At 40.7% G+C, this 217,004-nt stretch overlaps 4 protein-coding genes across 15 annotated transcripts; 3 read left to right on the plus strand and 1 right to left on the minus strand.

The window, feature by feature from the left end:
- Nucleotides 1-7,013: 7,013 nt before the first annotated feature.
- On the plus strand, nucleotides 7,014-82,640 carry ptprz1b (protein tyrosine phosphatase receptor type Z1b). Of its 5 annotated transcripts, none has more exons than XM_065951030.1 (32): nucleotides 7,014-7,338; nucleotides 38,216-38,311; nucleotides 55,386-55,565; nucleotides 57,745-57,896; nucleotides 57,988-58,083; nucleotides 58,219-58,285; nucleotides 58,995-59,152; nucleotides 61,067-61,217; nucleotides 62,820-63,004; nucleotides 63,973-64,099; nucleotides 64,188-64,243; nucleotides 65,155-65,631; nucleotides 65,733-65,889; nucleotides 67,113-67,322; nucleotides 70,076-70,223; nucleotides 70,323-70,414; nucleotides 70,516-70,601; nucleotides 72,269-72,289; nucleotides 73,403-73,499; nucleotides 73,589-73,671; nucleotides 73,795-73,929; nucleotides 75,101-75,232; nucleotides 75,364-75,521; nucleotides 75,637-75,772; nucleotides 75,859-76,005; nucleotides 76,682-76,775; nucleotides 77,290-77,363; nucleotides 77,940-78,068; nucleotides 78,156-78,308; nucleotides 78,412-78,554; nucleotides 78,647-78,782; nucleotides 79,411-82,640. In XM_065951030.1, the coding sequence occupies exons 1-32, from the start codon at nucleotides 7,275-7,277 to the stop codon at nucleotides 79,552-79,554; spliced, it is 4,284 nt and encodes a 1,427-aa protein (XP_065807102.1). In that variant the 5' UTR covers nucleotides 7,014-7,274; the 3' UTR covers nucleotides 79,555-82,640. The 5 variants fall into 5 exon arrangements, with proteins under 5 accessions (XP_065807102.1, XP_065807103.1, XP_020508157.2 ...); XM_065951031.1 differs by having other exon boundaries at nucleotides 70,079-70,223; XM_020652501.3 differs by having other exon boundaries at nucleotides 38,216-38,284.
- Nucleotides 82,482-92,295, minus strand: LOC109997869 (HMG box-containing protein 1). Of its 4 annotated transcripts, none has more exons than XM_020652507.3 (13): nucleotides 92,166-92,295; nucleotides 91,173-91,259; nucleotides 89,141-89,248; nucleotides 88,862-89,057; nucleotides 87,833-87,953; nucleotides 87,481-87,592; nucleotides 87,215-87,327; nucleotides 86,760-86,916; nucleotides 86,532-86,676; nucleotides 86,311-86,429; nucleotides 85,481-85,658; nucleotides 85,258-85,399; nucleotides 82,482-85,124 (listed from the first exon to the last, which is right to left on the minus strand). In XM_020652507.3, exons 2-13 carry the CDS (start codon nucleotides 91,243-91,245, stop codon nucleotides 85,107-85,109), a joined length of 1,482 nt encoding a protein of 493 aa, XP_020508163.1. In that variant the 5' UTR covers nucleotides 91,246-91,259; nucleotides 92,166-92,295; the 3' UTR covers nucleotides 82,482-85,106. The 4 variants fall into 4 exon arrangements, with proteins under 4 accessions (XP_020508163.1, XP_029136733.1, XP_020508164.1 ...); XM_029280900.2 differs by lacking the exon at nucleotides 92,166-92,295 and adding an exon at nucleotides 91,729-92,138; XM_020652508.3 differs by lacking the exon at nucleotides 91,173-91,259 and having other exon boundaries at nucleotides 92,166-92,210.
- A 1,487-nt stretch (nucleotides 92,296-93,782) lies between these two features.
- On the plus strand, nucleotides 93,783-108,904 carry pik3cg (phosphatidylinositol-4,5-bisphosphate 3-kinase, catalytic subunit gamma). 2 transcript variants are annotated; one of them, XM_020652510.3, is made up of 24 exons: nucleotides 93,783-93,942; nucleotides 95,329-95,548; nucleotides 95,645-95,816; nucleotides 95,905-96,167; nucleotides 97,732-97,818; nucleotides 97,963-98,063; nucleotides 98,182-98,351; nucleotides 98,441-98,628; nucleotides 98,807-98,914; nucleotides 98,994-99,081; nucleotides 99,517-99,940; nucleotides 100,032-100,130; nucleotides 100,222-100,357; nucleotides 101,426-101,491; nucleotides 101,966-102,109; nucleotides 102,340-102,421; nucleotides 102,767-102,870; nucleotides 103,033-103,179; nucleotides 103,267-103,357; nucleotides 103,430-103,560; nucleotides 105,341-105,452; nucleotides 105,627-105,784; nucleotides 106,101-106,182; nucleotides 106,350-108,904. In XM_020652510.3, the coding sequence occupies exons 2-24, from the start codon at nucleotides 95,336-95,338 to the stop codon at nucleotides 106,547-106,549; spliced, it is 3,366 nt and encodes a 1,121-aa protein (XP_020508166.2). In that variant the 5' UTR covers nucleotides 93,783-93,942; nucleotides 95,329-95,335; the 3' UTR covers nucleotides 106,550-108,904. The 2 variants fall into 2 exon arrangements, with proteins under 2 accessions (XP_020508166.2, XP_065807473.1); XM_065951401.1 differs by having other exon boundaries at nucleotides 93,786-93,942; nucleotides 95,333-95,548.
- Nucleotides 108,905-119,375: 10,471 nt separating this feature from the next.
- On the plus strand, nucleotides 119,376-209,807 carry ano2b (anoctamin 2b). Of its 4 annotated transcripts, XM_065951423.1 has the most exons (28): nucleotides 119,376-119,551; nucleotides 126,270-126,466; nucleotides 127,870-127,911; nucleotides 131,101-131,487; nucleotides 149,212-149,310; nucleotides 149,443-149,594; nucleotides 150,952-151,006; nucleotides 151,096-151,147; nucleotides 154,353-154,408; nucleotides 155,431-155,478; nucleotides 156,299-156,363; nucleotides 157,088-157,222; nucleotides 158,704-158,864; nucleotides 159,176-159,258; nucleotides 159,942-160,031; nucleotides 160,120-160,152; nucleotides 162,562-162,645; nucleotides 173,993-174,067; nucleotides 174,300-174,501; nucleotides 176,545-176,656; nucleotides 177,400-177,457; nucleotides 177,544-177,644; nucleotides 182,330-182,472; nucleotides 189,220-189,372; nucleotides 190,473-190,525; nucleotides 193,122-193,300; nucleotides 206,642-206,747; nucleotides 208,414-209,807. In XM_065951423.1, exons 1-28 carry the CDS (start codon nucleotides 119,515-119,517, stop codon nucleotides 208,792-208,794), a joined length of 3,339 nt encoding a protein of 1,112 aa, XP_065807495.1. In that variant the 5' UTR covers nucleotides 119,376-119,514; the 3' UTR covers nucleotides 208,795-209,807. The 4 variants fall into 4 exon arrangements, with proteins under 4 accessions (XP_065807495.1, XP_065807496.1, XP_065807497.1 ...); XM_065951424.1 differs by lacking the exon at nucleotides 160,120-160,152; XM_065951425.1 differs by lacking the exon at nucleotides 162,562-162,645 and having other exon boundaries at nucleotides 119,377-119,551.
- Nucleotides 209,808-217,004: the final 7,197 nt, after the last annotated feature.

Genomic DNA, 217,004 nt, shown 5'->3' on the forward strand with positions numbered 1-217,004 from the left:
TGGAGTTTGTCCCTCTTCAGAGACAGAACTTCATTCACTATTCATATCACACACCATACTGACCTCACTTCAACTTTGTTTCTCCCACTGACAATGAATGTTTCCATTACAGTTTGCTTCAGTTTAGAGATAGAAAACTTAAGCTCCTGTAAGAGGGAAAAATTGTCCCTCTTGTTTGCCTCAAAAGCCCCCCTGAAATCATATTTTCTGTTACTGATGTTGAGAGTGGATCAAAGGCCAGATGAAAAAGTTTTCCAAAAAGTTTAATCATTTTTCAAGTGGCACATTTCTCTGTAGCACAAGTGGCTGCATTTCACCTTTTCGATGAGAAGGAAAATTCTTTATTTAGGAACACCGTCTGCCTCGCTGTGTTGTGCTCTTATGTACCAGGATTCACTTTATTCCATTGTTGGAAAATAATGTATTTGTTTCAGAAACTAGAAGCACATACCTTATGCACTACACTACAGACTTGATACAATAGAAGAGTTGCATGAAAGAAGGAGGTGTTGGTAACAGCCACTATAGCTGCTACACGAAGAACAATCCAACCAATATGTTTTTGAGAGTGATGCAGAGGAAGATGTCAGATAGATAAGATTTAATGTATTGTTTTCCCTCCGAGTTGAGTGTCAGGCCACCAAACATTTGCTGGATGTGATGCACAAATTTGGATAGTCCTTAGTTTATTGTGTGACCTGCAAATTTCTGTATTTCATTAAGAGACAATCCAAGGGGAAATTTCGAACAACTTGCACTTTCTGTGCACAGCGACCTTAGACTCTTTTAATGGCGTTAATGAGAGCAGGTAACTTCAGCTGCAGAGGTTTATTTCTCTCCTAACTATGACTTTCAGAGGTATTAGTGCCGTAGGATTAGCATATATTCAGAATAACTTAGGGTGAGTGTATAAGATGATGAAAGGGAAATGTATGGCTTGGAAAAAAAAACTAAAGTAGTGTACGTAGTGAAGATGTGTTAATCTTCAGTCCTTTTAAGGGCCTCAAATCTGCCTGACAGTACAGTCATTATTATATAAGAATATATGTAATCAACGTAGGTGACATCAGTGCGATTTAAAGCTTAATTCTGGCAGTTTTTGTAGCTCAGCATGATGATGGGTACTGTATATCATCTCTCCCTACCATGTAGCTCTTACATGTGCTGGTTTTAGATACAGGTTGAGAGAGGTTTCATATAATTGATATACTGATATACTAGTTTTTTATTTAAAGCTAAACTATTGACGTAGCTGATGCCATTTTGAGGAAATTAACAGCACCTTGTTCTTTACTTCTCTAAGTGGAAACATTCTTAACACATGTATTTCAAAAGACAGGTGTGCAGGTGAGGATTGAGTCCATCAAAACATGCGAGAAACTCTCTCTTCAAACTGTTTAACTTGCAGACTTGTATGATGTCTATCCTTTAACAGTCGTCATTGCAAATGTAACTCATGGAAGAAAGTTCTATTAGTAACAAATCTCTATATTGACTCAGAATGAGGAGCTGTCCCATTATGAAGTAGGAGCTCAAATGCTTAACTGCGTCTTCCAAAGTAATGAAAACAACAAAAGGATCAGTTGACCTCTTCGAAGGGTGGATTCTGTATCTCACACAGCACAAAAGCAACCTGAAAACCTGCTGTATGTCAAAAGCGGAGCAGCGGTGGTCAATACTCTTCTGTCACCTGTCAGTCAGTGTCAGCTCAGCCAGGTGTCAAAAGAAACATGACAGTACCTGAAACATGCAGTTAGGTATTCTGTAAAGCTGGGTATACAGTCATAAGGTGTCTAAAAAAAGACTCTTCAAATGCACACAGGACGTCTAGACGTCCAAACTACTTAGTTAAGTCACCCAGTCAGTCAAGCTTAAGAGTTTTTTATATATATACAGCCTACAGTTCTCTGCTTTATTCACCTCACTTTTATTGTTCCTATTGGTAACTGCAGACTTTGGTGTCCGGTTGGTGAAGCTGCTTTGTGACCAGCAAACATCTCTCCACTGGTAAGAAAAGTGAATTCCCAAAACAAACAAAAGCACACTTAAGTCCATAATCATATGTGAAGCAGAATTTTAGTTTAAGAGTTTCAACAACCATGTGACACCATGACAGGTGAGTGTGTGAGTGCAAGATAATGCGATGACTTAGTAAACATACTCTGGCCCTCTTTCAGTTTCAGAAACAGACACACAAAGAGGCAGGCAGGTAACTCTTTCTGTTAACTGTAATAAAGGACAATAGTAACATTTCTCTCTTGATTACCTCTTTCTTTCCTTTAAAGGTCCCATATTATGCTTTTTCTGGTTTTATATGCTCTTTATTGTGTTTTCCAAATGTCCTGTGCATGCTTAGGCACATCAAAATTCAAAGTCCACGGAAACGCGGCTTCTCCTACGTCCTCCTGTTAGCTGTAGCATTAGCTGCATGTAACACTCGGTTCTAGCCCCCCCTCGATAAAAATGTGTCAGTGTGACGTCATTGTCAGTGTGAGATCACTGATCTAAGCCCATTGGCTCGTTGGCATGAGCCTTGCAGCTCATGTTGCACGCCCGTTAACTTCTGTAGCACGCCCACAATATGCCGTAGCCTCCGGTAGCACAGTAGTGCTAAGGTGCTAATGTTTTTGCTCCCCGGCCCTCGGAGCCAGAGTGGCTGCATTCCCAATATGGTAAAAGGGGCGGGACATTTCCGAGAACCGTGCTGAGCAACTGACCAATTACGGCAGAGCCAACAGGCCGACCAATCAGCTCAGACTTGGTACACGTGGGGACTCTGAACATGGGCACTTCAGAGCCTTAGAGAGAGAGTCAGAAGTGAGCCGGTGCATGGAGCGGCAGTGTCATGAAAACAGACACTTTTTTCAAACTTTAGCTATTGTAAACATACTTTAGTAGGTACATAGATTAAATATATGAACCCCAAAAAGGACATAATATGGGCTCTTTAAGAGAGATGATCTTCTAATTATAATAGACCTAAAGGAAAGAGTTCATTGATACTTAAAAGGAGCAGATTCTATTTGAATGACCATTTTCTTTCAAATCTGTCTCATAGCTCTACATGCATGTTGATTAAATCAACCGAAATGTCTTCCCTTAGTGCTCTTTATTCTATTTAAATGTACGGTAAATCATATTATAGAGATTACCATCTTGAGGCCGTACACTGTATTGACTTCAAAAGTAGTTTGCAAACAGCAGTATTCTCAGCACTTCAACATTAGCAACAAACACGTGCAGAACCATCTGTACGAATACAAAGCTATGTTTCTCCATTTCAGTTATCGACCAGCAATGGCATCTCTTTCTCTCTGTCATTTACACACACACACACACACACACACACACACACACACACACACACACACACACACACACACACATCGACCTGTGTTTGTCATCCCAGTGGTGTCCTGGAGACTGACCTCTAGATGCCACCACTGCAAGTCAATATCACTGTCAACTGGGAAACAGCATCCACTGTCATGGCAACAGGGGTTCAGGCACAGGCACCACGCATGAACAAACAAGAGGTGACTAATTCAACATTTTTGTATTTTTCTTTAGTCTATTGATGACTTTTCCCTTTTATTATGTTAATAATAATAATAATAATAATTTCTTAAAACAAGAAGGAGCCGTCTTTCTAATAAGCCACCAGACAACTTTGCCAAACAAATTTGCTTCATCTTGCAGACATGGAGGTTGTTGGTCTTCCGCAGGGGTCGGCCACCTTTTCCAACCAAAAAGCCATTCCCCTGCAGCCCCCCCCCAAAAAAATCTGTCTGGAGCCGCAAAAACATCTTTTCGCCTTTGATAGAAGTTTATGGACCCTCGCTGAGCCCATTCACATTACTAATAGATCTAAATGAGTATTCCTTAATATCTTTGTCCACATTACATGCAACAACTCCTCAACGGGTGATTTTTCTCCATCACATGCTGCTGCCTGTATAACACAGGTTTACATTGGGATCAGATGCTTACTAATTAACCAGAACTAATGTGTCAATGAAGAGTAATATGGTCTCCATCATTAAAACAACTTTTAATGTGAAGTCACTACGGAGGCTTACGTATGACTCTCTTTTATCGATAGTTAGAGTTCCGCTCTGTCTCACCTGCTGTTATCAGGGCCAGGCGCAGCAGAGTGAGAGAGAGTGGTCGAGCATGTGAGAGTGAGGGAGCGTTGAATTGGAGCGTAGCAGAGCAGGGATGTTGACAATCTGACAGTTTGCTTATGTTTAACATCATATACTGTAAGGGGCTAAATTCAAAACATTTGGGGTGCAAGGCATTCCCCTCCAGATCTGTGTGTCCGAAGACTACGTCTTATCACCATTGTTCTCCTTTCACAAAATGCAATGTGCTTGTTCCAAAAAAGTCTCGAAACATTTTTCTTAATTTTATTTTTAATTTCCAATAACAGATTGTCTATCTGTGACACTGAAAAGAAGCCGTTGTGATCTGTTCCACTGAGGCAGGATATGGCGCAAATTTATATTGAAAAAATATTTAAAAAAATAGATGCCTAATAATTGAATGAAGGGCTGCACATTTTGTACAGTTCGAGATTGTAAAACAATCAAAAGTTGAATAAAATATTCTCTTTTTTTTTTTAGCAAAGCCACAGGAAGCTACTGGAGAGAGGCGAAAGAGCTGCATGAGACTCCAGAGTCGCCTGTTGCAGACCCCCGGTCTACTGATACCATGAGTTTGTTTGTATGGTTGCATGTCTTAGGTGTTTTTAAGTATTAGATTGGACACAACTAAACAGCAACTCTTTTTTAATAATAGAAAACATGATGTCTTTTGTCAATGGAATCTGGCTGGCTTCTATGAGCGAGATGTTGACAGCTGTTTCTGGTGGGAAAAAAAAAGATCTTACCTGAAAGGAGTCTGTCTCTTTAGCAAACCTTTCTGAATGTGACAGTAATAACAAGCAGAATGTTCAGTGGTAAAAACGAGCATTGAGTGGACTTACTTTAATAGGGTTCATTTTAACTGCAAAGATTATTTTACAGCTATTACAGCACATCGCGTGACTGCCGGATAAAGGAATCCCTAGAAAATCTAAACTATCATGTATCTAAAAATGTTCTCCTGAAAATATATACATGTGTCCAGTTTATCAATATTTTTGTGCATTTTTGTGCATCCTTTTTTTTGGACTTAAAAATGATGACCAAAATGAACCCTCTTCGAGCTGTTGACCCTCCTCCACTCACAGTCCTGATGCACAGTCAGAGAGAGAGAAAAGATAGAGCCAACACGTAATCCATAATCCATAGCAGCCTGTGTGCCGTTAAAACTGAACCAGCTTTCCCACAGCCGCTGGATCTGAGAGAGCTCAAGATATTTTGCAGCAGGCGACAGCGCGCTGTGATCGCTCAACACACAGCTCGTGTCTGTACACCTGTCAGAGCAGGCAGTTACTCCCTGTGTGTGAACTTTCATGCTTTGTTGAGATGATGTTGTGTTAGTTCTTCTCTTTTTAAACTCACATTGTATCCCTCGGCTTTAGCTACAAAAAGCAGGGTGAGTGTGTGTGTGTGTGTGTTATGTAAGACTTAATAAGAGGACATTTTTGCTCTTTTCTCTCTATTTTTGTCAGTAATCATACAGACGGATGCTACAAACATGGAAGCTCCTTTCTCCCACAAACACACACACACACACACACACACACACACACACACACACACACACACACAACCACAAGGACAGGCTTATGCACCGGAAGCTCAGGGGCAGAGAGGATATTGTAACAACCATCCGAAAAAATGTTGGTCCAACAAGTGAGACAGCCTCCCGCCTGAATTAAAGAGGATTATCTCTCTTAATTTATGCTAATTAATGCACACAGCGTAATGAGAGCAGCATGTTATTGTGCCTGTTTCACACACATGCACGCGCACACACAAACTTACACACACTCTTACTTTCAGATATGCCCAGGCTCCCACAACTGTGTGTGTGTTTTTGCGCCATTCAGTCCTGTTGCTTTCGGAGCTACACTTTTCCACAAGACACACACACTCACACACTCAGGCCTCTGCCATTGTGTACTTCATGGGAATCTTGTTGTCCAGCCACTTCCAAATCTCACCACCCTTGAAAATCCGCACACACACAAGCACACACTCTGATGCCGTTGCGGGACAGTTTCAGCTCAGTTGGGTTTGATGCACATTCTTGTTTTGTTTAGTGGTGATGCAACAGATTCTTTATCCAACAGCTTGAAAACTTGTCAGGTTTCTTCCTTAAGCTTTGCATAAACCTTATACGTTGAAGTCACTATGATATTACAAGAAAAACTTGGGTCCAAACAAGATATGACATTTGAAGTGACCTGAATTTCCTTATGTGTATTTTCCTACTCAGTGTTATTGTCATCCTTTTTTTCTAGTCATGCACTTATTTTGTTAGAATAATTAGAATCATCCTAACTAGCCCATTCTTCACTCAGCTGCATGATCATAAATTAGGTCAGTTTAACTCACTGTGGAGCACATAGTGCTGTGATTTGTAAAAAAAAGAAAAGAAAAAAAAACAGGCCATTCTACTAAAGCTGTAATACTACTTTATGGTACAAATCAAGCCTAAAAAAAGAGTAAAGATAGTCTTGTATTATTGTCACATCTGGTCCATCAAATGTCAGATTTTTATAGAGAAAGAAGATCGCTGGCCTCCTTGTCTTACATCTTACAAACACAACCATTCTGGCAATACCAATTTGTGAAAGTGTCTGTTTCTAATTATTGGCCCATTATCGTTACAATGAAACAATAGGAGATAATTAGGTCACTCGCGACACCCTGAATACTCTCTAAGTTGACTATGAAGTCCTTGTTACCACATGCTGTGGATACTGTACATATTATAGGAACCCCATACTGCTGCCGAGGAGATAAAAGCCCTTAAATCGCAGCTGCGTGCTGGAGACACACACACCACGTCCCAGTGGTCATATCATCAGAATATTACAGGAGTGATACACACGTTTCCATTAAGGGCAGTGGGCGGCGCGCGCGCTCAGCCAGTGCGCGTCGGTTTATCAACCGTCCAACCAGCCAGCGTGCCAAATCCAGCCGAATCACGCCGAGCCGAGCCAAACCCGATCCGAGCATTTAGCGCTGCTGCCGCACACAGAGGCAGTGGAGGAGCAACGATGAGCTGGTAGCGCATCTTTTACGCACCCGACCCGCCGTTCGTTCCTACAAATCCACATAGCCCACTGCCGCTTTGCTTTTAATTCTCACGCCGACACCATGGAGACGGCGGTTCCCAGGACCGACGTTTTCATCTCTCAGCTGCTCCTGTTCAGTCAAATAGGTAAGAAACTGAGAAGATGACATGCACCGATTTGATATACTGCGGTGGCTGACATATGATGCTGTGTGTGGATGATGTTAAAAATTGAGCGCAGCGTGTGTTTATACCCTCGGGATTTAAAAATCCTGCACACTTCAGTCTGCGTCTGAAATCTGCAAACGGCGGCAAAGAAAGATGAATGTTGCATGTTGATGGCATTTTTTTTTTTAGGGGGGTGCATACATCTTCGAAGTGGAAATGTGGTTCCTCAATAGTCTGCCGCTAAAATGTCCAGTCCAGTTTCAAGTCTGCAGCTCATTGAGGGATTTCATGTCATGCTTTGAACATGTTGATCCGATTTTTCAAACACATGTTGAAGTATGAATGAGATTGTGTTGCGTGACGACGCTTTGTGTTTTCTGTGGGATTTGGCTGAGAGGACTCCAAACTGCTCCTGTGGGGTCTCGTCAACTTATTGGATAGGAGCGTTCAGTCCACATGATGTCCCTTTTTTAGTGTCAGGTTTCGTTCAGTTGAGATTTGTATGACCTTCATTTTGCCTTATATCTATTCTAAATATCCAGTTTCAGATTAAGTGTTGTTTTTCCACATTGTTAGCATGGAGTATCCATCTTCAAATAATCAAAGCTCTCCTTGTGGAGCCTGAGGGAGGTCCACTTTTGCATCAATACCCCAATGTCTCAAAACTGTTAAAGCACCACTCCTCTGTTACAGATCTCAAAGTAAGACATTGATCAGTTACAGGTGCTGAATTAAGATGCACCATTGTCTGTGTACTAATTTCAAAGAGTAAAAAAAAGGAAACACAGTGAGAAGATGAAATATAAGTTTTATCAAAGCTTGAATCATGAAGTCAAGTTAATTATCAACCCCTCATTACAATAATGAATGTAATGTTTCAACACAACACTGAGTTGGTCAGAGTTCAAGTTGTTCATCAAAAGGTTGAGATAAAATGTTGACCTTTTTAATTTTAATATTCTTGGTGTTTCTGTTGATCAGATTTTGTATTAATTAAATAGCATTAGAAATCTTCTTCCAAAATCACCACTCATCAAAGTCCTCTATGGGCAATATAAGCAGGGTAGAGCTAAATAAGTATAGTGACTGTCTTTATGAGCCAATATTACCATATTGCACGTATGTTTGTGTAAATGTCAGCATTTGAGTTACAAGAAAATGGACCCCAAATATATGCCTGAGGTACTTTTTAAATAGTCACCTATTACACATTTTATCCACAAGAGGGCACTGAAAAGTAGATTCTTCAGCTGTTAAATGTAAATCGTCAGTCAAATTGTTTTATGAACACATTTAGTGAATTTTTAAACATGTATTTATGTTGTGAATATCAGGCAACTAAATGTGATCATTTTTGTAAATGACTCCACTAAAGCCATTAGTTGTGGTTAAACAATTTAAAAGAAGTAGTTTGACAACAAACTACCTCCATCAATCTATGATGTATTTTTTATCCAGACGGAGACGATGGAGCTGTAACTTAAAATGATAAACTTCAAGATTTGCTGTAAAACCCCACCAACCACTCTGAAGAGCCTCCTGTAGTCCACATTCACCCATACCTGCAAGAGTGTAGATGTTAACATGCAAGAGTGTATTCAATATTCTCATTCCCCATTTTTTTTTTTTTTTTGGAAACATGACATTGCACTTTTATAGGAAAAAGTGCAATGTCATGACATTTTATTCTTGAGGGTAGATCATAGGTCTGTGAATGTTTCTAATGCTAAAAACAAAAACCTGTTTAGTTGATATTTGATTTTGTGTGATCAGATTACTGATGATTTTTTTTGAGAATTGCGTCTTGAAATGGGGAAAAGGCCTGGAATCTCTGTGTCTTGTGGAGCTGGTTTCTGTAAATCTTTTTAAAAGTAGATTGAAGGTGTTGGAGGAAAATGCTTCAGGTTGTAGATGCTTTGACTAATAACGTTCTGCTCTGTGACTCAGGAAATGTTGATCTGTGTTTGTAATTACTGTGTTTTATGTCTGTAACCTGTTTGTTGGGCTGCAGCCCCACTTGGCCAGGACACTCCTGTAAATGAGATTCTTAATCTCAATGAGGTTCCCCTGGTTAAATACATTTAAAAATTGACTATTGGATCATCCTTGAATCACCCCACCATTTGATTGGCTGTTTGCCACAACACCATTATTATGGCTTCTCCTCTTGTTCAATCAAATTAAGATCACATTACACATGAGCGCCTTTTAGATTATGTCCTTGAGCTGCTGTCACCAGAGGAGAAATTGTTAAATGTTAAATGTTTGGGGATTCTTCAAACCCTGTGATCTTTGGAGTTTAAATACAATGTTCAGGGACAGTTTCTTGTAGATTTGACACTTTTTTTTTGGCTATTCTCTAAAGTTGCAGCGGTTGAGTCTGATTTAGCAGATGTTGATGAATGGAAGCTTTGCTGTGGTTGCAAAAGTTTAAATGTTCGGTCTGCAACCATCTGACAAAGCTGGATCATTTCCTTTAAAATGTTTGTGTTAAATATGCTGTTTAGACACATAGAAATAATGTATCCTTAAGGGAAATAGAGCATCCTCCAGCCATCTGTTCCACAATATGCCTGGACACCACTCGAAATCACGCACAAACACATTTCCTTGTTCAGCCTCTCGCTCACTCTCTTCCACACAAACGCACACACACACATACAAGTGGCTGTGATATCGCTGGTGTGCTCATTTTGGCCTTGTTTGTCCAAACAGATATGCCAGTAAACACAACCTTCTAGCTTCCATCCTTCGGTGCCAAATGCTTTTCAACATGGTTGCATCTATACATCTGACCTCTCAGTGGTGATTACACCTCCAGCCTGTGGCTCCATATGTGCAGCTAAGCAGGAAAAGGGATGCATCCAATGTTTTTCTACATTTTCACACATGTAGAGATACAAATGTTACAAACACCCAATACTTTGAGTTTTGCCATCCTGTGATCCTGCTGGTTAGAGATTTCAAACTGACATGACTCAGTTCAGCATGGTGGTTGTATCTGTGCTCTCCCCTCCTTCTCTCATCACTTTTTGTTTCCCAAGAATGAATAGATATATCTGACTCCCTCTCTGCAGAATCGCCTGCATTTCTTAGTTTGTGTCCTGTAATCAATAGAGATGGTGAATTACAAATGTCCAGACTTAACTAATCTTGCAGAGTTGCTGAATTAAATGTTTCTGGATAGGGAGTGCTTGATCAATCTGAGGGATATGACAACGGACATTTCGACGGGTCCAAAAGGGGCCTAAAGGGTACTTTTGGCAGACTTTTAGGGGGTCGGCTTGGCATGCAGACTTCACTGGACATTCAGATTTTATGTTATTATTTGTTTGTATCATATACTTTATCAATCACAAGGGAAATTTAACTTTTTACTCTTTTTTTGAGACACACTTCTCACACATAGGATTGAAAGCCCAAACAGGAACTATAGTATTCTATTTATTGGGAGATGTCAGAGTGAGGGGGCTGCACAGTGAGGGACTGTCACTCTGAACAGTTGGGGGTTCAGCGCTTGGTCTGCACTGGGACTTAAACTGGAAACCTACTGTTACCAACACAAGCCCCTGCAGATTGAGGGATTGTCGGTGCCAATTACCCTTAATTTTTGGACAAATTAGGAGTAGTGTTGTACAATTTCTAAATGCTGACCTATCATGAATGTGTGAAAATGTATTTATGAACACCAAGCAGTGTTGAAAAATGAAGCAAGTTCAGAAGTACCAAATACTGCAGTTCATTTAATGAAGTCAACTACACACCACACAAGAAAAGCCAATTTTTACAGCAGATGTAAAAATGTTTAATTAGATGAGTCATTCTTACTTTCTTTTTGGAAGAATAAATGCAGTACTACCATTGCTCACAAAGGCTCCTATAGCATAAAACGACAAGTCAGATTGTCTCTTGTTGGAGTTATGGATTGGTGGTGCATGGTGATGTGCTGTAATAACACAACAGCAGCCTGCATCCCATTGATCAGTAAACAGATCAATGGGATCCTTATTGAGTTATTGACGAGCCCGAGTGTTGTGATTTGGCATATTCATTGAGTGTTCACTTGAAGGCGGCTGTGGCTCAGTTGGTAGAGTCGTCATCTCTGAACAGGGAGGTCGAGGGTTCGATTCCCAGCTCCTGTAGCAACAGGTCCGATGTGTCCTTGGGCAAGACACTTAACCCCTCCTGCTGCTTTGTTGGCGGTGTATGAATGCGAATGAACAGGATTAGTTTCTTCTGATGGTCTCTCTACATAGCAGCCTCTACCATCAGTGTGTGAATGTGTAAAAGCGCTTTGAGTAGTCAGAAGACTAGAAAAGCGCTATATAAGCTCAAGTGAGTGGGAGAGACGGAGAGGAATGTATCAACCTATATGACTATATACATACATGTTCAATCAAACCAAGTTATTTCAGTAACCATACATTTGATGCTGTGGCTATTTGATCATGAGGTAGACATCTATACCAAAACCCTGAAATCATAAAAAGCTCCAGTGATGAAACAAGCCCCAACAGTAAAAAGACACTGTGAAATAACACTGGCCCCTATATATTGCCTCTAAGGAATTCTCCAACCATGCCACCATATACTGTGTCATAGATAATGTGTTTTGGTTGATATGAGTCCAGTGATCATATGTTCTCCATGTGAGCTACCATCTGGCCACCGAGCGCACTGAGAGCATTTGAACCAGAGGGGATCCATCCGGCAGCACAATGTGAAGTCTGATGGTGTAATAGCCTACTAAATACTGGCACACATTCTGACACACATACTCTGTGTGTAAATACATTCATAATACATAGAGAGCAGTGATGGCAGAGAGTTAGATAGTATAAGTCAACATCAATCCTAATTCTTAGACTTAGCGTATTTGTAAGGACGAGTCAAAAAGTTCAGACAATAAACATTTTCAAATTACACTGTAAAAGGCTTATTGTTTTTTGATTTGCATCTGAATGTTGGGTCCAGAAGATGTTAATTGCAGTCATGTAAACTTTCATTTGACTTAAGAAAACACAATATTTATCATCTGGATGGCATGCTGATCAGAGTACTCATGACTGGATGTTCATTCTAAAATGACAGAAGAAACTGTATTTGAACATCCTTTACAAAATAACAACATTCAGTCCTTTTATGAGCTGTTCCCTGTTTTGTTTGTATCATGCTGGACATGAAGGATGGAAATGCATGCTAACACAGATGAGCCAATGATGCTAAATGTCACTCTATTCTATTGATCTACAGGAAGCAGTTAATGACCAAGGATAGGGGTAAAAGACTGCAAGCTCGCAAACATAATGTAGACGACAACAGGGTTTAAAGGTCAACAGAATAGTTTGATTGTAAAGGACATTCACTAACTACCTTTGTTAGAATCCGAGGATGCAAAGTATAATTTGGTTAAGAACACCAAATGTAATCAATACCCCAAATTAAAATGTTATTGTTTCAGTTTCAACATGTTTGTGTTTCACAGTCCTCTAAATGTCATACAGATGCACAAAGTATCCTTAAGCACCAGCCTGTTTTAATAAACTTCAGTGTAAATCCAACTATGATACAAGGTGATTAACAGCCTGTCCTAACAGCATGCGACGCGAGCGTCGTCGACAAAATCAGCTTGAATTTATTCATATTATATTTTCTATGGAACAAGAAAGTATGGGGCTCTACAAAGCACTAGCACTTGCTTTCTTTTAATCAACAGAGCTCTTTAGCTTGTTTTACAAAGTGGAGATAGTGGTGCATTAATAATATCCACATCCGTGATTGAAATGTTGTGCTTTGACTTGTGTCAACACTGGAGATAAACTTTGTTCGGCTCAGCTCGGCTTAGCTCGTCAATACAGAAGCACCACATGTCACACTGTTGGCAAGGGGAAACTGAAATGAACTGAGCAAAGGAATTCATATTTATTCTAATATTTATTTAGTTTATTTGCTTTAATCTTACAACACAGACTATGTTACCCTAACCAAACAAATGCTCAACGAGTGTCTGTGTGAGAAGCCATGACATCGTTTAGGTTACAACTTAAAGAGATCTTTGCTCAATCAGGTTTTTGCTGATTATTATTTGAAGCACTAAAAACAACTTTTTTGCAGAATTGACAAATTCCGAACCTTTAACATCACTATACCTGCTGTTTAGATGCTTTGAATTTGAGACTGGTCTCTTATCTTAAATTGGGAAACCGACATTGTCACAAATCACATGCACAAACATCAAATGAACCACTGCATATTGTTTAGTTTTCCATATTATCAGCTCACTTTTGTTCGTGACTGAGGATGGTACGTAACCTTTTTTTTGCGTCCCTCTCTCTCTCGCTTTAGCTCCATGGTTAAGATGAGATTATATGTGCACAAACTTAAAAACGTACACACACACACACACACACACACACACACACACACACACACACACACACACACACACACACACACACACACACACACATAAACATATCCGGATGGAGTCGAGCTCTGTAAACCAGCCAAATAAAAATCTTCACCAAATGAAATAAATCTTGTTAAAGAGATTTTCCAAAGCCTGCTTAACTGTCTGGATTTAGCAAAAAAAAAAGAAGAAAGAAAATTGTTTCATGATTTTGTAGATTTGAATTCTTTGTCCTTTTTTGAGAACTATCACGGATCTCATTTGGTTGAGAAGTGGGTTGTGCTGTTACAGTCACCACAGTCTTGGCATTGCTAAAAACCACAGATGTTACATTGAATTATTGATTGCCTGCCCTCCTCAGTGATAATTTGTCTTCCTTCCCTCTGTTTTCGGCCCCTCTCCCTACTGGTTTTTTTTCGTCTGGCCGCCCAATCTAAAGCATTTTATTCATAAGTACTCTTATTCTTTAATCCACTTAGCTGCAGTCTGTTCTCACTGTGGCAGCGCGCGGTCGCGGTTATTTTAAAGCTGGTCTGTGCCATGAGGACTGCTGCACATCTTTGATGCTGAGCAGCCTGGACAGGAGACTCGGCTCAGTGAAACACTTGCGTCACTCAAAAGTTTTTTCAATTGTTACCGAGGTTGCTCTTGTCGGCCCTGATTTGTAGAAGTACAAAGTCTCAGCGGTGAAAGTGGAATCCTGTAGTGGCTTGCTGTCTTGTAATATACAAGAAAAACCCAACGGTGCAGACCCAAATGTTCACCGAGTTCTTGTAAAATATTCAAGTATAGAGTGGTGGTGGGAGATATGGAAAAAAAATATTTTTTTATGCCATCATACAATTATTTTCCAAACTGATTTATATGTTACTGACCAGTTCAACCATAATTATTTTCTTGTATAATGTTGTTAAATGAACAAAAAGTGTCTTGATATGTTAAGTCTATTTGAAAATGGTCTTTGTCTTCAGCAGCAGCCTCTCTGTCAATATAAGGACTAGTTAAAGACAATAGTTGGGAGGAGGAGGGGGGGTCTGGAGGTCTCCCCCAGAACATTTTTAGCACCAAACATTTCTTTCCCTGGATTCTGATTAATTTCTGTACACAATTTGAGAATTCTGGTATTGTTGCAACTCTATCACAGTTGATCTTGAAGTCCACATGTTTCAAATAAATGCATCAATTCTACAATTCACTTAGCTGACGCTTTTATCCAAAGCGACGTACATCAGAGAGTAAGTACAACACAAGCAAGGATCTAGAAAAAAGGGAACAATGTCAGTAAGCGCAAACGATCAGCTTCGAGTCCGATTGGACACACAGGTGCTGACAGACATTGCACAGAGGCAAAGCACAACATTGATGGCAGTTCTTGAGAACTCTAATCAGTATAGAAACCATCTTTATAAGTCATCGTTATCAAACAAAAACAATCGTCACAACCATCATCATCATCAGTGATATGGAGACCATCATCATTAAGTTAGTAGGTATTCATGAAAGAGCTGGGTCTTTAGCTTTTTCTTAAAGGTGCAGAGGGACTCTGCAGATCGAATGGAGTTTGGAAGTTCATCACTGTGTATACCTTGCTGTTGCTGCTGTTTTCGACAAAGCATTGAAAAACATGTAAAACCACTTCTCAAGGCTACACAGAAACCAAATACTTCATGCACAAATGATTTTTTTTCTCTTTATCTTTTCTAAACACTGCAGTTAAAGGCTGAGGTCGTACTGAAGAAAATTTTTACAGAAAAGAAGTCACACTGGTTGACTTTTCCCTCATCCAAATACAGTGTTGAAGCCTGTGAGAGTCTTATCCTATTATAAGACTTCAAGAAAAAGTTAAGGGGGGGTATACTCGTAGGAAATAGTTCATCAGAATTTTACTCCTAACCCAGAGGAAGTTTTTACAGTTGTTCTGGATGGTTAAGGGAAAGGTCCAAGTGAACAACAAAGAAAAGGGTAAAGGTTTCAAGATTTGGTGACAGAAGTTGTTGTGTAAAAGACGAGAATTCAAATCTGCCTCAGGCTGGCTACACACGCTAGACGATCTTAGGCCTGGTTTTGGGTCCGAGACTGATACTAGTGATAACCGTAACACGTTCCACCTCTAGTCAGACATTATGGAAAGCAGCAACTCGTTTCTTTCAGGGCATTTTGTAGAAGACCTTTCAAGGTATTTAAAGGAAAGAGTGCTTTTGAGGTAATGGTACCTTGCAGCTCATTTTATGCCAATCAAAGCCCAGGGTGCATGAGAGGAGTAAGCATTTTCTGAAGCTGCAGAGTGCACCTAGGACATTTTAAGAAAACTCCATTTGTACATCTACTTCTATTCTTGCTAGAATGATGGAGTAAAGCAAGTCAAAAAATAATGTTTTTGTAATAATTAGATGTATTTCTCTTTTCTGTTTTTGTCAATCTTGTTACTGATTGTCTCATTTTCTTTTGTCTCATTTTCTTTTGTACATCACAAAGAAGAATTACACATTAAGCTTCAAGTCTGTTTCTGAATCAGGGCCTTTACCTGTTGTGTATGAACCATTTTTGGTTTCTGGACTCTTGACCAGTGCCCCTATAGACGCTGCTTTAGAATTCAAAGTTTTTTACCTGAACTGAGCAGACAACCAAAAACCTCACAACTGATGCTGCGTATCAAATAATAAAAACTTAACCGTTAAACTATAAAAACTCTGGTTGTTGTGTTTCACATCGTAGTCAATAGAACCAATTTAGGATGTTGAAACTGCTGAACTTCCTGACAGAACATGTGATAACTTGTAGATTTTTCTCCCTGAGATGTTAGATCAAAAATGGAAACTCTGGATGAAGCTTCAGGATTGAATCAGTGAGTGAACAGACATGTAACATGTAAAAACTGGAGCTCAGACCTATCTGAAATATATCTACATTTTAAGATCAGGCGACTCTGGCTCAGTGCTAGAATGTCTGATCTCTCAATCGAAAAGCTTGATCCCAGCACATACAGTCCTGGGCAAAATCCTCCTGAACCCCAAATTGCTCCCAGTGGTGTAGGAATGGGATAAGTTAATACTGATGGTTACTCAGATAGCAACCTCTGCCTTCAGTGTGTGAATGCTTTTGTGAAGTAGTGAATGTGAAATGTAGTGTTAGTTTTACAGCTTCTACAAATGTTAAGTAAACGAAATGTTTTGGCATTGAAATAAATACAGTAAATAAAACGTTTACATGGTTAGGGCTGCTGTGTTTGCTGGAATCCACATATTGTTTTTCTCTTGTTCTGTTGCAGACATTTTAATAGTTGAAGTCAACAAAGTAATGAAAGGATGGTTGAATTAGTGAACCTTTAAAGGGCCTTGTTATTAGTTGAACTTTCTTTGTTAAAAACTGTAATGCATTTGGAAATTGGAACACTTTGTTTTGAAAACTCTTAACTATAACCCAACGATGTGGGTTGATTTCAGTTTTTGCTTTCTCAGCTGATTTAACAAAAAGTGCAACATTAATTCAAGGTTTAATTATTATACACGGATGAAGTTCTCTTTTTCCTTCCTTTAACATATACTCAACAAACACAACATATTGTCCTGCATGATAAAAAAACTCACTTTCAAAAACAGTTTGAGGAATAAGAAATCCAGCTTTACGGAAAATTATTCATATTTGCAAAGTTGTTTAGTTCAACCCAAAATGTATTTATTTTCATTTGAATGTATTCAGTACAATATTTTTTTGTATTATGAAGGCTTGTTGGATGTGGAGAGGGCTGGTCACTCCATCTTCTGCCCCTGCTGGCGATGTTTGTATTTGCGGCGTCGGTCGGGAGTCATCCATTTCTTAAACCTTCTCCATTTAGAGATATTCTCCTGCTCAGGGTTTGTTTGGGTCTCTGGGACCTCCTCGGATGTTTCTGGAATCATCACTGAATCCTCGACTGACTCCATTTTTTCAAGGGCCAGAGTGTCGGCCTCGTCTCTTCCTTCATTGATGCTCTCTTCTGGGGAGGAGGGCTCTGCAATAGGCTTAAGTGAACAGAGCTGTATTTGCTCTCCTAGATCCTCAACCTGATATGCCTCCTCATGAACAGTCAGATTGAACGCTACCTCGTCCTCGGCAGTCACCTTTTCATTGTTCTGGCCCTCTTTCTGGACCGTCACTTCCTGTTCAGCCTCCTTTTTGTCGACAGCAACTCTCTTCTCCGGCTTCAGGTCTCTGCTGGTTATGTCATGGAGCTGTTCCTGGACTAGCTGCAGTTCTTTATTCAGAGCTATATCCTCTAGCTTATTAGACTTCAGATCGATATATTGAGCTTCAACACGTGTTTGGAGCTCTTTGATGCTGATGTCTATCTTTGGCTCACACTGATGGAGCTGTATTTGTTCCTGGAGCTCATCAAGCTTCTTCTGCAGCTCCTCATAAGCCTCCTTCTGAAGGCCCAGTTCAGCGGCCATCTTGAGACTGTAGCTTGTCTTTTCCTTCAACTTTGTCTTTAAAGTCTCAAGCTGCTCCATGGTCACCACATATTTGATTTGAGCCTCTTCCTCTTGTACATTCATTTGCCGCTTAAGGGCCTCTTTTTCAGTATTCAGTGTCTGAATCATTAGATCCTTGGAGGTGTCCAAGCCTTGATATTTGACTCTCCAATTCTTTCTGGAGCACGCCCGCAGTAAACTTTTCAGGCCGGAGCTGGCTTTTATGAGCTGCAATTACGGCTAGAAGTTCCTTTTTGAACTTATTCTTAAAACTTGATAAGTCTTGCGGAGTACTGTTATAAGAACTCAGATTCTTGACCTCCTCTTTTAGCTTCTGGTTCTCTTTTTCAGCCTGGAGTCTCTTGCTCTGCTCCTCTTGAAGTCTTTCCTCAGCCTTCTCGAGTTTGCTCCTGTCAATATTACTTTTGTGCTCAGCATACCATTTACACTCCCGCTCCTGCTGCAACTGTAATTTCAGATTTTTTTATCTGACCATTGAGATGTTGCTCCACAAACCATCTTGGTGGGTGGTTTGGCCCTGACCAGTGGAGGTTTGCCCCTGTTGACTTTGGGCCTCCCTCCATTGACTGGGGGCCAGGTATGGGAGCTCCAAGGGCAGCTCAGCCTCGGCCCAGCTCTGGGTCTCTGGTTCCGTGTTGTTCCTCATTGCTTGTGCCTGCCCTCGTCTATTTGGGCGCTGCCTTGGGCAATTTGAAGGCCGGTAGGGGAGCTCCAAGGAGGATGTCTCCACTTGCAGGTCTGATGCAGTATTATTTTCCATTGCTGTTGTGAACTGGATAAGGTTGTAGACTGCAAATTCTGCAAAGTAATTGTCTAAGTGTCTCCTAAAATGTTGAACAGTACTCTCTCTCAGGTAGACTCTGTGAACTGATGATGGGTTTGCTTTGTGACTCACTCTGAATCTACATTCTAAATGAAAAAAAAGCCTTCAGCCTCTCACACTCTTGTAACTTGTATCAGATTAGCCCTTCCCACTAAATGATGATCCAAACATGCACACCAACTGTTTGTTCCATCCGTCTAGGGATGTCGGACTCAGAGGACAGACACAATGACTGCCTATCAATAAACAACCCAAAAGAAAATGTAAAAGTGGCCACTGTTGTGTTCTGCACAGTCATTGTGATGTTTACCACTAAGATTAAATACAAAGTTATACAGTTGGATCTGCTGCCTAAAGGCCTTAAAAAAACTCAAAGGTCATACATCTGGGCTTAGATTTAGATTCAACATGGGGAACTTGATGAAGTAGTCAGAATGAACCGGCAGGAGGTATCAACAGGAGCTAGAAAAGGAGGACGGCAGAATCCCACGGGACAAAAGGTGAAAAGGAGAGGAAGAATGAAACCAAGTCACTGAAACCACAAAATGCCAATGCTCTCTCTGCAGTCTCTCCAGTTGAGGAGGTCTGTCTGAAGTTACATCAGCTGACAATGGCCGTCTGTCTCTGTCTATGCCCACATACAAAAGCTTCTGTTGTTTTTTTTTTGTAGAAGGCTGGCACCAAGGACTGAGGCTACCGGAGAGGGAAACAACCTGGCTACCACTTGGATGGCTTGCTGACGGGCATATGAGACTTAATGAAATGTGAAATCATATACGAACACTGACATACTTAAGCCTAAAGAAGTCGTCACTACAAATCTGAGTTAAGAGAGGAAACAGCTAAACAAAAATCTGACTTTTGACCTTAACCTTTATAAGAATTGTAGAATGAGATTACATGGGATTATCTCATTTAGTTAATTTAATTATGATAAGAAAGCAGTCCACCAATACCCATAAGTCATCCTGATGTTGATATTTGGGGCAATGAATGGGTCAAAAACAACAACAACAACAACAAAAACTTGTTTCAGCTAAAAATAACTACTAAAACTGTAACCACTGCTCTTTAGTCCGTACTATAGAGCAGTACTTTTTAATATGTCATTTAAAATATATAGCAACATTTGGTTCAACTTTTTTCAAGGCATATTCTTTTGACTCATATTTTTATTATAATTTCATGATTTTGCAAGATGGATCTTGACATTTGAGATGAAATAGTGACAAAATATTGAGTGATCACAACATTTACGATAGCTTTAGTTTAACTGACAACCAATTAAAAGTTACCATGACTAATTGTTTTTACAGTGTAGGCTTCAAAGGGTTAAACGAAAGAAGAAATGCAGAAGAAGAAAGTTAAAGATTGTTGTTTGCTAATTTTACTCAACCTTTTCACTTGCTATCTGGTTATAGATGGTTTTAGTTCATGTTTCTGTTTCCTTGCTATGAAGCTAAGCTTGAATCAGGAGAGAAAATGTCCTGCAGCTGTAGGAGTTCTCCATTGAAACACTCTCTGTGGGATGGTGCAACTGTGTTTTACCAGTGTGACTTTTCTCTTGCAAACAAAGTCCTTTGTGTAACGGCTATATATCTGATATATAGGATGAGAGCAGAACTGAGGCGCACCTATATAGACACTGCTCTTTTGCAATAAATCCAGGCTTTTGCAGAATAGTGCTGATAGGTGTAAACCTGGGGTCTCATTAATAAAACAGTGCATATAATCCATACTACAAGTGTTTGTGTGCCTGAACACCCAGATTGGCCTGCACCCAAAATAGTTCATATTTATACAGAAAAACAGTCACACGGACACCTGCATGCAATGTTCCCTTAATAAATCACAACCCACCTGGAAGTGTCCCACATTCAACCATCATCAGTCAATGTAATCACCTCATGAATGAGCCGGCAGATCAAAAGCTTCCAGATCTGAATCATGGCGACCACCGGATGTAAGACAAGAACAAAACTTTTTGACCAAGAAATGGAGGTGCTTGTGAATGAAGTGAAGAGCACCTATCATTTGTTTGCTATCGCAGGAGGGTCACAAACCAAAGGAAAATCAGTGAAAGACATCGCACTGCTGTGCCAAAACATCCATTTATCATTATCATGAATGTATCGGCATCTATATTTACAGGACCCACACTGATTTCTTCATATTATGTCTGCGAGCACTTCCCCTTACTCTAGTTTTGTAGTCTTAGTCTGTGTTGCCAAATCTCCCTGCGTCCAAAAAGTATGTATGCCTGGGTCAGAGTTTGCTTACTGGTGCACATATTTTGCCATCAGGTTGTTTTTTTTTTTATAACAAACTTTGCGGGGAGTTTGGTGTGTGCCAGTTTCAGGCCCCTTCTTTTGTGTATGCAGCGTTTATAAATGAGACCCCTGGTTATTTTAAGTAGAGTATGGTAGATGCAGATTATGGAGAAAGCTGAGTCGACTTTACAACATTGACTTAAGTGCCCTAAACAACTGGAATACATCCAGGCAAATAAAACCTTTAGACTCTTTAAGACACCTCACATTTTAGTAACGCAAGATGCCAGGCAATGCTACCAAAGATGTGTTCAAGTTGTAAAGAATTTTACACCAAATTCCCCTGAAATGTGACCTGAGACGTCTAACGGATTTAAGTGGATGTCGATTTATGATTCATTGAGAGGATATCACATTCAAACAAAATAATGCTGACAAAAAGGGCATATTCTTAAATTGTAGAGTGGCATGCTCCGTTGCCTTTTCTATTTGTGATTTAATAAGATTAAACAAGGTTACACTAGACTATGGGGGAAAAACGGTAAACAGGAGAATCTGCAGTTTATAGAGCTTCTGGGATTAAAGAGACGTCTTTTCCTTCATCCTTTGTTGTTTGTGAGAAAAGACGGTATGAATGAAGGTTAGCGGGAGACGCAAAGTCAGAACCAGAAGATGCTGTTTTTAAAGTGCTGACAGATTTCCCTTTTATCATTCAGAGAGTCACTGAGTTCAAAGTGACTAACAAAGACACAAACCACATCTCCGATCATTCTTTTTTCACAGGCCTGTTATCTGATGAGCTCTGAGATACGTTTGTTATTTTAGGCTGCGATGAAGTTAAGTCTGGAACCAAAACCAATTGGTCTGATGAAAGTTAATGGGGGGGCTTGTCTATTGATTTGTCAAGCTTGGATATAAAAGGGAGCTGAGAGAAAAGTGAACTGGATCTGTTCTGGACTCTCTTTTTTCCCCCCCAGTGAGAAAGTTCATCAGGGGGCCGCTGCTGTGACCAGTTGTTGAAAGTTGATTAACCCTCCCATCCCCCACCCAGCTGACCACCCTTTTAGTCACACACCCACATTTCTATAGAAATCTTTGGGTGGGCGCTGAGAGTAGTCTCACCCCCGGATGCAGACAAACATACATCCATGAGTCAGTTTATAAATATACATGCAGGCTTTTATTTGCAGGGTTTATGTTTGCAAGCGTATGTCTGTACATATTTGTCAATGTTTCTTTATCCTTGTGAGTTTTCTGTGCGTGTGTGTGCGACGTCTGCCAGACAAGTGAGGAACTGGGGGCGTGACCCCGCGCTGAAAGATAGAGAGGAGAGGGGATGGTTTCATATCCATGGCAATAGAGAGAGTCGGAGCAGGAAGCCGACAGGAAGTCAGGGTGTTCCACACGCCATCGGGGGCTCTTCCGTTGTCATGACGCTGTGAACCGTTGTCATGGAAACTCTGCTGATTCAGGCTGAATGCTGATGGAAAACATGTTGACTAGATTATTAATGAATGCACATCATCCACCGCTTCAACACCTGTTGATAGGCATGAAGTTTGAAGTTATACATAAAAAATGTCAGCAGATGAATCACACTGAATAATCTGCAATAAATAAACAGCATTTCCTTCTTTTAGGTCTAGACTCTAAATATGAAGCAAAGCTAGGACAGAAAACCCTAAAGCGTTTCCTGAAGCCCTTTAGGAAACCTCTTGTCTTTATGTTTTGCTGTCTTCTTTGTGTCCTTTTTTTCCCTCTTCTTCTGCTGATTAAAACGGCAGTGGACTTTAGCCTCTGCCCTCCTCGTTAGAGAGCGATCAATGATTTAGATACCAGGAAATCTTTTCCCATCAGAAGCTGACGTATTAGTTTGAAGCTCTGCTCCACTGAAATGCTCCAGGATTACTAATCACACACACACACACACACACACACACTGACACACACTTATACACAGTATTTTCTCTGCTGAGCAGATGGAAATAGTGCTTCTCAGTCAGTGCTCTAACTAGGCAGGCAGATTAGTGCACACACACACACACACACACACACACACACACATACACACACACACACACACATACACACACTTCTCTCACAGCTGAGGTGGACGCGTGCAAACATACATGCTCATCGGATAAACTCTGCCTGCATGCACACTTGGGAGAGTGAGCATTTGGGTTGCAATGTTAAACACACACACATAGAGACACACAGGCATCCTCCAGTTGGCTGGCTTCCTTCAGTCCCCTGTGCTTTCTTCCTCTTTTTATTTGTGTGTCCTAAATGTCATCTCACGGCACACTCTCCTTACTGTTAACATAAATTATTTAATTTATCTACTTTGATTTTTGTGTTTTCACCATATTTGTCAGATATGTGGATCTGTGCAGGTCACAGCCTAACCCTGTGTGTGTGTGTGTGTGTGTGTGTGTGTGTGTGTGTGTGTGTGTGTGTGTGTGTGTGTGTGTGTGTGTGTGTGTGTGTGTGTGTGTGTGTGTGTGTGTGTGTGTGTGTGTGTGTGTGTGTGTGTGTGTGTGTTTCTCTGTGTGAGCCTGTCATGTGTAAATGCAGGTCATTTATTCATGGTTATCTGATAGCATGTGTCCAAAAGCCGGAGGCAAAGATTTCAGGTCAGTCCCCTGCAGGGGTCTCTGTGACTCACAGCTCATCTAAAATATCTCAGCTCAGGGTAACATGTGCAGCAAACACTTCTTCATCCCTTTAACACCTGGCTTTAACCCAAACCTGGTTGGATCAGTTATAAATCAGACAGCTGGAATAAGAAGCAGGTGTAACAGCAAAGAACCTCGTTGAGGAAGGAAGCACTGGATTACTGGCTTAATAACAGGCTGAAGAAAGAGAGATGTATCCCTACCTATTAAACAAATACTGTTTGCAAAAGGATGGGTATCACTATGATCCAAACAGGCTGTGGTTATGTAATGTCAAGTTCTAATCTGCTCTGCTGCCAATTCTTGTCACATTTCATTACAGAAAATCAACAGGCTGCATGATTGAACTTTCTCTGGCTGTGTGGACATCTTGTGTTTAAGCCATTCAGTTGTGGGCTGCTGGTTCAGCTTTATGGTTGAAGTGCAGTCCCTTTATACACAGACAAAGTCCTCACCGCAATCGTCCAGGTTAGACTTCAACCCTCGGCAATTTGCTGCATGTTATCCCAACGTTCTTTCCTCCTTTTTTCGTCACTTTTCACTGTCCTATCTGATAAAAGATAAAGGCCCAAAAGCAATCACAGTTGTGCATCTGATGGGTAATGAATGGGACTCAAGTAGGCTAACTAGTTTTTGGAGTGTATTGTGGTGGTGATGAACAGTAAGAAAATGCTCAGCTGAGAAAGTTGTTTCCAGAGCCTCTGAAGTCACGCTACATTTCTCTAGATGTAATCGTTGTTGTTGGCTCCTTCTCCACAAACTAGCTTTTATATGGCATTTAGCTGAATTTTCATAAAAAGGGGCTATACAGGGCTTTACACAGACATATGGAGTAGTCAGTCAGTGGGAAAATTGTAGCCAGCCAGGGTCTGGGGGCATCCCTCCCAGAGAAAAGCCTAACATTGGGGCTCACTTACACTGATATTTATAAAGTTTTTTATTTTTTGTGAGTTTGCTTACATAATTCTCAACAGTTAGGAAATCATTGCAAAGGAGAATTAGCCTTCTTTGTCAAATAAGGGTTGGCTGTAAACATTTTCAGGTGGGCAGGTGGCTGTAGGTAGCAACTGAGAGAGACAGTGAATGTCTCACTTTTCACATCAGATTACAGACCTTTTATATATGGACAAAAAAAACCTGTTTAACACATGTGGTACGTTACATATAGTCTCTTCAAAATAAAGTGAATTTGCAGTCTTAGGTGATTCACCCTGTAATCCCTCAAGCTCAGAAAGTTAACTCTCCTTCACACAACTTCAAACTGCTAAGTCAGCAGCATTGTCATCAGACTGTTAGGAACTCTCCAGCTAAGTTTGAGTATAATAAAGTAAGAGGTCTGTCCTGGAGCTTATCAATATTTAAGCACTGAACAGTTATAGGAACTGCTGTCTAATACCAGTCCTTCTTTCCCAACCCAAGTGTGAACCTTCTAAAGGGTTAGCATGTGTGCTACTCTCCTGATCCTTTGTCCACACCACGCCACAGTCCGATGGTGGTGGCTGGGCGTCAGGGATCAGGAATCGATCAACCAGAGGCTTTTTGCATTTATAGTAAGTAAGGTTGCGTATTTTATTGAAGTATATTATTCAAATCCCAGTATTTCCAATTGCAATAACCTTATCTAGAGAGCTACAGTTTTCATACAGTAAGTACTTTTTCTCCATATCATGCAGGCCTGTTTTATACTGATAAGGTTGTGCCCATGTTTCAAATATTGGCACAATGTTTATCACAAGTTGACAAAAATAATACAGAATTGGCAACCATGTCACAACTTACCAAGCAGAACTGCCAAAACATTCCCATGTTCCTGTGTCTCAAAAGTGAGTACCTCCTGCCTTCTTCCTGTTATATCTTGTTGTAAAGTTCTGTCTCATACAGCTTTACATCTCAGACAAATTCTAGGCTTGTTCTTTACGTCTGTGATTCTAAGTGTCCTACAGTACTGTACCACCTCATGGTATATGTGGATGTCCACTTCTTTAAATGCTAAACTGCTTCACCAATTAAAAATCTGCTTAAAGATTATAGGCTAACCAGCGCAGAGACTCTATGAATCAGCCTGTAAAACATGTTAACACGCCTCTGACCCTGACCACGCCCTGAACACAGAGTATGAACTGTTACCATCAAACTGGAGATACAGGGTCCCACGTTTTAATAAGGTCAGACTGAAACACTCTTGTGTTCACCAGTCAATTCTAAAATTGAATGTGGAGCTGAATCCCAGATCAAAGCAAGTTTAAGGCCTCTGAATGTTAGTTTGGAGTTTGAATATTGTATTAAATGTTTGTATCTGTGTATCTTGTCTTAATTTTTATTTTGCAAATCGAGCCGCTGTGATGCAAGACAAATTTCAAACCGTGTCTGACAATAAAGTTCTACTAATCAATCAATATAGCCAGCCAGCCACAATTCACAAAGCCCACTAAAGACATATAATAGACAAAATTGTAGCATCATTGACATTTAGAAATGAGACAGCTGAATAGATCAGAATGAAGAAAATACTGAACACATAATGAAACTTCTTCATGATATTCGTTGCACCTGTTTTGTATTTTTTGTATCCATAGGAGCTGAGTAACATGTAAGAGTTTGGACAGGATCTGCTCAGTGTCCGTCTTGCAATGGAAAAGATAATGTTGTTCATAGATTGCACTTAAGGGGTGCTACTCCTGCAGACTGAAGCAAGAAGACATGTTTTTAACCCAAAGCAGCTGTGCTTGTATCTCTCTCTGACTCATACTGTCAGTGAGGGTATAACTCGTCTACACAGCTGGCTGTTATTAATTCTTTTGACTGCAGCTCTCTATGAATTAGGAGCACGGGGGCTGTGTTTTTTTTTTTTTCCCTCTGCTGGAGTACAAGAGTGTAATTGGTTACAATAAGGATAAGGGAAGAGTCCAGCTTTATAAATGTCATACACCATCCAGTCGAGTAATTTCTGCATCTGTGGCTGCTGCCCCCGGCTCTGCCTCTGAAAACGTTGAAGAAACCTAACTTCAGTCTTTTACAGAGTTGTGTAGTACATTTTTGTCTTGTAAGACCGCGTCGAATCTGACCAGCTATCAGTTGCTAGTCTTCAGCGGTGTGTGTTTTTGGTTGAAGCACACAAAAGTTTTGAATAACAGGGCCGTCTGGTTTTATTGGACTTTTGTGGAGCCAAAGGGCTGCAAAAGGAATTTGTGATACCCCCATCTGGCTGGGCAAAACGGGGAGACACCTGACACTGTATGTGTGGTACATGTGTGTTTGTGTGTGCATGTGTGTTTTTTTAAACCCCCCCCAGCTGTTCATCTGTATTACCACCTCCAACTCAGGGCCCCAGATTCTCACGGTCGCCTCTTACCATGCGCGCACTGTGACTCACAAAACAGACCCCCTTGTACCCACTAGAACAACTGGAGTTCAAGACGTGACACACACACACACACACACACACAAACACACACAGACAGATCCCTTGATTGGCTTGTCTGATAAGGTTTTATATTGCAGCTTTAATGCTGTTGTATCCCTGTGGAACAATGCACGCTTTGTGTAGTGCTCAGTAACAATAACCTCCATTTAATATGGAGCCTAAGCTCATTAACTCATAACCTGTGCTGCTGGAGTTCACTGAGAGGGAGAGAAGAGATAGTGGGCTAAGTCATACTTCAGCATGAATGGCAGGGCAAAAATAGAGGAACAACAAGAAGCTCAACATGCAGGAGACCAAATTGTGACTTTACATTAGAGAGAGGCATATCTCTATATACCCTCCGACATGTTACTTATTGGATAAATGAGGAGAGAGCTTGCTGTTTCTTTTCTTTTTTTTTCCCAGACTGTTTTTTTTTATCTTCTAGAGGCAATTAATAGTTGGAAATAAAGTCAATGGTTTGTTAAATGGCTGATATTGACCCTGCCATTAAACGAATAATAATCAAATCAGTTAATCGAGGTGCATTGCTTTTAGAAACGTCAGGTAAAGGAAGCGCTCTCCAGACAAGAACAGATCATCTCTTTACTTTTCGCTGTCTCTGTTTAGTCCTCTTGTTAATGGTCCCTTGCATTCTTTCTAATGGAACACGCAGCACATCAGAGAGGCTGACACAGTGCGATAAGGCGGCAGAAACAGTGCAACAGTGAACCAGAGGAGAAGCCGAGCGCACTAATTTAACCAGCTGACACTCAACACAGCTGAATTCTATATAAGTTATCGTCTGGCCCCAGGAGGTATGTGCCCAGATGGATGTGTGCAGTTTGAGTGTGCGTGTGTTTTGTGTGTGACACTGAGGTCAACAGGTGACCCGTTTTATGTGAAGCGGATGTCACATGGTCATCAGACAGCATTTATGGCAGTTGTTCTCTTGGAGTGCTTTCACTAAGAAAGACATTCAGCAGTACTGACTTTTATTGTCGCTCACTCTCGGAATGTAAACTATAATTTGTTGCTGCGGTCGTCACTGATATAATGTGTAGTGAGAGCTGGACTGTTACTGTACAGTGAGGTCACCTGTAAGGTCCATTCATTTATGTATCTATTTATTCGTTACCTTCCTGTCGTTGTATTAGGAAATTCTAGATCGATAGCGCTGGCTTCTCATTTGACGACCTGTTTGTCTGTTGAATTGTTATTACTGACATGTGAATGTAAATGTCTGAATGCTGCTGTGACTGTGTTTGTTTCCTTTATATTGTCTTTGCTTCCTTCAATGGCTCGAAACTGAAACTGAAACTAAATTGCCCTTAATAAAGTTGTCTTAGTCTGAATCTGAGCTTCTGTATAGAAGACAGAGGATGTTGTTATATAAGAGACAATTTAAAATTTGAATGATTAATTTAAAACATTTAGACATACTTCCTGGGCCTGATATTACAACTGGCCCGCTGGCCAAGACGCATGATAGTAAGAATCTGGGCCAGCTGAAAGCAGGGGAACATGCTGTCCAGTTGAAATACTACCTTAACATGGAAAACAGAAACACATAAATCATGTCCACATCTTTATGTGGTAATACTCGTCTTTTGTCAGTTATTCTCGTGAGATCATCTTTTTAATTACTCCTGAAGCGTCAGTGTTCAATAAGTGCATTTGTGTGTTTCAAAGTTGAAAGGTGGACGCTGCAGCCAGCTTCACTGCTGACAACTCACTGCAAGCGTTCACTGATCGATATACTTGGATTGTACACTCGGACACGGCTGGTAGCACAGGCTTTTCTCTCATACACTAGTATGGAAAAAAATACCAGAGCCGAGCCAGAGGCCAGGCAATGGTCCACAGTTTCATGAAAAGAAAACTGCCGCAAGAATCGAGGGAGAATGACAGAGTATGAACAGGGAGATCTGATATGCCGTAAAATAATTTGATACATCCTTTGCTTTTGAATGTTTTTAGGGTTATTCATTATTTTAGATATATTATAAAATGTGACTTGATTGAAATGTGTAATACCAATTGGGCAGTAATGATAGTCGTATTGTCAGGTTTGATTGAATATAGATGTTTTGGTTAGGTTTATGATCACTTTGTCAGTAAGCCTGTTGGTCAATCCAGATTCAAATATCAGCTATTGGATGGATTGCCAATTAATTTTGTACAGATGCTCATGTTCCCTCGAAGATGAATCTTAATGATATTGCTGAAACCCTGAGAGTCCCTGTACTGCTGTCAATCCACCAGGACATGTTTTTAATGTAATGTCTAAACATCCATTTCAATGGCGTGACGTGAAATGGATGCTGGGTTCAGATATGATGATCATCAGAGCTAAAACCCTAATACAGTACAATATCTCACAATCTACAAAAAAAATGTTGCCTCAAATTTCAAAGATGCTTTCATCCAAGACAATTAGTTTTAAATACTTTGGTTATCCTCTCACTTTGTTGTATCCATTGTCACCACAAAGTTTACATTCTAACTAAGCATCACCGCCTGTTATTTGGTTTTTCTACTCGTATATGTTCCTAGTGCTTCTTGCACTCATTTATCCATTTGAATTCTGTATAGCTGTTTTGCTGACAAAGGCTGATGAAAGCTGATGGGGGGACAAATCTAAAAATGAATTCATACTCTTGGATTCCAACTGAAGCCTTCGTAGTTGAATTCACACACTTTCACTCTTGTGGTTGAACACACAGGCTTTCTCCCCCTGGAGAAACACACTGGTTCATTTAATGAGACAAAAGTAATCACATCTACTGTTAAAAATGGGTTTGTGATGGTCTGAATGCAGGCGGAGAATGATTCCCTCATAGCAGAGATTCAGGCTAAATCAGCCCCAGGAGTCCTGTAATCCAACACGGTGCTATTCATTAGTGTACAGCTGGGAGCGCCGCACTTATCTCAACACTCACACAAAGCCTCAGTGAAACCCAGTGCACTGTCTACATCCCAAAAGAAAACGTCCATGTAAGGCTGCTGCTGCGTTTTAAAGATTTTTTTTAAACTTGTCAATATTAGACTTGAATTCAATGCAGCTACAAACATTTAAAACAATGATAAAGAAATACACTTTAAACTTCATGAACTGCAGAGAACCAGCTAGCTACATTTCTTTATCCATGCATCTTATTTTGATTGAAAGCAACAAGTCCGTGCCTTGTTTTTAGGGTCATAAAAAGGTCTATAGGAGGAAATATTAGAAACCTGTAACTGAAGAAGTGCTAAGGTCAAGGCCAAGTGGATACCTAAACAATAAACTTATCTACTTCATCCCCAAATCCCTCCTGGAATGAGTGGAACGTGATGGATTGATGTAAGAGGATATGAGTGGACACACTAGCCTGTCCTGAGGGTGAGAGTAGTATGCCGCAAGTTCATGACCCCTGACTTTGTGATCTGTGTTCCCTTTTTTATGTGACTGCCTGACTTAAAATGTAATACCGTAGTTGCCTTTCCAGTAGAAGCTACTTTGTCAGATTTAAATTACAACAACAAATGAATTATCTGTGCTGTAGCTTTTGCTTTCTTTCTGTTAAACATGTCATTTTAAATCCATGGGCAATACAGCTTGAAGAGATCATGGTAAAAAATGCGTTTTTGATAGTTTCAATCAAATATGCTAATTATTCCTTTTTCAAAGCCAATGTGTGTTTCACCATTTCTATATTTAACTATATATAAACTATTAACATCAGGAAATGGCGGGTTTGCATTGTAACAGATGCATTCTTTGTACAGTGTAAGGAGAATCAACCGTGATGCTGAAGTCACGCAGAAAACACATAAATATAAGTATGCATTTTTTATTCATTTAATCCAAGAATTGATTGACACTTAAAATCTAGAGCATAAATGGCAGACTCCAACACCAAGAGGATAACGATATGGAGCTATTTAGATTAAATATCAGAGTGTAAATAACTAACATTTTACCAAAATACAGTGTTTTTGTCTTTAAACTAGAATGGATTAAAACATAGACCTGGTTTCAGTGATGTCACCCTTTGGTTTCTGAAGAAGATATAAAGCCCAACAAGGATGGTTTCCATATTGGAAATGCGATCTCCACCTAACCGCCAATCAATCTAGGTTAAGAGGAAGAGCTGGGGCAGGCCTCGGATACAATGCCACCACCTGCCAGTCAACTCAGCCAGGCCTCCACCTCTTAGACTTAACAATATCAAAACACAATATTACAATCCCCCCTATACAACATGTACCAATAAAGAAAAGAGCTGAAAATACAAAATTATCTTTTTGAACCAGCCTGTAAACATGTTTTCTTCTGCTGTAAAAATACTAATTTTAATATGGGACTTAATTGGGTTTCCTTGGCCTTTGGAGCCAGCCTCAAGTGGACATTGAGGGAACTGCAGCTACCACTTGGCTTAAACAAACAAATTAAAATCTTAGGGATTAGAAATTTAAACCCAAAAACTAGCAAGACAGCGGTTTTCCCGATTGTTTAATAAATGATTGAACATGTAAAAAAAAAAGATTTCATCTTTCATAATCAATTCTGCCATCTCTGTCATCTGTGTTTACAATATGTTCCCCATTAACTTTACAAAACACATTTTAGTGAACATGCTTATAAAATCAGCTTAAAGGTCCTTGCAGTGATATGGATTGTATCATCCCCCTGATTGACAAGTGGCAGCTAGTGGGCCTCCCTTTTGCATTGCATCAACATGTTTTGGCTGTATTATGTTTTTATGAGTGGTGCTCATGTCGTAAATTACTCTCAGTGACACTCTGGTATGAGAGAGGCAGCAGTCAGAGTATCAGGTGTCAGGCTGACACATCCTCATCTGGCTTCATTATTCCATCTCACACAGACAGCCAACGTGAAGTCCTACTCACTCATGCCAACACACAGGTCATTGGTCAAATTGGACTGAATAGCTTTGATATACATTTAAAGCAGACATTAAAGATGAGGTGTATGAATGCATGATGAAGCAGATCACTACTGGAAAAACTGCATGTCAGCTGACCTTTCCTGTATGAATAAAATACCATCCGTAGAAATGTCATGTTGCCAGGCCTCATGGGAAATCTGATAAAGCAGATAAAGTGCAGATGGGTGGAATAATACAGTGATTCAGCTGTGAGCTTCATGCATGGGCAGCCTGCAGCATTGAAGTCACATCACTATCTGCTGTGCTCTTAAAGCTGAGCCCCCCTGTGTCTCTCCGCTGCTGGCTCTTACCTGCACCGTCTCTTATGCTACCTCAACATGATTGACAGCTCCTGCAGTAGTCTGTAGCTCAGCAGCGCTCAAGAGATGTGAAACATGTCTGTATAGACCAAAATGTCCATCAAAATATCTGGTGACTGCCAGTTATTCTCACAGAGAACCTGCGAGGGTGGTATCTTATCTGGGAAAAAAACATGTTCAGAACTAAAGTAATGGTTCATAAAGTGAAGTTTCAGTTATTTAAAAAGTGTCCCGCCGCTGTTTAATTAAGACACAATATTCTATCCACCTGAAATAATGCATGCTGACGAAAGACAAATAGACATATCTATTGAGATGTTGGTAAAACTCTCTAGACTAATGATTCAGTGCACAGGAATATACATTTAAAAGATGAGTTAGTGTTTGTTCTGTGGTTAATGCAGACATATGCTAAAAAAAAAAGATTGAGATGCATTAAAAGCGTTCCGACTGCCATCATTCCCATTGCATTGACTTGTCAGTATCCAAACCACAGGCTAAGTTTGTTAACTTTAATGTAGGGGGTTTCACAAAACATGTAGAGGAAAAGCTTTTCAGAGAAATATCCTTCTCATTAAAAATGAGCAACAACAAAAATATGAGAAAACTGCCATTTTGCCATTTGTGATTTCACTTCTGTGACGTGATTTAAACCTACCTTAAGGGAATGTGTGACTATTTAGTTGGTACTCATAATCTCCATGGTGATACTTGTTTTATTTTAGTAATGCATTAATAAAAACCTGATGAAAACATGTCATCCAACCTTAGTCAAAGGGTGGTCTAGGCACCTATATAATAATGTCACTGGAAAATAAAATGTTAAATTCTACATGGACAATGTCTGGCCTTGTAGACCTTCAATTGCCAAGCTGTCATAAAGTTGAAATCAAAGCTTTAAATGCATTTAGTTTGCTCAGGTCGGAGCACCATCTTAATGTTCAAAACATAAATGAAAGATTTACAGTTGCCGACTATTCATACGTGAACAGCAAAAAAAGGGCTCACTCGACAATGAATAAGTTCCAGGTGCACGAACGCAACAAGACTTGAAAAGAGCCAAAAAAGTCAGCACACTAAATGTCCTTCAAGTTTCCTTTTTTTGGCCAAGAGCAGCGTCTAAAACAACAATGGATGCATTTCAGCACTAGACCTTCATCAGCCACTTATCGTACATTTTCTTACATTCCTCCTCTAATGCATTTGAGTCATCACATAGAAACAACCCAATCAGACACAATGGTTGAATGAGAGTAATACATTTATTTTACTTCACATCTATATCCACTTGATTAAGCTGATAACTGAACACAGGAGAGTTGATGTCAAACAGACCCATTCGGTGTTGTGGTTTCACTTTAGTAGATTTTGGACCCAGCCCACATGCAGAAGACAAGTCATGTGAACGTTAGGGGAGAGAGCGAATAGGAAAATCAGTCATCGTATTGTGAAGCTGCGGTTTTAGAGGTTGATTCTAACCACACTGACCATGAATACTTCTGACGTACATTCATAATGGATTTTGAAACTGTGTTATATATTTGAGGATAGTTCTAATACATTTCCGCTGTTTGAATTGGCAGTTCTGATGTCTGAAGGTAATAGATCGAATCCCTTTTAGTCACATACTGTTCTTTTTAAAGGCTGAGTGCTTCAACTTCAAGTGCACAGCGTTTTCAGATGGAATTTTTGTTTCTAATAAGCGCCCAACATTTCACTGAAGCTACAGGTGATGCTCCATGTTTGTTTGTGTGTGTGTGTGTGTGTGTGTGTGTGTGTTTGTGTGTTGCTGTGCCACAGCAGATTAGATTAATATCCCTCACAGTGTGATGTTAATGATGCCATTATTGACGCTACAATCCTGTTATTGACTCCATTCTGCCCTGTCTTCGTCTGTGGGAATATGAATGTGATGAACAAGTTCTCTGAATGTAACACAGAAGGCTTTTCATCCCTCCTTTCTCGCCTTTATGAAGTCATTTTCTCGAATCTTCACTCCTCTCTTATCACCATCTACTTATATCACACCGACAAAGGAGGATAGCTTCATAAATGTGGTCAGGTCAAAATGGTCTTGACTTCATATTATATTGCTCTCTCTGTTGTCATTACTGTCAGTGGAGTGTAGCACAATAGGACTCTGGCTCTTAGACCTTGAAATCTTTCTCTCCTCATTGAAATTACCTTCCACTTCATTTCATACAGCCTTTTAATGTTCAAGATTTTCTTTAGAGGATGAACTTTTACTTATTTCCAAGGTCAAGAATGGACTTTCATACAATAAAACACCATGAAGAAAGCTGAGACTCAAGAGGAAAAACAGGTTTAAACTGTCTTCTTTATATGTAGATTTCCATTGCGTTCAACACAGTCTGTGCAGCTGTGTAGCTCTCTATACTCTAGTATCTTTCTGTTTACACCATGCAGAGTTTGAAATCATGCTAGCTAACAGTACAGAAGTTTGCAGGGTAATTTCCTCCAGATACACTTTTTAAGATTTTGGTTGAAATTGTCTTTAGACGTAGCACTGAGGGAATGCTATTTTCAAAATCATGCTAGTTTTTTTTTAAATTACCAACCCTGCCTTTAATTTATTAAACAGTTTACCTCTGTTTTCTTTAAAGGCATGATCAAGACTTAATGAGGTAGAGAAGTGTGAAAAAAAAAAAAAAGTGGTGACACCAGCCCTGATCTCTTACCTTCATCCATCTATCCCTCCACCCGTGACCTCATCCCATCATCCCGGAACCTTTCCCATCATCCCTTCATCCCTGGACTTCTACCCTCATCTGTTCATCCCTCGACCCATAATCCCTTCATCCCTCGACCCTAACCCCCCCTCCCTTCATCCCTCTATGCTCTAAATGATGCACACGTTTGCCATAACGTTAAAATTGCGTTGTCATGCACATAAGCAACTTCCTCCACACATGCCTCACTCCCAACTCATGCATGTTTTTCACTCTTAAAACTCGTAATTCTTTGCCGCAACGTTTGCTTTAAGACTGTAACGACAGATGCCACGAGCTGTGGAAGCCTTCTCCCTCCACTGACTTAACAGGAGAAAATCTCCAGTCAACATTTTAATGATGAGCTAGTTAATCTTCTTTTCCCCAGTGGCATCACGAGTGCTCTCGCTGACAGTTGCGAGCAGCAGAAGTGATGAGAGATGGCCTGTCATCTTGCTGTTTTCCACTTTAAAACATTCATGTAACTATTTGTTTTATTAGGACTTGCATGTTAAATCTCACAGCTTGCACTGATTTCTTTTAAGTTAGCAAAAGACATGGACACATTTATCTCATTATTCCGCATGTCACAACAGATCAAGTGTCTGATTGAGAACATGGCTGCTGCTTACATTGATCTGTGTAGATAATCATTGACAGAAGCTACATCACTGTTTCCCAACCACACTTGCAATCCTTTAATGTAAAGCAGGTTGAATTTACCATCAAGTGTAGGAGATTACGCCATACGTTGAAGTTGAACAAGAACCAAACCCTTAATCCATAGGTAGATGTTTTCCAGCTCTTCATCCTGATAATCAGCAGCGAGCTTTCTGTAACCCCAAACAGCAGCAAAGACAACTCTTTTGGGGGGGAAAAAAAAAAGAAGGAAGTGAGTTAAACAAGTGTGAAGTAAAACATTAAACCCCCTGTGGCGGCTTCTGAATATTCATTGAAGCAGAAGATTTTACAGATGATACAGAGAGGTTTTGTTTTTCAGAGTTGATGCACCGCATTGCACTTCTTCAAAAGGTCAACAACACATAGTTCCATAAAGCTGAACGAGTGAATATTGTCACGCACATGCAGTAATTTAGCCGTGTTATATCGGCCGCAATCTATAGTAAACAATAGGATTATACAGTGTTCATCTGTGCCACATGTACAGACTTAACATGGTGGATATGGTGATGGGTGACCTAAATCTGACTCTACATGCCTTTCATCTTTTGGTTTGGTGCTTCTGTGTGCCGAGCAGAGCAGGATGTTTTATTTTATCCTCTGTATTTTGTATTTATTCATGTTGTTTGTGCAGTCCCTTGAAGAGAAGTTTTGATATTGTAATCTGTGTTAAGTGACCCCTGCTTCTCCCCCCCCCCCCCCCCCCCCCTCTGTATAGAAAACGGCTCAGCAACAGGCTTTGTCGGATTGTGTTTGTTGTGCCTGTGTGATCATATTAAGTGTGTATTCTGGCTGTATTTGATTTGAAGTTCTATACAGTGGCACTGCCAATACCTGAGCATAGGCTACATGCATGGCTGAAAGCTTTAAAACAGTGAAACATTGGGGTTGCTCAGTGTTCGACTAGCTAGCAGTTTAATTATTATCCGGTTATTGGGCCTGCTCTCCTTGCTCTACAACCTGGATGTAAACAAGAACAGTGAATCAGAATCAGCTCTATTGGCCAGGTAAGGAATTTGACTTCAGCCAGCTGTTCTCTCTATGATATTAAATATTAACAATAAACACAAAATAAGCAAAGACTAATATAATAAGACTACACAATCGTGCAGTGGTAAGAAGTGCAAAAATGCTGCAATAATATTTGATGATGGGTGGGTGGGTTAATTTACATGAGAATAGAGAGCTTTTACATTATTTACATAAATCAGTGTGATTGTTTTCAGTATTTACATGATTAACAGACAGCATCTCAACATCTTGCAGCAGCAGAATGATTTGGAACTATTTGGATCCATAAAGTGGAGACACAGTTGTAGAAAAATAAAACCTTAAAAGCATGTTTTCATGTTTCATGTAACAGTGGCAGAATCCATGGCTGGCAGAGAATCAATTTAGCAATTGGCTCGCAAATTCACACGGAATCAGGAACACAGCGTTTCCTTTGACTTAATACATCATTGTATGTATGCTGCTGTCCCCAAGTGAAATTTACTATCATGTAACAGAAGTGTGTGAGAGAGTGTGTACTGAGAAAAAAATGATGTCCGTTATACAGATACCTCCTGCACCCTTTATAGTGGTCTGCTGTCTGCTGTAAGCTGGTAACCTGTGATATCTGTCCTGTGTGTGTGTGTGTGTGTGTGTGTGTGTGTGTGTGTGTGTGTGTGTGTGTGTGTGATAGTGAAACCAGTCATTGGTCTTCTCCTGTGACTGAGAACCTGTGTGTGCTTTTTCTAAAACAATTTTCTCCCAATGGAAGATAAAGCTTACGTGCTCTGTAACTGCAGAGGGAATCAGGTCATATTATGTGCAGCAGCAGCAGCAGAATTGAAACCAATGACTCAGTATAAGATGCCATTAAAAAAAAAAAAATATATATATATATATATATATAAGACAGAAGGGGACATCACATGTGACAGAGTATGGTTTGAATGAACTCTCAGCCTATTTCCCGGCAGGCTGGGTAGTTGTGAAACGTATCCCCTGAATGACAGACGGAAAAAGCCTGTCAGTCATCGTTTGGCAAAGTCATGCAGCAGCTGGTAGTGGTTTCACCTATCAGCTTGAGCGTTTGTGTTTGTGTGTTTGAAAATGATAAATGACACTAATTAGCTCTCTCATCTCTCCTGTGTAGTGGTGGCAGCGGAGCCGCTGGTGCGAGGTCTGCGGAAGCTCCCCGAAGATATTGACTGGTCGTACTCAGGTCGGTATGAGCACTTTGCTTTTAAAGGTTAGAGATTTCACTTTTGTAATGTGAGTGGATGAGGTGTTGATTTTTTGACAGGAGGTTGATATTTTGCAGGTGTATGAGCGTAGATTTTGTGTTATATATTCATGGATCTACTATTGAGTTAACAGCTTGTAGCTGTAAGTAAAAGGTTTTAATAACGAAAGCAACCTAACCGGAAAGTTGGGGGTTCGATCCCCAGCTCCTGCAGCCATATGTTCAATGTGTCCTTGGGCAAGACACTTCACAACAATTTGCTCCCGCTGATTTGTCGGCGGTGTATAATGGGAAGTTACTTCTGATGGTCACTTTACATAGAAACCTCTGCCATCAGTGTGTGAATCTGTGTGAATGGGTAGATGTGACCTGCGGTTCTATATCGTATCGCAATATAGAGTCAGAGAATCAGAATCAGAATCGGGGTTTATTGCCAAGTACATTTACACATAGAAGGAATTTGACTTGGTTTATTTGTGCTAAACAATTAACAGGGAAATAAGGGAATTAAAGCAGAACTTTAGACTTTAGGTCTAAAGTACTCCAACAAATCACATTTAAGAAGCAAGTTAAGCTTATTTTCCTAAAAGTACTCATCACTTATAAGATTAGAGTGACAATTAAACAGACACTAACTGCAATAGAAGCAAAACTGTACTTTTAATTAAACACGTCTATAAAAAAACAGAATGAGGTGCATATAGTTTTGTGGCACCTATGAGAGCTTTTGCCCACTTAGGATCTTTGTCACACTGGAAGTTTCTATTTTTCATACAAACCAATTTAATTCAGTGCTCAGTATCCTAACCACAAAAACACCCACGGCGTGTCACAATGAATGCTTTTCCTTGCACGGTTTATCTAATACAACCTGACTTGTTTTCTTGTGCAGAAAAAGTTTCAGACTTTCAGATATTCACCAACAAGCGAAGTGAAAGCACCAGAAGACAACTTGCAAAACATAACAACAATAAGAGGCTCTAAAACTGAGGTTGTGGAAAATGCTGTTAGTTGTGCAAAAATGCTGTTAGTGGACACAGGCCCTTATGCCCCAAAACAAAAGTATGGCAATAAAGTTTCTCTTAAGTTCTCATGATTGGAATTTATTGATGCAACTTTTCATCAGTGACAGAGAGTTTCAATTGAAAGCCTCGAAAACAGACAACAAGGAACAACTCCATCAGACAGGCTGAAAATCACATGAATTAAGGGAATTATCCATTAACAGCTCCCTTGAGAGGGCCTCAATCAGCCTCACACCATATGTTAGATGACCTCAGCTAACTCAGCACGAAGCCCCCGCCGGGCTAAGCTGTGGTCCAACAGAAACAAAGCGTGGACGCAGACAGACAGCACTGGGCCCACTGGGAGAGATTAGCTTCTTAGTGGTCGGGGGCAATCAGGAGGAATGATCTGGCTCAACAGGTCATCAGGGGACTGAATACTGAGCTATTACACTTATTAATCTGGAACCCAAATGGATTGATGCTGTTAGCTGAGATGTCATTAAAAGCACTTTTACACTGTACGATCCAGGCAAATGACCTGACTTGTAGCATTCATAAGATTTCTATCAAAAGCTGTCTTATCCAAAGAGATCTCCCCCTCTTGAATGTTAACAATCCCTGTCATTAGAACTGGCAAAGACACTGGTTTCTGCTCTGATTGTTGTAGAAATGTGTTTCTGGATTGGTCTTTGGTGGCCAGACCTTCATGAAGTGGCTTCCAGGAGACCTGCCAGTAATGATGTTATAGCTTTGGATTAATTCAGTTTTTTAGCACTTTAAAGGTGTTGACAAGGAGCCAAATTATCCAAAGAGAACGCTCCTTTCCAAAACACACAGAACAGGTTATTAAAACGTGTACGATCCTGAACAAAGCAGTTTCAATGTAGACTCTTGTAAATGTTTTTTGGGCTTGCATTTGGGGGTTCATGACTGCTAGCATGTGTTCGGCTGCGCTAGTTAAATGACATCTGGTTAAATTACAAAGAAACCAAGCACCTAGCGTAGATCAGAAAAGTGAGGATGATACTTCTTCCACATTGAGAGAGAGAAGCCTGGCTGCACACCGGCTAAACACTGCAGATTAACTATTGTTGGGTTTATTTCTGCTGAGTCGTAGGCTGTTAGATCTTTACATAAGGAGTTTAATTCATCCAAAATATCACTGCAATAGACTTTAGTCATAATCCTTTATGGAGACTGATCATTGTCAAGCTTTTCCTCCTTTGTAAGCCTTTCTTTATTCTTGTTTCCTTTTGCATCTTGAAGAAAAAGCTGAAGACCAAGCTCTGAACACCTACACAGTTAACGGTATTGAAGATGATGGTTTCATTTAATAATGACGATATTTAGGGTGGTTTGGATGCTGACTAGAAGAACAGCCGTCAATGTTGTGCTTTGTCTCTGTGCACCACCCGTCAGCACCTGTGTGTCCGATCGGACTTTAACTTGTTAATTTGCACTTCCTGACGTTGTTTCCTCCTCTCTAGATCCTTGCTTCTGTTGTTCTTACTCTCTGATGAACGTCGCTTTGGTTAAAAGTTGTCGAAATTGTCGATTCTTTCAGGCAAGTGATGAACAGCAAGCTTGAACTCTCCAGCAAGACTGCACTCGACCAGCCATTAATTAGCCTAACACTGAGCATTTTTACAACAACTTTACCTTGATAATGTTGAATAAACTAAAATGGATAAGAACTTGTAAACAGATTTCAGGTGGTCCAGAGTTGCTGCTGTGGCTCAGTGAGTAGAGAAGGTTCCCCTCGTACACACAAGTTCAGCTCGACTTGTGACCATTTGGTGCTCGTTCCCCACTTTTCCCGACTCTCTTCAGCTGTCCTAGCATTAAAAAAATGCAAAAAAAAAAGTGGTCCAAATGATTGATCTAACTAATTATAAATGCCTTAAAATCAGCAGCTTAAAAGGGAATCTTACCTTTGCAAAAAAACACGGTTAACATCACTCAAAATCTGTGTTCAAGAGCCGCAATGAAGAAAGGGAAATTCATTTATGAGCTACATTAACTCACTAATTGCTTCTCATGGGCCTGAACCTTCCGTCAAATCCACTTTGCACACAGCAGTGAATATGAAAGCTGGTGACGAGCCGTGTTGTAATGGACTTGTTATATGGCAAATACACACTCTCTCAAAACACAGTGCAGCCTTGAGATTGGGTTTATTCCACTCGTTTCTCCTCATATTTGTCAAAGCAGCATGAATATGAATAGTCTCGCGTGTGTTTTCATCTGCGAATTGTTTTCTTTCCTTTTTCTTTTCAAATTTTCCCAATCAATTCTGCGCCACATGCAGACGCTTTGACAAAGTGTTATTCTGTTTTTATTTTAGGAAACTCTGGAATGATCATGAATGATGAAAAGAATGTCTTTGTTATGAATGAAGAGGAGAAGCCCTTCTGCTCCTTCTTTCTTTCTTTACCCTATAAACCTTCTTTTCCTCTCTGTTTGGTTTTGAGGTTCATCGTTACATCTGAAGGAGATTCATTGTAACTGTAGCCGGCCCTGTCGTGTGTGTGTGTGTGTGCGTATACGTGTGTGCGTGTACACAATCTTGTTTTTCAGAGCAGCTCTGTTTCTCGCCTTGTGCTGTGCGCTGAGCCGTGAGTAAAAGCATTAACATGTAAAAGAAACGCTCTTCATTGTGAGGCACCGTGCACGGCTTTCTTAGTTGGGTCAGAAGTACAGAGGGGACAAAGGGAAATAAAAGAAAGAGGGGGGCGTGAGAGGGAGAAATTGAGTGAAAGACAAAAAGCGAGTTGAGGAAAAAGAAGAACTCGGCTGAATGGAGGAGAGGCAGAGAGGGAAAGTTAAATTAGTCAAGTAAAACTGGTCTGAATCCAAATCTCGCTGAATGAGGGCTTAAACATTCTGCTCCACAAAGAGGCAGTACGATCTGTGTGTTATGTAATCCGTGCTGGACAAATAATAGTTTTACCAAGTTAGAGACAAACAGAGATGAGGCAAAAAAAAAACTAGCCAGCGAGTACATTTAGCTGTGACTGTCTTTTCAACAAGCTTCTTAGCTCCTAGCTTAGCTTCAGCAGCTAAACTTACTATGAACACTTATGACTTGCATCATTTCAACTGTAAGTTTTCACAAATGCAAAGTTGAAAATATTTAAACCATGGTCTTAACTTTTCAGTTTAAACTTTAGCGTTTTGTTGCTTTTGTCTGCCTGGCCGTCGTTCAGATTTCAAAGAGCTGCATCGAGATTTTGCATTTAAATGAAGTAAATTGATTGATGGCATCAGAGGGCTTTAACCTGCTGATATTGTTTCTGGTTGATGCAGAGATAAGACTCTGTTGCTCTCATTTAGTTTCAGTTCTTTATCAGGTACATCTGTGCCAGCTTGAGTTCTTTAATTTGGTCTTAACTCATTCCAAATTAAATCTCCGTATCTTAAAAAAGGTATTCAAAAGTATTAACATCAAACCTGCTGGTACAACTGTGTGTGTTTGTGCAGGAGAGAGTCCCTGCTGCTCCTCATCCGTGTGTCCCTCTCTTCTGTCTCTACGGGGTCCCGGGATCCTTCTGCCTGGAAGACACCCCCCAGGGCCCCATCTGTTTTGAGCGTGTATATATGTGTGTGCATGTAATAGTGTACTGTTGTAGCCGGGGGTTTTCTCTGGCAGGGAAGCGCAACGGGGCGCATTACATTTTTCAAATACTCCTTTTCAAACATCACAACAAAACTGCTACGGTTTAGTTTATTTTTGTAACAACATCAAAATCATTTTTGCATTGTTGCAGCTACAGGAGCCGTTTCAACATGCAGAACAACATCCGTATAAATCAACAGTACAGCTGGAACAACAAGACACATTCTGCTTAAAGTTAAGTTTAAAATAGATGAGAATTATTGGAGCAGAAACATTACGAGGAATCAGAAGTTAGACAAAGACAAATGGAATCTGAGTGTTGAATTCATTGCTGATTATGCTGACGATATTTTGTCAGTTTCTTTTTTCCTCCACCTCTGTAGCCGTCTCTGCCTCTCTCTCTCTCTCTATCTCGACTCTGTCTGTCTCCATGTCTCTTCTCTCTGCTTGATCCAAGTCTTACCCGGGGGCGATGCAGGCTGCAATACTCCCCAGTGCTTTGTCTGGGGAATAGACACACACACACACACACACACACACACACACACACACACACACACACACACACACACACACACACACACACACACACACAGCCTCAATAACACATACACACATGCAGATTTTAAACAGAAATACCTCTGCCTGACTATATAATTCCATAAGATTCCTCCCCTAACCCATGTCTTCATTTCTAAATGATCTTATTGGGAATAGGGTTGCAAAGGGGTGGAACATTTCGGGTAAATTTCCAGAAACTTTCATGGGAAGTTAAGCTGGGGAATTTTGAAAATATTCCAAATCGTATTAATACCATACATCACATTTTTAAAATATATTACCCCATAATATCATGAAAACTTACTTCACTTTATGTAGCCCACGGGCTAAAATGTGTGGCTCAATGTGGTCCAGGGTTCTAGAAATCGTCTATGCATGTGATGGAGGAAAGCACCGTGCATGTAGGGGGCGTGGCCACAATAGCCCTGCAGTAAGCAGTGTGCATGTGTTTGAGGAATAGCATACATATTCAAATGTACTTGCATGAAATCTGGTTGTTTTAGTCAAGATTATGCTAAAATATATTGTCCCCAACTATGTTTAAGTTCCCTGTTAAGTACCAACCTTCAATTTAGTAAATTCCCAGTTTTTTCCGAGTTTATTCCCGTTAATTCCCATGAACAGTTTCCAACAAAACTCAGAATTTTACAACCCTAATTGGGAATGGAAGTGGACTGGTGCAGACATGAAATGATTCATATTTTCACATTAAGAATCAGTTCACACTCTTCAACAGTTTCCAAGAAAACCTCCTCATCTCACAGTCATTAGTGCAGCTGATTCATTAGGATTAGACTCATACAGACAACACGAGAGGCTCTTTGAAGGCTCCGTCACACAGAAACCCCAGAAGATTTCAGAATGTAATATGTTCACTCATCATGGACTTGCTAATTTGGGATTTGTGAGCAGGTGTGAACAGTTTATATCCATTATCTTATGTAAAGGCTTTACATATATATGTCTGTATGATAACATTAAAGGAAGACATTTTGATACAAACAAACTGCTGTTTAGCAGACACCTCCACCATACTGAAGCCTCCACTCTCCTCACTGGAGGAGAGCAGAGCCAAGGACAATTTTGTCACTTAACTCTCATGGAGGAGTTAAGTGATGGACAAAATTGTACTTGGCTCAAGCTGCAGTTGCCTGTGGTCTGCAGTGTTGTGTTAGACATTTACACAGGATAGACTTGATTCCAGCTGTATTTATGTTTCAAATATAGCCCCTCTTCTTTTGGTGTAACTCTCATTGAGTTTAAAAACATAAGGGGAAGATAAAATAAACAACCTATTGCAAATGTAATTTTTTACAAGTTGCATACTAAAGGTCAAATAAGTAGAGCAGAAAACCCACCATTTTTAATTCAGTGAAACCACAGTGTTGATACTCTGAGTGTCAGTATTTGAAGTGACAAGCTCCCACCACTAATAATTCTTTAATGCGATGCTTTTTTTGGCCAAAAAGCTCCACTTCACCTAAGATAATAGCAATTACATCCAGTGGTTCACATTAGACTTTCTCATCCTCTAACATTTTGATGGTCAAAATTGTACAATTGTGTCTATAACTTTCTACAATTTTTAAGTTACAGGATCGACTCCTGGTCTGCACCTTGGTTCATATCTACCAAACTCTCTCTCCCCATATTTCCTGTCTCTCTAATGCTGTCTATGAAGGCACAAACCCCACCCAATACATTTTTTTAAACAAGACATAACCTTTTTTTTTAGTGTTTAAGCTTGAAAAGCAATGGATAAAAATGAAATAGATTTGGCATTTTAAAGAGACAATATGTCCACAGAAACGGGCTGTTTAGTCGACTTATATATAGCACTGCACAAAATGATTTGAACACACTGGTTGACTACTCTTGAAGCTTAAATGAGGCATCAAAGCACCCACACACATATCAGCCACTCACGTCATCTTTTCTACAAATATGACACGCATTACGTCTTCTGCTAGTCATGCTTTCTTTTTGTCGCCATGAGCAAGAGCTCTTAACAGAGACTTACGGAGGGAGTGAGTTCCCTGAGAACTACACTCCATCGGATCTTTTTCTGTCTTCACTCACACCACCATGGTACCTACTCTGAAGCAGGAGCTAAAAAGGTTCCTCTAAATGGGGGTCTAGGAACCAAGATAGTTCATAGTTCCTGCTTTGCGTAATCAATAAAAAGAGGGGAGGTATCCAACAGTTCCTAGAACCATTAAAAAGATCCTGCGGTCTGAAAAAACGCCTTTAGTAAGAATAGTATAGATCACTCCTTTGACGTTACTGTAGATGTTTTATTGCCTGTAACACATCTCTTCTGGTTCATAATCACAGCTCATATCCACTTTGGTTCCACAGCAGATAAATATTTGTGGCTAAAAGGCTCTGATTAAGCTTCTGTACACTGTCACTATGCACATTAATAATGTATAAATAAACGTATCCCATGTAAACCCACAACATCAGTGATGTCGTTCATAAGACGGTCTTCATCCTTCAGTGTGTATGGTTCAGTTTCATTACATATTTATTGTGATATTAATGACTGGTAATCTCTTTGAAACTCTTAATCTGAGTTTATTTCAATCCGTGTAAGTGTGTATTAGCATGTCTTTGTAGTTTTAATTATCATTATTGTAATAAGAGTGCTTTAGACCCATGAGGATCTAAAAGCTGTTGTCGAGGCTTTCCCTGCTACGACAAAAGGAGAACACTGAAGCTTTGATCCCAGGTTTCAGAGTATTTCTCCACCAGCGAGCTGTTCGCCTCTGTTGTCCCCTTCTCTCATCTCTCATGTGTCTGTTATCTCTTTTTTTTTTTTTTTTTTTAAATCTGTGTAAATGCATGTATTCACCACCCACCATGTCCTCCACCGCTCTCTTAGTCACCAAATACTTTAGGCTGGCTTCTCTTCTGCTCCAGTTGTTGCTCAGGCTGTGTGGCTGTTCCTGGAGCCCTGTGGGAGACGTGAGGTAATCATGCAGAGGTGTGTATCTGTGTTCCTCTGCACAGTAACACACACGCCGCTCTCTGTCCCCGCGTTTCTGCCCTTCTTTCATTCTTGCACCATTATACGGCTGGGTTAATTAGGCCGTCATTTCTGCAGTTTGGCCTCCATGAGTAACATCGGTTTGAACAGAAGGGAATGATTGAATCTAAAATTATAGTAAATTTGACACAGCACCACCCTGCATATAAAGACATGATGACAATATCGGTATCTTTTGTTTGTATGTCATATACATTTTTTTTTAGATTTCTCCTTTTTTTTGGAAAATGTGAATCAAGAGGAATTCACTCACTTTGCAATGCAAATGGCTGCTCTGCTCCTCTTCCTAACTCTTATTCCCTATGTTAGATACTTGACGTTAATTAAGCCTTCCTTGAAATGAATTTCATAATCTAATCTCTCCTCCATGACAGTCAGCATTTACTCATCGGCAGGAGGAACTCATTTGTTAAGCTAAACCTCAAAAGGTGGAGTCAAAGGAGCAGAGGCTTTTTGTTTGACTTCCTTTTTTAATTTTTATTTGCCGTTCACTTTGCATGTTCAGAATAACCGTCAGTTTGTTGAAAAAGAAAGTGTGCCACCTTTAATATTTAACTAAATAACTTCACGCACTGAGTCTGGTCCCAGTCGTCTCCCGCTCCAGAGACCTTTTTTCATATTCACACGTCTAGACGGGGCTGCCACAGATCACATGAAGAGCACACAGGGCCTCTGATTCATACCCTCAGGTTTTTTTTTTCTCTATTTTTGAATAATCTGACGGGTCTTAATGATCGTCAGATACGATGGCGGCTGATGTGCGCGCTGTGTGTGTGTGTGTGTGTGTGTGTGTGTGTGTGCGTGTGCGCAGTTCTTTCTCTGCCACTCATAATAGATTAATTTACTTGCTAAGATCTTGTCAGCCGCATACTCGCTCCTTTATGTCACTCAGTGTAAGTGTGTGTATGTGCATCCCTGCGTGTGTGTGTGTGTGTGTGTGTGTGCATCCATGAATGCAGTCACAGACATTGACTCTTAAGAATAGAAATCTCTCCCCTCACACAAAGGAGCCGTTCTTATTTTCCTGCTCAGGCTTCTGCTGTGTCGTAATCAAAGACTTTTACTGCAAACTGAGAAACTGATTGAAACATACGACACCAGCTAAGACAAAACAATGGCTCTCTCAGTAACGTAAATCTACCGTTAAATATTGCGGTTTCAGGGTAAGTAAAAGACACCTCTCACAGCATTAATAACGTCGGTGCGGTGTCATTTTTTTAAATCAGTTTTCTTGCCTCCTATTATTCTCTCTTTTTCATTGAATGGGTTCTTCTTCTCATTCATCTTCTTTTCTTATAATTGTAATTTCCACATAGTTCCTGTTTCTTAAAGCAACCTGCAGATATATGTCCAAATTTGACTGAGACCCTGTGACTCGCACCAAGCGGGAAGCTGAGCTAACACAACATCTATTAAGTTTACTACTACCAATTAATTGCAGCTGTTGGTTATAAGTGCTGTATAACCACAATGTTATTATTTTTTATTATAAGTGTAAAACAACAGAAGGAATCAACCACAGTGAGATATATATCACAGTAAAATTAAGTCAAGCTTGCAGTGCATTGTTAAAAGAACTCTTGCTCTGCAAATAAGCATGCATGCACCAAGTGGGAAGCCAAGTTTATACTAATCGCCGTTTTCGGTATAGATTTCCTCAGACAAATTTTACCCACAGCAGAGATAACTACCCCTGAAAAAAGTCTGATTATTTCCAAATCACAGTGATAACTTAATCTAAATTTGAATGACGATTAATTGAATACAACATGCAGCAGGTTGTTTAAAAAGCCTATTCCCATTTCCCTTTCCTTGCTTGTTGAATTGTTCATATTTCTAATTAGTATTATTTCTGCTTTATCACTGCATTAGTTTATTGCAGCACAAGCAGACATCGCAGCTCTATAGGACACAGAGTTGTTTCATTGGGCTGTTTCTGTTTCATGTGTTCTTGCCAAAGGTTGAACCCAGCGGATCACAAAAGACCTTTTCACAGCGAGGAGTTGGACTTTTCAGGCTGGAAATCTCTGGTGTTACTGAGCAGACATACCACTGAGCCAGCAGGCACAATACCCTGAGACGGGGATAAGGAAATGAGTCACAGCATTTATTAAGATAATTAATTACACCTGTGCTATTCCTGCTGTCAGGCCCCATTATGCATGCTGTGAATAAGGTGTTAGAAAGGCTGCTTGGTTGAATAGATAAGTGACTTAATGGCATGGGAATGTTTTGGTTATTGATTTTTAAAGCTCCTGTTGGGAGTTTTTTTTTAAGTTGGTTATGAAAAAGACAAGTAGATAGTGATGTCGGAGTAGGTGTCAGAAGAGATGATTCCCAGCATGCTGCAAAAACAGCTTCTTCTTTTTTTTTTTTTTTACGTTTTCTTTAGCAAAGATTCTCAGTAGGTGACATGTTTAACTATAAAAAGAAAGCAGGATCAGGATTTCTTTCTTTATATCAGTAATCATTACTTCATCTTTAGTTACTCAACAGGGCAAAATCAGCAAAAACATTACACATTACGCAACTTTGCACACATGAGGTGCCAAAATGATGACATATCTAACTGAACATGACATGGCTTTGACCTTCATATTCGGGTTTTCTGTCAGTGTTTAAACTAAATGAGTTCATCACTTGGTTGAAACATGCGGTCCACAAGGCGGTGGACAGGCGCCTTTCCCCGTGAAGTTTGCATGTTCTTCCTGTGTATGTGTGTGTTACCTCTGGCTGCCTCTCACACTGTAGAGATGAAGCCTGAGGGACGTCACTGATCTGCACCTGCAGGGGGGCTTTAGAGTCCAATCCATGGCGGTCGCCATGCTGGAAATCATGTCTCACCCTGACTTTCAGTCAACATCACGACAGTCGAAGGAGCTGGAGCTGAAGCTGCTTTTAAGCCTCCTGACTAACCGTTACACCTCTCTGAATTGCCTTTAGGTGTGGGTGCAAGCGTGACTGGTTGTTTGTCTCTGTCAGACCTGGCGACCTTTTGAGGGTGTACCCTGCCTCTCACCCAATGACAGCTGGGATTGGCTCCGGATCCCTGTGACGCCTAATGGAATAGATGAAAGATCGGATAGTTAAAACATAATCAACGTATGAATGGATGATGCCAACAACAGTCCGTTATTCTTAAATAGGGTGTCATCAGGGTGTTAAACTAGGCAGCAAGATAACTGGGGAGCAAATGTGCAGCACTTCTTACCTGACAGACCAGTACACCCTGAATTTAGCCATCAAGATTACAGCTGACCCTCTGCACCCCCTTTGGTCGGAGTATGAACTCTTGACTTCAGGGTGCAGGTTCAGAATGACGAGGATGAAGACTGAAAGAGGCATTACATCCTTTGCACCACGCAGTATTCAGCTGCTTAGTAAGCTCTGATTATACAGGATGAACGTGGCACTTGCACTTCATTTAACTTGCTACTGAAATCCCTAATTTAATCATGCTTTCCTGTGTGCTGTCCTGTATTTGTTTGGATTGTGTTTTTATGCTCTCTGTGCAAGGCCCATTCCCCTCAGAGCATTAAAGCTTTCATTCATTCGTTCATGTATAAATCTAGTAAGGACACTGAGGGGTCCTGGAGGTTAAACTAATCAGTTACTGGCATTCTTCCCTGCCAGACACACAATTATGCCGCTTCCAAAGCACCACTGGGGCTTAAACTAAACCAGCAGTCGTTTTTTTGCTTTTAATATTTGATACATATTCAGCTATTTCTGCCAGCAGTGAGAGGCAAACGCAACAGACAGCCCCCAAAAAGAGTCAAGCCCTACATTATTCAATTTAATAATCCTGCATGTTTTCTGCACAGCAGCGCAGTACCTTTCTCACAGAGGGTGAAATAAGCTCTCTCTGTGTGTGTGTGTGTGTGTGTGTGTGTGTGTGTGTGTGTGTGTGTGTGTGTGTGTGTGTGTGTGTGTGTGTGTGTGTGTGTGTGTGTGTGTGTGTGTGTGTGTGTGTGTGTGTGTGTGCCGTCCGTGGGAGCTTAACTGGTGTGAGCGTGGGCAGAAAGAAAGAGACAGACAGCACGTGTGTGTCTGTGCAAACTTCTTAGACTATCAGCATGAAAATCATCTGTACAGTGTTGCAGAGTGTGTGCGCTGTGTCGACCCCCTCCTTTTCGTCTCCTCTCTGTTTTCCTCTCTCCTCCCACGCTCCTCGACACCTATTATGTTTTTTGTCTCATCTCTCTCTTTCTTCACCTTAGTCGTGTTTCTTTTATTCCACCTTTTCTTCATCGTCTCCTCTTTGCAGCGTATCTTTGTGCTCCCTGCTGCTACTTCTCCTCCCTCTTCTTTGTCCCCCCGTGCTCTCTTCTCCTCCTTCGTCTCACCTCTCCACCCACACACAGAGGTGTGCTGAAACGATCGGGCTGTTCAGGTAAAAAAAAAAAAAAAAAAAAAAGAGCAGCAGCAGGTGTAAATGGTTTCTGCCTTGACCACTTTAACGGCTGACTGATCTCTGAGCTTCGTCAGGAGCCCCAAGTTTCTTTACAAAGTTTCCAGACATCTTTACTTTTTTCTATTGCTGTCTTTTGTGTTGATATTAGTAAACTAAAATGAATGAGTAGCTATTATCTAGAACTGACAGTTTTCTGTCGATCTCCCATTCAAAGGTTTTTGCACAATACTTGTGTTTGCAACCTGAATAAAAAATAAATGATAAAAAAGTTTTGTTTTTTTCAACATGAAATTGCCACAAATTAATCTGAGGGTGGCTGATAGCTAACTGTATCCTCATTGGTGTGAAAGCATGGCCATTAAACCTCCATATAAAGACTTAAAGTGTACTCATGCTGAGTGACAGAGCATTGATAGTTTACATCAAATAGTTGTTTCTCATGGAGATAAATTCAGACCTTTGCTGTTTGTTTATTGCAAATAAATGCTGAATCCATAATATTGCAATTTAATATTCAGTCCTAATTTTAAACAAATTAAACTTCTACATTTAAAAGATTATTACATCAAATATGATTGTTTTAACAAGTTAGACTTAGTAACATCCCAGATAGTTCAACTTGAAATGGCATATACATTACGTTCCTATTTTCCTGTTTGTCTTGTATTCTTTTTCTGATGTTATCCGTCCTGTTCGTTTAAGAGTGAATCAACATTCAGATGCAGAGCTGAGGAAGAAAGATGTAAGAAAAGTATAATGAAAGATCTCCCCGGATTTGACATCATCTGATACACTGTCAGCCTCAGCAGACTTTACACAGTTAAAACGCAAGTGAAAGTCGGAGAGATATGAAATGTAATTTCCATATTTAATCATCCTACTTTTATTCCCTGACTGAGTGAGTGAATGTGTTAGTGTGTGTGTGTGTGTGTGTGTGTGTGTGTGTGTGTGTGTGTGTGTGTGTGTGTGTGTGTGTGTGTGTGTGTGTGTGTTTTTATGGATTAAATTGCAGACAGAAATGTCTAGCTTCAGGCAATTTAATTTTTTTTTTTACATTTTATTTCTACAACCTGTCAGCTACTTGTTGCCATGGTAGCGTTATGTCAGAGGATTTACTCTGTGTTTGCATTTGCGTCTGTGTGTGTGTGTGTCTCATGACGCTGACGGATGCAGCGGGGCCTCATGTGGTCATCGACACACTGACAACCCTCCCGTCATTTCCCCCGGCAAACATACACACATGTACAGTACTCACACTTTTATACAGAATATAGGTCATGGTGGAAATGTGCTAGCTCTTTCCCCCCCAAGCCCGCTTCCAGACGATTGAATATATGCCCACATCTGTAACTCACAGGCAGCACGAGAGAGAGGAACCTCTGGGCAAGATGCACCTCAGCATATTTTTCAAAGCCGAAACTTTTGCTTGAAACTAGACTCTCTCATCTTGCTCTCCAAACAACACAAATTAATGATAGGTATATACAACTTCAAATGTGTGCAACGTTCAGTGATGCAATCTATGATGGACAGCTGACAGGTTTGATCTCTTTGGTTGATTTTAGTACACTGTGAGGCTGCAGTGTACACAGCAATATCACTGTGTAGTGTTCTCTCTCTTTTGGTCTGATGCTTGTGTTGAGACTGATACAAGTTCTGATGTCATTTTAGACGAGGTGTGGTGTCATGTTATGGTTGCTATAGAACCTGTCTGTCTGTTGACTGGATTTCTGGGAGAGAAATATTGTCAACAATTGCTAGAGTATTATATATGTGCAGGGCAAGCTGTGATTGTTTGGTTGCTGTTTTTTTGTGTAAGTACCATCTCATGTTTGACTTTGAGGGTCGGAAACAGCAGACCGAAGATTTAATTTTTGTCTAGAATCCGCAGCATCTCAAGAGGAAAGTAAACGACTTTATAGAAAGCGACTGGAAGTTGCAGAAACAGTGCGCTGACCAGTTTCACCTCAATGTTCAGTCTATTCCCATTTCTTTGACAGCGGTTACCACAGCAGGCAGCAATATACCACAGATGAAATCGATTGAGTTTAACTTGGTTGAAACAAGGTCTCTCTCTCTCTCTCTCTCTCTCTCTCTCTCACACACACACACACAACCCCACAAGCATGACACACACACAAGAGGAATGTAACGGCAATACCTGTTAAGTCATGTGTGACCAGTTACAGTTAAACCATCTGCTCTGACCTCGTTAGACCCATTGTCTTTACTGTATACTAACACACACACACACACACACACACACACACACACACACACAGACAACTGGATAAGAAGCACAACAATGATGTATTTCCCTTGTTCAGTAACTCTTTGCTCAGTGCAGACGAAGTAGATCAGAAGGATTTATTTACATCTGTACAGAGTGTGACATCGAGTCAGATGGATTGATGCCTAGTATAACAAAAAAACTCACCTGTATGATTTTCAGCTTCTTTGTGACAAAAGCGTTTTGATAACCAATGAGCAGCTTAGCTTCTGTTTTAAAGTTCTTAAGAATCAAGCCAGATACTTCCTGTTAGTACTGACTGTAATATTGCACATAGTTTGTGTGCTACAGTAGCAACAATCTTTAAGCTGAAATGTATGTCTGTCTTTCTTTATATTTAATATTTTAAATGTGTACATTTTTTTTAATCATGCAACTCTGTTACTCACTTTATCTTTTATTCTTTCATTAATTAGACGTTACATAATGTTCATGTTAATGCCTTCTTTGGGTGACTTTGTGAAGAGTGCTGTTTAAATTCATACTTTGTACGTGTTTACTTACTTTATTCTACGTGACACGATGGTTATAGCTCGTAAATATTACTCAGCATGATGAATGCTGTCAAGACTTCCTCTTTAAGTATTCGCTGAGGATGACTGGAGGAAAGGACTAAGTTAAGGATGGATGTTCAGTAAATGAACACATTCACTCAGGCAAACAATGTTCATGCTTGCACACATATTTTTATACAGCAGGTCTGTTTGTCTGTGTGTGTGTGTACAGGTGACTTCATCCTGTGAATGAATATTTTACACAAGTACAAACTCTGCATGTTGACTTATATGACGGTGCTGTGAGTATACAGTAAGAAAAAAAGAAAATGAATAAATAAAAGCATACAAACATTTGAGCAGACGATAGTGTGACATGCAGTCATGAATATTTTCACACACGTACAAACGCACGAGTCACTGCATTCACTTAAATTTAATTTGAAATTCCGACATGAGCTCATAAATAATAAATCTACTGGAATATTAAGGAAGAACTTGTGATATTAGGAGGACATGTTGGCTCAGTGAGAGTTTAATTAGCACAGAAATAAATGAACGTCACCTTTATTGTCCCTCTATGCTGTTGCTGTTGATATTTTTCTTTATTCAGGATGTTTTAAGGAGGTAGCAGCATGTTTGACTACAAATCTTCGAGTCATGATGCTCTACATTTTCTTTTAAATTATTCATGTGAAAAGCACAGTCTTCTTAAAACACACAAACGCACACCCACTCACACCACCGACACACCAACACCCACAGCACATCAAAAGATGGAATTCATGCTGTGTCCTCCCCCCTAAAAAAAAAACCCAATTTACAGGATACATGTGCCCTGAATAAAAGAGATGCACTCAGGCACTAACTATCCACACTCACACACTCACACAGATCGTCGAGATGAATCTGAGGCTAAACAATGAATTGTACCTCCAGTTTGACCATCAACCATCTGCACTCGTGTGTTCTCATTCAACAGTTCCCCTTTTGAATGTACAGTTAACACCAGTACACATGTGTTAATCTATTGTATTTGTGTATTAAAATTCAAATATGAAGCATTTTGGCATACATGAATCCTTAATGCATCATTTTCAATTGACAAACTTCATTTGTTTGATTATTAACCCTCACATTTAACATTCACTGTGTTCACATAACGGCCGGGTCGTGTTCCTTTGAATCATTTTACTTCCAGGCACATTTACTACAATAGAGTATGAGGGCCACGTTAAAGAAAAAAAACCCTGAAACTTCAGATTCAGAGTCGTAGTATTTCAAGAATAAAGTTACTATATGATGAACGAAACTGATTTCAGATTATGGTTAACATCTCTGTTATTCTGAAGGTGAATATAAGCATGTGAATTTTTGTGTGGATCTCTAAATTTACATGACAAACTGGAACACAGCAGAACAACTTAATAACAGCATTTGAGTTCCCACACTGGGAAAATGAGGGAGGAAAATGTGCTCAATACCAATATGGAAATAAGGAGATTATATATTTGATAACTTGTGGACAAAAACATGAAGGGGGACCCATACTTTCTTTTAGGAGCATGGGCAATAAGTGTTACCAAAAGCTTTTACATTTTTGGACAAGTCGTCAACTTTGTCATCGTCTCTCTCTCTTGTATACGCAGGTGCACTAAACCAGCGCAACTGGGGGAAGAAGTACCCGTCCTGCAACAGCGGCAGACAGTCTCCCGTGGACATCGACGAGACGTTCACCCAAGTCAGGCTGCAGTACCAGAATCTACAGCTGGAAGGCTGGGACAAACTGACGGCAGAGTCCAGCACTATTCACAACGACGGGAAGACCGGTATGCAGATGTGTTTTCACTCCCTTTATGTATGCACGTAACAATGCATGGGAATTCCAAGCATTATTTGACTATGATGATGATATATGATATGATGTGATGGTCACAAATTCCCAGGCTGAAATTTTCCTACTTGCTCACATCAATCTTGGGAAGCCATTTCTACAATAACATCCTCCAAGCTATCTAATCACATTCTACTCATGTTCAACGAAAAGTGACATACAGGGTTTTTCTTTTGAATCCCAGACAAAGGAGCAACCAGAGGAGGGAGATGAAATATCAAGTAGATTCAATCCAAGGAAAGGATTTTTCTTAAATTGAAGTAAGCTGTAAAAAAAAAAAAAAATGTAGAGATTTGAAATTGAGAGAAAGAGTCAGACAATGAAAATGAAGGAAGAAGATTTTGAGAGGGAGAGATGCAGCCATAGGGACGGAAGTACTCAGACATCATGTGGAGGAAGAGAGAAGATGGATGTGAAGAGGCAGAGATGAAACTGAGCGACAGAAAAGACAGCATGAGGAAACAATGTATATAAAGAGAGAGAGAAGTGAGGAGGATGAGAGGAGACAGTGAGAGGAAAGCAGCGGGGCCGAGTGATGTCTGGCCTGATAAACAAATGAAAGCTGTCTGAACTATCATCACCATCTCTCCGATATAGCTCGGGCTGTGTGTGAGTGTGTGTCTCCCTCTCTGTGTCTGCTCCCTCTATATGTTAATGGTCCACAGATTAATCCTCTTTTTTTTTTTCGCCTCTGTGAAGTCAGAGAGGAAATTGCGTCTTCAACACAAATTGCATAGCTGTCATGATATGAAAGAAATATATGGCAGGCACAGTTTCACTAAACTGAATTAAGTACGATGCTGTGAGGTTCTCATTGAGTAAGGGTTGAGAAACACGTGTGAGATTCAAAATATGAAACGGTAAAAGGGGACAGATAGTTTTCATTAGCCAAATTCAGACTGCCATTTCAAGCAACAATATTTAACTCCCCTGGGATGTTTCACCATCAATGGGAAGTGTTCCCCCTCTGGACCGTCTTCTGAGGCGTTACAGAGGTGAGACAGTTTCAGCGGCGCCAGCGGGGGAGCGCAGCGTCATATGACAGACAGTTTACATTAACCCCAATCAGGGGTTCTGTGGCCCCCTATTTTAGAGTTTAATTTCCCACTTTTATATGTTTTTGTTTAAATACAGAGTCTTCACTTTTCCTTTCTAGAAGCTCCAAAGAAACACTTTATGCACCTTGCACACCACTTTTTTTTATTTTCATTTCACCTTCATTTAACCAGGAATACTTTGTTGAGATTAAAATGATCTTCGTGTCCTTACCAGCAGACAGGCGGTGTTAGCCACTGGATAATAGAGTCAAGCTAAAGAGCCACTTTTTTCATCAGCTGTTGGTTGTAGAGACCAAAACAGAGCTAAAATGTAATAATTGAGGTAACGCCCCACAACAGTCAACATGACTCTAAAGGAAGACTGAATTTATTCAATACAATTATTCACCAATATTCACCTTTTGTAAAGCCAATCCTGCTCAATGCTCAACTCTCTGATCATGTGGTACAGGGCAGTAAAAGATCCCTGCAAATCCCAGCCTTTCTTAACCTGAGTAATCCTTTCAAAGGATGTTTTTAACTCATATGAGAAATCCCATCTGCCATTATTGTGGATAACCTTGAATTTTTACCCTCCACAGTCAACATGTTCTGTATTTGGCCTGTGGCTGGTGCAGCTGTAATTACCTGATTGTTTATGTCAATTATCACTGAAATGTTCACAGACCAGAATATCCCATTTTAATGCATGAAAACATTTACAAAGCAGAGCTGTGGCAGCCAGAAGCTTCTGTGTACTTGCCACAGTAGGAAATTTAGGATTTTTTTATCCGTGACATTTTGTGGCTAAAAGTACGAGATAAGGGCCAGAAGATCCAGATTTGGTCCCAAGTATTGGGGCACCAGATAGCCTAGTGGTTATGAGGTGCACCCCATGTACAGAGGCTATAGTCCTCGTTGGAGCTGCTATGAGTTTGGATCTAAAGTAGGCCCATTGTCTTCCCAGCATTTTAAAAAAAAGCTTGTACATAACTTTCATCAATCTGTTGGGTCCCTTAACCTCAAAGAAAAACTGTTCCATGTAGACAGGATGTTAAATCTGAGTTTGTGCTTCAGTGGCCATCAATGTTGAAGGGGAGTTCTTCGTGAGCGGAGGAGGACTGAGCTCCAGGTTCCGCGTCAGTAGAATCACCTTCCACTGGGGGCGCTGCAATGCAACCTCAGAGGGGTCTGAACACAGCCTGAATGGGATGAAATATCCTCTAGAGGTACAGATACACAGTACATGTTTGTCTATCCTTCAAATCAATGATTCACCACCTAATCAAGCTAACCTACCTGTCACCTTTTCTTGTTCAGATGCAGATCTACTCTTATGATCCAGATGACTTCCAGAGCCTGGATGATGCTATCAGGGAAGGAGGGAGGGTCGCTGCCCTGGCTGTGCTCTTTGAGGTGGGTCAACCTGTGGCTGTGTGCCTAAAGACAGGAAAAGGTCAAACAAAAGTGATTGAATTAGTGTGGATGGATCGTGGATTAGTGTGTAGTTGCTTGTTGATTAAATAAACAGAAGAGGTTTTTTTTCTACAGGTCAGCCTGGATGACAACGAGAACATCACTCCTGTTGTAGAAGCCCTCAACACTGTCAGCAGGTTTGGTAGGTCACTTCTAAATTTGACCTGTTGGTTATCATCCCACAATAAATATGAAAATCGAAATGTCCTTTCGAGAATAGATAAAGGTTTGAATTGAACATGGGCCCTTTATAAAGAAAAAGTGTGTGATTTAGGAAACAAAATATCAACAAATAAAGTAAGTTTTTGACTTGCCAACGGGAAACCAACAGGTGTTGCAGTGATGAAAGCGGGCAAGAGAACTAGTTCAGATAGAAGTGATTGTACCCGACCTAAAAAGCCTCTGCATGTTTCTAATAAGCTCCACGAGCAGAAGACGTGGTAAAAGTAGGATAAATATTGGCTCGACTCTAGAGAGAAGGGGGGAAGACAGCTCTCTACAATGATTTAAATTCGAAACTGCAGTACCCTTTTTTAACGCTAGGTGTCAGAGTTACATATTGCTTTTTTTAATCTCCATTTGATGAAAATTAAAAAGTTGTCAACAGATCGAGTAGCTGACTTGAAGCTAGGTGAAGCTTGATAACATTTTAACAGATACGTGCAGGCTGAAGTCGATCATTCAAAAATACTACAAACAAAAATGCCCTAAGTTTAGCTTTTTTTTTTTCTCCAATATGATTAAATGTGAAAGGGTCAATAAATGGGTTCAAATAATTATGAATGTATACCACACTCTAAACATGTGTATTGTGACATTAGGTTTGCTGATTCGATTTTTTTTCTTACCAGGTAAAAGCGGGTCGATGGAAGGTTTCGCCCTGAGGTCCTTGCTGCCTAATAACACCGATAAATATTACATCTACAACGGCTCCCTTACTGCACCTCCCTGCTCGGAAATAGTGGAGTGGGTCGTCTTTAAAAACACTGTGGCCATCTCTGAAACACAGGTCAGTGGGGTTTATCGCACACACACACACACACACACACACACACACACACACACACACACACACACACACACACACACACACACACACACACACACACACACACTCATGGTAAATGGACTGCAGCTTGTATACCTCTTTTCTAGTCTTCTACTCAAAGCACTTTCACACACTGATGGTAGAGGCTGCTAGGTAACGTGTTCATCATTATTAACTCATCCCATTCATACACATGCACACGCGGCTGACAAAACAGGGAGCAACTTGGGGTTAAGTGTCTCGCTCAGGGAAACATCGGACTTGTAGGTTCAGGAGCTTCCGGTTGAGAGATGACCTACGACTGAGCCACAGTCGCACTCATTTATGCTTCCTTTTCAGTTACTAATGCTCATTTCTGTCTGAATACATAGACTTAATAACATTAAGTCTTTAAATAGAGAAATAAACCTGTGTAATGTAACTTGCACAAACTCTTGCACATCATGTCATTGAGATAGTAGGCTCTTTTGAAATATAAACCAGAAAGTCTTTACTTCTGAACTGATTTATGTCGCAGCATTAAAGAGGACATATTAGACCCAGATTCTACCTTTTCAAACAGTCCCCTGTGGTCTAAATGAAACATCTGTGCTGTGCTTTGGTCAAAATATAACATGAATCAAGCACCAGAGGAGGTTTGTGACCCTGTATAAACCAGCTCTCTCAGAACGCTCCGTTTTGGTGTGTGTGTCTCTTTAAATGCAATGAGCCCCCCCCCCCCCCCCCCCCCTGAGTTTTCCTGGTAGACATCACTCCTCTGTAGGGAGAATAAAAATGGCAGACCTGCGTAAAAGTTTTGTTCTAGACTGGGGGCTGAGTCCATGGGTGGAGATATCAGGGGACTGGAGGAGATTGTTGTACCAGAATCCCACTGTGACATCACAAGGAGAGCACATTTGAAACGGAGCATTTTTCTCTGTGTTGTAAGACTCCTGCAGACCACAAACAAAGGACTGGATGGGTTTATTTCACATTTTGTGGGTCAGTAGACACTCAGGTTACCCAATAGATGTTCAAAAACACTGTAAAAGGGGATTTTTCAGAATATGTGCCCTTTAAAACCTATGCAATGTTTGAAATTCTTAGTCAACGACGCACACAGAAAAATGTGTGGTGTGCTTTGAATGAATGAAAATGAATGTTTTATTTGGTTATGTAAAGTCTGTGTTTGTCCTGAAAAACATCAATCTCAGTTTTCTCTCTGTTCAAAAAGATGACATTTTAAAAACAGTCAAACATCTTCAGTGAATTTAACAACAATTTTGCATGTGTGGTTGTTGCATTGTTTAAGGTCAGTTGTCTTTGACATCTGTGCACTACATTAAAAGAAAATGTCACATCAGAGTGATACAATGTGACAGCGTCAGCCCAAATGGGAACTTGCAGAATATGGGTTTTGTAGAGACATGAGTTTGGCCTGTAGTGCAGCACGCCACAAACTCACACTGTAACGTTACTGCAGCATAACTCCAGGCTGAAGACGTAGAAAGACCTCTGAGGAAAAACGCCAGCCCATGAAATCATGTGTGTGTAATAATCATCAATTATATAGCCGAATAATGGAGAGAGAATGAGGTCATGAGAGTGAATGTGTGTAGATCCCATGTGCATATTTGTGTGTGTTTGTGTGTCTGCGTTTGTCTGTGTTGCATGATTGAAACGGGGGTGGCAAGGCATGACATGGACACATTGTAGAGGACCAAAAATAGAGCAGCGTCATCTCCCTGCCCTCGCCTCGGCACAAACAGGAATCAGCACTGGGTTTTATTTTTTTTGCAAATGTAGAGAAACGGAGAACTCCTTTTTTTTTTTTGTTTCAGCTGCTCCTCACCTGCCCTCTCTCTCTTCTCTGTTTCTGTCCGTCTCTCTGCACAGCTCGAGGTGTTTTGTGAGGTGATGACGATGGAGCAGGCTGGATATGTGATGCTGACAGACTATCTGCAGAACAACTTCAGGGAGCAGCAGCAGCAGTTTATGGGTCAGGTGTTCGCCTCATACACCGGCGTGGAGGAAGTGCAAACACCCAGTACGTCATCCGTCACCCTAAAACAAACTTTGCTGCTCGCTTGCTTTGTTTGATTATTCCACTTGCATATCAAAATGTCTTAACCACAGTATTCCTCTAGTTTAACAGAACACAGTAAACCTAACGTTTTTGAGTTATTTCTGAGACCAGCCTGGAAAAATGTGATTTGAGTTTCACCATTTAAAACAAAGCTTCCTCCCTTCCACTCTAACTGCACGAGGCTTTTAGCACTGGTGTATGAGAATTAGACAATTTATGCAGTGACGCAGATTTGCATAGAGTCGTGCAAATTTTTATACAAACGACGGCACAAATATACACAAACAGCTGCAGCGCATTTACTGATGCATTTAACCCTTTGTGTGTGTTTTGTGAATCAGACATTTTGACCCGTTTGCACAGGTTTAGCAGGCTAAAAAGCTGCACAATTATTTTGCTCTAAGAGCTGAAAATACGCACAAAGCCTCAATTCAACTAAGGAGGGACGCTGTATTAGCTGTCTGTTTATAGGTGACTTTTGCAACACTTCTGCTGGCAAGAGCCACACATGTGTAACGTGATCCACATAGGTCTATGGGGTAGGGTTAATTTGCCCTGAGCTCAGGCTCACAGGTCTACCGTTCCTTACTGTCGGCCCTAACTCTGGTAACTTTTTGTCTTGAATTGTAGACTCAATTTAATCAAACCCCAAAAGGTGTATTTATGTTCTAGTATATCGCCTATTTTAATCTGTGATTATGACCTAATGATGGAGAAACGATTGATTGAAGTGATGCCGCTAGCCTCTTCGCTCGTCACAGTGAGTTACACTGGTATTGATCCACGGTGCTGTTTCCTCTCAGCAACAGATTCTCATTCGACTTTAAAGACTTGGACCTAAAATCTACACTCCATCATAACTAAATATTTTCACTTATCTAATTTCATTAATTTTTTGTGGGAGACTGGTGGAGAAAATTGAATTCCCTTCACAGGGATCAATATAAATACTGCATAATTTATCTTATTTTCATCCTTGATGAAAAATCTTTTCCATCCTCTGCTTCCTCTGTAGCTGAAATTCTGTCCTCTTAGGTCAGCCCAGCCACGATCATCAAAAGATATAATCCGCAACGCTCTTTCCATCTTCATAAAGTCGACCCTCAAGTCTTTGGGGTTGCTAGGGAGCTCGACTTTGTACTTCAGCGCCCCTGCTCCTCTCTGCGCAGGCAATTTATTTTGCAGCTCTTTTTGAAATTGAAATAAAGTATTCAGAAATTCACAAAAGAGTCCTTTTGCCTGTAAGAAATTCATGCAGCCGTACACACTCATGCATACACCTCCTACTCATTGCCACTCTCACCTGCTTATCTACGATTTTAAAATGTATTCCTGTTCTCTTCCATTTTCAATTCAGTCGATTAACATCAGGTTGCCTTCAGCACACAAAACTCAATGAGTGATGATGTACTTTTCCTGTGTTGTTGGTGCATAGACGTTTAGTTATGAATGCTGCTGCTATCATGTTTTTTTTTTTTAATCTTCTTCTTCCAGGCTTTTTAGAAAATCTCTTAAACACAATATTTTCTTTTAACTATCTGTCCCTCTTATTTTCATCTCCAGCCTGCAGCTCAGAACCAGAGAATGTCCAGGCCGATGCCCAGAATGACACCACCATTGTGGTTACGTGGGAGCGCCCTCGCTTTGTTTACGACACGACCATCGACTGGTACACTGTCACCTACCAGAGGCTGCAGGGCAGAGAGCAGAACAGGCAGGAGTACAGGACAGACGGGGATCAGGACGTGGTATGAAAACATGTCTGAACACAAACACAGAGAATTATCACTTACAGTATGTGCTCTCACCTTTGACTGCATGTCATTTCCACTCTTTGTTTTGCAACATAATCTACAGTCCATGCAGGTACACTTGACTTAAAAATAGATAATAGCTAGAAATCACCTCATAAGTGGTTCCCCGTTTCTCCTGCAGCAAATATTAGAGCATTGTTTGTTAGAATGTTATCAACCACCCGAGCTCTCTTTTTCTCTCTGTGTTCTATCACTGTCACTTTGCCACCGTTGTTGGGATACAGATTGATCAAAGTGATTGATTCATTGGTTGTTAAGATCAATCTTGGCCTCTTAACGGGCCATTGAGCATCCCTTAATGTGACCCACAATAACGAAGGTTACGTATGTAACTCCGGTTCTATGAATCCTGGATGACACCGCCTCTGGCGAGCAGGAAGGAGGAAATAGAGCTGTGTGTGTCTTCATGTGGTCTGTTGATCTGTGTTAGTCTTTAGCTGTTTTCACATATGCACTCCTGAATATATCTAGATCATTTCAAGAGGACTGCTCCTGAAACGATCCTGAGCTGGGTGTTTACTTATGGACCTCACAGCAGGAGACCATCCCTGTCAGACAGGAGGAGTGGTGGGGGGGGGGGGGGGGGGAGTCACCTAAAGCAAGACTTGATGTAAAAAGAACAACATAGAGATGGTAGATGAAGCAACAGAGTCGGATATATGGCTATATTTCCGTCCGTAATAATTCTGCAGCAGGGCGTGGATACCTGTTACTGACTTTATTATCCTCTTGTCATTATATGGTCACTTTTACTTAAAATAAAGCAAGATAGCACAAGCCTTCAAAACAGTAGTCTGAAAAGCCTTCCATGTAGGTGACATCAAGGTGGTTAAATCCTATTCTAACCTTCAGTCTTTGATTCAAAACGACTGATATAAACTCTCCTCTGTGACTCCCTTCAGGGTGCCATCATCCCCAGCCTGCTGGCCAACAGCAGCTATGTGGTTCAGGTCGTTGCTATTTGCACCAATGGACTCAAAGGGCGATGGAGCGACCAGATCATAGTGGACATGCCGTTAGAAGACCCTGGTACCAACACATGAACACACAAAAAGTGAAAAAGCATGTATTCAAAGTGCTAAATTTTTAATAAGGAGCTTTTCTTGTCTTACTGTAGAAAGTGAGTCCGATCCCGACGCTGTCACAAAAGACTTTGGAGGCAACAACAAGGAGGTAGGAGAGTCTCTGCTGTTTCACCTGACTCCCCTCACCACTCTTCATTATTTCACTGAGCTTATTCAGCATGTATTCAGTCATATCAGTGAGCATAATTAGTATGCAAATGATCTGTAATTATATCAGTAAAGGCTTGTCCTAATGTGTTTTGAGAGCAGAACACAAGGTTAGAAGGGAGCTTCCAGCATGTTTAGAAGAGATTAAAGAAGATTGTAATGCTGGCATGTTTCCCTCCTTGAGAGAACAAGTACAGCCTGTGCTCTTTCCACACTGCATTAATGGAGGTTGCTCAATGTTTTATTATCACTTAATTTGAATATTTTAGAGCTAAACAAGATGCAGCACCACTGTGTCTTTGGTTGCGCTGCAAGAAGTGAAACCTTAAATCAAGAATTTACATGCATTTCTTTTACTAAATATATCATCTGTCCAGACAACTCTTTAGTTACAGAGTGTCTCTTGTTTCAAGCTTTTTCATCCTTTACTATTTTAAAGAGGTGCTAGAACTGAGATATATTACTGGTTCTAAGTGAACTGGTTCATTGTTTCATGTAAGTCCATCACCACAGGTCATGAAAGTAAACAAGATGTGCACACCAAAAATGCTCCCGTTTGAAGGATTTATTGATCACTGACGTTTCAAGCCGACGTGTTCGTCCTCAGACTTGAAAAGAGAGTAATTTTTTTCATATTGTAAATCTTTTTTCTTGTTTTTTTTAGAGCTGACTTTTTTCCAGTGAGGATGTGTATTGCATATTTATCATCAAAGGAATTTGTGGCAATAACATAACAATCCTTGCATTTTTTTGTTAATTCTTTAAAGCCTGTCTCCTTCTAATCTTAAACAGTGTATAAGCAAACACATTATGACAAACCTCCACACAGTAAAGCTTCATCCTTTGTGCTAGGTCTCGTCTAAAGGCAAATGGGAGAAGCCTGACAGCCAGAACCGCTTAAATTTATCTCCAGACGACAACAGCCCCGTGGAGGAAATCCCCCTTGAGCAGACCAAAGTTTACCAGAACCAGCCCGGTGACAAAACCCAGGCGAACCTCCCGGTCCCCGTTGGCTCTCGTACGACCCCAAAGTTCCCGTCTGAGTCCGCCGTCCTGCAGAAAACTCGACCGAAACAGAATGTGAAAAAGAAAACGGGCCAAAAGAAGACCAAACCTGAGGATGTGGATCAGAACTGGATCGATGAGGACCAAATGATGACGACACAGCGGCCGTTCACTAACTCAGGTTTTGATGGTAACGGTGCAATATGGGTAACTGAGGTCACTGAGCAGCCGGGCTTCCTGTTTCCAGTGGCACAGTCCATCACACCGCCGACAATCCGCCGACAAATGACAGAAGAGGCCTCGCTGTCAGAGCCGCAGAATCAGGTAGTTCACTCAGCTCATTCTCCATTTCTTAATGCATATATTTCCTCCTCCTTAAACCCAATTTAACCAACATAACACAACGTCTACCTCTTCACTTGTAGCCAACAGATCAGGATCCACCAGAACAAGGCGGTGAGAGCGGCCTCCCTTCTCCCCAGTCGGACCTCTCCACCAATCCTGTTGAGGACATCGAGGTCACAGACGTCTTCTATGAAGACGCAGACATCAACGCTCCTCCAGAAACCGCAACCTCTCCAGGTCAGACATGATTGGAAGAGAGCTCTCTCTTTTTTTTTCTTTGCACTCTTGTTTATCAGAAAACACCTCGGGTTGCGGACTGCCACTGCAGCTCTTCATGCAGTGCCAGGGAGGAATTTAAGCTCATAAATGTTTAAAATAGGAGCAGCAGAAGACACTGCTACAGCTGCCTACTGTGACTCCTCACAAATGGATCTTAAATGCTTGTTCACTTTGGATGTTTGCTAATTGTAACTGTATTTCATCTGATTTATTTGATTCATGTTAACTCAGTAATTTAAGACATTTTTATTAATACATCCAAATCTTAAAAATACAAAAAATTATATATTTTCTTTTCTTTTTTCATTAAATAATAAAAACACTTTTTTAGTTTCATTTGAAAGTGAGGTGTTCTGGATCTGCCATTTGTGAGTCTGTTGGTGTGTTTGTATGCATCACACGATGACAAAAAATACATTCATTCATTCATTTAAACTGAGATGTGTCTCGATATGAGGGCCGACCGATGTGGGATTTTTGGTGCCGATAACGATATTAGACGATGATAAATCTGATACCAAGAAGTCGGCCGATATCTTTCTTAGATCCATGCTCTAACTTTGGAGATAGAAACATTTAGATATACATATTTATCAAACACTTGTGGAAAAGATATACAGTATAACGAAGACAAGATGTTCACTCAACTGGAAAGTAACTGCGCATCTACGTCCATCAGAGCTTGACACTCTGGAGAGAGAAGACGCTTGGTGTAATCCATATAACGCCCTCTGCTGGTGAAAGAGAACTGTTAGTTTAATACAATGAAAATCAAATTAAATGCTATTTGACTGTTGAATAAATCGATTAATATCGGCGCAAATCTGCGATAAGATGAGCCGATACCGATAGTCACTGGATATGCTAATATCGGCCGATGTTATGCTTATAAAAGCAATGATAAAAAAGTGTTATTATAGTATATGAAAAAGTAACAGAGAAGTAATCATAATGCTCATAATTAAGAGTACAGGTGAATTACTTCTCATGACATCCTCTCTCATGTTACATCATGGCGTGTTGGATCATCAGTCATTTTATTCACTTTATATCTCCTCAAGTCTTCATGAGAAATGATCACGTCATGGTATGTCAGGACATGTTGCATCATGTAGAGTTAGGCAGCGTCATGTTGTGGCTCAACAGGTGCCGTGTCGAATCATTACTTTCCTGTCCCACAGGTAATGATATGGATAGAGTCTCCTCCGAAGACAGCACTGAGCCTGTGAACAAGCCTCCACCGGAAACCATCACTTCCTCTTCTTCTTCCATCTGGATCACAGTGAGGACGGCCACCGCCAGCAACACGCTCGCAGAGTCGGTCTACAAAACGTTCACCACCTCGTCTCTGCTCAAAGTGCTGATGCACACGACGCAGCCCATGTTTAACAGTAAGATGAGACACCCATATTAAGAAAAACATGCTAAAAAACTGCTTTTATTAATACATTGGCTTCAATTTTGAAGGTTAGACTTTTCCTTTGTTTGGCTCATCATTTCTGTGCTCCATGATTTCTGTAGCATGTCGCGTAGTGGCACGATGTAGGCAACGCTGATGGTGGTGGTGACGATGGTTGGAAAGAAAAAGCTGCTGGCTTTGATTGTATTTAGAGTGAAACTCAGTGGCTGCATTTCTCTCTGAACAGGCTGAGAAATTAAATATGCTACAGAAATCTTGCAGCATATTTGGACTCCACATGAGGTCATACTGTAGTTGCTCTTCAATATCAACTTGAATCCACTCAGTCTGTGTGCTTCTCATCCACTTATGAGACTCCTCAAATGGGGCAGCTTTTCTTCTGTGGCTCAACGCTGCCCTCTGGTGGTTGTTTTCTCCATGGCTTCTTACAGAATGCAGTTTTCATTTTAATCATGAGGGTGCCTCACCTGTTTGATTTGCCCAAGTTGATTCATCTGGAACTCGCACAATAACTCTCTCCTTTTGCATTCTTTGTTATAATGACAGCTGAAAGCTCTTCCTCTGCTGAATCAGAGACTTTGCTATGCGCAACTTTCTGGGAAGATTCATTACTACCTTTTCTTCCATCTTCCTTGAAATAAGAAACGTTTCCTTTGAGACTTTTACTTTGTGACTCTTCTTGCAGCAAACACTCCCACTCCCAAGGTTGAAGACTCGCGCATCAATCTGTCCCCTGGCTTAACAAACTCTGCTGGTGGAGTGATCGCCCACCCTGCCAAACCTGCAGTCTCTATCCCAGAGGGAGGACCCACTGCTAATGGAGATTTATTCAGTGTCACTCCTCAACCAATCCACCCTTTTAATGAATACACCGTTAGTTTCCATCCTTCTGCTGCCCTGGCTGAAGATGCAACAAGCAGTGTTTTCTTTCATTCTAATCACAAACCCTCTGCAGAGCAAGCTATTGTCAGTCTGAAGATGGATTCAAAACACCCTCAGACCTCTAGAGCTTTGGATTCTCAGGATCATTTAATCACTTCACATCCCCTTTCTCTGCTGCCTGATTATGACTCAAGCACCATCAACTCAGCCAAAGCAAACAGAGCTGAAGAGAATAACCCGAGCACTTATCACAGTCTTTATAATCGGATACAAGATGATGTCAGCATCTTGCAAAGTCCTGAAACTAAAAAGGAATCCAAGATGGACAGACACAGCGTCTTATCTTTCTTTGATTCTAAAAGTCTGACTTTGTCTGTTCCGTCTAATGCAGAAGCATCCAACACTGACATGTCAGCAGATGGGAGTGGATCAGGCTCTGGCTTTTGTAGCAACAAGCTCAGTGAGGATTTCGATGCAATCACTGCAGCCAAGTCTGACCCTCCTACTATAGCAAACTCAGCTGTCAGCTTCACAGGGGATCAAACAGGGACAAAGGGCGAATCAAAAGTCAGGACTGATAGTGAAAACGATTATGGCACACAAAGATCAGGACACAAAATACAGAGCAGTCAAACAACTGTGTTGGAAGAAGAAACTGAGGGGGATGAAAGCGAGCTAAATGGCAAGGTGGAAGAAGAAGAGAAAAAAGAAGTATTCGACATGCGTAGTCAAAGAGTGAGCAAAGTTGACGGTGAAAAAGATGAGAGAGTCAGACAGTTCAGTGGCACAGCAGGCTGGGGCATGCTGGGAGAGAAAGAGAGAGAAACTGAAGTTGAGATTGTTGCAGAAAATACGTTGTATACTGAGACGAGCAGTGTGAATGAAACAGAGTTAAATTCAAGGTTTTTTCTCTGGCCAGAGGAGGCAAGAGGTCCTCCTAGAGAGGGTGGTGGAGATGGAGCAGAAGATGGAAAAGACCATGAGGTCAGGGAAGATGATATAAGTCAGAAGTCTGTAGGTAAAAATGAACGTTGTGTCACTGGTCATGGAGTGAAGGATAGTAACAAAACAGCTGTATCTGAAGAAAGGGATGGACTCCAGTTTCCTGACAATCAAGATAAACTTACACAGGTTTACCAGGATAGAGATAGAGATGGGGATGGTGACGGACCTGGAGGTGTTAGGAGTGAAACATTTATTGAAGGGGATGGTAGGGAGGGTATTAAAAGAGCTTTGATTGAAGAGGGTTTGCAGCAGGTCTTAATCGGGGACGGGTTTTTGTTTGATGGTGCAAGAAGTCCCACGGAGGAGCAAACATCAGGTAAATGTTACTCAGTGCTCTGCCTCTGTGTGGCAGAATGTGTTCAGCCATAACAAGTTTTCCATGCATACACTTTCCTATTTATAAACATTGCACAAAAAGTAAGGAAATATGTGTTTGGTAGATTATTTCTTTGTTGCAACAATGCTTTTCAGCAATAAATCTTATACCGTTGGAAAGCCTCTTTATTTCACTTTTAAATGGTGCCACATTTGTAAGGAACATGCGTTTGTGGGATGAGCAGCAGAGCTGAGTATGTGGGTTGAGCCCATGAAAAACTTGCCAAATCTTCTCTGCCAAGTTCTCTGTAGTAGTTTTGAGAATCAGTTCGATACGGACTTATCAACCGCTGTTTTAAAAATGTAGATTAAGCTGAATTCAAAACAAGTCAGGAGTTCTATACAATACTATTTAGTTAAAAGAAAAGTGTTTATTCTAATTGAATTATCTAAATGAATCACAGGTTGTACTTATAAGTAATACAAATACATAATAATAAAGTTGTTGCCTCTCCTTTCTAGCAGGGAGCAGCAACAGCAGCCACGAGTCTCGGGTCGGACTGGTGGGAGGTGTGGAGAGAGAGAAGAGGACGGTCGTTCCTCTGGCTGTCGTCTCCACTCTCACCATCCTCTGTCTGCTGGTACTGGTGGGCATACTCATCTACTGGAGGTACACACACACACACAGACATATATACACACACACGGTAAAAACCTGCCAGGATCAGTATTACTTGTGTACTTAGAGATTGGTCTGTTTGTGTTGCAGAAACTGTTTCCAGGCAGCCAATTTCTACCCTGACGACACCGCATCACCTAAAGTCATATCTGTTCCGTCTACACCCCTGCTGCTGGCCACAGGTAACACACACACATACACACTGGACTTTTTAACAGTTGTGATACATAAAAAACGACTGAATTGTAATGCAAAAATGTAAATGTTTGCTCTTTGGTTGCAGACGGTCACGAGCCGCTGACAGTGAAACAGTTTGTGAAACATGTCATGGAGCTGCACTCCACCAACACGTTCTCCAAGGAGTTTGAGGTGGGTGAAGTGGATCATGATGTAGATTTAAAAAGAAAAAGAAAAAAAAAAAGGTCTGCAAAGTATAGAAGACATAAAATAAATCCTGCATAAAAGCAGACAGTACCTCATTCGCTCCTAATGCTCTTCCATATCTTTATTAACATCATGCTCGTTAGGAAGACGTTTCTCACAAGTAACAGCAGACTCCAACACTCAAACAGAAGACAGGACTTCAAATTTAATACGATATAACAATTTCACTTAGTGTAAAATCTTCATCTTTGTGTTAAACATGTTTCATCTGGGGATGGACGTACTGTATGTATGAGAGTGAAATGTAAACACACATTCTGGAGTTCTGTTTTCTAGATTTTAATCGTGTTCTCCTGTGTGTTTGACTTTGATAAATCAGGCTTATTTTGTGTGTTAGTAGTCGTCATTTTCATTTCGACTGCAAGAGTGCACTACTCACCACTGCACTATAATCTTATTTAGCCTTGTATATATTAGTCTTTTTTCTTACAATATGTTTATATTTGATGTTGAGAGCACAGTGACTGAAGAAAAATTCCTTGTGTGTGTGTGTGTGTGAGCATACATGGTCAATCAAGCTGATGCTGAAGAGGTTGAAGTGATTAACTGTGTAAGGTTTTCTTCCAGGTGAGAATATTTATATTTCTCTGTACAGTCCACACAAACAGTCATGTCTTTCCTTTGGCTGAACATTTATTTTTTAATGAGAACTACCAAAAATAGAACGCGTAAGCAAAACAAAACGTCCTCTTCTAAATACCACATTTTTCTAAACCTTTGTTGTTTTTTTTTTTGTTTGTTTTTTTACAAAAGAAGGAACTTAACATCTTTGCATTTTCCAATTTTAACCAATAAAATAAATAGTCCAAGAATCTTTGAATTTCCACCAGAAAAAACCTTCTGTTTCACATATAAGACACAAAAAATGAATCAAACAACTTAAAAAAAAAAACAAGCTTGAAAAAAACGTTTCTTTCACTTGTCTTAAGTCATAAACACCGGAGAGAAAACTTTATAGATCAGACCTAGTGAATGAATCCCAAGATTTTCTTTTTCCTCTCAGGAGTTCTGAACATGTCTGAATGTCGTTGTGTACTTGAAAACAGCTTGTGCATTAGTCTCAACAACTACATACATTTGCATGACATTAGTCACCCGTGTTTCCGAGCATGAACCCTCTGAGTAAGACACACAGACAGGATTAACAGACGGATACTTCTCCCATCGAGGTGAAAGCCTATTTTGTCACAGTTTTTAAAGCCACAGCGCAAATTTAACATCCATGTAAAAAGCTAAGCTGAGGGAGTAAACAGTGTTTGCACAATCAAAAAGATGCTTTGATATGTCACAGTGTTCAGTATTAGGTTTGGCAGACATGGCTCAAAGGGAACATCTTTGTATTTCCCAGTTAGCATTGCCTCTCTGTGTGTATCTGAACCCCATGTTCCTGTACCTGCACTGACTCCCTGTCTGTCTGTCTGTCTGTCTGTCTGTCTGTCTGTCTGTCTGTCTGTCTGTCTGTCTGTGTCTGTGTGTCTGTGTGTGTGTCTGTCTGTGTCTCTGTGTCTGTCATCTTGCCCCCCCTCCGACTCTCCTTTTACCACCTCCACCACCATCGTCGTGCTTTCTGCATCCTCACCACCCTCCATTAGATTGTCAAAGAATCCTACGAGGTAAGACACCTACGTTATCACCTCTCTTCTGCAGTTTCCGAGGTGGCTCCTTTATCCTTCTCCACAAATCAAAACAACATTTATTTTCTTCCCCGTTGTCTGTTTTTAGACGACATCACCAGTATTTTAGAGTGATATAACGTGATTCACCAAGTTTCATTTTCCTTTTGTTATCACAAAGAGGCTTTTGGTTATATGATTAGGAATTGTCGTTGTCAGACCTGAGACACATTTTCAAAATGAATTGGAGCAAAGAACCCTTTCAGTTCCACCACAGCAAGAGCCTTTTTAATATTTCACTTATTCTGTACGACAGTTTTCTAACATTGACACCGCTCACTTACAGAAGTATCACTTGCCTGCAGAGTTCATTGATCAAATATATTATTTATGACTATGTTATTTGTGAAGCTGCCTGGGAACATGTGTGTTTTTGAGTTAACAGATCAGTAGTGTTGTAGTCAAGACCAAGACATACCCGAGACCAGACTGAGACATTTAGGGATCTACTGCAGACTGAGTCAAGACCAAGACCATTAATGTCACTGAAAAATCATCATCTTGTGTGCAGGTGGCGTGTCATTCACTTAAACCGTAACACTGGGAAGGTTGGGGCTGTAACTGGGGGAAAAATGACTTATAAATGAATTGAAGTCATTTGTTCTTTTAGAAAGAGGCGTTTTCCTTCACGGTAATGACTTGAAAAATAGCCTCTCAGTGTTGGTCTTGATTTATAATCCAGAGTCCGCCCAGTCTGAGACCGAAACAAGACCGAGTAAAAATGCTTTTGATTGCGAGACAAGACCTTCAAAAAGTGGTCTTGAGACCCAGACCGATTTAGAGAACTACAACACTACAGATCAGGAATGAATATAATGCATGTTGGGCTTCTTCTTGTGTTTCTCTCATTGATTTTCTCCTCAATACACAAACCTTCTTTACCTCTTCACTGTAAGAGTTAGTGTTTTATTTAAGTCAGTTGTCATAATAAATAAATAAATAGCTACTTGTCTAAAAGAAAAACCACATTGTACCACATTTAGTATCTTCAGCTTCCTCTCACAACTAACCTCCGTCCTGTTTGTGTGTGTGTTTTTTTTTGTCATTTCTCAGGAGGTGCAGGCGTGCACGGTGGACATGGGCATCACTACCGACAGCTCCAATCACCCTGACAATAAAAGCAAGAACAGATACATCAACATACTGGCCTGTACGTCACTGTTCAGCCTCATTGAACTTTTGTTTTTTAAAATGTCATCGTCAGCAGTGATGAAACTGATCGTCCTTTATTACTTTCAGATGACCACAGTCGAGTCAAACTCTGCAACAGTTTGGACAGAGACGGGAAATCTGGAGATTACATCAACGCCAACTTTGTGGATGTAAGTGTGGTCTCATGCATGCTAGAAGGAAGGCTGACACAGCATCCTGAAATATCACAACGTTGTCTACTTGACTTTGCATTCAGCACTTTCTAGTTAATTCATGTTTTTCCTTCTCTACAGGGTTATGAGCGAACAAGGGCGTACATCGCAGCTCAGGGGCCTCTCCGAGCGGGCAGGGAAGACTTCTGGAGGATGATCTGGCAGCAGAATGTCGGAGTCATCGTCATGATCACAAACCTCAAAGAGAAGGGACGGGTAAGAGGACCCTCTACTTCTAACACAAACACACGTTCTGTCACAGAGATGAGTGACCTTTCATCTGACCTCACACTTTCACATCTTATCGTGTGTGTGTGTGTGTGTGTGTACATCGTTATCTTTCAGTGTCGCATTGAAAGAGCAAAGCCTGAGACGTCTAATCCTGAGACGCCTGAGGAACTTGTAAATGTTTTGTATAAATCAAAATTTTGTATTTCATGACATCTACCTTGCTAGCCTTGATTTACTCCTAAATAAGATGCTGAAATGTAACTTAAAGTGAATGTTATCTTCCAAAAAAGTAAAAGCTGCAAATGGAGGGGCAGCTTTAGAAAATAAAGTACGGTAATGTTTGAATAAAAAAGCAAATTTAAACTCCTAGATTGTAGATTTTTGAATACTTTTTCTGACAAGCGTTGAAAAACAATTGAAGCTGATTATATAATGTTTGACAAAATGTGTTGATTTTACTGCTCTGTAGTTTTTAAAGCAACATTAGCTGTGAACAAAATCTTAAAGTGGTGAAGAGGCGTCGCAAACAGCAGCATTCAATGTGTGCTGTGTTTCTCGCAGCCTGACCAATGTAAGCTTTATATACATTTACTCCTGAGGGAAATGTCGGACTTTCAGTCACTCACTGCTCCTGTATGTTCACAAGCTTGTCACTGTGTCAGTCTGCCGTTGGTTGCTGGGCAAGGCAAAGTACGATGGGTTTATCAGAGCTTTTCAGCTGTGCACGACTGATTAGGGCTGTGAGACGCGATGACATCACAAGTACATGTGAAGGAAAAGCCCATTTACACTTAGGGCCCCAAAAGTCCTGGAATATCTGCCCGAGAAAACCAGGACAGCTGACCAAGACAAACGATTATGACTTTGCCGCCTCACAGTTTATTCATTGCTTTTAATTGACTTTAATTTGTTATAAGAATGTTTTTTGACTATTTTGCCTAAACTGAAACTGAATATTTACCTCCTTTAAAGCACTATAACTATGATTCTTGTTTTTTAATTTATTTAAATATGATCCTCTCATAAACCAGAAGGATAGGCTATGACTTTTTCAGGACACCAGAGGTTTAGATGTTTGCCATCCTCTGGTTTGGATCGATCGCTTCTGTTGCAGTACTCCATTCCATCAAGTTGTACATTGTTCGTCTTTCTGCAGACGAAATGTGATCAGTACTGGCCCGATGAGAACCAAGAGGAATACGGTCAATACCAGGTGACCCTGAAAAGCAGCAAGACCCTGGCTTACTACACGATGCGGACGTTCACTGTCCGAGATACCTCAAACAAGGTTCTTAACACACAAACCCTTAACGCTCTCTCTCAAACACACATACATCAACAAACTGTGCTGACAATGCTGTTTTAATGAAAGTCAAAAATAAAAGGGCTCACTGTTTTATACCTGTTTTGTTCCTCCAGGCGTCTCAGAGGAGAGTTGAACACACGGTCCTCCATTACCACTACACCCAGTGGCCAGACATGGGCGTCCCAGAATACACTCTGCCTGTCCTGTCCTTCATCAGAGCATCCTCCCAGGCGAGGACACAGGAGGTCGGGCCTGTTCTGGTACACTGCAGGTAAACTGTGTGTGCGTATGTCAGATTCCACTTTAATCTTGGGAGACAAAAAGAGAGCTACCATGTCAAATACGCCCTAAACTGAATAAACGTTTTTTGACTTGTGATGCCACAGTGCCGGAGTAGGAAGAACAGGCACCTACATCGTGATAGACAGCATGCTGCAGCAGATCCAGGATCAGGGTACTGTGAATGTTCTTGGTTTTCTTAAACATGTGAGAACACAGAGGAACTTCCTGGTTCAAACAGAGGTAAGCGACCTGACACAAACACACACTTACAACATGTAAGAATAGGTGCATCCTCAGGATCACTCAGCCCTGTCCCTCTCCTGCAGGAGCAGTACGTGTTCATCCATGATGCTCTGGTGGAGGCCGTCTTGAGCCGGGACACCTCTGTGACGTCTGACCTCCTCCACACTTATGTGTCAGACCTCCTGACCCCCGGGCCGTCAGGCAGGACACGTATGGACAGACAGTTTAAGGTACAGCGTGTTCCCTTTTTCCCCCCCATGTCGATCAAATAATGCCGATCCCAAAGTAACGCCTAAGGGGATGTATCTGCAGGGTTTGACATATTAGCGCCTGTGTCAGTAAGACGACCATATAGATTCATTATTTATCCAGCTGTCTTAGCTGTGAAGCTCCTGTTTTTTACTTCTACTTTCAACTCCCTGTCACTTTTACTTATCGCCCCGGCTGCACAGAGAAAACAGTTGGACACTGTTTTTTATTGAAGAAAATACGGGGAAACATGAGGAACAGGAGAGACTCTGTAAATGTTTATAAAGAATGAAATAATGATGAAAACCAACGTTGTCTCTCCGTCACTCCAGTGATAGATTTGATTTTGGGCCTTTATTGTAGAGATAGGACAGTGGATAGAATCAGAAATCAGGGAGAGAAACGATATTGGGAAAGGAGCCACATGTTGAATCCAAACTCGAGCGGCCCACTTTATAACCTCCGTACATGTGGTGCTCGCACTAACCACTACGCTACACTCGCCCCCTCCAGTCAAATGTTTAGTGTAGAAAGTTTGACGGTATGCATTGGCTCTACATTTCCAGGAATTTGCCAAACTCCTTTTTATCATTTGGATCACATCCATCCCACATGTTCATGCTTTGAATGTAACTGACTGTTTTGTTTGTATTTTAGTTGATCAGTCAGCGGCAGGCGAAGCACGCAGACTACAGCACGGCTCTGAGAGACGGCAACGCGGAGAGGAACAGAGCCAGAGCGCTGATGCCCGGTGAGCAGGGCTGCTTTCATATCTGAGCTGAAAGGAAACGGCTGCAGGGCGCCAGATCGCCAATAGTCTTAAGTTTCATATTTCTAAAATGGACATCAGTCTGTCTCTATTTCTCTTTAAATATTTTTCCATTTATTTTGTATGTTTATTGTATTATATTATTTAATATCTTATTTTATGCCATTATTTTTTTACATTTATTTTCCCCTTTGCTTTTACAATTCCTTGAAGGGTTAAGCTGTCAGCCAGTTTGAATTTAGTGGTTTACAGGAAGTCGAAGAATGTGTTTAAATAAGTAAAAATACACAGAAATAACTGCAAAAAAATACAAAGCTAAAAGAAAAACTTAAAATCACGTTCAGTCATATTTGATTAGTCTGTGTCTCTTATCTTTTAAAGAGTCTATTAATATTAGGTTTACATTTTACATGACAGGAAGCTCATAGATCATGTTGTTAGGTCTCTGTTTGCCAGTTATTTGTTCCTAGCTCGTTTCTTTGTGTCTTTTTTTTAGTGGAGAGATCCAGAGTGTGTCTGACTGCTTCAGAATCAAACGCCACGGGGTTCATCAACGCCTCCTACGTCATGGTAAGACAAATGGACAACTCGTGGTTGTTACTGTTGTATTAGAAACTGGTCTTTAGTTAAAGAGGACATTTTATGAAGAATCCACTTTCACAGTGTTTTTGAACATATATTTAGGTAACCTGAGTTTCTACTGACCCACAAAATGTGAAATAAACCCATCCAGTCCTTTGTTTGTGGTCTGCATAAGTCTTACAACACAGAGAAAATTCTCCGTTTCAAATTTGCTCTCCTTGTGATGTCACTCCCCTGGTATCTCCAGCCATGGACTCCACCCCCAGTCTAGAACAACTTTTTCGTAGGTCCGCCATTTTTATTCTCACTACAGAGGAGTGATGTCTACCAGGAAAACTCAGGGGGGGGGCTCATTACATTTAAAGAGACACACACACCAAAACGGAGCATTCTGAGAGAGCTGGTTTATACAGGCTCACAAACCTCCTCTGGTGCTTGATTCATGTTATATTTTGAACAAAGCACAGCTCAGATGTTTCATTTAGACCACAGGGGACTGTTTGAAAAGGTGGAAAAGGGGTTTTAATATGTCATCTTGAAACAACCAACTTGGTGTCGTCTCAGGGTCATCATCACAGTAAGGAGTTCATCGTGAGCCAGACTCCCCTGAGCAGCACGGTGGCGGATTTCTGGAGGATGATCTGGGAGCACAACACACACACTGTCGTCCGCCTGCCAGACGCACACTGCCAGGTATGACACAGACTCTTCATCTCTCTAATCCTTGTTGAAGAACTCCTCATGTACTCACACTCTGACGTGTTTTCCTGTTTATTTCAGAATGCGGAGGCGGACGCTTGTGTTTACTGGCCCAGAAAAGACCAGCCAATGAGCTTTGAGGGTTTCATTGTGTCACACAGGGGGGAGGAGCTTGTGAGCCTGTCCAATGACGAAAGACTTATGGTGCAGGACTTTAGAGTGGAGTCTACTCAGGTAAAACACACGAGATATGCAGTTTTACATTTATCTATTCAAACAGATAAAGACACTTGTGTCATCTTGCTCCTTCTTTCTGTTTTTCTCTTCCTGTATCTAGAGCGAGTATGTGTTGGAGGTGCGACAATACAGCGCCCCCTGCTGGCCGAACCCAGACAGTCCAATCAGGAACAGTTTTGATCTGGTCAACACCGTCAAAGAGCACAGCAGACATTCAGACAGACCCTCAGTCGTTCATGATCCGTGAGTCCAAGAACAGACAGGACCACTCGTTGTGTTGACTTAGTTTTTTCTTCTTTGTGAGGCTCAATTTGTGTGTGTGGTTGTGTTCGTAGCTTGGGAGGTGCTATATCAGGGCTGTTCTGTGCCCTCACCACCCTGTCCAGTCAGCTTGAGGAGGACGGAGCTGTGGATGTCTACCAGGTGGCGCGGATGACCAACCTGATGAGGCCCGGGGTTTTTAACGATGTCGTAAGTACTGAAACACAGTGAAACCTTGTGAAGCTCCCATTTCTCTGCCAGCTCTTTAAGATCTATGAAACGACACAAAGAAGAAAATCGACAGCTTATTCATAAAACACGGTTATGGCTCTGCGTCCACCTAGCGTTTTTTTCTCAGCGCCAGCGTCTTTTTTTTAGTTGTCAAGCGGGCGCCTGGATGAAAAGCAGGTTTTTTACAAGCAATCTGCGGCTTTTGTGTGGCTGCCACGAGCGCTGAAGTTGAAAAACGTTCAACTTTTCAGAAAGGCGCTGTTGACGTCACGGGCGCTCTTTTCAAAATGTTTGATATTCCCTGTATTTAAGTCTCCTGCGGATCGTATCTTATACTCCCTTCCTCTTTGCTCGGTGTCTACTGGGGTAAGAAACCATCTCAAATAAAAAAGCATGCTGTAAAAACTAATGGAGCATTGTTGGCCATTGTTGTCCGTTGTCAACAAACTGTTGTCATAGAAACAGGATGGACATGCAGCGCTTCTCTTCTCAGCGCTCAAACGCTTCATGCAAACACTCCTGAGCGCACAGCCAGCGCTTTTCTGCCCGGAAAATACTCTAGGTGGACACGGGTCTAAGTCTTGAGGTTTTGTTTTTGTCCCTACAGGAGCAGTACCAGTACCTGTACCGAGCCGTGCTGAGTCTGGTGAGCAGCCAGGAGGACCAGCGAGCCCTGCAGAATCCAGAGACCAACGGATCCGTTCCTCTGGGACAGACAAACATCGCTGAGAGCCTGGAGTCCCTCATGTAGACACACAAACATGTTCCAGCTGGTTTCTTACCAGCACACACACACAAACGCACACACACACACACACACACACACACACACACAAACGCACACACACACACACACACACACACACACACAGACACACAAACGCACACACACACACAGACACACAAACGCACACACACAAACGCACACGCACACACACATAAACAAACACGCACACACCGATGCACGCACACACACACACACACACACACACACACACACACACACACACACACCAGTGATGGCTTGCTTCTGAGATGACAGGTGATATGTCGCCATGTTGTGTGAGCTCTCTTTGACTCATTAGTTAGTCATTTTTGGAAAAGGGCTGCAGACGATAAGGACCAAAATCCATTTAAAGAGCCTCATTTTCAAAACATTTTAATGAATGCTTATTTCAGTAAATTTAATAAATACACGGTTCTACTAGACTCTGTCCACTTTGATGGCAGGAGAAACAACTTCATGATAAGAAAGAGGTACCAAAACAGCTTCACTGCCTTTCCAATAACAGCCAACACACTTTCAAGCTGCGTGTGTGTGTGTGTGTGTGTGTGTGTGTGTGTGTGTGTGTGTGTGTGTGTGTGTGTGTGTGTGTGTGTGTGTGTGTGTGTGTGTGTGTGTGTGTGTGTGTGTGTGTGTGTGTGTGTGTGTGTGTGTGTGTGTGTGTGTGTGTGTGTGTGTGTGGTGAGCATCGAGCCTAAAGCAGCAGAGCATGAACTGGGAAACAACAGAAAAAAAAAAGCGGGCTTTAATTGAAATATAAAGAAAATGACACAAAATAAAATCATCTGTATACTTTGTAGAAATTCTGATGTAATCTGAGAACATTGTTTTTTATAAAAGTTTTTTTCTTAATAATGGAAGCAGTCAGCTGTTGCTGTGATTTCTATGGAAGTCCTACGAGGACATGCATACTTACATTTTGTTTCACTCCGTTCTCCTGTGATATCAACACATTTCGGTTGTTTTCTTCGAGATTCTCGACTTCTTTATCTTATCTCAGGATTACAACGCTGTTTTTTTCCTGTAAAGAAAAGTTCATATCAGTCGTTCTTTCAGTAGATCTTGAGAAATCAAGTCGCCATCCTGGAAAAGTCAGCATTGATATCCCAAGATTACGACCTGAATATGTCGAACAGAAATGACTCAGATGAAAACAGTCTCATTAAAAGTATGGATCGTTTTCTGCTCATGGCGTCCAGAAAGTGCAATCAAAAACCTATTTTTGGGGCATTTTAGACTTTATTTTATCCAGTAGGACATGTAAAGAGAGAGACAGGAAATGTTGTGAGGAGAGAGCAGGGGGTGGCATGCAGCAAAGGGCCGAGGTCGGATTTGAACCCACAGCCGCTGCGACGAGGACTACAGTCTCTGTACATGGGACACATGACAAAACCACTTGGCCAGCAGGCGCCCCATATTTCCAGACTTTTTTTAGATTTATTAAAACAAAAAGATGCATTTGGCGACAGTAAAACATTAAAGTAAATAAAATTAAAGATCAGATTAGAAGTCAAACAAAAGAAATGAAGGAAATGACTTTCTCCTAAACTCATGTTTTTTCATAAAGACAGAATTATAGACTCAAACCCACATTCCCTTATATACAGTTTTGCATATATATATATAATATGTATATTATAAATCTGTTGATGCCTCACATGCTTTTGAATTTCTCTCTTCATGTGTCTGCTGCAGGCTCAGTGCTCTCTGGTTACCCCGTGCCTTCTGTAGTTCATGTTCTAGTACTGACAACGTGTTTTGATACTACTGTACGACTGTGTCGAACTAATATGCCAAAACAATGATCTGTGACTGTTTTCTATTTTCTTAACATCTCGTCGCGCTCGTTACCTTCAAATATAAATGTCAAAGAGGGGGAAATTCAGTCTGACTCCAATGATTTGTAAAAAAAGAAAAAAAAAGAAGCAATTTGAGTTAAAGTGATATTACACAAAAACAAACAATATTTTTAGAGTATTAAACATCAGAGTCACTTACAGCCTTACACGTGACTGGAAAAAGGGGCACAATCATTTTTGTCGTTGAACAAGAAAATGATATTCATTGACAGCAGTTTTTCACAACGTGCAGATGTACACGTACAGTGTGATGTCACAATGTTGCAAATTTAAAGATAAAGAATCAAATCAGTGGAAAGAGAAACATCTGAACTTTTTTTTATTTGTGGGATTTTTTTTCCTCTGAAGCCGTGAGCCGTGTGTTTTGGATCCCCACACGTCCTCTGCTCTGGTGTCACTTTTGCTTTGACTGTTTGAATACTTTCTTTGCGTCACACACGATCAAAACAAACCTCTGAATCCCTTTCCAAAAACAACCTCGCCCGCTTCTGTCTGTGCCGCTTTGCCTCCACTCTGTAGCATTTTTGCATCCGTTGCTCTTCTGGGGATGCAAAACGACACAAATCAAAGAGGCTGCTGCGACTTGACCGGACTGTGATGGATCCAGATCTAACTGTAACATGTATCAACTCCTTCTTTTCTTTTGTGTGTAAATAGCCCTGAATACATGAAAAGGCCAAATTACTGTATGTTTATACTGTACTTCTATATATTTTCTATTTTACTATAAAAAGTGATTTTCTAGTCATTGACACATATATAACTGTGCGGATTCTATTTGATAATTTTAGCCTGGATATATTGATCATGTTTATAGTTATAATCTCTTTTTATCTTCATGACAGTAGCAGCTAAATGTCTCTACCTTTTATCTCCAGCCGTGTATATAGCGACAGGTCAAACAAACTGTGTATATGATTAAAAACACGTTCTTTTTCTGAGAGGAGAAAACAATTAAAAAGTACTTGTTATGACCTAAACCTACCTCTAACGTGTCTTTCTTCATGTCTTAAACATACACAGACTCTGTGTGGACAGATTTTGTATCATGCTTTTATTGAAAGTGTAACACATGATATTGCATTGTCTCCCATGATGCACCTGTACATGACATTATAGCAAAGACAAACAGAAGTTAACAATCAATGCACGACCACAACAGGTTAACAAAGCTGAAGTCAAACCCCCCCCCCCCCCCCCAAAAAAAAATCTATTTCTATATAACTACTTTAATTATTGCCATTTCACCATACTGCAGCAGTCGCACAAGATAAAGTGTATATAGTGCATTTATAATAAACCTCGTTATGCAGTGACAATAGGAGTGCCCACCCTGGATGGATGTCCGTTTCATTTCACTTCATCTCACAATTAATTTCACTGAATGGAGCTACTTTATCTAAGGCACTTAAACCCTGACGCAGATCAACATCCAGCCTTCACAAACAGTGAGGCTTTTACTTTATCATCTGGGATCCACATCCCTGTCACATCAATTCAATGTATTACCAGGCACTCAGCACTTAACATAAAACCAGATTACAGGCAGAGACATGGGTACAAGTCTTTTATAATAACATGACTGTTGACTTTTTTTGAACTGTCTATATTGTTTAAACTAATTGTTGATGGCTGAATAAGAAATACATCCTCACATTATTAATATGAATGAATTAGCAGCTCTTAGCCGGTAGATATTTTGCCTAAAGGTCACACACTATCCTCCTTTTCAAGCAGTTTAAATAAGTCTCAGAGCTCCCCAAAAACAGACTTTCTTTGTTGACATTGAGTAAATCTGAATGAAAAAACGAGCCCTCTTAAAGCCTGCTACACAAATATTCTTTACTTAGATAAAACACAACCTAACAACTAATATGGCACACTGACAAAAAAAAGAAACAAATAATATCAATGTATATATATATATATATATATATACATATATATATATAAATAATAAAGAGTACGGTGTGGACCTGCTCTGTTTGTCTTGTCTATACGAATAAAGATTGATTGAATTCTTGTTTTTAGAGTAAATTATTTTCTGCTGACATGTCATTCTGCTCTGTGTGATATAACGGCATTTTCATTAAAATACTGTATCATGTGACTTTATATAACTTGTGACATTAAATATGAATTACCATAACGTCTGATACAAAGGCTGTGAAATCAGTAAAGGTCACGAGGGACAATACTCTTACTTGAATCTGCATTTTAATTACTGTCATGAAAGAGTTAACTCAACCAGTGTGTTTTTGTTTTTTGAGCAACTAAAGGGACTCTTTACGATTTTTTTCAAAATAAAAACTTTCTAAAGAAGGAGTAATGGGGTTTTGTCCGCTGATCTGCTGGACATTTGTTTGAGGCTTACTATGCGACTTTCAGAGCAGATTTGCAAAATAAAACTAATGCTCTGTTTCATGAGTAAGTGTCTGTGAGACGGAGAGATCAACATCTAGGGGGAAAAAAAATCAATGCGATCAATTTCAAGTTTCTTCTGTTGTTGGATTTTCTAGACCAGTGGTTCCCAAAGTGAGGGTTGGGACCCCCTGAGGGATCGCAAGACACTGTTAATGCGGTCGCTAGATTTCTTCTGAAAACATGTAAAAATGGAAAATGGTTTAAAATTGCATATTATTGTGAAAAAAAAAAGAAGTAGTTTCTTATAATGAATTAAAAAAATAGTATGAGGGTGTTTGGGCTATTGTGTGGTGTTCTAATGTCAGTGTTTGGATAGTGTTTTAGCCTAATCACTTGCGTGGCAGTGTGCAACGTTAAATGTTTTAACCACCTCCAGGGACGATGGGTGTCACAGCGCCCCCCAGTGGGCCGTCTCTCTTCCACCATCTGGTGGCAGAACTAACGGTTGGGGAGGGAGAGGTTAACGTGAAAAAAACCATGAAACTTGTTTGAGCCTCTGAGCCTCTTAACAAGCTGAAAGAAGCTCCGCCCCTTCATTGTGAACACAGAGCTCAGAACAACAAACCCAGAAGGAGTTAAACTTCACACTTTTTAGAAAGCCGTTACTCCACAATATTTTTACTTATCGTGTATACTATACTTTTACATTTTCATGTTCAGAAAGTCGTGTACTGAGCCTTTAAGTTATTAAAGTCACATTTTTATAAGAAGTAAATAAAACATTTGTTTAAAATCAAAACATTACATGAAAGCAAAGTTAAATATTCTAGTTTTGTGCAATACACTGTGCAAATGCAAGCCAAATACCGGCAAAACTATGTTGTAAATATATCTTTATATAATATATAATTTGGAGAAAATAGCTACATTATCTACTTTGAACTAAAATGCTGCAGCACCACAACTTCCACCGGTTTCAAGCATATGGTGAGAAACTGAAAACTATCAGAATCTCTTCTTTTTTTTTTTTTTAAATGTCACATATTGTAAAATCACTCGAGGAGATCAATCCCGTCATGGATGAAATGCAATTTGTTTGGTTCAAAATGTCTGTTCCTGGAAGGAGACACGAGTGTACACTGTGGCCTTAATGTCCTGCTAAAGAAGAAGTTAGGAGATCAAGGCACGTCTGATGTTTACATAATGAGAAGACTGACGCATAGATTTAGGTTACAGGATGCTCCTTTGTGTGTTTGTCTATGTGCACTCCTACAGGCCCTCTTCTTCTCTGCTGCCTTAGTTTCCCTGACAACCCTGTAGGACACGGATTAGGAATTAGACAGCAGCAAAAAACACTTAAGTAAAGTGTGTGTGTGTGTGTGTGTGTGTGTGTGTGTGTGTGTGTGTGTGTGTGTGTGTGTGTGTGTGTGTGTGTGTGTGTGCTCACAGAGGTGGTACGTTTGCGTTTCCAGCAGTCTGGGTTGAGTCTCTTCTGTTCGTCTGCGAGGGCTTTGGCCTGCACGGTGAACACACGGCGCTCCTCACTTCGCATCTTCTTCCACTGCTCCCCGAGCAGCACACTGATCGCTCTGAAACACAAACGCCCTCGTCCTTTAACATCACTGTTAACACAGAAACACACACACACACAACATGTAGACAACACCCACCTGTTGTCTTTCCCGGGGTACATCTGTGTGTACTCCACCCTGAACTTCTTGGCAAACAGCATGAAGGCGTTCATTGGCCGCTTGCACTTAGCGGGCGTGGCACTTCCTGCTTTGTTGTCTTGCTGGCTTTTGGTTGGCTTTTGACGAGGAGAGTGGGAGGGACTGGGACTGTGTGCGTCTGTTTAAAAAGATCCAAAATTCAAAGGGTTACTTTAAAGTGATGCATCTACAACCCTGCTTGTGTATGATGTGTTTATGAATACTAACACCTGTTCTTAATGCTTCTGTCATAAACTGAATATAAAAGGAAGCTGTAGCCACTACAACATCATCTAGTGCTTTGTGGACCTACAGTTTGAATTTCCTGCTCCAGCTATACTTTTATTTCAACTTTTTTCAGAACTTTTCAATCACATGCACATACTGCAAAGTTTATCAAACTTAACAACCATTTAACCCTTAATCTGTCCATCATTTAAACATTTAGATTTTGCTGTCATCATGAATCCAGACCATTATTTCATCAAGGAAATGTTCACTGAGTCATTTTCACCTAAGACTCCAACACAGTCACACATCTTTGTGCAACCAGTGGAGTCGCCCCCTGCTGGCCGTCAGAAAAATAATGCTGGTTAAAGGAACTTTTTGCTTTTTGCGCAATACTCTCGAATCTGCCTACTGTACTAGAAGTACGTAATGATGACCAAAATGCAATATGCAGTATGTAGTACTGATCTCACATTTGTTCACATACTGCATTTTGGCCAAATCAGTACGTACTGAAAAGTCAGCTGTTTATCTGAACTTGTAGGAGACTTGAAGTGCAGCACCTTGTGATGTGTCTCTCTCTGGAGAAACGGCTCCCCCGCTGGACTGGGAGGTACGCCGCCTTCTGGCCATACTGCTCAACACATAAACCGCCGAGGAGTCCAGAGGAGTGAAATCATAACTGAAGAAAACACAAAATAAAGAAAGGTACTGTTTTATACCAATTTCATACATTTTTATCAAATAATTGTACTTCTTCTGGAGCAGCATGTTTCTATTTTACCTCTTAAATGTGTCAAAGACCAGCGAGTTGTCGATTTGTTTGGCATCTCTGTGTCCTGGAGGAAGGCACACGCCTCCTATTTCCATTTCATAGCACGGTATCCCATGACGCACCACGGTCAAGCTTGGGTAAAATGACGACCACCCTGATAGAAAGTAACCTGAGCGTTAAAAAAAAAGCTGATAAAAAAAAAAACTGTTTTGTTGTTTTTCTCATCATCACTCATACCTTTGTTTTTGACGTAGAACGGGTGGTCGAGCTGGCAGCGGGTGGTCACAGGGGCCTGTCCGAATGCACCGGGGTCAAAGGTCAGCTGCAGGACGGCCTGACCTGACACCACCATCTCTGAGTTCTCCACCAGCTGGAGACCTTCAGAACCATAACTCTGCAAAGAAACAAACAGGTTTTAGTTGATTTGTATATTTTTCATTTTGTATTTAAAATGTTCTGTTCACTTCTGATTAAAACCTTTCGGCCTACTTTCAAAGTTTTTCCTCAACATAAATTATACAGATTTTAAAAAAAAACTTAAAAAAAAACTAAACTAAACTTAACTGACAAAGTGTCCGGACTCAGTGCACTAAAAACCACAATGCGCTCCAGATGGAGACCAAACATAAGTACACGGTGAACTCAGGAGTCTGACAGTCTAAGTGCCGCCTTAAGCTTCTTGCATAATGCACCTTCAGAGATCTGGACTGCTCCTCATCACCAGAGTCCTCTACCTCGGCAGAGTCCATGTCCTCGACGTCCTGCCACTCCACATTAGAGCCGCTGTGGAAACGCAGCTGAGTGCCTGAAGAAAGAGAATAGCTGCTGTGTGATCAAAAATTATATAAAACTTCACTTTTTACTCTTATTCCTTGTAGATAAAAAAAAAAAAAAAAGTGGTGACCCAGTTTGAGGTGGCAGGAAACAGAAAGCGATGACATCATCTCTCTGCACCTACCTTTGAGGAAGCAGTGCCAGGCTGTGGGGGGCCAGGAGAAGCTCCAGCCCATGTCTTCTTCGTCTGACAGGGAGGATTTGGTTGACACTGCAGAACCACATTCACTGCTCTTCTGTTAAAAAATGAAGTGGCAGCTGTGTCAGGTACATGTGGGATTAACAGGAAACAAACAGCTGCTGCAGAGTCGACTGTAAGCGCCAAACAAACAAGCGCAGCACAGCTCAGTGTTGACCTGCAGAGACAGCTATACGAAACAGAGCTGGAGTCATTTCAGAAAGGAGATTTACATAAAAGACTCAGAGCTTTGCATGTACATAATGATAACGCAGAGTTTGGAAAACTTGAGCTGTACCCTTCTGCGTCGACGCTCCCTGCCGTCACCTCTGGGGGGCGGCGATGTGCTGCTGGGAGGAGAGGGGGGAGGTCGGGCGTAGGAATGTAGATTAGTGCTGGAGAGGTAGACCGACGAGGATCTGAAAGAGACACAGGCTCATGAGAGGCAACACAAGACTTTAAAGGAGCAATATGTAAGTATGACACCCAGTGTTTAAAATGGGTACTGCAGTCCAGATTTAAAACATTGGAGAGAGTTTAGAGGAGTTTAGCCAGCTCTGCATCGGTCGGTAAACCTTTCTGTGTTCTAACCTCTCTCCATTTTTCAAAAGCATCTCCAATATTGATCCTAGTTTGAGCACAATTCTATTAGAAAAGTGTGAAGTCTGTTAAGGTCAGGAGGAATCTGTTTTAGAGGAGAGAGGCAAAAGGTCCGTGTAGGGTGCCTTAAAAACGCCTCAAGATGAAAATAAAGAAAAACATTTTTTTTTTAAAAAGGGACCAGGACAGCGCTTTTGGAAAAAATTTGAATGCCTGACACTATGAAAAAAAGGACCAATGGGCGTGTTTTTCTTTTTTCAAAATGTCTGATTGTCTGGTTTGCTTTTGAAGGTGACATAAAGACATATTTTACTTCAGTCTGTTTCATAACCAGCTGGAAACTTCTGACAGGAGATTTAAAGGTTTGTGTTGTTGCTTTGTCATTTTGAAGTTCCGAATTTGAATGTTATTTGATTGATGAGTTATTTTGTATTCAATCAGTTTTGTGACATGGTAGGGCGCCGGTGGCCTAGTGGCTAGCTCCGTGTACACAGAGGTTGACATTCCCCTTTCTCTCTCTCTCTCTCTCTCTCTAGCCTCATTTTCCGACTCTATCCACTGTCCTTCTGTCCAATAAGATCCAATAAAATACATCTTAAAAAAACAGGGTTTCTGAGACACATTTGAACAGTATTTATACTACGCTACATTGGTTTGTTCAGATTCTTTTTCATTCATAATATCTGTTTCAGTGCATGATGTCGGGAGGAATGTAAAGCCTACCAACCTGCTGTGAAGAGACGTCTGTAGCAGCGGGCTCTGGGGTCCAGTGGCGATGTGAGCCAGCTGTGTCAGCCAGTGAGTGTCCGGCAGCTGGCCGTGTGCACTTTGATCCAGGTGAGACACGCCCACGACCACCTGGTAGACAGGTGGGGCTGTTTGCTCCGCCTCCTCCTGCACCTCCCGCAGGTCAGGGAGGTCGTCTAGGAGGAGAAAACAGAAACATGTAGTGTTGACGTTATCGTCTGCTGTGTTTAAATCTGAAGCATGCTGGTGTCTCATGTACCGTATTCCATGTAGCTGTCGCTGGTGGGGAATCGTGGCGAGGAGGAGAGGCTCTCCTCGCAGCAGAGCAGTTCATGTGATTGGTCTCCGTCTGCATCCATCATCACCTCTGGAGGTAAGAGCAGACAAACAGGCGGTATTAAGCATTCAGACATACACAAATCCTTTGTAGTGTGGTTACCATGGTGACTAAGGTTAGATCCTGATTAAGAAAAAAGCCTTTACGGATTAACAGCTCCAAAGTTGATGTCATTATCCGAAATTAGGATTACTGAAGTGAATTACAAGCAACTTCTCAAATTCTTACACGCAATCTTCTGACTTCAGAACAGCTGCAAAGCTTTCACCATCAACCAGGAAGTCTGAAAAACCTGTCTGATCTTTATGCTAGCTGTAGTGTTGCTTTTTTCTCCAATCATCAACAGAGAGCATGCTCAAAACTCAGAGCAACTCCGGATCAACACCCCGATCTCATCACTCTGGAAGTGAAATGCCTGTTACAGAATTCCCTCTTTTTTCTGGTAGTATTTAGTAGATTTCTAAGAGGAAAAACTACAGTTACAACATTTTTGTTTAGCAAAGCATGAAGCATTGTGGGTTAAGTATTTAGTATCGTCTGACCTTGGATGCGATAGAAGGAAGTGAAATAAGAATAACTTTCCTCTGGTTGGCATGACGGGGAAAAACACGTCTTACATTGTTGTGGAGTGAACCTTAAAGCTTAAGACGGGAAGTTTCTTTAATTTGGTGCCTGACTCAAGTGTGTGCAGCATTTTTCAGTTCATTCATGGAGTAACAAAGTATTGAGCAGATACCAGATGTTTGACAGGTTTTAACAGATGTTTGACTGACAGATGTTTGACTGACAGATGTTTGACTGACAGATGTTTGACAGGTTGCAACCAAGCAGCAACCTCCAGTCTTTAAAAATGAAGCCAACGCGGAAGTGCCAAATCCTGCAGTTCGTCGAGTGTCCACTAGAGGCTGGCTCCAGGAACACCTGAAGTCACATACACATTACCGGCAAAAAAAAAGCTGTTTTTACAGCATTTTTTAAAGCAGGAGACCCCTCAAATTGTTTTAAAATCTGACAGGTTTTTTCTCATAACATAAAAATAACGCTGATTTTTATATATAGGCTAATATTTCATCATTTTAAATAATATTCCAAGTATGGACGAGATGGAACAACATCGAATCAATCCGTCTTTGCTTGTTTGACTTGTTTCCAGTTATTAAAATCTAATCAACAAGAGTTTGACCATTCCTTTGCTTTATGCTTTTCATTGTTTGTTAATAGTACTTTTCTTTCTGACTGTCAAATAATTTCTATGATCACTTCTCTTTATTAAAGTATAACGAACATTTCAGCAACAAGGCGATTCAAAGTGCTCCACGCGCGACATCTAAAGCATCACGACAAAGGGAAGGAGAACACAGGAGAAGAGGACGTTTCAAAATCATTCAAACAAAACGAAGAGTTGTAAAAAAAAATGTGAGAAACATGTAGCTACAGTGCAGAGTTAGCATATCGATAAAGAAAAGTATTCAAATAAATAGTTTAATGAAAGGCTGTACACAGGTGAGTCTTCAAGCTCGATCTAAAAGTACTAAAACTTCCAGCGCTACATGTTGTGAATAAAAAAAATTAAATCAATTTAAAAAAAAAACATTTTTACAAATATGAAAAAAGAAAAAACTGAGATAAACTCGATCAAATTTAAGGAGTGTATTTTCTATCAGTGGAATGTTTTTCTAATTTGTTTTTACGAATTGACTTTATGAATGGGAGCTGTGACTAAGGCCAAGCAAGGACCTTTTGTATCATCTTTTCAAAGCCTTTGTGTCGGTCTGACAGAACTGCCTTGACAAGACGTCTCTATCACACCTTAATTATCAACGTTTTCAACTTCAGCCATCGGAATTCTCCAGAATCTTTCATGTGTGAAGTGAAGTTCTTACACATCTCCTCAACGACGAATCAGTGCATTGTCAGTCATTTCACAGGTCATACTGTATGCAGGTCATATTACCTGTGTGTTCACCCTGAGGCTCTGAGTCCACCTCCACACTCGGATGTTTGGGGGTCACCACCTCCCAGACCATCACGTCCACAGTCACTGAAACATGAGAGTACTCACTTTTTCACCATGAGTCCAGCAAGTCATTTTAAACTAAGCATCTGGAACTATTCACAGAAAGGTAATCCTTCACTGAGCTGTAATGTAAAGGCTATAAATGGATGTAGGGGGACATACTGTAAGGAGACACAGGGTGATACAGGGTTAACACTGCTGTGACAGGACGTACTAGTTTATATTAAAGTCTTTTAATGGAGCTGTGTGGATATAATTGCATACATAAAGTTGAATTATTCGTGTAAACATGATAAGAACATGTTCAGTCTTATCTATTTCACAATACTTGCGTCATGTGACTCCCTCTTGTTTATAAACTTTGGCATCGTGCACGCATGCGCAGAAAAAAGCCCATTCATTCAATGCTGAGAAGAGCAGCGATAATACATATTAAACAAAACACTTCAGAATCAGTAACCACACAGAAAGTTGCCGTACAGCATCGACTCACTATGGTGTCGTTATTCAAAGATGTCGATGACAACTACGTTGAGCTTCAGAAAACTTCAAACGAGGAAGCGTTTACTTTGCTCAGATAGTGGAGTTACTTCGACGGAAACGAAACAGACTTATCCTCTGTGTTTTCACAAACAAACACACAGACGACAACAATGAGATTCGGGGTGTAAAAGTGGGACTAAATGTGATTTAAAAAATGGACGAGGCAATATGTTGCGCAAAGACTGAAACAAACAACGAGCGACAACAATGAAGCCGTCCGCGGAGAGCACAGAAACTGTCTCTACAACAAAGAAATACACGATGTCAGCTCCACTTTTTACACCGAGTGACAAGTCCAGGCGGAAATCATTCAAATAGTCCAATCAGTTCTTAAATCCGACGATTTTAAAGCCTCGAATGATTTCAATGAACTTTCATTTAACTCACCAAAACAGTTGCCTTGTACGGGAATGAGGGGGCTGGTATAAACACTTCCTGTCGAGCGATCCTATTGGCCGGACCCGATGTCCATCAAGAGCTCCTGTCCTTCTCATTGGTCAGCTCAGTGCAGACGGGTTCTCTTCGGTTTCTTTACCACAACAATAAACATTGGGTGGGTTAGTTACAGCATTTAGAAAACAGATGACGGGGGAGGAAGTATGAAAAGGTATGTTGATAATATAAGCAGCCGACCAATAGCCGTCAGCATTATTGTCATACATCCAGGGAAACTAGTACAACATGTAGTTTCAGGTGAAAACTGTGAATCTAAAACTTTAAAGAAAACATTTCCATCTCCTGCTTTCCAGACACTTTAATACCACAAGTATAAAACCATTAATATCCCTGAAAACCCCCTTTTGACATACTGTAAAGCTAGATGCTCCAGGCTGAAGACTGATAGAAACATCCTCTCATTAAACCAGATGTTGAGCTGCATCTTCACACAAGTTAATAAAGCATACTGTGTGTATAACCCCACTGTTACAGGAAGTCAGAAAACAAGTCAGATATGAATGAGCAGTGTGAATATTATGTCTAAAAGGGGATGAAAAGGTGCCAACAATTGACAACGTGTTTTTATACTTGAAGCAATCGTAGCAGCAACAATTCCTTACAACAGAATATTTAAATGTGTAAAATCAATTAAGTTTTAAATTAATTGTTAGAAACAATAAAATGCTCCGGTCAAACCTTAATATTTAGTCTGTGGCTCAAACATAGATTTTTCAAGAAGTAATTATTCTTGATTATTGGTGTTCACTGCCCTCTAGCGGCCACATTGAAAGTTGCATCACAATTTGAACATGTCAAGTTTAACAAGATAGCAACGTCATATCCGGTACATGTCTGTGAAATGAAGCAATCACATTTTATTTATAAAACAAATTTCAGGAAACATTCAGGTATAGTTCATAGTAATTAAAAATCGAGTTCTGGAAAGAAGTATAATCTTATATAATCTGCCTTCTCTTTCATATGACATGAACTAACTAAGCACATCATTTAAATTGAACAATAGAGAAGATGATAAAAAAAAACAAGAAATAAGAAGCAAAGCAGTAACATTTTAAATTTAGACACTAAGTATTATAATCTAAGAGTAAAACATTAAAATGTTGCTTTAATGAATAACAATAATGTCAAAACGATTAACAAAAAAAAAACGACTTAAATGATAAATTGCACAAAAAAATGAAGTTAAAAAATATATTAATAAATGTAGATGCTCCAACCACTAAGGATAGAATGATGAGAGCTGTTTATCAGATGCCAGAAGCTTTTTTGTTGTTGTGTGTGTTTGAGTGTGTGGGAGTGGCCAATTTTAACGAGAATATTTATCGATAATGGTCTTATATTTGTAGTATAGACCCTCGTCACTCTGCCTTTTGCTCTTTAAGTCTTTAAGTTAACTTTTAAATTTCTTTATATCGACACTCAGAATATTATATCACCATGAACTGAACGTGGTAAACACACTACAGAACAGATTTACATGCTTTATTTTGAAGAGAAAAACCGGAAGTACAGTTCTTATCGTGGCTAGTTAAAGTTAACCGGCTAGCTTGACATCCTTCCTGAGTAGCGCCGCAGCGTTTCCTTAATTCAGACAGACTTCAAACTTCCAACAACTTTTCTGCTCTGCTTTTTGGTCCCTCCTTGTAGCATAAATGCCGAAACTTTCGCCTAAGAGCCCGGGTATCGTTGCCGTCCGCGTTCATTGGTGAGTCATACAAACATGAATTGTCTTGTTTTATGAAATTGAAACGCCTCCTCATGTAAATATTACGGCCGCTGTACCGTTATGTTTCCCGCGGACTAACCCAGTTTCTCTCCGGCTGCTCTTAAAAAAGTGTATTTCTCTCCTCTCAGGCTCGTCACAGCCCGGTGTTATTTCTGAGGTAATAGTGTAGTTGACAGAGTTGAAAATAGCAGACTGTCGCTGTGTGCGCTTTTAGCTCCATCCATGCTGAGTCGAGTTTTGCTTCCTGCTTTGTAAACTTCCTCTGCTGATGTGCAAGAAGCAGAAGGGAAACTCCATTAAATCCTCTGACTTCAGATATTCATGTAGTCAGTTTGTTTTGAACACTGCTCTCTGGAGATTCCTTAATTTAATTTGATTTTATTTACAAGGCAGGAGTCCCAACAGGCTTTAAAGACACAAAAAGAGATTTAAAGTTCAATCAAAATAATTAAAATGATCAAAGAAAGGCATCAGGAATCATTCAAATGACATAGAGAGATATAACTCACAAACATGTAGTTGCAGTGCAGTAATGAGTTGTATGTAATGAGTTTTAAATGTCTTTTTTTTATCCTAATATTTGTTATTTGTGTTATATTTTTAAATCTTTTTTTATACTAAGCTTGCACCAGAGAGAAACGTTTTTTTTTTTTTTTTTTTCGATTTTTCTGTATGTCCAGCACATGTTTGAGAAATGGACAATAAAGATGACTTTGACTTTGATGTAAGACAAAGGGAATAAAAAGTGCAGCAGAAACAAACAAAAAAAACCAATAAATCAATGAAGACAGCAGGATGTACCAAAGTAGCTGAGAGTCGTAAATCACATTACCCATACCTTCATCTGTAATGATATAAAGTTAACATTTCTTACAGTAGAAATTTTAAATTTCCTGAGAATACTAAAAACTGTGATAAGATTTTGAAGGTCCTCACTGTTAACTTTCAATGAGAATCAGATTTATAGTCCAGGTTGATGTGAACGTACAAGGACTCTGACTCTGGTTGACTGTGTTGTCTTTGTGCAACAGTAAACACATTAACATTACATTTTAAATCTCAATCCAATGTGTACCGGCCTCAGACAACAGTGAAGTGGTGAGTGGTTGTTGGCCTGTAGTAGCCGACTCATTCCTGCTAATAGTCAGTTATAAAATTCACCACCGAACAAACAAACTGTTACAGCATCATTGTGGATTTCTGTGTCACAGTAAAACTCTTTGAAACCTGATTAAGTCAATTCATTACTTTGATTCATTTCAGGCAAAAATGTCAATAATTCTCTGCTTTAATTGATTTAGAATCACTGTGGAGTTCATTCAGATATTTGCCGCCTTGATTTGTCACTTGTTGCCACCCTTCAAGCTAGGCGATGGACGGGGACCAGATCCAGGTGAGCGACGAAGAGCCCAAAGTCGTGCGTGAAGAGACCCGGAGGAGGAGGAGAAAGAAGGCCATCAGCTCGTCGTCCTGCTGCTCCATGGATCAGATCTCTGTGGAGTTTGTCCTGCCGAGCGTGGTGCGCGGCGGCAGCAGCCATGACACTCTGCTGCTGGAGGTGGCCGGAAACTGGACGGTGGAACAGGTGTGCTGAAGTGACTCGGACTGATTTTGTTTGTGGGTCAGATAAAATGCTGTTCCGTGTGATTAGCTGAACGTGTCGTTTGTTTTTTTTTCCCAGGTGAAAGCTCAGGTGTGGATGAAGGCGGTGACTTTAAACCTCTGTCCCGACTTCTACCAGCGCCTTTCCCCCGACCACTGCATCCTGCTCTACCAGAAGAAAGGCAACCTGTGTGAGATCTACGACAAACACCAGGTGTTCCAGACGCTGGACTGCATCCGCTACTGGAGAGGTGCCAACCAGTGACCAAACGTGGATTCAGAAAACTGCTTTTGAATCATTCTCTTGTACATACTAAACATCCTTATTCTATTTAAAAGCGCTGAAGAAAGACGTGGGCCGGATTCAGCTGGTCCCCCGCCCGCAGCCCTCGGATGAGTCGCTGCAGTACCAGCGTTACCTGAACAACCTGATCGGCTACGACGTGACCGACGTCAGCAACGTGCACGACGACGAGCTGGAGTTCACCCGCAGGAAGCTGCTGACGCCCCGACGCATCGAGCTGTCTGATCGAGACCCCAAACTCTACTCCATGGACCCCTGGGTGACCCTCAAGCCGCTGCCTGAACACCTGCTCAGCAAGGTGAGTTTGTCTGCGCATGACTTACCTCTGATATGAAAAACATTTAGTTGTTGCTTTTGGATTTGTGTGTAATACGATTTTCCCAGATAGAAACTCAACCTATTTTTTTTTTTGTCTTTGCAAGAATTGTACCTGTTGCTGAATCTTTCAAATTGTTGAAAACAAGGCGCAGGGAAATCTCACACATACTCTCTTCCTGCCTCCCTTCATGTAACGCCTCAGTTTGTTCTGTAGGAAAGCTGTGAAGGATGCTTGTCTGTTGATGTACGGCTTCCACTGAACCTGTGCAAAAATGAATCTTGCAGAGATTGTCTTATTAACAAAACACACCCAAAGGGTTAAATGCACCGCTAATTGTGCTGCAGAGCAAACTGCAGAGCTGCAGATCAAACAGAGTTTCGCACAGAGCAAACTCTGTGCGCCTGAGCTGGTTTTGTGTATTCACATGAGCAGTCGTTTAGGGAAAAACTGTCCCCTTTCTATTCAAACAATCATCATTATTTTAAAAAGAGTCAAATTCACAAACAACGGTGCTAACAGCCACGCCCAGTTAGAGGGGAGCAAAACAAATTCTGTTGAGAGTTGGTGGTAACTGCGCCGCAGTATTTATATGAGATGTCACATGCAAACTTTCCAGTGATCAGGACAATAATTCTGCCTCTATAAAATAGGATTCAATGATCTGTTTATAAAGTCTGTATGACTTTGACTTTCCTGTTATTAATGTCACCAGGGGTTAGACCACACTTCACCCACATGTTGTTGTTTCAGGTTTATCCTTCTCTTTTTTGTCTTTTTTGAGTTGCCCTAGATTGCTCCCTTCAGAGAGGAAGTCTTGTTTTGAAAAGTGAAACTCATTTTACATTCTTCAAGTCTTGCATAAAAAAAACAAAAACAACCTAAAACGTTTCCTCTTCAGCTCGTCGTCTTTAAAACCGCCCAGTCAGTATTAAAGCTCTGTGCAGGGTTAAGGTGCAGACGGCTTTTCTCCACATTCAGACTCAAAACAACAGCAGACAGCACGGAGCAGGACGATCTCTTGTTTGAGTCTGAATAACTCAAGTGAATCAAGCCCAAAGCTTGTGAATCTGATCGGAATCTGTTCTTCTTTGAAGGAGATTTAAAATATCAACCTGCAGTTTAAATCCTCAGTATCACCCTCACATGACAGAAAATAAAGACTTCCACAGGTTTTGCTTACATTTTTAAGCATTCTGGTTTTGATTCCAGATTCACAAGTCTCAGACTCATTCAGTCATCCCTTCCAGGAAATAATATTTGAATGAAATACATAGTTGTCAGTGTAATGATTCCAATACAGGGCTGATTTATTTCCTCCATATCCTAACTGTTTCTTATTAACGTCTTTGTTAACGTCTTAGAACAGTCGATTGATCAACACAAGAGTAAAACTAAGAGAAACTTCTGTCTGCAAATTCCCTGTTGAACCATGAAAGATGTGACTTATTACTCATACATGTACTCACGTGTCTCTGATTTGTTCTGTTGTTTACCTGCTGGGATGTTTCCTCATTGACCTCGTTTTAATTGTTTCCCTGTTCAGATCAGTAACAGCCACATCCTGGTGGTGATCCACATCAGCACGGTCAGCCAGACCATCAAGGTCTCCATCGACGACACTCCTGAACAGGTAGAGCGATGACCTTTGACTGTTGGGGGGGGGTTGTCCTCCAAGCGGGCCGCCCAGGTTCAAGTCTGAGCGGTGGCTCCTTTCCTGCATGTCATGCTATCTTCTCAGTTGGTTTGAACTTCTGACAGTTTTCTACCTTTCCAGGTTTTGACCAGCTTTTTCACCAAGATAGCAAACAAGAGAGTTCTGCTGGGTATCCCTGACAACACGTGTGAGTCCGACTTTGTGCTGCGTGTGTGTGGAAGGTACAGTATGCAGGACGATAGAGCGCTGTGTAAACACACTAAAGATACTTCAGTTCAGTTTGTATTGAAAGAAAGAGAGTTGATTTAAAAGTAACCTCTTCAGTGTGTGTTCACACAGGGAGGAGTATCTGTACGGGGATAAACCGCTGCTCAACTTCAACTGGATCCGTCAGTGTCTGAAGAGCGGAGAGGAGATCCACCTGGTTCTGGAGAAGCCCCCTGATCCAGACCTGGATCTGGTCCAGAAGGACGACTGGGCTCAGGTGGATGACTGCACCGGAGTGGCAGGTAAATGAAGAGAAGTATCTTCTTGCATGTTTGACTGAAGTGGTTCATGCTAACACAATCACACTTCTTCTCCTCCTGACTCTCTTCAGGGACCCACGAGCAGCTGACGATCGATGAGAAGGACCACGAGCGAGTGTTCACCATCTCTATGTGGGACTGCAACAGGAAGTTCAGAGTGAAGGTGCTGGGAATCGACATCCCATCTCTGCCCAAGATCCCAGATTTCATCGTCTTTATCGAGGCCAGCATCTTCCACGGTCAGCAGCTTCTAGCTCAGGTAATAAAATGACTCGACGAGGAGACTAGTTTGGTGACGTCCGCCATTGTACTAATGCCATGTAAACAAAAGGGACAGCGTCGCACAATGACGTCAAAGAGAGGACAAACCAGTCTACACATAAACATCTTAAACTGACTTTCTGAACATCTTCACCCGACACATCTTACTCTCACAGGAGAGGACGTCCTCTAAAACCTTCAATGAAGAGGTGCTGTGGAACTGCTGGCTGGAGTTTAACATTAAAATCAGGGACCTGCCTAAAGGAGCACGCCTCAACCTCCAGGTGAACATTTAACAACGATGAGGTATAACTTCTTCCACTTATCGAAGAGAATGATCTCATTTGTTTTTTGGGCTCTCAGGTGGTCTGTGGGAAGCAGCCTCAGACGCCAAACTCCAAGGCAGGCTCAGGCTACCAGGATAACACCTCAGGAACAGGCAGCCACGAGGGTAAGGTCGACGGTTTAGATGCAACACAATGAGGCGTTTCAAATATAGAAAGTGAACGTCGCCCCTTTGGTTTGTTAAATACAATTTTGAGCCTCAAGATCTGCGTATTTACCAATTACAATTGTTTGTTTGTGTGGAATAAATTTTGACCGTATGAGGATGACATTGATGTGTCTCGATCCTGGATGACAAGTTACCATGACGATAAGATGTCAAATCGTATCCATGCCCTAAAATATACTCTTTTTTTATGGTCAATTTTAATCTAAATGGGTCTTTAATTCATAAAATGAACACCATGCTAGACCATAAACTACTACCTAATAACATGGACGGAGCAACAAATGCCTGGGGGGGGATTCCTCCTCTATTCAGATAATCCGAATAGAGGAGGAAAGAGAAAACGTCATGAAAAGTAACATCCCTCTGTCTCAGGTAAGACAAAGACTCGTCTCCTCTACTACGTCAACCTCCTCCTCATCGACCACCGCTCGCTCCTCCGCCAGGGCGAGTTCATCCTCCACATGTGGAGGATGCCCGAGAAGAGCGAGGAGAGCAGCAGCAGCATCAACGCAGACAAGCTCACCTCGGCCACCAACCCGGACAAGGCCTCCAGCATGGCCATCGCCATCTTACTGGACAAGTACTGCTACCCCGTGGTGCTGCCCAAGAGCCGGGACACGAGCCGGGATGCCGGGGGCGAGGAAACGGAGGGAGGGGAGCGGGGTCAGAGGGAGATGCCGAACCACCTGAAGAAACAGTTTGGGGCCATCGTGGCTACCGACCCCCTGCACCCGCTCAGCCCTGAGGACAAAGAGCTGCTGTGGCACTTCAGACACGAGTGTATGCGCGACCCCAGGTGCTTCATTTGTGTTTTCATCTGGAAAATTAACCAGTAAGATTTTATTGCTGGGTATTTAATTTCCTTTTTTTTTTTTAAATGTCTTCAGAGCCTACCCAAAACTCCTGGGATCTGTCAGGTGGGGGAAACAGGAGGACGTCTTGGCAACGCATCGCCTGCTGGAGCGCAGCAGTGCGTGGGACAGCAGGTAAAAAAATGTTTTCAAACTGAAACCTTTCATAGTTTCAGTGCCCCCCCCCCCCCCCCCCCTCACCTGTCTTCACATCTCTCCTGTTCAGTGGTCTGGATGTGGGTCTGGCCATGCAGCTGCTGGACTGTCACTACTCAGACGCTCAGGTTCGCTCCATGGCCGTCAGGAAGCTGGAGACTCTGGAAGATGATGACGTGCTCAGATACCTTCTGCAGCTTGTACAGGTGAGTCTTCTTCACATTCGCTCTCTTTTTTTTTAGTTAAATAGAACATAGCTAAGTCAAACACCACTTCAGTTAAATTTCCAGTCCTCTTTATTTACATCTCTAGTTCCTATTATATCACACCTTGGTGATTCAGAGTTTCGGGCACATTTGTCTCACAGAACAAAAAGTCAGAGCTGGACTCCCTTCCAGTAACTCTCCCGTCCCGGTTGATTCACAGTTACACTATTTCACAGCATCCTGGAGAGGAGCAGCTCAGTGGACACACAGTACTGCATGTTTGCCTGAAGTGTTTCCACAGTCGACTCTGTGGTGAGCTTTGCATGAACATGATGAGATATCAGCTGGGGCCAACAAAAGGTTCTTTGGTCTGATAGGGAAATGATTCACACCCGTACAGCACACTGGTGTCTCTGTCCTATAAACGTGATATCTGGAAGTTTACTTCCAAAAGTGTAATTCAAGATACGTGTAGTTTGATATATGTTGTGTAGAAAGAGTGTTTTATATGATGAATTACATTCTCTCCTTAAGTACCAGTGAACTCCTTTTCTGCCCGGAAAGTGTTTGTAAATGTAAATATTGATGTGTTAGTTTAGGAGAGTGATTTGATGTTTTCACAGCACTGCGTTTAGCCTCAGACTGTGACCTCTGAACTCCAGCTCTGTTAAAGGAACCCTATGAAGTTATGTTTCCTAATGTTGTGTGTCCCTGTGGCCTGCACACACATTTCATGCACGTGGCTGTAGTTATTAAATATTCACTATGCCTGGTTATGTTGTCTCTAAATGGAATATGTCCATGCTCACATCAATTTGATGTGTACACGCGCTGCTTTACAACAACTGTACTTAAACACAAAACAAGGCATCATATCAAGCAGAATGAAAAAGAACTAGAATCTTTAAAGTACCACATTTTAACCATATTTTTAAAGCAGTCAGGTCGATGTCAGAATGCACAGTCGTATATGCATTTAAGAGGGGTTCACATGAATCTGAATGTGTGCTTGGGTTTGTATGAGTTTCTTTGATCACATTGTCTGGTCTCTGTTGTTTTGTCCTGCAGGCGGTCAAGTTTGAGCCTTACCATGACAGCGCCCTGGTCAGGTTCCTGCTGAAGAGGGCTCTGAGGGTGAGCAGAAACGACACTCCAGAACTGTTTCCTGTTCTGTCATACAATGTTTGCATTAGTGCTGTAGTCGAGTCATCAAATCTCGATGTCCAAGTCAAGTCCGAGTCACCAAAGAAAAATTATAGAATGATTCAAGTCCTTGAGGTTGAGAATGAGTTCAAAGATGAGCTTCAGTTCTCCGCTGCAGCACATCCATTGTGTTTATTTGATGACGTTCAATGTTTCTAGGCTGAGATTTGACGCTCTGTTATCTGTGAGTCTTCATGTTTATACTGTCCCTCAGTCTGACAGGGGGAAAGCCAAACTTATTAAAAACATAAACTCAGTCTTTATCAGTAAATAAAGTCTAGTGCAGTCAGTGCTTGAGTGTGAGTTCAAGTCTGAGTCATCAGGTCTCTCAGATTTTCACGTTCATTAAAGTCAGTCTTTCTTTCTTTTTTTCGTTGGCTCAGTCTTTTGTTTTTCTCTCCACAGAGTAAGCGCATCGGCCATTTTCTCTTTTGGTTCCTGCGCAGTGAGATCGCTCAGTCCATGCATTACCAGCAGAGGTATGCTGTCCTGCTGGAGGCCTACCTCAGAGGCTGCGGTGAAGACATGCTGCAGGACTTCAGGAAACAGGTCTGCATGAAGGATTCAGCTCTGTTCAGTTCCTTAAATAAAACTGTGTGTGTGCATGGAAGGAATAGTAGAGTAAAATACCAAAGTAATGGCTTTGATTGGCCTTGACTGTAATCATTGTCACATCAAATATTTGAATTTCCACTATTGGAAGAGATTTAAGGGCAGAAGATCAGACTTCTGCAGTCGGTGCTCCTCCACTTCTCAGTGACTCAAAGTGATGTTTGCAGGTGGAGATGACTGAAGCTCTGCAGAAAGTCACCAGAGAGATGAAGGCAACATCTGCTGACAAGTATGACATTACTGCACAAGGTGAGAAAGACAAAGAAAACATTCAGGCCTTCGTGCAGAATTTCAAGTGGATGCCATATTGACATATTTATACCTCTTGATTGGTGTTTAGTTGTGTTGATTTGTTTTATGCACAATCAGTTAATTTGCAAATTTCTAATGAAAAATAGTCACCTAGGGGCTTATTTTAACTCCTGCTGCTGACAGACAATACAGTCTTTGTATGTCACCTTTGACCTTTTTAAAAACAAATGCTATCTGGTGGAGTCAGCACTGTGTGAAATGTTTTCATCTCTCATGGTTGAAACATTGTTCAAATAGAAATCAGACAAGTCATGAGCGTAAAGCTGTGCTCCTCTTTGTCAGTGGTGTTTCAGCTGCGTCAGAAACTGGAGACTCTGCAGCTGTCGGGTCTACCGGAGAGTTTCAGGGTCCCCTATGATCCTGGACTCCGAGCTGGAGTCCTGCTGGTGAGTGACAATCCATACACATCTGTACCTGTGTGTCTGCAGGTAGAAAAAACAACAACAAACATCAAACAAGGGTTTTCTTTTTCAGAGTGAGATGGATATAAAAGAAAACTCGATGTGTAAATACTTTTTTCTTTTGTTCTGTTGTTTTTTCTGTTTCAGATCGAGCAATGTAAAGTGATGGCGTCTAAGAAGAAGCCCCTGTGGCTGCAGTTTAAAAGGGCCGACCCCACCACTCTGTCCAAAGACCCCATAGGCATCATCTTCAAAGACGGAGATGACCTCAGACAGGACATGCTCATCCTGCAGGTGAGTACCCAGACCCTCTGACAGACAGAGTTACATCATGTTTGGAGAGGGATCCTTTGCACAGAGTCTCCTCCCATGTCCCTTCAGATTCTGCTGATCATGGAGTCGATCTGGGAGACTGAATCTCTGGATCTCTGTCTGCTGCCGTACGGCTGCATCTCCACTGGAAACAGGATAGGTAAACTGTTCACAGATTAGTTGGCTATACAAGTCGGCCTGTGATGTTGATCTCTGTTGCTGTTCACCACAGGTATGATTGAGATCGTGAAGGATGCCACCACCATCGCTAACATCCAGCAGAGTGTTGTGGGAAGCACCGGAGCTTTTAAAGATGAGATCCTCAATCAGTGGCTGAGGGATAAGTGTGTCGGCGAGGACAAGGTACACACACATCACTGATTCAAATGAGTTCATACATACAGGATAACATGCCAATACGTATGATACAGAGACACCAGAAACAAAAACACATCCATCCATCTTTTCCAGAACTTATTTGAACTTCGAACCATGAGCTTTCTTAAGTTGTTATGTTAATGATTTAAAAAACCTTTGTCCTTAGTCTTTAAATGAGACATTTGATGTTGATCTATACATTTAGTTTATAGAGTTTCTCCCACTGCCATTCAGTCTATCAAGACATTAGAGGAAGAAGCAATTTAAAGGACAGGAAGGAAGTGACACTTAGGGGTTTTCCTGTTCTCACAACACACACACACACACACACACACACACACACACACACACACACACACACACACACACACACACACACACACACACACACACACACACAAAATCTACTTTTAGCTCAGATACCTGCAGCCCTCCTTTTTTATATCTTCTTGCTTCCTTTTAGAATTTGTGTTGCAGCAGTGTATGCCAAATCTGACACCTAGCACTGAGCTGTGCACTTCGCACCACAACTGTCATTGCTGGTTTCAGATGTGTGCAGATGTCGTTGTCATGCTCAGCGATGACCTCGTGTAAGACGCGAATGAACTTGCAGCCATGGGAGTTACAGTTTAAAAGTAATGTTTGGTCAGACGGTACTGGCACCTTGAGGCAGAAAAGTGACCAACACCATCCTGATCTAAAGTCAATGTTGCAATATCTCCCTGCTATTTTTAGGTTGCATTATACAGAAAATATATGTCGACCATCTCGATGTCGTTGATGGTGCAGGTTCACCTGGGTTCTCAAGGGGAAAGGGAGTGACACTGATTAGTTTACATCAAGTTCTACCAGATACACACCTGCAGTTTAATGAATAAGGAGACTACAGATAACCCTTAAGTACCTTGTGCCTTTGTTTCCCCTCACACAATGTGACATTTAACTGGAAAAAATGGAGTTGGAAACCCCCGACATGGATCTAAACAGCAGTCTAATATTGCTCTCCTCTTAATGTATGAGCTTTCTTGAAACAAGAAGGAATTCATTGAAAGCCTTGCTCCTTGACAAATTCATCCAACTTCTACAGTAAAATCATTTTCCTCTTAAAGAACAAAATGTGAGATATCTACTGAATTAAATGATAAAAGTGAGCTTACTATATGATCAGACATTAAGGAAACATGCTATGTTGAAGTTGAAGTGCTGGCTTCTCTGACAACAATGCAGCAGCCAGTATGTCCTCCTTCTGAGTTTAGATTTCGGTCCAGAATGGTTTGTTTTTGTTTTGACCAGAGATGGTAGGAGGTTTTAAGGCGCCCCCACACACGGCTGTCGGACGCCCCTTGGTTTGCCAGGTGAACAGCAAACCAACAGGTGTTGCAGCGATGGAAGCCTTGGCATTTTTCTAAAAAGCTGGCGACATAGAGATGTGGTAAATCTAGGATAAAGATTGGAGATGCTTTTGAAGAACAGGGCGATGCAGAGCTGATCTATTACTGAAGCTTCAGTATCCATGACTTAGGGAGACTAGGAAGGAGGGGGCGGAGGGAGACAGCTCTCTCCAATGTTTTGAATGAGGACTGCACTACCAATTTCAACCACTAGGTGTCAAGGTTACATATTGCTCCTTTAAGATAAATTCTAGGTTTACGTCTAGTTCAAGCTATATACAGGATTAAATTATTCCAGAGCAAAAATTCAGCTAGAAATGTGTTTTCTAGTTAAGTGCAACAAACTGTCATGAAACTTGTTTTTCTGTGTGTAGTTCCAGCAGGCTGTGGAGAGGTTTCTCTACTCCTGCGGTGGCTACTGTGTGGCTACCTACGTACTGGGAATTGGGGATCGACACAATGACAACATCATGATCACTGAGTCTGGTAAAGTTTAATGTCTAATGTCTGTATTTTCATCTTAAGATCACACAAACACAGAAACATTAACTTAATGTAAAAGAGAACGGCTTCGATTAAGTGTTCCTGTTCTGTTCCCTACTTTGAGATTTTTGTCGCTCTTATTGATCGGCATCCCTCGCGTCCTTTGTGTTTCTGCAGGGAACCTCTTCCACATCGACTTCGGTCACATCCTGGGGAATTACAAGAGTTTCATGGGAATCAGTAAGGAGTGGGTTCCCTTCGTGCTCACGCCAGACTTCCTGTATGTCATGGGAACGTCGGGGAAGAAAAGCAGCCCCCACTTCCAGAAGTTCCAGGTGCACAATATGGGATTTCTTCCTGTGGATATTATGAAGGCAGAGGGGGGCGTCAGTTCATCCTCATTCACACATCCACAAATATACATCAATGAGTTTAGTCACATTGAAGTGAAAGTTCATCAGTATGAAGGATACCTGCAGAACTCAGCTCAGGACCAGTTAGATTAAGGAAACCGCAATCAGCTGACATAGCGACTGTTGCCAAGATGTTATCAATATTGTTTCAGGCAGATGTGTTGGCATTATTTTCTTTTTAGCTGTACGTGTTTTACATATATTTGTTTGTGTTATACGCCCTGTGTCTTTGTTTTAGGACGTGTGTGTAAAAGCTTACCTCGCTCTTCGGCATCACACCAACCTGCTCATCATCCTCTTCTCCATGATGCTGATGACCGGTAACACTTCCTTTCTCAAAAAAAAAAAACATTTTTTAAGCAGATGGAAAAAGCATTTTTCTCTTAATTTAGCGTGGACATCTGACTTCACACGCTGACATTTGATGAATCCTCACGTGTCTTAAATGTGAGATTCTTCTTTTTTTATTTTTTTTATCAACCATCAGGCATGCCTCAGCTGACCAGTAAGGAGGACATTGAGTACATCCGGGAGGCGCTCACCGTTGGACGCAGCGAGGACGAGGCACAGCGCCATCTGCTGGACCAGATCGAGATCTGCAGGGAAAAGGGCTGGATGGTTCAGATTAACTGGTTTGTTCACTTGGTGCTGGGGATCAAGCAGGGCGTGGAGAAAAGATCCACTTAAGGAATCCGTCACAGTTAGCCATGATGAAGTGTTGAACCTCATCCCTTGGTTTTCTTAAATTGAGGAAGTTCTGCTTTTAAATGTAAATTAGAGCTGTCCAGGAAGGTTCAAACAGAAAGTCCCGGCAAACATGCAAATACTGAGGCTGTGTCTGAAACCACATACTACACACTGCCTACTACATACTGAAAATATATTTACTGCATACTAACCTGACCGTTAGCATAATGTTTGCAACGTACAACACACAACTTACTAGACTAGACAATGCGGAAGTGCAAAATCCTGCAGTTCGACGAGTGTCCACTAGAGGCCGGCTCCAGGAACACAGGAAGTCACATACACACACACACAATCTTTACAGCATAAATAAACATGTTTACAGCCTGGTACAAAAAAAGAATTGTCATCACTGGCACACACTGTATGGGGGCTTTTTTATTTATTTTTATTTTTTTAAACTACCCCGTTTTGATTTTATGATTTTAAGTCTGCGGTTTCAGACGCAGTTTGTTATTTTGAGCAACCAGCTGGGAGAGAAGCTGGAACACCAGTTTTCTAAGAGCGACTGAAAAGTAATAAGAGCATGTTAATGACATCATGAGGAACTTAAGCTGCAACACGGGAGTGACTGTTAGAGACGCTGCTCACACCAAGTCAAACTTTCACTGCATTTCTGGATAATGTGCTGAAGAAAACGTGTTTACAGGTGCACATGTTCTCTATCATCTTTAACAAGTCAGCATTTATTTTTAAGACACAGTTTTAATATATTTTTTTGTAATTCTCTTTTTATTGAAACAAAGTTGAATCATACATACATGAACATTCGGCCTCTTCATACATTAATACGCCTGTTCCCTTTTTTTTTTACATGGAAGAAAAATGCAAGTAAAATAATTCTCTTAACCCTGAATGTAAATATACTGTACCTGATTACTGAGGTAGATTACAGATCGCTGCACACATTAGTATACATTATGTGTGAGCATATTCACAAGTGAGCGTACAGTCCTCTCTTCTTTTTCTTCATATCTCCACCCTCAGCCTCTCAGCAGGGTCACTACTGCCCTGTTGCTCCCGGATGGAAATGGCAATGTTTTGATCTCTTTGCACGCTGAGGAAACACACTTCTCACAGACTTCCTTCTCATTGTTTGGATTTTAATACTTTGCTTTGTGTCTAGGGATGTAACGATTCACTCAACTCTCGATACGATTCACAATTTATTTTATAAAATGAGACTGTAGACAAAAGATGACTGAAAAAGATTCCTTAAAGGGGCTGAAGACCCACTTCTCAGTGTGGTTTGGCCTTTTAATATTATAATATATGGTTTTATTTCTCTCATCAAGGGGAGGTGATTGGAGCCTCTCATTGTGGTGTGGATTAAATGCTGCATCATGTTGGTTCTATTTGCGTAGTTCTCTGTCTTGTAATATTTGCAGTTTTTGTCTCGTCTGTTATCTTCTCACATCTTTTATTTTCTGTCTTAGGGAAGCCAAAACGCTTCCACACCTCCGATTTAAAAGAAGGTGGTGCGTCTTCAATTTCTAAATTTTGCTCTGCAGCTGCTGACGCTCACCATATTATTGTGATTCATTTTTCAGAGTATCGATTGATGTGAACTTTGACACCTTTAAATCGATTTATCACGATTTTGATAAATGATGAATCTTTACATCCCTACTTCTTTCACACTGTTGTTTTTTTAACTCATACTGAAGTTGAAATGCACTGAAGATGAGAAACTCCTGCTGTTTTAACACATTTGGTCTTACTGTATGATGTATAAGAAGTTTTTGAATTAGTTGAATTCTCCTGACCAGAGAGGGAAGATGAAGTGATCAACATGAGAGTTTTATTCAGTTTTTTTATTGGCTAGCCTTTTTGCCCCCTAATCACTGTTTACACCTCTTTAAAAAGGAGCACATTTGTGTCCATATGTTATTCTACGGTGGCTTGTTGGGGACATTCAAGCAACTGCTGGTCAGTTGCGTCTTGTAGGATAGTCCTACTCAAATATATTTTGTAAATGCCAACTCATTTGGTGAAACAAATCTTTACCCTGAGATGAAAAGAACATTAATCACAAGTCTCTGGATGAAGACTTTGTTAGAAAAAAAAAATAAAAAAAATAATGGAATCAGATTTTTACGTTACATTAAAGTTACATTTCAGTCAAAACTCAAAGCCACAATAAGCACAAACTGATCAGTATTTACTGTAAAAAAAAAAAAAGCTTCTATACAAAATATGTCTGAATGATTTAAATGTTCTTTTGTAATAAAATGTATTGCTACTGTAAAACTTTTCCATTGTTTATTCTTCAGATTAATAAACTTGAACATGTGAGCTTTCTATGTCATATCAGATAATGGAATTTTATATGAGGAATATTATGATATGCGTTGTTTCCTTATTGCTGCATCAGATGTGGAATTTAATTTTAAAGGTAACATATTGTGCAAAAAATACTTTACCATTGTTGTTTTTCACTAATATGTGTTCCTAGTCTGTCTACCCCCCCCCCCCCCCCCCCCCCGAAATAGAGGGGGGTATGTATGATCAAATACAGGATCAGAGTGGATTTAGAACAAGAAACTTCACAGACATGTTATGGGGAGCTCTGAGACTTATTTAAACTGGTTGAAGAGGAGAATATGTGACCTTTTAAATATCAGCTGTGATAATTGATTTTAGCCACAAGGTGGGGCAACATCCAAAGCCTTTCTACTCCAGAGTCACAAAACTTGAAACATATCAGGCATTCATCTAAACTTCCCTCTCCTGTTGTACTACTCGGTGCATCACTTCACCCTGCTCTTCGTCCCCCCCCCACAGTATTTCCACAGAGGAGTGGGTGTGAGTGAACAGCAGGAAGACTACGTCTCTTTCATGTCTCAGTGTTTTGTGTCAGTGAACTGCTGTGTTTGTTTTTGATGTTCTGGATCTAGAGGTCTAAATGGATTAGATAGATAAACCTCTTCATTTCCACACAGCTCTGAGGCTTTTTTTTTTTTTTTTTTTACTCTGCTGAACGTTAGCTTTTTAGCTTGCCTATAAGCAGCCTTTGTATGCAGGCTTTTTCAGGAAATGATGGGCGTGAATAGAGCAAAATTATGAATGGATTACAAAACCTTGCCTCCCTTTATTTCCTGTTTTTCTTCAGAATTCTTACAGTGGTTGAAGTACTTGGTTATTTCTTTTTTATGTATCATACCCCTGAGTGACAACTGAGCTGGAGAAACACGTACGATATCTTCAAGGAATCAATCTGAAAAACTGAAGAGAGGCAGCTTTATTTTCAGTCCACAGTCCTTTATTAAATAATCATAAATGCAAAGGTTGTCAATAAAATAAACAATGTGAAAGAAACTTTGGAAGAGCACCCCCTGCTGGACTTTAAGGGGTTTGGCCTAAGAGAACATGAATGTTTGAGAGAAACACTTGATATTCAATACATAAAATATATTTCCAAAATTTGTTCTTAAAAAACTATTTATTAAAGGAGCCATATGAAACTCTGACACCTAGTGTTTAAAATGGGTACTGCAGAAATTAAGAAAATTCAACACAGGTCCCAGTCGAAGCACTTGTGGGAATCTTTCTAACGTCTCTCCATTTTTTAAAAACATCTCAAATATTTAGGCTAGTGTGAGCACGTTTCTGCACACGGAGCTTATTAGAAAAATGTGAAGGCTTTTTAAGTTGGGTAGTATCAGCAGTTTGCCCTCTTTCATCACTACAACACCTGTTTGACCTGATAACTGCTCTCATATCTGGCAAACCGAGGGGCGTCCAAAACGGCCATGTGGGGGTGCCTTAAAACCGCCTACCTTCTCTGGTCTAAACAAATCCAGACTGGAATGAAAACTTCAAAGGAGGACATACTGACTGCTGCATTGTCATCAGAGAAGCCAGCACCTCAACATAGCATGTTTCCTTGATGTCTGATCATATAGTAAAGATCAGTAGAGTTTTTATAGATTGGATCTTTAACTGTAGAAACTTTTCCCTCAATCTAAGTTGCCCCTAGTTGTGAGAGTGGCTGGTTGTGTGTCTCTTTATGTCAGCGGGTGTAACACTGTCTCCTGTCCAATGACAGCTGGGATCGGCTCCAGCCCCCCTGCGACTCCAAATGTGAAAAGTGGTAAATATAATGGATGGATGATTGATTGAGAAATGTGCAGAAAACATAGAAAGTGAAGCATTGCACCTTCAAGAAACAGTTAAGAGAAGTTGTAAAACAATAAAGCACACTTTAAAAAACTGAAGAAAAACAGCTTTACACTAAAAATGTATCACTGTACCTTTAAATTGTACTGGAAACTAAGACCTAATGGGCATGCCATGCAGCATCCTTTTGGATTTTCACGTTTACATTTTGTGTATGATGTGGTTTATGATATTACATAATTCAATCTGAATGTCTTCCCCCAGGATTTTTATTTTTGTCAGCATGGAGAAGCTTCTTACAAAAACATTTGGACTGTCATATGATTGGTTCAACAAACTGGTGTGTGTGTATGTTTCTGAAGCTGCGTGCCTCGCCTGCTCACAAACAAATAGCACAAAAAAGACAAATCTTTGTGGAATCAATGATTATTCACAGGTAACTTTAATTTTAAGACCAACTTTTTATTCTGACAATCAAAGCAAACAAATCAAGCAGCTGCAAAGGTTTACAAAAAACGTTAAGACCTTTGAAGCAGAAATGTGTTTGCAGGACGTTCTCTGGCGTTTGAATTAGTGACTTAACTACTTTCTCTCTTCTGACCGTGCACTGCTTATTGAATTGAGTAACGTCGTCGGCTCTGACAGGTGTGTGAGGTTGCCGTGGGAGTCAACTGGAAGTAGCTGGAGTAAACTGGAGCATTGAGAATCGATACACTCTCTTTCTCCATTAACTCCGGTTTCTCTCCAGGAAGACATGAACCAGATCAGACGACGGGGGAAATCACTTTGCCTCTGTGTGTGTGTGTGTGTGTGTGTGTGTGTGTGTGTGTGTGTGTGTGTGTGTGTGTTCATATGTGCTGAATCTGTGTGTTCCCGTTCTGCTGTCAATCACAGTATGAGGACATTTAGCCTGTCCTCACTTCTCCAAAGGCTTTTAGGTTCAGGACTCATGTCGAGGTTAATTAAAGTAAATTAGTTCTCACACTATCATTTAATGTGTCCATCTTGAGATTCAGATCTGAGGAGAGCGCATGTAGTCGACGAGGGTCCTCACAAGTAGTGAAAAACATGTGCATAAGTCAAATGTGTGCTTTCATGTGTGCACATCTCTATACAAATGTAAATGCTGGTATACATGTATATGATTATGTGGGCGTTGTGCACTTCTATTTATGGCGGCTGCCTTTAAGTGGCTTGAAGAACATAAATACAGATTTAATGCTTCCCTTTTGATGTCAGTGTGTGTGTGTGTGTGTGACCTGTGTTTCTGTTGAAGCTGCCTCCATTCATGCTTGTCGTCTTGATGTCAGTGAATCTTACATTTTCTTTATATATATCAGCAAAGGAATACAATCTGTGTATTACAATCTGTGTGTTTTACCAGATGCTACAGATGTAGCTTCCAAACCTCTGCTAGTTTGACCAGGATGATTCTGGAGTTACTTTTAGCAGGACTATCCTAAATACATGCTTCCTGTTTCCTTACAGAGCAAATGCACTGAGTAGGGTTGTTTTGAAATGATTCTCTACAAGGAGCATTATTTAATGGGGTATGCTTCCCCTGAAATATTCAACAATAGAGTACCAGAACTTTCTCCCCGTACTCTGACAGTGCATACAGAGTGAGTGGTGAGTTCATAAAAAATAAAATAAAAATGTTGGGTTTTGTTCAGGTTGCATTATTGTTTAGAGGATACTGATAGCCCCTCTGCTATCGTTTCGCACTATATGCCAGCATTTTTTCGGCAAGCCAGCACATCTTTACAGAACACCGGCATAAAATCCCAAGTTCTGATCTACAAGCTTTATTTATGTTTTTTTTTTTTTATTTCTTTGAAATAAGGGACAGTGCACATTAATGAACATAAACATGTGAATATGCCAGATTGTAGCCATAAGCTAATTTCCATCTGTAGTCCCTTGGCAGGTTGGTGGTTCACATGTATACAAATTTACAATATACCACAATGACAAGCAAAAAGCAAACGACAAGTACGACCAAACAACAACATGAACTATGCTTTAGCTGACAGAGACACATTTATACAATAAAGTGACCTTCACAGTTAAAGTGCATTAAGTGTCTGCTCTGGGAGGTAAAGTGCCAGAGTATTAAAGTACACATAAGCATTGTATATAATTATGAGGTATTATCCTGTAACTTTAAAGTGCTGGTGTGATTACACATAGCACTATTTCAGTGTAGTATACATAGATGTGTTCATGTATGCAGTATTGCACTGGGGTTAGCTACATAGATGTATGTATGTGGGCGGTTGCAGGCAGTTCAGAATAAAGGTTCTTCCAGATATTGAAGACAAACCTACACCTTGCTGTTGTCACACATTTATCTTTCTGAAGCTTGAAGTGAACTCTCTTTGTAATCTAATTACTGTGTTAATGTTGCGATGTTATGCTAGCTAGCAACATATACTCAATTATTTTCTAACTTCCTGTTTTGTTGTTGTTGGTCCATGATCAAAATAGAATAAAAGATAACTTTTTTTCATTCTCGGTGACCGAGCATCTCGGGATGAGGTGTCTTTGTCCTAATCTGAGCCACTTAGACTCAATGTTGTACGTCGGCTTACATCAACCTGTGTCTGTGCATTGGCCCTCATTGTAAACTTGTTGTCTTTACAATTTGATCCACATAAAAGCTGAGTACCGTTACACTTTTTTCTTGGATTTCAAGCAGGTTACTCACTGCTGACTTTCTAATGTGTGAATTATTTTTAGAATAAGGCATCACTTCTGACAGTTTGGTCATTATTTAGCGTTCAGTTTTACGGGTCGTCACACTTTTAACAGACTAGCTGGATCTCTGTCAGCTAAATAATACCTTTGCTGTCTTGCTTTTTGAGAAGTTCTGCCTCACTACTTCTTTTTTATTTCTGTGTCACATTTGTTAAAAGCTCTCAAGAGCATCTGAAAGTAGAAAGAAAATCATTTTATAGTGCAACATGTTTTGTATAATACTTTTTTTTACTAAGACAGCTGTGATATCAAATTGAATTCACAAAAATGTTAAATATGTACCGTGAACTAAAATGATCATCAAGATTTAGAAAATAAGAAGAAGCACAGAGCCTGCACATCTTCATGGGATGGTATGTGCTGGACTTTTTCTCGGCTCTGAGGAGTTGCCAGGCAACCAGCATGAAATCCAGGAAATTGCTGCTCCCAGCCAACCCAATATAACGGCGATTTGTCATTTTTACACTTACAGATTAAATTTACATGACACATGTTAATTTATGAGCTTTAGAAGAAGGTGAATTTAGTAACTGAGCCAGGAGAGCTCTTTGTCCTTTATCCAATATTTGTGCTAAGCTAACGCTCTACTGGATGAGGCGAAACATTTACCAGATGGAAAAAAACATTTAGATCATTTCATCCAACTCTCAGAGAGCAAACACCAAAATATGTATTTAAGATAACAAACAAAACAAACAAACATGATCTCTCGATTATTGGAGAAATGTCACATGGTAAAGTAACATTGTATGATCGTGCTTTCAGTGAAGAAGATTTGTTTGTGACATGCTGCGGGCAACTCCGTCTAAAGTGCTCCCACTTATACTTCACACAGCTTCAACCACCTGTGGGTGTTCATGTGCAAACAGATACATGAATGGCTCAGTGAGGCAGAAAAGAAGAATGCAAGCATGCAAACACTGGTTTAAAATAGAAATATAAAAAATACTTTCCAAATGTTTTCAAAGGGAAATAAATGCTTTTGAACCTTATCTTTTATGTCTGCAGTAAACTCCACATGGTACCTCTAAAACAGGGATGGGCAACTTTGGTCACAGCAAGGGCCACATTGGTTTAATTCTCTCTGCCAGAGGGGCCAAATTGTAGAATACAAAAATGATTACAGTCAATTATGTCTCCAATTTAACTCGACATATACCAGTGATTAAATATTATTATGGACATATTTCTGGTTTTCATGATTTCATGGCAGATTCCGTCATGTTTTCTTCATGTTTCCAATTAATTGATATGTAAAAATTGACCTGAGGGCCACATTGAGGGTTGATGGGGGCCGCATGTGGCCCCCGGGCCGCCAGTTCCCCTACCCCTGCTCTAAAACATACTGTCAGAAATAGATGTCTTAAAACCATAGACTGTTCAAATCCTGGATCTCGTCTCAGTGAGGTCACCCAGAGGTTTCTGAAGATGAACGATGGCGGTCACCATATTTAAAATGCAACCTCATCCTAACTTTGGATCAGTTTAGTAAAATGTTAAGAGGTAGAGTTATGGCGTGCCCTAAACCTCGAGGCAAACAGATACAGAGCATCCATCCATCCTTCAGTCAAATCAGCTACATCCCTAATAGTTCATATTTAAGTATAAGTCTTATAGCACAGTCCCTTATACAGTCTGTATTAATAAAGACATGACATATTGATATCACATTTATTTTTTGAACCAGGCTGTAAACATTTTTATTTCTGATGTAAAAATGGACATTTTTATTTGGGACCTGATGGGGATTCCTTTGTTTTTGAAGCTAGTGTTGTAGCACTTTGAATCTTAAGAGCGGTCTTGAGAACACTTGAGAAACACAGATTTTTAATCAAGACTGGTCAAGACCACCACTGGCGGGCTATTTTTCATTTTCGTTACTGTGAGTACTATTTGAAGCAAGCCTCAAGTGGACACTTGGGGAACTGCAGTTTTCTGCACTGAAACATTGGCTTCATAGTCAACCTTCTTTGTTAAAATGATGACACACTGGTCACAGGGGCAAACGGTGATTCAATACTTACTTTTACATTTATTTAATTTTTTTGGCACTGCGTTAATTTTAAATGTAATCTCGTTGGATTATATGTTTGTCACCTTTGAATCAACTTCTTAAATAACATCGAGGCTGTAATGTGATTGGTCTAAAAGTAATGACTGATTATAGGGAAGGAGTCAAAATACATAAAACAGCATTTACATTTGGCTGTTTCTACATTTCTGTGTTAGATTTTTTTGGTTAGCTCTAGGCATTAACATTTTATAGAAGCATAAATAGGTCAATGTAAATTTATTCGAGAAACTTGCAAAGAGGGGACAGACTGATTAGTTTGAAATAAATAATAGAACTTGATTTAAATACCAGCCAACATCTAAGACGTGGCTGCTGTCAAAACCAAAAAATAATCCTTTTCAACATCTTGCCTTTGAGTCATGGTAGACATGTCCCATCATACACCTGTCTCCTTCCAGATCTGCACTGTCACTGCAAGAAAGAAAAAAGCAGCTTCTACTCACACTCTGAAAACTTGTGTCCTCGTCTGAGTTCACACTGAACTTGTGTGACTCCTGCAAGACAACATTTGAGAAGTGCTAGCTTGGAAAGCTCCATGGTCAAGCAAAGCAGCCTCCATGTCGAACTTGACCTCAGAGCAGTTCCCTCGATCACAACACCTAGCCGTTAATATTACAGCCTTTAATATTTAACACAGTGTGCGGATCTGTACCTGCTGTAACTGGAGACTGGACGTGGAGGTGTGTGTGTGTGTGTGTGTGTGTGTGTGTGTGTGTGGGCGTGGGCGCTGCCGGTCAGTGTGCCACATCAGATATCCTTATTGACAGAATACATGTGCGTGTGTGTGTGTGTGTGTGTGTGTGTGTGTGCGTGTGTGTGTGTGTGTGTGTGTGTGTGTGTGTGTGCAACCTGAGGCTGCCTCTCACACTCTATCTGTATTTAGCATCAGTTACCAGCAGGTAGAACAATTAGTCACAGAGGAGGTTGGCCAAGCACTAAGACCGGGAGGAAGTAGCTGCAGCTCCAATGATCATTTATTTTATTCATTAACTCCCTTAAGGGAAATCAGGAATCTTTCGAGAAATACTGAATTACCTGTCAGATGGAGCGACTCAAACATTTATTCATTGCAGACTTTAACCTCAAGATAATAATCTTAAATCTTAAAGCCATTTTTCCAGCATAAATAAACATGTTTACAGCCTCGTACAAAAAAAACGGTACAGAGTGTCTTGACTCTTTGTTTCAGCCTGACTCAGGACTTGAGTCCTGAGTCAGGCTGAGACTCTCTGAGTCCTGAGTCACTCTGAGACTTGAGTCTTAAAACGCAATTTATAAGATGTAGAGACAACCCTGGTTTCAGTCAGAGTATTTTGTAAATGTCTAATACAGATCAAAATCTCATTTCAAGAAGCAAGAAAATAAGATAATAGTACCAGTTAAGTTTCTTGAAATGGGAAATTGATTGCTGCACTGGTATCTATTTTTAAGCATGGCAGGATTATCTTTTTTTGCTTTTAATATCTTAAATTAAGATGTTTATCTGGACTTGTCAGCTGAATGTGGCTTTGATTGCAATGAGATATTTTGAATAGAAGTTTAAACAAATAAACTTGGTATGATTTTAGTTTTGGCAGTGTAGCTATTAGCTTCCAAGCCAATGACCACAGAGGGAGTTGTGACCCAGCTGAGCTTTATTATGAGGAAAAATGTTTACTGACCACAGACGTGTATAAAAAGTGGAGTGGATTTCAAAAATGAAGCCAAAGCACATTTCACCATGCAGCCAGCAGGTGGAGAATGAACCGGTTGCAAGAGTACGAATAATAGTAGTAGTGTGGAAACTTGTAACCAAGGCAACCTGTCAACCATGATGAAGACGTAGCAGTGCTTCCTTTGTGACTTAAGCCAAGTGAGAACATTTACACATCATTTGTGGGAATATCCAGTTAGAAGTTTCTAGGTGCAACTTATTCATCCGAAACACTTGGTATGGTAATAATTTGTTTTTCTGAATTCATGCTTCTGAATGATGAGTCCGGGCAGAATCTCAAAGACTGCTGTGGTTATCAGAATGTACTACTGCTTGAAAGGTGTTGGCAGGGAGATGGAAGCACACTCTCTCTATTCATCAGCAGGTTAACTCCTCAATAGAGATTTTAACAATGGAGCTGCTATGAACCAGGCAGGGCAGGTGTCAAAAAACATTGGAGGCTCTCAATCATAGACTGTAATTATTAATGGACGAAGCCTAAGTGGCGTCACCCATCTGTTACTTTGGGGTCCCATGGTTGGCTGTTGCTGGAAATGCTGTCTAAACCTAACTTTAGACAGGCTAAGAGCTGAAGCTGAGGCGGCTTTTTAGCCTCTTGACAAACTGATAAACCACGCCCACCTGTCAATCAGGTCAGCTAACGCTTAACCTTCATAAAATCAAAACGGATGACTTAACAAAAAATGAACCCTCGGTACAGTGTGTGCCAATAAAGACATGAGCTAACCAGACCAATGTCATTTTTTGAACCAGGCTGTAAACATGTTTATTTCTGCCGTAAAAAAAAACAGCTTTTTTGAATGGGGTGTGTATGTGAATTCTGATACTTCTGCAGCCAGCCTCTAGTGGACACTCGAGGAACTGCAGTTTTTTGCACTTCTGCATCTGCTTCACTTTTCAGCACCGGAGGTTGCCGCTTGCTCTGCATGCTTCTAGATCTATGATGTGATTAGATTGTTCATATCTTACCACTGTTGATTTTATTTATTTATTATTATTATTATTTATTTCCTCTTTTGAACTACGTATCCATTCTCTCTTTTATTTTGTCCTGACTCACTGTGAATATGTCTCTCACATTATACATTTTAGAGAAAGACCCATGGGGAAAGGGAGGGTTATTGCTTTTTGTTGATTTTAAATTGTTACTAATTTCATGTTTTAAAATTCCTTTAAAATAATTATCTGTATTTTACAGTTCTTTTAAAAGGGAGTTTATATCTTAAAGTGATTGTTATTTCTTAATCATGCCTTGTTTATTATTCTATGACCTGCTGCTTTTGAGTGCTCTATAAATAAAGATTGTCATTATTATCATTATTATTGGGTTTAAGAAAATTTTATATTTGCAGGTTTATGTTGTGATAATCAAACTGGTTTCGATATATGCATTGCTACTGACTAAATGTACAAAATATTGAACGCTTGCGACCTTTGTGAAAAATGTTTAATCTGTTAAGGTTTACAACTTCCCAATGCATTAGAGGGCATTAGTATTACTTACATCTGGAGCAAAAAGAACCAACCACAGCACCAGAGATGATAAAACTATTTGATCTGAACAAAACAATCAGTCACATCAGTTATGTCATCCTGCATGAGATAAAGACTGGGATTACTATTTCTTTAATCCTCTGAGTCTCTGTTTGGATTTTATCTGGTAATATTCTGACTTTGTTTTCAGTGGCCCCCGTATGTCACATGTGCCTCGTGTGCCTCATGTTTACCCTCATTAGCTCCCTTTCCGTGTGTGAAACTCCTCATTGTATAACTTTAATTTGCACCAGGATGTCTCTGCTCTGCTCCTAAGCTCCATGAAGTGGACCCCTTAAGACACCAGGTCCGCAGATAAACCCCCAACAGAAGGCGCAGTAATTAATGCACATTAGAGAGCCCAATAATCTCTGCTTGTCTCTGTGAGGCTGTAATACCTTAGAGAAACACCCAATCAGCCGGCCGCTCTGTTACCCACAAGCCCCGGTGTGTGGTGCATTAGGCAAGTGTACACTATAAGCTGAGTTGTGGAGTTTCCACTATATCCAGGCAGCCATTTGGAGGAGAGTTTAATCCTGGCAGAGCTAAGCCTCCACTGAGCTGAGGATTGTACTAGGCAGTCAGAGTGTTGCTGTTGTCTCTCCCTCACCTGCTGCTGACAGCAAGGCGGCATGGCCAACTGACTGACTTACAGGGAGCTCAAAGGGAAAACCAGGCCTTTGTGTATCTGCTCTTATTTGAAGTGAAATGGCTCTCCGCAGATCCCCCTCCGCCACCTGTGCAGGTGAGTGCCACAGTGACCCATAGGAAACCCAGCAGGATCCCTCCTTTGTGTGGCCTGTCCTACCTGTCCACCCTGTATCCTCACCCAACAAAAAGGGACACACTAGACCGGACCACCGTAGAGTAAGCAGCCTATTGTCCCTTCCCTTTCCCCCCAGTGTTTGTGTGTGTGTGTTTGCGTATGTGTGTGTCAGCAGGCCGTGTGGGGGGCCGCCGTCAACAAGCTTTACGGCAGGCGGGGGGGGGGGGGGGGGGGTGTACGGTTGCATGTGAGGCTGTTATAGTTTAAAACACTCACAGCCTTCTGTCCCAACGCAGTCCCCCTGATTCTGAAGTTGTTTTGTGAAGGAACTATTTGAACACATTTGTGCCGGAGAATCATTTTTTTTAAACACAAGTTTATCTCAGACATGTGGCAGGACAGTAATCCGGGTTAGTTTACATGTCTGTTTGCTGCTCTGCTTCCCTGTAAGTGAGGTGAGGACGCCGTATGAGCTGAATTCAAATCATCCTTTTTGGTTTTAGTGAAACTGCAGGATAGTGCTAAGCTAACATACTCATAAACCCTGAAAGGCAAAAGCCTAAAATGAAAAATCCCCTGCTGTTAGGAAACCGCTCGGAGCTCTGAGCGCTGACTTCAGAGGAAGGAACTTGTAGTGGGTGAACTTCTTATTTTGCTGCTGCAGGGGGAAAATCTTCAAAATGATGCAGGGAGGCGATATTGACGGAGTCAGGGGAGTTATCGAGCAGCTCTGGGGCGTCAGGATTTACTATCAGCGGCTTTTTTTTTGTTCCAAAGTCATTATAATAACGTACCTTTAATGGGAGATGTTTGATTGATGGCTGATAATGATCATCCAGCTGTTGCAGGCACTTCCTTCCTCTGACATCCACGACAGACTCCTACTTAGTTTGTTTATAGCACATCAGTGCAGTAAAATTAAAGACCCCCTCCAGACATGTTGGAAGAAATAAAAATTCTCAGCTTAAATCTCCCCCCCCAAAAAAACTTCAATGACCTCATTAAAAATTCTTCTAATGTCATCCTCTCCTCATCATCTGCCTCATCATAAAATAAAACACAGAATCTATGAATATGCAGATATTTTTAATGACAGAAGTTTGACTACTAGACAGAAAATCTCCCAGAAGTCAATTATTAGTTGATGTGCACTTCAGGCTTCCACAGCACAGCAAACAAACCACTGCAAAGGGTGTTTGTGACATTCAAATGTGTTATACTAGGTACAGATTTTATATAAACAAACAAATGAGCTTCATCTAAATCAGTGGTTCTCAACTGGTGGGTTGGGGCCCAGAAGTGGGTCGTGGCGCCATTTTCAGTGGGTCGAGAATTTGTGCCTGGAAAAAAACTTGCATTAAAAAGTCTTCTGTCACATGTTTTTTTTTTTTACAGACTGAGATCCAAACTGCACAATCTTTCTGTAAATAAATCTGAAAAATATCAGAAATTTGGGTCAAAATGTTTCGCAGAGGAAGGGGGTGGGTCCTGAGGCTAGACGAGTTGAGAACCACTGATCTGAATGACCAGCAGGGTACCCCGTGCTCTGCCTCAGGTGAGCACGGTTGCCCTTCATAAATGTTTTGTTTACATGATACTCACTTTAAACATTGTGGGTGTGTCTCTAAGGCAGTGGTTCCCGAAATGTTTTGTGCCCCCCCCCCCCCCCCCCCCCCTCTTGAATTGTGGCTGAACAGAACAGAAACAGAGCATTTATAACTTCAGGCCCCCCCTTTGGGTCCTGCGCCCCACTTTTTGAATCACTGCCCTAAGGTGTAACTAACTTTTTGGATATTTCTTCTTCCTCGAGCAGAAGTTTCATAAATGCTGTTAAGATAATCATTCTAATTCTCTGTTGATCCAATTGTTATTGTTTTCTCTCCAGACATTTGTGAATTCAAAACAGAAAAGGCATGGACGTACATCAGGATGAAATTCCCTTAGCTTCATTAATGCTTGTGATCGGTGCATCGTCTCAGTGTTTTCAATATTGTCAGGGCACATTTTTTGATGTTACAAGAAAAAATATGTCGCTAATAATCTGGCACTAAACGTTGTTCTTGTCTGACTACATTGCCGTTCACCTTGATGATGCGAGGCTTGCAAAGTTAGGTACCCAGAGAAATGCACACTGATGTAATTGGCAGAGAAGAGGTGGTTCAATTGAGTTCAGAACCAATCAAAAACCCAAATTTGAGTGAAGACTGCACAGGGATGAATTAGTACAATACCTGTGATATTATTACAATCCAATTCGCAGCTGGTTGTATTCTAGGTACAAGCTCATTTCCAAAAAAAATGGGTGCCATCTTCTTAGTCACCAAACCTTTGAATGAAAACTGTTACATAGATTTTTTTTAGGAAATGTTGTTTTAAGGGCCTTTTTGCTTTTTCTCATAGAACAGCTTAAGGGAGAAAGGATATATGGGAGGAGAGAGGGGTACAGACCTGCAGCTGAGGGGAGGACTGTGGACTCTGTCTATGATGTGTCTGCTATACCAGTGCCCCTAAATAACTTCTTCTTAAACTGATAACAATTCCTACATAAATCAATAAAAAGTAAGAATTTACCAAACACTGGCATAGAAAACGTATTTTAGTTTAATCAAGATGCTAATAACATAAAAGCAGTTGCGACGGGACATTCAGCCGCATCCTGGTTTTCTATTTAACCAGTGACAACATGTGCTAAAAGCATCTGTCTTTATGCTGCTGTCCATTAACTGTTCTCTTACAGATGCCCTTTGTCTGTGCAATTAGAAATAACTGAATAAACAGAGAGTGTTAATGTTAAAGACTTGGTCTGATAAACAGAGCATAGTGGACATTTCTAAAGGCTCTGTCTGATATAAGTTAAAGTGTAGAGAAAACAAGGAGAGCTTTTTTTGATGTTCTGCACAAAAAAATAAGTAAAACAAAGTTGACATCAAATTGAAGATAATTTATCTCCAAGCAGACGAGGAGGACAACAAAAAGATTCTTACACTTTACCACAGTAAACCTTCACTTAAGCATTTGGACAGCTACTACTTGTAGAGTGCCTGTGGATGCACAGACATGGAGCTGCTCTCCTTCTTCTTTAGATTACATGATGGCAGTTACACAGAAAATAAAAAGGCATTTTGGTAAATCATTTTTATGCTGTATGTTCAAATCCTTCAAAATCCAGAAAACATTCCACCGAGCATCATGTTGGCTTCCTGTGGTGCCCCGCTTTATGTTTGTACAAGAGGGATTTTCTCATTCATTTCCCCTCCTACCAGATTTAAACTGGCGACCTTCCAGTTCCAGGCCTGCCTCTCTAACCTTCAGGCTACGGCGCTGCTGTCAAGTGAGCTGGAAGGAACAGAAACACAACTGTTGCCATAAAAATCCCTCTGCTTGTAGGTCAAACAAAAATGCTTTAACGGATAAATTACAGAAACATATCCATCCTCTTGACCTGGCTGACAGATCTCATGGTCCTGCGGTATGTTTGAGTGTGTTTGAAGTACAACTGTGTGTGGATGAAAGAGGGAGAGGTAGAATGAAATAAAGCTAGAGAGAGAGAGAGAGAGAGAGAGCTGTCCACGGTGCTGAAACGAGAGCACAGCACGTGGCCTCTGCGTTACTATGACTACAGCTGTCTGTATCCCTAAAATAACCATACACACACATAGTAAAAAAGTCAATCCTGACAACACTGCTGTCAGATTTAAATGTTTTTTTTGGTCATAATTGCATTTATACACTTAAAAAAAACAAAAAAAACAACCCAAAAAATACTGGCAGAGCAAAAAGTAATCTGCTGGTGTCTTTTTTTATTCCCTTAGTTGTGTACTGAAAAGCTCTGACACCGTTTACAACGTGTTACGTCTTGAGCTTCTTGTCTCCTTTCATTTTATTGTGTTGCTCTTTGTGCTTTCAGACCGATTGTCGACAAGTTGGCTCCATGTAGGCTTTTCCTTTGTAAAGTGCCTGGAGACGGGGATTCTGATTGACTGACACACAAATCAATTTGCGCAGTGTGAAACAAAGCTTCACCGGGCCAAATTTGCATTTCAGCGGCTACAATAACAACAAGTGAAGTGTGAAAATGTTGATACTGAAAAAAACAAGAAATGGCCAGACTCCACCAAAAATAGGTCCTATGATTAATAAGAACCCTTCAACATCAAATGTTCATGCTACCTGGAGTTTCGCGTGCACAAATGTTCCATTGGAGCTAAAAATACAGGACTGCAGCTAAATGTGAGCAGCACTTGGAATCCAAGAAAAACTTTCCCCAAGGAGACAATAAAGTGAATCGTGTCGTATTGTAAATACTAATGGCGGGTTTTGCAAAAATCTGTCAGAGTATTTGAAGATCAGAGGATCACTCCTTTTCACTTCCTTGCCCCGTGTTAGATGACAGGAAGTTAGCTTAGCCTATAGCATACATTTAGAAACAAGAGGAAAGAGAAGGCGTGTCTCTCAGAGGGTAAACTAATCAATGACAAATCTCTCAAACTCACCAATTGATACGCTTCTTCTTGGTTATTCAATTTGCACAGAACTAAAATATACATACACAACATGCTAATAGGGTTCAAGGTTTATACAGGTACTCATTAGTACCTACTGTGAAAAGGTAAATTTGATGGGATGGGAGATAAAAAACGCATTGGTGTTGTAGGCGTTGTGGTTACTTTTGCAAAGAGTCATAAAAGCCGTTTGATTTCACCCATTACAGTTTGTACAGAAAAGAAATGAACCATTCAGACCAAAACTGTTTTTTGAACCAGGCAGTGAACATGTTTATTTCTGCTGTAAGGCCGTGTTCACACTTGACTTCTTTTTTCAGAAAAAAGCGCTGCTTTCAGCGCCTTTTGAGCGCTTATGCGCGAGTGTTCTGTAACCTTAACAACAGGATCTAGTCTGCGGTGCAACCGCGCCGGAACACAACGCATCAATTTAGCACAAAAAAGAACAAGCGGGACGGGAAGTCAGACACTGATACAACATTAAAACATCCGGTTTATTTTCAGAAAAACCACCGTTTGTGTGTTTGTTTATGTGTTTATAAGGTTTTAATTGAGTTTTATACCACGAACATCATATTATCTCGGGCTGTCGCGAGTGAATCTGTTAAATTACCACGGAAACTCCTTTGTCTCTGTACTCCAGCTGTCCGGCTGTGCTCTCCATGCTGCAGACTGAGAACGCAGCCGCTGGGTGTTGACGGATGAGGATGCACGGACCCGTGACAGACCTGAGCGGACACGCAATGCACACATATCTGGCGGAAGTTTGCCGTTGTTGGGCACAGGTAACTAGGGACGTAGGTTACTACTCATCCTGATTGGTCAGCTGTCAGAAAAGCGCTTGACGTCACCCAGCGCTTTTCTGAAAAGTTGAAATAATTCAACTGAAAAAGGTGTCGGGCGCAGCACTTTTTGAAAAGGCGTCATCCTTTTTCATTTTTCCATAGGCTTGTATGTAAAAAAGGCGCTGGCAGTTGAAAAAAGAAGTCAAGTGTGAACACGGCCTTAGAATGGCATTCTAACATGGGTGACAATGGGACTCAAAGGGTTTTTGTAGCCAGCCTCAAGTGGACACTTGAGGAACTGCAGTCTTTTGCACTTCCACATTGGCTTCATGTTTCATCGTTTGAGGATGCTGCTTGTTCTCTAGTCTTTGAGCTAAGCTAATGGGGGTTGTTTCTATACTTCACATACTATTAAAACACAATGAACAACAGTTAATAAAAAGAACATAACACATAATAATAAAACAATAAAACCATAAAATCAATAAAAAGCAAGTCTAAAATAGTGAGTTTTTAAAAGTGACTTACAAGCAGACAGTGTGTTAGCTTCCCTGATCTCCTCCTGCAGGTCATTCCACAACTTCGGGGCTCGTACAGCAAAAGGCTTGGTCACCTTTAGATTTTAGGTTAGATCGAGGATTAGTAAGAAATGACATAATGGAGGATCTCAGGTTACATTGGGGCTCTTAAGGGGTCAGGAGGTCAGCGATTTAATCTGGTGCTGACCCTCTACAAGCTTTAAAAGTGACAACTAGTGTTTTCAAATCAATAGTTTGACATTTTGAAGTTAAAAGAAGCAGGTACTGTGGGGCAGAGACATTTACTTTTATCTCAGAGACAAGTTTCTTCTGATGACTTTTTCTCCCAGAGCCTGAAGTTGACTTAAATCTCTGCAAATTTAAATTAACCGACAGCCGACCAAAATGTGTGAAAACAAAAGGTTTGTTGTCATGCTGTTGCCTCTGTCACTGAATGGTGGACAATCCATATATTTGTATGTACATTTTATGAAAATGTTGAAAACCTGAATGTGAAGCAAGCTTGATAAGTGTGTTGACTTTGCCTGATAGAAAGGAAAGAGCTGCAACAGAGGTGAAAAGACACCTGGATCAATACAGCTGAATCTTCCAAGGAGCTCTACTATCACCGTGTGTCGGTTTTGTTTTTGGTCCTTGATGGGAAATGTTTACCCAGGGTGAACCAACCCATCGCCTCTGGATGTATATGCTACCTTTTCACCAGCTCAATGTCAAAAATATTGAGTTTATGCAGCCAATATATATCAACTAATTCCTTCATACATTCAAAATCTTAGAACAAAGATTTGGGAATATGACAGCTGAGATGGTGACAAAAGATGGTTCGTGAAAGTTTGCATTTCACTTAATTTCCAAAATGAATGTCTTCCAGAATCATGGACCAATGGTGCAAGCTTCATGCGGGTGGCTACAGCCCTCAGCGAGTCCTCCTCCATCCACAGCGACGCCCTCTTCCATCTGACCAGGGATGTGTCCGGGATGGGACTGGACCCCATGTCCTACAGCCTCCTGGAGCCTACACCTTTTAAAGAAGAACCCTCTGCGGAGGAATGTGAAAGTTTACTACAGGTGATTAAAGAAACCGATAGAGCGTGTGTGTGAGTATAAATCAACACGTTAATGGACGTTCCTCTTCTTTTGGGAATCAGCTGGAGGATAAAACTTCTACACTCAGGGCGCCTGCTCAGACACAGTAGGAGCAACTCTTTAAAAATCAGCAAATAATGTAATATTTCCTGCATGGGAAACTTATTTCATAGCATTGCATCATTTTATGAGTGAGCATAAAAAAAGTCTCATTAAAATGACTTTAGCTATTACAATCTCTGATAATGAAGAGAGCTGTTTTTTTTTTCACTTGGTGATGGAGGAAGTTGTTCTCCAAAGTTTGTTTTTAAAGATGTTTCTTCTTGTAGCAATTTAAAACTACATTTTTTTGGTATTTGATGAATTTTCCTGACCTCAATCTGACTCTGTGTAAAAGGAGGAACACATTTCTTCAAGGTTGATGTTAGTTCAGGGAAAAGACTTCAGGTGAGGCTGGTATTAGAAATAGGTTAATGGTGACACTGGTGGTTAGCCTTGGGCGTTTAAAAAGACGTGTGTAACATTAAAACAAAGATTCTTATAGTGCATATCCGCCTGGGACCAAAGCTATGCCTAGAATTTATACAAAGCTACTCCTGTTATCATGGTGTAGTTATAGGAAAACACAGGTCTCTCTCCAAATTACATCAGAGAGATTTCTTAGTAACCAAGGCTGCTTGCTCTTTCTGCACTGTAAAAGATATTCACTTGAAGCTGCCATTAAAAAAAGAGAGACTCAAATTTTGATACAAAACAAATAAAAAGGAAACTCCCAGGAGAGGTGAAATACTTTCATATTTAATTGCATATCCACTTCTGGAGAAAGGGTTTATTCTTTCATCTGAGAATCACTTGCAAAAAAGGCAAAACTTCCAACAACAGTCAGAAGCACAAAGTAGGCTAAATCATTTGAAGTTTCACCAATCTGGCAGAAATTGGTGGATTTCTTTAACCACAAGGGGGTTATTTTTAGACTCCACATCAAACCAAATAACAGATTGAGGATGGACGATTTCTTTTTTTATTTGATTTTTTTTTTTTTTTTTTTTTTTTTTTTACAGTGTGGCACACTCTGTGCCAAAAGCGCCGGCGGTGCGCAGGCAGCCTCCAGATCTCACAGTTAGATAGATGGGTATCACCAGCATGTGATCAGGCTGCTCAGTCTCTCTGCGCAGCCTCTTCAATTTTACAGATCTCTCTTCATCTAAACTATGAAACCTGGTGCGGACGAGCCGTCGCTCCTCCTGGACTTTGGACTACCAGGGTTTACCTCGGGCGTATAGTGTTTTGATGATGGGGGTGAAGGAGGTGAATGTGAATCGGGCTGTTTCTACCTTCAAACTTTCACTCTCTCTCTTCCTCTACTTCTCCTTTTCACTGTAAAGCGCAACAGCATGCAGATCCCTCCGAGTGACGACAAGATCCCAGTAAGTAGCCTGTAACGTTTCCATCAGACGCCACTATGTTGCTTCTCTCGTTTTTATGTCGAGCTTAGATTATTAGTATGTTACGTTGTATTTACTACGCATAACAATAGTTTTCGTTGTCATTTACATTTTACGACATTGTTGGAAACTCCGCGATGATGTGAACCGCAATCTCTGGATTCATCCCTCATATTAGTGACTGAAGACCAGGGCATCAAAGGACAAGCATGAGATACACTGTGTACCCCTTCTCTCTTAACCACATTAGCCTACACATTAATATAATAATTGTGAGTACTTTTGTTATCATTAGAAACAGGAAGTCAGCTTTATAATGGTGTTTGCAAAGTGAAGTTCTGTGAAGATGAAGAGGATAAACCAAATGAGACTCTCCCCAGTAATTTCTTTGCAAAAATCATTGAAGAAAAAAAAAACCCCTGAGGTGAAGTTTGAGGAGTTTTAGAGTATCATCCAGTGTCCTGTGGATGTATGTCTCAGTGGGGGAAAACTTAAAGAAATATAATACTCTAGGCCTACTATTATACTTGATGTAAGACTTCTAGCTATACGTTCCCAGGTGCCACTTACAGTTCAACAGATTGTTGGTACAAAGAATAAAAAATCCCCAATCCCTCTCAAAATCTCAAGGGCTTTTCATTGAAGTTTTCAATGTGACATAAATTGGTCTCTAGTCTATTGTCAACACTTTGTTTGACATTTTGAGGGCATTTCAGGGCATGATCGTCCTGCTGAGAATTTATACATTCGGATGAAAAGGCAGAAAATTGCTTAAATAAAGTGCACAGTGTAGCAAATATTACAGGACTTTGGCCTCTGTCCATGAAGAAAATGTAATAAAGGCTGAAATTGTTCCAGCCAACAGCTGCTAGGGAAACATCAGTCAAACACAAAGTACCACAAGGTGAAAAGAAAAGGTCCAATCAGTCTAATGAAGTGAAAACACCTGTGCAGGGCGGCTGTGGATGTCAAGAGTTTAAAATAAATAAATAGCCTATTTAAGCTTATATTTCATTAAGTACATATTTCAAAAAAAGATTTAGAGCCTTAACTTCACATCTTTTGAGAACGGGACCAGTAAGTGAGTGTCTTAACATTTTGTAAAGCTCCTGAAGAAATCATTAATTAAAAAATAGATGAAGAAATAACAGTTGAACAGATTAAGTTTGCATTCTTTGTGAGATCGAGCAGAGTTAAGTTAATGTTCGACTAACTGTGGCTAGTTGTTAATGGTACAATTACAATTACAAACAATGTTTAACAGAAACAAAGTAGGCCAACAGAGTCCTTCTCCAACAGTTTAATGGTGGTTTTGGGTGATGTAAGTTTAAAGAGTTTAGAGTTGCTTGAGGTCCATGACGTAGCCTACATGCCATGCTGTAAGAATACAGCAACATCTTTGCTGGCTAGGTTAGCTAAAGTAGCTTGGTGATATTTAAATGACAAAATAACGTTAAGTGACAGTGTCAACAGAAAATTCACATTATTTAAAAAATACCAGTATTTCTAAAGTAAGGCTAAATCCACTGCTTCACCAGTTATTGTATTTTAGACAAATTTAGTGAAACATTAAGCTAGCAGTGCCTGCTTTGTGTGAAACTAGATGCAAAAATCTTTACTGTTTATTTATCAGTTAACTTTATCTAGTTTGTGCTGCCTAACTTATTATGTCAATTAAATGGTAGCATAAGTAATAATAGCTATCAAGCCCAGCCTAGCTAGCCTCACTCAAGCTTTCCAACATAAAAGTGTCATATTATTGTTTGCCTGTTTAATGGATATTTTGTGCCAAAATGGGAGAAGCAAAGTAATATAAACACTCATGACAGCAGACCACAACACTTAAACTTTTGCTTAAGCCTACAATAAAATAAGGACAAAAAGCTAGCTAGCGTAGCTCACATAGTTTATTCTATGATGAATGCATCTTTTTGATGTAAGCCTATTCAAGTGAAGTCCCAGACGACTGGTCAATAATGCTGCTCTAACACAGACACCGTTTGGCTTTAGTTATTGAGCGTGTTACGTGCTCTTTAGTTTTCTGGTTTTGATGTTTTAACTCCCTTAAAGAATGATCCGAAACGTGGATAGGTGTTTACTTGCCACAGTGTTATTGTTTTATCAACGTATTCCAGGTTTTATATCCAGTTTCAAAACCATTTCCTGTATAAAACATGGACGTAGTCTCAGTGATGTCACCCATTGGTTTCTGAGGAGCTGTTTTGAAGCCGAAAGATGGCGGTTGCCATATTGGAAATGCCGTCTCAAATTTACTTTCTGTCAACCAAGAAACAGGGACAGACCCTCTACATGGTGGCCTGTCAGTCGGTACGTTGAAGTTCCTGTTGCTTAAAACTAGGAAAATGGGTTATTCAGGTTTCTGGGACAAGGTTATTGACATACACACATCATATATCAATCAATCAATCAATCAATCAATCAACCAATTGTTTGTATGGGGCCAATTTAATAACAAATGTTATCTCAAGACACTTTGCAAAAGAGCAGGTAAAAGACCTTACCCTTTGTTAAATTATACTTGGCCTGTATACTTTGAAAATCTGGTCAAAACCAGGATTAGTGCCAACGTAAACATATACAATGTGAGTACTTAAAACAAGTACATTCGGTATAAATAACTCCCATTTTGTGAATAGAGTAAAGACATATTGAATACTAGGCAATAGAACAGAATCAAATGCTGATATGAAGAAACCTGCTCACAGGAAGTTGAAAAAAAAATTCCCACCATGCCCACAGCCTATAGAGCTTTCCCTCCTGTGCCCTCCATGTTTAGTCTCCCTCTCTACTTTCCCTCTGTCTAAATAAAGACTGAATCTGCCAAAGGTGAGCTGACTGCCCACTCTGCTGCTGAAGGTTCTCACTTCAGTGTTTTTGAGAACCTGCCAAAAGCCACTTCTGTTTGCGTGTGCTGACAGTGCAGTAGATGTTTAAGTTCATTCAAACGGTTATTACATAAGTCCCCTGCTGCTTTAGAGATGTGTGTATGCTGCCCTTAAACAGTTTGGATTTGGTAAACTGTTAGTGATACCTTACTTACTGTGTTTTTTTAATTTAATGAGTGGATGATGTAGATGAGTGGTTTTTATGTTTCTCAGTTCAACGGTTATTTATTTAAAATGTCATCACCAATGTCTGTGCTCCCTACAGGTCAGGGATTCAACCATAAGCCAAGAGGGCAGCAAGGAAGGCCTTTGCTTTTCCGATGGCCGACGGAAAGTTGACTACGTTCTGGTCTTCCATCCGCGAAGACACAGCTCTGTACGCTCCCCTCCCGGCACCTCGATTTCACTGGACAGGTTATCCATCGTTTCCAATGGCAACTTTCCCCCTGCGGTTGACCCGGACGCAGCAGCAGAAAGAGGAGGCGGCATACCGGCAGGGGAGGCTGCAAATGTTGGCGAGGTGTGCATGGAGCTCGGAGATGAAGGATTGAATGAGCCGACAGAGCCAGCTGACCATGAGATGCGTCTGATCAGACAGGAATTTGAGGCCAACCTGCTGGAGGCCGGACTGGAGATAGAGAGGGACAAAGAGGTGAGTGTGCATGTAATGTAATGCGTTTCTCTCAGGAGAGACAAGTGAATTAAGACAATTATTTATTAGAATGGATAACATGGAAATGTGACTTGTCAGTAAGACTTTGATGCTTGGACTCTATGGGGGCGGTTGATATGTTTGAAGAATGTAAATTCTGAGCGTCAACAGAATAAATCCCCCCCATGGAGTCCAGACTCTTGTGGTGGTGAAGTTAACGACTTGTTGAGGCCGGATGGGTGAAGAATTGTTGGATGACGATTCTGTGAAGACGGGCGGTGATGGGGAGGTGGAGGGGCGTACAAAACATTGGCATGAAGGAGGCAGAGAAAGAATCATATTTGAAAGGGGAGCAGAAGCACGATAGGCTGACAATGAGGGAGGAACGCCAAGCAATAGATGAGTATTGCTGACAAGACAGCTGATTACCCAATGACAGCTTGAGAATGACAGTAAGAGGGATGAATGACAGATGGACCCAACAAGGCAAATATATAGTCTTCCTGACTTACAAACCTTTGCTATAGCTTCATTTAAACCTTAGATCACTACATACAGGCATATCTTACTTTCTGATATTTGTGGTAAAGCAAGGTGAGATAGATTCTGACAACATAGATCAACATTAAAATTGTGTCATTGTGTTATTGTATGTCTCCTCACAAACTGTTTCTTTGTGTATGAAATGAAATTCAGCGTTGGTTCACGGCCCTCGCTCTGTAAACAGGCTAAAAACATAAAGGCTCTTCTGAAACACACAGTCAAGATTCAAGCACATTAGCAACATGTAATGCATATAAACTGCATTCCAACCTCAGCCTCTGCCAGCTACTCTTGCTTCTTAATACTCTGCTGTCAAAGTCATTTCCAGTCAATGCACATTGATGAAGTTCCCACGCAATGAACACTACATTTTCCTGGTTTTAAGCCAGTGTTCTTGTGTTAAATGTTCATTTATCTGCCAAATTTACTCATTTAAATTTAAATAAAAAAAAAACATATTTTTTCTTCCAGTCAAATGTTTCAAATGTCTGATGACTCATCCTTCACACGGGGGCGTTTACTATGTTTTTGACCAGAGCTAACGATCCAATCAAATGAATCCCAATGTTATGTCCCGTTTCAGTTGGAAATACATCACGACACAGCAGTTAGATACTCTTGAAGTTCTGTTTAACGGGGACTCTAAGGGGGCGGAGCATCTAAAAGAGCACTGAGATGAGGGGTATATTTGTTTTAAACTAGTATTAAATAAAGTAGTCAATGACAAAAATATGACCCATATTGTGGGCGCTGGTGCCCTAGTGGTTAGTGCACACGCCCCATGTAAAGACACCATAGTCCACTCTCTCTCTCTCCCCTATTTCTAACTCTATCCACTGTTCTATGTCAAAGCAAAGGCATAAAAAGCCCAAAGATAAACGTTTAAAAAATTTGTTCCATTTTAAGATTCAAATAAGTTAAACAAGCAATTATAAAGCAAAAACAAATGAAGGGATATCTTGAAGCATTTGACCGGGGTCTAACAGTTAACTGGCTATGACTCTTTTTTTTTTTACATATTTAGGGCTGACATAAAAAAGCTTTGACATTTTGTCACAAATGCTGAAATCAAGATTTTTTTTACACTGTTCCTTACCATATTCACCTTTCTTTAAGCTCTGTTTTTTGGTCTATATAAAGGGTAATGGCGCTTTAGCTTTCTAAAAAGTGTGCTTGGCTGTTTCTAACTGTGTTTGCTTTCTGTTTTGTCTTATTCCGTGTAGCACACAGTAGGTTCATTATTTGTAGGTTTATTAACTGCAGACAGCAGCTGTGTGCTGCTACTGGAAACAATGCTGATAAGATTGTTGAGTAAAGTTGAAGACTTTTAAAATGAGCTGAAGCCTAAATGCTCTGTAGAGAAGAGGGGAGCGGCAGAGTCCAGGCATAGTTCTCTTTGGTCCCTCTGAGATACAGTTTTCACAACACTTGTTTTTCTTATTATTACATGATAAAAATAAAATGAATTAGTGGAGCTTTAACTTTTCCGTCTAGTCGGCTTTTGTCAAAATGCAAAAAAAATAAATAAAATTTACTGCACCGTTGATAGCTGAAGATGTGGAGCCGTTCGTTCTTTTGAAAAAGGATGATCCTTAAACTGGCTATGACTCTTCTAATGGTTGTGTTATCATTTTGATCCAAAAGAAGATGTGAGCATTTTAGTTTCAGCCCTTCTACAACAGAATGTGGTTTGTTACAACAACAAATCAACAGAGTTTACAGCATTTTTCTGATACATCTCGACAGAGAATCTGATGTAACTCCATCTTGAGCTATTTAAGGTGAGCGCCTACATAGGAGCCTGGCACAGATTATAGAAGAAAGACGTGGGTGAGACTCGATGTGTTGCTAAGGGTGTAGGTGACTTTCACACTAGCAAGAGCCAAGTGTCATGAGGAGGTTTCTTTTTACTTTCCTTTTATGGTTTATGTACCCGCTTGTTCTCTATGTTTCATTCATCTTTCTGCTGTTGGACAAAATACCAGAAAAAGTGATGCAGTACCAATGTACAGATGATCAGGGTTAGGGAAAACAATGCAGGCACGATAAATATGTCAATCTGTGCCTACAGTGCTATTCACAAAATATATCAGACTGCTGTGTATACCAATCAAATCCGATGTACAATTAGGCCTACTCAGTTCAAACATAGTACCATAATGTTTTTCTCAAACACAAAAGTGAAATAACCTGATAAAATGCACAATCGATATAAAAGAAAGGCTCATGTAAAAAACATTTCTGCACCTTGCTGCATCGTACCTGTTTGCAATTTAAATAACTACGGCTGTGCAACCGCAATGATCTGGCAATATGCTAAATATTTCATTCAGGGACAGGGGTGTGTCCAGACTTTCTGAACTGGGGTGGCCCACCTGGGGAGCTGACTTATGCAGGGGTGGTATGACGTTTGTGGGCAAACACACAAATTATTATACATTTTATTTACCCTCTCTATTCCCAACAAAGATCTCCAAAGCTTGATTCTTTAGTTTATGAATTCAAAAACATTTTTTTAATTATTGCAAATTTCATGCAAACTTGTGTACACTGTCTAATTTGCAAAAATACATTTATTGGCAAGTAAGTCCATTTCAAGGTAGACAAGTTTTTTTTCTTGTTCATTTTTATTGAAAGAGCAAAGTAGTTGACTGATGACTAGTCCCGGGTGTAACCCTGCCTCTTGCACAATGACAGCTGGGAACCGGAAAGGCAGTATAGATAATGATTGGATGGACGGAGAGCAAAGAATTTATGGCCACTCATCTGGTCACACCTCAATCCATTTTTATTTACATAGTGCCAAATCACAACAAAATGACAAGCTATAAAAAACAGCAGTTCTTATCTTTACTCTTTTTTCATATTTTTACCCAACACAAGTCCACAATGAGCAAGCAAAGAAATCCACATCATGAACAGATGAACATCTTTCAGCAGAGCACATATATTATAGTGTGTACAAGGTTTTAGCATCCTGCTGCAAACTTAAAGGGGACTAACTCTCCCTTGATTGCATTTTTTAAGCAGCTACCTCACATCTCCCAATATTTAAAATCTTTTTGTAAAAGTTATTTGTGAGTAAGTGTCACTCCACCCATCTGCATTAGAGGTTTCCTCATTCTCTGGCCTGCTGGGCAGAGCCTTGATACATTTATGAATGTAAATATAACAAATTACAAATACAATTTTATATGAATAGAAAAGGCAAAAGTTCACAAAAACACAAACCTTTGACATCAATAATAAAACACTGTGACCAAAAGATGGAAAGCTCTCGCTGAGTGGCACACTCCTGTGTCAGAAACGTCTTGTATCCAGGGCAACACACTGAAAGCGTAACTTGGACCAAGCTGCACCAAACCTGCAAAACCTGAGCAACAGAAAAGAAAAATGAAGTCTGATGAGTCATACAGTCTTGTTGCTTCTTCCAGAGACACTTGCCAGAAGACAAAAAAAATCTTAAACCCACAACATGTTGACTGCCAATAGTGCAGATTTATATTGATCCTCTATGGAAAAAGTAAATACTAGTGATGGTTCTGCACGGTCCAATATAACAAACATTAAGGCCTACATGACCACAAGGAACTCAAACCAGGACATTTGTCCATAATTTATATATATATTGGAGAAATGCTTCCTGCATATTATCCCATATGCTCTTTTGTAAAGATAACGCTTGTCATGATTTGGCGCTATACAAATAATGATTGATCGATTTGATATGAATTTTTGTAAAAGAATATAGTTACTTGCTCTCACGTTTTGGTTTGGTCTCATTTAAGAGCTTTTATCATGTTGCTTTAGGTTTGCAACCACAATATCTAAGGGTGCGGTCACACTGGCCATCTGTACCGTGCCGTACTCAAGCATGATTGGCCCCACGCTGCGCCAATCCCACGCTGGCCGGCACACTACACAGGACTATCCGTGCTTAAGCACAATTACCTCTTGTACATAACATCTTAATACAACACATGCACGCTTTATGTTATTATGAAGCATGCTCAGTTTACAAACAGGCGGAGAGAGAGAGAGAGAGAGAGAGAGAGAGAGAGAGAGAGAGAGAGAGAGAGAAAAAGGGTGGTGCAGTCGAGCCCACGTCAGCACATCAGAGAACAACACAGAGAACATGACAGCTACTTTGTGTCTTATATTGAGTCATGTTAGTCAGATACAGCCATGAAACTCTGGATTTCTCCATCATGAAGGCTGTCAGCGTTGTGTACCTGTGTGTTTGTGCTCGTACATGAAGTGTACCGTGCTGAAGCACACCTCTCTGAAGTGTGCCAAAGACAAGGAAGTGTACTGTGCCTGAGCACGGCACGGAGCGTCACACTGGTCAAACTAACTGGACTTTAGGGTTGAAGCGTGCTTGGGCACGGTACGGATAGCCAGTGTGACCGCGCCCTAAGACTCTAACTAGAATCTTCGTCTCTGGGGCAACTCAATTTGATCTGCAGAGTCCATTTGCACCTTTAAGAAAAAGCTAAAGACCCAGCTCTTTTATTTAACACTTACAACCTTAATGATGATGATGACAATGGTTTTGTTTGATAACGATCATTTTAAGATGGTTTCTATGCTGATTAGAGCTCTCAAGAACTGCTGTTGATGTTGTGCTTTGCCTCTGGTCACTTCCTGTCAGCACCTGTGTGTCCAATCAGACTTAAAGCTGATCGTTTGCTCTTACTGACATTGTTTCCTCCTTTCTAGATCCTTGCTTGTGTTGTAATTACTCTCTGATGTATGTCGCTTTGAAAAAAAGTGTCTGCTAAATGAATTGTAGAAATGTAGGGTATAGATTGATTGACCTCTATTGAAACCCTTACTGAATATTTTTTTCACATTGTTTCCTATCGTTGACTTAGTAACTCACATTCTTATGTTTTTAGGAAGGTGTGTCTGAATTGTGTGAATAGATTTAGTCCTCTTCGGAGCAGGGATCCACACAAAGGCCTGATGGTTCCATGTGAGCTGGCAGACTTTAATTGTAGCCGACACAGCTGCTGTGCTGACCTCTTTGTATCGATTTATAAATTTAGCTTGAAACTTGTAATTTTGTTTTGACATGTACAAATCGCTTCCCTGTGATTGTGCGTTATGTAGCAACAACCAGTACTTATGTGTGGTTCATTCGGCTTTGTTGTGCGTGTGTGTGTGTGTGTGTGTGTGTGTGTGTGTGTGTGTGTGTGTGTGTGTGTGTGTGTGTGTGTGTGTGTGTGTGTGTGTGTGTGTGTGTGTGTGTGTGTGTGTGTGTGTGTGTGTAGTAGGCGCTTGGCAGGATTCACAGTCTGTGTTCTCTGTGTTCTCGGACTGCAGGCTCACTGCCACAGAGTTGTACAAATGCAATTGTTGTTAAAGTTGGATCTGTTACCAAGTAACATGCTGCTGCTCTTTGGCTTCAACACTGAGAGGAATGATTTGGGAAAATAAAGTGTTGCTCACTTTATCTGTTGGAAGTAAATATTGAGTGTTATATTATACGTTAGGTTATCACAATGCTATGTTTTGTGATACATTAACAATTCTCTAAAATGCTGTATTAATTATGAAATGTTTACATGCTGTTTTTAAAAAGTTTATTTTGGGGCTTTTCAAGCATTTATTTCAGAACATGACCGTGGATAAAGTATGAAATCTTGGATGAGAGGGTGGGGACTGACATGAGGGACAAAAGACGAGGATCGAACTCAAACCTGGGCTGCCCACTTCAAGGACTTCAATCTTTGACTTATTTAGGTTAATTATTTTGTTCAAATTGCACAGAAAAACTGTAAAAGAATGTTGGATGCTGCAGAGTCAGTGAGTTTTAGAATTGCACGTTCCACTGTTCATATTACTTGAGAAATCAAACTTCTTTTTTTTTTTGCAATCGGTGATATGTGATTTGCCATGAAACATTTCCTGAAATTAGTTAAAATCATCCCCTTTCTTACTCATAAAACCTCCAGATAGTGAATCGAAGACCCTTCATCTTGAATCTCTCTTGACAATACACAGACCTTCTCTAAAAAACAGGGTAGTAAATTTTTTACAGTGTAACATCACTTGACAGTATGAGGGTTTAGCATGTGTGTAATGTCTGTTTTGATAGTACATGTCACTGTGTGTGTGTGTGTGTGTGTGTGTGTGTGTGTGTGTGTGTGTGTGTGTGTGTGTGTGTGTGTGTGTGTGTGTGTGTGTGGCCTGTAGCCAGTTGGCAGTGTGTGCGGTCTGCAGGCTAGTATTAATCAGATTGTTGACAATGTGGCCATGGAGCCTAAACCAGGATGAGATTAGCTGACTGACTGATAGCTCCTTATCTCGTCTCATTGATAGCAGGGAAAGATCGAATCTGCAGCTGAGAGAGGCATTTCAATTTCCCTCATTTGACTGTAGTGACAGGATGTCTTACCGAATGAACTGACTTGCATGATTACACTCCTTCCAGCCGGTTGTAGGTAGAAGTGGTTGGTGGTTGTGCGAGGTGTTAACAAAGACAAAGAACTGATAATAACTGTTGGTTTACCTGTCACTCACTCATATCGAACACAGGTGTTTGCTGGCCATCTTTTCCTTCCCAGTAGTGATTGTGATACCTCTGACATTGAGAACTCCTCTAATACAAGCAAAAAGATTCTAATTCTAATTGTGAACAGCTGTTGATTTCAAGCCATGAATTTAATTGCTATTCAATGATGTATGACCTGGCTCAGCACATTAAAGATATCCTAATCTTAAAACAAGCTGTGCTCTTGTAAGCTGCAAGCAGAACCTTCTAATGTGTGACAAAGAGTCTCCGAGATGATTTTCTTGGGGCTTTTTATGCCTTTTTTGTAGAGTCAGGACAGTGGACAGAGTCAGAAATCAGGGAGAAAGAGAGTGGGGAAAGACATGCAGGAAAAGAGCCACAGGCCAGACTCGAACCCGGGCTGTCCGCCTGAAGAACTACAGCTTCCGGATATGGGGTGCACTAGGTTTGGGAATCACCAGAGTCCCCATAATGATCACGATACTCAAGACACGATACGATTCTATTGCGATTTTAAACATTTAGCGATATGCTGAGAATTGAGATACAACATATTGCGATTAAACTTTTTTAACTGCATATTATGTCCACAAAATTAAAAAAATCAGGAAATGTTTTGTCAAATAAGAAAAATAATTCTCAGTCTATTCATCTCACTTGAGTCTTTTTATTTCTATCCAATGGGAGTCGAGTCCTCAGACTGACCAACACTGATCAAAGTCAAACCCTGTAAAAGGCTGCATGCACCTCACAATCTGAACTGTTGGTATTTCAGACTAATCCAACTTGAACATGAATTCTTAACAACACAACTTGTTCAAAATTACTTGTTCAGCAATTAATATTTAAAAAGTCGATAATCGTTACTTGGCCGTCATGAGACGATATATCGGCACACAAAATATCACGATGCTATGCTGTATCGATTTTGTCCCCCCACCACTAGGGTGCACACACTAACCACTACGCCAAAGCCGGTCCAACGCAAAGCATTAACACAGATTAGCTCTTCTTTGTTTGTTTTATCGACTTTAAAAAAACAAATTTTGAAGTTTGGGTAACTTTGACAAAAAATAACTCTTAAAAACCATTCCTTTCTTTTTGGCTCTGAAGCAGTAGTTGTTATCAACAAGACAAAATATATGATCCAGCCTACTGGGAAGAGAAAAAAACATTTCTGTGGGTGTGGTTGGGGGATGGGTGTTTGTGAATGATGGTGTCAGATCGCTTATATATGCAACAGAATTTAAGTCTAGTCATTACTATCAGAACAACCATAACATGTACAGAATCAGAAAGACAGTACTGTGTTTTGTCACTGTCGATGTCTGTGTGCAGATCCAAAACAACGTTACAAATCAAAGTTGTTTGCTTCTAAATGCTTTTCAATTCATCAAGTTGATACAGCACCACCATCAAAGGAACATATCAGCAGCAGAGTGATGCAAACAGACGCACTAATTTGAAATGAATAAGCTTACATCACAGACACAGAGCATTAACGTTTAACCTTTTGGTTCATGTGGGCATTCAAAGTGTGCCATGTGTTTGTGGTTGTATTGCATAACCTGATTACTAAAGATAATACTGTCATCAAAACATAATCCAGATCATGTAAAGCGCATTCAATATAAAATAAAGTGTTATATCATTCTTTGATGAGCATATTGAGTCTAGTTATTTTTGGTCATTGTCTGAATTGCACTGACCTTAACTCTCATTGTTGTGTCCAACCTGCTCCAGATTAATTGGGTTGCTGCAGGAAAAGGTGGCTCAAATGTCAAACTTGTTGACTGTGTCTGAGGATTATTGAGCTGACCTTCTGATCTCCGAGGGACATCCTCTTACAGAACACTTTTAATTAAATCAGAGCAAGATGTTAATTTAAGGAAGTGCAGCCGAGGCCTTTGAAGTGTTCAGTCCGTGGAGGCTCGGGGAACAGAATGAGCTGGATTAACCGTTAAAACACAAACTGTTCAACAGGCGTCAGGACAGCACCGTTCTTTGTGCTGCACCTGCCCACTCAAATTATAATGCATTACTTTGGGGAAAAGAAATGCCAAAACTTAAATCACAATACCAATTTTTCATTAATGTTTACATTTTGCAATTTGGAAAGGTATTTAAGGCAATTATCGCAACAGTTGTGCTGTTGTGGAAAGATACAGTATGAAGCCATGAAGGTAATTTAGAGTGAAAGCATTTCAGCTACATCAACATCGAACGACATTACGACAATTCTTAAAAAAAGGAAAAAAAAACATTACTATGGTGACATTTTCATGTGAAGGCAACCTTATAGCACGACCTGAAGGAGTCTTCTTTAGACTTCCTTCATTTGATCAATTTTTGATGCACCCACTATGTATTAGTGATAGGACCGATCTGATCTTATATCGGTATCAGGTCCGATAAGAACGTATTTTACATATCAGACTGATGGTGCCGATCCACGTCACCCATCAAGAAAGATTGTTGGACTCTTTAAACATTCTCAGCTCGCTCGGTCTCACTTTGAACACATGCAGACTGAACTGTAAGAAGTCTCCATGGATGTTCTCCATCAAGACGTTCAGACGATATGGAACAGCTCCTTCTATGTATGTGAGAAAAAAGGACAATTCTTCTGTTGAAAAGATTTCATTTGAAAACCTTACAGTTGATGCTGCTTCCTGCAAATATTTCGTGGCTTCCAATGTAGCGACAGGATATCTTAAAAAATGATATCATGTTCATCCCAGCAAAGACTCTTTCCTCTGCAGGTGCGACAATGAACTGTTACATACAGTATACAACGAGGAACAGCGGTTTGTGGAGCTCCCGCTGTTTGTGTTCACATTCTGCAACGCAGTAACTCAATGTGAAATCAAAGACCGGGACGCCATTACAGAATCAATATGAGAGTAAATAGGTGGATGACGGTTGTCGTTGTGGTGCTGTTTGAGGGTTGAACTCTGACAATGGCTATTGTTCTACGCCTTGAGAAACATGAGAATGTTGTTTAAGAGATTTCATCAAACACCAACTTCTTATCTGCACTCGTATGAGGATACACAATATAGGGATCCAAAAAATAGGGATTTTTTTATCAAACAAGAACTGATTCAAATTCAAATTGGAATAAGCTCTTCGGATTTAAGTTTTTTGCCAATTCTTATACTTCCTCTTGTATTAATACATTATTCATGTGATAGGCAGGCTTCAGCTGGATGTGGACTTTGAAGTGGGTTGGTGCTGGGACCCACATGGGCAACAAATGGGCACACCATCTGGACAGCAAAGGTACTTGGTGGATCCTATAAGTGGGTCACATTCTATCTATATTGCCAACTTATAACGCCAAAGACCCTAAATCAATCCATCTGGTCGATTCTATGTTGGGCTTTCATGGAAACTGGGGGACAAAATGGCAAGATGACAATTGTTTTTTCCATTTGGCCAAACATGGCTGTGCTTGTTGGGCCACAGGAGCTAATTTCCTACAAACAACCAAAGCACCAGGACTACAGATAAACAAAACAAAGATTATGTATCATGTGCAGATCTAGGGGTTATGGTCTTAATGACTGGGGGGCATTGAGTAAACACATTAGAGATTTTCCCGTTGACGTAGACATTTTAGGGTACTCTGGGGTGGAAATATTTGTCTTGCTATTTCTGTTCATTGTCTGGAAAATAATAATACATCTCTGCAACATGATGCTGGCAGCTTATTATGAAAAAAACAAGGCTTCACATAATGTCTTGAGTTACAAAGGCAGGGTCCTCCTTGACCTCACAGATAATCTAAGATCAAGTTATTATGTGAGAAACATCTAGTAGCAGGTTTTAGTGGCTAAAGAGACAGCTTGAACAAAGATGATCAGTTGGTGTGGGTGCTTTTTTGTGGGTTGCAACAGGCAGCATGTAGTAGAACATATTAGTAGGGATATCCGGTTTGATCCCTCTATCCGACCACCTGCAGGTCTGATTGAGATCCTGTAATGTCAGCCCCCTACTGGCCTTTATCTAAGTTCAATGGCTTGTGCTAGTGACCAATTTTCATGCGGTTTTAAAAAAAAATCTTGTTGTGTCAAATCATGTTTGACTTTACATTTCTGTCTTTCTCTGTTTTTATCATTTTGTTTCTGTTCTGTCTCCCTCTTTCATTCTCACCATCCACACTCCTCTTGACTCCATTTCTCTCCGCTCACCACTTCACTCCCCACCCAGCCATCCCATCGCCCTAACGATCACCCTCTCATACTCGATTGCCCCCCCCCTCCCAATCCAAAGACGCCCCCGGCTGCGTCCTAGTTACCCCCCCTACAGAGATAAAGAGCTAATTGGAAATCCCTCTACTAATTAACCTTCTCCAGGCTGAAAGGTATTTATATCCTCTGCTTTTTGATGGAGCGATAGAAAGTAGAGGAAGGGAGGGTGAGGAGGGGGAGTGGAAGAGAAGGAGGAAGAGTAGGAGGAGGAAAAAGGGGGCGAGAGAGCTGAGAAATGAATGTGAGCAAGTGGGTGGAATATAATGGATGTTGGTTGAAGGTGGGTACAAGTAAGGGAGAGAGGAGAGCGAGGAGGAGATGCCAGTGTAAAAGAATGAAGCAGCAGTAGCATTTCAACAAAACATCATCATGAATTCTTGTGAATTTCTTTGTGCTGTGACTGTAGAGTTATTTTACTGTGAAGATTATTCATTGCTACTCCGCAATTTTTTATCTTTTGAGTCAGTAAATCCAAGCAAAGTGAACTACCATACAACATATTCACAAGACCATGGACTGTATAAAACATGGACATGGTCTCAGTGATTTCACCAAATGGTTTCTGAAGAGGCTATAATGAAGCCTACCAAAGGTGATGGTCATGTTAGAAATGCTTCCTCCAACTAACTATCAACCTGCTCACCAAGAAGCAGTCAAAGAGATGGAGTTAAGCTAAATAAACTAAGCCAACAGTTTAAGGTCAGTAACGGGGTTTAGCGAAAGTAAAGCCTAGCATTCGGGCTAACAGCTACACACCCCTGCCTGTCACTCAAATCATCCATGCCAATGATTATAGCTAATTATGCATGATCAAAACTCTCCAACCCCTACAGTTTTTACCAATAAATGAATAAGCAATATTTACCAAATTCTTTTTTGGTTCCAGGCTATAAACATTTGTTATTTCTGCTGTAAGAAAGGGTATTTTGATATGCTCTTTAAATGGGATTCCTTGGCTTTTGCAGACAGCCTCAAGTGGATGCTCAAGGAACTGCAGTTTAAACCAAAGGTTCCTGTTTGACAATGCCGAGATGCAACGGACATGATTTTGTTTGGTGACAAATAGGCTTTTAACAATGTGTGACACTGTGTTGTAAAACCACATCGGCATTGAATCTTCCTCAATAATCAACCATTTTAAGTTGATAAGTCTACAGACCACTCTACCAGCATGCATGAGCAAAGTCTTGCACATTTTTAAGCTAATGACGGACAGTAGCTGCACAAGGGTGACAAATAATGGTAGCAGGATGAGGCTTTTATTGATGATGCACTGCATAATGTGTGAGTAGGAGTGGCTTTGTCATTTCTTTTAGGTTGGATTCTGAAAATCAAGCTTAATCTTGCAAGTTTCTCAAAAGAAGCCTACCCTCACACCTATACCTGTGCAGGGCCTTGTGTTGTTTGACAGACAGTTTGGGTCTGAGTCCCGGCTGTCTTTACACTATTTATGAGAAGGAAAATTGGTGTCGAGGTGTAAGTTTACTGAAAATCTGAAGACACCCACAACTTGTTTTAGGCTTTTCCTAAAGTACTCACTTTATGGTTTGAAAACACATAGACTTAACAATATGCTTGCTTTTTATTGGGACCAACATATTGTCAGAATCTGACATCCATCTACAAATCCTTCAACTAAATACTTATTTGGAATACTGAGCATAGCTGCCTGTAAAGCACTGACAAAAAATGGCTTGAATTATTGATCAACTCGATGGAGGCCTGTTCTGATATGATTTATCAACTCTTTATAGTAGTACAGGTGGTGGTCTATTCTACACACCCATGCACCAGATATTGGCAGTGTGTGATTATAAGACTGTTACTGTGTTCATGAAATCATAGATCATTGTTATTTTGTCCTTAAAATGGCAAGAGAAAAGTGTTCCGCTAATAAAAGGAGTGAATGTTGATGCAAAATTGAATGGCTGTAGAAAAACACCACCACCAGTGTTTAGATTGGTTCCTCATGAGACTCACTTTCACTCTACAAAATAGACGACCTCTGAATATGATTTCCCAGGGAAATAAAGGTTTTATTTACTGTTGTTGAAATGGCGTTTGAACTACTGTAACTTTTGAAACTGCCCGGCAACAGATTAAGAACTCAGTTATTTAAGGATGAAAAGGTTGATTTGACATAAAGTCATTAGAACTGATGTAAAGAAAACAGAGCCTCGGATGTGGCTTGGTGAATTTAAAGTATTTAGTAAACCTGTCCCCAATTAAGGATTTAGATAGTCGAATTTGATTTGCCAGATTCCTCTTCTAGACTTGGAATAACAATTTATTCTATGATAGGGCTATGATAGAGCATTAAAGTGACCTTATAATCACACACACACACACTGATGGCCCGTTGTGCGCAGATTCAACAACCACAGCAGCCACAATCTACACATTCGTCAGACCACCGACAAACAAACAACATCTTTTAACTTACCAGTTGAAGATTGACTGAACTCTCCTCTCTTGATCAGAATAGTCCGCCAAAAACGGGACCCCACTATTCAAATCCAGTGAAACAAACCAAATACATTAAATCCATAAAGATCCACTGATTACTTAAAAAAATCTTCTATTCCGCTGACCTTTTGATGACACCATAGACTGTAAATGGTTGACACCTAATAACATCCAAAGGGAACCTGAGTTGAAGGAGTTGCCTACCCCTGTACTGATGGCCAATTGCACACAAATGTGCTGATGACTGACATCTCTTGGAGTCAATAAAGTCTATCAATACTTCGGGATGATTTCTTCATCTTCACAATATGAAGATTGATTTAAAGTACGAGTGGTTGTCAGAACTACATTCAAAGTATTAATGAGGTGATGAGCCATGATTTATTTGGAGAAAACAGGCAAATCTATGTAAAGTAAGACATTGAGCACCCCCATATAGCTGGAATGGAACGATCCGTATGCTCGACTTTGAGACTGGCAGTCGACTGATGCTCTGACGAACGTATCGTCGGTTATTCGATTATATGAGATCACCCCTAGTATTTATGATGTGTAAAGGCAATGCCTCTTATATTTCAGTAAGTAACAAATACGTATTAATACTTAATATGGTCAGTTGTTCTACACAGCCTTTATTACTGTATATTCAGTTTGAATTGGGATCAGACAGAAAGGGATTCAGTTGTATTTGCGATCACAAAACCAACAACAAAAACATTTAAATGTTTTGTTTTATTCTATTTAAAAGTATAGTCATTTTTTACCTTGGACTTGAAGATAACTTTATCCTGAACAGCAATCACTGTACATTATCAAAATATATTCAGTATATTTTTAATAATTTTGATTTTTGAATATCTAATTGATGGCTATTGTTTAAAAACGCAAAACAACCTTAACCAAGACCTGCAAGTTAAAGATTAATGATGTAACAAGCCGAAGTGATCAAAGTGTCTCGTCGTCATGCAACATTACGTTCAAAGGTCCATGATGACTTTAATATACAAAAAGTTGTTGTTGCTTACATGCTCAAACATTTGTTGGTTAATGCAACCCCACAAACATCTTATTGATTGGATGATGGAAGCTGTTTTCCACTCTGTAGAGGTGATCTTCAGCCCCAGTACAAATCCAAAACAAAAAAAACCTACAAGTTACCTGCAATCATTTGTTTTATGAATGTAAACACAAATCAATGTTTTCTAACCAGTAAAAGATGAGGCTTGAAACTCTGTTGTGTCTCTTATGAGAAAGAGCACTGTGGATGTGTGTGAGGGAGAACATAATGAAACATAAGAGGAGCAAGAGTGACAGTTAGTGAGGCAGCCAGTCAGTCAATCAGTCAGTGAAACAGTTTCTAGCGGGTAGCAGTAGGCGCAGTAATATATATGTGAGGAGGAGGAGGAGGAGGAGGAGGAGTGGGGGTGGGGGTTGGGGGAGTGAACGATCTCAGGAGAGTAGGAGTCGAGAGAGGAGAAAGGGAATGGTTTCAGGTTTCCATCATTTGCCGAGCCACCTTTCTCTTGTCACTCCCCCATGCCCCCCCCCCCCTCACAGGAGCTGGTGGGGGTCTGAGGAGGGTAAGGTTACCTGGCTGTCGTCCCCTGCTGTCTCTGCTCATTTTCATTTTCTGGTTATACTTCACTCCGGTCCAAAACCAGCTCCATAGCTGCTGCATGGGGAACAGTTTTTCAGATGCTCTTCAAAGTTGACTCGAGCTGAAACCTGAATTAGTCGCGTTAAATAGACTGCCTATTTTTACAATATTGATAAATGGTTTGGTGTATAAAATAGAAAAAGGTTTGAGAACACTCATCAGAACTTGCCAAGGCCGGATCTGGCATCTTCATGTTGCTCTTTTTGTCAAATCACCAATTCAAACCCAAAGACTTTTTATTTACAAAATGATATAATGCTTTAAAACACCAAAAAACATTTTGATTATGAAAGCATTTGGTGTTTAATTTTCTTTTGTTTATTTGGTTAATCTGTGCAGCAGTGCATTAAAGAAGGTTTTAATTTCTGTGGAGTTGTTGCTACTTAGCCATCTAAAAGGGCTGGAAGAGGGTTGTCAATGCAGCTGTTCTCAATTATTCAATCATGTACCTTGATGCTGTTTGGAGCTGCTAATTATCACATTTTGCTAATGCATCTTAATATTAAATAATAATAACAGTGTGGGCGCTGGATCATGATTCATTAGCAGAACCAGCTAGATGAGTCAGGATTGTATTTATCATTAAAGTAAATACATTAAATGTGTTTGGTGGCGATGGTGACAGGAACAGAAAAGCATCCAATGTGTCAGGAACAGGTTGCAACAGCAGAGCAAAAGAAGAAGAAAACAGCTCCAGGCTCTGCTTCAGGCACATAGGCTACATCTATCTTTCATAAATACCAGTAAGCTGCTGGCAAAGCTGGTTAGCCAAAGAGTTTCAGTGGGTCAGGCTGATGGCAGGGATTGGTTCAGGGTGGTTCACATGTGAAGTAGAACTCAGGATTGTTGAGGGCTGTGAAACCTGCTGTGAGTCTGCGGCTCCAGACGCCAATTCCAAGGTCTGAGACAAAAGCAGCTGAGAAGCTTTTAACTGCAGACAAGTGCGGCACACGCTGAGGTCTCTGTGGCTAAAACACAGTCTGTCGACTTTATTGGATTGTGAGGCAGTCCTGACAGATGGTCTGGTAAGAAGGTAGTTTGAGCCAAGCAATCTGGTGATATATTTCCAAAACATAAAAGTTTAGGTCATAAATTGGGACTTTTAGTGGCGAACTTTGGCTCAGACACTTTCAACTAACTCAAGCTAGAGGACTAAGAAAACAGGCAAACCACTAATCCATTCATTGTTAAATCAAGCACCTGTTCTTGAGCCAGACATTAAAGAGGACATATTCTCCTCCTTCTCCACCTTTTCAAACAGTCCCCCGGTGGTCTAAATGAAACATCTGTGCTGTGCTTTGGTCAAAATATAACATGAATCAAGCACCAGAGGAGGTTTGTGACCCTGTATAAACCAGCTGTCTCAGAACGCTCCGTTTAGGTGTGTGTGTCTCTTTAAATGCAATGACCCCCCCCCCCCCCCCCCCCCCCCGAGTTTTCTTTTTCCGACCTTTCTCCGCTGGCGAGAACAAAAATGGCGGACCTGTGCAAAAGTTTTGTTCTAGGCTGGGGGTGGAGTCCATACGTTGCGATACCAGGGGAGGGGAGGGGATTTTTTTTATCAGAATCCCACTGTGACATCACAAGGAGTGCAAATTTGAAACGGATCATTTCTCTCTGTGTTGTAAGACTCCTGCAGACCACAAACAAAGGACTGGATGGGTTTATTTCACATGAAGTGGGTCGGTAGACACTCAGGTTACCTAAATATATGTTCAAAACACTGTGAAAGTGGATATAATATGTCCCCTTTAATGTGACTGAGTGTCTTGTATCTTATAGGGCAATTTAGAGAGGCAATAGTTACAGATTTACAGTTATGACCATTAGATGGGGCGGCAGTAGCTCCGCCTGTAGGGACGTTTGGAACTGGAGGGTCGCAGGTTCAGGTCCCGCTGCGGACCAAAATATGGAAGTTGGTCTGGTAGTTGGAGAGGTGCCAGGTCACTTCCCGAGAGCTGCAGAGGGAAGTGGCCTTCCCTAGCAAGACACCAAACCCCCAACAGCTCCCTGCGTAGCAGTGTGTAGCAGCCCCCTCACACTTGACATCTTTATATTATTGCATGTTCCACAGGTAATGTTTGTGCATGTGTGTATTTGGGGCCTGTGAGTTTGACAGAGTGTAAACTAGAATTCACTCAGGGATAAATAAAGTGTGTAAAATAAACATTTAAAAAATATATATATATGACATTAACTTGTAACCACTGACTCTGGGCACATGGATGGGAAGACCTCTTCTACATTCATCTGAATTAATGTTGATTCTTTTCTTCTATGTTTCCCAGTGTAAGACCCATGGCCCCAGCTTTACACGACTCCATGCACCCTGGCCCGTTCTGTGTCGAGAGGCGGAGTTTCTTAAGATCAAAGTCCCCACCAAGACGGTGAGCTTTCAGTTGAATTGTTCTTTCTATGTACAGATGAAGTTTATGTGTTCTTGTTATTCCTGTGGTCAGATATAAACAGTATGGTAACAATGTACTTAAAGACTGATTGTATGCTGTGTGTTCTTGTAGAGTTATGAACTCAAAGAAGAAAAGGGATTCGGGTCCAGTATGAGCACAGTGTGGAAGAAACTGAAGCAGCCTTTCCAGCCCAAAGTACCACATCAGGAACACGAACGCAACAAAGTCCTCTCTCACTGCTTCTCCAGAGACAAACTACACCTGTGAGACGAATGCACACTCATTCAATAACACATAAGCACATATTTAATTCTTTAATTTGCTATAAGACACCAGTAGATCAAACAAACACCCAGGTCCGGATTTAACATTAGGTTATATAATATCTTTAAGAATAACCCATTCATTGACCATCTACAAACGGCACTATTCACTTTGCACATTCATTGCCTTTCAAGCTATAATCGATAGCCATATTTTGGAAGCCAAGTTACTAAAAAAAGAATGACAAGTGGTGTGGGTCCATGTTTTACCCATAAACTGTAAAACATGGACACAATCTTTGTGACATCACCTATGAGTTTTTTTTGAACAGGTGTTTTAAAAACAAACAATGGCTTGGACATGCTGACTCTAGCTAACGTTGATCAATCTAGTAACAGGCAAAGAGCATGAATATGCAAACGGGTACAACGGGCCCACCTGTCAGTCAACCACACCCCGATTATGCAAATGAAGGCAGAAATGTTTTATGATTTATGTGTGTTTAATTTGTTAGGGATACAATATACATGGACAAACTGAGAACAGCCATCCAATGCAAGTGTCAACATGTTTATAGTGGATGCTGATTTACAACTAGAAGGGCTTTTGTCTGAATATAAGATTAAAACAGTGAAAAAGGAAAAATAATCATAAAATGGGTACCGCAATAAACAATAAGACACACATTTAGCTACAAAAAGTAAGATGTGACTCAAAGTTTGGTGCTGAACTAACCAGGATTGGGTGGCTCCCTTAAGCTCAATATTATCACAATGATTTAGAGACAAAAAAATATCCTCTCCTGTTCAGTTTTTACCCATAGAAGACATGAGAAATAAAGCCCACAAGTTTATTTCTGCTGTAAAATGGGCGCTCTAACATGGGACCTAAAATGATTCCTTGGCTATTAGAGCAAGCCTCAAGTGAACACTTGAAGAACTGCAGCTTTTTGCACTCCTGCGTTGGCTTCAATGACATTTTGACATATTTCTCCACCTCATCACCAGAGGCTGTCACTTGGAACTAGCAAAACTTCTCTACATGGCAGTGCGTTGTGGGGGTACATAATATGTTACCATATACCATCACAGAAACATTTTCTGTGGAGAGTTTGAAAAGGAAATGTGATGGACACACAGACCCTGAAGAAATCTATTAGCATAGTATAATGAGTGTTATAGTCTGCTTAAGAGCGCAGGTTAGTGGTAATCGATATGTTACTTCACCCTGTCTTCAGAACAAACCCCCCTTTCACACTTCCCATGATCTTTTTTCTTAACCATACAAAGTAGTTTTAATGCGATTATCTCACTAAATGAATCAGATGTTCAAATAGTTTTCTGTTTTGTCTCTCAGGTACAACATAACATCGAAAGACACTTTCTTTGACAACGCCACCCGGGGCAGAATAGTATGTTTTCATTCAGATTTTTTCTTGGTTTGCTGTTTTGTCTTCGATTAGCATGTACCTCCAGTCTCATATTTTTACATCTTTCTCAGGTATATGAGATCCTGAGAAGAACAGTGTGTGTACGGAGCTGCCAAACCATAGGTGAGGAAACCACACAGTGCATGAAGCCTTAACCAGCCCTGTACATTCATCACATTGACATGTTCACTTTGACTTGGTCAGTGATTAAATGAACGACACATGGACCCATATCTAATATTCCTGCTGTAGGCATAGGCTACTGACAAATGATGATGATTTTTCCGTTATGTTGTGCCTTGTCTAAAATCGTGCAAATATAATTGATGACTTTATCCACCTGTGTAGGCAAGCAGCAGTATTACCTTCCTCTCCCATCCCCTGCAGGTCCTGATCGAAACTGATTTTTCTGTGGCCTTTTTTTCCTGTTATTGTAGAAACAGGACAGTGGCACCATGGATTGCTGTCTAATTGTTGTAAATAATGTTTAGTAATTTATAAATGTAGTTATAGATAACTAAACCACTAGACTGATATACTTACGTTTTAGCTTATAACAATCTGTGTTCAGGCAACAGAACAATGAAAGGCAAATATTGCACAAAAAAGGGAACTTTAGGGTAGTTTAAAATAGTGATGTTGCTATGGCGACCACATTTAAATAAACGACTAATGTAAAGATGAGAGAACACTCAGAGAACAGTCTTAGTACAGCACGAATGATTTCCTGATGATTTGCCAAGTTTTCCTGTATCGTCCTGAAGCACAATTGCCCCCCCCCCCCCATAGATTTAGGGTTAGGGTCTGCACTCACACTGCTACATGACAAACCGGGCCTAAGCACAGTTACCTCTTGCAACCGATATAACGTCGCAATAAAACACTGGTAAGTCTTTACATGATCATGAAGGGTGCTTAGTTTACAAGACAGACTTAAAAAAAACAAAATTAAAAAAGGGACAAGCCGTCTAGTCCGTGTCCGCACACCAGAGAGCCACACAGGGACCAAGTCTGCAACTGTATTGACTTTGTGGCTTATTTGGAGACATTACAGCTGTAACACTCCAGGATTTCTTGAAAATGGACAGCTATACACATTTAGTGCTCGTGCATGAACTGTACCGTGCTGCAGCACACCCCTTCCAAGCGTGCCAGGGCCAAGGAAGTGTACCATGCTTGAGCACTGAACGAAGCACTCACACTAATCTAACGAACTGGACTTTGAGAGAGAAGTGTGCTTAAGCTGGTACGGATTGCCTAGTGTGAGTGCGCCCTCAAAACGGTCTGTGGGTAAACAGTATAATTTGGTTTGACGCCTTCTATCCTCCCTGCAGGTAAACATTCACATGCCGTGCTAAATGTAGAGACGCATTGCTGCCGTCAATATGCCAGTAAAACCTGGCACAGCCAACAACTTTATCTCCATTTCTAGATCGAAACTCTGAAAAACCAGAGCATGATATGCTTTCCGTTCACTGTGCTTGTTTACCTCTGAGTAGTAGAGCGGGGAGAGCAGGTCTATTAACCTGAGCTACAGCCGGTCTATGGCTACATCCCAGGCATGTGGCGCTTGGATTTTTGAATGGGGATGCGAAGGGAAATGGAGTTCAGTGGGTAAAACAAAGAAGGAGTGCAACGATTGGATAATTGGATGAGTCCAGCATCTTTTAACCCTGATTTGTCTGGGATTGATTCGGTCCCAATAGGCTGTTACTAGAAAGTGGCTCTGCTCATTAACACTTTCTAGATCTGCTGATTTTCACTGAGACGATAAGCAAAACTATTAGCTTACTGCAGCAGCCGTGTCATTGGTTTGTGACTTTTTTAAACAGGACTCTATTGAGATAGCAAAAGCGACTTGTAAGACTCTGTATATACATGAAACCTAAAAAATAATTGTGTAAAGAGGACTTGAAGAATAACTCCAATGACGTCTGCCAGTCACTGGGATTCCAAGACTTCCAGCACATTCTACATTTAGCTTATTGGATCGCACCTCAGTGGTTATAGTACATCGGTAGATTTTAATGACATGCAAATAACAGCGACACCCATTTTATTCTCAGTGTCCTCCATATGTCTCTTTGGCGTCCCCATCATAGCAGAAGGTCTCAGCCAGCGGGTAGTGATGGAGCTGCAGGGAGGGAAGGGGAGAAAAAATAGACATGCATCTATTTAACCTCTATTTCCTCTTCATGTTTGGTGTTCAAATTTGGTCACACACACACACATACACACACAGACACAATCACACAACCCACACTCCGCTGCCCTCCTCCATCTCCTCTACAAGTGGGTCATATTTCCTGGGTCAGGCCGAGATTGAAGCAGGGGCCTCTGGGAGTTGAGGTTGTTTCTAGCTGGTCGAGAGAGCATTCATGCGTTTGAATGATATGTGAGCTTGGTGGTGAGTTTCAGTAATAGCACAGCTCATCATTGCATGGTCCCCCCAGTCCCCCCTTTGAGGCCCTAATCATAGATTGATTGATCACTTGGATGAAAAGTGGGCGAGCTGTGTGCTGATGTTTTCTGACATTCACAGTTCAGGCCATCACTTTCCACATTCAATTTATTTAAAGACTGAAAGGGGGTGCACACTTAACCCAACCCAGGTATGCCTTAAAGCTGCTCTTATCTTTCTGTTTCCTTTTGTACTGATGCTTTCGTGAAGCACTTTGAATCGCCTTGTTTCTGAAATGTGCTGTATAAATACAATTGCCTTTTCTTGCCTTAAAACGAAATGCAGATTTCAAATGGTGCGGTTCAAAACAACAGTGCCAAAGTGTCCTTGAACAAAGCACTGAATCCGAAATGAATCTGAAATTCAAATAACTCAATAACTTCACAAAGGACAGAGGGGTTCACTACAGGAGCCCTGAGAGAGGTTGTTTGGTCACAAGCACAGTGAAGGAAACAATTTCTATCTGAGGGAATTAATTGAGAAAATTGATCTACATACCTTTTTTCCCTCACTTACCTCACTAATGGCTTTCTTAGTGTGATGAAACAGAAGCTGGATAAATTACAGAGGCTGGTCTTTTACAGAGCCTTTCACTTATATCACACCTCTTCAAACCATTGGGTATAAGCTCTCCCCTAAATTCCAGCGTCTTGATTCTTGCTGCTTCGATTACTGTTTAAAAAGTAACAAATAAAGTCAACACACGATGACTTTGCCCCGGTGGAAACTGATGAATGATTTTCATAATTGGCTTTAAGGGAAGATTTTGAATGACAAGGCAGGAAGAGAAACGCTTCTGAACAACTTAAAAAAATGCTCAAATAGAGTTTGTCTTATGACTCTGCTCTCTCTCTATTCTCGTTTCAGGCATCAGCACATTAATAGCTAAAGGTGTTTACGATGCTGCCTTCCCTCTTCATGATGTAAGTTTAAGAGCTCCTATTGGTTTGACTTCTTTTATGGCAAGTGACACTCAGTGCTGCATGTTGTTATTTCTCAATGTCATTTTTTGATTTCTGTAACAGGGGTGGGCTGATACCTTGGAATTGTTTTCTTGTAGCTGGTTGCCAAAATAATGACAGGAGGAAAAATCTTTGTTTTCTGCAGCTGACCCATGATATTCTCTAATTATGTATCAAAGTAAAAGCACATTGGAACAAAGCTCTCAGAACTGTCAGTGCTCTAATAAACTGTGTATGCATGTTCACAAGATACCTTAAAAAAATACAAGTAAAGGGAGCTACAGCACATCAATCCATTTTCTGTATCAATCAAGTTTTTTTTGTCTCTGCAGGGATTTTAGAACGATTGTTTGTGTCAGAATATATTCAGTTTATTTTACAGTCTGGGTTTGGGTCTGTGTCCACAGATGAAGCTTATTTTCAATACATAACCAGTTCAGCGTTTTCAGCATTCAGCGCCCAGATCGGAAAAACACCCTTACAATACGGCTCCACTAGTTCAGACGACGGGTAGCATCTTGATGCTTTCTTTTCATTTCCTATGGAGATCCGGATAGGCAGTCGCGCAATGCATTATGGGATAGGGTCTCGCCGAGTTCTGAGAGGGGCTCCGGGGCGCTCGCTGGACAAGAATAGGCTAGAGCTCTATTCTATGCAAATGAGTCCTGCAACTGCCTGGACCAGCCCTGTATTCATCCAATCAGGTGCATTCATTGAGGCTACTTCACCTATTGCGTAACCTACAGCAAAAAGGAGGGAAAACCAAATAGATGAAGTTAGCAGAAGTTAGATTACGTAAAATAAAAACAATGAGGAGCACTCTGAAGCTGAGGTTGTGGACGCTGCCAGCGCAAGAAGAGCCATCTGTGGACACAGGCATTCAGTGTATTTCTGAATGTGTGAATGAGTTAAGTCTGGTTCTTTAAAGATTTCAGTCTTTATGCCTTTATTCTTCCTTTTCTTCCTCTCTTCTTGCTCCTCAGGGTGACTACAAGGTGATCGGACACGTTGAGGAGAAGACTGACAGACAGGTAGGTGTCTTACCTTAATCTCTCCTGCTCCTCTTGCTCGTCTTCTACATAAAGGGGAGCAGCTTTCTGATAATATTAAAATACAATACGATACTTTACAACATGATACCATATGTTGCAATGCGATACGACAGAATTGGATACAATATGATACAAGGCCATATAATGTGATGGGACGCGATGCGAAATGACATGATACCAGTCCCTGCTCCATAATATGAAAGTGACCACGCTCTCATTCAATAAAGTGTTCTATATTTGAACAACCTCTGTTTTTTGAAGTCTAGCTCTTAAACTTCCAGCAGCTGAAAAGCAAAGAAACCTTCCCATTTTTAAACAATGGATTCATCTGTTTGTCTTTCTGAGATTGTTCCCTCTTCCCGTCTGTCTAACACCATCACAGATTGGAGTTTAAGTTAAACAAATATTTCTCCGAGCTGCACAGAAAATCTTTGCCTGACTTGAATTTCAAAGAACGAAGCAAAACAAAATCTGCAAACAAAGAACTGCGTTTTAAATAGACCAGAAATGCTCTCGATATTGACGTGATATTTTATTAATCCAGAAGATGTTCTGTGGGGAGAATCAAGAGCACAAGGTTTCATAAAACCCTTTTCATCCTTTTTCTCTTGGCTTCAGAATAAAACTCAAACTGCAGTTGTTTGGCTTTGTCCGCCGAGGTTTACCTCGACCAATCAGATTATTTCTGCCTCCAGATCGGCTCTTAGGATTGTTGTTGTTTGCAACGACTGGTAAACACACAGCACAACAACAAACACCCACAGTGACTCTCAGTGCGTCTTTCCCTGTTTGTTTTCAGGTCCTGCATGAAGAGTGGGCCAGATACTCAGCCTTTTACAAGTACCAGCCCATCGATCTCGTCAGGTAACGTAACTTCACTAACTTTGGCCTGCTTACACCTTGTATAAACATTTGTCCTGAGTAATCCAAGTACGGTCACTTACACCTTGCGTTGGAACAAATGTCCAGGCGTCTCGGCAGTGGTCACTAGTGATCTGATAAAACCTCTCTAAACTCAAATAGCTTGGAGGACAACAGAGGGAGAGTGTCGCCATGTGCAGCACAGACCACCTCTGATTTATTTTATTTGTAAAGGGACCATGCATTTTTTTTCAGGGTAGATTATTTACCCAAGACCTAAATTTAGACCCTGGCTCTTTCAGTTAAATAGTTGTAAAATTATATATAACATGGGCTTCGTAAATTTGTAATTAATTTAGATATTTGAATGTAAAAGTTGTCATAAAATTATAAATACTATACCTTTAAGGGTGTAGGATTTATCACCTTATCATAATCCTTTTTTACAAACATTTTTGACGCTTTTTGTCGATTAACGGCCGTAAATGGAAGTGGTTTTAAGCTGTTAGTCTGTTCAAACACTCCATTAGGAAGCTCAGCCTGAGGAATGAAAACCTCAATACAACTCTCAACTCCTCCTCTTCTATTTAAGGCTTTCATTTGACCCCAGCATTAGGATCCTCACACCTGTGTTACATGCTCTTTAATTCTCAACACTCTGCCTCTGCCAGGACCATGAACTTCTCCGTCACTTTCACTGACTAATCCCTGACCTCTGACCCCACAGGAAGTACTTTGGGGAGAAGATCGGCCTGTACTTTGCGTGGCTCGGTGTTTACACACAGCTGCTGATACCCGCCTCCATCGTGGGAATCATTGTGTTCGGCTACGGCGTGGCGACAGTGGATACCAACATACCCAGGTACGACAAAGTGCAGCGCTGCTTCACTCATTTCTGTCAAATCCTGCCTTAATGTTGAAGTGAATTTGTTTGTTTCAGCCTGGGTCTATTCTGTGTTCACATTTTGGTGTAAGTTTTGGAAGTTGATACTTAAAAAAAATAACCTTAAAGGCTGCAATATAGTTCCTGGGCAACCAACTGATCAAAGTCTTGTTTTTGTCTCTGAGACGTTCATGTTGTTGTTGACAATATTTACACAATGATTGCTATAGAAATAAACCTTTGTATGAAGGTAATTACTCTTGTATTTACCGTCACAGTCATGGAATGGCTCCCTTATAACGACCAAATTTTGTTGACAAAGTTAGTTAAGTGGCAGAACATTGGACATGTTGGCCCACTGCTAGCCTTGACCCGGCCGTTTGTATTGTTGTATATTTGTTGTTTAAAGGGTCGGTCTGGAATCTATACAAAGGAATAACACAAACACAAAGAAACACTTGTTGCAGAGGTAAAACAGCAACTCACAGTATGCATCGATGCGCTTCTCATATTCTGATACATATGTACCGATACTGATTCCAATAATGTTTAACCACAACTCATCTTGTTGTTGTTGGTTTTATGTGAAAGGTCACACAAAACTGTAGTAAACATTTCTTGTTCAAAGAGCGACAAAATGAATACAATTTAAACTATTCCAAAGAAATAGATTTGACATTTGTCTTTAAACAGTCTTTAAAAGAATCTTGTGCTTTCCATGGCAAAACTAGCAGAGATTAGTGGATGTGCTTCTGCCCAGCCATTCGCCCTGAAAGATAACTTGAAGCCACCACAGCCTGTCTGAGCAGCTACTGGCTTCAGATGTGTACTTGAGCAATTCAAAAACATTTTGAAATAAATAGTTATTTACACGAGATCTGAGATACTTTGCTCCTGAGATCAATAAGAGAAGAGTGAAAGTATTTGCTGACAGAACTTAAGATGGTGGAAAGACTCCCTCAGATCTGAAATGTGCCCTGATTTGTACTTTTGAAGTTGCTAAGCGACCAATACACCGTAGTGTATCAAAATACCAACATTAGCTTTTTCCTCCTACAACAATTTAAACGTATGCAGACGCACGCTTAAACACACACAGAGTAGACGGGGATCACCCAGATACCTGCTGCAGCTGGCTTCAGTCAGGGGTGTGTGGGAAGAACACAGAAGGTTCGGTGTGTGTGCGTGTGTGTGTGTGTGTGTGTGTGTGCGTGTGTGTGTGTGTGCGTGCGTGCGTGCGTGTGTCACGAGGCAAATAGTTGATAATTCAGCCTACACTGACTATGAAACGTCAGAGAAGAGTAGTTTGTAGTGTGGGTTTGTGTTCCATTCATTTGTAATAGTGAAACGTTTGTCTGGATCATGAATTTGCGGCCTGAATTTCAAAGCTTCTTCCAAAGGTGCCACTGTGTTAGTCGGTCACACTCTGCGACTTAAGTCCTGGTTTCCTCCCCTCTCAGTCAGGAGATGTGTGACGAGAGTCTCAACTTCACCATGTGTCCTCTGTGTGACGGAGCCTGCGACTTCTGGCACCTCAGCACCGCCTGTGGAACCGCCCGAGCCTCACACCTCTTCGACAACCCCGCCACCGTCTTCTTCGCCATCTTCATGTCTCTGTGGGGTGAGTTTACAAGCGCTCGCGAGTGCATATGCGTGTGCGAGTGTGTGAACCGAGATGGCTGGAAAGCTAATTTGCTAACTAATACCTTTTTGCCTTCTTCACCTCGTGTGCCAACGGACAAAACGGTCAAGTGTGTATGGTTAAAAAAAAGCAGAAAATACAGCCACAGATGAAGCTACTCATGTGACCCTCATGTCAAGATGCTTTGTGTGTTACAGTAAGACTTGAAAAGTCATCTAGCTGTCAGTGGATCAGGAGATGATGCAGATTATTACGACTTCCTTCAACTTCCTGTGTTTTTCTTTTTGCAGCGGTGCTCTTCCTCGAGCACTGGAAGCGGCGTCAGATCAGTTTGAGCTTCAGTTGGGATCTTACAGGCATCGAGGACGATGAGGTATATTCACTGTTTACATCTGCACACACACACACAGACACACACACACACACACACACACACACACACACACACACCGAACCTGCTGTGTTCTTCCCACACACCCCTGACTGAAGCCAACTGCAGCAGGTATCTGTGTGTGTTTAAGGTTGCGTCTGCTCTAATGCCTGTGTGTCTATGTCCATGTTTCAGAAATATACACACAGGACACACCCGGCAGATCAAATGGAGGGACGCTTTGCGAGCTACTTCGGGCTGACAACTCGAGCGGCACTGATTTCACTGACATGCGTCATTATCCACAATTACCTGATAAACACATCCTCCCACTTTGCCACTCTATTTAAGCTCCAAGACTCCCGGTCTCCCTCCTCTGCTCTGTCATTGCCAGCTCCAGTACTGAGCTCTTACTGTACTTTCAGTCCCAACACCACCCCAGCATCCACCTGTAGGACAACTTATTTCAAATGTCAAATAAATCGATGAGAGGAGGGATTAGGTCAGAGTCTAAACCAAAAACACAAACTTTCTGCTGCTGCAATAAATATTTTAAACCGTTATGAACCCGTGTTGTCTGGCTGAACCAGAGATTGGCATAAGGCAAATTACTTTCTTCACAATTGTACAATTAAAGTGTTATTTCAAGACAGACAGAAATGTACCATATTCCCATTTCTCTGCAGGAACATCCCAGGCCGAGATACGAGACCATCCTGCTGCAGAAGAGGCAGAGGAAACAGAAACATAAGAAAAAGAAGAAGAAGAAGAATGAGGTAGGGAAGATGACACACCTCTGTTGTTTATGTGCATACAGCCTGCCAACTCATACGTGTAATCAGATATGAACTTCCATTCTCTTAGCTGGACCTCACCGTCAACAACACTAACGGGAAGGTATTTAACAGTGAAAGTTATTCATTTATTAAATAACACGCTCAGCCAAAAGGACAGTGATCAGCTTTTCAATACACTCTAAACAGTATGTTCCCATCATGCACTCTGAGGATTAGTGGGATGGGGAAACTCCTCCACTTGTCTACGTCATCAAATTTGGATTCAAGCGGCTCTTATGATGGTTCCTGATAGTTTAGTTTCTGAAGCGTGCAGCAGATATTGTAGTCTGAAAATGTAATGATTGAGAATGATCTAGATTCTTTTTGTAAATTGGGTCAACCACATCGAGTCCTGTTGGCCCAAATACACGTTTTTCTGCAGCGACAGATGGCTCTCTGCCTCGGCCCAGGAGAAGTAGGGACTGAATCACACAACACAGGATCACCCGATATCTGACCTGGGGATAAATTTAGGAAAGTTGAAAGATCCAACTGGTGTTTCTTTTAAGTAGAGGGAAAGTGTCAACATACGCCATCTGCTGGCTGTGTTTCAAGATGAGAAGGCAACCTAAAACTGTCAAAGTATGTGCATCGTCTGTGAGCCAACGACAGGTAAAAGACCCAAAAATGTGTTTTTTATAAAAGTCATCCAAACAGAAAAACTGAACCTTTTAAAAAAAACAAAAAAACAGAGCGATAAGGTGTGAGGTATTGTCTGTAAGAATGGGAGAAAAATAGGAAAACTTTAATCTTGACTATCCGTAATTGGGCCAGAAAAACTGTAGAGCCTCTTTCTTCCTGCATCTCCCTCCATCTTTCAAAGCCCAACACAGTTTCAGTGGTTGGCTGTTCATCATGAGTCTGGTTCTGTTCCAGGGTTCTGCCTCTTAAAGGAAGTTTTTTCTTGCCACTGTAACTTTGCTTAATGTTGCTTATGGTGCTCATGATGGATTAATGTAGGGTCTTTATAAATGATTTAACAAAGAGTAAAGGTCTAGACCTGCTCTTTTTGTAAAGTGTCTTGAGATAACATTTGTTATGAAGTAGCACTGTGCACATAAAGATTGATTGATTGAAGCTAAGCTAAGCTAAGCTATGCAATGACTGCATTTAGCTTTGATAAGTTAAATAAATGGTGATGTTACCTCTAGGTTAATTCAAATTAAAATATGGCACTTCTTAGCCTTTGGTTGGACACTAAGAAAGACTGACAGAATTAGTACAAAAAATGTCAGTTTATCTTGTCCTCATGGGTGGACCATGGGATGCAACAATTCTCCTCTCACATGCTAATGTGTTGTGTTTAAGCTAGCTACAGGCTAGAGGGTTAGGCCTGGGTATTTCCCACAACCTCACGATACGATTTAATCATGATTCAGAGGCTCCGTTCTCTATTCCCGTCCCTTGTAGGCAGAGGTTGGTTGTGCATATTGCAGGACTCATGTACACCTCCCAACACCATGGGGTTTACAAAAATCCAAAATCCTCCTGAATATTTGCTTTGAGTTCTGCTGGCGGTGCAGAGTTTCTAATGCATGCTTGTTTGTTTTGATTTGTTTTGTGCCTTGCATCATGTAGTTTTGCTTCTTTTGCCGCCTGTTGGGTAAATTATGAAACTGCACCATAGGTAATGTTTCTTTCAAAACTGCCGTCACAGCTTTGCGGCTGTATTGATTCTCTAAGTTTGTCAGAAAATTCTGAGCACGTCTTAAAGCGTGAATACATTGACTGAAATGTAGAAAATGTATTTCTGCAATGTAGACAGTATCTTCAGTTGACCCCAAGTTATAGACCCTTTTTAAAGTATTTCATCTCAAATACCAATCATAATTCAGTCGACTCGACCTGTACATTTAAATGGACCATCAGTACTCTCTGTTTTGATGATGGCAGCTTTACGTGAAAAAATCGTGACTGGAGATCTGTCCTCTCCTCTCCGTCTTCTGCCTGCTCCATTTTTCAGAAAATGTGTGCTCAAACAGGCCGTTTGGAGATTTTCCCTTCATGACATCACAAAGGGCAGTAACCCCTCCCCCAGGTGGGTGACACTCCCACAGCTAGGTGTTTGTTCTGCCCTCTGAGTCTGCCTTCTCACTGTAAACAATAGGACATGGAGTGAGAAAGCCCGAGACACCAATCCCTACCAGAGAGGGGCGTGGTCAGACACAGCTCATTTACATATTTAAAGGTACAGACACAGAAACAGCCTGTTCTGAACAGGGTTGAAATAGAGGGGTTTATAGGCATGATCAAATACAGGATCAGCAAAAAACATCTATCTCATGATTAATAGTAGTATTTAAAACACTTGGAGTCACAATACCAAATAATCTTAAGTTTTGACAACCTTAGTCTGTACTAGTCTAATTGTGAATATGTTTTTTTTTTTTTACACTTTTATGCATGAATGTGGTTTCTGTCTTTATTTGTGTGATTGTGTGTGTGTTTTTTCTGTCCCTCTGTTTTGTAGCCAGAGAAGCCGGAGGACGGGACAGTGACAGGGAAGGACAGATGGAGACAGAAACTGCTGTCTACTATGGCTGCAGCAATACCGGTAACCCCTCCTCCCCTCCTCCCCTTCCTCTTCTTCTCCCCTTCTTTTTCCTCTTTCACCTCCACTTCCTCCTCTCTTCTTCCTTTTCCCTCTACACTTCCTTTACTTTCTCCTCTGTCTCAGGTTCCCTTTCCTGCCTCTTTTTCCCTCCTGCAGGCTACAGTCTATCTGTTCTTCTCTTCCTGTCTCATCCTCTGGCTCCTACAGTCTCAACTCCTCAGGTATTTGTCTGTGCAACTTTTTTTGGCTTCTTTTTTCAAATTTTAAACAAGATGTCTGATGCTCATGGCGAAAAAATTATCTTTGAATAATCTTTTGAATCTCTCTGTGAAACTAAAACCAAACTTTTTAGAGTCTGTTGCCAACAGGAAGTTGACCCTAAATTACCTTTCATATCAGTACCCACATTTATTGTCCTGTGGGCACTTGTCTGAGGAAGGATTTGCTTTCTAAATGAAATATTTTCAGCGACTATTTTCTAAGAAGTTCTTTGACAATTATGTAACAATAAACAACACCAGCCAATGTTGGAACAAGTGCCACTTTTTTTTCAGTGATGGACATCTCAGTTTTGGAAATAATCTTCTCGGTTGTTCTCAAATTAAAGTTGGCCATCGGAAGCTGTTTGGAGACGTTTAATCTGAGCTGAAACAATCGTTGCCAGCATTGAGGGAACAGAATGTTTCTACCTTCAGCAGAACTGGAGACAAACCTGTTTTTTAGACAAATACCGCCAGCGTGAACAAAAACAGAGGCAGTGTTTCTGCAAACCCCAGCAGGTGGAGTGTTTTTGTTCCAAAACAGAGTTAAAAACTGAGTCCACAAAGCCAGACCTTCAGTAAGCAGAGTGAGGAAATGGAACCATTAAGTGTTTTCTTGTAAGTATGTGACCACCCTGCCACTAGGCACTGGGAGTCTTTGGCTTGCTGCTTTCGACCTCCATCACAATCTATGAGCTGGGTCAAGTTAGTATCATTAGACAGACAACTGAAGTGTGTGAGGATATATTAGACATACATATACAAAAAACAAATTCTACATTACACAAACTCTTTAAACCAGTTGGTGAAGGAATGACAAAAAAACAGAGGAAGAAATGCACTACTACATGCTCTGTCAAACCCCTGCAGATGACCCAAAACCCAGCAGTATGACTGGTCTTCAACCTTCAAGCACATGTCACTCCACTGTTCATATCGCTCCACTGGTTCTGCTGCACTTACAAAAACGACTCCTCCTCCTTATCTAAGCTCTCTCATCCAGCTCTACACTCCCTCCCGCCCACTACGCTCTGCCAATGAAAGGTGTCAGGTCCAACCTTCACAACAGGGTCCTAAGATGCTGACTAGACTCTTCTCCTCTGTCGCCCCCTGGTGGTAGAACATGCTTCCAAACTCCATTTGATCCACAAGTTCCTTTGCCCCTTTAAGAAAAAACTAAAGACCCAGCACTCAACTCTAATCTACTCACTAAATTATATTATGATGATTTAGATGATGACGCTATTTAGGATGGATTCGATGCTGATTCTTTTAAGAACAGCTGTCAATGTTGTGCTTTGCCTCTGTGCACTGACTGTCAGCATCTGAGTACAATCGGACTCAAAGCTGTTTGTTTTTACATTTTGACGTTGTTTCCTATTTTTTTAGATCTTTGCTTGTGTTGTTCTTACTCTCTGATGTACGTTGCTTTGGATAAAAGCGTCTGCTAAGTGAATTGTTGAATTGAGCCGCTAGTAAGCTTGGGTTTGTTGGTGATGCTGAGTGTATGTGTGAGAGAAAACTGGAATGCACGTACATCTGACTTCAACCTCCATCTGTGACAGTTTTCTACTGACAATGCTCTGACTCGATTTCATAAATCTTAATGAAATATAACTTAACTAAAATCCTTTTAATCCAATGTTATAGTTTGTCTATTACCATTAAGAACATTCACAGGTGTAGTGAAAAACTTTAATAACATCTTTTTGTGATGGCTTACTGGCTGATATGCTCGTCTGCAGCATCTAAATGGAACTGAGCCGCCGTCATTTCATAAAGTGATTCTTCACACCTGTTCCTTTTCTGCAAAGACAGGTCAATATGTCTGCCATGAAAATGAGTTTGAATGGTCGAGGCTCTGTTTCTGCACCTGCTGCTCAGCAAGATGATAACTTCAAGATCTGTGGGGCTAATTAAAAAAGACAAAGTCTTCAGAGGAAACGAAGAGAAAAAACAACAACAATGAGAGGCCGAGAAATAAACAGAGGGAGACTCGGAGGAGGAGAGGAGGGAAGGAGAGAAACAGAGGGAGGGAGGCTGAGTGGGAGTCAGGCAAGCTGGGCAGGAAGCCAGGGGTAAGATTAGTGAATGTCGCTATGGTGACAGAGAACTCTCTCTCTCTCTCTCTCTCTCTCTCTCTCTCTCACTCTATCTGTTTCTCTCTATCTGTCACACACACACACACACACACACACACACACACACACACACACACACACACAGTGATATGTGCTAAAGGGTCAAATGTAAACACTTGAAGTGGTTATTTCTCTATTGTTACAACAGGTACAAAAAATCCCTGATGAATTATCAACAAATTCCAATAAAACTGCTGATGTGCAGTGATCACATAGTCTTTATATTTAATATGTACACAGTGTACAAACCATGAACCATTAACATAATGGCATTATGTTACACTCTGAAGGTGCCAAAACACGATACGACAGGTATATAGACCTTTATTGTCACTTTTTAGTTTATTAACCAACAATCAGTGATGTCATGGTTCTCTGTCTGGCCCAGTTTTTAAAAATTATTTATTTATAACTTTATTAATAAGACAGGATACATGATTGACAGAAAGACAGGGGTTACATATTTGAAAAAACAGTCCAATGCGGATATTTGACAGCAATATTTCCAGAATATAAGATCCTTCGTCCATGAAGAGCTTGGCTAGGGGACAAGAGAAAAGAATCAGTCAGTATACAGAATAAGGATGTTAGCAAAGAATAAAGACAAACATGAAGATCCTGAGTAGTACAGTTAAGTGTTATGAAGCATTTTCAAAAAACACCTTCACACTTTTAGAAAATAACTGTGAGTTTCATCTGCTAAAACAAATATGTTCCATCTTAGAAAAGCACTTAATTCAGCTACTTCCAGAAACACAGGGATGCTGCAGAATTCCATTTTCACATTTTTAGCTGCAGCCGAGCCGACTTCAAGAAGCTGTTATTGACGGAGGGGAAAGGGCCCTGTCTTGTCAGTGCAGACAAATATTCTTTGTCAAGACTCTTTAAATTGTGTCTTCATCAGGAGCCGTCAGTGTTAATAGTGAGAGACGTGCTCTTTAATCTTCTGACAGAGCGGGGATGCCGGAGTCAGTCAGTCAGAGTTGGAAGTGCTGAGAGAGAAATGGTCTTTATACCGATGTCATAACTAAGCAAAGAAAATATGCTGAATATCCAGAAGAGCAGAAGAGAAAGTTCAGTCCATGATGGATGGATGATGCCATCTGTGTGTGTGTGTGTGTGTGTGTGTGTGTGTGTGTGTGTGTGTGTGGATAAATGTTGTGGTTGGTTGTTTTGTTGAATATTTTTCATGTTGTTTCCTATAGCTCATTTGATCAGAGAATTATAATGCAGAAAGTTTTGGTTTACTAGAGGACAATAAATGTGAAGAAACGGACAGAAAGAGAGAGAGAGTGAGTGAGTGAGAGAATACGATCAACCGAGGGAGCGAGTAAAATGGAGAAATTTCAAATTGTGTGTCAGCCTCTGTTACCTTTGTTGGGCTTCTCTCAATGGAGGTAACACGCCAAATATAACACCTGACCCATTTACTACTACCTTTTCCTCTGATGGCTATCCCCACCAACCACACACACACACACACACACACACACACACACACACACACACACACACACACACACACACACACACACACACACACACACACACACACACACACACACACACACACACACACACACACCTCGACTCTGAAGGTCTTTTTGTCCTTCAATAAGTCAATCCCTCGGGTTCATCAACCTGATAGAATAAAAGCCTGAATAAAAGGCTCTGTGGTACCTTGCTGAAAATGAAGGCTTTGGCCCAAAAAGTAGTTCCTGAAGGCACACATGCAAGCACCTGCTTATATAGAAGGACTTTTAAAGCAGTAGAACACCAGCAGGACTCTGAGGTCGGACAGAAACAGGGAAAAGGGCTTTTTGGTATTTCGCACACACTCAGAATGTGTTGCAGAGTGACTTGAAACTCAAAGAGCTGGTTTCTTCAAACATTTTAAAATCTAAAATGAAAGACTTAGAAGCAGATTCTGTAGCATGACGATGCTTTTAGCATGAACTTTTGACTCCAAATTTGACTCATAGATGGTTCTCTCTATAATGCAAATTTGTTTGTTTTTTTGGACTTTGTCTCTCTTTGTGTCTCTGTAATTTTCCGGGGTGTGCCGCTGACTGTCTTGGCCTGGTCTCGCCTTGGAAAAGAGTTTCTCAACCTCAATGGGACCAACCTGGTTAAATAAAGGTTAAGTAGAAAAATGTAATAATGAGGGCCTGCTGCCATCTGTTGTCTTTTCCTAATACTCTTTATTGTGAAGCACTTAGTGACGTCCGCTCTTGAAAGATGCTGAATAAATAAACTGGACTTACTGACTTCATGGTCTCATAAGACAAAGAAGGAGCTGGAGTATAAGAGAGCCTTATAGTCTGTCAAATATCCTACATAATGTTCACCTGTCTGCCTCTATAATGTATGAGACAACTAAAAGAGAATCCCTTTTTTGTAATAAAAAAAAGAAGATAGCTGCAGGAGTGAACATAGACTGTCACTTTTACTTCACATTTCTCACTGATTTTAAAGGAGGAATGTGCAACATGTGACACATTAATACAGCAGAAATCAAGTTTATCCTGTGTAAATGTCTCTCTGAGTCATGACTGTCTACAATGAGGGAGAAGCTCGAGTCTCGTTGGCTGTGTTGTTGTCAGTCATGTTCATGTTTTTAGATCACGATTAAACCGTGTCAGCTTACATGCAATATGAAGCTACATGCTAACTACAGTGCGCTAACATTAGCCTGCTAACACAACAACACAGGCCACAGGCAACTGCAGCTCGAGCAAAGGATGATTTTTTGTCTGCCGCTTGGGCTTATTGGTGCTTAAGTATGATGCTTTCCATTTGAGAACTCCTTTGAGCCAACGTGAGTAGAGGGTGGTTGGACGTGTGTCGCTGGAGGAGAGGCTTCAGTTTGGCAGAGGTGTCGCCAAACAGCAGTTCAGCCAGGACGTCTTTGTCAAGAAAAAAATACTTTATTGCAATTATTTATATTTGACAGTATGGTTCTGTTCTGGGACCTCAGGGAAGCAGCAAACCCAAACAGAGCGGGCACGACATTGAGCAGCATAAAAGGAGGAGCTGGGCTGGAGGGAGCAGCAAAGAGTAGGCAGGTTAGAGCAGTTTAAATAAGGTGGCATATATGTACTGGCCAATAGGATGCTTTGAAGCAAATCAGCTGACGAGGCTTGCGTGAGATCAGCTGTTACCCAAACTCTGGCACGATAACAGAGCTGGAGGAGAGCAGAGGTGTCTCCAAACAGCAGTTTGTTCTGGTGCTCAAGGGCGACCATCTACAGGATCAAGAAGTCGCACATTCTTCCTTAAAAGCATGTGGTGAAATGTGAGGTGTTTGCATTCTAATCAAGAAGCTCATTATCTTTCTAAACGATTAATTGATTTCTACTGGGAGAGAGAAATTGAGTCTCACATGCAACATTACATGTGGTCAAAGTGAGATCTTCTCAAGCTTTCATTGAGTTACTGAAACTTTGTAAGGTCTCTAAATACCTAGAGCGTAAAAGTGATGTCATTATTCTCTCTCTGAAATCAGTGATCACAAACACACAGGTTTTATTTACATGTTTTTGTTGTTGTTGTGAACATTCACTCTCGGTCACTTTGTAACAGGTATTAATTAACCGAAGGCCAGAGGCGATCTTCAAAAGAAAAAAAGTAAAGCAAGATGTGGCATCAAGAGTTACAGCATGTCAGGGGAAGTATAGGAAGCAGGCACACATAGGAGTACCAGTTGTTGTCTTTGATTTGAATGATGTTTGCAGAAGCTTGGTTGTTAAAAGTCGACCACAGAATGTGCATGAAGTGCTTTAGAGCAACCGCTCTAGCCTCAGGACCCCCCACCAACTCCTTCATAAGAAATCAGAACCCTAAATGTTTCATGTTTTTCAACCAATTAGAATTGTTTTTTGAAGAAATTGTGCAGTTTGGACGGTACAAAACATGTAACAGAGCAAAGAGATGAAACAAAACAAACATGTTTTAAACGTGATTTTGATGCTTTTTTTTTTTTTTTACCGAGGCACATTTTCGCGGCCCACTGAAAGCAACTCCACGACCCACTTTTGGGCCCCGACCCAATAGTTGAGAAGCACTGCTTTAGAGATGGCATATCTTTGAAAGACAATCAGTTTAAACACCATTATACATGAGGGTAGAACAAAATGATTTATACCAACTTGCAAAAATCTACAGAAATCTACAACAAAACGTGTTTATAACCTTGTTATTTGACCATCAGGGCGTGACTTAGTATCACAAAAAACCCAAAGCAGGCAGAAAACATCAGACAGATTTATGCTAACTTTGATGTAATTCAAGATAAATGTGATAAACCATCACAAAGTATGAACGATCAGAAGAAAACGTTCTTAAATATAAGTTTGACTGTGTTATATGAAGAAACCAGACGCCTGGTAGATTTGTGTTCACGGCTCTAAAAAGAAGCTGTTAACAACTTTCAGAGAGCTGCATTCAAGTGAAGTGAACATATTGGGCTCAGTTGAAGTTGGTGTTCATTAAACTCTGTGTGAAGCGAGTGTGTACCGGTTGCAATGTTGACTTGTAATCACTAGATGGTGCTGTAATCTTGCTTATCAGATTCCAGAGGTTCCGCGTTCAGCATGTCTGTCCATCACTGTGTGTGTGTGTGTGTGTGTGTGTGTGTGTGTGTGTGTGTGTGTGTGTGTGTGTGTGTGTGTGATTCCTGCCTGCCCTCTGCTTGCCCATGTATGTATATGAGTGTGTACCTCCGTCCTTCCAGTTAGGAGTCGACCAACTACAGCTGTGCTCACCGGAGAGGCTGTGGTATGTTTGGCTAGGAGTTGGTTAGCTTAGTTTACAAAGCGTTAGAGGAAGGGGAAGTACATTAAAAAACACGCTCACCCTCCGTCGTGTTTGTGGGGCCTGAATCCTCAACAAATCTAATCGACAATACTCCAGGACCGGGGCGCCGGTAGCCTAGTGGTTAGTGCGTGTGGAGGCTATAATCCTCCAGTAAAGTCTGGATTTAAATCTGACTTGTGGCTCTGGGATTTGTTACATATGATGGTTACACAGCAGCCTCTACAAAGTGTGTGAATGTGTAGGTGTGACCTGCAGTGTAAAAGTGCTTTGAGTAGTCAGAAGACTAGAAAAGCCCTTTACAAGCTAAAGGTCATTTACCATTTAGTGTCTCTTGATTTCTGCCTCTTTCAGGCATGTCCTATCTCTAAAATAAACAAATAAAGATATAAAAAGCCCACAAAAAAATAAAGATACAAGATAACGAGATAAAATAAATAAATATAAGACATTGAAGTAATAGTGTAAAGCTGTCTGGATTATTTTATACAAAATCTGAGGAGTGAAAATTCCAACTTTTTTATTGATATGAATTTAAGTGCTAGACTAAACCAAAAGTTGCTTTTCTAGCAGCTTCTTCTATCTGGAGTTCAGCCGTCTGTCTCCTCCTCCTTTTAGACGTCAGTCAATACTGAACAGAGCTGTCTTTCTCCTGGATGGTCATCATCTAACAGATGTCATTATTCTCTCTCTGAAATCAGTGATCACAAACACACAGGTTTTATTTACATGTTTTTGTTGTTGTTGTGAACATTCACTCTCGGTCACTTTGTAACAGGTATTAATTAACCGAAGGCCAGAGGCGATCTTCAAAAGAAAAAAAGTAAAGCAAGATGTGGCATTAAGAGTTACAGCATGTCAGGGGAAGTATAGGAAGCAGGCACACATAGGAGTACCAGTTGTTGTCTTTGATTTGAATGATGTTTGCAGAAGCTTGGTTGTTAAAAGTCGACCACAGAATGTGCATGAAGTGCTTTAGAGCAACCGCTCTAGCCTCAGGACCCCCCACCAACTCCTTCATAAGAAATCAGAACCCTAAATGTTTCATGTTTTTCAACCAATTAGAATTGTTTTTTGAAGAAATTGTGCAGTTTGGACGGTACAAAACATGTAACAGAGCAAAGAGATGAAACAAAACAAACATGTTTTAAACGTGATTTTGATGCTTTTTTTTTTTTTTTACCGAGGCACATTTTCGCGGCCCACTGAAAGCAACTCCACGACCCACTTTTGGGCCCCGACCCAATAGTTGAGAAGCACTGCTTTAGAGATGGCATATCTTTGAAAGACAATCAGTTTAAACACCATTATACATGAGGGTAGAACAAAATGATTTATACCAACTTGCAAAAATCTACAGAAATCTACAACAAAACGTGTTTATAACCTTGTTATTTGACCATCAGGGCGTGACTTAGTATCACAAAAAACCCAAAGCAGGCAGAAAACATCAGACAGATTTATGCTAACTTTGATGTAATTCAAGATAAATGTGATAAACCATCACAAAGTATGAACGATCAGAAGAAAACGTTCTTAAATATAAGTTTGACTGTGTTATATGAAGAAACCAGACGCCTGGTAGATTTGTGTTCACGGCTCTAAAAAGAAGCTGTTAACAACTTTCAGAGAGCTGCATTCAAGTGAAGTGAACATATTGGGCTCAGTTGAAGTTGGTGTTCATTAAACTCTGTGTGAAGCGAGTGTGTACCGGTTGCAATGTTGACTTGTAATCACTAGATGGTGCTGTAATCTTGCTTATCAGATTCCAGAGGTTCCGCGTTCAGCATGTCTGTCCATCACTGTGTGTGTGTGTGTGTGTGTGTGTGTGTGTGTGTGTGTGTGTGTGTGTGTGTGTGTGTGTGTGTGTGTGTGTGATTCCTGCCTGCCCTCTGCTTGCCCATGTATGTATATGAGTGTGTACGAGTGAACGGGGTCTCTCATCTCAGGAGGAAGAAGCAACATTTGTTTTCACAGAGATCATATTTAAACAGAGACAGGTCAGCGAGGTGCCTTTTTCTCTTTGATGCAAGTAGGTCAGCTCTCCCGCTGGGAACTTCAGAAACCAAGCCATACAGACAAAGTTATGTGATGAAGGTCATGTTAGTGGGTCAGGAGGCGTCAGGGAAGTCTGTCAGTCAGTTTTTCATCCTTTCTGAATGTTTGCCCTACTCCATCATCGAAACATTAATAACTTTTATAACTATGTTTCCAGAAAACCGTTTGATGTGTGGATATTTAGTTTTCTTGTTCATGGCGTTATTGGACTTATGGTTGACATATTCCCTGCCAACACCTGTTGAACATGTATTTTTATCGTATAATGTATTATGAGTATGAATGACCACAATCTTTATTCCTGCTCCCATCTAGAGGAGACAGGCAACAAGTCATTTGAGTATTTCTTTTTGTGTTTTTCCTTTGAGGAATAGTTTGACATGCAGCAAAATACGCTTACTTAGGAGTTTAATAAGGAGACTGGTAAATGGACTAGTACAGTACTGTATAGCGCTTTTACATCTACACGTTCACACACTGATTGTAGAGGCTGCTGTGTAAAATGACCATCAGAAGTAACTAATCCCATTGATACACAGCCGCCGAAGCAGCGGGAGAAACTTTGGGTTAAGTGTCTTGTCCAAGGACACATCGGACATGTGGGGATCGAACCTCCGTCCTTCCAGTTAGGAGTCGACCAACTACAGCTGTGCTCACCGGAGAGGCTGTGGTATGTTTGGCTAGGAGTTGGTTAGCTTAGTTTACAAAGCGTTAGAGGAAGGGGAAGTACATTAAAAAACACGCTCACCCTCCGTCGTGTTTGTGGGGCCTGAATCCTCAACAAATCTAATCGACAATACTCCAGGACCGGGGCGCCGGTAGCCTAGTGGTTAGTGCGTGTGGAGGCTATAATCCTCCAGTAAAGTCTGGATTTAAATCTGACTTGTGGCTCTGGGATTTGTTACATATGATGGTTACACAGCAGCCTCTACAAAGTGTGTGAATGTGTAGGTGTGACCTGCAGTGTAAAAGTGCTTTGAGTAGTCAGAAGACTAGAAAAGCCCTTTACAAGCTAAAGGTCATTTACCATTTAGTGTCTCTTGATTTCTGCCTCTTTCAGGCATGTCCTATCTCTAAAATAAACAAATAAAGATATAAAAAGCCCACAAAAAAATAAAGATACAAGATAACGAGATAAAATAAATAAATATAAGACATTGAAGTAATAGTGTAAAGCTGTCTGGATTATTTTATACAAAATCTGAGGAGTGAAAATTCCAACTTTTTTATTGATATGAATTTAAGTGCTAGACTAAACCAAAAGTTGCTTTTCTAGCAGCTTCTTCTAGCTGGAGTTCAGCCGTCTGTCTCCTCCTCCTTTTAGACGTCAGTCAATACTGAACAGAGCTGTCTTTCTCCTGGATGGTCATCATCTAACATATTACAATATATTGGGTATCAAAAGGACTCAAGCCTTTTGTCAAAATGTGAAACAATTCTTTTAGGTGGAGATCAGAAATGAAACATGGCAGCACAAAGATTTTAAACACAGTTCTCAGGGTCACAGCATGACTCGGCAAAATTAGACAAACAATTAGAAAACCACTCTCTTGCTTTGATTTATTGCTCCTCTCATTTTCACAAAAAAAAAAAAGCAGCCGTACGAAGCCAAATCCATCTCCTGTACAGTGTTGATATAAACCGGCGCTCGTGACGGTTTTCTCACAGTCTATGGAATGAAAACATTTGTTCCACGCTGGTCTCTAAATGTAGGATGCAGACTATAAAACGGGCTATTGTGCTCCTTTATGTCTCTCTGATGAGATGTAGTAAGACTTCCTGTGGAGGCGGTGAAACACAGATGCTGCTGCTGCCTCTACTCTCCATTATAAAACATGTGGAAAAAAAATGTTCTTCATATCAGAACATTGTAGAAAAACATCTCTTTTTATTGACTCCTGAAACCATGTTAATACTGTACGCGCCTGCTACACAGTACAGTATGTTTCGCATCACAAACTTCCCAACCAAGTGATGATGAACCATGATGAACCGTTGACTATTGTTTGAGCGACGGCCAACTTTCTGTCTCTTTTCCTCCTCTGGTCCCCCCGTGCTTCCTGTCCTTCCTGTCAGGCCGCCATAGAGAAGTTGACCTGGAAAGATCGTCTTCCTGGATACTGCATCAATGTTTCCTCTATCCTCTTTATGGTGAGTACATCAAAATCAGGTCAATGCTCCGGTTGGGTCCAGTTGGGATCATACATTTACAATTCATGTGTGGATAAATAAACATATGAGGCAGCTAATGTGCATGAATGAGTAAATATCTGACCTCCATTAATGTATTAATGAAATATTAACACTACTGTCTTTGCTGCATTACACTGACATGGTTAAGTAATGGTTGGAATATGTCTTATCTTTCATTTTCTGTTCCCAGTTCGGCTTGACGTTTTCAGCTGTTCTCGGCGTCATCATCTACCGCATCACAGTGTCAGCCCTGATGGCAATGAGCCCCGACCCCGAGACCAAGTCCAATGTCCGAGTGACGGTGACAGCCACCGCAGTCATCATCAACCTCGTGGTGATTCTGATCCTGGACGAAATCTACGGAGCCGTAGCTCTATGGCTGACTGAGCTTGGTACATAGAAACACGGCGTCTTACAATGTTGTGGCTTTGATATCGAATGCAGGAAAACTTCTAGAACGGGAAAAAACTGAGAAGACAAATAGGCTGAACAAAGACGAGTGACTTTCTGGACAGGCATTCTTTGAAACATTAAGAGAAATGCTTTCTGACTTAGTAGAGGCATATTTGTTTACTTTTTTAAATTGAAGGATGAGAATAACAATACTGATCTTGTGTTGGTTAGAACCACTGACGGGTGAATGGAAGATACAAGTGTTGATTTAGTGAAGTTAGAGGAGGTGGTGCCCAGATTGTTTTCAGCCATTGAACTAAGCAATACTTGCTGTTTCACCTGATTTCAGAGTTTTGGCTACAGATAAGATGAGCTGACATCTTGTGGCTTTGGAAACAAACTTTCTTATATGTAAAAACAACAGCACCTTGCAGAACAATATATAGAACTTTCACTTTTATAAGAAAATATTTCATGAGATATACAGCAATAAAAATTAAATATGCACACAGCCTTACTAGATAAAACATGTGCACATTACTAAAAACATAACCCAAACATGCATTCATTTATTTAAGGTTAGGTTGAAACATGGCAGACATGATTGAGCTTATTCACATTTTTAGATCAACATTTGTTCTGAAAACAAATCTTAAATTAAAGGTCACATATTCTCCTCCTCTTCAGTCAGTGTAAATAAGTCTCAGAGCTCCCCAAAACATGTCTGTGAAGTTTCTGATCCTGTATTTGATCATGTCTATAAACCCCTCTATTTCAGCCCTGCTCAGAACAGGCTGTTTCTGTGTCTGTACCTTTAAATGTAAATGAGCTGTGTCTGACCACGCCCCCTCTCTGGAAGGGCTTGGATGGGTTGCCATGTCCATGTCCTATTGTTTATGGTGAGAAGGCAGACTCAGAGGGCAGAACAAACACCTAGCTGTGGGAGTGTCACCCACCTGGGGGAGGGGTTACTGCCCTTTGTGATGTCATAAACAGAAAATCTCCAAACGGCCTGTTTGAGCACACATTTTCTGAAAAGTGGAGCAGGCAGAAGACGGAGAGGATGGACTTTAGCCATCATTGGGGGGTTTGTAGACAGACTAGAGACACATGTTAGAGTTAGAGAAACATGGGGAAGAGGATTTTGTGTAATATGTGACCTTTAAATCTCCAACTGTTTATGATTATGATATAAGAGACTCAGCTTACTTTTTCTCTTTGACTTATTTAAATCATACTTTTAACATATTATTCACATTTATTATCACTTTAAAATGACCTAAAGCATTTTTCTGCCTATTTTTGTGAGCATTCAATCCTGACGTAGTTTTCAAATTCCTCCACCTGCACTCAAATGTTCCTCAAAACAGCATTCCTGCAATAACTCAGATGTTACCGATTTACTTTAAGAAATCAAGTTTATCCGTCCAGCCTGTTTTTTGCTCTCTCATTCTTACTAATTAAACTGTTTGTGATGATGACACATATCTAAACCGCTAACAGAAACATGCCACCTCTCTCCACCTCGTGATCACAGTCGACATGGTCAGACGTTATTATTCTGCCTCTCTGAGTGTGTGAGAGCCAGGAGAGAGTCAGTCTGCCTCTTTGTGGACCGTTTGATGAAACTTTGATGTTTTCATGCTCCAGTCGTCCCATCAGTCGTCCTTGGAGGTTTCAAACACATTAACATTCATATTCAAAACCGCAGAAAAACAGAAGAACAAGAATGAAAAGGAAAAAAAAAAGTGAGAAAAGAGGAAGGAGAGAGTGAGGCTGTGCCATGTGAGAGGGGCGTTTTAACCTACTTCCAGCACACTGATCATGCTCTAATTCCAGTTCAACAGTCAGACCGACTGAAACACCATTTTTTTTTTTCTTTTACAACATAATGATACAACATAATCAAACCCTATATCCTGCACATTCATGACATTTCCCCCCCAGCATGTTCACTTTTTTGTCTTGAAGTGTTTTTAGTTAAGTCTCCAAAAACAATCCCATGCTTTTCTGACATTGACTCCCTCTCCCTGATTTTACAGAGATTCCTAAAACTGAGACCAACTTTGAGGAGCGCCTTATCCTGAAAGCCTTCCTGCTCAAGTTCGTGAACGCATACGCACCCATCTTTTACGTGGCTTTCTTTAAGGGACGGTAAGAGCAGCACACGCAAACAGCCGCGTTTAAAAGCATTATTTGTGACAATATATTTCAAACTTTATTTGTCCCCCGAAGGGCGATTATTTTCACAGCAAGGCATCACAGGACAGAAAATAGACATAAGACAAAATACATTTAAGAAGCTAACACGGTGAAATGTAAGAGACTCTGAATACAGCAGCATTCGATCAACAGCAGTGATCTATGATTGAGGATCTGAGCAGCTTCCATTAGAAAAAAGTGCTGAGTCAACATAAAAAGGGTCACTGGTAAATATTTATCACTGGTAATACAATTCCAAAATTCACATTCCAACACGGTCAAAACATACCAAACCAAAACCACAATGTTTTTCATGCTACACAATTTGTATTTAAATTGCTGAATTGTGAGGGTTTGTTTTGTTGCCATAGTGCAAGAAAAAGGAAAAATCTCAAAATTTGGACATTTGTTGTTTCTTTAAACAGCAGCAGTGCATTAATTAACAAGACTCTGTTTAGTTCATGTGATCATCCTGGCTTTCTCACCTTGATACTGACAATCTACGGCAGTTCCCGGAAGTTACAGGCAGTTATCGGTGTCGACTGTAAAGTCCTGTGAAAAGATGTTAACTTGAGCTTCCACAGCAAATTACAATGACAACACAAGTGTTTTCTTTTTCTTTAAGAGACGAATGGCTGCCTGTTGAATCCTTAAGAACCCGTACAGTCTTAACCCAGGCTTCTTGTTTTTCTCAGGTTTGCCGGTCGACCAGGAAATTACGTTTATGTTTTCAACGACTATCGGATGGAAGAGGTTCGTTTTACAACGTTTCATACTCGTGTTTTTATTTGGTTGATGATGAATGAAGTGTATAAAAAAGGAGTGTGTGTCTCCCTCAGTGTGCTCCAGGAGGCTGCCTCATTGAGTTGTGCATTCAGCTCAGCATCATCATGCTGGGGAAGCAGCTGATCCAGAACAACATCTTTGAGATCGGCATCCCGTAAGTAGACTATTTTATTTTTTTCTTGGTATGAAGTGTCAAGATTTTGGATGCAGAAGAGCAAGTTACACAGTTGTCTAATTAAGTAAAAGAAGGGGGGATGTTTCATATACCGTCTGAAGCGCCATTGACTTGCATTACCGATAAAATAAAAAAGCAAACCAAAAAAAGGGATGAAGATTCTCCTGACATTCTTTTTCTGATTCCATTAAAAACTGTATTTTAAAGTTGTTTCCTTGTTGTCATGGGAACAGTCTTGACAAAGCAGGAATTTTTCACTTTTTTTCACAAATCTACATCATGATGTCGTTATTCTCTGAACCCTTTTTGATCCAGTCGTTGGTAATAAAAACACAGCTTTATCTGTTTAGCTGAGCCTAACCTAGACAAAGTGTGCACTGGCCAAACTTGCCGTAGCTGGAAGCAACAATAAAATCCAGTTTCTGGGGGGGAAGGCTGTGGACTGAAATGACTTGTGTGTTGAGGCTGTGAAAGGAGACACGATGGTGTCCAAACGATCCTGTGCTCTATTTGTTGCAAAAAGAAAGCTCAAGTTGGAAATTGACTTTGCTCTTGGTCTGAACACAGCGAAACCAAGCAGCAACCTCCCGTGATGAAAAATTACGCCAATGTGGAAGTGCCCACGAGTGTCCACTTGAGGCTGAATACAAAACCCAAGGAATCCCCATTAGGTCGTGGAATCAATATGAATGTACAAAGACGTGATGACGGTTGATCTTAGTCACAGCACTTCTGTGAAAAAGCAGCCTGAAAAGGGGCTCGAGACTACCTCCATGGTTTCTAGTCTACAAGCTAAACGCACAATAGCTGACGCACAAGCTTACTCACAGGCTCTCACAACATTCCCTCTCCCCTTTTTGTAACATTCCTCCCGTGTCTGTACAGTGGCAACTCATCTTGTGCAACAGCTCCACTTTTACATGCAAATCCCAAAGGTCAGAGGTCGAGCTCTGTTTCTAACAACTGTCACACAACAGAGGCGCTTCACCTGATTGCAGGTCAAAACTCTCACTGCTGCTGTGAGCACGGCTTGACCCCTCCCGAGCTGTCTAGTGTCTCTCATCAAGCTGCAGCGCTTTCTGCAGGATGTCCTGAGGGATCAGCGAAAAAAGCCTCACATCATCTACATACCTCCATCTCATCTGCTTCACATTCATCCACTAAAAAGCTTCGACACCTGAGAGCCCAACCATTAAATCCAAAGTCCTATACTGCGGGCCAGAGAAGTTTTATGAGGAATTCCTGGAGCTGCTGAGTGAAGGCAAAATCTTGGAACTTTTAATAGGTTTTAAAATATGCTGTCTGATCCTAAAGGCTCCCCAGAGGTTTGAGAGATTGATATGGTCACATGACCTGATATGTCTTAACACAGAGTTTTGTTAGCAAGACAAAGTGGGTTTATACACATTTTTAAATAATGATGCATTTGAGGTAAATCCTTTAGACTGTTAACTTACATAAACGCTCCCGGGCGCTGCTTGAATCCCTCAGAGGACTGAGGTTGAATGTGTCAATGTCTGTGGAGGCTTCACTGCAGCGTCATTCTGAGCTCCTGCACGGGTGACTGGCACACACACACACACCATCCCGGCCCTTTTGGATTATTAAAGAAGGGTGTGTTTTAGCTCAGATTCAGAGGAGTCCTCAGGACAGGAGAGTCCTGTCAACTCATTGTGACGTAGTGAGGTTTGAGATGGGAACTTCAAAGCGTGCAGACCTAGAAATGGGTCACCAGTTTGTGTGTATACAAGAGATTATATATTTCTACCCAGGGTGCCACAGAGGGAGACATAGAGACACTGCATGAGGTGAAAAGAGTAGGTGCTGTGGGAGGATGATGTAATTAATCACTGCAAAACTGCTACTAGCTATATTTTTTTACTTCTAGTCTTTTTCTTTTGCAAATAAATAAACAGTTGTATACTTAAGGCAGTAGTGTCCAAGGGGGTCAGAAGTGTCATATCTGTACAGACACAAAAACACAAACAACATTTGATCAGAAGTGCATCGTGATCGATTTCTTCCAATCAAGAAAAGAATACTCCTCAATACTCCTCAACTCCACACATTATTTATTGATGTAGTAAGTGTTTTCACCTCTAGGGGGCATGACAATACTGAAACAGATGAATAAAAACACATCCAAGAGGTGCTTCAAAATGAAAACAGTTATGTGTTTCCCTCTTTCATACATCAGGTATCCACCAGCTGCACCCTTAGTGTCTTATTTGGAGTAATCACCCTTTAAAACACCAGATCTTGTAAAAACATCTAGGCCTTGTCAGATGTTCAGTTTAAGACAAACAGCTAACTAGCACATAAACAAAAATGTCAATCAAATGCAGATTCAATAAAATAACAAACTAAATAAAGCTGAAATGTTTTTTTTTTTAAGGAATTGGCTCCTTGCCCAGTGAAAAGTCTGGTGACATTATTGAGGGATGCTTTGGATTTTCCAGCAGATATGAAACCTCACAGTGAAACAATGCTGTTGCTACAACAGGAGAGAAAGGGAACAAGGGGTGAAGGAACTAAGAACAGACGCCAAACAGGAAGTAAGAGTCCTGACTGCCATCAAGGACCTGTGATCTCTTTACAGACCAACAACAGAAACATGACTGTGTGTGTGGGGAAAGCGTGTGTACATGATTCTGTGTGTAAAGAACAGTAAACGTTAATGCTTTCACTGTTTTATTGAATGTTTGTGACCCTCTGTAACTCTACTGTGTGTGTGTGTGTGTGTGTGTGTGTGTGTGTGTGTGTGTGTGTGTGTGTGTGTGTGTGTGTGTGTGTGTGTGTGTGTGTGTGTGTGTGTGTGTGTTTAAATAATGCAGTCAAGCATTTAGCTGCTTTATGAGAGTTTTACAAGCTGACTTCATGCACATTGCCACACACTGTCAGGTATGTTAGGCCCGTCCAACAGTCGTTCATGCATCATCTGACACGTACACACACACTGTGCATAAAGGCACGCAACAGGTATGAAAGCACATGTGCAGATATAAGTTCATGCACATACGCTGGCTGCAAACTATTTTCACAAAGGCAAACACACACACACACACATAACACTGTGTGTACCTACTTGGCGCTGAGTGCTCTCACGCTGTGTTTCCCAGCAGCACTTTGTCAGCATCACAGCTTCAGTTTGATGCCAACCTGCTGTCTTTGGAGTCCTCTAGGTTTCTTTGAACACAGTCAGCTCCTGGCTGCGGGTTCAGTCCGTTTGCAATTTGTTCAACAGTTAAGCATTACTGTACACCCGTGTAAATGCTGTGTGGTTTAATTCACAAGCAGGAACTGTGTCAGTGTCTTTTGTTCCAGGGGAGAGTTTAGCGAGTTCACACGCTATACACCAGCAGCAGCGTGCTTCATATTCACAAACACTGGACTTCCTTGGATTTAAAAGAAGTCTGGGAAACACGTCTCTTTTTCATGGAATCAGGATTTGACATTCTGACCTCCAGCTGAAGTTATATCTCCAAGTACAGAATTTTACCGCTGATAAAATCAATTTAAATACATTTTTAACCTGTCCTGATCAAAGGAGCCCATCTTGTTGATTATGGAGTTTACTTTCTGTTAAAACTGCTTCAAATATTGGGGTGCTGGTTTGGACTAGGGGTAACAGTGTGTGTTCCACTCTATCCTCCTGTTTCTCTCAAGCTGCCTTAAAGGCATACGGCAAAAATGTTTTCTCAGAAAACAGTTAACAAGAAGTTTCAGACTCAGATCAGCGACACTCCTTTTTATGAATAACTCTTATCAGTAATAAAATCAATACAGATGAATTGTAAGAAAACAATCAGCCCCACAGTGTGTCCTGATAAATAAATGAGCTATTCAGACCACTTGTGTTTTTTTTAACCAGGCTGTAAAAGTGTTTCTTCCTTCAGTCAGAACGGGCATTTTATGGGTGTATAGTTGACTTGAGGGGAATTCGCAGCCTCAAGTGGACACAGAAGGAACTGCAGGCGTTTGCACCTCAGCATTGGCTTCGTCTTTCAACAAGGGAATATGCTGCTTTAGGCCAGGCATGAAAAAAAGAGCAGAAACCTTTCCTCCTTTTTATTCTCAGGTCAAATTGTTGAGATAAAAGTTTAAATTCTCTGAGTTTTTATGCACTTTGGCTTTTTGAGCATAATTTCTTGTAGAGTTGAAAATGATAGTATTTCTTTAGGAGGGTTGTTTTTAAGGTAGGCTGCTTTTTTGTTGTTGCTTTATTTATATATTTGAATCTTCTTTTCAATCTTCTCAATCTGGCCCTCAAACTCTTTGTTCATGGTAGAGTCAGTCATCTCTCTACCGGAGGGTTGAGGGTTCGATCCCCAGCTCCTGCAGCCACATGTCCGATGTGTCCTTGGGCAAGACACTTAACCCCAAGTTGCTCCCGCTGCTTCGTCTGCGGCGTGTGAACGGGATTAGTTACTTCTGATGGTCACTTTACACAGCAGACTCTGAATGTGTAGGTGTGACCTGCAGTGTAAAAGTGCTGAGTAGTCAGAAGATTTTTATTTAATCACCCAGTTTTATATATTTGACAGTTTTCGTCAGTTTTTCTAACACACACACACACACACACACACCATAGGAATAAGTCTTGTGTTGAATATTTTCCCTCTCCCTAATCACCTTCCCCTGCACCTCTCCCTCCATCCTGACAGGAAGTTGAAAAAGTTGGTGAGAGCAATAAAGGATAAAGGATCAACAGAGGCAGAGATCGAGGACGAGAGGCCTCCAAAACAGTGGAACCTGGACTACGCCCTGGCCCCCTTTGAAGGCCTCACTCCTGAGTACATGGAGATGAGTGAGTCTGCACACACACACACACACACACACACACACACACACACACACACACACACACACACACACACACACACACACACACACACACACACACACACAGAAAAATACCCTCACATAGAAGCCATTAAGGCACTGATATGGAGTCAAATGGTTACTCCTGTAAATCACTGATGTTTGTTATGTAATCTTGAGGAATGAGTCTCCTGATTGGTTAGTGTTTATTTTTAACACTTTATGAGTTTGTTTGTAGCCATAACTACGGTGTTTTCCTAATAACATCCACACAACTTAAGACTTTTTTTTACGCCCCTTCCTGTGAGCATTAGGCCCAGGTTTGTCCATCACAAACTAAAGCACATAAACACAGGCGATGCAGTGACAGATTCAATGTTTTTCCCCTTTTTTTCTTTTTTTTTTGTGCTTGATCTCAGCTGAGTATAAATATGGACACAGTTGATATTTAACCTCAGGCCAGTAAGTAATGAACATGTGACACTTTGTTTTGAAGGGCTTTCAGTTTCAATCATCTTTACACGAGCTCCTGTAGGTGTTTGTTAGCCCGCAGGAGGAACTAACATAACTACAATAAACATGTCTTTTAGTCAGCTGTGGAAAATGAAACGAGGTACATTTACAGAAGTTTAGTCCCCGTGTCCACCTAGCAGCAGGTGATTGCCCTGGAGAAAAGCGCAGCGCCCAGTGTCTTTTTTTCAGAGCGCTCCGCCTTTTTTGTGTGGCCGCTCCGAGCGCTCAAGTTGAAAATCTTTCAACCTTTCAGAGAGGCACTGTTGACGTCACCGGCACTCGGGTCGTATCCTGAACCCACATCCTCTTTGCTACAGTAAAAAGTAACAGTGTTGGTCATAGAGCGGCCGTTGTCAACAGGCCGTTGTCATAGAGACAGGAAGGACATGCAATGCTTTTCTTCTTTTCTTCACTGCCTTATCGACTGACTTTTGGTTAGAAAAGTACAAAAAAATAATTTTCCTCATCTTTTACAGACTGAGATATAGAGTATTTTATGGAGATGTCATGAAACGTGGATTCTTTTGTCAAAACAGTTTTAATATATATTTTTTTGTAGTCTGAACATTCACAGTTATAAAGACATAAACATGATCATGCACACAGGGCACATACAGTTGATCATGTTATTACACCAAGAAAGTTCAGTTTATTATTGCACATAGTATCAGAGGATATTGTAATGTGGTAATATTGGACGAGAGGTTGGAGTGACTTGTTTAATCAGTACTTTTAATTCTGGCACTCTGAAGTAACATTTTGAATGCTGGACTTTTCCTTGAAATAGAGTTTTTTACACTGTGGTGTTTCACTTTTATAGAAGAACATTTCTAACAAACTTTACCTAAATGTGACATGAAACTGATTAATGTTGGAAGATATCAAATATGTACCTATTGAATAAAAAAAAAGGCTAATGTCCAACCTGCCAGACCTCACACCTTTGTTGTATCAGACGCTTGGTCTGCCTGGAGAAGAAAACAGTAGTGAAAGACCTCTACACCTCTACTTCTACACTTTCACATTCATCAATTCAAACCATCTGTGGAAAACATGGCAGGGCCAAGCTCTGGATCTAAAAATCTGTCTTTACTGTTGTTGGCACAAATACATGCTGTTAAAAAAACTGTAAATCAAGTGTTATTATCAAGAGGTTGAATTTGATCCTGATAAAGACCAGCAGGCTGGGAAGTGATCGGTGTGGTTGTGAGAGATAAATAAAAAAATCACAGTTAAATGAAGCTTTCACATTTTGAATGCACAGTATAAGTCATCGTTAAGGTCAGTCTAAAGTTAAATAATCCAAAAGATGGAGAGGCGATGATGAGCCAGTGAAGTGCTGAAGTGTGACTGATTTACAGCATGTGAGGTCAAAAGTTAAGATAAGAAGCAGGTAAAGAGCTACAGGTGTTCACACACACACACACACACACACACACACACTGCTGTAGGCTGTTTCTCCCGTACTATTAAAACTCAGTCTGCAGTCATAACAAACCAACACCTGCTCAGTCAGAACTTTACTTTTGAAAATTGCAGCACATGCACTGCATGTCACTTTGTACTGCATGTTTTTACTCCAGCAGACACGGAACGGAGAGGACGTGGGTACAAGACACACCTCAGTATGCGGCAAAATACGGGGAATATCATTCATTTAGAAAAGGGGGCCGGTGACCTGAAAGTGCCTTTTTGAAAGGTTGAAAGATTTTCAACATGAGCGCTCGGAAAGCCCACGCAAATGAGTCGGCGCGCTCTGAAAGAAAGACGCTGATCCGGACGGCCGCCTGCTGTTGCAAATGTTCTCTCCTCATACAAAACAATTGAAAAAAGAAGACCCTAGCCCTCAGGAAAAAAAACAAAAAACACTTTGTGGACACAGGGCCTCAGTTTGATGTGATTTGTTTGGGAGTTAATTGCCCCTTAAATGTTCCACAGTTGTATTTTTTTGAAGTTGAGGACGGTGTTAGGAGGAGCATGCTGTGACCTCTGCTGTGATTAGATAATTTACTTGTGATATAAAAGAGAGGACAGAAGGAAGTGGGAGGGGGCAGAAAAAAACAGAAAGGTGTCTGAGCTGGTGTGGCTGCAGGGCACAGGAAAGAATGTCAGAAATGTCTGCGCTCTACCTGCAAACACGCATAGCTGTTATATGTGTGAAGCCGTGTATCACTGTGTGTATCTATAAATGTATTGGTAAGACTTGGAGCTCATGTTAAGGCGTGTGTGTGTGTGTGTGTGTGTGTGTGTGTGTGTGTGTGTGTGTGTGTGTGTGTGTGTGTGTGTGTGTGTGTGCCTGGACCAGCCTTGAACCCATCAACCCCGCCCGGGATAGAAAGAGAGGTTATTCTAAGCTTGCCCTCTAGCGCTCGCGGTCCACTGTCTTATTTTCTTCCCTGCCGTTCTTTGTCTGAGCGTGGTGTCCCGAGGTGAAGCCGTCAGTCTCCGGCTCGCTGGAAATCCCCGTTCCCACACAGCTAAAGTTCCACTGCTCCAATCTGAGCCGCGCATCACCCAGAGTCAGACGAACCCAACGTGTCTTTCTCATGTTTCCTTTTTGCACATTCTTAGGAAGCAAGGGGATGTTGTTATGATCCTTCATTGATCTACCCAACACGAAGGTTTAAGCATTACAAACTCCACCTATCTCATGTCTTTAAAGCCAACTGACCAGGGATCAGCAACGTGTCCACCTCGTCTGGCAGATCAGGCTTGATATCATTCATGGAACAGACCAACAACTTATTTATTGTTTCACTTTGGTATCTACCTCTAATGAAACAAACCCAAACATTTATTTCAATTTAACACAGTCAGTACGGTCACTTTTGAGTTTTCTAGTGTATTTCTAATTCAAATCAGAAAGCAGGAAGACAAAAATGTTCAGAACACAAATCCAGCTCTTAAATCTGGCCTTTTAAAGTCAGAGACCCCTCCTCATCTCAAAAGGGACTTACAGTATGTGCATCCAGTTAAGTATGATGAAGGTGCATCTGAAAGTATATCTTTAGTGTCTAGAAATTCAAATCTTGTTTTCTGTCTTTCAACTTGATTGTCCTTGACGGGGAATTTGTTTTGCAGCCAAGTGAGAACAATATGAAAAAAAAAAACACAAAACATATAGAACACAGGCAATAGAAACAACAAACACAGTGAACAACATTAAATACATAAGTAACAAGAGTTCATCAGGTAACAACAGGAAACTGAGAATGTCTAAAAAACGTCCATAAAACCATCATGAAAACCAGAATAAAAAACCCATTATCAGTCATCAGGGACATCAGTGTCAGATCTGCACTACACAGAACTACTGGGGCGGCTGTGGCTTAGTGGTAGAGTCAGTCGTCTTTCAACCGGAAGGTTGGAAGTTCGATCCCTAGCTTCTGCAGCCACATGTCCGCTGTGTCCTTGGGCAAGACGCTTAACAAGACACTTCATCTGCAGCGTTTGAATGTGTATGAATGGGATTAGTTACTTCTGATGGATAATTTACATAAAAACCTCTACCATCAGTGTGTGAATGTGTAGGTGTGACATAAAGAGCTTGGAGTAGTCAGAAGACTAGAAAAGCGCTTTACAAGCTCAAGTCCATTTGCAATGAATGAATCAACATTTCTGTCCCTCTGCATATTTGTCTAAAAACGTTTCAAAAACTTAAAAACAAAAAGATACCTGTCTGTGTCTGTAACAGTCTACCTGTGTAGATTCTTCTCAGACACATACCTTGATTCTCCTTCAGAGCTGTCACACTGCTGCTGACCTCTGACCTCCACATGGCCAAAAGGAAAGCTGCTGTGTCAGCTGTCGAGGTTCCAGACCTGTCCAAGCTCGGACAAGTCTTTTACAGCACCTGGTGTTGATTGTAGTGGTTAAGTGCTGCCGTCGGTGACTTCAGAGCACTTTAACACTTTGAGGCGAGCAGATAACTTAATCATTTACTGCCCATTCTGAGGACTCTTTAATATGTCTGTTTTATTTTTGCTTAATGTCATGTTTCTTTATTTGTTTTTGATCTTAAATGTAATATATATAAAATTGTAATGCCTTATTTTTGCTCCTTATCGCGTCTTTGAATTCTCTTAATTAATGTCATCTTTTCTGTTTTTAAACTCTGAAGTGCTCTTTGACTTGCCTTGTCTTGATTGTTGTGAGTGAAGTACCTGCAGCCAATAGCATAACAGTATTACAAAATCCTGTGTGTATGTGTATGTGTGTCATTTAAATATGCTGGGTTACATTTCAACCATCTTTAGTTTCTGTATCAGTCATGGGTGTTGAGTCTCTTTTGTGTATCTATGCTAGGTGTTTATGTGTGTTCTACATGTCAGTCTGATAACCCCACATTACAACACACTGCGTAATCATAAAAATAAAAAGTCCCTGTTCTGCTGGTGCTGTGGAGTATTTCCCCTTAAAAGGCATCATCTGAACCATGGAGCGAGACTGGACAGACAGTGTGACTAAAGAGATGACCATTCAATAAAGACAATCTGAAGGCTTCTCACTGCACTGTGAATGTATAAACTGTAATCAACCAGGAAAACATCATTCCAGTTCCCACATTCTTTATACAATTATAGTACGCTTTAGACCCTGTAAGTTTAATTCCTCTCACGCGTAAACATTCCTTTTGATTTATTCTTTGGCTTTTTGTGCCTTTATTGGAGAGACAGGACAGTGGATAGAGTCGCAAATTAGGGACAAAGAGAGTGGGGAATGACATGCGTGAAAGGAGCCACAGGTCGAATTTGAACCCGGGGCCGCCTGCTTCAAGGACTTCAGCCTCCGCACATGGAGCGTGCGCCCTGACCACTCAGCCAACAGCACCCCAATCAACAAATACCTGATATAATTGGCTCTCTTTTCAACAACTTCAGTCCAAAGATTTGTTTTCTCTTAGAGTCATCAAACCAAAGCACAGCTTTCACGAGAGTCACCTTACACTTCTGCATCATCATGGTTTGTTTATGTAGCTGTAAATTAAGCCAGTGTTTGATACTAAAATCCTAGAATATATAGGACGCAGATGAAACTCATCAGAAGCAGTCTAAGTTTATAGAAAACACATTTCAATGAGCATGTTATGTCTATCTTTCTGCGAGCTCAAGAGGCTGTGGTTCATCACACCCAATCCCCCTAATGAACACTTTAGTTTATTATATGATGACTGTAGATCATCAACACATCACCCATCGTATGAAAGCAATTTCCCCATTATTAAACTATATCTCATTATTATAACAGAAAGAGAAGAAGGCAAAGTGACTCACACCACTGAGGATCCGGAATGATTTGTCCACGTCTCTTCAATACAACACCCTGTCTTACTTAAGAATATGTGTTAGAGGCGCTTGTGATGCATTGGTTAATGCACACGCCCCAATGTATGGAGGCTGTAAGCGGCCCAGGTTTGAATCTAGCCTGTGGCTCCTTTCTTGCATGTCGTTCCCCCACTCTCTCTCTCTCTCCCTGATTTCCAACTCTATCCACTGTCCTGTCTCTCAATTGAAAAAAGGCCCAAAAAGCCCAAAAATAAATCTTAAAAAAACAAAAAAAACAATGTGTTTTTGTGCCTTTGAAATACCCAAACGTTGACATTTTTAAAGATTTTTACAAAGGCTTAAATGAAAACCAAATACTGTCGATATCTGTGAACTCTGCTGCAAGGCGTGAACAGAGATAGGGAGAATATTTGGTAACGGTCTGAGGAGTCGTATCTCATTCTTTGTGACAGCTGTGCTACAAATGTGACGTAAACTTAAACCACACAAGCATATGATCAAATGGCAGCTCATAACTTTAAGGACACTGTGCCCTGCAGTACAACAGTATAACTCGGTGGGGAGCATGTCATTCCCCACTCTCTCTTCTGGCTCTATCCACTGTCCTATCTCTCAAATAAAGGCACAAAAAGCCCAAAAGCTTTTCTAGACGCTATGAGGACTCAATGGCAGCTGCAGCACTTTATGGAAGATGTACAATACTGATAAGTACATTTGAATGTCATCAGCGTAAGAATAGTAGGAGGTAATGTTAGGAACTCAAATGCAGTATTCTTACATGAAAATGTCTGTTATTGGAGTAGGAGGATTATGGAAAATGTGGCCCTCCATTTCCAGACATAAAAATGAACATACAACAATACAATCAAGTGAAACTTGTTTTAATGTTACACATTTTAAGCATGTTTGATGATTGTTTGTTTTTTTCCTTCCAGTCATCCAGTTTGGTTTCGTATCTCTCTTCGTGGCTTCGTTCCCGCTCGCTCCGCTCTTCGCTCTGCTCAACAATGTCATCGAGATCCGACTGGACGCCAAAAAGTTTGTGACGGAGCTACGAAGGCCAGTCGCCGTACGTGCTAAAGACATTGGTAAGCTAACATGACTGCTTAAAAAAAATGGCACATCGCCCCATACAAGCAAGGCATCTACAACTACAACATGACTTCAGGCAGTGGATATGTGATATGGTCTTAAAGACACTAGCAGTTTAGCCTATACAGCACAAGATTGGATTGGAAATGGTCAGTAGATTATGTAAAACATCTTTAAACCATCCTGTCAGATTTAAACCTAACAAGGCGTCCTTTCCAACACCACAGATTGATAATACGCTCTATTGAAACCATTTTAGAGTTAGCACTTAGCAGTACCTTCAGGCAGTAAGGCAGGCTTTAAAGTTAAGTTTACAACCAGTAGCACCTTTAAGCAAGCACCTTTTGAGTGGGGAAAAAAAAGGAGATACTTGTTGTCAAATGTTTATGACCAATGCTCTTTTTCTTAAATATAAATATGCATTTTTAAAATGAAAAAAAAAAAAGATGTACTAAGGCCTTGATTGAGCCTCTGACTTTTCCTCTAGCACAATGAGGTTCATATTTATGATTCAACTTTCAAAATGAACTTTTGCACAGATTGCAATCAAAATGTCCCCATCACTTTGATATCCAAAAAGCTTGGAACATCCCAAGCAGCCTCAAATGTACTTAGTTTTTGTCAATGATGTATTGTCACCGTTTTCTGTTAATGTTACTTTTTGTAAAATAGTTTTTAACTCTGATAAGTTCCATGTAGAATGTAGCTTTACTTGCCAGTGTTAACATTTACTGGTAAGGTCAACATTTCATTATGTCTAAATCTTTGGTTTATGACCAGAGCCAACCTCAGTCCGTGTAGTCGTCTGTCCAAATTGTATAGTGTCTTTGAAGCAGCCACAAGAAGGAAACGAGTCTTTGGTTACTTCTGGGATTTTACCCGCAAAAAATTCTGACCCTTGAGTGAGCATTTCCTGCGTGCAGCATAGATTTAGGACTGCTTGTAAATGTCCCAGTGTGAACATGGACCAATTGGAGGTAAACAAACTATAGATGTGAAAATGACCTAAAAGAATCTGATATTTCCTTTTTCAGTCAATATTTTATGGTAACCCCTTTCTCTGTCCTTGTCCCTCTCTTGATGTCTTGTTTTCTAGGAATATGGTACAACATACTGAGTGGAATGGGCAAGTTCTCAGTTATTATAAATGTAAGTATCCATGCAACGTCCTGCTTTTTACTCTAAGATTATTCAATTCATGATGAAGGCAGACATGTTCACACTCAATGCATGAGGGCATTTATGTTTACATTAGATACTCTACAAGATGTGACACTTTAAATTTCTCGCAGAGCACTTACACTATTCAATAAATCACCTGAATAGCTAAACAAAACAATATTAGAGAAAATTACACTTTTCCCCCACAGGAAGTTCAGTTCTGTTATCCTAAAGAACACAGTTTTACTCAACCTTTGACCTCTTGTGAGTGATTACTCTGGTTATCTGAAGCGTCCTATGTGATGGCTGATAAAAATCTAATCTCTTATGTTGCAATACAGTTTGTTCTTATGATACACGATTTAGGTCGTTTCATTACATCAGCAGTAAAGATGTTCTTGAAAAATGCTGTAAATAACTATTAATCAAAAATGAGGCTTCATTTTAATTACATGGGAATTAAATGTAAAGCTTATTGCTATATTCCACCAGATGCGTGTTCCGTCCGTCTTCTCTCTGCCAAAGCAGCAGAGCTTACTTTAGTCAATGTCTGTGCTTCCACTGGAGGCACATCAATTTACCACAGAGCAGATCAAGCGGGACAGGAAGTCAGACACCGAAACAACATTAAAACAAACAGTATATTTTCAGAATAAAACACTCCGTTTTGACGGTTGGGAACAATGATCTTTTGTGTGATTGTTGTTGTGTGCAAGTGGTTTAATAGGGTTTGTATGTATACAAAATGCATCACATTGTCTTGCACTGTCACGCGGGAACTCCTTGGTCTCTGCCCCCCAGCTGTTGGCGGTTCTGCTCCGTGTTTCGCTCTGAGAACACAGCCTGTGGGTGTTGACGGATGAGGGAGCACTGAGCCGTACCGGAGCGGAGCTGACACGCAATCCACACTTATCTGGTGGAAGTTCTGTGTTGTATTTTAATTAATGCAAAGGTTGCACATTTCTTAATTGTCATGAAAACAAATGAAAACAGACCCTAACCTCAAAGACTTCAGGGACAGGAGGTCAAATGTCAGCAAAGTTGATTTTGAACTTCAATGCTGGAACGTTATGGCACATAATCCAGCTTCCATCAACAGACATGTTGATTCCTTTAATACTATAAAATTGAATGCAGCATTTTGTCACACGACTGTACAGGACGTGAATGTTGCAGGTTGGTTTGCAACGAGCAGCAGAGGCGCTATTTCAAAGAGATGTTCCAATACCGTCACCTTCTGATTCCAATATCATAACTTCAGTATTAGCTGATACTCAGTACCCCATACCAAACAATAAATAGCTGTTTACTAACCCTGTGTACAGTATGTTATAATATTGCTGTATCTGTTTTACACCTTGCTTAGAGCACTAAAGGACTCAACGCTGAACCAACGTAAACAGGCCTTTAAATTATTTTAAAAAGGGCCTGACCGATATATGCATATGCATATCAAATAGAGATTTATCCTCTATGTTTGCTCTGAAATATCATCCTCCATGACCTTGACGGATCCCTGAATCATGTCTGAAATACCTTAACATCCTGATCTGCGGAGGTCAAGGTGTGTTTGTGAAGACAGGAAAGCTCTGCTTGGGATTTGTCCCTGACTGGCTAACCAAATCTTGTTCCGTTTACTTTTAATACTAAACAGATTTGCAGAGGATTCAGAAAAACCAGCAGCAGGAGTTTTTGTTTGTTCTGGATTCAACACACCTCAACTCACTTAAGCTGCCCCGGGAGCTCGTAGGCAACGGAGAACTGGGAGCAGCCTTCCCCCTTTTTGTGCATGCATCTTGCAAATATGCATCAGTACGTCATTTTTCCTAGATCAATATATTTGAGGGTGTTCATGAAATAGAATATTCTGTGCCTTTTCAAGACAAGCTGTTGGACCCCTTTCTGCAACACTTTAATGGAAGAATGTGAGACTGTTTGATCCAGTAGATGTCGCCCTAGAGCACCAGTGTGGCAACAAAACAAGCTGTTGCCTGGCAACACCTCGGCTCTCCTCCAGCGACACACCTCCAACTCCCCCTCCCCTCACGTTTGCAAGAAGGACTAAAGCGCAAGCGACGGGCAAAATTGTCTTTGGCTCGAGCTGGAGTTGCCTGTGGCCTGGATTGTTGTTAGCAGGCTAACGTTAGCAGGCTAATGTTAGCACACTTTAGTTAGCTTGTAGCTTCACACTGCATGTAAGCTGACATGGTTTGATCGTGATCTAAAAACGCTAACTTGACATTCAAATAATCAGTGAGTAAGTTACTCTTTTTTTCCTCTCTAGTCCTTGACTAAAACAGCTTTTATACACAAGGGGAGGAGCCAGCCGTCCCGTCCATGTAAACACAGCTCTGACAACAACACAGCCAGCGGGACTCGAGCTTCTCACTCATTGTAGACAGTCCTGACTCAGAGAGATATTTCCACAGGATAAACTTGATTTCTGCTGTATTCATGTGTCACATGTTGCACATTCTATCTTTAAAAGATTAATACATTTTACTTTTGTTATTTTACAGGGTAAACATTTCATGTAGTGTATTTTTGTTTGAACACCAACTCTGTCTTTCTCTTCTCTCTGGAGGCCTTCGTGATCTCCTTCACATCAGACTTCATCCCTCGGCTCGTCTACCAGTATATGTTCAGTCAGACCGGCACAATGCACGGCTTCATCGACCACACGCTCTCCTACTTCAACGTATCCAATTTGAAAGCGGGAACAGCACCGCTCAACTCTGATCACGGAGACATCACCGTCTGCAGGTAAGAATCACACTCACACACACATGCAAACACACACACAACTTTAAAGCTCCTGTGAGGAGTTTTTAGCTGATAATGAAACAGACCAATTGATTCTGATTTCTCTTCAGCGCCTAACCCCACCACAGGGTCGGTGTCAGACTAAAACAAGTTTCTCCATGCTCCCTTCAAAGCCTTCTTTGCCCCCCCATGTTTACAGTGCATTGTCAGTTATGCATTGGATAGTGAAATAAAGAAGGAAGAGATTTCTTTTGGTAACATTACTTGCACAGAACAAGATCCGAAAAGAGATTAAAACCCCTGTTTGTCCACAGGGGGTGCCAGAATCCACACAAACATAAAGTTCCTCACAAGAAGTTACTTTAGGAGGCTTGTCTTAGTGGATATCTGCCCTCCTCCGTCCCCCAATGTCTTTATCCATAACTAATAATTACCAGTGTCATGCCAATTTAAGAGGATATGAATAGAATAGAATAGAACTTTATTTGTCCACAAAGTAGAAAGTGTCTTTGGCTTCACAAGAACAAGACAAAAAACATGATGACAAACAAGACAACATTCAAGCACAGCAGGAAACCAGGAGAGCGCCTGTAGTCCTCGACAACATCACAGTCAACATGGTTTGTGAATTTAAAATAATAATTTAATATAATAATAAGCCAGAGTTTTAAGACATTTCATAAGCATATGCATTTAAATCCAGAAGGTTCTCGGTGCTCAGTACAATTAGTTATTCTTTTTTTTATTAATCATTTGACAACCCTGCATCATCTGCATAGAGCAGCATATTGTATGTTATATTTTGTGGTGGAAGCACACTCAAAGGCGCCGCTTGTCAACAGGCAGGGCAGGCAACTGCAAAGATCAAAGAGCTGACAAACTGTAAACTCCTGTAGTGGTACAAAATGTACAAATTTTGCAAGTAGGAAACCTCCCTAAGAGGGCCCCATCTGGCAGCACTCACTCTCATTGACCTGCTAAGTCTTGCATGCAGTATTCCTGTGAAACCCAAAGTTTGTCAAAGAGAAATACGAATTATCCATGTGGGAGCAAAAAAAAAAGAATGACGAAAAAGAAAGCAAGACGTTGGATGATTATGTAAGTTTCTGATGGTTGGAGGGCCTGATGTAAAGGTTTGCCTCGGGCCCGAACAGGCTCTAGAATCACCGCTGTGCACACTGGAGGTTTAATGCATTGTGTAAGTGGCGTTGTATTGCTTTCACACGTGCTTCCAAAGATTGACAAAGTGGGAAATTGCTGACTTGTACGATTGTCTGCAAAAACTAAGCTGAAATTAAGTTTGGAATGAAAAATCTCTGTATAAGACTTAAGTACAAAACAGTGGAAGACTTTTTTAAGCTATTTGAAAAAAATCAGCAATTAAAGTAATAATTAATGCAAACTATAAAAAAGTCATGTTTTATTCCAAAGACCAGAAGAAAGAAGAAGTCCAACACCAATGAAGCTGGATGCTCTAAGCCTCAAACAGTGTGCACTATTGTATCTTCTATGCATTTCCACTCATGCCAGTGGCAAGCCTCTGTTTCATAATATCGATATAAAGCGCTGTAGAAGAAAAGGTCATGGATGCCGGCGCCCCCAGACAGAGGCCAACCTGCTGTTACATAACCCAGAATTACAATGCAAGAATGCAGTCTTTGTGTCAATGTAGTGTGCTACGTCACCTCAGAAACACGACAAGATCTTGTACGCCTGGAACCCTTATAGGCATGAAATCGGCTTCAAGATGTTCCAAGAAGGGTGTTTGAATCTGGACTGTGTGGAGCTCTGTATGGCACATGTACACACTGTATGCAGACTGTCTTTTAGCTGCTTGCCATGTAGGCGATGCCTCCAGGCTCAAGGCGAATGATTTCAGTCTTTATGTAATTTAAAGTATTTCAGATTCTGCAGACAAGCCATTCCTTTCTTTCATTTCCTCTCCCTTTGTGTTACACAGATCATCTAATGACTCCTTTAGTATCAATGAATGTGTGCCAGAGGGAGGAGAAGAAGGTCAATATTGATGGACGACGGCACCCATCAGGAACTGGAGGGATGAGAGAATATGTGATCGGTCAAGAGATAAGATGAAGGGATAGGGAAGCTGTAGAAATGACCCTGAGAAAAAGAGAGGCAGGAAGAAGAAAGGATTGTGTGATAGAGGGCATCCACAACGGTATTAAATCTTTAAAATGACATTTAAAAACAGCAACATTTAGAATTTCTGCGCCAGTGGGCAGACCGTCACTGTACGTCTCTGCAGTCATGTGTTCTCTTCTGCATCCCCAGAGCTGAATGAGTCAGGGAAACGTTGTGGCACACTGCTTCTAGAGAGAAATGTGCTGAGCCTGAATCAGTTTTACTCTTCATTTATAGCAGTCAGAAATTTGTGTAAAGATTTTTTTTTTATTGTCTTTTGAAGATTGCGAGTTATTATGTACAAGTTATTTAAAGCTCAGCAGAAAGAAAGACGCATGAGAACAGTTTGAGTAATCCTAAAAGTAAAACTTCTGAGACATGAATTGTGACGTCACAGAATTAAAAACCTTACATTTACAAATCCAGAGCTTCTCTATAACACCTCCTCGTCGTCTAGAACATCATGACAATTTTCTACACATTTTGTTACCACAGAAAAACCTAAAATGAAATTAAGGTGATGTTGTCTTGATTTTAAGACAAAATGAATACATGCATGAGTTAGTTTACATGCATGTTGCTTTAAAAAGGCCAATCACATCCAGGCTGTGCACACACTGAACTAATTCAGGCCGTTTCTGACTTCTGATCACCAACTGATTTTAAGGTCGGATCAATTTCATCTCCATTTGTAATGCCCGCACGTAATGTCAGAAAGCGTCTGCCATCACTATGGCAACAGCGGACATTGCTGTTTATTGTGTCTTCCCTCTTCTATCACAGAAGATATGGATGAAGTGAAGGGTTGGTAGGAAATCGCTGGAGACCTCAAGCTGCCATGACACCGGCTGTTTGTTACCACCGTTGCTAGTTCACTTATCTTTGTTGGTGATGCTGTGTGTGTGTGTGTGTGTGTGTGTGTGTGTGTGTGTGTGTGTGTGTGTGTGTGTGAGTGAGTGTGAGAGAGAGAGAGAGAGAGAGAGTGAGGTGTTTGTACTGTACATGAACCAATTTGACTTCAACTTCTGTCCGTGGTAAATGTCAGAATTTACTGTATTGGCAATGGTCAATGCTCCATCCCTAAAAACACGTAGAGTATGAGCACAGAATTGATGAGCTTTTGTTGTGAAATGTCAAAAAATTTGGAGTTAGTTGACATTCTGCCACGGCTTTTCTACAATCCTACAGTGTATACCCAGCCTAAGCTTTTCAAAATATTCACAACACTGTAAAAAATGAGCTAAGATTATTGGAAATTGGATTTAAAACATTTTATTCAACACAGATTTGAGCTTTTAATGATTATAACTGATCATATAAGACAGAAACTTATTCTCATGAAGCATTTTACTTTGAAGGCATTTCAGGTCTCTGCTCCTGCCGAGTTACAAATGAGAAAATGTTAAATCACTACCAGCACCAACTCTTGTTTCAAGAGAAAAAAGATACTTCATAGGGACACTATTTCTTTAACTTACGACATGTTCTGACATCATTACTTTTAAATCTCATTTTAACCACAAAGCTGTGCGAAGATTTACAGCAAACACAGAACAGACACATTAAAGATAATCAAACTTGAAACAGGACAAGCTAGCCAGAACTCCTGTGATTACTGAGCTCTGTGTGTTGTAAATCGCTGTCTCTTCTTGGACCAGTTTGCTGGACTTTAGGCCTCTCGTCAAGCCTGCACTTGTTCCCTGAGCTGACGGGAAGTTGGCTGTTTTCACAGTCTTATCACTCGAGAGTCAAGTGAGGGCCAAAGAGTACAGCAATGGATTATAAAGTCATTTCCTATATTGTGTTTCCTCCTGGTGCATTTATAGCTACAGATGTTCTTAGTCATTAGTCAGTGTACTCAGTTGAGAAATATGCAGCATTAGGAAGTAGATATAAACATACAAATGAGGGCTGTCAGCATTAAAGTGTTACTCTCAATGCAATTAAAGTCCAAAATGGATGCATTCATTTTTTTAATCACATTTATGGCATGCTCTTTTGTCCCTTTAGGTGCACTGTGAGCCATCACAACATCTTTGTTTCATCTTCCTGCTGTCACGGTGATCAAAATCTCTCAGACAGCTCAGCTGACGAGTTTAAATTAATATCCACCCTATGACATCAAACATTTCACTTTTTCATCTCTCTCTTTCGCTTTTCGTTTAGCTTTCAGTCCGTATAGAGTTCCTTTTTCTTTAGTTAAGTTAATGTCATAACTGTCGATTTTATTTTATTTCAAAAGAAATGCAGTTTTATTTTTAAACAGGACGTAAAGTGCCCTCAATCTTAATATAGTATAAAAAATCAAAATAAAAGCCTGACAAAAACTTTTTTAAAAACGGCCTTTATTTTGAAATGAAAATAATAAACTTCTGGTAGATCGAAGTTTAGGACATTAAATATGCTTGGAAAAAAAATATCTAGTTACGCATCATTTTGTTTTTGCTGTTTGTCAAAGCACTTTGTAAACCTGTGTTTTTAAAAGGTGCTATATAAATAAAGTTATTATTATTATTATTATTATTATCAACAAGTAAATGAAAGTTGCTAAAGGGAACAGTGAAAAAGTGTGATGTCACATGGTGGATATTACTGTAGACCCATCAGCTGATCTGTTGGGAAGATTTCACAAGTGAATAAGCCATTCAAAGGTGCAGCAGGGTCCTTTTCAGCCCTGTGACTACAGGGAGACGCTGCAGTGGCTTTACTATGGTGCACCTAAAGGGACAAAATAGAACATGAATAATGAGATTTAAAAACATAATGCATCCATCTCGATTTGTGCGTTAATGATGAAAGACTTAGTTTTAGCGTGTCTCGAACGAAAGCAACAAAATAAAAACCTTTAGGCACATGCATACACATCCAGAGGCACATGTTCTGCACACACTGACAGATACATTTGTGTTTGGTTGGTCTCAGGCTCATGGTTACCTGACAGCATCCATGCTCTGTGATGGAGAGTCAGTGTGTCTCTGTGTGTATTTAAAGGATGGGAATGGTCTGACCCTTGTTTGTCTTTCAATTTATTTCTGGTTCCCAGGAGGCCCCGTGTTGGCAGCAGGAACTCTCAGGAACACACACACACACACACACACACACACACACACACACACACACACACACACACACACACACACACACACACACACACACACACACACAGAGAACACACACGTTCTCAAGTCTCTCACATACTAACCATAATCTCATTGAGTGGTCTTATGAAAGAATATTTGGTTAGATGCTCCAGTTGCTGTCGACCATTCTAACCAAATATGGAGCGACTAGAAAATACACACACACACACACACACACACACACACACACACACACACACACGTAGAGGAAAAGAGTGATTTACTGTTCTTTGATAACGTTTTATATTAAATTCCAACCTGGGTAGCACAGTTGATTGGACTTAAGTACTGAGCAGGAGGTTTGCCTCTCCAGTGTAGGTCACGTCGAAGTCGCCACACAACAAAATATTGTTCATTATTGGCGAGCGAGACAAGATGAATGGATCAAAGAAAAAAGAGAGAGAAGAGTGGACTCTCACAGGCAGCATTCCTCACTCATGACTGTATAAGGAGAAGGAATCAGACACCATAAGACCCCGCTCTCACACACACACACACACACACACACACACACACAATTCACCCTCCTTTTTTATTATTTCTATACTGCTCGTCAAGCACTTAGTGAGACAGCTCAATCGAACAGTTTCATTTATTTTGCCTTCAGAGGAATTCTTCCATGACAGCTTGTGTGTTTGGATGTCAGTCTTTTCATTTTAAAACTTTGATCGGAGTGATCTAATTATTCTGACATGTCTTACTGCTGCGTTTAATGTAGGAGACAGTTTCTTGTGTGATTGCGTTTTCCTGCATTTGTTTTCTGACTCGTCGTCAGAAACATTGGATTTTGTGACACCGCGTCGGTTTAGGACTGACTGGAGGCGGAGAAAATAAAAACATTAATTTAAAAAGTGAACCTGGATTGAATGCGATGGATTTTTAGACTGATAAAACTGTTTTTTATTAGACATTCCAGTCGATGTCTCCGACTGTAAAAGATTAGTTTTATTAGTTGTTTTGAACTGAGTGGGAAGAAATTAAAGGTCTGGCACAACAGACTTCATTATGTGGAGCTTAAAATAAATTATTGAAAAACAAAACAACAATAAAAGAGTAATCACATCAGGTGATTTAATCTTTCTGTCAGCACTCTCAAACTCTAGTTCATCAGCAAACTCAATTAAAAGAAAACCTGTAGAACCTTTTTTAATGACGTATTCACAGGGGTTTATTCAACAAAGTGTTCTTGATGGGAGCGGGGACCTCCTGAAGTTTTGTTGTGGGAGTAGCAGGCAAACACCAAAAGGGTCCAGAAAGTCCCCACTGCCGGCCAAGAAATGCTTTGGCACGTCCCCTCTTCTAAGGGCGCGGTCACACTGGCTATCCGTACAGTGCCCAAGCACGCTTCAGCCCTAAAGTCCAGTTCGACTGACCAGTGTGACCGCTCCATATCGTGCTCAGGCACAGTACACTTCCTTGTCTTTGGCACACTTCAGAGAGGTGTGCTTCAGCACGGTACACTTCATGTACGAGCACAAGCACGCAGGTACACAACGCTGACAGCCTTCATGATGGAGAAATCCAGAGTTTCATGGCTGTATCTGACTAACATGACTCAATATAAGACACAAAGTAGCTGTCATGTTCTCTGTGTTGTTCTCCGATGTGCGGACTCGCCGCACGTCTATTTTATTTATTTATTTATTTATTGCTGTGTCTGATTAAAATGGCTTAAAATAAGCTGCAAAGTCAGTAGAGTAGCTGTAATGCTCTGTGTTTTTCTCTGATGTGCAGACGCGGACTCGACTGCATGTCTCTCTCTCTCTCTCTCTCTCTCTCTCTCTCTCTTCATCGCGTGTAAACTTTTTCAACTTAAAGGGGACATTTTATGAAAAAATTCACTTGTACAGTGTTTTTGAACAAATATTTAGGTAACCTGAGTTTCTACTGACCCACAAAATGTGAAATAAACCCATCAAGTCCTTTGTTTGTGGTCTGCATAAGTCTTACAACACAGAGAAAAATGCCCCGTTTCAAATTTATTAATCTTGTGATGTCACAGTGGGACATCACAAGATGTCCCAAGAAAAAAAATCCCCTCCCCTCCCCTGGTATCTCCACCCATAGACTCCATCCCCAGCCGAGAGGAAAAACTTTTGCTCAGGCCCGCCATCTTTATTCTCGCTACAGAGGAGTGATGTCTTCGGGGAAAACTCAGGGGGGGGGTCATTACATTTCAAGAGACACACACACCAAAACAGAGCGTTCTGAGAGAGCTGGTTTATACAGGCTCACAAACCTCCTCTGGTGCTTGATTCATGTTATATTTTGACCAAAGCACAGCACAGATGTTTCATTTAGACCACAGGGGACTGTTTGAAAAGGTGGAAAAGGGGTTTTAATGTGTCATCTTTAAGTCATCTGAAGTCTCCAGAATAATTTCTTGTGTGAAGTCAAGTTCTTACAAATTTCCTCAACAAGCGGTACCAAACTATAAAAACATGTCTGCCTCCCACCCTTTGGTTGACATCAACCAGTCAGTCAAATATTTTTTACATTTTAATGCCAATTCATAATAAATGTTATCTCCAGACTTTCCAAAACACAGCAGGTGTTGACCATTCTTTTTGTTTGACCAAACATTTACCAAGTGAAGGGGGCGAGGACAAACTGTCTTTTAACAGGCAGAAACCTCGAGCAGAACCAAACTCGAGTTGAAAAGCAATCTACTGCAACTATGTTGGACATAAGAAGAAAGTGGCCCCCCAAGAGTTCAGGTATATAGGCTTTAATGTCTAGACAAACTCACTTAATTGAGGTCTTACAGAAGACCATAAATCCCCAAGTTAAGAGCCTTCCACCTCAGTGACCTCGACCGTAATGGGTTTCATCTTGTCTTGTTTTTATGCTTACCATGAAGAATGCAGCTACAGTGAAAGGATTTATGTGCGTTTTATTTGCTGATGTTTAGTTGAGTGCGGTTTATCTCCATGCATATTCTCATCAGCGTGTCGTAGCTTAATTGCCTTGTCTTCTACTGCTGGCACAGAATCATGCTCCAAGATTAGTGATAAATGTTCCCTCTTACTATTTAACTTGATTTGATGTCTATCTTGAAGTCCTAAATGGACATTTTTGAAGTATCGTTGCCTGAAAGACCGCTCTATCTATAGCTAAGGCTCCACATAATGCTGATCTTTGTCCATACATCTATCTCTTCTGAGCAGTCCTGGTTTGGGAGGATGCATTTTTGCTTTAAGATGTTCTTCAGATTAACAATGACACAAGCTGTCTCCCAGTTCTTGCCTTGAAAGGAATGCTATATGTTGTACTTACGTCCCAAAGGCAAAAGCCAACTCTTTTTTTAACATGGCTGTCTTGTAACTGAGCCCAAAATTATGTAAGATAAAGTCAAATGGAGTCACTCCCTGTCGTTTACTGCACTGTCCTCCCTCTGTAGGGGGTGGGTAGATGGTCAGATTAGTGGCCTGCTCTCTGTTCCCCAAATCTGTTCAGTCATGGCCTTGGTTGTGCTCAATTTTCAAATAATAATAAACGATAAAGAGATAAAGTTTCAACAGTATCTGCATTAATGCTGCTGGAAACTAAGTAATGGTAAGCATCTCAAGGTGTTCAAATTACTTTGATCAAATACAAATATTGTGTTTGAAGTTTCCAGATTACTTTATGCTGTCCTGGTTTAATAGGGCGAGGTTAGGCTTGGATATTTATCATGACAATTATGTAGTCAAAAGAAAAGACTATGCAGCTTTTCCGCTTTTTTTCGCTAAGCATAGTCCTGGAGTGATCGCTGTGATTTATTGAAGGCCATGTCTGACTATTTAAGGCTCTGGTACTTTTAGGCAGGCTTTGGATGATCTATTCTTGGTGATGGGTCTTGCTGGAGGAAATTTATCTCGATAGCAAAGTAGCTCTAGCTAAGCCATCATTTTCAATGTTTTAAAGATTACACTACCTAAAGAGAACTAAAACAGAAAGCAAAGCATTTTGTACCTCACCAACCAGGGAACAATTGAAAGGAATAATGTTCACTGGTCTTCTTATTCTAATTCACACAACACACACATACTGATCAGGGTAAATCTAATTTGTCACCCAAATGTAATCACCAACAAAGTCTTAAGACGTGATCTAGTTTTCTCCTTTCTGCATCTGATTGTGAAGTTGAGTCACCACCACTCCCTCCTGCTGCGCTGTGCGCCCCTCATCTGGACTGAGATCAATTCTGTCCACATGTAGATGAGCATCTGGATGGGAAAGGGGCACAAATGGATGTGATACAACTTTCAGCATTTACAGCAAGGCTTCAGGTCTGGAATGAGCGAGAGCAGCTTGTTCAGATAAAATTTTTTAAAAAACACTCTCATACCCATCCTGTGTAATGACCCAGACCATCTCCACGGACTGACTGAACCCCTCATTTAATCAATAACAGTTATGTCAAAGTAATACTTACAGACTGTTTATAGATGATTTAACCTTTGCAGAGGCAGAATTGTTGGAAACTCTCAAATCACTGAAAACTTTGCTCATGACAACCATTATAAGTACTGCCGTGAAGTTACCACCACAGTAGTTTTTCACCAGCTGAGCATGGATATAAATATTTGCGCCATCATTTATGAATTAGATGGTTTAGCAATGAGGCTCATTTGCAAAAACATGGGCCAATTTTGCCCACAATAACTGCATAATGGCAACTTAAAATAGGCAGAAACTGCACCAGTACTTGAGTGTTTGTTCCACATTGCAATTCAACCCGTGAATGCGCCCTGTGGCGGCAAAAGCTGTGCAATCCGTTTGAAGCCATATATGCAATCTCCCATTTCAAGCTAAATTGCAGAATGCTTCAACACATCGACTCCAGATATTTGTGTCACGTTTCTACCCTGAGTTGCAAGCTTTGGCTTTGGAACAATCAGACATTTCAACATCTGTTGACATGAGCATGGCCATTCTTAAGTTATTAAATGCAAACAACTTTTACGATTAGATTGTATGCATATTAAAGGTCGCACATTTCTAAAAGCACGAGCATGTTTTACTGTTCTTGTTCCTAAGATGAATGTTCAGAAGACTTGCAGCCGACAGCACAGACCAAAGTCAACAAGAACATGGTGTGATAATGACACACTTTTCTTGTTTATTACTTTTGATAGATGTGATTATTTGCAGCCGGTTCTTAAGAAGTTACAGACTCAACCTCACCACCCAAACACTATTGTGAGCTCAGCAGGAGCAGCCTGAAATGTGGATTTTGATGGCACCCCGCTGTGTTCTTTAATATTTCCATGTGAGAATTAATTAATTCAGCCAAATATTTATGAAACTTAAACTCCTCTGTTGAGCGCAAAGAGCGCGGGACCCTCTGTATGCTATTAAAAAATCACTTAAACCTCTCCATCAACTTGGCTTTGAGCAAAGATTACTGAACACATGCACACCATCAGCTGGCTCAGTGGTTGACACTTGAACCAGATGTACGTCCAGAAGATGTCGATTAAAGCAGATACTCTTTTTTAAGGATTATTTCTTAATTCACTTTTGTCGACCTCATTCAGTGAAAATAACAACAAAGAATTTGCACAGTTGGGTTTATGTTTCTTTGACTGTCTGCACCTCAAACAGCCCAGCTGCGTCCTGACATCATTCGACTTTGTCTTTTGATCTTCTCTTGTTGCTCTGCAGCCAACAAGTTCAGCAGCAGCAGTAATGGCGCCATAAGTGTCCAACTGCCAAAAGTTACAATACTTCACCTGGTTTTTATTTCAATGTCCTCTTTTTCCCTTTTTCTCTGTGGACCTAATGTGATTTCCAGTTTGACCCCCCATGTCTGTTTCCCTGCAGGGCATTCACACCTGATAACTGTTATCTGTTTTTCATCAAATCTCTTCCTAACTATTCACATCCTAAAGGCCCTGACACATCAAGGAGATCGTCAGCCCGAGTTGGAACGTCAGTGAGTGATGGCCGCCCTAGTTTTTGTGGTGCGTCCGGCTTTGTCGCTACCCGTCAGGCCACCTCTGCCTTTTTTTCTGCCAATTCGACATGTTGAGTAAGTCTCAATTAGCGTCGGCGCGGTTGGTGAGAGGAGTCTCTCTGATTGGCTGTTCAGAGGTTTCATTTATCTCCAGCTCTCACAGGTTCATGAAAGCCCCTTGAGCATGTCGCTGTAGTTTCCATGCCTTCACTATTTGTCGCCTCTTCTTTTCTTTCTCCACTAAAACACCAAGGGCTGACAACACAAGCGCCATTTACAACTTTTTATCAGACATTAATCTCGATCAGTAGGTGTAATGTGAGTGGTGAGCGACAGTGGTGTGAAAATGGTCTTATCGTATCATAACAACAGATTGCTTCCGCCTGCTGGCATGGAGAGTTATTTCCTCTCATACTTGGTGGTTGGCCGTCGGCTGTAGCCTTTGTTCAAGTGCAACTTTTTGGCCAAGACAAACGGCAACGTTAGGCGTCGCAACGGTTCGCCTTTGTCCTCACTAGTTTTTTGCCGTCTGCTTGGTGTGAATCTATTGCTCTGCCATCTATTAAAAGGCTGAATAAACACTGTGAGGTGAAATGTTGAAACATGTTCCTTAGTGCATGATGACATGCATCTCATCCACCTTAACATGTTGTGATTACACTCCTCTCATAGAGCTGGTTCTTTCTAAAGGGATGAGAGATAAGCCTCCTGAATTTGCACTCACACATTCTTAAAGATCCCTTATTTGCCTCTTTTTCAACTAGTTTAATAAAATGAGCTCCCAAAAAAATGTCTGGTAAGGGAATATCACCCACCTGGGGGAGGGGTTTCTGCTCTTTGTGATGTCATGAAGGGAAAATCTCCAAACAGTCTGTTTAAGCACACGTGTATTGTAAAGTGTAAAATGTTTTAAATTTCTGACGACTCATCCTGCACTCAGCTTTACTAATCGTTACTGATTTCTGAACAATGAAAAAAGCTTTGTCAAAGCTAACGTTCCAATCAAATTCATCCCAACGTTATGTCTCGCCTTCTATCGTGTGATTGTTTCCATCGGTTCTATCCCGTTTCAGTAGGAAATACATAATGACAAGGCAGTTAGATTCTCTCAGTGTTCTGTTTCATGAAGACTGTTCTTATGACCTACACAGATACACAGCTGTCTGGGTTGGTACCTGTGTGTGTGTGTGTGTGTGTGTGTGTGTGTGTGTGTGTGTGTGTGTGTGTGTGTGTGTGTATAGAGGCAAGGTTCCAAATGACACCATCCTAAACCCGTCAATTGAAATCAGTACTTTTGTTGTTGTGTTTAATCTGACAGGCCTCCTTTAAACAAAGGATCTCACTGTTTGTTAAATCTAACTCTTCTCTCTTCCTCCTTCCCTGTGTCTTGCTCTCCTCTCTCTTTGACTCCTCGCCCTCGTTTTAAGCTGCCTTCCGTTGGCTTAACATGTGGTTCCAGTTTTCTGCTGTTGCCAGAACAATAAAGAGTGTTTACTATAATGAAAACAAAGGAAAAGAATCCTTATAAAGTTCATGGCACTTTGAGTCGGGTCACAGGCCGGGTGAAGGGAGCAGTTGTTTTTTTCCCACTGAGGCTGTGTCACGGCCAGAGAGAGATCAGGTTAAGTGTCACAGGATGAAACGATATGGAGGAGGAGCTTCTCAAAGTGTGTGTTGCTTCTCCAGGTAATCACCTGTCAGTCAAAGCGGTCCAGAGGTACTCTCATGGGATTATCTGTTGATTGAGACTGTATTTCTTTTTACTGTAAGACCATGATACTGCCCAAACTAACTACCAGCTTTATTCCACAAAAGAAGAAGAAGAAGAAGATAAACTGTATCGCTCCAGTGAGGGGAAATAGAATTTTACACTCGGCAGTACTCAGGAAGTGATCTGGCACCTCTCCAGCTACCAGACCAATTTCCAGTCTTGGTCCGCACTAGTACTACAGCCAGCGTCCCTCAAGTTTCCAACCTAAATCCCTACAGACTGAGCTGCTGCTGCCTCAAAATCTCCTTAAGATATTTATTTTCACCAGGCATGACAAATGAAATCAGTGTCATTTGAGTTGCTTCATTGTTTGCATTGACTCTGTGTTCATGTGTGTTTGTTTGCAGGTACAAAGACTACAGGGAGCCCCCCTGGTCTTCAGACGCGTACACCTTCTCCAAACAGTACTGGTGTGTTCTAGCTGCACGGCTAGCTTTCGTCATTCTGTTCCAGGTATGAGCTCAAAGTAAAGTACTGACACATGGGAATTTTAAAGACACCATTGACAGGTGCACACACGTTTCTCAATACCTAAGTGTTGCTACAGTTTATTGCAGTACACACTGTGCTTGACGTTGATGGGATTCATATGCGTTGCTCTATCAGTGTTCTGCTGTTGACTTATCTAACTATTCATCATGAAAAAAGAACAGGTAAAGTCAGTGTGTGCTTTCTGCATGACCCTGTAACATGTCAGATGTCTCTTTCACTTATCTGCCTGCTCATTTGATGAGCAGATTTCTACGCTCGCACGCCTCACTACAATCTGTCCACCACATGTCCTTGAACACTGACAAACTGTTCTCAAGTATTGAATTCAGGAAATATTTTACAGTTTGTGTCAAGTTTCTAGATCAATGTATATCAGACAATGTGGCATGCAAAGGCAGCAAGGGAGGAATGCATGGAGGGAGAGACTTAAGGCAAAGTTGCATGAGGTGTATTTTGAAGAGAAATGAAAACTAAGCTGGTAATTTTAATGTATTGTTGTTTGGCATGCTGGTTCAACCTGCTTCACCAAAAACAGAAATTCATACTCTGAGTCATAACTCAATCCAAACACTCACACATAATGCAGGCAGTTATTAATCAGTGAGGCTAACACTGTGTATGTATCTAATTGTATCCAGCGGTGACTGGTGCACTCTCACAGATGGAGTGGGATGCTCATCTTAGTTTGTTAGCTTGATGCTCACAAATAGCGGAAAATACTGTTCAAAGGCTAACAGAGTTAGCATCACAATCGTATCAATAAAATCTATTTTACAAAAATATTTAGTAAAAAAGGTCACTTCTTGAGAGATGCTATCTTAGTTTCTTATCATCTCTTTAGTCTTGAATGGATTTAGCAGACTTGATCCACAAATCAAGGGGGCGTGGCATGACACCTGTCAATCATTTACACTAAGTTAGTGATAAGAAGAGGATGCTACAGTAATAGGCTGTGGAGAGTTTGATATATACTGTATATATGTATACACTGTATAAGTGTTTTTGCAGTAACTATTAGGATCAGTTTCAAATGTGAGTCCTGTTAAATCTGTAAATAAATTGTCATCTTTAGTTAACGAGAAAGGAAGGGCTTAGCTCTGGTAGTTCATCTATACCAGAGGTCGCTGCTCCTATGAACCATAAACCAGCATCCATGAATAATAAGAAGGAAGATAAAAACATTTTTATAATGTAACTTGTGTTAGAATTCACAAGTTATGAAGTTTCTACAGTATCAAAGTAATCCACAGATAATTGAAGGCACATCCATGGACTAACCTGATCTGCTAACAGCTTATTTGGAACACTTTTAATGAAGCCAATTTTCCCAAAATGTGATGTCAAACATTAGGGGGACAATAACCAGAGCCCCAAGTCATGGGGACTGTAATTCCAAAACTTTAAATTATTATTTCCCAAATTTAAACAACAAAACCAACATGACTTGGCTTTAAAGTCCATTAACACCTCCTTCTCAATGTTTAATGACATGTGTGAACTGTTTCTGACCCAGACACTGGATTCAGTCAGTAACAACTTCTTTAAAAACTTAAAACCTTGTTTTTTTTCAGCCCCCTCGCTTTCATTTTTGTCTTTTTTTATTTCTCCTCTTCTGTCCCTCCTGCAGAATCTGGTCATGTTCCTTAGCCTTGTGGTCGCCTGGGTGATTCCCGACATTCCCAAAACCATTGTGGAGCAGCTGAAACGGGAGAAGAAGCTCCTGGTCGACGTCTTCTTGCGGGAAGAGAAGGAGAAATTCCAGCTCATCCAAAGTCTCTTCTCCAAGGACGCCTCCAAACACCCAGGCAGCCATGTGATCCCTCAAAGCCAGGGCGCCCCCCTCCCAGGCCGCTACAGCACTCTGCCCCCGGGTGCAACACAGGCTGGAGACGGAGGGGGAGGAGGGCCAAGGGCGAGGTGCAGGGCGGCCAGCTTCAGCCAGTTTACCAGGAAGATCCCCCCATCGCCCAAGAATGAAAATGAGAACGCGAGACACACAGCTGTGTGAAGTGTAACACACACACAAACACACACACACACTCCAGACTGGAGAACATGTCGCTCGGGTGATTCAGTCCATGAATGTCTCTGACTGTGTCGTTTGTTTTCTGGTGTGTGTGTGTGACGCAGTAGTACTGAGATTAAAATAACAGCATTATTTCAGTGACAGTTGTATTTACATGTCCGAGTGGTTGAATGTGGAAATGGTTGTGATGTTCCCTCTTGCATCGACTGTTCACCTGATATAAAGTGTTAACATTTTTACTTTTTGGTAAAAACAAACTGTTTAGTGAGGCACAGCTGCTTCATAGCGTAGACAAGCAATAAATACAGCATTAGGCTGCTCAGTCAAACGTTACCCGAGGAACTGAAGACGATTTACAGACGGACAGATGGAGTGATGAACACTTTACAAACAGTGTGATGGACATTGTGGCTCATGAATAGGGCTTTATGAACTTTATGAATATTTCTTCTTTATGTGCTTATGCTCTTTATGTATTTCTTGTTTTGAACAGAATTTGTAGCAGCTACCACATCCCACACTTTCTGTGACTTGACTACGTGAACTCCGCTGAAAAGCCTCCTAGACGAGCAGATTATTGACAGCACTGACAGCCTATCTGCTGATTTACTCAATAGAATTCAGGAATAACATTGAATCATAGTCACACTCTACTGAAATGGTATTGTTGTTTATGCCAATGGAGCACACTGTTAGATGCCACTCATAGATTCTCAGCTTTTGTTTTAGAAATAGAAGATCTGTGAAGCGTTTTCCCCCTGTGAGCCATGTGGACTTTGTACCCTCGTCAACTAGGATCGGAAGATTCTCTGAATTCAACAAAGAAAGCCAACACGTCTCCAAGCTGTGAACGGGAGTGAAGTCGAAACGATCTCACTGTTTTAAACGTGAAGGGAACAAAGCACGACATCATCGGCATTCCTTCATTGTGAAATCTCATTCTGTACACTCTGACATTCCTGCAGGTAATAAATCTGGGTGTCTGCTGCCCAACCAGAGAAGCTGTATTACGTTAAAGAAGTGACTAGTGTCATGTGACCTCCGGCGGCCATGTTGGAAGTCTTCATCTTAGAGGTGCAATCAACAGATTTTATTTTATACAACTGGACCATCTGTTTGTAGTGCAAATTCAGGTATTTCATCACCGATTCAACGGACTCATTTAATTTATAGAACTTGTCATACATTGATTTATATTATATGGTAACTGTGGGTAACTTCACTGCGTTTGTGTATGTTGGAATTTAAGTCACATCATTAACCATTTTCTGAGCCTGCACTGGATTGTTGACTGAAGTCCGATTCAGATTAACACGTTTAAAATCCCACGATTCACACACATAAGGAGAATGTTAACAGATCATCTCAAGCATGCACACACTAGAACAGGGGGTTCCCAAAGTAGGGCTCAGGACCCCTGGGGGTCGCAAGACACTGAGAGGTGGGTCATGAGATTCCTTCCAAAAACACATTTATATAAAAAATGTCTTCAAATTGCATATTTTTCCCATTATTGAAAACATAGATACAAAAAAGTACATCAATAATGTTCAGCTTCAAATTTTTCTTTCAATAAATTACTAAAATAATATTAGCCTATTAGTCTGCCCGGCTGTGCGAAACTGTTAACGTTTTCACCACGTCCATGGACAACGAGGGTCCCTAATCTTTAGCACCTTATTTTGGGGGTCACATGCCGAAAAATTTTGGGACCCATGCACTAGAAGATATGAAAATCATGGCACAGCACATACTACAAGATTGTATTAAGATCATCGTGCCAGATGGAGGAACACACCACCTCACATGACCTCACGTAAACACAATGGAGCCAGCAGTTAAATTTGTTATTATAATATTTTATTGAAAACATTTAGAGAGGTCTGGGGAGACATGAAAAACAAGGATTTTTTCTTCAGCAAAAGCTGGAGGAGGTTATAACTGTCATATGACAGTTGTCCAGGGTTTCGTCCTGCCGCCATTACTGTCCACTTAGTAATGTCCTTTCTTGGCTCGCTGTTATTGTAGTCACACAAAACTTTTGACAGACCTTTTCATGGCAAAGCATAATCATCTATTTTCTGGTCTTTTTTTTACCAGTTAGTCATTGTGAGATCAGGAGTGTTGTAGTAAAAACCACCTGAACCGAGACCAAGACATACCCAAGACCAGAGTGCTCCTAGACCGAGTCAAGACCGAGACATTTAGGGATCAAGTGATAAAAATCAAACTAGCCTGTCAGTGGTGGTCTTGACTGGTCTTGATTTAAAATCCAGAGTCTGCACGGTCTAAGACCGAGACAAGACTGAGTGGTCTCGAGAACAAACAGATAAAGCATCAGAAAATGTTTAGTCTTTGCTAGAATGTTTCATTGAGAACATTTCTACAGTTAAATCTTCTCCAACACTATGAAATGCTTCTATGATCGTCATATATATCATTTTCTCAGTTGCTTGTTTCGTCTTGTTTGCTTCTCTAATTGAAGATTACCTTTACCTTTTGGCACCAGGTGAGGGGAAGGTAAAGACAAACTGTGTCTGAGCTTGCTGGGAATCGTTTCAAAGAATTCTGGCAACAATAAGATCATGCGTATTAAAATGGCAGCTGGTGTAGTGAATCCTGCCAAACCCCCCACCCTGTTTTAATCTATCTCAGACACAGTCTCAGTCACAATACATTCTGTTTTTAAGATGCTGAATCAATCATACCTATCTCGTAAAATGGTGCATTCCTGCATTCATCAAATATACAGAGGTTGTAATGTAAAAAAAGTCAAACCCCATAATATGATCAAATAAATCAGAGCTTTGCTTCTGACTATCTCTGCCACCTAGTGGTCACAAATTTCTCAATGCAGCAAATCTTTTCTTATTCTCTAAACATCACAACAAAAGAAGATGCTACACTTAAATGATTCACACACATGCACAAACAGGATCTTATGGACATGCCCACAGCGAGCGCTCCTGAGCTGGTGGCGGGGGGTTGTAAGTGAACTGGCACCTCTCCAGCTACCAGACCAATTATCAGGCCTGGTCCGCACCAGGACTTGAACAGGCGACTCTCCGGTTCCAGTCCCTACAGACTGATCTATATGCAGCTAATAAGAATTAAGCTATGAGGAGACGATGCAAAATGAAACAATCTGTTATGTGAAACTGTACCAAGTTGGTTATGATTAAACATAAAGTTGGTAAATTACCAGAGGTACCCTGAAATGATAAATAACTACAAAAGTCACAGTAGTTTTTTAAACAGTAAGATAACAACATACAGATTCTAAACTACCTCTCTTTGGAAATTTGACACATGGTCCAATGTGCCATTTCTCAACCCATCAGCTATCAGCCCCAGGTAATTCAGCATTTTAATCTCTACATAGACATGTGTGCATACAAATGCAGGCCACCATCCAGTTGTAGAGGAAGTCATGGCCTCAATATCCATCGTCATCATTCACCTGGATGACCAAAAGTATAAGAATGTTGGTCTTTACCGTCTTCTTAAGATCATAGTATAGGTCCTCAATGAATGAATTTAAGTTGTTTATGTTTCAGTGGTTAAAGAAGAGCACTTGATATTTCCCTAATGTTCCTGAATGCAACACTGACATCATTTCCTGTCTGTAATGTTTTACATTTTGGAGCTGTTTCTCATTTTTTTTTGCAGGGATTGAAATGATAAAAGAAAAATCAAAATAGAATCACACTGTGTTCACATCAACACACAGAGGGGAGGCCTCTGATAGAAGACAGTGGACGTCATCTTGAGCAGGTACGTAGTGAATGTTGGTTGATAAACACACTGGATAGCAAATTATGAATGCTTGATTGGTAAAAGCTTGTCTGAACTCAAATAATTTCCAGGTCATGATACAGATGATATCCAATTGATTTTGTGTGACACATCTTTTCATGAATGGTAGAACCTCTCGGTGCACACACAATACTTCTGTCTGATCACTAGAAACTTTTCTTTGCAATATTTTCTAGTGTGCACCAGAAACTAACTGGTGTGCTCACAGTACTTACTCTTGCGCCTTCATTAAGACTTTTTTTTAGAAATAATCCGGTTTCTGGTGCACACTAGATAGTTTATGTGGTGTGCAAGAGTGCACCTGAAATTTTATAATTTTCTGGCTATGTCCACTTACTGTAGGAACAGTGGTTCCCGATCTCTTCTGGCTTTGGTTTTTGAAAATCTTTATTGTCCTTGAGGGGCAATTTGGTTTGCAATAGAGGTCCATACAGGCAATACATCCATTAAAAAAAACAGCACAGTGACATAAATACAAACATATAAAACATAACTCCAATGGAAATCATCACGATGGACGTGAGTGAGGTAAGGGACACAAAGACCAACAGTATTTAGTAACAATGTACAGGCAACAATGCCTACAGCTTATTTTAAATTCCCAGGGGGCTTGTGACCCCACTTTGACTCCTAAAACTCCGATGACCCCAGACATCCAAAACACATACTGCTTTTGACTTAAATGCATTTGTTTTCCATCATAATAGTTGTTCTACTGTGTTGTAAGTAAACGTTCATCTCAGACCACATTCAGGCTGTGTCGTGTTTTAGTGAGGACAAAGGAGGAAAGGCTGGGATGACTTTTCTGCACAGTGACTCTTGTTTTGAGTTTCTTGTTTTGTCATTGGATACGGCCCACGGTAGCCTGTGTTCACTTTATTTCAATATACAAAATACTTTTTAATTGATTGATATATACAAATTTCCAGCGACCCCATTTGAAGTCTGTGGGGCCCCACATGGGGTTGGGACCAAAAGGTTGGGAAAGTCTGCCTTAGGAGCTCTGTAGATTTAGTTTCTAGACCAAAAACTCATTTTGGCCCAGCTAATGGCCAACCTTAACCGGGTACCATCATAAAATATAATAATATGAATCTTGTCGTTTATATGGCACTTAATGCTTGAAGTCTTTTTCGACACACCTACTATCACGAACTACTGGTTGTGACCATGTGCATGTGTTTATGTGTTTTTAGTAATGGAACATCAGGTAGTTTTCCTTTTTGTTGTTCCGAGCCAAATTGGCCTGCAACCACAACATTACTGAACAAAACCTCATCATAGAAAAATGAGCTGCGGTTAGCGCGCGCACACACACACACACACACACACACACGGGGGAGGATAATGTGTGTATGTGTGTTTAAGAGAGTCTGGCAATCATGCTTTGAGGTTGCAGACTTCTATGCTACCAGAAAACACACTTAGCCACAGTGCTTAAACTAATCTAACCAGATGTTTATGCTTTTAAACCCCTGTATGCTTTCATGATCCTCTTTAAAACTTCACCTTCCTTCGGGAGTGGCAGCTGCACATCTGTAGCCTACAGTAAGGGTTTCATTGAGGGTTAACTATGCAAAAACACAGCAACAACTGAGTCCAACCACGAGCTGCTTACAGGACTGTAACAGCAGGATCCTGATCAACCCCAGCTGTGTGGTTGGTGTTTGGTGGTGGAAACATTCATGCCAATCAGCATCTTGAATGTTACATTATGGGATCCACATTCCTGACATTTAACTGCTGTGCTCATCTCCGTGCTCTTACTACAGCTTTTGTTAAAATGTGGTATAACTGAAACATGGAGCCACAAAGCCACCTTTGGCTGAGAGCGCATTGAGAACAGTTCTTAGCTCAGTTAACGGCTCACAAAGAGAAAGCGGCTGTGCTCGAGTGATGATGTAATAACCGACTGTTTAGTCGTATCCGGATGGGCAGCAGATTGTCTATATTCATCAGTCTGATCTGTTTGATCCGACTGTGTGTTATAACTGCCTGCTCCTCCTAAAGAGGATTATACAACGATGAAGGCTTGACCCTGGACGTCTGATAAACCTGCTCAGAGCAACAAAAGAGATGTAAATATTTAGATGTCTAGAAAATTTGTTTAGGCATGAGGCACGTAGTGACAACATAAACTCATGGCAGGTCGGAACAATAATCCAGATTATCTCTTTCCTATAAAGGCAGAGAACAGGCTTGTATGTAGGTGATTATACGCCACAATGCAAAACATTTGAATGGATGGTGAAAGTCAAAGTAGAGACAGGATGCAGATGGAATAGATATTTTAATGATAGTTCAACTGAGGAGAAAGCCTTTTTATTGGAGTTGCATGGGATTTCCTAAACTTGATCCAGTTAGAGGCTGGATAAGAGTTTAACAGGTTGGAGAAATGACGACAACAAAAAAAGTATACAGAATGAATAAATGGAAACGGGGAGGCTTAGGAACTTTACTAAAATACTGTACCTTGAATTGCCACTTTTCTTTCAGTATGCAAGATATCACCTTTTGAAATGTGAGGATTTAGAAGAACTAATACAATCATTTTGGGGTACTTTTGTTTTGAAAAGGCTGAGTCTGCTTTCCTAAATAATTTTAACAGCTTTATCTACTGAAGACTCCCAGTAAGTACTAACAGTAAGGGGCAGCTGTGGATCAGTGGTAGAGTCTGTCATGCACCTGGAAGGTCAGAGGTTCAATCCCCAGCTCCTGCACTCTACATGTCATATATGTCCCTGGGAAAGACACTTTAACTCCAGGTTGCTCCCTCTACTTTGACAGCAGAATGTGTATGAATGAGATTAGTTACTTCTGATAATCTCTTTACTCAGCAGCCTCTGCCATCAGGGTGTGAATGTGTAGGTGTGACCTGCAGTGTATAAGCGCTTTGAGAAGTCAGAAGACTAGAAAAGCGATATAAGTCCATTTACCATTTACTGCTTTTTTGGGGGGTTGTAGAAACTGAAAGCTTGAAAGCTTGAAAGCTTGACAAAAAATGATTATAGCACGTCTGACAATATGGGACAAATTAACTTACCAATGTGAGGTTGGACAGATCACCACATCGTTAAGACTGCTGGTGTGAATATTGGAAAGCTCTTCAGGGGGAGGAATGTTTGGTTACAGTAGACGTGTAAATGTTGAATCCTGTCCTGAGGTTAAGTGATTGTTTAATAGCTGAGTCATCAAACAGAGTCGCCTCACAGATCATATCAGACCTCCAGTCACGAGAGAAGATGGAGGTTTGAATTATGCACGGATGTTCTCGGGTGAGATCACTGCTGACTAATAAACACACACACACACACACCCTTTTTGAGGATGTGAGGAAGCTGACTCATGCTTCACATTTACTCACAGAACATCTGACAGTCATTGTCCCTGCAGTCATTGTCTTAAAGAAGTGTCGGAGTGTTCTTACTTGTTGCTCTTGTCATTTCAGTATTATTACTGATCGTATCAAAGTTTAAACCTGAATGAATCAAAAAACAAACAAACTGAATTGATTGCAGAATGCAGCTACAGAGTGCGAAACTGAACGTGTCCGTCGAGCAGTTTGTCGTCCTAACTTCTACATAATGCATCGTTGTGTTTACTTGAAAAAAACTTACAGAACAAAATAAACATGGAGAGCATAGAATTGCAGCAAAGTACCATGGGTAATGTGACCCTATAATGGGCCTTCAAATTCAAACAAACTCGAGATCATCCATTAAAGGGCTCCAAGATTCACTAATTTTTTGGGACCTTTTTGCTTTTATCGGATAGGACAGCTGAAGAGAGACAGGAAACGGGAGGAGAGATGGAAGGGTGACATGCAGCGAAGGGTCGGGGTTAGATCCGAACATACAGCCGCTGTGACGAGGACTATAGCCTCTGTACAAGGGGCTTGCGACATAAGCGCTAGGCTATCGGTGCTCCCAGCGCTCAAAGATTAACATTTTTCCAGATTTCCAAGGTAAACTTTGACAGACAACTCGTTTCTTGTAGACATGCATTCTTCAATCTTCATTTGTATCTCGACCTGTCATGCTTTTGCAAAGTCTTATGCTCTCTGATGTTTTCTGCCTCTGGCTAATTCCTGGCCTGTCCTGATTTGTCTCCAACCTTCATTCACTAAACTGCTTTCTGCTTTTCTTTTCATTCCACTCTTTTAGGATGGCGTGCAGGTGTTTCATACTCAATGATACAATATTGAAATATCAGATAAAGATGTTTTTTCCCTCCACTGGTGATAGTGTGTCGACTATATGGCCAGTTTAAACACACTGACACTTTAACGAAGGAGGGAGACACATTATAACACGAGTGGTAATAAAGTTTATTGAAAAAAATGGGGTGTCAGATTCCCAGCTGTCTCTCTATGATCT

The sequence above is a fragment of the Labrus bergylta genome, chromosome 23 (assembly GCF_963930695.1).
Source record: "Labrus bergylta chromosome 23, fLabBer1.1, whole genome shotgun sequence".
NCBI classification, from domain to species: domain Eukaryota; kingdom Metazoa; phylum Chordata; class Actinopteri; order Labriformes; family Labridae; genus Labrus; species Labrus bergylta.

Coding starts and splice junctions, on each gene's coding strand:
- ptprz1b (XM_065951030.1), top strand. CDS start 7,275: ATGGAGACGGCGGTTCCCAGGACCGACGTTTTCATCTCTCAGCTGCTC. Junction 7,339..38,215: donor GCTCCTGTTCAGTCAAATAG/GTAAGAAACTGA, acceptor TCTCCTGTGTAG/TGGTGGCAGCGGAGCCGCTG. Junction 75,773..75,858: donor ACTTCCTGGTTCAAACAGAG/GTAAGCGACCTG, acceptor CCTCTCCTGCAG/GAGCAGTACGTGTTCATCCA.
- LOC109997869 (XM_029280900.2), bottom strand. Junction 89,249..91,172: donor GCCTCAGGGTGAACACACAG/GTAATATGACCT, acceptor TCTTACCTCCAG/AGGTGATGATGGATGCAGAC. Junction 86,677..86,759: donor GTTCTACGTCAAAAACAAAG/GTATGAGTGATG, acceptor ACTTTCTATCAG/GGTGGTCGTCATTTTACCCA.
- pik3cg (XM_020652510.3), top strand. CDS start 95,336: ATGGACGGGGACCAGATCCAGGTGAGCGACGAAGAGCCCAAAGTCGTG. Junction 99,082..99,516: donor AGGAACAGGCAGCCACGAGG/GTAAGGTCGACG, acceptor CCTCTGTCTCAG/GTAAGACAAAGACTCGTCTC. Junction 100,358..101,425: donor ACCTTCTGCAGCTTGTACAG/GTGAGTCTTCTT, acceptor TTTGTCCTGCAG/GCGGTCAAGTTTGAGCCTTA.
- ano2b (XM_065951423.1), top strand. CDS start 119,515: ATGGCTCTCCGCAGATCCCCCTCCGCCACCTGTGCAG. Junction 162,646..173,992: donor CTATGGCTGCAGCAATACCG/GTAACCCCTCCT, acceptor CCTTCCTGTCAG/GCCGCCATAGAGAAGTTGAC. Junction 176,657..177,399: donor GTGGCTTTCTTTAAGGGACG/GTAAGAGCAGCA, acceptor TGTTTTTCTCAG/GTTTGCCGGTCGACCAGGAA.